The 288,358-nt window shown below is 40.5% G+C and overlaps 2 protein-coding genes across 4 annotated transcripts in view; one reads left to right on the top strand and one right to left on the bottom strand.

Moving 5' to 3' along the window:
* The window catches only part of LOC136879210 (uncharacterized), a 1,250,431-nt gene extending 1,154,640 nt beyond the window's left edge, over positions 1-95,791 (top strand). For all 3 annotated transcript variants that reach the window (XM_067153008.2, XM_067153007.2, XM_068228965.1), the window contains 5 exons: positions 40,629-40,741; positions 43,067-43,226; positions 59,972-60,093; positions 61,761-61,863; positions 95,030-95,791. In XM_067153008.2, coding sequence (XP_067009109.2) covers positions 40,629-40,741; positions 43,067-43,226; positions 59,972-60,093; positions 61,761-61,863; positions 95,030-95,158 — 627 coding nt within the window. In that variant the 3' untranslated portion in view covers positions 95,159-95,791. The remainder of the gene's footprint in view (positions 1-40,628; positions 40,742-43,066; positions 43,227-59,971; positions 60,094-61,760; positions 61,864-95,029) is intronic.
* A 40,162-nt stretch (positions 95,792-135,953) lies between these two features.
* LOC136879207 (phospholipid scramblase 2) lies at positions 135,954-284,492 on the bottom strand. The gene is made up of 8 exons (XM_067153003.2): positions 284,367-284,492; positions 228,554-228,622; positions 188,586-188,624; positions 169,717-169,824; positions 163,004-163,221; positions 153,226-153,393; positions 152,269-152,418; positions 135,954-136,605 (listed from the first exon to the last, which is right to left on the bottom strand). Exons 1-8 carry the CDS (start codon positions 284,449-284,451, stop codon positions 136,540-136,542), a joined length of 903 nt encoding a protein of 300 aa, XP_067009104.1. The 5' UTR covers positions 284,452-284,492; the 3' UTR covers positions 135,954-136,539.
* Between the last annotated feature and the right edge of the window lie 3,866 nt (positions 284,493-288,358).

Here is a 288,358-nt window from a genome sequence, read left to right as displayed (position 1 = left end):
AATTGTACGGCTGGATGCCCTACCTGACGCCTAAGAGAGCGAGCTAAACCTCACATCCGCTATCTTGGAACGGCTTAACATAATTTTTTACGCACAAGACACACAAGCCTAACCTCATGCAAGGGCCTAAACTGAGTTTTACGGCAGGATAAACTTACCGACGCCAATTGCACAAGATGGCGGCAATTTCTACATGCTTTCTTGACAGCGGCTATCTTTAATCAACAGAGCACCGTGCAGCTATATTTACGACACTAAACCTTATACTTATGCATGCGGTGGAGGGCAATTCGAAATTCCACGTGCATTTCAAAGCCACGTGCTCTTTGACAGTGGCCGTCTTTAATCAACAAAACATCGTGCTGCTATCTTTAGTTACTACCTTTGAAATGTGGTGGCGGCAATTTCCACGTGCTTTATTGACAGCTGTCAGCCGCTACCTTTAACTACATGCATATGGCTTACTACTATCTTGACGGAAGTAAAACATTATAGCGCGGGACTTAGCCACGCCGCAAGCACGCAAGCTGCCCTTCTTACAATCATAGTTATAAAGAAAGCTGCCCTTCTCAAAATACTATTTTCTTAGTTTTTAAACCAAGATGTTGCTTTCAACAATCTAAGACTTTGGTGACATACTTACGAAGCTGCTGTTGAGAGCATTGTTCAGAACACATGCAAGAGACACTTTTGCAGATAGATTCAAACAGAAAAAAAATGCTTACTGCAATAAGAATAGAATCGAACAACAGGTGTTCAGAACATGTTTATCTAAGTAATTGACAGTGCATTTAGAAGTAGGATTTTGAGTTGTAGAATTCGTACTGTCGGAAGAAGTTTAGTACGATAAGCGATGCATGCATCATCGATAGGTGTGCGCGTGCATACAACATGTCTTCAGAGCATTGATTGGTGTGTTCAGATCACTGATTGTTGTTTAGAACATGTTTACTGGTTAACAGGGGAAACCTTTGTTCTAAGAAGATGGATTCGAACAGAGAAAAATTTGTATCACCTATTGCAATGTTAACAAGACTAGAATTCTGAACAGATTGCAAAAGATAGCGTCTCTACCTAGACTGTTATAACCTCCTCCTCCTCTCCCTGCTCTGTCAAGGCATAACTTCATGTCCCCATCGAACATACATTACTATAACAAAGCCATCTTATACATAAGGCAGTGCACAATTCACGTAGCCGACTCGCTCAGTAAACGATAATTTAAAAAATATGTATACAGCAAAAGTACAACTTCAATGTTTTGCCTAGTGCGAAAATAAAAAACTACGAAAACACACTGTGCAGATATCGCGTAGCTAACTCGCTCAGTAAACGATAATTTACAAATTATGTATACAGCAAAAGTACAACTTCAATGATTTGCTAAGTCTGAAAATCAGAAACTACGGAAACCCATTGTGCACATATCGCGTAGCTATCTCGCTCAGTGAACGATAATTTACAAAATATGTATACAGCAAAAGTACAACTTCAATGATTTGCTAAGTCTGAAAATCAGAAACTACGGAAAAATACGTATTACACACACCGCATAGCTAACACACTCAGTAATTGCAAATTTAAAAAAATGTTAATACATCACAACACGGGTTATCGACCACAAGACTGATATACGCATACACGTCACTATTTTTCTCGAAAAATCGGAACACACGAACAAGAATATTGCAAGATACCACTTACACACAGATATATGAAATACCTAAGATACTTACATGTAAAAAGAAAAGGGGGAGGAAAAAGAATAAATCATAATTTTTTTGTATGCATATTTTCTCCTCCAAGTGGGAACAGTACTGAGAGTTTCTGCTACTGCTTGTGTAAAGGTGAACGGAAGTGACATGTCATCTCACCAAAAATACACACTACCTTGCTCCTGCATACGCAAGTCAGACACTTACATTTAGTTTGAAATAAAATGATGGATACTGCGATTCAAATCCCGGTAACTTAACGTCCTGCTACTTGTTCCACCTTTGGGGTCGGGAAGGGCATCCGTCCATTCTAATAATTACATCGTAGCGTTGTTGTCAGGAAGACCGGCAATCGGGCAGGAAAAGGCTAGGAGCGGGAGTTAAGCGGCCGTCGTGTTAATTAAGTCAATCTTCAGGACTGACGGCAGCGTAGTTCGAACCCGCTATCTCCCGAATACTGGCCTCACTTAAATTTAATGCGTGCAGGCATAACGCTGTTGATGGTGATTCATCCGTCGGATTGGGACGTTAACGTTCTGACACCGAGGTTAGCCGGTTCGTGTCCCGTTGGTCGAAAATCAGAATTTTAACGGGCAGGGTAGGGGAGGTGGTAGTATACAATTTCGAGTAACTAGATTGTGTGCCAAAAGCCTGCATTAAATTCCAAAGGCGTGAGGGCATATAACGCTGTTGATAGTGATTCATCTGTCGGATGAGGACGTTAAGCCTTCAGCAGTCCCCCTTGGTGGTATTCGACAGGAATAGGCTATGTGCCGGCACCGAGTTTTACCCTCTCCCTACTTTCATATATCACGCCCTTTATTTTATCCCATGAACGTACACCAGCTAAATGCTGGAGGGCTATACTGAGCGAATTACCTACACGGTTAAGAAAATGCCATTGCACTGTTAATTAAGCTACTTAGAGCTAGGATCGAACTTAGAGTTACAGGTGTCTAAACTGTGTGCCTTACACAGTGTCCTCGCTGCTTGCACAAGGATACTACAGCCGGAAGAGCAGTGTACAATTTCTGTGACGCGTACATTCTTACCGTGTGTGTGTTTGCTCTGTAACACGCAGATACCACCTCAAAGACAGTATTCTAAAGAGTTATACTTTCGGTCGGGAGATGAAACTAGAAAAAAAACTAGTGCCTCGCCTAGGTGGTTTTACCTGCTATGCGGAACATGGGCCTTCACAAGCTAACGCTGTAATATCTTCGACTATACACACGGATAGCCTTCCTGACACAAACCCTACAATGTAATTACTATCGAACAGAAACAAATCTAAGTTCCTGAGCCAGAATCATTATTTTTACGTCCTACTAACTACTTACGCGGTTTTCGGAGATGCTAAGGTGTCCGAATTTTTTACCACGGAAGTTCTTTTATGTGCTAGTAAATGTATATACAAATCGCTGACATATTTAACAAAACACCGAGTTCCCGAGCCAGAATTAAAACACGATGTTCCTAAGCCAGAATCATTAGCGATTAGAATTACATTACAGTTACATCGCGTAGCAAATTCGCTCAGTATAGCTTACCAGCATTTCTTTCTTTCTTAATCTCCTTACCCTCCAAGGTTAGTTTCTCCTCGGACTTAGCAAGGGATCCCACCTCTATCGCATCAATGGCAGTGTCGGAGAGCGTATGACATTAGGTCGGGGGATAAAACTAGGGAGAATAACCAGGACTTCGCCCAGGCGGCTCAACTGCCATGTTAAACAGGGGCCTTGGTAAGGGATAGGAAGATTCGAAGGGATAGAGAAGGAAGAGGCCGTAGCTTTAGGTTAGGTACCATCCCAGCATATGCCTGAAGGAGAAGTAGGAAACTACGAAAACTACCTCGAGGATAGGTGAGGAGAGAATCGAACCTACTTCTACTCAGTTGACTTCCCGAGGCTGAGTGGACCCCGTTCCAGCCCTCGAACTACATTTGAAATTTCGTAGCAGAGCCCGGAATCGAACCCGGGCCTCCGGGTAGCAGCTTATCACACTAACTACTACACTACAGTGGCGGATTTCCCATCATTTAGCTGATAAAAAAGCAAACCTACGGAAACGCATCTATACAACTGGACCTTTACTCTACCCCTACGCCGCGTAGCCAATTCGCTCAGTAACTTTAACTAATGTCTTTAAAAAAATTTTTGTTCATGCCTTGTCCCGTTTCCCTACGGTGTCGGGTATAAAGGAAGATAAATCTGTCGTAGCGGGTTTTATAACCAAATGCCCTTCCTGACGTCAACCTCATCAGAGGAGTGCATGAGATGAAATAAATAACATGATATATGACAGCAGGGAGAGGGTAAAACCCGGTGCCGGCACATAGCCTAATCCTGTCGAATAGCGTCGAGGGGCCTGCTCAAGGCTTATCGTCCTCATCCGACGGATGAATCACCATCAACAGCGTTATGGCTGCATGCATTATATTTAAGTGCGGCCAGTATTCGGGAGATAGCGGGTTCGAACTACGCTGTCGTCAGTCCTGAAGATGGGGCGGCTGTACCTTAATTAACACGACGGCCCCTTCCTTCCCGCTCCTAGCACTTTCCTGCCCGATTGTCGTCTTCCTGACAACAACGCTACGATGTAATTACTAGAAACATAAGGATCTGTTTTACGGATGGATGCCCTTCCCCCCCAAAGGTGGAACAAGTAGCAGGACGTTAAGTTACCGGGATTTGAATCGCAGTATCCATCATTTTATTTCAAACTAAATGTAAGTGTCTGAATTGCGTATGCAGGAGCAAGGTAGTGTGTATTTTTGGTGAGATGACATGTCACTTCCGTTCACCTTTACACAAGCAGTAGCAGAAACTCAGTGTACTGTTCCCATTTGCTCTTATAACTTGGAGGAGAAAACATGCATACAAAAAAATACGATTTATTTTCCTGCCCCTTTTTCTACATGTACAGTAAGTATCTTAGTTAATTCATATATCTGTGTGTAAGTGGATCTCGCAATATTCCTGTCCGTGTGTTCCGTTTTCTTGAGAAAAAGAGTGACGTGTATGCGTATATCAGTCTTGTGGTCGATAATCCGTGTTGAGATGCATTTATATTTTGTAAATTTGCAATCACTGAGTGTGTTAGCTGTGCGGTATGTGTAATATGTGCTTTTCGTAGTTTCTGATTTCCGCACTAGCCAAATCATTGAAGTTATACTTTTGCTATAAACATATTTTTTAAATTATCGTTTACTGAGCGAATTAGCTATGCGATATTTGCACAGTGTGTTTCCGTAGTTTTTATTTTCACACTAGGCAAATCATTGAAGTTGTACTTTTACTGGATACATATTTTAAATGATCTTTTACTGAGCGAGATAGCTATGCGATATGTGCACAACGTGTCTCCGTAGTTATTGATTTTTATAATAGGCAAATCATTGAAGTTGTACTTTTGCTGTATACATATTTTGTAAATTATCGTTTACTGAGCGATTTAGCTACGCGATATTTGCATAATGTGTTTCCGTAGTTTTTGATTTTCGCACTAGACAAATAATTGAAATTGTACTTTTGCTGTATAACACTATCACTATCAGCCATATTCAATCGTTTTTACGATGTGGCCTCTTTAACTCCGAAGCAAGGTAGGTTTTCATGAGGTCTCTCCATCTGAGACGGTCTTGAGCGATGTTCTGCCAATTGACCCCAGTAATCTTACGGATGTCTTTATGCCATCTGCCCGGTGGCCTTCCCTTAGGTCTCAGATGATCATTCGGACTCCACTCAAGCACAAGCTTTGTCCACCTACCATCAGTTCTCCGAGCAACATAGCCTGCCCACTGCCATTTTAGAGTAAGCACCCTTTCTAAAATGTCACTGACCTCTGTGACTGACCTGATGTATATATATTTGGTAAATTATCGTTTACAGAGCAAGTTGGCGACGCGATATATGCACAGTGTGTTTCCGTAGTTTTTATTTTACACTAGGCAAATCATTGAAGTTGTACTTTTGCTGTATACATATTTTGTAAATTATCGTTTACTGAGCATGTTGGCCACGCGATATGTGCACAGTGTGTTTCCGTAGTTTTTGATTTTCAAACTAGGCAAATCATTGAAGTTGTACGTTTGGTGTATACATATTTTGTAAATGATCGTTTACTGACCGAGTCGGCTACGCGATATGTTCACTGCCTTATGCAGAAGATCGCGTTGTTATAGTAATGTATGTTCGATAGAGACATAAAGTTATGCCTTGACAGAGCAGGAAGAGGAGGAGGAGGTTATAACAGTCTAGGTATAGCCGCTTTCTTTTGCAATCTATTCTAAACACAGCAATCAGTGATCTGAACACATGTTGTAAGTAACGACTTTGTGTATCGTGTTCGCTTCTTGTCTTGATATATTTTAAACACTTATTTAGTGATCTGAACACACCAATCAATGTTCTGAAAACATGTTGTATGCGCGCGCACACCTATCGTTGATGCATGCATCGCTTATCGTACTAAACTTCTTCCGACAGTACGAATTCTACAACTCAAAATCCTACTTCTAAATGCACTGTCAATTACTTCGATAAACATGTTCTGAACATTGTTCTGAACACCTGTTGTTCGATTCTAGTCTTGTTGCAGTAAGCAATTTTTTTCTGTTTGAATCTATCTGCAAAAATGTCTCTTGCGCATGTTCTGAACAATGTTCTCAACAGCAGCTTCGTAAGTATGTCACCAAAGTCTTAGATTGTTGAAAGCAGCATCTTGGTTTAAAATCTAAGATAATAGTATGTTGAGAAGGGCAGCTTGCTTTATAACTATGGACGTAAGAAGGGCAGCTTGCTTGCTGGCTTGCGGCGTGGCTATGTCCTGCGCTATAATGTTTTACTTCCGTCAAGATAGTAGTAAGCCATATGCATGTAGTTAAAGGTAGTGGCTGACAGCTGTCAAGAAAAGCTCGTGGAAATTGCCGCCACCACATTTCAAAGGTAGTAGCTAAAGATAGCAGCACGATACTCTGTTGATTAAAGATGGCCGCTGTCAAAAAGCACGTGGCTTGGAAAAGCACGTGAAATTTCGAAATGCCCTCCACCGCATGCATAAGGATAAGGATTAGTGTCGTAAATATAGCAGCACGGTGCTCTGTTGATTAGCTCTGTTGATTAAAGATGGCCGCTGTCAAAAAGCACGTGGCTTTGAAGAGCACGTAGAATTTCAAATTGCCTGCTACCACGTGCCTAAGGATAAGGTTGAATGTCGTAAAGATAGCAGCACGGTGCTCTGTTGATTAAAGATGGCCGCTCTCAAAAAAGCATGTGGAAATTGCCGCCACCGCATTTGCAAGGTAGCGCTGTAAAGATGGCAGCGCGATGCTTTGTTCTTTAAAGATGGCCGCTGTCAAAATAAGCACATGGAAATTGCCGCCACCACACTTCAAAGGTAGTGTCGTAAAGATGACAGCACGATGCTCTGTTCATTAAATATGGTTGCTCTCGAAAAAGCATGTAGCTTTGTTTACAAGCAAGAGCACGTGGTTTGGTTTAAAGATGGCCGTTAGCAGCCACCACATTTCAATGGTAGTGCCGTATAGATGGCAACACGATGCTCTGTTGATCAAAGATGGCCGCTGACAGCTGTCAAAAAGCATGTGGCTTTGTTTACAAATAAGAGCACGTGGAATTTCAAATTGGCCTCCATCGCCTGCATAAGGATCTTCATAACCGCAGCCGCCATCTTTTGCAGTAGCCTCTAAGCTAGCTTTCGTCAAGAGCCCATTTATAGCCGCCATTTTGCGAAAGCGTTCCTCGGGCGTCTCATAAGAGGCTATGTATACCAGCCATCTTGTGAGAGCACCCCTAGGCCGTCTCATAAGAAGCTATGTATACTCGCCATCTTATAGAATTAGATAGCCGCCATCTTGCGCAAGGGTCCCTAGGGAGTCTCATAAGAGTCTATGTATAGCAGCCATCTTGCATCCACCATCTTGCGCAAGCGCCCTTAAGGCGTCTCATAAGGAACCGTGTATAGCCGTCATCTTGTGCAATTGGCGTCGGGAAGATCATCCTGCCGTAAAACTGAGGTTAGGTTTGCTCTCTTGTGCGTAAAAAGTTAAGTGAAGCCCCGCCAAGATGGCGGATGTGAGGTTAAGCGTGCAGTCTTAACCAGCGCAGTCAGTGTGTAGGAGGCCTGTGGAGATGAAGGCCGTAACTTATAGTACTAACCCACTATCTTGTAGAACGCTTATTGAGTATCTGTGTACCGCTGCAAATCTCTGTCTTTACTGAGAATCAAACCGCTGCAGAGACGGTAAAGTGCCGGAATTTTGTCCTGCAAGTGTTCGAGGTGGACGTATCATCGAACTGAGCTAGGATCGAACTTGTCAAGTCTCAAACCGCTGCAGAGACGGCGTAGTGCCGGAATTTTGTCCTGCAAGTGTTGCGGGTGACGTATTATTGAACTGAGCTAGGATCGAACATGCCAAGTTAAATCAGCAATGCCTCAACTGATTGAGCTACTGCGAATGTATTCTACAGGCTGTCGGAATAAAAAGTGTGTGTATATTCTTGTTACTTTGTACCCTCCCGAGGTAGGCGAAATGTGCTGAGCATTACATTCCATAAGCGGAGATAAGCCGCTGTGCTCTGGCGAGAGCTCACAAGTCCAGCAGCTTATAATTACACATCTTGGCTAGAAACTGTAAAAAAAAAGGAAGAAGAAAAAAGAAAAATTGTTTATGCCTCTACAATCTGTTTATGCTAGCTTCTTTTCTTAACACACCAAGTTCGTCTCCCAGCGAATTTTGTGTAGAATACCGGTACGCCCTCCCTGTAGCGCATCTGCCTCTTAGCCGGAGGTCACCGAGTTCGATTCCGAGCTATTTAAGCTAGCTTCTTTTTCGGGGTTTACGAAGCAACTGCTAAAGTGCCGCTGAGCAAGCCAGGCCGCTTTCAAAAGGCTGTTGTGCTGTAGAGGATTATATTTTTGTTATTGTTAATGTCAGCCCCCCGGTGTTATACTACCTGCAAAGGGAGTTTGTGTCGAACAACGTGCTGTTGGTGGTATCCGCTGCCTGACGTAAGAGGCGACTAAAAGGGGCCCCAAGAGCGTAAGTTAGCGATTACAAAGCCTGGCATTGCTTTCACAACTTACTTGTGCTAGGCTCCTCTCTTTCATCTAACCTATCTGACCTCTCTTGGTCGCATGATTCTTGGCCGGAAGTCCGAGTTTGATTTCAAGCCAAGTCAGTACTACCAGTAATTACATGTTAGAGTTGAAGGGGATAAGGCTAGTTTAGAAATCGAACCCGGAGTTTAACAAGCAACTGCTAGTATTCCCGATTTACCTGGCAGGGGATACAGTAGCTATTAGCTTGTTACTCTAAGTTCGATTTCCTAGCGAAGTCAGAGATTTTTTTAGCCCGAAAATCTCCGGGAGTTGTGTAAATCAAAGCCTCGACCTTACAAACAATATTCACGACGTGTTCAAGCCTTGTTGTGTGTCGCAGCTTCTCGCCCGGACACCTCGAGTTCGATTCCTAGTCAGGCCGAGGATAGGTAAAATAGGGGCTCCCGGTCTAGAATAACAGTTGCGCTGACACCCAAACCTTCGGGCTGAGCAGCAGCCACTTCGTAGACCAAGGCTGTAATGCCGTACAAGTTTAGTTTTTCTGCCAGCCCACAAGTTCGATTTTCCAGCGAAGTCAGTAGAATAACGCCTACGGTATCCCCTGCCTGATCTAAGTGGCGACTAAAAGGGACTCCAAGGGCTTTGAACTAGAGAGCGTAAGTTAGCGACTACAGTGCCCTTAGCTGAGTCCTGCCATTGTTTTTACAACTTACTTGTGCTAGGCTCCTCTCTTTCATCTAAACTATCTGACCTCCCTTGGTCGCTTGCCTTTTAGCCGGAAGTCCCGGGTTTGATTCCCTGCCACGTCAGTACTACCAGAATATGCAGTAGTAGTAATTACATCTTAAACTTGAAGGGGATAAGGCTAGTTCGAGGTCTACTTGGAAACCAAACCCGGGGTTTAGCAAGCAACTTACCTAGCAGGAGATACTGTACTCCAAGTGTAGCTCGAAAGAGTTGAATCCTCAACAGCTTTACTATCAGCTGTTACAGATAGCCCAGGCATCACTGAAGAGGCGTACTCACTGAGGTAACACAATGGTCTCTTGTTTAAAGATGGGAGCTGACAACTGTCGAAAAAGCATGTCGAATTTTTTATATTGCCCGCTACTACATGCATATGGTAGCAGCCATGAAGATTTAGCCCCGCACTGAAGTTAGCGATAGTTTGTTGTTAAAGATGTCATCTTAACGGCTGTCAAAAAAAGCACGTACAATTTCAAATTTCGTCCGCAAGAGTGGACAACGATCGCATGTGCGCGCGCGCACCTATCGATTATGCATGCATCGACTATGGTACTAAACTTCTTCCGACAGAGTGTACAACGATCGCATGTGTGCGCGCGCACCTCCCGCTATCTACTATTCATCGATCTGCGCGCTCTAAGGATCTGCGCACCTCCTTACCAATGCAATAGAGAGGCAGTGCACTGTAGCTATTCTTTGCCACTCTCCCGGAAGAGAGAGGTGGCCGTGCCTAGTAGAAGTGTGACAAACGGTTACTTTTGTGTAACTGCTACATCTGTCACTGCTACAATAAAGTAACTGTGATAAGTAACAGTGAGAAATAACGTCCACCGTTACTCACCTTTTACCGGTCACACATTGCTGTTCTGTGCGGTCACAGCCTGGTCACGGCTTCAAGCTTGCTCCCTTACAGCTGTGTTGCAAATTGCCATTCATTCACTGCGCGCACGCATCACTACACACACCGTTGAACAGCAAATCACGCATTCCTATTTTCTATAAAGTTATCAAGAGGCAGACAGCGGATGAAATGAGAAGTCAACATAGCATCTTTTTCTGAAATCTAGAGGAGTGAGTTTGACAATGCCCCAGTTAAGGATGGAAGACAAGAAAACATGATGATCTGTCTGCCAAATCTGACACAAACCGGTAATGTTGTGTTATTTTGTTATAATGAATTGTGTGAAACGAATTAATAAAAACTTCAGTGGGTAAAGAGACGTTATCACGTTCGTTTCATTCATGACAATCTGAAATTTTTATTATACTTGTTATGAATATTCAAACAGTAGCGCTTATCGTGTTCAGTTCCGCGGTGTAGGGGGCAACGCGCTCGCCTGTCACCCCGCGGTCCCGGGCTCGTTTCCCGGCGGATAGAGATTTTTTAATTACAATGATTAATATACCTGGTCTGGGGACTGGGTGTTTGTGTCGTCCTTAATGTTCATTTCCTTACATACAACACATTACACTACCGCCATTACAATTACACAGGCGGCAGTAGGGGCAAAAGATCTTAATAGGTTGACGCCCCGAATAAAAAGCATCTAAAACATGTTCATTGTAATGGGGGGGACCTGTAATTGTCACAACAATGTTTAAATAAACAATGGATACTCTATATCTATCTAATTAATTACTGGATGAAAGAAAATACAAATTACCTACAATAACCTAATATTAAGAAAAAGTGAGTGTCATATTTTTGATGCATGGTTCATAAGACAAAAAGCACTCTAATGGACTATAGCTAAATTAATGATTTTAAGTGAAACTTATATACACTGTAGGCAACACTCGAACTTCACAGGCTTGAATTTGCGTTCAAAAAGACCAATTGCTCGACTTTCTGAGGACTGAGTCGGGTGCGTCTGCCATTAATTATCAGTCCCGTTTTAGTAAAAGTTCGTTCACAAGAAACCCACGTGCCAACAACACTGAACCTTTCTTTGACGATTTTGGAGAGGGTCGGATAAACGTGCTGGTGTTTCCTCGGCAATAGGCGCTGTACTTCTACTATTGCCCCCCGATAACGATGTGCCCCGAGGTTGGAGAGTTGCAACCATCGAATCGAACTCCTCCCAAACCGAAATCGTATTGGAGGCGGAACTTTCACTCACAGTAGTATTTACATTTTCTTGAACGTTCACTGACACTTGTTGACTGTTCAGTTCTTTCATAACGAGCTCAATGGCATGCTTTTTATGGAGTCTGGAGCACTGGAACTCGAAAATGGAATGAGCTTGAAGCGCGGATCCAAAAGAGTGCACAGCGCCAAAGTTTTGCTCCATTCGAAATTCGGAAACCGTATTCTAATTCCATTGTCTAAGGAATCAATCAGATTCCGCACTGTGGGGAGAAAGTCTTCTTTCACAAGTTTGTTACATACTGCACACAGTCCTCGAATGAGCACTATAACCTGACTTGCGGTGATGTAGTTTTCGGCATTCATTTTCGAAGGAACTTCTTCAAACGGTTTCAAAACTGTTAGAAATTCACCGCAGATTCGCCATTCCTCTGTTGAAATTGGAGGAAGCGAAACATTACTCAAAGCCACCGTGCTTTTTATGGCGTCTTCAAGCAGTGATAGCCGCAGAGTTCCACCTAGTCGGCATATCCTGAAGCACTTTTTTTAGGATTTGGAACTCCTGAATCTTTTTGGAATTTTAACAGTTTCTGGGTTGCTGGATTAGACCTCTTGAAGAATGTCACCACTGCTTTGAATTTATCGTGCATTTCGTTAAGGCCCTTAAGCGCATCTTACACAACTAAATTAAATGTATGGGTGGCACAGCATAAATGTTTCCACTTGAGTTCTGTTGTCACAGCATTTTTGACGTTTGGTGCATTATCTGTGACAACAACTAGCACTTTATCTTTCAAATTAAATTCATCTCTAATTTTTTTTTCTCGTGTGCAAGGTTGGCACTGGTGTGAGACACGTCAATTAGCGAGCACCCCAAGAGTACGGATTTCAAGTCGAAATCGTCTGTTATGTAGTGTGCTGTAACTGCCATGTAACCCTCAAGAGCCTCAGAACTCCAGCAATCTGTTGTTAGAGAAACACTGGACACAGTATTCAATATTTCATGAACTCTATTGATGCACTGTTCATATGCTGCCGGTAGCATTGCATTATAAATCACCTTCCTGTTTGGTAGCTCATAGGATGGATTCAGCGCTTTCACGAACTGCACAAAACCGTTATCTTCAACGATAGAAAAAGGCTGGAAGTCCAACGTAAACAATCCCAGTAGATGCCTGTCTGTAGATTTCTTCATGGAGCTGCTAACTGTCTTTGGGATATATGTTGCTATATTGGTTTGTTTTCTTACCGGTGTGTCAGATGTTCAAGAAGATGACGCAACAGGTTCAGGAGCCGTCGCAGATGATGTTGACGCTACAGGAGCAGATTCAGATGGTAAAATGGATCTGCAATATCTTGATGTCGAACTGGTTCCAGGCCGTCAGGCTCATTTTCTTGCACAGTGGGCCTACTTGGTCTGTCGTGTTGCAAATTGACAGTTGGGTGTATGCGTTCAACGTGTTTTCTTAAATTGGTAGTTGTGGACTTGTACGAACAATTTTTACCACATATATCACACTTTGCAAAGTTGCTATCAAATGAAGTGAAATAATTCCACAAAGAACTGGTCTTCACGCGTTTACTCATTTCCAACAAGTAACACGTAACAATAACACTGCTCAGGAAGAGAGAGCAGTACTTATTTACATTAGTGTAGCAACACTGTCATTCTTTTTATCGTAACAGAAATTATATCTAATGATAAATTTGAAAGGAATTGAGGACAGTGGGAAAGTTCTGTCAACGTGAAATAGTATTACAAAATGCATTTTATCTACGTTCATTCCATAATATCAGTATGGAAAGTTAGCATAACAATTTTTATGGTACAAGATAAATTATACGGGTGAAACTTATTATAATAGTGTAATGTAGGTAGCCTTGCGCGATGCCTGAGTCAGTGATTCCCCAAACAGTTGAATGCGTCATAACAGTTTACACTTTAATTACCACTACCAGATGAGAGCAGGAACTTAAAGCAATCTCCTACGAAAGCGCTCTCACTTGGAAGACATGCGTACTATCTGAAGGTCACATTCTGTGTCTGTAAGTGACAGGTCCCCACTTCCCAGTTACTCTTTTCACTAGTACGTTTTTCTGCTGTCGTTACTCGATAACCTATTATTTCTCGTCCTCGTTACATTTGTAACAGTGACAGGCATATAACTGGAACAAAGTAACTGCTACGTTATTTTTCAGCCATCTCTAGTGCCTAGCTTCTTAGCTGGGTAATACTTTCTAGTAGAGGACTGCCAAGGCAGTAGACCTCTGGGGAGAGAGCACATCTCGCCATACCCCATTTTTTGGACAGGGGAGATAGGGGAAAGGAGACTACATCTTCAAGCCCCTACACTCCCCCGAAGTCAATAAAGTATAACCATTTAGTTAGGTTACCCTCTTATACCTAAGATAACGGCCGTGGAATTTCAAATTGCCCGCTACTATGTGCCTCTCTTGTTAAAAAATGGCAGCTGTCAACTGAAAAATGCACGTGAAATTTTTCAGATTCCTAAGTTCCTAATGCCTAAGCCATGAGGATTTATCCCCATGAAGTTTGCGATGCGCTCTTGTTTAAAGATGGCAGCTCTCAGCTCTGAAAAAACACGTGCCATTGTTTACAAGATCAAACTTCGCGCGCACCGAATTCAAATTTCCCGCACGCTTCACGTGACCCGCTTCGCGGCCTCTGATTAGCTAGGGGTTTGAACCGGCTTTGCTCCTCTACTTATCAGTTAGTGTGTTCTCTGAAAAGCAAACAATTAGATACAACCCTCCAAGCACAACAGCGTCAGGTCAACACAGAGTCAATAGCAACTTTCAGGCTTGGCAGTTCTGTCCATAGAAAAGGAAGTTCTGCACCAACTGAAAATCACAGATACATTTCATGATAATGTCATCACAACATTCACAAAAGAGGAGAGCCGACTAGATTTCACCTTCAAGTAGACTCAGTGCAACAAAAAATCTTGTGGAGGGACTTAATGCAAAGTTTTGTTATTAGTGGTGCGTAGAGTGGACAATAAAAGAACTTCTGAGAGAAACGTAGCAAATCGTTTAATCATTTTAGAAAAAGGCTAGGAAAACAATAGATAGGGAATCCGCCACCTGGGCGACTGTCCTAAATGCAGATCAGTGAAAAGGGCACTAGGAAAGTTTTGCAATACGCAAAAACGGTTGGCAGGACACCCCTATTATGGCGAGGGATGAAAAGAGGGGTAAAAATCGGTCTAGAAGACAGCAAAGCACGACCTTCACACCAGTTGTTACCAAGCAGTGGGATTGAAAGCATGTTGAGATGTCAGTGTGGCTAAAGGTGAATATCACTCAATTATCCGCTACAATTTTGCTTGTGGGTTAACTGTTGAGCAGTACCTGGAGGAAATGACTCCTGTACCGGGGAAAGACCGTCCACATAGGACAACAATTTTCCGCTGGTACAAAGAGTTCCAGAGGGGAAATTTTGGGGTTGAAGACGATCCTCGTTCTGGGCGACGATCTGAATCAGTGACCGAGGAAAACGTTGAAGCTGTGAGCAAAATGTTGCAGCAAGAGAGGCGGTTGACATATCGGCAGGTAGAAAAGACCTTACACATCCTTGCACCAGCTATTGACCGACTCGTTGGCCGAACAGTCAGCGTACTGGCCTTCGGTTCAGAGGGTCCCGGGTTCGATTCCCGGCCGGTTCGGGGATTTTAACGTTAATTGGTTAATTTCAGTGGCCCGGGGGCTGGGTGTTTGTGCTGTTCCCAACATCCCTGCAACTCACACACCACACACAACACTATCCTCCACCACAATAACACGCAGTTACCTACAAATGGCAGATGCCGCCCACCCTCATTGGAGGGTCTGCCTTACAAGGGCTGCACTCGGCTAGAAATAGCCACACGAAATTAAAAAAAACAGCTATTCATTCAATTCTACACGACCATCTCCAGGTTAGAAAGGTTTGTTCCCTTTGGGTGCCCCGTTCACTTTCAGAGGAACAAAGGGCACATCGAGTGAAATGGTGCCGAGAAATGCTAAAACCATTTGAAAATGAGACTTCGCGTAACGTCAATAGCATCGTTACAGGTGACGAAAATTGGGTTTATTATTACGATGTCCCAACAAAATCCAAGAACAGGGTGTGGCTGTTTGAAGATGAGGGCACTCCTGTGACTGTGGGAAAGTCAAGGTCAGTGAAGACAAGGATGATTGCAGTATTCCTCACTAAACGGGGCATCCTGACTCGGGTTGTGCTAGAAACACAAAGGACAGTTACTGCGAAGTGGTACAGTAAGACTTGTCTGCCTCAGGTCATCCAGACTCTCAAGCAGCTCCGTCCAATGTCACGGCTCAACACTTGGCTTTTGCATCACGGCAATGCTCCAGCACATCGTACTAATGTAACAATGGATTTTCTTGCCATATCAGGGTTGACTGTGCTTGATCACCCTCCATACAGTCCTGATCTTGCCCCATGTGACTTCGCACTCTTCCCAGAAGTGAAGATGAAGCTGAAAGGGCGGCGTTTTGCAGCCGACGAGGAGCTTCTGGCAGCATGGGATCAAGAGTGTGAAAATATAAGCGAAGGAAAGTGGCAGAGTTGGTTCAGTGACTGATTTTGACGTATGGAGAAGTGTATTGACTGTGGTGGAAATTATTTTTAAGAAGACTAAAGCGTTCACTCACATTGCAAAACCTTCCTAGTGCTCTTTGTATTGATTGATTGGTTGATAAGTTGCTATCTGTTTTGAGATAGGCCTATGTGTCAGAGCTTCCAGGCTGAAGGGTGAAGAGTTTTCAGCAGGTAATTCATGAAATAGATGTGAAGTAGTAAAGTGAATAAAATAACAATTTTTGGACAAGAACGCAACAATGACACGCTTGTCTTTCTTTTTTCGGGTTATGCATTGTCATTTGAGATAATAAAACTATTCCTATATATCTCAATAAGTTAATTGCAGTTTTAAAAATTGAAGACCTCGGGGGAATTTTAAAATTTTCAGTTTTTCGTAGTAAACAGTTCTAGCCAACATGAAGTTTCATTTTTATCAAGAATCTAGTTGATTTAATGAGAGATGGCAGCACAATTAAGCTTCTTTTTTATAACAAGCCACATGTCTCTGCAGTAAACAGTGACAACCCACATTTCCAAGATGGCGGATCATGTTTCTAATGATGTGCTTTCTGCCAAACAAAATGTCATTTATGGTACAAAAAACAATGACGTTGAGGAGTTTATGTACGGAGATGAATGTTTGAACCCAGGAATATCATGGAAGTTCATCTGGAAGTAGTGAACAAGTAAGCTTTGTTTACCATGTGGTTTTGAGTGTGGGTTATAACTATTTGCATGCTGTGATGTAAAATACCTTTGGAAAAGTATTAGCATTAGTATTCATTATTAATATCAAATCATGCTAACACGTACAATTAGCTAGTGTCATTGTACTGAAATTTTATAAACATAACCGCTCTTTACACGTCCTCTATGTGACTATGTGGGTTATAACTTTGTTCACTTCTTCATGTAACGGTGCTATGTAGATTATAATTAGTTTACCTGTTATTTTCTTTAAAATAATTGGGTAACTGCATTATATTACATTTTAAAAAAACGGAAATCTCTTTAACATGGCGGGGTAGGTAGCTTTGGCGGTAGAGTGCTACCTTTCTGACCTTAAATTACTGGGTTCGATCTAGGCTCATTGCGGTGGTATTTGAAGGCACTCAGATACGTCACCTTCGTGTCGGCAGATTTACCGGCACAGTAAAAACTCCTGCGGGACAAAAATTCAGCATCTCGGCGTATCCGAAAACAGTAAAGGTACTTAGTGATGCAATAACATTATATTACCGGTAAATTATTGTTCTTCAACTTAATTCATTTTGTTGAACATAAGTCTACATTCAGGGCTAAGGAATATGCTTTAATGAGTACCACCAGTATACTCTGAATTTGATGGTAGTTTGAAGTGCAGTGGTACAAACAGTACAGAAATGTTCATTGATGAGGAGGATGATGAGTGTTAGATAAGTCCAGTTGAGAGTGAGAAGGACTAATTAACTGACATTAATCAAAGTACTGTATTTTATTATTGTAATTGTGTTACTAACTTGTTTCCTTGTGTACGTACTTTCGTACATTTCACAGAGATGTTTTCTTGTATTGTAAATTGTTCACTACTTTATCCACATCGCATGTAAATAATTATAACCCTCAAATTGATAGGCACGTTCAGTGTTTAATATACTCTAATTCCCTAAATACTGGTCTTTAATGCATTTTTTCTCCAGGATGTTATAAAGAAAGACTACATGTACCACTGACGAGAGTAATTTGTTTCAAAGATCAAAAATATTAGCAGTAAATATTTTTTGAAAATTAATTTCATTATATCTCAGAACTTACAAAATGAGGGTTATCACTACTTTCCCCCGAGGTCTTCAATTATATCGATTTTTTAAATCTACAGATGTGATGTCACGAATTATATAGTGTTTCCTGGATAGCCAAGGATTCGACATGATACCGTATGCTCTGATTAGAAGCCCTTCAATTTTCATGAGATTACACTTAAGTCGATATGGTTACAGCTTGACACATTATTATATAGTGATGTACGTTAAATTGTACTTCCTACATCTGGTAATTAATATACGTCCTATTCTGTACAGCAAACCCACTTTTCAAAACCACCGCACAACACTGAAACAAAGTGTATTCTCATCACACATCGAATGGGGACATTTCAGTCGCCTTGACAAAGTGTATTCTCACCACACACCGAGTGGGGGTATTTCAATCGCCTTGACAAAGTGTATTCTCACCACACACCGAGTGGAGTATTTCAGTCGTCTTGAGAAAGTGTATTCTCACCACACACCGAGTGGGGGTATTTCAGTTGTCTTGACAAAGTGTATTCTCACCACACACTGAGTGGGAGTATTTCAGTCGCCTTGAGAAAGTGTATTCTCATCACACATCGAGTGGGGGTATTTCAGTAGCCTTGACAAAGTGTAATCTCATCACACATAGAGTAGGGGTATTTCAGCCGCCTTGACAAAGTGTGTTCTCATCACACATCGAGTGGGGGTATTTCAGTAGCCTTGACAAAGAGTAATCTCATCACACATAGAGTGGGGGTATTTCAGCCGCCTTGACAAAGTGTGTTCTCATCACACATCGAGTGCCTTGTTTTGCAAACTGTACGGAACGTACAGAAAGCAACAACACGGTTCAAAAATAATCAAATAAATACGTAAAAGTGATACTCAAAAGGAAACAACATAACTCTAAAAAAGCAAGAGAAACCCAGGAAGAAAAATAAATAAAAGGTAGGAAATCATTACCATAAATAAATAAAACATGATTAATCAGACCAAGAGTAGTTCAGTCACATCCCATATTGCTCCATCCCATTTATTTGAATAATAAAATCAATTAAATTGCATTACCTATTGTAGCAGTAATGCGCGGTACATGCCGTACCTTTTAAGATAAATAACATTTAATCATCACCCAAGACATTTACTGTGAGCTTGGTCTGTTAATGCTCGATGGAGCGAGCCGCTAGAGGCAACTACAGCTGTACGAATGACGTGAACACAGGAGCAAGATTGGCTACTCGCCTGATCTTCCACGTGCTACCCGGCAAGGACTGGCGTGTTCTAGAAAAAACGTCAAACCTTCCCGAATGTTCGACTGGGAAATTTTCAAAACTCCTATAATAATGATCGTATCAACTCGAGGGATACCTCATTTTGTAGAGAATCATACAAACGTCTCTAATATTAAGTTTCAAGTAAATCCATCGAGGATTTCTCGAGTTATTCCACTTCACAGAAATCATTATATCTGATGACGTAGACCCACAGATCGTACATAAGACGAGCTTAACCCAGGCAAGTCAGTCAGTCACGGCTTGGAGTCCAGTGTGACTCACCAGGCTACACCTTTACTCTGCTCGTCGAGACACAGTGCTGTCCAAATTTATCTTCGAATTCCAAAAGTCTTCATAGTGGACTTTCTGTCAGTTAATTGGAACTTAGAATCCGTGCGCGAGTAGAAACTTCTACATGTGACAAGCCTTATAATTGTGGAACTTAGTTTCTTACACCTTTATAATTGTGGAACTTAGTTTGTTACAAACAAGTGTTGTGAATTTCAAAGTGACACGCTACTACAATATATTATTAACTGTGGAATTTCTTAAAACTCAGTCAGCTTATTTTTTCATTTATTAAGTAGAAGTGATCATGAAAGTGTTTAAACTTTTTGACTACCCTGAATGCAAGCGATTACCTATTACACAATTTATGCTCGTGTGCTTGTCATTAACTCTGAGTAGAATTGAATTTACAACTGTCTATGATAATTGCTAACTTTATTATTTCTTCAAATTTTGGGTTGAAGTGAACGATACTTAATTCAAACTGAGTTGAATTTTGAACTGTGCAGAATAATTGCCAATGTTATTCTTTCCCCAAAGTGTTTAATAATTTATTAGTGCTTTACTGACGGCGGTGTCCGTTGGGTAAACTCTTGTGCAGTATTATATAGTGTCAGGTGCGACCTTATCTCAGCGGAAAGCAACCACGAACTGTGCATAATATGTGAACAGTCTTCAGTTCGTTATTTCTAAAGCTTATGCTCATGAACTGTGATTTATTTCTTTTTAAAATTCGATGCTATCCGCATCTTCATCTTTAAATTCTATCTACTAGGGATTAGTGAAAATCGACTTCATATTACGTCAATATTAAATCAAGCGTTGGTATCAAATAAGTGTCGAGGTACTGTGCAATTGTGCACACTCGTGTGACTAATAAGACGAGTGATTACCCTGCAAGATCGTCGGAGAACGTCGGAGACCGTCTAGAACTTCAGAGGTACGAGTTCGATCCCATGTCGGACCAACCTGGGTGTTCCATGGTGACGAATGAGGCCTGCAGAACGAGTTCCAGTCCAATTCAGCATGGTGACCTGGAGTGCGGGTTACCTGATAGGCGACGAAAATCTACACCAAGGTGATATCCAATTCAACATGTATTTATCTGAATAAACTTCATTCTTTAAAGAACTTTCAAGTTTTCTTGTAGATAGGACCCTTCCTTCTGTACCAAGCCTTGGCTATTATTTACCTGAAACTGCCCTGCGACATAACTCGTGCGATTATAAATTAAATAGTAAATCCGGGCAATGTTTTACTGGTACACTAGGTTGCATTAAATGAAATAGTGAACTAAGGTAAATAAGACACATTAATGGGCAGCTTGTAGGGAACGTGGGAAAATTTCATGGTTAATGTTCTAAGAACACAACCAACTCAACTAAGATCGCATACTAGAGAGCAAATCTCGATAGATTGAATTTTTTAAAAATAAGAAAAGTATAATCTTTTTCAAAGTCACCACACTCAAACCTCAGTGCTATGGAGCACACCCAGCAGAGAGAGGTGGTTCAGGTTTGGGCACTAAGAAAACTTTAAGAGACTGTTGTTTGCATTCGTAGTCAGTGTACTAGTGCAGAAGGGATCTTGCATATTTTATACAGAATGAAAATTACCTTCTTGTATTTACATGGGTCGTTTACGTTAACTACTGCCTTGGAGGAGAAGACCTGGAAACAATAGTTCAAAGATTCATTTAACACCAATGAGACAAACAGTTCATGATAAAGTGATGTGCGCCCACTCTCCCTTCGCTCTGATATGGTGTTCATTTCTTCAAACTTAATTACTCCAACTTTCATTCAAACTGCGCCAAAGTGACCCAAGTAATTACTGTATGAGTTGCAAGGTGTTTCAAGGTAATACAACAATTATAGAAATCCTCACCCGATTATTTCAACATGGTTGTCAGTGGCAAGAAAATGTCATATATCCGTTAGAATGCAGAGGATATGTATATGCTATTGGACCAGACAATTTCAAACTCTATAGCAAAGAAAAAAAGAATATATACACAGAAAGAAGGCAGAGATCTCCAGCTTCAAAGATGTACCATTTCTATGTTTATAACTTTAAAACTTTACAGGGTAGAACAAAATGAAGTTAGGCCAACAGGGGTGTGTACCACACATGGATGTCGGCACCAAGTTAAAACAAATTAGAGAACCTAGAAAAGAATATAACTGTAGTTTCCATTCCATTTGCATGATACACTGACATAGCCTTGTTAAACGCTCCACTGGAAGTTTGCTCACAAGATTGATTGATTGATTGATTGATTGATTGATTGATTGATTGATTGATTGATTGATTGATTGATTGATTGATTGATTGATTGATTGATTGATTGATTGATTGATTGATTGATTGATTGATTGATTGATTGATTGATTGATTGATTGATTGATTGATTGATTGATTGATTGATTGATTGATTTGTCAGTTTATTTATTAGGAAAACCAAACTAACAAGATGCTGAATTACATGAGGTGCTCCAGCGCTACATTCTGCAATTAAATAACTTCGCTCATGAGATATAATATAGTGAGAGACACCAGACACCAAGTTCCTATTTCGTGTCAGCTTCATCAGCGTATTACTAACACAAAGAGACCTCCTGAACGGGGAGACTGTTGTCTAGAAATGGTTTCGGCCAATGTAGCGAGTCATTAGTCAGCATTTAGTGCCATAGAGGTTTGTGCGCCTGGCGTTATTTTAATTTGAAAACCCTGTAGTTAGCAGAAGAATGAGAATGTTGAAATATGTGCCCTGCCCACGTTGTTAGAATTATGGAGTCTTGGTTGTAGGCAGCTCCACATACAGTTTTAGTACACTACATGATTATAGCAAAAAGACGTGATGCTCATGCTCATAGGTACTCGACGCCGCAGAATGACGCTAGTTCAAGCATCTATACACTCTGATACAATATTGCATCGTGCACAAGTGTGTGTTCTGTATGTGGGGCGATGCCACCACAGGAGAAGAAAATTTCACAAATCGAATTGACGGGCAAAGCGAACTCTTCGTCCTCATCGTGTTGTGTACTTTCTGGGTGGTGATGACGCTTCAGATAAGTCAGATAAGTCAGGGATAAACAGATGTGTCAGGTGTGTTGGTGTGGGTAGGAACAGTAAGGTTCGTTTCTTTGTATGCAGGTTTCACACGCCCTGTACTCACTCCTACTTCCATGTTTCTAATCATGAGTATCAAAGTCTTCTCATTACGGCTAACTACAGGGTAAGGACCAGAGTATGCGGGATGCAAAGGAGATGAATACTTCCTCTTGACTATGGCGGGAGGCAGGAACAGGTCTGAGTTCAGCCATTACCTTCCTTAGATGATTTGCAAAATCAGAAGGGTCGACTGGAGTAGAAGAACTGGGCGGAAGAAATAACCATTTCTCCAGGGAGGCGTAAAGGCTCCCCAAAAACTAGTTCGGCGAGGGAAGCTTTCAGATCTTCCTTTACAACCGCACGTATGCCAAGTAACACCAGGGTTAAGGCTTTGATCCACGTTGCACTGTGACACATCAGCGAAGCTTTTAACTGTCTATGAAGACGCTCCACCATACCGTTAGCGGATGGGTGGTAACTGGTTGTACGGATTTCTTTTTACCAAATTGTGTCATAAGTCTGCAAAACAGCGTAGACGCGATTTGTCTTCCTTGCTCAGTAATTATACAAGTAGGGAGACCAAATCGGGAGTCCAACCACGTATCAGGGTATCGGCTATTTCCTCGGCAGTGATGCTGCGCATGGGCCATGCCTCTGACCAGCAAGTCTGTCAACAGCAGTGAGGAGGTAATGATAGCCTTCGCAGACAGGCAGTGGGCCAACAATATCCAAGTGAATGTAGCTGAAACGGCCTGCGGGTTCTCCAAAATTCCTCAAAGGAGATATATTATGCCTCGTCACTTTATTGCGTTGACACGGCAAACACGCACGAGTCTAGGCTCAGGTGTCTTTCCGAATAGATGGCCAAACAAATCTATCTGAGATTAGACGAGAAGTGGCTCGAATGCCTGGGTGGCCTAAGTTATGGAGCTTGTCAAAGAACTTGCGTGGAAAAGGAAGTGTCAGGAACGGACGGGGTTTTCCATTTGATGTATCGCATATAATGGTAGTCGTGGTGCCTGGTAGGGTTACTTTTTCTAATGTCAGCGACGTACCACCACGCAGTAAGGCTTTAAGTTCGTCATCGTCCGCTTGGGATCGAGCCAGCGCAGCGCAGTCATCTTCTAGTGAGATGGCGTCAACACGAGACATTGTATCGGCTCCCTTTATATGCTGAATATCAGCTGTGAACTGAGATATGAAGGACATCTGATTCAGTTGGGCTGGGGGTAGTTTTTCTCTGCGTTGAGAAAATGCATAAAGCAGAGGCTTGTGGTCCGTATATATGGTGCAGTGTTGTGAGCGGAAATGCTGGACAGCTAACAGTTCCCTGTAATAGGCTGGCCACGCGCTGGAATGGGGTCCAACTTTCTGTTGCAAACATGCATCGGTAAAGAGACCTAGACGCGTATCTGGCAATGGATGAGCAAGTTGAGTGGTTTGCGCTAGGCTTTCTTTGCACTTGTGGAAAGCACGTTGCAATTCTGCGGTCCAGGGGACAAGTTTGGAACCCTTAAGCTTAGAATTAGCTAGGACGTTCACCAACGGCGCCTGCAATTCAGTCGCATGTGGTAGGAAACGTCTATAGAAGTTGACCATGCCCAAGAACCGGCGGAGGCCCTGGGCAGTCTTCGGTAGAGGATATTCCAGGAGAGACTGGATTCTCTCTGGTGGAGGTTTTGTACCGTCCTTTGAGAGCCGATAGCCCAAGAAGGTGACCTCTCTTGCACCTAATACTCACTTGGATGGATTTATGACTACACGGTAATCAGCTAATCTCTGGAAAAGTACGCGGAGATGGTGCATATGCTCTTCAGCGTGCCGTGAAAACACCAGGATATCGTCAATATACGGAAAATAGAAGTTTAAATCCCTAGTGGCCTCATCCATAAAACGCTGGAAAGTCTGTCCAGTATTTCGTAACCCAAATGACAGATAGGGAAATTCAAACAGCCCGAAAGGAGTCGTTATTGCTGTTTTACAAATGTCACTAGGGTGAATCGGAATCTGTTGGTAGGCCTTGATAAGGTCGAACGTACTGAAAATGGTTGACCCAGCAATGTTATGAAAAAAATCTCCTAGGTGTTGTACCGAGTAGCGGTCAGGTATTGTCCTTGCGTTCAAAGCCCGGTAATCGCCACATGGACGCCATAAGTTGTCCCGCTTACGTGCAAGGTGCAAGGGTAAGGACCAGGGACTATTAGAAGGTCTTGCTGTACCGCACATTACCATGTCCCCGAATTCTTTCTTCGCTATCTGCAATTTTTTAGGTCCTTGACGACGAGGTCGACAAGGGATCGGCGGGACGTCGGTTGTCCTAATGTGATGTATAGTATTGTGTTTAATATCACGGTGGGTCCCAGATGGGCGCGTAAATGAGTGAAAGTCAGCGAGCAACATGCTAAAAGGTGAGTCGGTGGATACTGCACAGTCTTTACTCTGGCCTATTCGATAGACATTACAGATGCCTTAACGTGTAGGCCGGTGGTGTCGTCGAGGAGGCATCTGTTACGGCAGTCAGGGAGTAAGTTATAGCCAGAAAATCTGAACCAATGATGGCTGTGCTAACATCAGCAATGAAAAATTGCCAGCGAAAGTTACGATGTAAACCAAGGTTGAGGTTCATGGGAAGGCTACCATACATCCTGACTGTACTACTGTTTGCAGCGCTTAGCTCATACCCAGAAGGTTTGCACGTTTTTCCCACAAGCTTACGCGGGAAACAGCAAAGGTCAGATCCGGAGTCAATCAGAAATTTTGCTTTGGTATTATGATCAAAAATAAACAGGCGACGGCCCCATGTAGAACAGAAAGTTGTCATCTTCACTGACTGTTCGTTCCGACTTCCGCCTGCCAGGAACAAGGACTAGTACATTTCACACCTTTATCTTGGAACGTTTTGTGGTACCAACAAAGCCGCCCGGTGGTGTAAGGGAACGGTCGCAGCTTTTAGATCTCTTCTTACTGTGACTCCTGCCTCGGGGCTGGTTACGGGCCAGGGCATCGACTTTACGTGTCAATTCCTCCATCTGGGCAGCTAAAGTGTTCGGCGCAGCTGTAGCATGTACGGCCAATTGGTGTGACAGTAGGTGAAAGTTCCAAGATCTTGTCTGTGAGCTCTGCTATATCGGCTAGAGGCATTAACTGGGCCGCTAATATAGCCTGCAAGTGCTGTGGTAGTCGACGCATGAAAAGTTGTTTTAATATATGAAGTGAGCTACCGGCTAGTGACTAAGTGACGTAAAAACTGTGATGGTTCCTATCACCGAGTTCTTCATCACCAAGAAGTTGGTGAACTCGTTGCTCTTCGGATACGGAAAGGCGACGGACTAGTTCAGATTTTAGTTTTTCGTAACGTCCTGTGGCAGGGGGTTAATTGTACAGGGTCAATGTTCCCTCATAGTGTTTACTCTGTGGTTGTGTACTCTTTGTATAATGCATTTATTCCATGAGAGAATGTAAACTCCATGGATCAGCTATGTGGCTACATAACATGTGTGTAGTTGGAGGTAGGAGTGAGCTGCGAACGGAGTCGCGAAGAGTCGAGACTGCTATCTCTGGAATCGACACTCTCGACTCCAGTGTCGACCCCACTGATGCAGTAACGCCATCTATCAACTATTGTTGGAACTGCTTGTAATTATAGTTCCACGTTCCTCCCTTCTTCTTTTCCATGTGCCATGTCCTCGCAGAACGTTGGCGATCAGTAGCATGATCAGTTGTTTGTTCATAGCTCTTCTGAACAGAGTAAGCTTTGTCACCCCAAACCACTGGCTCAAGTTGCCGAGCCATGATGTCCTACTTCTTCCCGGACCACGTTTTCCATTAATTTTCCCTTGGAGTATTACTTGCAGAAGGTGGTATTTAGAGTTCCGCATCATATGACCAAAGTATTCTAGTTTCCTTCTCTTCATGGTAGTGAGAATTTCTGGTTCTTTGTTCATACGGTGCATTTTAGCTGTCAAAGGTATCTTCAGCATCCTTCGGTACGTCCACATTTCAAATGCTTGCAATCTCTTGCACATGGTCTCAGTTAGTGTCCATGCCTCAACGCCGTACAACAGAATGCTGAAACCGTAGCACGGGAGTAGTCGTGCCCGTAGTGAAATGGAAAGGTGACGGCTTGTCAAAAGTTTCCTAAGTCTCTGAAAAGAAGTTCTGGCCTGCTCAATTCTGCATCGGGTTCCTCCCTTGGTAACTCGTAATACGATGAATACAAGATGATTATTAGCCAGCAAACATTAAATATTGTTTCGGGATTTTATCATCGTTAGTGTTAATGTTGTAGGTCTATTTTGGCGACGATGATGATAATGATGTCGATAATGGTAGTGGTAATAATAATCTGACAGTATAGGTTTACATAATCGCCAATATTGACTTCAACGAGTTCAGCTCCGCGGTGTAGGGGGCAACGCGTGCGCCTGTCGCCCGGCGGTCCCGGGTTCGATTCTGGGCCGGGTTAGGTTTTTAATTGTAAATGATTAATACCCCGCCCTGGGGCATAAAACAGAAAAAGAAGCGAGTGCTTAGAGCATGATTTTACAACAAATATTCTACCAAACATTGTGCGTCATAACAGCCGCCTCCGCAGTCTAGGGAGGCCCCGGGATCGATTCCGGCCAGGTCAGGGATTTTTACGTGTATCTCAGGTTTCGTAATCACGTTGAGGTAGAGACCGGGTCCAAAAAGCCAAGAATAACGGTTGAGAGGAATCTACTGGCCTTCGAGCTGGGCAGAGTTCACTTGGTAGGCCAAGGCCTACCAGGGCTGTCGCGAAAAGGGGCTTTTGTGTATAATAATAATACAGCAAGACTTAACGTGGTCCTTGAATTATAATAATAACCTACAACCTGTTTTCCAGTCAGTGACCGGGTCAGGGATAGAATGAATGAAGCCCCATCCTGCGGCGAGGATAGAAATTGTTCCGGTTCCCGAGGCCTGTCGCACTCCTCTGGGGCAATGATGAAAAATGAAAAAATGATAAAATGAAATTATGTTGGAGAGTTTTGCTAGAATGGAAGATGACAGGGAAAATCGGAGTATCCGGAGAAAAACAAATCTCACGCGGAGTGACCAGAATTTGAACCACGGAATCCAGCGGTGGGAGGCCAACGCGCTGCCGCCTGAGCCACGGAGGGTTTTAATGAAGTTATCTATGTTCGAATTATGTTAGAGGATTTACCCATATTAGATTTGTTTTCATCGTTCATGTGCAATTCATAATGATTTACCATCGATATCTGTTTATCAATTGCCTGATCACGACAAATAAAGACGTGAAATTAATAATGTCCGTGGTCTGTTATGCCGATACTTTCTGACATGACACGTTTAATTTTATTTCAACTACACCATTACGCTCGTCATCTTCGTTAACGATATCGTACTTCACTCTACAATACTCGCAAATGTGCTGCAACATGATATTTCATGTTATTTTCCGCGCCGCGACTCGCAATGCGCATCAAGGTAACTTGGAGTCGAGAGGCTTCATGCGAACCGAGACCGGTGTTCGGAGTCGATGGAGTCGACGCTCTCGATTCCAGGCTTCAGTGGCGGAGGAGCTCACTGAGCCGTACAGAGATGTTGGATGTTCAATAACTAACATGTGGTATAGCCCGATCAACAGAAATTCAGAGATACAGATCGACTGTCTGTTCAGTATGTTCCAGAAGGTTCCAGAAGATCGACAGAGCTATCGAACTACAAGGTTCCAGAAAGTTCCAGTGAGTTGATTTTTCTGTGTGCTTGCATAAATAGTGAAGGCTATCCAGTGACAATGGAGATAAATGAAATGTATCACATTCAGCAGTTTTTGGGTACAGATTTTGGGAACTGGTCGTTTAGAATGAAGAGTGTATTACGTCAAACTCAAGTGCTGATTTTGCAACGAAATCCAAAAATGCCGGTAAGGTAGTGAGATCTTAGGCGTTATCATTGCTGGTGTAAGTGATAGTCAACTGAAACAGCATAATTCAGCGTACGCTATGTTCAGAAGTTTAGAAGATAATTTTGAAGGTAAACAGGCTCAAAGTCGTTTATATTTGAGGAAACTTTTGAATGAAGCTAAATATGATGGTTGGAGTTCATTAGCAGAACATATTATGACGCTGATAGTGAGTTATCTGAGGATGACAAAATTAATTACTTGTTGGTGTTAATGCCTACGAGTTATGATTCAGTGGTGACAGCTCTTGAAACTCAACCAAATTTAACATTGGACTTTGTGAAAAATCATCTGTTTGGTGAAGAAGAAAAACAGAAGAAATTTCAAAATTCTGTTACCAGAAGTGATCAAATTTTTCTCCGCTTTCGATGTGGTAAACCAGATCAGTGTAAAGAACATTCCAATTCTTCATCTAGAAGCTTCTACAGAGAAAGAGGATCTTCAAGGTCGAGCACAGTCCCGTACTCCAGCTTCCACGGCTCGTGGAAATAGTTCATGGAAACGGACGGCAGGAGAAATCATTTCAACACTGAAGAGGATGGCAAAATGTTATTTTATGCAGAAGATGAAAATGAAGTTCACAGTGAAAGTGAATCAGGGCAAAGTTTAACTTCATATAACTCTGATAATATTGTGTGTAATTTAGAAGAAATAAGCAAGATAATACTGAAAGTGATCTTGTTTGCTATGTGGATTCAGGTTATTCTGATCGTTTTGTGTCTGAATTAAATATTTTTGATATATATGAGAAATTAAGACTTCCAAAGAAGATAGGTGTTGCAAGAAATGGTATTGACATTGAAGAAATTGATATAGGTATATCATGTGCCTGAACTTAGGAAAAACAGGCAGGGAAGAGAGAAGGAAGCGGCCGTAGCCTTAAATTAGGTACTATCCTGGCATTTGCCCGGAGGAGAAGTGGGAAACCACGGAAAACCACTTCGAGGATGGCTGAGGTGGAAATCGAACCCACCTCTACTCAGTTGACCTCGCGGCCTTGTGTATCTCGTAGGCACCGCCGTCTCAATCTTCATATACTGCCTGCTCTGTGACAAGAGAATTGCGTTTGCAGCGACATTGCAGATGGCAGCACTTACCGCACCCAGAGCATATGTTCTTTAAATGAGAGTTGGTCCGTAACACCAATATAAAATAAAAAATAATCCTTAACATATTACTAATTGAGAAGATACATACAGAAACTAACATTTCACATTTGAACTTGGCTTAAGATATAGAAACGTAAAATATATAAAATCTTACCAATTACAGTAGATATATTAGGATCATCTCGTGCTGCATGGTATATACAAATTTCAGAATTTTCTCGACACGAGTAACGGAGCATCTTTTCAGTCCTTTTCTTACTGTTATTTACCAACAGTAGACGGAAAAAATTTCTATCACTATTTCACTGAACCTTTGTTCATAACCAGTTTTCAGGATGCGTTTTATAGCACATAATGCAGTGCGTGCGTTCGTCATGTCATTAAATCCAAAACCCAATCTCACTGAACTAAATAGAGCTTCTATTCCGTCTCCAGAAAATCATCTGGTGAGAACATAAATAACCGATTTTGTAACAGATAAGACACACATTCCACTATAGATTTCACAGTTAGCGACACAGCATCTGCCGTCTCATTAGTCAGACACTTCAGTTTTTCACATTTTGATTCCAACCGAATTATTTTAACGTACTCGATGAAATCATCATTCAACCATTGTAAGTATTTTATCTGCTGGTGAATAGAAATGTGCACAATCTGGATTGTTTTGCCGAAAGGCATTACAGTAATCATTTCTGAACTAAAAGGGATAGATCGAAGACTTCTAAGCCTTTAACGAGGAAGTAGGATTACAATTCGGATCACAAGAAAACATGACAGTTTTTTCGCGAGAGCAGGAGATTTTACAATATCTGTGCCACATACACCTTCAACATTGACTACACAAAAGAACTTGCCACAGGTTCTGTCGTAGAGGAGCCATACCTAATTAGCTGTTTAATCGGCGATCACTGTTGGTCCTCTCTGTTGGTCTGAGGGTTTTACATTAGGCTCTAAGTCTTTCCTTCTCTAATTGGTGAAACCGAGGTTTCGTTTTTGTCTCCTTTCCACCAACGTTTTGGGATTGCCTATTACGGTGTAGAAAACTGTGTTGTAATTTTCTTCTGCTTTAAACGGTGTTCTCTCAATTTCTCATGTTTAACTCTACGAGCGCATGTGAGCTCTGATTGTTACTGATATCTACGGCTATAATGGGAACTATTTATCCCCTTTCTCCTTGAAGCTGCTCCGGCCAATCAGCGCTTGGTGTCAGCCATCTTGATGAAGACTCTCTCTCTGGCGCGAGAGAGAGGGAAGCGAAGCGAGGAGTTGCTGCTTTGCAATCATGGCTAAAAGTCGTTGGTGTTCTGAGCTCAAAGCATCATGGACGGTGGATAGTAAATAATAAGGATGTGGGGATGTGCTCCACACCCTCATCATATTTTCTTTATATTCTCAATTTGTAACCTCGTAGTGAGTGATTGTTTTTAATATGCTGCGAAGGAAGATCTCCAACTGGTAAGGTGCGCATGGCCGAGCCATGTATAAATCATACTACTGATTGAGCAAGCAACCAACCTGTAAGTCAACCTTTGTTATTTTGGTATTTTCATCGGCGGTGAACTGTTCGTGTGATTTCTTCGGAGGAAACTTTTTAATTATCAAAGTTGTGCGTTCGATTATAATGATGTGGACCTTTTCATTGTTGGGTAAAATTATTGTGCCCTTTTCAGAACAAAGTATCGGGTTGAAAAGACTTTGTTAATTCAGAGTACCTAGTGTATAACCTTTCTCGTAATGGAATTTAAGTGTTATTTGGGGTAATTTCCAAAGAAAAGCAGTGGTGTAAAATTTTTGTTATTATTATTATTATTATCATCACACCGTAATGATGTTACTGCTGCTCTGAAATTATTTTGGTTTTTAAAAGTAGGGTAATACATGGGAGATCCAGTAGGGATTACTTGTGCTACGCTGGTTTATTTTAATTTCATATCGTTTATTTTTTGGGGGGGCTTTAAACGTGTTTTGAGTATGATTTTTGCCCTTCTGGCCTCCATTGTTTTGGTGCCATTGTTGGTCCTTCCATCGGGATTGGTTCTCCCATGGTTTAACAATTGCTTTTGTTGCCTGGGTGATGGTTGTTAATTTTGACATGGAGTGATGTTGGTGATGATTTTTATGTTGGGAGACTACCCTCTGATGTTGGTTCAGTATTTTTGACACCCCGTTGCGTATTTACTGTTTCTTGGGCACCCCAGTTGCTCTCTTTCCCTTTTCCTTCTATGTTTGTTGTGGTGGGTTTCTTTCCCTTGGTAACTTATTATGAAAAGCACTTAGCATCCCATGACTGGAACTCCCACTGTATTAATGGTTCCCCGTTTGCTGATGTGAAACGGATAGAGAGTAGGAACCTCTCAAGGAATAACGGTGAACCAATAAGGTTGTATTTTCTAATTTTTAACAAAGTATCCTTTCCAAATGGAATCCTCTGATAAATGATTTGGTGGTTGTTGCTAAGCAAACAGGTTGAGGTGATTGTAATCCTTCCTGCATTCTATATCTTTCTTACCGACTGGCGTTTTGTGTTTTAATTTCTTAATTTTGGTCTGTTTCAAACTCAAGGTACCATTTAATTTACTTTCATTATTTTCTTACCAACCGGCGGTTTTAAATGATTTTTCATTAATTTATCTTTGGGTGTTTCTTGAATTTAATTGTGGATTTCCTGTGGCTTTAGTGAGGTCTGCTTTCCTTATTTTATCTAATTTAAATTAATATCTTTGAATTTTAAAGGCCTCCTTATTTTTATCCTATGTCATCTGATTTTATTTAGTTTCTGGTACCTAATTTTTTTTCCTAATAATACTAACTACGAGGATGTCATTTTATTTAATTTGTTAATCTGAGTTTGATGAAATATATATATTCTTTTTTAAAAAAAGAAAGTTTGTCTTTATTTCCACGCAACATTTGTTTGACACACTGTCGGTTGGTAGTTTTGATCCACCTGTTTTTTTTTCCTACCACCTGGAGGTAAGTTTACCTTTTACCATGTTCCTTTTGGTGTTTTCTGGGTGTGTAGTGTTTATCACGCTTCCGTTTTGTTCCTTTCAACAGGATCTTTGTCCTGTGTTGTGTCTTTGACTGCCAATCAGTTTAGTTGGCACCGGGTAACCTAACTGGTGGGGCATTGGGAAATCCCGACAAACACTATCAACATTTTCCATTTAGGCTACCAGTCCAGAGTACGTTGTGACCAGGAGTCCTACCATAACGTAACTGTTTGGGATAATATTTCCGTCGCCACATAGTACCGCGTGATTTGTTGACAGCCCGGATTTTGTCTTGCGAAAATTATGGATATGATTTCTAAACGGTCGTTTTTCCTTTATATTTGGTTGCTTCCTCTACTTATTCAGACGATCAATTTCTGAGTTGTCTTCGAATTGTCAGATTTTCTGATCACTGCTGTCATTCTTACTCGTTGGAATACTGACTTTTATTGATACATCGTTGTTCAAATGAATTTCGTACTCGTCATCCAATGTATTTCCTGTGGTTGAAGAGCTTGTTTCATCACAGATTTCTTCCGAAGAAATATATTGTCGCTGTCTGCTCTTTCATAGAGCTATTTTTCTGATTTGAAGGTAAAGAGGATAATTCGAAGACCGACTAGGCAAGCTGTCTGGTTTCAATATATTTTTATTTTAGTTTTATCTTTTGAGAGCCTGCGTGGCTCAGGCGGCAGCGCATCTGCCTTTCACCGCAGGATACCGTGGTTCAAATCCCGGTCACTCCATGTGAGATTTCTGCTGGACAAAGCGGAGGCGGGACAGGTTTTTCTCCGGGTACTCTGGTTTTCCCAGCAACACTCTCCACTACGATTTCATTTCAACTCTCAGACATTAATCATTGCCCCAGAGGAGCTCGATAGGCCTCGGCAGCCGGCACAATTCCTATCCTCGCCGCAAGTTGGGGGCTTCATTCATCCCATCCCTGACCCGGTCTTTGACTGGAAAACAGGTTATAGGTTTTCATTTTATCTATCTCCATCTCTAAAATTCAGGCTACAAACACAAGAATAATTGGATGGAATCCATTGATTACCCTTGGTTGATCCTTGCCTTGATATAGCGTTAAACCAATTTTCCCAAAGTTCTTTATTTGGGGTGATAACAGGAATCTGAAGAATTTGGATTTCTTGCTTTGATATACAGATATGAACACAACGATCATTTTACAACCACAGACTCGCACATAAATGCTCGATGCAAACGCACCGTAACACAATAACGTGGGTACGGAGATAAGTTGGGTGCGTAGTTGGCGCACCTAGCGGAGGTTCGCGACACTAAGAGTTCACGCCGAGAAGCATGTTAACCGCACAGCATAGAGCAGGCAGTATATAGGATTGAGACGGCAGTGCTCGTAGGCAAGGACACAACACAGGGGCAAAGAGAAAAAGAATTCTGAAAATACTGGACAAGATTACAAAGAAGTAGTCAGTGGTACGACGTGTAGTTGTGTTTGTAAGTGAACGAAGATGTGTGAGGATGAGCAACACAAGCCCAAATCTACAAATAGCTTGAGACAATCTTACAGGTTAGCTGGAAACTAAATGTTAATCAGGTAGGCCTAGCATATGATAAGATATTCACAAACATATAAACTATAAGTCGACAAAATCATCTTGCAAAGATTATAAATTGATTTTGGTTATATATGAACTAGCTGATGTACCCGTGCTTCGCTACGGAATTCTAGGTTAGGTAGTCTACACGCTGTGAGCAAGATTGTATGAAATTGCATAGCTCTTAACGTTACCCTAGAAACGTGACGGGGAAGTCACCAAACATCTTTTCTCATATGAAGACTGAGTTAGGGAATTTTCACTGTAATGGTAGATCCGCTTACATACTATCAGTCACAATCAGGTTGGGGAGCTTTGATTATAACGGTAGACATTCACTCTCCATCTGCTTTTTTACATCCTCAAAAAGATTGTCTTAGTGGTTTACCCAACTGAAATGAACATACATAACAATGACGTCAGTAGGAATGGTACGATTTAAAAAAATCCTTTAATATGAAGTACTCGATCAAATGAAAAACTACACATTTTCTCACTTTTAACGAACACGACTAAGCTGCCGATCTAACAGTCCAAACTTGCAGAGTTGGAATGACCAAGCCGCAGACTGCCTTGAGCCGTGAACACCCCTCGTCCCTTTTCGGCGGGGAGGGGGTCGAATAGTGGCGACTCCCAGGGCAAAAACTATGCCCTTTTACTAATCTGTTTCCTAGGAGTATCCGATGAGTCGGAAAGTATCAGTTCACTACACTGGCGGCGGAAAAAACTATCTGACTTAGAGGCAAATCTTTCCTCCAAGCCAGGGGAGAAACCCCATCTTCATTGCTAATTTGGAATAAAATGAATGTAGAATTTACCAAAAATGAAGAGGAAGAAGCTTTTGATAAGAAACGTCTCTTTTCAGGGTTGAATTTTGAATTATTTAATGAATTGTGGTGCTATCATTTGGAATAGCCCTAATTGTTATTCTAGACCAGGCCATACTAAGTTACTACTACTACTACTACTACTACTACTACTACTACTACTACTCTACTAAGTGAACCTCTGTTTTAAGTATGCCCACTGATTCAAAACAGCGCGTCAGAGTAGGGATCGAATAGGTGGAATACTATGATGAACCAGTGTGTTACGTACCAGCTGAATCAGAAAATGTATGAACCAGAGGAATAGCATGCTAAAGAAGAAAGTTTTCTAACTCCCTGGCTATTTCCCGCCAGTATTCAGTCAGGCTATTACACTCGATACGCAGCAGTAATCCCATCTATCGGAGTTAAGAGGCAGCATAAGAGACAAAGAACATCATAACAAACAATGGTCAATGTAATGTTATTGTTGATCAATGCTGTGCGCCTTCGATATTGTAGGCGTTAACATTTAATTGCCTTCCTACTCTGAAACCACTCTTATCATAGTCGGTACATTAAAAGTGAACAAAACATAAATGACTGGAAATTGCATTCTCTTAATTTTTGTTATGTAGTACTTTTCGATAGGACCAATAACATAGGTATTTAAAAAATACATTTTAGGCGCCTTCCCCTAAACTACAATTTCCTCCAGGGTGAATAAAGTTGTTTATAGCTTAGATTGTAGTTTCTTATTCCCCGACTCTATATACCGATTTACATTAAATTCTCTTAATCCATTTTCTTGTGGCTCGGCGTTGATATGGACTTGGCAACAAAAATACAAATTCATGAATATCTGTTTTCATAGCCGGTACGGTAAAAATGTATAAGACATAAATGGTTGGAAATTTAATTCTATATAACTTTGGTTATGTAATATTTATCGATACGACCACTAATGATATAAATATTTGAGAATTTAACTTTTAGGTCTTCCACTAAACTACCATTTCACTCAGCGTCAATTAAATGAGTTACATCCTAGATTGTAGTGGCTTATTCTTCGACTTTGCATACCAATTTTCAATGAGACAGGACCACTAATAATGTAAATATTTAAGAATTAAGTTTTAGGCCTTCCCCTAAACTACCATTTCACTCAGCGTGAATAAAATTATTTATAACCTATATTGTAGCTAATTATTTTCTGACTTTGCATACCAGTTTTTGTTAAGATAGGACCACTAATAACATAAATATTTGAAAATTAAATTTTACGCCTTGCCCTAAACTACCATTTCAATCAGCGTGAGTAAAAATTCTTATGGCCTAGATTGTAGCGACTTACTCTCCGACTTTTCATACCGATTTTCAATGAATTCTCTTCATCCGTTTTCTAGTGATGCGTGTACATACATACATACATACATACATACATACATACATACAGACAGACAGACAGACAGACAGACAGACAGACAGACAGACAGACAGACAGAAATTACGGAAAAGTAAGAAATGCATTTCCTTCTTACTGTGGACATGACCGATGCAGAAATACCATTATTTTCGAATTCTGAGCAATGTATAGATAAAACTCTTATTTTATATATATAGATATATAAAACATAAACCATTGGTTCCAATGTCGATTTTAAGTCTTGCGGAATGTCCATATAACTGAATGCAATTGTATGTTATACCTGTATCATAACAACTTAAAACCACTAAAATGTACAATTACGACTTATATATATATATATATATATATATAACTAGCTGATGTACCCGTGCTTCGCTACGGGATTCTCAGAAAGACTGACTTAGTGGTTTTTTTTACCTGAAATCAACATAGGTCATTACAAAAACGTAAGTATGAATGTAGCGATTAAAAGCAATGCTATCATATAAAATACTCGATCAAATGGAAAGCCGCACGTTTTATCACTTTAAATGAACAGTGCTGCGGTTAGATTGCGGTGCCGATCTAATAGTCAAAAGTTCCAGAGCTGGGATGACCAGGCCGCAGAGTGCCATGAACACTCATCTGCCATTATTCCGCTAAATATGCACACTGTTCATTCCAATCAGTGCCTCAGAGTACGGATTAATTAATAGTCCGAATTCTATGATGATCCAGTGTGTTACGTACCAGTAGTATCAGAGAATTTATAAACCAGGGGAATGGCATGCTAAAGAAGAAAGTTATCTAACTCCCCAGCTACTTCCCATCAATATTCAGACAGGCTGTTACACTCTGTATGACTGGGCGAGTTGACCGTGTGGTTAGCGGTGCGCAGCTGAGAGCTTGCATCCGAGAGATAGTGGATTCGAACCCCATTGTCGGTAGCGCTGATGATGGTATTCCGTGGTTTCCCACTTTCACACCAGTCAAATGCTGGGACTGTACCTTAATTAAGGCCTAAGGCACTCCTAGCCCTTTCCTATCCCATCGTCGCCATAAAACCTATCTATGTCGGTGCGACGTAAATCAAATAAAAAATACTCTGTACTCAACAGTAATCCTATCTACCGGAGATGAAGGGCAACAGACGACACAAAGCACATCAAGACAAATAATGGTCAATGTAATGTTATTGTTGATCAATGTTATGAGCTTTCTATATTGTAGGCCTACACATTTAGTTTTCTTTCGACTCTGTGATTTGTAAAATATTTTATACCATAAACTGTAGTTTCTTATTCTCCGACTTTAAATACCGATTTTCATTAAATAATGTTTACCCATTTCTGGTTACTCGGCGCAGATATGGACTTAGTAACAAAAATCCAAGATCATGAATATCTTTGTGATCATAGCCAGTACGACAACAATGTATAAAACATGAATAATAGGAAATTTAATACTATATAACCCTAGTTATGTAGCATTCATCGATTACACCTCTAATAAGAAATATTTGAGAATTACATTTTAGGCCTTCCCCTAAACTACCATTTCACTCAGCGTGAATAAAATAATTTACAGGCTAGACTATAGCGACTTATTTTCTGACTTTGCATGCCGATTTTCATCAAGATAGCACTACTAATAACAACAATATTTGAGAATTATATTTTATTCCTTCCTCTAAACTACCATTTTTCTCAGCGTGAATACAATTATTGATAGCCTAGATTGTAGCAACTTATTCCCCAACTTTGCATACCCATTTTTTTTAAATACGACCACTAATAACATAAATAATTGAGAATTCAATTTTAGGCCTTCCCCTAAACTACCATTTCACTCAGCGTGAGTAAAATGATTTATAGCCTAGATTGTAGAGGCTCATCCCCCGACTTCACATACCGATTTTCATTAGACCACTATTAATATAAATAGTTGAGAATTTAATTTTAGGCCTTCCCCTAAACTACCATTTCACTCAGCGTAAGTAAAATGATTTATAGCCTAGATTGTAGAGGCTCATCCCCTGACTTCACATACCGATTTTCATTAAATTCTCTTCAACCGTTTTCTCGTGATGCGTGTACAGACAGACAGACAGACAGACAGACAGACAGACAGACAGAAATTACGGAAAAGTAAAAAGTGCATTTTCTTGTTACTATGGACATGACCGATACAGAAATACCATTATTTTCAAATTCTGAGCAATGTACAGACAAAACTCTTATTTTATATATATATAGAAGTACGGTACAACAATTCAATCGGTTGTAATGAATAAGGAGTAGGCCTAGCTATTCTGAAGTATTTGTACTTGTTTGAACAGCAAATAGGGTAGGTCTATATTGTGAAGTACCGGTAGTCTGTACCTTAGGCCTTAATTAGCAAAAAGAGAAAGAAAAAGAAATTGCACAAAAGAATGCTGGATTATATACCGGTACGTCATTTTAACACCAAGATTGTAATTGTGATTAGAAAACTAGGTACCGTCAAACGGGGTGATTTCGGACGGTTTTGAGGTTATTTTCGTCTCAACTCACGAAGGGAATCTTAAATTGTATTGTTTATCATCCTAATCATGAGGAATATATCCAATTAATGCAATACCCTACAAAAGAAAAATATACGCCAACGCATGTTTTCCTGAGAAAACAAAAATGAGTGTCCGAATTCACCCCGTACTTCGGGGTGATTTTGGACGCACATGCATTTTAAACCGCTGTCCGAAGTTTCAAAGCGTATTAGGTGATTTCGGACATAAACAGTCCTTTATTCCAATTCTTCGTTCTTTTTGCTTTAATTTTGTGATATTAAAGTGTTCTGAGGGTGATCAAAATATGAGTAGCTGGTTAAAATCATTGTAATGATAAATGTAATGTTCCTGATCGATCTTTTTTTCTGACAAGGTAAATGTAAATTTTTCCGGTATAAATTGAAACATTAATAGTTATAAACTGCACAGAGGTCCTACTGAAAAATCTTAATAATTTTTCTTACAAAGGATACAAATCTCAGACAAGAGCATGTAGCTGCCACGGCCTATAAATCTAAAATAAGTTTTCTTTGAAAATACACGTTCCTCTCTTCTCAGCGTGGACTGGAAGTATTTTCGAAACTTGCTCTTTAGCTATTGTATCCTCAACAGGGAACACAAACACTTTTCTGCTGTTTTTATATGGGCGCAAATATTTGACATCCACATTCCTTGAACGAATATTTCGGGCCAGGTCAAAATACTGCCTGTATGCTCTTTGTATTTATAATCTGCAACAAGGAAAGCCTCTTTTTGCAACACCTGAACGTCATTACATTCTTTGCGTGCTTCATTGCATTCATTTTCACTGCTGCTGCCAGCGCCATCAATTGTTTCTTCACTGCTTTCATGGCCAAAAATGGCCAAAAATCGACTTCCCAGAAAGAGCATTTTATTTGCGGCGGCGGCGGCGGCGGGAAGTAGCAGGTTGTGTTGGGTTGGAGCATGGCCCGTGAGTGACGAGCTTCCTTGAGCATTTCTTTCTTCCTCATTTAGCATTGGTTGTCTTCCCATTTTTTGGATGTACTTTACGCACTTTGTTTTGTAGGGTGGACCAAGGCATACAATAGAAATCAAATGCTTTCCAATAAGACAACTTGCCACTTTTAATATCACGTACGGCTTCTCCTAATAATTTTGGTTCGTAAATACACCTAGAAGCAGCTTCTTTCTGCCTCTGATAATTTCTAGGCATTGTCCGAAATCACCCAGACTGCTTTCAATTTTCAATAAAATGTGCGTAAATCACACCAAAATTCCACAGCAATCGTTTATAAACACTTCCGTCAGTTAGTAATGCATTGATTCCGGCCGCGACAATGGAAAGTATCCACTTGCTGAACTTTCAACAATGCCAGTGCACACGGGAAATTTTCCAAAGGATGAAGTCGATTCGTAATAAGCCACAGCATCATATCTTTCTCTTTCTGGGCGCTTGTAAACATATTATTTGACCAGTATGATTTCCTCCTATACGGTATGTATGCATCATAAACTGGTATAATTCCATTGATCACTTCGTCTCTAGAATATTGCAACCTTTTGTTTACAGCCTATCTGGAAAATAGATGATGAAAATGACGGCAGCATGTCAAGTTTACAATCGATGGAATCCGGAGACTCCAGGTTCTTCAGTCTTCACAAGAGGGAAACGAGTATGGACAGGTGAGTATAACCGAGAGAACACAGTGACCCCCTCTGAAGCACATCACAGTCCACTACTGGTTATCAACCCATAAGACAATTCGTTTACTTCTGCCCTCTTGTATCCGCTCTGAAATACTACACTCCCGGAGCTACAATTCGCACTACTGCTACATGCGTCAGAATGGACAACTTGAGGACAACTAACGTACCTGCAAATTTACACACTTCTCACTGAGTGTGAACACTTTTATATTAGCTTTGAATAAGTTGAATACAGCGTAAATATCATTTCTTTTTGTCCGTAATGTTCAGAACGTCTGAGACCTTAACAAAAACAATGTTGGTAACAAATGGTCATAGACTTTTCTAATAAATTTAACGACCTACTTGTGAAATAGGCATCTTGAAATATAGCGATGAGCAGTCTGGCTTCACTCAGACTACTCTGTTGTTCAACTGGAGAATTGTGTGCCTTGTTCGAGAAAGAGCAGTGACATGGTAATGGGGTTACCTCGTCAGCAGAGAGAGGTGCTGTAAGATAATGTTCAGATGACAAGAGTTCCACATATTCCAAGAAAAAGTGGAGCAGACAGTTCCGCTGGAAAAATTAATCATGCACCTCGTCTTTGCACTAAGTAACAGTACCCCTTATCAGGTCAGAGTGCCATTAGTGATATAGAATTATGGGGACAAGAGAAGAGAACCCACAAAAGTGTTGCCACTAACAATCATCAATCACTACTGACCTGCATTTAGGGCAGTCGCCCAGGTGGCAGATTCCCTATCTGTTGTTTTCCTAGCCTTTTCTTAAATGATCGCAAAGAAATTGGAAATTGATTGAACATCTCCCTTGGTAAGTTATTGCAATCGCTAACTCCCCTTCCTATAAACGAATATTTGCCCCAATTTGTCCTCTTGAATTCCAACTTTACCTTCATATTGTGATCTTTCCTACTTTTAAAGACACCACTCAAACTTATTCGTCTACTGACATCCTCCCACGCCATTTCTCTGCTGACAGCTCGGAACATACCACTTAATCCAGCAGCTCGTCTCCTTTCTCCCAAGTCTTCCCAGCCCAAACTTTGCAACATTTTTGTAACGCTACTCTTTTGTCGGAAATCACCCAGAACAAATCGAGCTGCCTTTCTTTGGATTCTTACCAGTTCTTGAATCAGGTAATCCTGGTGAGGGTCCCATACACTGGAACTATACTCTAGTTGGGGTCTTACCAGAGATTTTTATGCCCTCTCCTTTACATCCTTGCTACAACCCCTAAATACCCTCATAACCATGTGCAGAGATCTGTACCCTTTATTAACAATCATATTTATATGATTACCCCAATGAAGGTCTTTTCTTATATTAACACCTAGGTACTTATAATGATCCCCAAAAGGAACTTTCACCCCATCAACGCAGTAATTAAAACTGAAAGGACTTTTCCTATTTGTGAAACTCACAACCTGACTTTTAACCCCGTTTATCATCATACCATTGCCCACCGACCACTCACAACACTATCAAGGTCACCCTGCAGCCGCTAACAATCTTGTAACTTATTTATTACTCTGTACAGTATAACATCATCTGCAAACAGCCTTATCTCTGATTCCACTTCTTTACACATAAATTGATATACCTATATAAGAAAACAAAATGGTCCAATAATACTGCCTTGAGAAATTCCCCTCTTAATTATTACAGGGACAGATAGAGCTTTGCCTACTCTAATTCTCTGAGTTCTATTTTTTATAAATATAGCCACCCATTCAGTCACTCTTTATTCTAGTCCAATAGTACTCATTTTTGCCAGTAGTCTTCCATGATCTACCCTATCAAATGCCTTAGATTGGTCAATTGCAATACAGTTCATTTGGCCTCCTGAATCCATGATATCTGCTATATCTTGCTGAAATGTAAGGAGGACGGCCACCTCCTGTTGAGTAGCATCACAGTAACGTATTAAATAAGTGTGCTGAAACACTTTAAGATACTCTAGGTTGTGTTCACTAAGGATGATGGCCACCTCCTATCGAGTAGCCTCACACTATCGAATTAAGCGTGGTGTGCTTAAACACTTTAAATTACTCTACTTTGAGCTAGTAAACAGGGGAAGGGTGAAATTTATTTTGGAAGAAAAGGATTCAAAAAGTGAGATATCATTAACATATAGTCTAATATTGTAGAGATTCCTCACATTTTGGTCTTCCTCACAAAGTGGTTCATATTTTGTATTTTCTTAAGTCCCACGTTAACATATTAAAGTTTTTACAGCATATATAGCTTTATTAATTGCTATTCAGTTCTAAAATCACATGTTAATAACATTGTTCATTACAGTCGCCTATCTGGTGGATCGACTCAGAGTGAAGTTATTCAATCCAGTGGGGAAAAGAAGAAGAAGAAGGGCATACTAGGAAAACTGAAGAAGTTAACAAAGTCACGCAGCATTGACGAGACCACTTCAGGAGTGGATTATTCAGCAACATCCAGTGCTCAGGTATCTGGCATTGTCTTCTGTCCATTCTTCAAAATTCCTTGCTGAAATTTTCATTTGTATGATGTGAATTTCATTATAATTCATATGACAAACATTCACAATTATATGAATTGAAGGAATACTAATATTTGATGTAGTTTATATTTACATTGTATACATCACAGGACCAGTCATTACAACTTGCACTTGCTAACAAGACTTGTCAAATGTGATGCATGACTGATTGGCTGAAGGGACTTTTTACAACAGACAATCTTAGCTCCAAAAATATTTCTATGATGGACTATTTATTTGTCGATATTGAACATATTGGGCATGCTACGTCCTTTCAGAGTGTGTTTCCAATTTGTGTCTTCATGCCCAAGGTACAAACAACACTCTTAGTCTGTCAAGATCACAAATTGTCTCCGGATGCGAACACAATAACTTATAGACTCAATTTTTAACAGTTTTAAGTATATATGTGTATGTGTGTTTCTCACATAGGAGTGATTAATCTTAGATTATTTGTTCATTGCAGAAATAGTTAAATTATACTTGACTTTAGAATCCATAAATTCTAGTCATTAAGACTGACTAAATCATGTTTATTCTGTAAATTTATAATACAGTTCATAATATATGAACATCCCTAAAGTGTAAATTGTCAATTTTAGTTGTAAATGGTCAAAGCTTGTCCCATGATGTACTTAATGTAGATATAAACTACTTCAAACATTAATTTCTATTGAATAGATGCATCTTCCATCAATTATTATAATTGTGTAAATTTTCATTTCAATTTATATTTCACAGTATGTTTATTGTTTAGTGTTTGACAGTCTGAATGCTCCTCTCCAAGGATCTTGACATCGGTGTGGGGGCTCAAGTGCTCATTGATCTCGAGAGCTGTACCAGCTCAGACTATCCCCCGAGTTGCGTGAGAGGTGTCTGGGCTGTGTTCTTTTTTCTTCCTTTCTATCTCTTTCTATCTCTCTCTTTCTTTTCTATTCTAAGCACCTTTATTTTAAATTTGTCTATAGCCGGCCTCTCTGTGTGCGGAAGTTTTGTCCTCCCCCAGTCACAAGCGGCCCACCTCCAGATACAGGAGACCTCTGCAGCCTTACCACAACAAGCACGGCTCTATCGAAGGTTGACCACCCTAGCTGCTGAGGCTTAAAACTGCATCCCCTAAAGTAATGAAGCACCAGAGATACACTCCAGTACCTCTGGATTATGAAAGTGACCAGTGTCTACCTCGATTACAGGTTTGAGGAAAGAGTTTTCCAGGTAAAAATCCTTTCTTAATCATCAATTCAGCTGAAGAAATTCTTTGTGATGAAGTCCACGAGATGTGTGAGCTTTGTGATGGATCTGTACTAGTCAAGACATTGATGGCTGAGCAGTCTAGACAGCTACTAAAAGCCAAATTGTTTGAGAAGATCGAGATTAAAATCGAGAAGCACAAATCCTTGAACTCTTCCACAGAGCTTGGTTATAAGCTGCTCCATTTAGGTGCTTTCATCCTGACCTTCAAGGTCCAGACTGTGCCCAAATGTATCAAGGTTTCAATGTACCATCTGACTGTACCTTCTAGCTCCAAAGAGGTGTTACAACACCTCATGGTGATGTCAAGATCCAATGACCTGCAAGATGTGTGGGAAAAGTGAGTGTGCTGGTGTTGACTGCACATGACCACTTGTATGTTCCAGTATCCAAGGAGTGTCCCACATTCAGATGCCTGGAGAAAGTTCATATCCATGGGTGTTCCACCTCCTTCACTGAAAATGTCTCACAGTACACCATTGCACAGCAGGCTACAAAGTGCCTGGGATACCAACAAGTGCATCATTGCCAATGTTGCCTGCAATGGGCCTTTCCTAGGCATGTTTGGCTGGAAAACACTTCCCCAATCAGGGCTAGAAAGTTTACGTGGTCTTATATTCTAATGTCAATATTTAAAAACTTCATCTATATGGGTCTATGTTCGTAAGATGGCACACAACACTCAAATATATAGATCGGATATATGTGGTTAAAATTGCTGAATGAGCTGTGTTATTGTGATGTAATATTTTCAAAACAGATGCTCATTGTTATAAAACTGAGTCTGATGTCTTGTTGGTAGTCTGTTCTGACATGATGGCATTACAGCACACAATTACTATTTAATTACACAACCAAACAATGAATAACGAATTAAGTCAATTACAAGTCCTCAGCTCATCTGGCATTGACACTAGAATTGACACTTGGCACTACAAAGCCTGGAGAAAGGAGGAAGGTTGGCTCAATGCCATAAAATGACAGCCAGAAAACATCTTGAGCCAACCTCTAAGGCTCAATGCCTTAGTTGTAACATTGAGGTTGATCACAATCAATCTCCCCAATACCTTCAACCTTTCAACCTATTGGCATGACGTCCTTTTTTGCTGATGCACCTACCCCAGACACTGGTAGACACACTAGTTTTTCTCAGTCATCGGATTCTAGGGAACCTAGAACATCATGTGGGAATATATCAGAGCTTCCCAAATCTCTTCGCCCAAAATGTAAGACTTTCATTGGTAGTCTAAACATCAACATATGTTGGGAAACTGGAAAGTTAAAGCAATTAACAGACATGTTAGATAATTTAAACATCCAAATTTTAGCACTTCAGGAAACCAGATACAAAGATGAAAATCATTTAGACTCAGGAAATTATAGAATTTACAAAGGCAAGCCAGCAATCTCCCTTTATTAGAAGCCATTACAATTTGGCACTGGATTCACTGTAAGAAGAAACATTATTAACTCAATACTTAATTTTTCTTCACCTTCTGAAAAAATGTCAACATTATCCATTAAATCAAGAAACAAAGCTTGAACATGCACATGCTCCCACCAATAACTACAATCGAGAAGATCCACAAGTGATGGAAGACTTCTGGAAATTGCTAGAAGAAACTACAGCAACAATTCCAAAACATCACATAATAATTCTATTGGGAAATTTTAACACCCAAATTGGTAGAGATAAGAAATCCAGGACCATTGTAGGACTATACCCCACGCACAATAGATCTAGTAAAAATGGAGAAAGATTAATTGACTTTTGCAAAATTTTAGATCTCAAATTAATGTCAACACATTGCCAGGTGCTTCCACACAAGAAAACAAACTGGAGATCCCCAAATTTTCACTTGGGAGAATTTTCAAATAGATCATGTGGCTATTACCAAGAACAATCGAAAAGTAATTATGAATGTTAAAAAAAGGGAATCACTGACTCTAACAACTATCTAACCTTAATCAAGGTAAAATTTCAACCAAACAGGTCCAAACCAAGAATAACAAAAGGCCTGCACGTCAATTCAGAATTTCTTAAACAGAACACCAGTACTTTCATTGATAGAATCCCTATTTGCAATCCTTGAAACTGGATAGAACTCAAAGACATACTTTTGAAGGCTTCTCAAAATGTTGGCACACCACCCAGGAAATACAAGCATAGGTGGTAGAATGAAACCTGTGACAAGGCCATAAACTTTAGAATTATACCCTGGCAGAAATGGAATTCTCATAAAACTGAACGAACCTAGCAGGAATTCACCAAAATACAGAAACAAACATCAAAAATCATCAGGTCTGAAAAACGCAAATATGATCACTACAGATTGGGAGAAATTGAACAAGATTTTACAAAAAGCAATACACGTAACTTCTACAAAACTTTCAGAGAAGACTTATCAAATTATCAGACACCTGGACTTTGCTTCAAATGCCTGGATGGAACATTAAGAATGATAATGAAGAAAATTGCAAACTTCTAGCAGTGTATTTCAAGGATCTTTTAACCTTTTCCATCCCATGCCCGAGTTGACTCGGATGTCAACATTTCTCCTGCTGTCCCAAACACAAGTTAATTCAGATTTAAAACAATGCACTCTTGTTCATTTCCGAGTTCAGTCCAACGCTGTTGACATGCTTTGTTCAGACGATGGACGATTCATAAATTGCCTTACCATTTTTTGACAATAATTATGTGCCATGTGTTTTTCTTTCACAACTGTCTTATGAGATGGGTGCACAGGAGCGTAAAGAAAGCATAACGAAGGATTATATTTTAGAAATTTTAGGCAGTGATGATGAGTCTGACTTTTTATGAATATAGTGGAGATAAGTTTCAGTGAAACAAGCTGTCGACATTTATCACGCCAAGTTCTTTCAAGTTTTTGGAAAAGTGTTAGGAGGGAACTATTGCTAATATTGTCGTTCCATTACTTTTCAGTAGCTGTGTAAATACAAAGTATTTATGGCCTATTACAACCACTGTCAAAACATCCAGAAAAATCTAGTATGAGGCATGCATAAGGCTGAAAGAAACTTGGGAGTGAAAAGGTTAAACTGTGAATCCCCTAAAGAACAACTCACCTTTGAAATACCCTCATCTAATCAAGATTCAGAACCCCAAGCATTGGAAGAAGTCAAATAAATAATCCATGGCCTCAAAAATAACAAAGCCTCAGGGGAAGATGGCATAATTGCTGAAATGGTGAAGATAGGAAGTGAGAGCGTAGCCCAAAAAACCACTCAATCTTGAAAACATTTGGGTCACTGAAGATATGGCTGAAGATTGGAAATATCAACTAATCCATCCACTATACAAGAGGCTTGCTCTTCCCAATGAAGCAGATAGCTGAGCTGCAGGTGCAACCATATTGGATTGGTATCTGTCGAGAGCCAGAGATGAACGAATGGTTCATCGAAAGAGGGGTAGCAGCCTTTCAGAAGTTACAAGGGTGGCAGTCTAGATGATTGACTGTTATGGCCTTGAAATAATACTCAACATGGCGTAGTTCTGTTGATACTGCTGCACAGCTGAAAATAACGGGAAACTACAGCTGTAATTAACTCACAAGGACAAGCAGCTTTCTCTGTATGAATGATGTACTGATGAAGGCTTCCTCCCGGGTAAAATATTCCTGAGGTAAAATAGTCCCCCATTCAGATCTCCAGGTGGGGACTACACGAGAAGGGGGGATCATCAGGAAGATGGATACCGTACTAACAGTTTTCAAGTCAGAGCGTGGAAAGTTAGAAGTTTGAATTGTTGTGGTAGGTTAGAGAATCTGAAAAGGGAGATGGACAGACTAAAGTTGGATATAGTTGGTACAAGTGAAAGTGTGTTAGCAGGAAGAACAGGATTTTGGTCAGGCGACTACAGACTTATCAACACAAAATCAAACAGGGGAAATGCAGGAGTTGGTTTAATAATGAATAAGAAAACAGGGCAGCAGGTAAGGATTATTGTTGTCAAGATAGACTCCAAACTAATGCCCACTACAATAGTGCAGGTCTATATGCCTACTAGTTCAGTGGATGATGGGGAAATCAAAAGAATATATGAAGAGATAGAAGATTTAATACAGTATGTAATAGGTGGTGAGAATCTAACTGTGATGGGAGACTGGAATACAGTGGTAGGCCAAGGAAGAGGAGGTAATGCAGTAGGAGAATTTGAATTGGGACAAAGGAAAGAAAGAAGAAGTCGGCTGGTTGAATTCTGCACCAACCACAACTTAGTCTTTTCTAATACTTGGTTCAAACACCACAAACAATGGCTGTGCACATGGATGAGACGTGGAGAGATTGGAAGGTATCAAATAGACTTCATTAATATTAAGCAGAGATTCAGAAATCAGGTCTTGGATTGCAAATCTTTTGTAGGAGCAGACGTGGACTCTGATCACAACTTGTTGGTCATGAAATGCCATCTGAAGTTGAAGAAATTGAAGAAGGGAAGGAATCCAGTGAGAAGGAATCTAGACAAGTTGAAAGAAAAGAGTGTGAAGGATTGTTTCAAGGAAAATATTGCTCAAGAACTAAATGGAAGGGCTGAAGGAAACACAGTAAGAAAAGAATGGATAGTCATGAAGAATGAGGATAGTAGAGCTGCTGAAGAGGAAGAAAGGAAAGATCAACAAAGAATAACTCTTAAGAGATATTAGACCTGATCGATGAATGCCGAAAATACAAGAATGCAAAAAATGAAAAGGGCAGAAAAGAATACAGGCAATTAAAGAATGAAGTGGACAGGAAGTGCAGGACGGCTAAGGAAGAATGGCTGAAGGAGAAGTGCAAGGATGTTGAAAGTTGTATGGTACTAGGAAAGGTAGATGCTGCATACAGGAAAATTAAGGAAACATTTGGAAAGGAAAACTAGGTGTATGAACATTAGGAGGTCAGATGGAAAACCACTTCTAGGGAAAGAAGACAAAGCAGAAAGATGGCAGGAACATATCCAACAGTTGTATCAAGTTAAGGATGTAGATGATATGGTCCTGGAACAAGAAGAGGCTGTTGATGCTGATGAAATGGGTGACCCAATTTTGAGGTCAGAATTTGACAGATCTTTGAGATACATAAATAGGAGCAAAGCATCTGGAATTGATGACATTCCCTCTGAATTACTGACTGCCTTAGGAGAAACGAGCATGGCGAGGTTATTCCATTTAGTGTGTAAGATATATGAGACAGGAGAAAAGCCATCCGATTTTCGGCAGAATGTCGTTATACCTATTCCCATGAAAGCCGATGTTGACAAGTGTGAAAACTACTGCACCATTAGTTTAGTATCTCACACCTGCAAAATGTTAACACATATCATTTACAGAAGAATGAAAAGACAAGTTGAAAATGAGTTGGGGGAAGATGTATTTGGCTTCAGAAGAAATGTAGGAACATGTGAAGCAATCCTGACTTTACGTCTGATCTTAGAGGATCGAATTAAGAAGGACATTCATAGATCTAGAAAAGGGATAATGTTGATTTGACCAAGCTATTTAAGATTCTGAATGTGATTGTGATCAGATACTGAGAATGAAGAATTATCTACAATCTGTATAAAATTCAGTCTGCAATGATAAGAATCGAGGGCTTTGAAAAGAAGCAGTAATCCAGAAGGGAGAGAGGCAAGGCTGTAGTATGTCCCCCCACCTTTTCAATGTTTACATAGAACAGGCAGTAAAACATATCAAAGAAGAATGTGGAAAGGGAATCACAATCCAAGGAGAGGAAATCAAAACCTTGAGATTTGCCAATGATATTGTTATTTTATCTGAGACTGCAAAGGATCTGGAGAAGTTGCTGAATGGTATGGACAGAGTCCTGGTTGAGGAGTACAAGATGAAAATAAATAAGTCGAAAACAAAAGTAATGGATCACAGTCGAACAAAGTCAGGTGATGCAGGAAACAGATTAGAAAATGTAGTCTTAAAAGAAGTGGATGAATATTGTTACTTGGGTTGTATAATAACCAACAATGACAGGAGTAAGGAGGCCATAAAATGCAGACTAGCACAAGCTTCTTAAGAAAAGAAATTTACTTACTTCGAATATTGATATAATAATTAGAAAAATGTTTTTGAAGACTTTCGTTTAGAGCATGGCCTTGTATGGAAGTGAAACACGGATGATAACTCGCTCAGAAAAAAAATAGAATAGAAGCTTTTGAAATGTGGTGTTAGGGAAGAATGCTGAAGGTGAGATGGATAGATCAAATCATGAAACACATCTTAAGACACCCAGAATTTGTGCAGTTGGTGTTTGAGGGAAGTGTAGGTGGTAAGAATTGTAGGGGTAAACCAAGGTATGAATATTACAAGCAGATTAGAGCAGATGTAGGATGCAGCATTTATGTAGAAATGAAAAGTTTAGCACAGGATAGGGTGGCATGGAGGGCTGCATCAAACCAATCTATGTACTCATGACTCAAACAACAACAACAACAACAACACAAGAACGGGGATAAAACCAACATCAATAATTATACAGGAATTAGCTTGATACGAGTTGCTGACTAGACTTGAGAAACAAACAGAACTAGGCAGGTTTCTTGTACAGAACAAATCCTTCATCTTAAAAATTTCCTATAAATATGCAAAACCAGACAAACTGTCATTACTTTTGTAGCTTTCAAAAAGCATATGACTCTATAGACTGTCAAACACTTTTTAATACTCAAGAAGAATGTCAAGGGGATAAAAAAACAAGGACATTGATCAAAGAAACATTAACTGGCACTACTTCAAAAGTTAAATTCATAGGCATAATATCTGAGCCTTTTACTGTTAACATCGGGGTCCATCAAAGAGACGGATTATCTCCTTTACTGTTCAATCTCATAGTTGAGAAAGTAATCAGGACCAGGGAAAAGGAAATTAAAGGAATAACCCTCTGCAGACTACTTTCACTTGCACCGTCTGGCCTTCCCAACAACAGGCAAGAAGCAATTCATTCCATTGAAATTACCATCAAAACAGGACTTTGAATCTCGTATGAGAAAACTCAATACATGGAAGGAGCTTCATGATAGATGGACAATCTATGATAAGTAAATTCAGCAAAATCTTTCAGGTGAACCAATTCAGATATTTTAGAGAAATTACTCAGCCCTCTGATTTAAACTGTGAAGCAAATACAGAAAGAATTTCCAAATTGCAGAAAGCTTACAGGATCACTTGGAACAGGTAAATAAAAAATAAATATCTTGGAAAGCAAAACGTAGACACTATAATACTGTTTGACCGAGATGAAAATGTTGTATTATTTCCGATCAAAACTTTACCTCTGGAGGTCGCGTATGATAACCACACATAAAACAATGAATTACACTTTCGGAGGACCACTTAAATGTTATTAAGGCAATAGAGTATATAAAACATTTAGAGCACACAAGTCACTTATATATTCAGATGTACGTGAACTACAAAACGCACTAGTACTGTACGTACTTCTTATACATATACAATTATATTTACACATGCGGTACGTACTGACACAAATTAACACTAGAAATATGCTTTACACTTGTGTTCCTAATTGTATTGTGCCAATGGTTTGGCTGCACCTGAAACGTTAGCACTGTTGTGCTAGTATTTTGTGAGACTGTTGTCTCCACATGTTACTAGCGGCCTGTCTGACGCGCTTCTTGCTTTTCTCGCCAGTCACTGGCGCCAGAAAACAGTCCCGGAAGCCAAGTGCTGCCCTCTATTCACAATTTCAAGAAATATAAATAAATACTACAATAATGTAAGTTAAACACAAATATGTTATAAAATTAATTAAATATATTGTTAATGCGATATATGCAGTAACATACCGGCTCACTTAAAATGTGCTCACATTTTACAAATTAAATGCAATAACAATGAAATTAAATACCCTGAAAATAAAACAAGTAATGCATCGAGTTCTGTCTCAAAAAAGAAAAAACTGTCAAGGCGAAGATAAATACATATGCACAAATACACAAGAAAATATGGACGACGCACTACACTGATGTCACTAGTCAATTGGGAGTGGGCATAATTTGCACACAGGTCTCCTATAAACTCCTGTGGGTGTACGGACATCAACGACTCTCACCAACCCGTCCTTGCCTGGAAATGTTTGCTCAATGATGCCTAGTCTCCAGTCCAATGGTGGAGTGTTGTCCTCCTTAATTAGGACAACAGTTCCTGTAGATACACTGGGCTGTGCTGACCTCCATCTCATGCGTTGCTGCAAGCTGCCCAGATAGTCGGATGGCCACCTGTTCCAAAAATGTCCCTTCATTTTTTGAAGATGATTCCACCTGGAAAGCCTTGAAGTATTTGATAAGGTTACGTCTGGTTCAGGTATGGCCATCATGGGTTCTCCTATCAGGAAATGTCCGGGTGAAAGATAAGAGGTGTCATTTGGGTCATTGTTCAGGAGAGTGATTGGACGTGAATTTAAAATGGATTCAATCTGACAGAGAAGAGTAGTCATTTCTTCGAATGTCAAGTGAGCGTGCTTGGTGATTCTAGTAAGGTGAAATTTCATAGATTTCACTCCAGATTCCCAAAGACCTCCGAAATTTGGTGCTCGTGGAGGAATGAATTTCCAGGTAAATCCTTCTTGGATTCCAACATTATCAATTTCACGTTGGTGTTGCTCTGATTGGAATAATTTGTTAAGTTCTCGAAGTTGATTTCTGGCTCCGATGAATGATGAACCATTGTCACTGTGAAGTTGAAGTACCTTTCCTCTCCGGGCTATCATTCTCCTTAAGGCAGCAATGAAGGCTTCGGTGGTTAAATTGCTTACAAGTTCCAAGTGAATGGCCTTGGTGGCTAAGCAGACAAAAAGTGCAACGTAGCATTTTACTCTCGTGTTACTACGTGGAGAACCTTGTTTAATGAAGAAGGGTCCCGCAAAGTCTACACCGCTATATAGGAAAGGACGAGTGGGTTTAACTCTTTCAGCAGGCAGCTGGCCCATCAATTGCGATGAGCTCTCGGCCTTGAACCTGTAACATGTCACACATTTGCGAATGACACCTTTGACAGTTGTCCTGGCGTGAGGAATCCAATACTTCATTCTAAGTGATGCAACTAGTAGCTGTGTGCTAGCATGTAGTAATCTTAAGTGTTCGTCACGAATAATTAATTTCGTGACATGGTGATGCGCTGGTAATATAATCTGATGTTTCTGGTCATATGCTGCGTCTGCATTACGTAATCGCCCGCCCACTCTGAGACACTCATCTTTATCAAGAAATGGAGCAAGAGATTTTAACTGACTTCTCTTGTCAACTTCTTTTTTCAGTTGAAGATATTGAATTTCCTTCTGAAATTCCTGGTGTTGAATATATCGTACACAGCAAAGTAGTGCATTGTTGCATTCTTCCGTGCTTAGATTTCCTGTAATCTTCGCATGTGAGTGCTGTAAATTGTAGATGAATCTTTTACAGTACGCAAAGACACGTTTCATTCTTGATAACGAGGAAAACCGTGTAGTGATGTCTTCATTATCGCAGCTGTTGATTGCACATGTAGTGGGTTTGGCTTCAAGTGCTTCTGAGGTACATTCTGCAGTACTGATTGGCCATAATTCTTCAGGCTGGCACAACCAGGACGGTCCATGCCACCAGAGGTCATGTGATTTTAATGCTTGAGGCTCGCTTCCTCGTGACAATATGTCAGCTGGATTCTCTTGTGTAGATACATGATGCCATATGCAGTTTTCTGCCGTGTCCTGGATTTCAGAGACCCGGTTGGCGACGAATGTTTTCCACCTCGTCGACGGTGACGCAATCCATTGTAGGACAATTGTAGAGTCTGTCCACGCATGAATAGTACTTACATCCAGGTTGAGACTCGTGAACGTTCGCTTAAGTAATCTTGCTAACAGGAGAGCGCCGCACAATTCTAAGCGTGGAATTGACAATTGTTTAAGTGGGGCGACTCTTGATTTAGAACACATCAAATTGCATGAAATAAGCCCTTCTTCATCTGTGGTACGAATGTACACGCAAGCCCCGTAAGCACGTTCAGAGGCGTCGCAGAAACCATGTAATTCACAATTTACAACTTTAGTCTTACTTAAAATGTACCTGTCAATTTTGATGTCGTTAAGTTCTGGTAATTGCGAGTAAATAGCATTCCAAGTGTTAAGAAGCTGACTCGGCAGGTCTTGATCCCATTTTAATTGAAAGGTCCAGAGTTGTTGCATGAAGACCTTGCATGAGAGAATAACTGGACCCAATAAGCCCAGAGGGTCAAAAATTGCAGCAATAGTTGAGAGTACACTTCTCTTGGTTGCATGGGAAACCCTTTTAACAGTTATGTCGAATTGAAACTGGTCCGTAGAAGGGTGCCAGAGTATTCCCAATGTTCTTACCGTGTCTGCATTGTCGAGTTGAAGTGGTGATTTGGTTTCTCTATTTTCTTCTGGTATTTTTGACATGACCTTACTGCTGTTAGAACACCATTTCTTAAGTTCAAATCTCCCTCTTAACAGTAATGTATCTAATTCTTGCTGTAAGCGAATGGCTTCTGATTCAGTACTGGCTCCGGTTAGGAGGTCATCAACATAAAAATCCTTTCTAAGGACAGCTGCTGCTTGTGGAAATTCCTTTGACTCGTCATCGGCTAACTGTTTCAAACACCTCACAGCGAGAAAGGGAGCACTTGCCGTACCGTAAGTAACTGTCGTGAGTTCATAACACTGGAGAGGTTCGGTGCTAGTGTTTCTCCATAGTATTCGTTGTAGTTTCATGTCCTTGTTGTCAACTTGTATTTGTCGATACATTTTTGTAATATCTGCGACAAGAGCAATCTTGTGTGATCTGAAACGTAGTACAATAGAATGCAGGTCGTCTTGTATGGTAGGACCTACGAGTAACTTGTCATTCAAAGATACGCCACTGTCAGTCTTAGCAGACGCATCAAAGACAACACGAGTTTTAGTGCTGGTACTTGTTGGTTTGAATACGGCATGATGTGGCATGAAGTATCCTCCATCTTCAGTGCACGTGGGTACCGGTTTCATGTGGCCAAGTTTCAGATATTCATTCATGAATGCTGAATATTCTTCTCTTAATTTGAGATCACGATTAAGTTTCTTCTCAATACTGTAGAATCTCACTACTGCCTGAGGGTATGAATTCCCTAACTGCGATGAAGTCTGTTTAAGTGGCAGTCAAACTCGGAACCTTCCTGTAGCATCTCGCGTTGTGTTCTTAGTGAAATGTTCTTCGCAATCTCTTTCTTCTTTGGTGATTGGTGGCATATTCAGTTCTTCTATTTCCCAGAATCTTTTAAGGTGTGTGTCTAATTGGTCTACCTGGATGAATAGTGATGTTGCATGTTCCCCTTGGTGTTGTATGGGTGCCTGGCCAGCTACTACCCAACCCAGTTTCGTATTCTGCAATGTTGGATACCCATCACGAGTTTTCTTGCCCTCCAATATAACCTTAAAGAATATGTCTGCACAGAGTAGCAAATCGATCTTGCTTGGAATGTGGAAATTTCTGTCGGCATATTTTATATTGGTGGGTAGATTCCATCTTGAAATGTTGATTTTTCTACTTGGCAAATTGTTTGTAATCTTTGGTAGCACTAAGCATGTGGCATCTATATTGAAAGGGCTGACCGCAGATTGCAAATGAACTGTAATGCAGTGTGAGGTTTGAACTCCTGCACCGTTAATTCCAGTTACTGGTGTAACATGTTTTTGTTTTCTTAGACGTAATAATTGAGCTAGTTCTTCGCTCACGAAATTTGTCTGAGAACCTGAATCCAAAAGACATCTAGCCTCATGCATATTACCGTGAATGTCCTTAACCTTGACTATCGCTGTTGATATCAAGACTGTAGACAGATCGGATTCCTTGACAGCGCAGTGAGTAACATCTGTTGAACGGGTTGTGTGATTAGCTACTGCTTGGCGTGAGCTGTGTTCTCTCTCTGTTTCCCGTGAGCTAAGCATTGGCCTGCTGCGGTCACGTCTGGTGTCATCATGCAATAGTGAATTGTGATACTTTCCGCACATCTTGCACGAGCCTGATTGGCACTGATTGACATTATGATTACTGCCCAAGCAGTTAAAGCATAATTTGTAATCTCTCACAACATCATGTCTCTCATGGACATTGAGCCTTTTGAAGGACTCGCACTTAAATAGGTAATGTGAGCCCTTGCAGAGTACACATTGGTAATTAACACTAGCATGCACATTGCTTACTTGATGTTTGGGTGTAGATCTAATCGACTGTTTAATCTGTTGAACTTGAGTACCTGGCTTGATTGCCTCAAGTGCTAAACATCTCTTTTCTAAAAATGTCCACAACACCTCCAGAGATTCTAACTCAGAACCTGAAGTGTGTATTTCCCATGCCTTCCTAGTCGCTGGGTCTAGTTTGTTGATTAACAATTGTGACAATAATAAATCTTCAAATGAAACATCTAAGTCAAGGGCTTGTAATGCTTTTACATTGGCCTGACTTGTGTTTATAGCCTCTCTGAGAGAATTGGCATTCTCTTTCTGGATTGAGTCTTGCTCTAATATCCGTTTAATGTGGATTGACGAAATTAATTTGTTGTTTTGAAACCTGTCTATTAACCTTTGCCAAACTATGCTGTAGTTTTCAGCAGATAGAGGGAGACTTTGTGCAATTGAAAGAGGTTCGTTTCTTAGACTGCTAATTAGGTAGTGAAATTTCTGTATATCATGCAAATCTTGATTGTTATGGATCATAGATACAAAGGAATCGTGAAATCCTCTCCAGTCTTCGTACTCGCCTCCAAATGGTTTCAGTGTAATAGTAGGTAATTTGATGTGCGCCCCATTGTAATTATTGCTTACTGAGATATTCCCTTGACTGGAGTGTCTGGAAAGACCTGTTATTTCATGCTGGGTGATTATTCTGTCTATGTCGACCTTTATCTGATGATATGTGTCTTCAAATATTTCTCTATCTGCTTCGTATGTTTCTCCCTCCTCACTGATTTCTAGCTGGGATTGAATGTCCTCATACCTTTGCTTCAATTCCTCTAAACTTTCCCTACGAGAGATAATAGCCACAATTCCCTGCTCACTGTTAAACCCATCTACGAAGTTTTTAATACGTGTTACGCTGCCCTTTATTACACCTCGTTTGCGTATTAGAATTTTAATACTCTCCTCTGCCATAATGAAAGGATAGGAATAAAGATATGAATTGGATCTGACCTTGTAAGGTGTGGGAAGTAGTTGTTGTCATCAAGGAGCCATCTTGATATGGCTCAGGGTTGCTACTGCCAACAGTCCACAGGTTGTATTCCACAGCGCGGAAGATTTGACCGGCGCGGTTGGTAGCTCTGATTTAGCGGCGTGAGTTCGCGCGTAAATCAGCCATGTGGCGAATTGCGTCATAAATTGCACCACGATACATCACAATATATTATCGGCATAATCCAGTCACTGTAAATGCACTATGTTTGTTGTCACATAAAATGAAAGCTCGAAGGATCCGGCCCGGAGGACCAAAATGTTTGACCGAGATGAAAATGTTGTATTATTTCCGATCAAAACTTTACCTCTGGAGGTCGCGTATGATAACCACACATAAAACAATGAATTACACTTTCGGAGGACCACTTAAATGTTATTAAGGCAATAGAGTATATAAAACATTTAGAGCACACAAGTCACTTATATATTCAGATGTACGTGAACTACAAAACGCACTAGTACTGTACGTACTTCTTATACATATACAATTATATTTACACATGCGGTACGTACTGACACAAATTAACACTAGAAATATGCTTTACACTTGTGTTCCTAATTGTATTGTGCCAATGGTTTGGCTGCACCTGAAACGTTAGCACTGTTGTGCTAGTATTTTGTGAGACTGTTGTCTCCACATGTTACTAGCGGCCTGTCTGACGCGCTTCTTGCTTTTCTCGCCAGTCACTGGCGCCAGAAAACAGTCCCGGAAGCCAAGTGCTGCCCTCTATTCACAATTTCAAGAAATATAAATAAATACTACAATAATGTAAGTTAAACACAAACATGTTATAAAATTAATTAAATATATTGTTAATACGATATATGCAGTAACAAATACAGTAATCAAACCTGAAGCATTATATGCTTCAGAAACCTTAATTATTGTCGGCGGGTCTTTAACCAAAGACATAGAGAAACAGGAAAGGAAAATCTTAAGAAAAATGTTTGGCCTGTTTTCAATAGAGGGAATATGGAGGAAGAAATCTTCCCAGGAAATGTATTTTCATTCTGAAGAAATATATTACATTTTTTGGAAAAGGTGATTGAAATTTTATGGACACATTATAAGAATGAACAGTAACAGACTGACTAACAGAATTCTCAACCTGGCCCTTCCATCTAAAACTAAGAACAGCTGGCTTAGTGAAATTGAAACAGATCTCCAGGAAATCAACGTCTCGGAAGACATTACACAGGACAGATGTAAATTCAGAAGCAAAATTGACAATCACCAGTTTGAAGACAAACCCACCAGCAGAGCCACTATAACTTGGACAGAAGAACAAAGGAAGGTGCTTTTTTTTTTTTTTTTTTTTTTTTTTTGCAAGTTGCTTTACGTCGCACCAACACAGATAGGTCTTATGGCGACGATGGACAGGAAAGGGCTAGGAGTGGGAAGGAAGCGGCCGTGGCCTGAATTAAGGTACAGCCCCAACATTTGTCTGGTGTGAAAATGGGAAACCACGGAAAACCATCTTCAGGGCTGCCGACAGTGGGATTCGAACCCACTATCTCCCGAACACTGGATACTGGCCTCAATTAAGGGACTGCAGCTATCGAGCTTGGTGAAGGAAGATGCTAAGCGAGAAGATGAAGAGAATATGGGAGGTAATAATAATATTTTTTGCCAAATAATTATAATGGCACAAAGTAATTAAGTTAACATTAAAATAGCTTTCCCTATAGAACAGCAATAATATTGTACTATCTATGTTTTGGCAAATGTTGTGTCCCGAAAATTTGTGTCCTAGGGCCGTTCATAAATCCAGCACCAGCTTTCTAAACAGTTCTGTTCATGTACCAGGAAGCAGCTAACCCGGTGGCAAGGAGAGTTCTAACAAACCAAGAGAAAAAATAGTGGAAAATTCTACTTGCTTCTTGTGGTAAAACATTAAATCCACTTGGGAGAAGAACAAAAATAAACTCAGAAAATGCAGTGCAAGTCATAACTGTCTTCTTTCACAGCAACAGAACACAGCGATGGGTTTTGAAGGTATCGCACTATATCGGGATGCCATTAGACAACCATAACATCCGTGAGAACTTCCCTCAGTTTCACACAGTCACCCTTGATTATTTTGCCTGAGGTTTATAACCAGATGCTGTTCCTGTCATCATGTGATTTTTGGGTGAAAATTTCTACTTGGAATCCACAAGGATATGAATCTTAGCTTTCTAGGTCACTCTGTATCTTGTTCCAGGGCTCCAATCTGGGCGGTTCGGGCTCAGACATCAGTATGGGTGGTGAAGAGAAGGGCAGCAAGAAAGACCTCAGGGAGAAGTTCAGTGGTATGTTCAAGAAGGCTGGCTCCAGGAGTGGCAGGTTTGTACACTACTTTCTCTTAAGAATTGCTTTCCTCACGATGTTTCTAAGGTTTTTTCTCAGGATGAGACGTTAAATGAAGAAATGCACTCACGTCAAGTGTCACTTTATTTCACATACTCAATTGCCTTTTAGACCTCTCGTGACTTTTCAGTAGAAGGAAAATAAATATAATTAAAACTTGAATATAACACCCAACTCCAGAACAAGGATTCTACTTCATAACACTAAAATAACAGCACAAAATCGTATTTCAAATGTCAGTGAATCAACTACAGCAACTTCCTTTTGCTAGTGACCTGTATATTATGCGATAACACAAAAAACAAAAAGTGTACTTCTACCACAACTTTCAAATTAAAAGCTGTGTCTTTTGCAGAAAATCAAGGTGTAGAGCCAGCCAACCCAACGTGATACGATATGCCTCGATATTGTTCAATTCAGGTTGTATCCTAGCACATTACAAATGATTTGGCACCACTGCAAACATTCTATCACTTCACATTCTTAAATTACGTTGCTTCAGCTGCTCTGCTTCCAACCCAAGATCACGTTGGATACATTGTTTCTTTGTTTATTTAATTGTAATATGTTCTGTGGTTTAAAAACAAATTATAGGCATGAAAATGTGTTGGCTGACTATCTGGAATAGCACGCTAGTACTACAGCAGACGTATTCTGGGTTCTGTGGAGTGTTACCTACTTCAACATATTTGAAACTGAGCCCAATATAATTCCGTTCAGAAAAATACTTTCCTGTTGATACCAAAGTCTTGATTTTGCTAGTTTTTTAACCAAATTCTTTGAAAATCTTATTCTGTGCATTTACTTCTACTGACACAAATATCTCTGATGTTCAGGCATGGAACTTGAAACTTGCTTGTTCTCACACATTATTAAGTCGGGTGAACGGAATAGTTCAGAGCTCGTATTCTGCTACCAGCTCATGGTTACTGTACAAGGATTTATGTTGCCCTTCAAAAATATTCTTGCTTATGGAAAATTTACCATTATAAAAGTACACTTTTGAGCTTTCGCCATATCAGAAAATGTTTAGCAGAGACCTTTGTTCTACATCTCTAAAAAAAAATTCTTCTCCCGCATTCGCCCTGATAACTTTGTTGTTTACTTTGCACGCACATACGATATAGCTTGGAAGGCTAGCGCACAGTGAGCCATCTGATGACGAATTAAAGTATATGTTAATATAGCCTTCCAGCGGGGCTGAGTGGCTCGGGCGGTTGGGGCGCTGGCCTTCTGTCCCCAAATTGGCGGTTAGATCCCAGCTCAGTCCGGTGTTATTTGAAGGTGCTCAAATATGTCAGCCTTGTGTCAGTAAATTTACTGGCACATAACAGAACTCCTGTGAGACTAAATTCCAGCAGCTCGGCGTCTCCAGAACCGTAAATGTAGTTAGTGGGACACAAAGCAAATATTATTATTATTATTATCACTTATTAAAGCCTTCTTAAATTCTAAACTTCATTATTGCAGAAGTCTTGGTCGTGAACAGACGAGACGTGGAGGAAAGATCTCTGCAAAAGGTAAAGAATTTTGCCCTGTTTCCTGACATGGAAACAGTTATGGGCATTAAGGAATCATATTATGAAAGTAAGCTGGTTGGCCTGATCTTTCTTTCTAATGATACATGATTTATTTTATTTCAGCCTTGAAAGAGGAGTCAAACCACCAACGGAGCAAAGCCCAGCATTACCAGAGCGAGGGGAGTCTGCCAAGAAGACTTCCACGCTTCCTCGGCCATCACCCGCTGTAAGTTGGGAACACAGCCCAGAGCTTTGATCCTCAAAAAGTCATAAATTAGCGAAATTGACAAAAATGTACTAAGAAAAAGAACTTCAACTATAGGAAGTGCAATGCGAAGAACTTGGTAAAAATTAGCAGAAATCACACACATGTTTCTCCACACAGCCCTGTATAATAACAACTATTGAAAAAAAACCGCTCAAAAAAATGAACCTTCAAAAATCATAAAATCTGACCAGTAAGGTGACAGGAAAAGACGGAGCCAATCAGAAAACACATGTCGGTATTACCTACAACTCCCTCTCGAGTGAGCTAGTGTCAACGATATGATGAGAGAGCATACGATCAGTACTGCAACACTGGAAGTGAATCATGCTTTCGGATGGGCAGAACCTCATTGGTGCGACCTCTAACCTAACCACTCTCTGCAGGGAACTGTTGAACAATACCGGTAAACACTAACAGTATTTTCTGGTTAACCAGAACCAAACTACTCATTAACAGTGACCATTGAGGAGGGGACTATAGCCCCCATAGGGGCATCACAACAAACAGTCATTCTGGTTCAAGCTTATAGAATACCACGAGTCCACCCCTTCAATATATTATCATATTCGTAATTTATACAATTTTTTGACTCATTCATGCTTTGGGATACACCACTCCTTTCATCAGCAAATTCTACATCAAAAAACAAAACTACCTATATTCAACAATCTAAGCTGCATTGAATTATTATACTCTTAAGATCCGTGATGAATAATTGCCCTTGAACTATAACTGATTAAACGGATTCGTGCTGTGCTGGTGTTTGAAGGAGCAGATCAAACCTCCCATCATGTTCTTAAAGGGTGTGCCTGGTAGCCCTTCTTCAGCAATATGAAGAAACGTTTTAATGTGTGTACGAGTGTTAAAAGATTTTTCAGTTTTAACGATGTATTTCTCTTGTTAGATCGTAGAATATAGGAAGTATTATTTTTTCCATGTAGAATTCGCTGACGAAGGGAGTGGTGTCTCTTGAAACATATTTGAGTTAAAATAATTGTATAAACTTACGAGTATGATAATATATTGACAGGTCGGACCCATGGTATTCTATAATGTTTTTATGATCACAACTACCCTACGAAGTTGCACAACATGTATTGTGCCTTCTATCCTGAGTCCATTTCTCTCCAACGTTTGTTCTGAGACTGACTTGGCCTCCATGTGTAACAACTAATTTACACCAACTTCAACGTCAGTGAGAGTGAGACCTTGTTTGTGAGCTTCACGTTATAGGGTTGTGATGCTCGTTGACAATACTGTATAATTAGATACGATGGTATTACTTTAGTAGTTTTAAACATGTATGATCATGGTATTCTAAGCTGTAGTACCTTAAATTGAGGTGAGTCCAGTCAAAAATTGGGAATTAAAAAAATATATTTTACTCACTGCAGTTAAATCACAACATACTATTTGATTTTGATAATGTTAGATCCACAAATGACTTTATATTTTGTTCATATTTTCACCTCACAAGGTGCGATGAATCTGATCACTACCGTATATTGCATACAAGAGCAGACACCAGTGCGTGATGCTAACACTATATTGAGTTTCAAACATATTGTATTTATAACAATGTATCAAATTTTATTACAGTCTTAAGTTATAGATTAAGACAATACATTTAATTCTAACAGTAGTGTTATACAAAGAGCCTCCATGGCTCAGGTGGCAGCACGCCGGCCTCTCACCACTGGGCTCCGTGGTTTAAATCCCGGTCACTCAGTGTGGATTTATGCTGGACAAAACGGAGGGAGGACTCTAATTAGCCTGTCATCTTACATTCCAGCAACATTCTCCAATATCATTTCATTTCATCCGTCAGTCATTAATCAATGGCCGAGAGGACTGCAACAGGCTTTGACAGCCGGCACAGTTCCTATCCTCGCCGCAAGACAGGGGCTTCATTCATTCCATCCCTGACCAGGTCACTGCCTGGAAAACAGGTTGTAGGTTTATATTTCAGTAGTGTTATACAAAATATTTGAATTATGAATGATTTTCAAACAAATCTAAATCATTTGAGTTCCAAGCAGTTGAACCATCGTCACTAATGTGGGGTCGCACGTGTGATACACGGTCGAATTACCTGCCAGAAGTGCGTGTGGCTGTCGAATTGCAGCTCAAGCCACATGCCGCTGTACAGGCAGTGGAACTCCGTGCTCTATTGAAGTCCAATACGACGGTGTCCGAAGGCTGAACAGCTCACTGTCAAGACAGGTTTCTGTGAAAGGAGCTCTGGAGTAGGCGCATGGTAATGCAGGTGCATCAATGAAAAACAGTATGGTGACTGGATCACTGGTGATCCCCAACATGTAGCCTCCTCTGACAAGTCATACTTTCAGCTGCATAGAACGGATCCACATCAGCGTGTCTGGTGAGAAATGTCAGAGAACCAAAATGAGGCAGTGGCGCACTATTATTTCCCCATGGTATTCTCTAGGTCCCACCTTCCATATAAAAGACACCCTTGATCCTGAGCAATCACATGATGATTGACTTTCATTGGGAGGACGGAAACTTGCAACATGATAATGTGCCTTGCCACATGTTTCTCTGGCCCACAAACAGCCCCACTTTCAGTTTTATTGAACATCTCTGGGACAATCTGTCTCCTCTGCCTCATACTGAGTCACTAGCAGTAATGTGCTTCTCTGTCCCCCAAACAGCATGTGCCAGTTTTTCCTTGTAAATATTTGGTATGAATATACATCTGATTTGCTGCAAGTTCATAAGATTCCCTTCCCACACATAATTAAAAAACAAATGATGAACTCACAGAAGGTAAATCATGATTTGAACCATTATTGTTTTCCCATATTTCCAGCTCATTAGAAACTTTATTCCAATATTATTACTGATGTATCCACAAAGACACACACAAAATGCTGTCAGTTGGTACATTCACCTTAACTTCACATAAACATACAGATCAAGTGTTGTCACAAACAAAATGCACACATCAACAACCTGCCATCTTTAACAAATGCCTATTGCTTGCTTGCTGATGCTTATGGGCTGTGTCTACGACATTTCACCCAGTCAATACTCCCTTACTCATGTAATAGCACTAGTATAAATGAAAACTTCAGTTCAATAATGTTTGATCTTGCAAGTAGATTACACAAACACTATTCTTCACTATATCACATAATAACCCTAGTTTGCTAGAGCACACTGTTCTCATACGAGAAACTTCCGTTCTTGCAATCACACTTCTTATAAAGTGTCACACACTCTGATAATCCGAAATAGCACTCTCAAGTAATACACTAATACTATGAAGAATCACTCAAATGGAACCATCAAAAACATGAGTACAGCTCACCATATATTGTGGACAGAATTATAACACGATATTGGCTTCATCCAGAAACAAATTTAGAACTCTAATAATCTCGACTGTAGGATTACAGAGCAAACAAGAAACACTGGTTGGAAATACCTGCTTAAGTCGCTTGAGATTAGTCATAAGTTTTTTACGGGGGTTGTCATATAAAGAACATTCAAATAAGATGTGGTTGGAGTCGCCATTAATAATATTTGTACCACATGAACAGTTTGTATCCTGCGTTAAATGGAAACGAGATCTATATTGTGGCGTAAGGGCATGATTAAACCGTAACCGAATGATGTTAATAATATGTCGTCTAGAATATGATCCTCGTATAAACCATGGTTTAACCAGAATTGTTGGTTGTAAATGATAATAAAAGTTACCTTTGGCTTGTGCAGTCTGTCGCCAGAAATTCTGCCATTCTTGACGACCAGCTTGTCGGATAACAACTACATAGTCAGAAGCAGGAACAATATTGTTTGTATTCGGAACAGGGAGACGAGAAGCTTGTTTTGCAAGACAATCTACTTGTTCATTTCCTAAGATACCCACATGGCCTGGTACCCATACTAAAGTTATGTAAATATCGAAGTTGTCAAGCATATAAAGGAGACTCTTGACATTGTATACATACCAATTATAGGATAACTCGTACGAGACCAAAGACTGTAATGCACTCAGCGAATCCGTATAGATCGTGACTCGCGTATAGCCCTGACGCTGAACAAAAAGTAGAGCCTGCTGTATAGCGAATAGGTCCGCAGTAAAAATCGAACAGTCACTAGGTAAACCATATTGTTTTTTAACATTTAGAGAAGGTATATAATAAGCGGACCCAACTCCAGTAATGTTCTTGGCCACATCTGTAAAAATACCGGACAATAATTTTTCATATCAAACTTTACTTCAGATCTTAACAGATTATATTAATCTTCACCGCCCCATCATCGCTACACCTCCTTTATCTTCTAGGAAACCTGCGAATGTTAAATGGTGGGACGAGGAATGTCATTTACTGATTCAAACCCGCAAAGTAGGTACTTTTTCGACAATATAGGCAGCACGCCACACCTGAAAATTATTTCCGGATCAAACGACACATAGCACAGACTCGCAGACTTTTCCATAAAAAACGTCGTGTGGCTTGGAGGGAGTTTATATCTCCTCAAAGAACGAATCATGTTATTGTGAACTGTATGCTGCGGTGGAGAAATAGGTCTGCCTACACCATAAGAAATAGCAATGGGGAAATGATCACTGGAATAAGTATCACTCAACGTATGCCATGTAGTGATAGACACCATACTTCGCTTACACAATGTTAAATTTACTGCGCTAGGAGGGGCAGAAGGCGCAGTCAATCGCGTAGGAGAGCCATCATTCAAAATAACAAGAGCATGGTTATTTACTGCATTAAGGAACTGCGTACCTTGAAGTGTATCCAAATTTCCTCCCCACATTGTGTGGTGAAGATTAAAATCCCCAAATATAAAAACATATGGTTCCGTAGTAAATTGTTGAAAAAATTGGTCCCATTGTCTCTCATTAATGGAAACGTCAGGAGGACAATAGATGTTCACAAGTAAAATATGCATATAATATAATCCTATAACATATGTATGGGGTATGGCCTGAATATTCGAATGAATTCTATATGTCACTGAAGAGTGCACCAAAAAGGCAACCCCACCATAACCGGGGCCATCATTACGCAAAACTTTGTAATTAGGATACGCGATGCGAGTCTCAAGATCAAACCAAGTTTCTTGTATAGCTAAAAAGTGAGGTACGGTTTCATGAATCAATTTAACGTTTGTTCATGAGACTTCTAGAGTTCCATTGAGTGATTCTGATCATAGAATTGAATGAAACTGCATACCTTGTCCCTTAACTGGAATACATTATGAGCTAACGCTGGGTGATCACCCAACAATTGCACCAATTGCCGAATAGATTGATAAAGACCACTTTGAAGATGTTCTCTTTGCCGATAAAATGATGAAAGCGGTTGTGCCATTGACGCGCTACTAGTGGCAGCAGGCTCGTCCAAAGATGCCTCCATCCTCCGGCTTGCGCCATTGGAAAAAGGTGTAACTCGTGAAGCAACCACCTCCGTACGGGGAATCTCTCGAACCAAATTATGATAACCATCTCTATCATATCCTGGGGCTGGTACTGGTCTAGGTGATTTTAAAATTACTTGTGTAAATTTTCTCTTACGGGGATTCGCCTGTGTAGGAGTCGGTTCCTCCCCAGTTAAAGGGGGAAAAATTTTGGGAATTGTCCACAACATTATATTCAATAGGTTGAACTTTTTGTATAGCGTCCTTGAAAGATAAGTTCTGATTACTCATGATCTTTTTAATACGGACTTGCTGCTGGTGAGCTGGACAGTCAACGGCTCCAGCTGAATGGGTGCCGCGACAATGCACGCATTGCAGGAAAGTTTCCGTACAGTTCGCCGTAGTATGGTGCAATGCACATTTCCCACACCTTGGACTTGTTGCTCTGCAATGTTTATCAACGTGACCGTACCGTTGGCATTTTTTACAGAGGATGGGAGCAAAAACATATGGCTCCACCTCTAAATGCACCTGATATAATGACACATACTGTGGAAGTTTCTGCGCACGAAAAACCACTTTTGTAGATCCAGTGGGGACATACTGAGTTCCTTCCTCGTTAACAATTCTACGGTTCAAACGCCGTACAGATTTTATAGCAGCAGTAGACTTTAAGTGCTTTAATATAGCATCCTCTTTCAAAATCTTCTCTACTCCCCTGATAACTCCCACACGCAATACATTAGAGCTCAGTATGTATGCTCGGAGCTTAAGCTCAACTAATAAAGGGTGTTTCAAAAATGAATTTGCCTGCATGGCATATACAAATTCTATTTGTACCCTATTTCGACCCTTTCGGGCCACGGATATAATTCCTGGAATGTTTTTCTCATAGAAAATTCTACCCAAGGTCATGGGATGCATGTTACCGACATTGCCTGTTGCTGTGGACTCCACAAAAATAATGAAGGGTCCATAATGAGTACTAGGGTAAAGTTCCTGCGCCTCAGTCTTCGAAACCGTAGCACCAGTCTCATTAGTCACAGACGCATCTGTTGTATTAGAATTACTCAATGTACCACTATTCTCACTTGAACTATCATCCGTATCTTGTTCCATTTGAACTGTTTCTTCCCGAGCAACTGTGAGGGTTGAAGGATCCGGAGACTCCTCGCCACCACTTTGCTCCCCCATAACGTACGAATTACACTCGTAGAATCACTATTCAATACCGTCCACGCTACCTCGTCACAGCGACTGTCCACTCAACTGCACACTATCACTGCTAAGAGGGAACTGAACAAATGCCTATCACTAAACCACAAGGAGATTGCAACCTTAAAACAATTGACTGCTTACAAGCATGTCATAACACGTGGTCAGAAGTATAACTCCTGTTAAACCTTAACTCCAACTAAACAGTAACTTGTCTCTACCATCAAGACCACCTCTTTATATATGTACCTGGCCAGGCTTCTAGAAAGATACATTTTCTCGTTAATTCTAGAGTGCTTAAGGCCCAAATATAATGTACAGAATATTCTACAGAGTTTTTGTCTACCCAGTACCATTCTGGATGTTACAGTGTGTTTCACAATTCTGTAGGGGATTACAAATCATATATACAGGTAATAATAAATTATATACAGATTCATACATTAAGTAAACTCATATAAATATCTATACATGACAAATGTTTCATGACATAACCTCACAAATAATGCGACCGTGAGTTAAAAATGATATAAATAAGTGTATGTACATTACCAGTAATAATAGTAATAATAATAATAATAATAATAATAATAATAATAATAATAATAATAATAATAATTTGAGCTCGAAACTTGCATTATTTAGCCTATCCATGGGTGAAAGAACACTTTTTTAAAGTTATATCATTTTATTACACTGGCATCAATATCACCCCAATAACTTAAAACTATTTCCATGCTCTGTCACATTCATTGGTCTAGATTGTAGGCTGCCCATGATGTCCCTGGATGTGCTCTCCTCTTGACCAGCTTTGTGCTGTGCCCCCGCCACCCTTCGCCGCAACAGGCATCTCCCCCTATCTGCTCCACGGAAATCACAGTACAACTAAAACAAAATAATAATCATAATAATAAAGATAATTCCGACCACTTCGAAGGGACCAACCCACTTAGGTGTGAGACCTGCGTGAAGTCCTCCAATCTTCGTCTCTGCGACATCTTGAACCTTGGCCTGGCCAAAGCTTGCATCTCCTTGATGTCCTGCTGTTGCTGCTGCATCATGTTGACCAGAAGTGGGTGGTGGACGAATCTCCCCTGTATAGCTGTTGACACGGTAAAGAGTGACTGTGGTATCTGACGGTCCCACCACCGATGTTCTGAAACAGTAGCAGCCTTTTCAGCTCCTGGTTCCATCGTTCCCTTGAGATGTAGATAGGAGTGGTCCAGTGCTGCCACTTTCTTGGCATGAACTGACTCCCATTGTCTGACAGAATGTGTAACCGCTATGGATTTCACAGCACCAAAAATAATAGTAGTAGTAATAATGAACATAGTAAAGAAAATTTTTTGCTAGTTGCTTTACGTTGCACCGACTCAGACAGGTCTTATGGCGACGATAGGACAGGGAAGGGCTAGGAGTGGGAAGGAAGCGGCCGCGGCCTTAATTAAGGTGTGAAAATGGGAAACCACGGAAAACCATTTTCAGGGCTGCCGACAGTGGGGTTCCAACCTACTATCTCCTGAATACTGGATATTGGATAAAGAAAATTTAAACTTCATGAGACTTGATAAAGTTAAATGAAACACCCAGACACAATAAAGACTTCAGAAACAACGTCGAGATATAAATACCACGTTAACCAACATGACAACTAAAGAAAGGTGATGGGAAGGGTACTGGGAACCCTACGAGGTCTTTGAAAGATAGTTCGTTGCGAGGAAGACGAGGTTAACGGTGAACCCTTTCTGAACACGCAAATTTAGTGATTATTAATTCAGGTTAAGGTACGGTACCGGTACTAATAAATTAATTAAGAAACAGCCAAAATAACATATTACAATGTACAGTATGTTCTAGCACACATCCGTTACGAAAAACATTTCTACCTGTCTTCCTCTTCAAACAATATTTACAATAAATCGTGACAGTCAATCATTGAATTATAGACGATGGCAGGGTATTTACATTTTAAAAAAATTGAAATCAACGTGAAAATTATAACATGAAATTAAAGAAGGGGCCTGTTGAAACATTTACTAACGACAGATAGCAGCAAAATAATAAAATTTAAGGTAGAGGCCATTTCGGTTGCAGCCTTTCCTAAAACACATCAGTAAAAGTCACATAGCTTCAAACTGGCGTACGTTAAATCGACACAGAGCTACTGGAAGCATTCCCAAGGGAAATAACACATTACATACTACTTAAAAGATGGGAAAACAAAGTGACATTTACATTAGATTAGAATATTCAAATCAAGAAAAGGGGATCACCTCTGAAAACAAGGAGGTACGACCACCCGCGAGGGCTAAGTCATTTGAAGTTAAAAACTGGTGAATGGAAGATACCTAGGACAAACTCCGGCACACAAAAAATTTAAATTAAGAATTTACATTGAAAAGTTAAAATCCAAAACATGAACCAAGCAGTGCTCACCTCGGAGGGCCGGTGGTCCCATCACAGGACAGATGGAAGAGACCTCTGCTTCCTTCGACGGTCACAAATCTAAGACGAATAAACTAGCGATGCTCTCACTGAGCTGCTGGTCGCCGGAAATGGGCCAATCAGGAGCTAACCATTTAGGGCACTGGAATTATACTCGCGATTCTTGCATTCACCAATAAGAAACATCGTTATTCTGGCCTATCACAAAGCGCTTCTAGAAAAATATTTCTGCTGAACCAGTATATTACCGGATATGAAGAAACGACCTCTTACACGTGTCAGTACACCCTGCCTCACAAGTTATTACCTTCAATTCTACAAATGCTAGTTACACTGTTATTTACATTCTAAAATTTTACACAATAACTATATTGATTTAGTAGAGTTGCTTCAGTAACGTTCTCAATGTCTTTTCTTGAAACTTTCCGAAATAAAATAAAGTGATACACAGCATCTTTCAAAATACGATTAAACACAGCTGTTTTAACACCGTAACAGAATGCACCGTGGATAACGGTAGCGGCTGAATACCTCATCTTGTAGAAGGCTGGTGATGCGTCCCATCGTGGATTCTCGTATCGGAAAGGCCTCAGTCCAACTTGTGAAGAGGTCACCCGCGGTGTTCTAGAGTAAGGACCCATCAACCTCCCACGGGCGTTGTGGCCGTCTGCCTGTTGCTCGCCTTGGTGCAGCCACAGATGTAACACCCCTTCACGTAGACCAGGATGTCTTTCCGCGTGTTGACCCAGAATACTGATATGTCTCTTAGCCTACTGGAAGTCCGGCTTCAGTCCTGTCGTGGAACTTCTCGGGGATGTCCATTGTTATCACCACTACTGCAGGCGTGTCGAAGAGGTGAAATCTGTACATCATGAGTCCTCCGTCAACACAGAATTTCTTGTAGCACATCTTGAATTCCATATAAATCTAAGCCTGTTTCCAGTCAAAGTAAAGGTCAGGAATGAAACATTGCCCCATGTAGCTCAAGGTTACTGAACTGGGCTGACTGTAGAGGCCTGTAGTACCTGTTCTTTTATGACTGAGAATAAGTAAGTGAATGAATGGATGCATCAGTTAAATAACTGATTATGGGGCTGAAATGGATTGAAATTGAAACCGAACATCCAAGAGAAATAGAGCCTGACCTTCACTTTTTCCAGAAAATTGACCGATCGAGACTTGAACCCAGCAAAGACAGTGAAAGTCCAACATCTTATCATCCAGGTCAAAAAGGGGCTCGATGAACCAAGTAATAACATTCTAAAATGACAGACTAGGGCAGTATACAAATTATTTAGAAAAAATCATGTTTATGTTCCACACTAAGACCGATGACCAATGCGTCTTACATCGTGAATGGGTTGATTACTGGAATACCACCTTCAGCATCATTATCTCCTCCAACATCCGACTCAAAGGCTTGGTTTTCGGAGATTGATGTCAAGAGATCTTCTATTTTATCTTTAGACAGACACTTCATGATCTACCAAAACAAAAGTACTATGACATAACTTGACTGAATTCATTGTATTATCTTTTGGCTATCAATTGCAAAAGGCAATTATGCGTAGATCTCTTGGTAAAGGCATGATTTCACTATTATACTATAAATTATGTTACTAACTCTCCCAATTTTATTGTGAGAATACGTAATATCATGGAGTTAAAATTTGAGGTTAAGTACTTCTGCGTATTTATATTGCAATATTTAGGTATTCGTAAATAATATAATACTATTTTATATGCATGTGTATGGTTATCTATCTTATCAAAAAGATACATACCTTGGAACTGCAGGAAATCTTTTACTTTTTTCGAAATTCAGTTGTGAAGCGAATACGAACACAAGCACACGCTCACAGGTAGACCTCTAAATGGGTGTGGTACAAATGTGTACCATTTCGCAATCATATGTCACTGGAGAAAGAGCAGTGGGTTCCTAGATCTCAAATTAGCTGGCAGCACAATCCACAAGTGCTGGTACCTCATCCCAGGCATTCGGTACACACTTGTACCACGACACATAAATTATAAAACCAAACCAAACCCCATGGCGCTACAGCCCTTCAAGGGCCTTGGCCTACCAAGCAACTGCTGCTCAGCCCGAAGGCCTGCAGATTACGAGGTGTCGTGTGGTCAGCACAACGAATCCTCTCGGCCGTTATTCTTGGCTTTCGAGACTGGGGCCGCTATCTCACGTTCAGACAGCTCCTCAACTCTAATCACGTAGGCTGAGTGGACCTCGAACCAGCCCTCAGGTCCAGGTAAAAATCCCTGACCTGGCCGGGCATTGAACCCGGGGCCTCAGGGTAAGAGACACGCATGCTACCCCTACACCACGGGGCCGGCACACATAAATTATATAGTTAATATAAAATGGTAGTACGTTATTGTACCAGGCCCTATAAAGGGTTAAAATGTTGTCGAGATACACTTGGCCAAAATCTCCAACATATCCTGATAATACCTTGTCCATCAGTCGCATGAAGGAGCATTCTTCAATCCGAAAGGCATTACTGCAAACTGGTACAATCCTCTCGGTGTCATGAAAGCGGTCAGTGGTCTAGAACTTTCCTCGACCTCCACTTGCCAGTATCCGAAGTTGAGATCCAGCGTGCTGAAAATCCTAGACCCACTTACTTGTTTCAGCGAGTCTTTCAGGACAGGCAACGCTCTTCTCGTTCAACCTGCAGAGGTCCACACACAGTCCAGACTCCTCATTCTTTTTCTTCAGTAGGACGATAGGTGAAGCCCAACAGATCTTGCCCTTCCATCTCTTGATTCTTCTGGATGACGAAGTTGCGCTTATCCAGGTTGACTGGATATGGACGTTGCTTGATAGGTGAGGAAGCGCTGCATGCAGTGGTGTGCGTTACTACGGTAGTCTGTCCTATTTTATTCGTGATGACTTCTGAAAGATCTTTTAAGGTGTGTCTCAACTCCTCTTCTTCACTCGGTCAAAGATGCGTTAACTGGATATCTCCCAGGTCTACGTCGACTGCCGTATCCTTGCGAGTCCGGAGGTTTCCATCGTGCCAGGCGACTCTCAGACGTCCGTCTTTCCCCAAAAGACTTGATGAGCTGCATAGTCTAGGATCACCTTGTATTCCACCAGAAAGTCATGACCTAATATGATATCAGGTATCAGGTTCTGGATCACTGCAACGTCAATTACAATAGCCATGCTCATACATTTAGCGGTTAGGTTGGTCTGTCCTTGGATGGAATAGGTTACCCTGTCCGCTGCTGTCACTACCCTTCCGAGGTAGTGAGACTTCATAGGCGGTAGTAGTCTGGCAACAGTCCCGTTGACAAATGAATGGCATGCTTGGCTGTCAAGTATGGCTGAGAAATTCTCGTTGCCAATCCTTAAGATGATAGCCGGGCGGGTTTGGCCTATTCTACTCACTATCTGACCAATCCCTCTCCTACTTGCCCAGGGTTGCTTATCTGTTAGGTCTTGAGGCGCATTCCTGATGCCGGTCCCAACCCCCCCACCCCTCAATCCAGAATGGGCCGGACCTAGATTTCCGACGTCAAGGCTCCGCACTTGTTTTTCAGGTGTCCCGCTCATCCACAGTGGTAGCACTTCCTAACTGCGCTGGTCACTTCCGTAGCTTTGCTGTTATGTTCCTCCTCCAGCTGGGCGATGATTCCGCGTAGATCATCAAAGCATCTGGGTTATGATACTTTTACTAGGGGTCGAATCTTATCGTGGAGTAGCTCTGTGATATCTCGTAAGATCTCGTTTTCGCTTCCTTCCGGGTGCAGACGTTTGAAGAGTTGGTACTTCTGTAGGACGAAGGGGATAGCTCTCACGCCAGTGGGTTGTGCCTCAGTCAGTAGCTTCCTTTTCACGGAGCTCTTTGCCCCTTCGTAATTGAACCTAGCAAGGAATTCCCTCTTGAAGTCCATCCAGTTTAGATTTAATCCTTTCAAATTGTTCCATCAAGTAGCGGCTTGCTCCTTTTATCGCAGTGTGATGAGTTGCACGAAGATGCCCTCTGGTAGATTAGTCCTTCCTAAAAGACTGATCGATCCTTCGAAGAAGCTAGTCGGGTTCTTTTCCAGTCGCCCGTGGAATTCCGGAAGGCTCTCTATAATCACCTTCAGATCCAGGCGTCCTGTATTGCCAGTTAGGTTTGAGGGGGTTAGAGGTCTGGCGGTACGTCCTGTTTGAGTTAATCTATCTTCTACTGCGTGGAGGATGCTTTCACTTATATTCTGCACGTCTCCTATGATGGTCGAAATTCGGTTTTCTAACCTTCCTTCAACAGCAGAAATACGGCTCCCCAAATTTCCCTGAACGGCAGAGATACAGCTTTCCACCTGGATTTCACCTCCTCCTTGAGGTTCGAGGTATCCCATTCCAGCTGGCTTACCCTACTATCGATCTGTTCAAACTGTCCCCGTTTTGACCTGATGTCTGATATCTGGTCCGTTAATCGATTGGTGACGTCGCTAATTTGCGATGAAATTTTGTCGTCTACGGTTGAAATTTTCGATTCTAGTTCCTGTTCAGCTTTGTAAACCTGCGTGTACACTTGTAATTTTTGTACGGTTAAAACTGAGTTAGCTTGAGATTTGTCATTTACATTCGAAATTTGGGCATAGCCCTAGTGTAGACTCTCCACTCAGTCCGCTTTCTCGGCGGCCGGTGATGCTCTTTTACTATGTTTAGTTCACGGGATCACCGATAGGAGCATCCTTTACGATCTGCGAACTGTTGCCAAATGTTGAGGAAATGTCCAACAGACTGTTGTTGCGAAATTTGTTGTAGGTTAAAACCACTAAATTACTTTTTTCTTGCCATTCAGGCAGTAAGCGGTGAGGCGATAGTTAAGAGCCCACGAAGGGCGTGTGGATCCCAAAGGGGGCCACTGTTCTCATGACAGAGCTTGGCCTGAATTTGCAATGAGAGATTACAGGTACTAAATTAATATTTTTCTTGGCGTGTTTCTTGCTGTGTTTTTATTCTGCACGGGTTGGTAACGGAACCAGCGAGTTAGGAATTATGGGAATGACGTCATATCGGCCAGTGGCCGGCTCAAGTTTGTCAGTGCCAGCGGTGCAGTGAACATCGTTAATCAGCTGACGTGTGAATCACTGTGATATAGGTAGTGGCGAATGGAGACCGAGCTTGGAGGTGGTGGAACCAACCGGCACCCGAATCTCGACATGGATCTGGGAGGTTGACCACGAAGAAGTTCCCGCAAATAACGAACAGGAGGTAGGGAACTTTAATGAATACAGGCCTCCAGCTGACCAACAACAGGATCGCTCTAATCGTGACAATAGCTTACCGACTACAAAATTGTATCCATGTTGCCATAGGGGCCCTTATTTAATTAATGTTGAACCTTTAGGTAATAACAATAGAGGCAATTTGCATCCTATGGCCTTAGGTCGGATTTTTATGACAATCAAATCAGTGGCATAAAAACCGTTAGTCACCAAGTTAATCGACGGATTCAAATTGCATTCAGGTCCGGTCAGCAAGCCAGTAGGTTTTTGCAACATCTAATCTTGTTAGAAAATAATCTCAAAGCCCACATCCTATCCTCCAACATTTATCGTATCAGCATTATTCGTGGTGTGGAAAAAAGTTATCCAATGAAGACATAATACAATTCATTGAATGTCCGGCATCCATTCAGAAGGTACAGAGAATAAACAGAAGGATTAATGTCGGTGATAAATTAGATTATGTGCCTACTGGTTCCGTGAAAATAACCTTCAGATCTCAAAACTTATCGGATCAAGTATCTATCCTTAATGTGCTATTAGAGGTTGAAGTCTTTATTTATAATCCAATTATACGTCAAAACTATCAGCGATATGGATACATTGCTAAAAATTGTAGGGCCAGCAATCCTCGTTGTGGGAGATGTTCTCTATCAATCAATCAATCAATCAATACTGATCTGCATTTAGGGCAGTCGCCCAGGTGGCAGATTCCCTATCTGTTGCTTTCCTAGCCTTTTCCTAAATGATTTCAAAGAAATTGGAAATTTATTGAACATCTCCTTTGTTAAGTTATTCCAATCCCTAACTCCCCTTCCTATAAATGAATATTTGCCCCAGTTTGTCCTCTTGAATTCCAACTTTATCTTCATATTGTGATCTTTCCTACTTTTATAAACGCCGTTCAAACTTATTCGTCTACTAATGTCATTCCACGCCATCTCTCCGCTGACAGCTCGGAACATACCACTTAGTCGAGCAGCTCTTCTTCTTTCTCTCAGTTCTTCCCAACCCAAACATTGCAACATTTTTGTAAAGCTACTCTTTTGTCGGAAATCACCCAGAACAAATCGAGCTGCTTTTCTTTGGAATTTTTCCAGTTCTTGAATTCAACATGTGAATGTCAGCAAACAATGTTTAAATGTCTACACTGCAATCTCAATCGTTCAGTGGGATCATAACTTTGTAAAGTGCATAAGAAACACGTTGCTATCAAAAAAGTATGTGCATCCAAAATGTCTCTTTTGAAGAGGCACAAAATCATGTACAACCGAAGGCGTATAACCCACTTCCAGTGACACAGCAATTTCCCCACTGCACTCTTCTGAACCAAACCAAACTGTAGAGCTTCCTAAGAAAAGGAAGTTTGCGGAGGTTATCTATCGTGAGCCTCGAGTCACCCCTACCCCAGCCTATGATAGGGAGGGTTACCTTCAAATACACTGACTGACAGAGCAAATGCAACACCAAGAAGGAGTGGTCAGAACTTTATGCCAATTGCAGGGTAGACTGACGTCACTGAGGTATGCTCATGATGTGAAATGCGCCGCTGTGCTGCGCACGTAGCGAACGATAAATGGGACACGGCGTTGGCGAATGGCTCAATTCGTACCGTGATTTCTCAGCCGACAGTCATTGTAGAACGTGTTGTCGTGTGCCACAGGACACGTGTATAGCTAAGAATGCCAAGCCGCCGTCAACGGAGGCATTTCCAGCAGACAGACGACTTTACGAGGGGTATGGTGATCGGGCTGAGAAGGGCAGGTTGGTCGCTTCGTCAAATTGCAGCCGATACCCATAGGGATGTGTCCACGGTGCAGCGCCTGTGGCGAAGATGGTTGGCGCAGGGACATGTGGCACATGCGAGGGGTCCAGGCGCAGCCCGAGTGACGTCAGCACGCGAGGATCGGCGCATCCGCCGCCAAGCGGTGGCAGCCCCGCACGCCACGTCAACCGCCATTCTTCAGCATGTGCAAGACACCCTGGCTGTTCCAATATCGACCAGAACAATTTCCCGTCGATTGGTTGAAGGAGGCCTGCACTCCCGGCGCCTGCTCAGAAGACTACCATTGACTCCACAAAATAGACGTGCACGCCTGCCATGGTGCCGGGCTAGAACGCCTTGGATGAGGGAATGGCGGAACGTCGTGTTCTCCGATGAGTCACGCTTCTGTTCTGTCAGTGATAGTCACCGCAGACGAGTGTGGCGTCGGCGTGGAGAAAGGTCAAATCCGGCAGTAACTGTGGAGCGCCCTACCGCTAGACAACGCGGCATCATGGTTTGGGGCGCTATTGCGTATGATTCCACGTCACCTCTAGTGCGTATTCAAGGCAGGTTAAATGCCCACCGCTACGTGCAGCATGTGCTGCGGCCGGTGGCACTCCCGTACCTTCAGGGGCTGCCCAATGCTCTGTTTCAGCAGGATAATGCCCGCCCACACACTGCTCGCATCTCCCAACAGGCTCTACGAGGTGTACAGATGCTTCCGTGGCCAGCGTACTCTCCGGATCTCTCACCAATCGAACACGTGTGGGATCTCATTGGACGCCGTTTGCAAACCATGCCCCAGCCTCGTACGGACGACCATCTGTGGCAAATGGTTGACAGAGAATGGAGAACCATCCCTCAGGACACCATCCGCACTCTTATTGACTCTGTACCTCGACGTGTTTCTGCGTGCATCGCCGCTCGCGGTGGTCCTACATCCTACTGAGTCGATGCCGTGCGCATTGTGTAACCTGCATATCGGTTTGAAATAAACATCAATTATTCGTCCGTGCCGTCTCTGTTTTTTCCCCAACCTTCATCCCTTTCGAACCACTCCTTCTTGGTGTTGCATTTGCTCTGTCAGTCAGTGTAATTGGAACCCCAGAACATCATTCATCTCCCTTAACTAATACGACCAATGTACCGAGAAGTAATTCAGGGATTCGGTCTGCAGTGACGTCCCCAACCAATGAACCTGGATGTAGTTTCCAGAAAGAACATCAACTACCCTTTAACCCGAGTAAACTGCAATATGCACTACGTGTTACGTTTATAATACTCGTTTGAATTATTAGGGGGAAACCAACAATGGAGTCACTTGGTTAAGAGCATAAATGATAAAGTAAATAGTCTCATCGCATATGGCAATTTCGATCCTCCAGTGCAATTTTAAGAGGCATGAGTTAACTAAATGTATTAATAAATATCATATCCACATAATATTGATTCAAGAATCCTGGTTGAAACCAATGTATACTTTTCGACTTGCGGGTTATAAAGTGGAGAGAATGGATGGTGGTGGATATGGCAGCGTGCTTACGCTCATGGTCAATAGATTAGCACATCAAAGGTTACATGTTACACATCGCATTAAGGACACCTTTTTTGTAGCAGTGAAAATTAGACCTGTCCATCGTGAATCTCTATTGCCCCCCTCGTATACTCATTGGTAACATTCTTCTCTCAGTTTACTCGTTATTCCAATTTTATCATTGTCGGTGATATTAATACACATCACACTGCATGGGGATCTCCGAACATTTCCGCTAAGGGTAGGAAAATTCCTAATGTAACGCAGACACAACGTCTACTAATATTAAATGACGGATCTCCTACACGACTCACTGCACCAGGGTAAGCTATAACGCAATAATCCTCATTTCTTAATGTAATTACCGAATATCTCAATATTTATCACCCTATTCACCCAAAAATGCAATAACAATCCGGAAAAAATTGTAAAACCATGGTGGGATAAAAATGTGATGCAATAAACGCCGCAAAATCCTATTTAGACAGCTTCGCACTAACTTCACATATCATAACTACATTCTCTATCAGAAGTATACAGCACTGATGAAACGCACCTTTAATCATAAACGAAAGGAATCCCGGAAAAAGTTCATCTCTACTATTCATATAAATACTAATCCGCAGATCATGTGATCTGCTATTCGATCCATGGGTCACACTCAACGACGACACAATACTGTTACGATTCATCCCGATAGTCTACAGACATTTTATAACGCACTCACTCCAGATTTTGTGATACCCCATTCTCCATTGTCTTCGTCCGCACATAATGGTCGGTTTGACATACTTATACTGCTGTCGACGGAAATACCTCTAGTTCCCCGGGACCCGATTCTATTTCCTACAAAATGATACAACATCTTCCACTCTCTCTCTTTTAGTCCAACCTTTCGTAAGGGTGTAGTGGCATCACGCGACAATCCTTTTGGTGATCTTCCTCCAGGAGTCTCTGCTTTGGGCATGGTGACTTGCTTGCTGTAAGCTCATCCTGGTCAAGTTCGTAACGGTGCGCGTCCTCTAGGTTTTCGGCCTTCGACTTTTCTCTCTATGATAAGTATTTCCATTGCCTCCTGTCTTCTGGCAATATGACCAAAATATCTGAGTTGGTTTTGGTTGATAAGGGTCGACAGTCTTATTCTGATGCCGAGCTATTGCAGGATCGATTCACTAGTACGATGTGCTGTCCATGGTATTTGCAGTGATCTCCTATAGCACCACATTTCTAGAGCATCAATCCTGCGGCGATCCGCCGTCTTCATCGTCCAAGTTTCTGCTGCATAGGTCGCGATAGGGAAGATCAGAGTTCGCATGAGGGTGAGCTTTGTCTTGGAAGTGATGGAGGTGTCCTTCCAGATGCGAGTAAGTTTTGCTGTTGAATTTCTCGCAATTGCAATGCGCTTACGGATCTCAGGTTCACAGTCTCCAGTATTTGTGACAATAGATCCTAGATACTCGAAGCGACTGACAACCTCATAATCCGAAATTCTTGTTATGGCAGGTCTGTTGTTATTAAAACGGTCTACAATCATCACTTTGGTCTTTTCATTATTGATTTCAAGACCATATTCTCTGCTTCGCTCGCCTAACCTCCGCATGATGGCTTCTAGTTCAGGATCATACGTTGCAAATATCACAGTGTCATCCGCATATCGGAGATGCCACCAATTGTGACGCCGTCACTCCAGTCCTCGAGAATCTCCCTCATGAGGGGTGAAAGAATGCAACCTTGTCGCACTCCAGCTCTAGTAGAAAAGATGTCTGAGAAGTCGCCATTAATGCTCACTGTTGCAGTGTTCGAAGAGTACAATTGTTGAATCAGGTACACTAAGTGTCGCGGCGTCCCCATCTCAATTAGTATAGCCTAAAGCTTTGACCATTTTTCCTTGTCGAAGGCTTTCTTGTAGTCCACGAAGCACAGGAACATCTTGATATTGTACTCCCTTGTCTTCTCTATGAGCTGCCGGATGTTTAGGATCTGCTCACGAGTTCTTTTCCGTGGAACCAACCCGGTTTGTTCCTCTGAAATTTGTAAGAAGGTCTTCAGCCTCTCGTTCAGCACGTGAGCATGATTTTACTGGCATGGGAGATGAGTGCTATCGTTCGATGGTTTGCACAGTCAAGTGGAGAACCTTTCTTGAACAGTGGTACGAAGACGTATCTTCTGACATAACTTGTGGAGGATGTCGATATCTAGGTCACCCATGTTGTTATTTAGGATTTCAGCAGTGATTCCATCTTGGCCTGGTACTTTCCAGTTCCGGAGCTTTTTATTGCATGTTCCATTTCTTCTCTAAGGATCATTGGTTCAAAGCCTGTTGGGTTCTGGTGACCTGGCATTGGTTGTGATTCATCAGTGAACAGCTTGTTGCAGTATTCTCTCCATACTTTGGCGATGCCCGATGCATTTGTGATGATATTTGTTTGGTCATGTTTAATGATCGGAATCTTAGGCATGAACTCTCGTGCTAAGTATTTCACCTTGTCGTACAGTTCTGTGCTGTGATTTTTGGTCGCATGTGCCTCTATTTCTGTACACAGTATCTTAATGTGGTCATTCTTGTCTATTCTACAAGCGTGTTTGATATCACTGTTCATAATTTTCATTAGTCGTCCTTGTTTTTCTGGATCTGTAACTGTGAGCCGGACGTTAAATCTCATTTCAACCAGTGCCAAAGTTTCGTCAGTCATCCATTGTTGTCGCTTCACTACGGTGTTCATCTTTGGGACCTTGCTCGCTGCATATCTGATCCATTCTTCAATTCTTTTCCAAGCCATGTCACAATTTTCCTCTAAGTCAGATGGCCCAGTTGTTCGTAGGGTTTCTTGGAAAGCAATTAGCTCAGGGGGTGCTAAATTTTTCGAGTTTATTTTGACGACTGGTTTGTTCAGTTTGATTCTAAGGTAGGCCCAGAGTAAACGATGATCCGATCCGCATTCGGCACTAGGTTTTGTTTTCACATTACGGGAGGAGGTTCTCCATCTTTTATCGACAAGGATGTAATCAATTTGGTTCCTAAAATGCCTATTCGGGAAGGACCACGTAAAGAGACGACGTTTGTGGTGTTTAAACATAGTATTCGTAATGGAAAGACTATTGTCGGTTGCAAACTGTATCAACCGATTCCCTCATTCATTACGTGCACCCAGTCCATACTGTCCTACAGTTTCTCGCAAGTGGTTGCCCCTCGAGGTGGTTTCTACTTTTGCATTGAAGTCTCCCAAAATGATGCTAATACCTCTTGGTTTAAGTGATGCTATTGTATTCTCCATGTCTGCATAGAAGTCTTCGATCTCTTGGTCTTCTGCAGCGATGGTTGGTAGATATACCTGGATCAGGTGCAGTTTATATTGTAACAGTAAGTACAGTATTTTGACGAGCATGAAACTAGACGCAAGGCGTGTACCGTTTCTGATTGAAGTTCTTACAGAGGAAGAGAGGGTTTCGTGAAATGATTCTTTTGTTAAAATTCTGAATTTACACTGACTGACAGAGCAAATGCAACACCAAGAAGGAGTGGTTCGAAAGGGATGAAAGTTGGGGAAAAAACAGAGACGGCACGGACGAATAATTGATGTTTATTTCAAACCGATATGCAGGTTACACAATGCGCACGGCATCGACTCAGTAGGATGTAGGACCACCGCGAGCGGCGATGCATGCAGAAACACGTCGAGGTACAGAGTCAATAAGAGTGCGGATGGTGTCCTGAGGGATGGTTCTCCATTCTCTGTCAACCATTTGCCACAGTTGGTCGTCCGTACGAGGCTGGGGCAGAGTTTGCAAACGGCGTCCAATGAGATCCCACACGTGTTCGATTGGTGAGAGATCCGGAGAGTACGCTGGCCACGGAAGCATCTGTACACCTCGTAGAGCCTGTTGGGAGATGCGAGCAGTGTGTGGGCGGGCATTATCCTGCTGAAACAGAGCATTGGGCAGCCCCTGAATGTACGGGAGTGCCACCGGCCGCAGCACATGCTGCACGTAGCGGTGGGCATTTAACCTGCCTTGAATACGCACTAGAGGTGACGTGGAATCATACGCAATAGCGCCCCAAACCATGATGCCGCGTTGTCTAGCGGTAGGGCGCCCCACAGTTACTGCCGGATTTGACATTTCTCCACGCCGACGCCACACTCGTCTGCGGTGACTATCACTGACAGAACAGAAGCGTGACTCATCGGAGAACACGACGTTCCGCCATTCCCTCATCCAAGTCGCTCTAGCCCGGCACCATGGCAGGCGTGCACGTCTATGCTGTGGAGTCAATGGTAGTCTTCTGAGTGGACGCCGGGAGTGCAGGCCTCCTTCAACCAATCGACGGGAAATTGTTCTGGTCGATATTGGAACAGCCAGGGTGTCTTGCACATGCTGAAGAATGGCGGTTGACGTGGCGTGCGGGGCTGCCACCGCTTGGCGGCGGATGCGCCGATCCTCGCGTGCTGACGTCACTCGGGCTGCGCCTGGACCCCTCGCACGTGCCACATGTCCCTGCGCCAACCATCTTCGCCACAGGCGCTGCGCCGTGGACACATCCCTATGGGTATCGGCTGCGATTTGACGAAGCGACCAACCTGTCCTTCTCAGCCCGATCACCATACCCCTCGTAAAGTCGTCTGTCTGCTGGAAATGCCTCCGTTGACGGCGGCTTGGCATTCTTAGCTATACACGTGTCCTGTGGCACACGACAACACGTTCTACAATGACTGTCGGCTGAGAAATCACGGTACGAATTGGGCCATTCGCCAACGCCGTGTCCCGTTTATCGTTCGCTACGTGCGCAGCACTTCTAGAAGTCAGTCTACCCTGCAATTGGCATAAAGTTCTGACCACTCCTTCTTGGTGTTGCATTTGCTCTGTCAGTCAGTGTATAAAGAAAGTTGAAAGTTATATCACCTTCATACAGCATATATGCAGGTAAAGGTTCTTTCCTCATCCGGGCTGGTGATGTACTCGAAATCCGGCTGCTCCCCTCGGACTGCCATCAGTCTCCTCTCTGCACCATGGAACCATGATTCCTCCCACGATGGAAATTCTAGAAGTTCTTGAATATCCATACGACATCTAGAAGATCGAGATAACGTAGGAATGTGAGCGTTGAGATTTCGTTGCACGGAGAATGACTTATGACCATACACATTTGTAACTGGGACACGAGAAGAGTTTCTTGATTATACATTAACAGATCAGAATGTTGAATTAAAGAATCACTCGTAATGTAGTGTCGTCAAATGTCAATAAAATTGACAAAAGAAATGTGACACTTGAAATAGTTTGAAATTATCACACGAAATATTTGTTAAGTTTCTGTGCAATATCAACTTAAACACTTGAAAAGAAAAGTCTTTCATTCGTAAACCGGTTTGGTTCATTAACTTCAAATTAAATGGATCCTACTCCTTCATAGTTCGTAGTTTATTATACGAAAATACACTGTCTATTATAAACACACAGTTCAAATGCACAGTTCACTACTTGTCATGAATACACAGTCTAATTCCACGGTTCATTATTGATTGTAAATGCGCATCCAATATCTACCACGAATGCACAGTTCAGATACGTAATTCACAGTCTGTCATTTAACACACAGTTCAATGTCTATGAAGAACGCACAGTCCTAATACGTAGTTCATAAATTGAAATTAATTTAGAACTGTAGATTAAATGCGTAGTGCGCAGACTGAAATTAATCACAGTTCAATGTATACTATGAATGTCTACAAGATATTCCAAAATCACACGACTTCTATAAGTCCGATGACACAGCCATAATTTGAAATTAATCCATTAATCAGTTACTTGTCACAGTCTGAGAAATTCTAAGTTTGAAAGCACAAAATTATTTCTATTATTTGACAAGGTGAATATCGTTCACAATCCATCACTGTTCGAACTGTTTCATCAACCTTGAATTACAAGCACTTGAAAGAAATGTAAGTTTGAAACATTTGTTCAACTAATAAACCACTTGAAAATCTATGACAAACACGGTTTAAACCACTCTTAATTGAGACTAGATTCTATCACTCGTGAATCACAGAAAATTTTACAAGTCCAAGTTTAAGTCTGAGACTCGGCGAAATAAGACTATCACTGTGAATCGCTGAAATATTTCTGAGTTCGAACTCGGGACTGTGGAGTTGAACTCGGCGAAATGAGACTATCACTCGCGTAGTGTTGCGGTCCCCACGAGCCGACCGACGGGTTCGACTGTGGTATAGCAGATCCGCGTTCACACACACACACTGATCTGCCTAGCGAAGCGGCTTTCCATTTATAATCAAATCGAGCAATAATCTGGCTTTACATTTCGCTTAATAACTCCGTTGTCTCTCGTAGGATTTCTACCAAACTTTGTAGAAACGAAGGTAGAATATGTGGCTACACGATGATTTTATTGATTTTATCCAACTATTAGTGGAAGAAAAGTTATTAATCGAAGAACATTTCGATTGTTCCATGCTGACGTAGGCTCTCTGTGTCACGGGGAGGCAGGCTGTGACGTCAACCCGCTCAACGTCACACGCACCAGCTGCTCGCTGTCTCTGGCTGTCGTCTGCTGTTGAGCCGGCGTGCAGAGCGAAGTTTTAGCAAATAGCTTAATATGATAATAGTGGAAACTCCTGCGAGAAACTGGCGACACCGCTTCTGCGTGCCATCTAGCAGTTCGAGAGGCTAACTACTCTTGCTACTGCTGTCAGCTGTGTATGCCAGAAGTGTCTTATTTGTACTTCAGATAGTTTTGTGCTTGTTATGTATAACGATTTTGGAAATGGCTGGAAGAGGAGTTACTTGTGCTATGTATGGGTGTTTTCATTACAGAAGACAAAGTGACCGCAAGCCATTTTACAGATTTGCTAACAAGAAAGTGCTGTGAGTATAGGCCTACCTGTTAATGTTTACATGCCGGTATTTTTTCTATGTATGAGAACATACTTTCTTTAAAATATTGTTATGATTAAACCTATGCATTTAATCGATTTTTAGGTGTACTCAGTGGGTGAAGAGCAGAAGGCCAGATTTAGATGAAAGGTACGAGGGTATGTTTAGCCACTAGGGTCCTCAGCCATTCTGTAGCTTCTGGAATGCTAGTTCATGTGTCATTCAATTCTTTGCAATCAAGTGCTGCAAACACTGCAGAGTTTATAGAAATGTGTGATACTTTGATATTTTTAATTCTTCAAGTCTCAGTAGCCCCAAAGAGTACAGGAGACCCTTAAGCAATGACTCAGGGCATATGAAAAAGCTGGATGAAATTTATGATTTCTAAAACAACTCAAAGTTTTGAATAACCGCAAAGGCAACTCTCCCTGTATTCAGGGTTGGATAGACAATATTTCTGCACTGAAACTATTGTGGTCTGAATTATATAGTGATTATGGTTTTCATTATTTGCCAGCAAGGAGACTCACACGGGATTGCATTGAAAACATTTTTTTCCATCATCACAGCAAGAAGAGGTAACAATGTAACCCCATATGCAACAAAATTTCGCAGTACCATAAGGAGTGTTATGATAAATCAATTGCTCTGTGCTTCTGATGACAGCAATTGTGAATCTGATGTTGCAGACTTTCTATTGACTTATAATGATGTGATGAAGTGCAATTTTGATGCTAATGTCTCTCGACAGTGTGAGTTAAGTGATCAAGTAATTGATTATGACCATGATATAATACAGAAAAATGCAGACAATTATGTCATGGGCTGGGAATGTAGCAAATTTCCCCATGCTGAGTGTAGGGATGTATTGTCATCTTATGATAATGATTATAGCATGGGAAACTTGTACATAGAAATGAAAAAGTATGACAATTCTAATATTATGTTTCCGAATATTTGTGGGGGAAAGTTAGATGCAAAAATATCAAGAACATTTGAAGATAGTTTTTTTAAGTTTTTGTGAGAAAGCAAAGATGGGATTAGAAGAAAATTAAATGACAGGTTTTTGTCATTGAATGACTGTAGTGTAGGCTTATGTAACAGCTGTGTAAAATTACTGACTGACAAGTATTTCAAAGTCATTATAAAGGCCTATGTGAATAGAACCAGTGACTCAACAGTGAAAAATATTGCCTGTAAAGGTACCAAGTTTAAAAAGATATTGCATGTGTGATTTTCTCTTGAAGACTGTAGGCCCTTGTCATAACATGACGATCTAATGTTTTAATTTGATAATAAATTTGTTTTATTCTTATCACTGGTTCATTCAGATCAACATCCACCTTTTTCCTTCCCTATATTATGTTACAAGAACGACGCAATCGTCTTAAAATCTGTATTTCGTTGGGTTGGAAGTCGAAATGTGTAGTGTTTGAATAGCGCGTTATGTTAGTGTTCACTGCGAGCCGCTAGATGGCAACACTACGTGCTGTCGCCCCTGCTCTACGTGATAAGTGAGGAGAGTTTCCACTATAATCATATTAAGCTATTTGGCTTTAGTTATAATTGCGGGTACTTAGATCTGTACCGCTGTTCCCGGTACATCATGGTTTGGTGTTGAGAGTGAGAGTCAGTATTCTTTCATTGATAGGTCTGTATTCCTCAACATATTGGGATATCCGCCAATCAACAAGAAACGCGACACCATTCTGACCTGTATCATTTGCTACGGCGATATATATTACATGGTCATCTGTTTCAAAATGCCCACATCCTTTCCAGTGAGTTTCTGACAGTCCACAAATGTCGATTTGATGTTTCTTTAGATCTCTTTCTACAATGCGAAGTTTTCCCGTCTGAAGTAATCCTCTCACATTCCATGCAGCTATTGCTTTACCTTTGCGAATTTGGTCTGCATTTGGTCGATCAGTAGATTTACCGTGCGAGGCCTGCACGTCCGGTCGCACATTTCACATCGTTCAGCCCGGACCCAAATTGACGCCGATCACTACTTAGGTCGCGCAGCATACTAATATTCATTTCTTGACTCTGCATGATGCCCAAAAACTTTTAATTAATTACTTCAAATTGGTTTTAACGTCAGCTAAAACTCGATAGGACTGGAATAAATTTCTATTGGTGCCATTAGAAAAACCCCAAACTGAAGGACATGTTTATCCACGGTACCGAGGCATAACCTTAGGATCCTGTATTCGGAAGGTTTTCCTGCGTATAATTCTCAGCCGCCTACTATGGTGTCTGGAATATTATTTATTGACTAAATATCAATTTGCTTTTATTAATGGAAGAAGTGCCTTTGAATCTATAAACATTTTCTTGACGGATCTCACTTTAGCTCGATTTCGAAACATGGTACTATTGCCGTTTTTCAGACATTAAGTAGGCATATGATAATGTTAATATTCATGTATTACTCCAAAAATTGACGGACATGCAATTTCCTATCGCTTTTATAACTATACTAGGGCAGCTTTTATACTATCGATGCCTACACATTAAATCATCGTGGCAGCCTCCTAACATTCGATATAGTTCCAAGGGATTACCTCAAGGTGATGTACTAAGTGGTATATTGTTTGCATTATACCTAAAAGGTCTAGAAACACTTGTCACTCGAGATGCCCGGAAACTTACGTATGCTGATGATATTCTAATATACGTTTCTAAAAGTACACTATTGGAGGCTAGACAAAACATCTCTCTAGCACTAGACAATGCCAATAATTGGTTCAATGACCATGGATTCGAAGTTTCGCAGGGTAAGAGTGCTGCCATGGTATTCACCAACATACGAAGTTATGATCACTCTCCACTACAAAGTAGTAATTTAGTTATTCCGATCCGAACAACCTATAAATATCTAGGTATATATTCAGATAACAAGTTAACTCGGAAATATCATTTTGAATCCCCACAATGTCAAACAACTAACTTTTTAAACATTATCAAAGCCATTGTAAGGAGGAACTGGGGGGGTGGACCCAGTCACGGCTTTGACAATCTATAAGAATACCATACGATCTAGGTTAGTTAGATTATGGATGTTTCTTCTTTAACACGGCATCTGCCACCCTTGTACATAAATTAGCGTTGCGGCTTTGCATTGGTGCATTGAAATCAACCCACACCAACGCGTTGCTGGTTGAAACTGGTGAAATGGCGTTGTTCCTACGGAGAAAGTTCCTAGGAAACAACTTTTTAATAAGAAAAATCTCGCTTACCTCCTATTTGTTATTTTCTAAACTACAACTCCTCTCGGAATATTTTGAAAAATACCCTAATACCATATTAAACCACCTGAACTCTTAACAGCCTTTGAACACATTAGAGCTTATAACAATCAAGTAATTAAATGTCCATCCCTACCTAATTATTCTTTCCCATACTCTTTGTCATTTTATAAACCACAACTTATCATATCGCAATTTGGATTTAATTCCAAACAAAGCACAGAATCTTCTCATATTATTTCTTTTCCCTTCCCAGTATGCGTATTTCTTCACCAGGAAGCATTAAGCATTTACACAGATGGTTCTCGAAATGCTCAAGGCGTGGAGCAGCTCTCCTGTAAGTTCACAAGCTTCTATCTTCACTGCTGAAGCATTCGCCATTAGACAGGCCCTATTATATGCCAAACATCACGCTATATCCAAAGCCATCTTATTTTCTGATTCACAAAGTGTTATAAAATGCATACAATCCACTCAAAGTACAAGTTAGTGGTATGTCCTCAATATTAAAAAACTATTATTTAACCTCGAACAAAACCGTCAGGATGTAACTTTGGTCTGGATTCCAGGCTTTTCTAATATTGCTGGCAATTTTAAAGCTGATTTGCTCGCCAAAGATGCTGCCTTAGGAAATGGATTAAACTTTCACATCGCTATTCCCGCTACCAATATTCAACCTCTCATAAAACATGCACTTTGTCAGGAATGGCAGGATGACCGGAAAGGATCTGTCGGCATGAAAGCTAGTTTTTATTTCAATATCCAGCCTTCTATATGTTTACGGCCATGGTTTGCTAATGGGAAATACACGCGTAGGCATGTCACCACTATCATTAGCCTTCGTTTTAACCATGTACTCACACCCGCCTATAAATTTAAATTTCATTTCAATAACTCACCGCTATGTAGTTATGGGAACGCTATAGGAGATGTTAATCACATTATCCTCCAATGTGAGACATTGAAATCACAACGAAACCTTCTATTCCAACAATTACTAGAACAACAGGTTGCCTTTCCCACATGTGTCTCTTGCCTAGTATCCAGTCCCATACCGCAAATTGTTCTGACTATAACGAACTACTTAAATCAATGTAACATCTGTCTCTGACTGCTCCTCCACAATTGGAATTACTAAATATGATGTATCCAATTCTCCTAATTTCAACATACATTTTGGCGATAATAATCAACCCTCGTTCTCTATGCATGGAATTAACATTTTCACAATAAGAAAATAGTGACTAAAGTTATCAAGCGAGTGTACATTTGGTGACTGGGTAAATTGCCGTGTGCAGCGCCCAATAATGCATGAGAAGAAGAAGGAGAAGAAGAAGAATAAGAAGAAGAAGAAGAAGAAGAAGCTGGCCGGATAATGGTCGATGGCGCGTGACAACTTTCGTTGGCTTATAAAAGTAAACATACCTTTTTGGGCAGGCTAGGTAGGCGCGTGGCATTGATAATGAACACATCCCCCAGTCTCGAGTAGAGAGGTTGAGGAATATCGTGAAGTTTCTGATCCTGCATCTAATTTAAATGTAGGACAGGAAGAAATTGTGAATACGGATCTACCTTCGTCAAAAAGCCTTCTGAATACCTCTGTGTTTAACAATACCACCCCTCCTAACTCTAATAATTCACCTTCTAATAACACTAACACCAAGTGTGACTCATATACCTACCCAGGTCCGTATATCGTATTGTCCAAATAACGTTGCTAACTTGCACCGAATGGCACTAGGTAGACTTATGTATGAAAGCAAATTACCAGTACACTCTATCTAGCCCAAAGGTAGAAACAGAATACAGCTTACTTTTCAATCTGCTATGCATGCCAATACATTTTTGCAAAGCACTTTTCTTGCATCACATAAGCTACAATCATTCATAACGCATTCAAACATTTTTCGTATTGGAATCATTAGAGGTGTTGATAAAGATCTTGCAGAAGCTGACATATTAGCTCTAATCAAAAGTGAAATAAAGGTACACTTGGTACAGAGACTAAATCGCAAGACCCTACAAGATGGCAGAGTAGTATACGTGCCTACGGGATCAGTGAAAATTGTTTTTTGTGGTAAACACCTCCCAAAATATGTCTCTATAATCCAAGTGATAGTAGAGGCTAATCCCTTCATTTTTATCCGATTATTTGTGCTAAATGCCAAAGATATGGCCACACTATACATAACTGCCAGTCTTCCTCATTTCGATGTCGTAACTGTGCCTTGAACCACGCCACAGTTGACTGTACGTCTAATGTGCTACAATGTTTACATTGCAACCTCAATCATGTCACGGGTTCTACCGAGTGCGCGGTACATAAGCGACAAGTAGACATTAAGAATTTAATGTGTTTAGAGAATATCTCATTTTCTGAGACTGCTTCCCGTTTGCATCCCCCGCAGATTGCTCCAAATGATACTCTTCAGAATTTCCCTCCCCTCCCTGTACATACATCTACAATTTACGTTGAAGCTCCGAGGAAGCGGAAGTTTACTCAAGTTATTGTTAAGGATTTGCCTCCCAAATCAACCCCAGGATATGATAGAATCGGACATTTAAACCTTCTTCAGTCATATCATCTACCCAGGCAAGTACAGGGTCAGAATCAGCAAGGTCCCATTTATCCTGCTCAGCCTCTCCCATCTACGTCTAGACAACTCATACCCCTGCAACCGGCACAACAAACCGTTGTGCCAGTTTCCCCCAATGCACAAAAGGGACAGATTCCGTTCAGTCGATCTTGTTACAACTTACACACTTAAGTAAGGATATGCCCAGTATTGCACCTATAACTGGCCAATTGAATCAATACATACAGCTACTGTTCGCTCTAGACTATGAGAATTCTAATATGGAATGCTAGGGTCTGTAAAATAAATATCATGAATTGCAAATCTAACTCCAAGAATCAGCAATATACATAATAATACTGCAAGCCACTTGGCTTGCACCCGACTAGCCTATAGGCTCTGTTTTCAATGTAGCTCCTGCTGCTACTGCGCCTCTAATTGCATTACGACTGTCTTTTGTCAGACCTACTCTCAGTGTTTTATGTGCGTACTTCTTTTGTTCACATGTCAAAACATCATACGATACGGGTTTCGGTTATGAAGGCGACATTAATAACACACTCTTCAGGTATTTTCACATATTCCTTGATACATCCTTCAATGTAATACCTCCTATTGTTGTTCTCCCATCCCCAAAATGACCTCATTTAATTTTGTTCTTCCCAAATGTTGATCCGGTACTGTTCGCCTGGTAGTAAGTCGCCAAGATAAATCACTTCGGCGTGAAGATTAGACCCTTGTGTCCCTGTATTTTTTCCTATGTTTATTTACCCGTCTGACTATGTGTTATTTATTAGTATGATTAGAGGTTATCGGGTCGTAGTCAATTATGCATAGCAGCATCAATATTACATGGTACTAATAAGGTATCCGTTAGACTTCTTTTCGCAAGACGTTCACATATATTGGCAAATACGAACATTTTTTTGTACTGTGCTTCTATATACCATCGTCTATTATGGTTACTCATGTTGAGAATTGAATAACTTTTAAAGGTATTGGGACTGGGTGAAAACAAAAGAGCCCATTCAAATTTCAAGAAGAAGAAGAAGAACGCATCTCTCTCTTCTAGAAGGATTTTAAGGTACAATTCATATACATTTCTTCGCGAAGTTGTGTGTTATATATTGGAGTGCCTACACTAGGGTGCTACCGAAATTTGATCTGCAATCTGTTCTGTTAGGCCAGAATTTACACCTGAAATTTTGTCTGAAAGTTTGTCATTGAGTGCCTGCATAATGATCATTAGGTTAGAACACATTTTGGTTATATTTAACTCGACTTCTGTCTCCGAATTTTTGTCGATTTCGATGAAAATCTTTTCGGAATCGTCTCCTTTTTCAGCGAGATCTTCCTGTAACCACGTCTGGAGCAATATCTTCTTCCCGTTCGTCGGGAGATTTTTCTTGGTGAGTTCGTCCTTGAGTTGTTTCACCGACATATTTACTTGCATTTCGCGCTACACTAGTGTTCTCTCGTACATTCTTACGCCCTGCTTAAACCTTAACTCCAACTAAACAGTAACTCGTCTTTACCATCTTTATATATGTGCCCGGCCAGGCTTCTAAAAAGATACATTTTCTCATAAATTGTAGAGTGCTTAAGGTTCATATATATTATACAGAATAATCTACAGAGTTCTCGTCTACCCAGTACCATTCTGGATGTTACAGTGTGTTTCACAATTCTGTAGGGGATTACAAATCATATGTACAGGTAATAATCATTATATACAGGTTCTTGCATTAACTAAGCTCATATAAATATCTATACATAACAAATGTTTCATGACATAACCTCACAAATAATGTGATCTTGAACTAATAATGATACAAATAAGTGTACGTACATCACAAGTAATAATAATAATAATAATAATAATAATAATAATAATAATAATAATAATAATAATAATAATAATAATTCGAGTTCGATACTTGAAAAATTTTCCCATGGGTGAAAGAAAATTTTTTTCAAGTTATATCAGTTCATCACACTTGCATCACTAGTAACATTTCTCTGTAGCCCTGTACCCTCGGTCTCTACACAATAATTGTTCACGTTTTTCATGAATCTCGGAATCATTATCACTGCTATGTTCATCAGAATAATTTTCTGGATCTCTACTGGAAAATTTACTATCACCACTACTTTCTAGCGTACTACAATTTCACATTTGTTTCAAGCTTGTGGTACTTCTTTACGACAAGTACACGACATGATGATAACACAAACATAAATAATCTCTAACCGCAATGCGATGTTTATAAACTAGGTCTGTTTGCGAAATACATACAGGAAAGAGTGTCAACAAGATGCTGAGAGCTTGCTGAATCATGGGAATGCCCCGTGGTTTCACGAGAACCTTCGATATTTGATATTTCCTTCAACGCACTTCTAATTACCACGTATGCCACGAGCGCTTTGGAAATTTCAGCACGACAGGCGAGTCTCAAATGTTAGGAATATCATAGGGTTAACTATAAACATACAAATGAAGGGTGGTATTTAAGATGTTTGTATGAGAATGGAAGTATCATAAATTCACAATTCTGCACATGCGGTACTTGTTTACAACAAGTGTGCCACACGGTGCACTACAAGTTACCATTGTTGCAGACCAGTTTATCTAGAATGTAAATCAGCTATGGAATGTGTCAACATTTCCTATAGCTAAAAAATATATAAATGTTCGCTTTCACAACACCTGATTGGAATCACCTCATTTTACAGTACTAAATGTTTGTGCAATCAACTTAAAATATAAATACAATTTGTTAATGCAAGTGAAAAATTATTTCAGAGGAGTGATTCAAGTCATACGTCAAGTATATCGAGGCCGTTGACAGCATCCAGCGTAACCAGACCATTGACGCCTCTCAAAGCTCCGGTGTCGACACCGACGAAGTCTGGACAGTGGAAAGCAAAATGATTGCCTATGGTGAGGAAGGACGAGGTAGACGCACAACTCGACTGAACCAATTTGTTTCCCCTTTCAAGAAGGCATGTCCCGGTAAATAATTTGAGATATGATGGTAGTTTTCATCAGTATTCCTAAATTTGTCTTTCATAATTATGGTTATTCATGTGCACAGCACATTTTAAAATGTTTGAAGTTATTTCAGATTTTCTAATATTGATAAAAATGCTACTTCATACACCAGAACTAGATCCTGCGTGTCTGGATGGACTCCAGACACTTCAAGTACCATGTGAGCTGCTGTTGTGTTTGGCAGTGGTTCTGTCTGATCGTGAATTCACTTCATTCCAATGTTCTACTGTACTTGTTTTAGAACCAAAGTGGAGGTGAGCTCTAAATACCTGGTAGTGGCGGTACATTATTACAAATTAGAAGGCAATAAATATACAGTTTTACAAAATCAGTTAAGCTGGTCATTGAAGGAAAACATTTCATTACCTCAGTAGAAATCAACATTTATTATGTAATAACAATGAATGATGACATTTTTACTTCGTTGGAGTGTGTTTGTTTAGCAACTGACTCCTGAAGATTTGTGTCTGCAATTCCTATGGAGCTTGTTAACCGTGGATCAACAGCGGAATGTCAAGGCAGAAAGAAATTCATTCGACACTCCATGTCAGGGATTGTTAGCCTGTTGAAGGCTCTGTTACGGTGCTGGTCAGTCTTGCTCTCTCTCATCTTCACCCTTCAGACCACTTTGCATCCTTTCTTCCCCTCAGTCCTTCCAGAAGATTCTTAATTCCGTGACCCCGCCTCCGATCCTACTTCACTACAGTTTGATTCACCAAGAAGAACGGAGAGTTCACTTTCTTGTCAGGAAAGTGATTTCCCTTTCTGGAGAGGCTTTTACGTTTACTCGGTCTGCTCGAGTGTCGAGGTTACTTCCATGGGTGTTCATGGCTTTCACTGAGGGTGGTGGCAGTGCAGTTGGTTTAAAACAACTTGAGATATTTCCTTTCTCATATCTTGTCACACTTTTTGAGAGTGGTCCAAGTTTTTAATACTATATTCACCTAGTTTTGAAGGAATGTAGAGTTATGCTAATATAGCAGAACATATTTTGCCTTTATTTTAAGGACCTCTTCACATACGGATTCACATTAGAATACAGATTCCAACATTTTAAAAAGATATACATACGTGGAATAGAAATAACCCTTAAAGACTTTAGATATTAAGAATAATTAACTGAAATTCTTGTACTTAATGGCTTAAAATCCATAATGTTTATTTTATAAAAGTAATCTGAATGTCTGTGTAAACCTGAAGTTATAAAATATTGTTGTTATGTGGTAGAGGTTAGAATCCATGTGTATTTGTTAGGCATACACCGAGTTTAAAATGATCAGACGACGCAGTTCTCTCAAAATATCTTGAAGAAAAAGAAACGTGTTGAAAATTCCATATGGAACTTGAAGGATACCACAGAAATGCTTGAGAGAGCACTTGGCCTGGTACTGTTTGGCTGCCGAGTGACAGGATCTGTGGGAACTTTGTGTGACTGTAATCTGGATGTGGGTCATATTTACTTCACTCAATGCAGAATGTACGAAAATCCCCAGCCATGTTTAACGAACTCTTCTGGATGTACAGACGGGACTCATCAGTGCTCCTTGGTTTGTTCCACTCCTTTATCCCTGGGGAGCCTCTCAGTTACCACAATTCAGAACATGTCTGCTTCAGTTCTCAGTCAATTGAGTCTTGCTCGTCGTGAAAGGTCCTCAAGACTTTGATCTGACATGCTGTTTTGGGAGGAAACTCTTTTTAAATTCAACGTTGATCCAAGAGGGGCTTCGTCTTCTTCTTTTCAATTTCTGCTGTCTTTTATGTCTCGAGGCACTATGCCCAGGAGAGTGGCATAGCTTATAAGTTCCACGTCTGCTTCCAGAATGGAACAGGCTGTGTTTTCTGTCTAGAGCTTAATCAAGGCCCCACACCGCTGGCTGCGCAGTAGCGTGTGACTGGGGAAGACATGCCCATGCGCGTACCGCCATGTTGCGGGCGCTCCTCAGCTTGACACGGAGATCGTATGGAATACGTGCTTTAACTTAAATTTCGCACACATGAAAACATCCACCCTACAAAATTAATGACAGCCTACACCGACTACCGTGTACACACGAAATAAATATACATAGTATGAATCCATAATAAAAATTAAAGCCTCCCCCCTCCGCTGGGTGGGGGAGTTTGTGGACTATGGTAATATTATAATATATTTCTCTATAAAAACGGAACAATCTACACAAATCCTTTGGATAGCCCATAGGTGGCTCAACTAAAAAATTAAAAAAATAAGACAATAAGACTGAAAAATACACTAGCAGTACCTCGAAAATTATCACGTCGCTCACTTTAATACTGTATAAGGGTCATGCTTGTAACTAATTTGTTCGAACATTGTACGTATCGCAAGAAGGCCAGACTCAAAGGACGAGGATCTCGTGACAATATTCTGTCTCTTGAGAAACCTAGGATCCACAATTTAGCTTTATTGAAAATAAGAAGACATGTTCCAAAAGCAGTCTACAACTTAAGTATGATTACATATCGTGAGACAAAAATTGTCTGTCTCTCAGCAGACTGCAGAACACATAAATATTTATAAACTCCTGTACCGATAATGATAATCTTCAATATCAACAAAAAAGGAAACCTGCAAAATAAAATCTTTATATGAAAGGTAAACATAGCTTACGATTCCTCTCTGATAAGTCATTAGGCCTACAGCAAATGATACTCAATTCTCTGAATACATTGTTTAAAAAGTACATGACTGCAGAAATAGCTGCCTCTGTGGATCAGTGGTAGGGTGTCGGCCTCCGGATCCCAAGATAGCGGGTTCAAACCCGACAGAGGTAGTCGGATTTTTGAAGGGCGGAAAAAAGTCCATTCGACACTCCATGTCGTACGATATCGGCATGTAAAAGATCTCTGGTGACACATTTGGTGTTTACCCGACAAAATTAATTAAATCTCAGCCATAGACGCCCAAGAGACTTTCGGTTTACTTGGTCTGCCATCTAGTGGGCCTAGAGTAAAACGGAACGTCGAAATTGACGAGCAGACAGCCAGATGGCGTCAAATTGAAATGTCTGCACACGGTAGCTGAGGCCATACGATTATTATTATTATTACCTATTATTATTATTATTACTGCAGAAATCATTCTAAATCAATCAGATACATGTTGAATCATTTTCTGAATATGAAATGCCGGCTCTGCGGTGTAGGGGTAGCGTGTCTTCTTCTTACCCGGAGGCTCCGGGTTCAATCCCCGGCCAGGTCAGAGATTTGTACCTGGATCTGAGTGCTGGTCCAAGGTCCGCTCAGCCTACGTGATTACAATTACGGAGATATCTGACGGTGAGATAACGGCCGAAAGGATTCGCCGTGCTGATCACATGACACCTCGTAATCTGCAGGCCTTCAGGCTGAGCAGCGGTCCCTTGGTAGGCCATGGCCTTTCGGGCCTTTTGTGCCATGGGATTTGGTTTGGATATGAGATAACGTAACTGGATGAGCAGAAGCTAAGTTACTGTATCATTATTGTGTGATTTGGATTTAGGTAAATGCTGCCTGACATTTTTTACACTAGTGCTAGTCTTCTGTTGCGTATTTCTTAAAATGAAATGAATGTCTGGGGTTAGTTTGAGTTTCTCTGCGTGGTTTAGGGTTAAGTTTTATTTTTACCAATTTGCTTTACGTCGCACCGACACAGGTAGGTCTTATGACGACGATGGGATAGGAAAGGCTTAGGAATGAGGAGGAAGAGCCCGTGGCCTTAATTAAAGTCAGCCCCAGCATTTGCCTGGTGTGAAAATGGGAAACCACGGAAAACCATCTTCAGGGCTGCCGACAGTGGGGTTCGAACCCACTATATCCCAGATGCAAGCTCACAGCTGCGCGGTCCTAACCGCACGGCCAACTTGCCCGATTAGGCTTAAGTAAGAATGGTATCATTTAAGATGTAAAACCTTCCTCATAATATTATCTTCTTGTATATTACTGCTTTTACAAACTCATTCTGAATTAACATTATCTGAGCACATAAAAATTGAAAGTGCGTTCTAATTTTTCTCTAATATGAGCACCATGATTTACACCAGAATGAAAATAGGTGATACTGAAAGTAAAGCACTTGCAAACAAAAAGATTAATACCGTATCATAGCGAACAGTTATTTTGATTAGCGTTTTCTACTGCAGATTAGGACTGACAAGACTGTAATGAGCTTTATTTAGACTTTATATTGTCAGATCTTTCTGGAATAGCGTATTAACAATTGTATTCCTTTATTATAAATCAAATGGGAAAAATTGGAGAAATGAAGACATACGATACCAATAAATCATTTTTCAGATAACTGATAATCTGAAGCAATACCGGTACCTTACCCTAATATTAACAGGTTTTATCAAGTTGTATCAATCATATCTTACGGATTCTAGGCCCAGGTTTATCAAATTTGTAATACCGCAACACATTTTATGTGAAAAAATGTTGCCTTTTTCAGAACAGCTGTTTAGTTCTAAACAATTATCTCCGATGAATTGGAAAAAGGCAAACAAAAAAGAAGAAGGAGCCTAAATATTCTAACTGTCATGTCCATGCGTTCTTTGAATCGATCACCCTATAACCTGTTTAGTTCTCGATTATGGTAAATTAAAGTTATTTTATAACAGTTCTATTTCTACTCACATGTGAAAAGAAATACCAGATCCCTTCCGATAGCAACCTGTACAAATGAAGGCTGCACACGAATTCACCCTCGTGAATATCTTTCCATTCTACAGGTAAGGCCTAACTTTAGGCCTAACATTGCCGAAACTACTGTAATATATCAGCTCCCACGTTCCTTGAAAATATTTGAAAATATATTAACACTCCGTCACATATAATACTAAAACAGATCCACTAACAGGCATGATTCAAATGAAATCGAAAACATGCAAGGGTCTGTAAACATTACAACGTGCTATTCATGCATTCGAAGCTGAAGCGCCCGCAACATGTCGATGCGCGAAAGTGTTCAATATTCCGCCTAGCATCAGCGCGCTCTGTGAGTCTAGATAAGTAATATTAAAGTCTTTGAGCTTAATGGCCTGACCTCTCCACGTCCTGCTTCCTTCCTGTTTCCGTAGATGGAACGTTATCACTGACATTCTATTAGCATATATACAGTAATTATATGATGAATCTTAACTTTATGAGAAGGTATTTGAAAGAAAAATGTAGTAATGAATGTAACTGAAACATATTCAAGTTCTCCAATGCTCTGATAAGTGCAAGGAAGTGATCTGTAAAGTGCAGTACTATAATCGTGTTTTGACATACTGAGGAGAGTAAAATTCAAACCAGTTTAGAGTGAGGTGGTTTGGACATGCAAAAAGAATAGAGGATGGATTGATACCAAAACAGATGAAGGTGATAAAGACCTGTATACGAAGAAGGAATTTGGAATAGAAAAGAATTACAGAAGAAGAATAGAGGGAGGATAGAAGAAGGTGGCTGGAGCTAGATACAAGTTCTCATCTAACGAAGATGATATAAATCTAAGAAGAACATTTTAATTCTAATATAAAATTAGTGTGTGTGTGAGCTTTTCTCAGTTTCATTATGTAACGCTGAGAGCCAGCAGTCATAGCATTATTTGTTTATAGCAACACAGGGTGGTCAAATATTGTTCTTATCTGTCCATGAAATAAAGTACGTGTTCGAATGCACTGTGTACCAGTATTTGCAGGGCTCAATATGCACCGTTATGCATATTATCGTAATGTCACGTCAGAATTAATAATAATGATACTTTATTAACTGTAATACCAAAATAAGCATAACATCAGAATCGATTGTTTCATTATTGGCTGTTAGAGGCATTGTAAAGTGAAACCATGGAGAAGGGGTGATCAACTCGGTTGCTTATACGTTAGGCATACTTAAATAGTATGTATCTGCTTCCTCTACCAGGAGATTATGGATTGCAGACGACATTGTACTTCGCCACATCATATATCACACAACTACAGTATGCATATATTTCTTGCATTATTCAGAGGACAAATGAAACAGTTAAAAACAACTTTTGAGCCGAAGCCTTAGCGGAACTTTTAAGTCATATGTCACTTCCATTCTTCAATGCCTTTATTCTAATAAGTTCATGGATGAATCCAATAATAAGCTTCTCAATTATACAGTTTTTGGTCTTCTGAATGCTGTGCCAGTATTCTTAAACTTTCCTTTGTCTTTCCATCAAAGATTCATACAGTCTGTATGTTACACGTACAGTAAAACTTCATTAATTCAAAGTCATTATGACACAAAAATGGGCCTTCGACTTAACCGCCACCAACTCGTAAATTGGAAATGCCAACCCTTAGCATGTCACGAAATATTCTAACACCCATTATTGCATTTGATAACCTTAATTCTGCGTTCAAACTTTTCAAATGCCATGGAAAAATATATCCAACAAGGTGCATTTATTCAAATAATGCACTTGGATAACTCAGTGGCAAACATAATCTCACACCAGCAGAGAATAGACGAGGAGGAATATATGCACAACTTAATACAAGTACAGTAATCCTATAAATAAAGCACATGAGATCCAGCAACACTGTCCAATTGGAAACGCATGGCATAAAAAAAAGCAAGAAAAGATACTTTAAAAACTCAGACATAAGTAAATACATACACGTAAATATTTAATGGTCCACATTAGGCTTACTGCCTTTAAAAGAAGCACTTTCTGTAAACTGTTCCACAGCCTTCATTGCCCTTATCACAGGGCTAGAACGGCTGTCCGTCATCTCCACCTGAGCTCATCAACATGGCAGTATCGATGTGTTTGGTCAAAGTTTTACCGACATCGGAACTCCTCTCATTCATCTTTATCATCTCCTACTCCTTCTTCTTCTTCATTTAAGGAAACAAATCCACAATTGATGAAGGTCCCACGTTCGCTATCAATGCACCAGTCGCTTTCTGTGCCCTCAGCGTCTGTGAGGACACACACCTCCAGCCGCAAGCCATAAACATTACCATCTGCGACCTGGCTGAGAATCAAACCCGGGGCCCTCTGTACCATTTAGCCATGGATCTAGACATGTTTCAGAGATGAAATGATACTGTAAATTAGGGATTGGCTTGCAGGGCTCGAGGCACACCAGCCACTCCTTGCTCTGATGCTAAACATCGTGGCTTATCGAGCTTTCTTATGAGGACGGAAAGAAGTCTCTCCTTTCCGTCCATATTGCAACACTATGGTAGGTCTTTTAACACCGGGCGAGTTGGTCATGCGGTGACCTTGCATCTGGGAGATAGTGGCTTCGAACCCCACTCTTGGGAGCCCTGAAGATGGTTTTCTGTGGTTTGCCATTTTCACACGAGGCTGTACATTAATTAAGGCCACGGCCGCTTCCTTCCCACTCCTAACCCTTTCCTATCCCATCGTCACCATAAGACCTATCTGTGTCCATGCGACATAAAGCAACGTAAGTTCTTCTGGATTCGGCAGTAATCATTGCAGCTTCACCGGCATTGACAATATTGCTCGATGCGCACAAACTGATGATGTGAGCACGCTTTCTCACCTACACTGTTATTCGTGTATCAACTCATTAAACACTAGTTTAAAATAGTATTCTAGTTAAATCTGTCTTGTCAATACACTTCTGACTATCTTCATCGATGACCACACAAAGTCTAAAAGCAGAGATTTTATAAAATTACAACATAATTACAACTCAAAATGACTGCTTTTAGACTTTGTGTTGTCGCTGATGAAGACAATGTTTATTGTTCTCGAAAGACGTACGATGAATAACTAAGCTCATTAACAGAAAGTGTACTGACATGGCAGATATAACTAGAAGTAGCTCTTGCCTACAGTCGACATTGCCATTGTTCACGGATTCTACTTCTCCGCACACTGCTTGCAACGTGATTTTGTGGTGTTCCTTAAGACGCTGTTTCAACAAAAACAGCATTCCCCTTTTTAGCGCGATTCATTTGCATTTCCCTTAATAACCTCGCCAACGATGGGGGATTTTGTTCACTCGGATGTGCCAAAACCACTCAATTGATTCCACTTGCAATTCGGGGTGTTTATCTCCATGAATGACACTTTGCAGTATTTGCAGCCTGCATTTCTTGAGCTTCTATGCTCTCAGGATTTAAAAAAAATGTTGAAAGCGTGGGCACAGGAATTACAAGTTCTTTAGGTATTTCGGTTTTATATTTTATATTTTGTCGATCTCCCTTATAATGTTTATCTTATTGTTCAGTGTCTTGGAAAATATCGTTGCTTAGCCATCTCCCAACACAACGACGTCATAACTAACAATAAACTAAAATTCAGTGTTAATAAAACATGCACAGCAACTCTCAAGCACACTGTAGACACACCAAAGTGAGGAAAGCTACCCCTGCGAACGCACATTCTATTGTGACAGAGACATTTTCAATTTGAAATACTGTTTAATATACTAACTTTCTTTATTAAAGACAATTTTGAATTAAGTATGAATTTTGGCAATGGAACCAACACTGTTCTTTAAATCATGAATTATCCATATTTCTAATTAAACAATTTAAATAACATGCAAAACTGCACCTCGTGAGGTGCTTTGTGTAGAAACTGCAACCTCTCACTCCTCACGTCCTTCCACATGACGACTGGAATAGTGACAAGTTGTCAAGTTCAAGGAATTTTGATTTATTCGTGACCTTGAACTCAGTGCATAAACCATTACAAAAGACAACTGCAGTGTTTGTAGCATGTAGCCTCTTCTTGTTTCGATACTAATTCTCATAGTGTGAGACAGACCTTTTGTTGTTAATAAATATTGTGCAGGTATGTAGCCGAGAAATGTTTAGGTATAAAGTCACGCAACCTTCCAACATCATATTTCTGCAGTGAGAATGTTTCTTTGGTAACAACAAGCCACACTGCCAGGTACTTTGGGTCCCTCTGGCTGCAGAACCACTGCTCAACTACATGTAGTTGTACGTTATCAAATGATGAAATAAAACATTATAGATCAAAGGTGGATATTCATATTTATATAGCTGCAGTCGCCAGTGTCCAGTAATCGAGCCCCACTGTCGGCAGCCCTCAAGACGGTTTTCCGTGGTTTCCCATGTTCACACCAAGCAAATGCTGGGGCTCTACCTTAATTAAGGCCACGACCGCTTCCTTCCAATTCCTAGGACTTTTCTCTCCCATCGTCGCAGTTTCGGTGCGACGTAAAGCAAATAGCAAAAATATATATATATATTTCTAACAACTAACTTGTACTAACTGGAAACCTAATCTGTCATTTCCCACTAGAATTTACATCTTACAGAAGGAAAACCAAACTTTCATGTGAAACTGATGCATCTGCCAGTACTTCCCACATCAAGACTGATGAAGCCGGAGTTCGTCGGATTGATCCGTTTGAAGATGTCTCGTCTTCTCATACTGACCTGTTGTGTGTGTTCTTCTCTAGATTTTTATTTATTTATTCGTGTCAGAAGCATACTTAATCATACAGTTAAAAATAAAGTAATAAACTATTTAAAAATTAACAGACAAAGGAAACTGACTAAATTTACTGCACATCTAGATGGTGTTTTTCCAAAAGTGAGCCACACCTAGGGCGTTGTCATCAGCAAGCATTAAATCTTGCTCTGAGCATGAAAAAGTGCAGAGAGGACATTGATACATGTGGCTCACTGTTTTTTCTTCACCACAGTCGCACTTGCTGTCCTCTGATGTAATGCCCCATAACTTAAGTGAGGACTTAGCCCTGCCGACACCAGTTCTTAATCGGTTAGGGGACCTCCAAACACTTCAGTCTTCATTGTAGCCAGCCGGAAGTTGTTCTCCAGATGAAACAAATTGAAATGAGCAGGTAAGTGATTGAACTAATCGAAAATATTTCCACAGTACTTACTGTTTCTTTAGAGGCACGTAGACCAACTTGTTCAAGCCTCAACTAGACCATGGAAAAAATATATTCAAAATATTTGGTCTGATCATAAGAGGATAGGTGTCATTCTGGCATACAATGTCTGTGGTAAGTATCATTAGGCCACATCATTGTAACAACTTACTGCAGAAATACTCTATCGTGAAATTATGTCAGAAAATCCCTTGAACAGTAAGAACACTTGAAACTGTGGGCCTTGAATTCGAAGAAGAAATGGTAATGCTGTACGAACAATTATACAGAATAAAAATGTGCAAAAAATTACAAGAAGAACGGAAAAAATTCTACGACATGGTGTACAGTGTGATTTACGGATTAACTCTTCCTCCAGTTTACAACACCTACTAAAGTCAGCATTTTTAGTTGACCAAAAGAAACCTGTCATTGCCTCATTCTTATATCATAAAACCCACAGTTAGCAAAGATGGATCTTTTTGAACTAAAATGATTCTTTTTGCAGCAGAAGACATAACAAATTTTAGTTCATGAATTTTGAAACACATATCTAGTTATGAATACCACTAAATCAGGAAAAAAAGGTAAGGAATGAACTGGAAATTTGATTTAAAGGAAAACATAACAGTAACTCATTACAGTGATTGAAGTGTAAAAACTTTTCTAGGTTGCTCCTTTTGACAATTTTTCCTTCTTTTACCATTTATTAACTGAAATTTTGACCACTTGTGAAGACATTTGAGATTTTCCATAGCAACATTTTATTACTGTATTTAGGATATGTTAATTGATCATCCACCCAACCTTTCTATAGTAGCCCCAGGGTACAAAGGAAAAGATCATAAAAATGCAATGAACAATTACAGGTCCATCAGCTTGACATGTCTTGCGTGTAAATTTTGGGAAATAATTTTTTCTGATCATATTACACACGTTAGCAAAATTACTAATTGCTTTGAGATAAAGCAGTTAGACGCAAGTGTGATAACACGTATAACTTGAAAACAATGTTCTCTTACCCATGGCTAACTAATGCAGATATTGAGCTCGAATTATTATGATTATTATTATTTTAGATCGTGATTATTATTGTTGCCATTGATGCTTTCACTGCCCGTGATTATTATTATTATTATTATTATTATTATTATTATTATTATTATTATTATTATTATTATTATTACCGTGTCTTTGTGGATCGCAGAGAGGTGAAAGAAGGTGCGGGCTGAATGGGTCTATCTACTATATCAAAGATTAACTTAAAACTTTAAATAAAGGTTATATTTATTTTCAAATCACAAACTAGACAACTGTTCACTGGGTGAAATGACAAGGTTACAAGTGCTGAGCTTCCAGCTCCAAATTTACAAGTTTACAACCTCTCAAATATCGCGTTTAGGTGGACGAGGAGAGAATCTCCCAATTCAAGAGCACTTTGCTCCAAAGGTTACAAATACGGCCTTCCAAAGGCACCCTTCAATATTACAGTAAAATTAGCAATCTCAGAAAAGAGTCTACATGCTCTCCAACTTTAACCAAGGAGACTGCGCTCCCAATTTCTTACAGCCCGCTCAAGGCAACATTACACCAAGAAATCTTACAAATTTCTGGCCTCTCTAGGCTCAACCTATAATTTACAATTTTTAGCCAAACTACTGGGCCTTCGTGGAAAGAAGAACAGGTTAAATTACTGGCCCGAAGTACACTTGCGCTCCTAGAAAATTAAGTATGAAACCCTAATTGGGCTCGCCGCCCGATGATGCAGGGGCTAATCCTAAGCTACTGAGGTGACTAGAGTGAAGGTCAGTTTAATGCTTTACAGAAAAGAGAAACAGCTACAAAATCGTATAGTCACCTCAAGGGGAACTCGGGAGGGTAATGCACTCTCTATCCCCGATTTACGATTTACCTCTTTATGAAATTTTACATTAGCCGAAAGAAGGTTTACATTTTACAAAACAGGTGGTTACATGGTTAGAAATAGAACCTTCCCCTCGTGTTAAGTCTACGGATGTAGCTACATAAAAATAAGATGGTGGCGATTATCTTGCCTGTTGAACTGCCTGGCGAAGAATGAGGCGCCCCGCCTCCTATCTTAACATACACACTCTGTAAGACGACGATCAATAAGACAAGGTATCCTGAAAAAGCTGCAGCTCATATACCCCAGAGGACGGTTCGAGGGGATTCTGGACTAAATCCGGACACACCCTCTCATTTTATTGGCCGAATAAAAAGGCACAAGAAGCCTATTATTGGCTGAAAAATAATTACAGAGAATTTTTGATTGGCCATGTTCAAAAGCAGGCGGAATGAGAAGGAAGTATTGCAAACCTTGAAATAACATAATAAATGAAAGTTAATTTAGTTGAGAAAACATAATAACACAAAACTTCTTTAAGTCACTAGTTCTTCCAGCGTGCACCAGAGCGCCTGACCACAGTTTCTGTAAGGACATCTATGGGGAAAAGTTCAAACGTCTTGAAGCAAACAAACACAAAACAAATAAATCCAGTCGGTTTAGGCAACACCAAACTGACACATTACTCAATAATTCAATGGTGGCATCTTCTGGTCAATGTCCCAACTTAATGAATTAGTTGTTTCACGTTTAGTATGAGAGTTAGCGTTCCTTGAGGCGCTTCTTTTAATTGTGCGGAGTTGAGGTGTACCACGCGGTACATTTTTATTATTATTATTATTATTATTATTATTATTATTATTATTATTATTATTATTATTATTATTATTATTATTATTATTATTATTATTATTGTTGTTACGGATTTATCCGTGGAAGGCAGAGGTGAAAGAAGGTGAGGGCTGGAATGGGTGTAACTACAAGTCTTAAAGTTGAATTTAAAATTTAAATAAAAGTTATATTTTCACTAGGTGAAATAACAAAGAAACTCAGGTACAATGCAACTTTGCAAAAGAAAGCACAAGTTAAGGGCCGAATTATACCATCTTTCAACATCTGATCTATGATTTCCTTCAAAGCCTTCATTTTAGGTGGAGATAGCCTATAAGGTGGAAAACGGACTGGAATCGAATCCGTAACCTCAATCTTTTATTCAATGAGGTCAATAACACCAAGAGTATCAGAAAAAACTTCTGGAAACGACTGACACAACTTGCGAATACTATCAGCCTGCTCCTCAGGTAGATGTCTAAGGTCTAACAACATCTCATCCTGGGTAGGCGAAACACATGAACATGATACAGAACTACATGTTAACAAGGGGATTTTGAAACTACTAGCAAACTTGAAAGTGCACGACTTGCTCTGAATGTCGAGCACTGAACCGGTGTGAGACATGAAATCAGCTCCCAATATAACGGGACAAGACAAGTGCATAGCCACAAACAGTTTAACTTTCCAAGTAACTTTAGAAATACGAATTTTGGCATATGGAAACCTAAAATTTCTAATGGAGAGGAGTTTGCCGAAACGCACTGAACTAAAGACGAACAATAATCAGGAAATTTACACACAGATTTTAATTTGGAGTACCACTCGTCCGACATAATTGAACACACACTGCCACAATCTAAAATAGCAGTTACATGCTCATTATTTAATTCAATTTTGAGAAATGGGACCGGTGCGGGAGTATCCGCCGCAATCCTAAGACATTCCTTGGGACCTTCAAATGGTAAATTAGAGGACTGAGTTTCCTCTGAGATTCGGTCGGATTTAACCGGGGCTGAGCCTGACGAAGGTGGGTGCGTCGACTCAGCCGATGCCACTAGTCACTTTTTATTATTGGTGATGTTGGAATGTGCACCAGAAGTTGAGCAGGAGGGGGTGCTATTAGAATTCGGGAAATTATTGGCAAGAAGAAACACCTTATTGGTGGAAAATTAATTGCAGAAATTCCTGATTGGCTATATTCAAATATTCAAAACAGGCGGAAAGAAAGGATTAATATTGCCAACCCACAAATGACAGAACAAAATTTAGTAAAGACAAAACTTATGAATAACAAATTTCTTCAAGAAAGTTCATTCCTTCACACTAGAGTGAATAATCATAGTTTTTTTGGTAGAGACCTCTGTTAGAGAATGTCCACACTTCTTGATAAATGAAAAACAAAAGCAAATCAAAAACACACTATGACATCTTATGATAAACAGTAGAGTTAGTTCAGTTGTTAAAGTTCCGGGTTTCTCCAGAAGGGAGGTATTTTAAGGAGGAAAATTCAAATGTGCGGCGTAGATGTGTTCCAACCGGTACAATTATTATTATTATTTGTATGTATAGCTATGAAGTGTTACGTCCATTTAATATTAGTATTCTGCCGCCTTACCGACTATCCGCAGCAGAAGTTAAACATAGGCAAGAAAATTAAGGGTAACACCAAAAATAATTCATTAACGTCAAGCACTTACCCCTACATTAGTTAAATCCAACAGTTACCCAGAGACCATGAACCCAAAATAATCCCTGGTATGGCAATAAGTTGTTTTAACACTACCAATGAAAACAAGATGTTCATTGAGAACAAGGTACATAATATTTATTCAATAAATAACAGTAAAAGGAAAACATAATTAGAATAAAATTAAGGAAATGAACGCCCACGAGATGAAACTATAATCTACTTAAAATCAAAATAGTGTTGTATAAATGTAAAATGTTCGGCCGAACGGAAAGGAAAAAGGAAATAATATATTTTCTATATTTTTAAAAACCTCCAAGAAATTGAGCACTTAGTAACCTGTTTTACAATCCACCAGAAACCATTTCTTTGCTGAAGTTATTCTCTTCCATAGTTTCAAGCAATATAATTTTCTTTCGTTATTACTATTATACTAGAACAGAACCGACATCCATCACAGAGATTCCACCAGAATTCAGTTCGTATCTTACTGCCAGAAAACGTAGTTAAACATACAACCCAACCGGAGGGTAGAATAAAATCAACCCCAGAAAAATAAAGAAGGGAAATTAAGAAGGAAAATGAGTTAATACACCACCAAGATGTAAAGACCACCCAACACATACAATTAGAATACAACGTAAAGACCGAAAGCAACCCCATAAAAATAATAATAGTAGTAGAGATCAACCCAACCGGTTGCTATGGTAACGTAAATACGTCATGCGTCCATAGCAACCACCCATATCAAAACAAGTATAACAATGGTACAAATACAGGAGAAAAAGAAACCCCAAAGACATAATGAAAAATGAACACTACAAGATAAAATTAATTAACCGGAATAGAATGTGGCAGAAAAACATTTCACTGAAATTCAGGCAAAACCTCTTGTGCTCTATAATTTATAAACAGAGTAGTTATCTTTCCAATTACACATACCGAAAACGTTAGGTACCGGTAAGTATAAACCAATTTGCCTTTTCAAAACAAGAAGAAATGCGAAATTATAATACTTATTTGGAAGTAATCTTCTTAAAATTCACTACCCACACTTTTCAGAAACAGTTAGGTGATATTATCAAGATACAATAAAGGAACTCGATTTAATGAATACACTAACTAAAATAAAAAGAATGCGAAGATATACGCTTTTAGAAGTTCACACACCCGAAATCTTGAGACACGAAGTTTTGTACACCATCTTCCGTAGAATCCAGAAGCCAAAAGGAATAGAATGTGAAGAGACTTACATGTTGGTTCAAGCTGCAGAAACACGTTACTTACGTAGAGGCACTAGTATTTTACCACATCCAGAAGAATAGTAAATAGATCAGAGGACGTTCAGTTTGAAAAAACTGTTAAGAAGATTTCTGAGGGCAAGCCCTCACACAAATTCCACCTATCCAGGCTTCATATCGCATTTGGAAACCAAACACGTCCTTCCTCCATCTTACACAAGGCACGACTCCTCGAGGCACACACAATAATCAGCATGGCCCCACCGAGCGGAAAGAGAAAGTAATAGACTCGCCTTCAAGGAGACACTACAGCTCAGGGCACGTAATATTACCAGACCAAGTTTGATTCCAAGAGAAAACATTAAAGCAATATCATCTCATGATTAAAATGACGAAGATGGTATCAAATAAATAAAGTGGGCAAGGCCACGTAGAAAGTACTAGTAGAATACAAGACGGAAATAATTTCCGAATAACACCAATTTCTATATCACGAATGCAGTTTCGAAATATGATTGGGGAGAGCTAAAACTCGTCACCAGCTTGAGAGTATGATTATTATCATTATTTTACGATTATTATAATAGTTATTATTATTATTATTATTACTTGTATGTATGGCTGTGAAGTGTTTGCATCCATTTAGTATTAGTATTATTATGATTTACACAGTTGAATGATTGTATTGTGTGTGAGGTTATGTCTTGAAACATGTGTTGTACATAGATATCTACATCAGTTCCGTTAATGTAAATACCTGTATGTGAATATTATAATTTATTCTTACCTGTATATGTAATTTGTAATCCTTAATTGTGAAACACACTGTAACTTCCAGAATGGTAATAGGCATTAGAACGATTGAGAATATTCTGAACGTTATATTCTATGTATTGGGCACTCTAGGGTGTTTACGAAGATTTTTTTGTAACGTGTCTTTGTGGAAGCCTGGCCAGGATACCTATATAAGACGATCTGGACGGTGAGATTGGTTACTGCCGAGTTACTGTTAAGTGAGTTGTTGATAGTTATTGATTAGCGAGTTATGGTGTAGCAAGGGTTTACTTATGATCTCGTGACATGCGGTAAACGCAGTCGCCATATTCAAGAAATCAGCAGTTGTTTGTTTTAAATGGCTGTTTGTGATGTGAGTGTTTTGTCTGTGCCAACAGCGATTAAGGTTATGTGTCTGTTAATTTGTAAATATATGTGAATAAAATAATTGTACCAACTGACAGCATCTCGTGTGCGTCTTTGTGGATACGTTAACTGGCAACCGTGACAGGACTATTGAATCTATTGGACTCGAAAATGAAGAACGACCAGAGGACCGTGGTGGTGCTTAAACAGTTAACTTCCTTCGTTCAGGCCCAGGCTAAGAACATCGAGGCCCAATTTGGAAAACTCGAAGAAAACATTGAGGCCCAGTTTGGAAAACTCGAAGAAAACATTGAGGCCCAGTTTGAAAAACTCGAGAAAAACATCGAGGCCCAGTTTGGAAAAGTTGAGGAGAACATTGGGGCCCAGTTCGGAAAACTCGAGGAGAAAATCGGGGCCAGATCAAGACCGGATTGGCGTCAGAAGAGGGAGGCAGGGGATGGAAGTACGACACAGCCCGCAGTCATGTTCGAACTGCGAGGAAGCTGTGGGAGAGTTCGGCGTGCGCGGCGGTGTCCAACAGCCGGGATCCGACTGCCGTGTCCGGCTGCGGGGGGAGTCGCCGATGGAGCGCCGCGGGTTTTCGACGCTAAGACCGAACAACCAGAGGACGCGATGGTGAATGGGCCGTACCGGCATGACACCAAGAGCGAGGCGCACGACAGCCGCAGTAAGCCCCACGGCACCGTGAACTGTCCAGGGAGGATGTTCAGCTTGGAGCAGAACTGTGGGGAGGCCCAGACGATGTTCCAGGAGATGGAGGCAGCGATGGCAATGACACAGCCAGTGGGAACCCTCTAGGAGACGGAGAACCAATGGGTTCCGAACCGGCAACCAACAAACAAGAGTGTCACCTGACAGAAGAACGAACGAGGGGAAAGCCAAGGACCTGTGGATCACCATCACCAGGAACGAAGACACCGGACCCTCCAGGGGACAGTGCCAACAGGAGGGCTGTGTGAGTGAGCTAGTCTGTGTGTGGACCAAGAGAGTGTGACAAAGTGTGGAAATTATTTCAAGTTGTGGGGGGGGGGATATTGACGCAAGCGCGATAACAGGTATAACTTGAGAACAATGTTCTCTTACCCATGAGTAAATAACGCAAATATCGAGCTCAAATTATTATGGTTATTATTTTACTATTGTGATTATTATTATTATTATTATTATTATTATTAATATTATTATTATTATTATTATTATTTTACGTACAAGGTTATTACTATTATTACTTGTATGTGTAGGTATGAAGTGTTTCATTAATTTAGTATTAGTATGATTATTATCATTACTTGTGTGTATGGCTGTGAAGTGTTTACATACATTTAGTAATAGTATTATTATGATTTACATAGTCGAATGGCCGTATTGTGTATGAAGTTATGTCATCAAAGTATTAGTAATATTATTATTTACGTAGTCGAATGATCTATTGTGTGTGAGGTTATGTCATGAAACATGTGTTATACATAGATATCTACATCAGTTCCGTTAATGTAAATACCTGTATGTGAATATTATAATTTATTCTTACCTGTATATGTAATTTGTAATCCTTAATTGTGAAACACACTGTAACTTCCAGAATGGTAATAGGCACTAGAACGATTGAGAATATTCTGCACGTTATATTCTATGTATTGCACACTCTAGAATTTTCACGAAGAATTTTTTGTAACGTATCTTTGTGGAAGCCTGGCCAGGATACCTATGTAAAGAGACGATCTGGACGTGTAATTAGTTACTGCTGGGTTACTGTTAAGTGAGTTGTTGGAAGTTATTTGTTAGCGAGTTATGGTGTAGCAAGATTTTACTTGTGATCTCGTGACATGTGGTAAACGCAGTCGCCATATTGAAGAAATCAGCAGTTGTTTGTTTTAAATGGCTGTTTGTGAGTGAGTGTTTTGTCTGTGCCAACAGCGATTAAGGTTATGTGTGAGTTAATTCGTAAATAGATGTAAATAAAATAATTGTACCAACTGACAGCAGCTCGTGTTTGTCTTTGTTTATACGTTAAGTTCAGGTTTAAGAAAGGTCATTGCAGTGAAATTCAACTCTTGCACTATTGCAGCAAAATATATGCCCTACCAGAGGTCAAATGGATTATATCGCTATTAACCTGTTGAAGGGTAGATCATGGAAAACTACTAACAAAAAACAAGGATCATTGGACTAGACAAAACACTTATGGAATGGGTGTCTAACTTTCTAGAAAATAGAACTCGTGGAATGATCATGTAATGATTAAGAAGGAAAATTTTATTAGTAAAGCACTGGTATTGCAGATAAGACTATTACAGTGTTGTGAGATGGCCGTAAGTTTCACCAAGAGGGAAAGTAGCTCATGGGGATTGCTGGGGTAGTCACATTAACCAGGTTAGAGTGTATGGAACCCACACAAGGATTTGAGAATTTTGGGAAAGCAGAACAATTATTCTGGTTGATTTCTGAGAAAAGAGTAATGTTTTGTCCATGTTTTAAAAGACTTGGGAGTAAAGAGAGGAAGCTGTATTTTCCAAGCTGTGAGGAATGACATTAGCAGATTAATATAACCTTGAATGGGGTTTTTTTAATTAGGGAACATCATGAAGTTGGCAAATATTTGTTCATAGGAAGAGGAATTAGCGATTAGAATAGTTTGTCAAGGGAAATATTTGATAAACAAAGAGTTATCATCTGGACACAGCAGTGGTGACTGAAGCCTAGCTAATATCCAATTGCAACTTTAGATGTTTTCCCTTGCAAGATTTTCATACAATTTTGTATCCTTGCAATTGAAAGTCCTAGCTTTTTTGAGTCCACTCTCTCAAAGAATTGTTCAAGCCCTTTGTGGGTATAGTTTATTCCTTTTCCCATTTTTATTATTGGAGCTTATATTCTTCATCTCGGGCAGTTTCCAACCACAGGCTGAGTCTGCTTGCTCTTCCGTCATTGTCGTCCACTTCTGTCCCTCGGTCTACCTCTAGGTCTCCCGCCCTTCAACTCCATTTCTAACATCTTTCTTGGTATCCTCTCTTCTCCCATTCTGCAGCCTTGACTTTTCTATCTTTTCCTGTAGGGGTACCTCATTTACCATTTCCAGAACTCTCTCATTTTCTTACTCTGTCCATTATTGCTAAAACTACTCGAATCCTTAGAAACTTCATTTCCACTGCTTGTATTCTACCTTTATCCCTCTCCTTCATCACCCACATTTCTGATCCATTGGCACAAAATAGGTGTTGTAAATAATTCCTTTACATCCCTGTTCCATATCAGTCCTCGCACACTCTTAAAGAATCCTTTTTCACACCTTCCTTTTTCATTGATTTCCATCCCGTTCCCTCCATTTCCAACAATTACATTTCCCAGGTATTTAAAGCTTTCAGCTCTTCCCAACTGCTCCACTTCTAATGTCATGACATTATACGCTCGGTTCTTGTTTCGTATCGTTACCAGCACTTCATCCTTTTGTGCTGAGAACTTCATTCCATAACATGACACAACTTCCTCCCATACTTTTAGCTATTCCTGTGCTTCACTCTCACAGTTATAGTCAATGAATTTAAAAACAAAAGTTAATTTCTAATTTTTTGGAGCAATAAACCTGACACGTTGTGATGCAAAAAATGAATGGCTGGAAATTTCTAGGTGTGAATACAGACAGAATGGAAAGCAAGGAGAAGGACATACTTCTATACTTTTAGAACACTATCTTCAAACTATCCCAAATGTTGCTCGTCACTTTCGTATCACAATAGAAGCGCACAAATGTAAGGCGATAAATGTTCATTTTATTATTATTGATTATATACAGTCGTATCAGCACACACATAACCGGTTTTGGGACGCTAAGGTCCATCATCAGTGTTAAAATTTAAATTTAATTTCACATAAGTGTGTCGTCAAAATGAGTTAAAATGAGTTTGAATTGTAGCCCTGTTGACATCAACTGTAAAATAAGAAAAAAGAAGACAAGTGTAAAATTATGAAATTAATACATATAAACTTACAACGTTGTTGTAAAAGGTATGGACATACCATAGGTAAGGCTGGCTTTTCCTCGTGCTCAGGCTGTTGGTTGAGTACTGACAAACGTTCAGCTTTAACTACGGAACTGCACTTCAAGCACCTGATGTTACGTCACCTCAAGATTGTAAACAAGATGTTGCTTGAGACTGTTTCATTTAATATTTTATCTGGTTCTCTTGTCTGCGCCAAAAATATCTCAATGTTTTCACGTGTACTTAATTCAAATCCATAATTACACTTAAAAATTAACTTCATGTCCTCTTCGATCCCTAAAAACTGTGGTTATTGTTGTAAATGTGTTCCGCAAAAGCTGAATATTTGTTGTACTTTATTGCCTTGAAATGTTCTTGATATCTTTGATTTAAGGTTCACAAAGTTCTTCCTATATAAAACATTTTACAGTCATCACAAGTGAGCCTGTATATTCACGAATTAGTATATATATCTTTTTTATTGACACTATGAGCATTATATATATGTGTTGTGATATTTTATTTCTGGTTCGAAAAGCTGTTTGTAGTTGAAATTTCTTAAATATATTCGCGATTTAAAAAAAGTTGACTTCCAAAATATGTAAATGATACAAATGTATTACGTTCATGGATTTTCTTTCTTTCTCATGGTTTTTCTTTTTTTTCTCCGTTTTCTTTCTTACGTATAATATCGTCTATCATTTCTGGGTTGTAGCCATTTGCTTTAGAAATTTGTTTTGTTATTCTAATTTCTTTCAGTTTGTTTTCATTACTCAAGAGTAGTTTTAGTAATCTATTAATGTAGCTGTTGTAAGCTGCTTGTTTGTGAGTTCCTGGGTGGTTGGAATTTTTATTGATGGTGGTGATGGCCTGTGTGGGTGGATATATGTTCAGTGCCAGTTAATCTATGTAATGCTATTTTCATGGTTCTTGGTTGTAATTGGTATGTTGGATGCGCTAGCGAGTGGTTGGCTTTTCCAAGAACTATGTGTTATCTCAGTGATAAAGTAGTTAATAATTGTAGAAATTTACCAAATTGACCACTAATCATTGTGTTTAGTGTTTGTTTGTAGTAATCTGCGATTAGTGGTAGGCCTATTTACTTACAGCTTTCACACTGAGTAGTTCCGTAGGCGTTCGCTAGATTACAACCTGTAATTTAGGACTGCGTGAAAGAAGAAATATCTCTTTTTAACAGTGTTATTAAAATATCAGTAGGTTTGTTGGTAAAATACTTACAAAGACTGGATACCGGTATTAAAAAGAGTCGTAACTTCGGCGGCGGTTGTAGTCTATTAGTGCAGGCATCTGACAGGGTATTTCAAATAGTAGTTCAACGGTCCCACCTATCACAAAGGTAATAACTTCTTTAAATAACGCGATACTATTGTAAATTGTGTTTAAAGAAAGGATTTCAACAGAATAGACAGTATTTCACTCACGAAATAGTTAATTAAAAGTCGCAATTGTTATTGATTATTGTAGCTCTCCATATTCAAATATTGGCATTGTTGGCTACAGTTGTGAAAAAAGTGTGTTGTGTATATAAATATAAATAAAAATCAGCTGATTCTTGTATTCCGATCATTTTTAGTTCTGAGTAAGCAGTTAAAGTATCCGCAATTTATATTTCACACCCTCGATATTTCAATATTTATGAGCGGTTAGCTAATAATCAAGTTCCTACATTCCAATAATTTCAATTCAAGTCCCTGGCGTAGTTTAGACAGAAATACTTTTGAGAAATTATTGTAAACAACCTCATATTTTTCAGCATTTAAGGACACTTTTAGTCTCCGTCTCGCGGAGTAGGGAAAATAATAGTAATCCACCATCTGTAATAATCACATAACCACATTTCAGTTGAGAATTATAGTGTAGATACGGTATATTAGATAGTATCTTGCCTGTTATATTCGTGTGTATTTTTGTGCAAACGGCAGGTATAATTTCTATTACAGCATAGTAGGATAAAGTAGTACTAATATAAATCTGTCTACGCGTTTGACTTTGTTGGTAACCTTTGAATACCTACCGGTAGGTCTTGCGAATATCTAATTAAGGCCAAATTGGAATTTTCATTTCTATTTGTGCTTATTATAACCTAGGATACGTCTGAACGTAGTTTAAATATTATTGTATTGTAGTATAGCAACTTATTAGAAATTAGAGTGTCTATTCTATAATTTTGAGTAGTTTTGCGAATTTCGAACTTTAATGGTACCTTTTATTTTCTGTTTGTGCTTGGTAATAAGAATTAGAATACGTCTGAACGTAGTTAGAAATTATTGTAGTATATTGTAGTATCTGTACTTAGTCTGAACGTACTTTAAAATTATTGTAGTGTAATATAGTATCTTATTAGAAAATAGTATGTTTATTCTATTACTGTAAAATATTTGTGTAGTGTAGTACCGTTTCTGTGGTATCTGTAGTAACTCTCTTACTATAATTCTATTGTTGTAATTAGGGTAGACTTAATTGTAGTTAAGAATTGCTTCATTCTTGTGTATTATTCTCTATTTCCAGTAATTAACAGCAATTTTCATCCTGTTAGCGTGTTGTAGGAATAAAACATCGTACAATTAAGTATTGTAGAGTATTAGTGGCCTATATTAATTTTATTGTCGTGCGATCTTTGTGAACTAACCTAAACAAATTTTGCACAGAATAAGTTATCTTACTTTTGCTTTTCTTTTCACTATTCAGTAAAGAATGGCTAAGGAGTATGAGTGTAGAAACTGTGGGTGTGATCAGGCATTAAGGAGTATGAGGGAGGAGTTGGAGAGCTTGAGGGAGATAATTAGGATTCTCTCAGAGGACAGGAAGGAAAGTAGGCTACCCTCAAACAATGTACAGGATACAGTAGGTGTAATAGAGGGATGGGAAGGAAAGGGGTGGTCTAATGTTTTAAGGGGAGGAGATTGCAGGATAAGGGCTCCATTCAGGATCAGAATTTAGGACAAGTGTCGGTGAGAGATCGTACGAGTCACTGCAGGTAGAACAACCGAGGGAAGATGAGGAACATGAGGAAGATTTGAACTGTTGCCGAGAAGTGTGGAAGAAGGAGAAAGGGAAGAGGTCGGAAAGGGAAATGTGGAGTAGTGGATAGGAAAAGACAGGTGTAACAAGGTGGGATAGAAAAAAGGGAGGAGGAAGTAGCTTCTGCAGCTGTCAGGAAAGACCGGACTGACTAGGAGGGGACGGGATCAAATGAGGTGGGTAGGGTTGAGGCTCTGGTAATGGGGGATTCCATCGTTAGACATGTCGGGAAAGTGTGCAGGAAAGGGTACCAGGGTAGAGTGTTATCCAGGAATTACGTTAAGGCAGATGTTGAGGAAAGTAGAAAAGAAGGAGGAGGGAAAGGAGAAGGTGGTAGTGTTTCACGTTGGTACCAACAACGTAAGACAAGCAGGTATAAGTACCAACATAGTTGGGGATGTGTGGGACCTGTAAATGCAACACGGGTGAAGTTTAAGAAAGCGGAGATTTTTATCAGTGGAATAGTGTGTAAGAGGGATAGTGACGGGAAAGTGATCAGGGATTTAAATGAGACTATTGAGTGGGTATGTGAGAAACTGGGAGTGAGATTTCTAGATCCTAATGGGTGGGTAGGAGATAGGGATCTGTGCTCAGATGACCTTCACTTAAACTGCAGTGGTACATATAAGTTAGAAACTTTGTTTAGAAGGGTTATAGGGAGATATATTCAGGGGAACGGCGTTGCCCAGGGAGCGGTGATAAGAGAATAGGGAACTGGAAATCAAGTAGGGATGACATAAAAATGTTAGTGCTGAACTGTAGAAATATTGTAAAGAAAGGAATATAATTAAGTAACTTAATCGATATATACTTACCACTTGTAGTAATAGGAGCTGAATCATGGCTGAGAAATGATATAATGGATGCAGAAATTTTCTCAAATCACTGCAGTATGTATTGTAGAGATAGGATAGGAATGGTGGGAGGGAGAGTATTCATTCTGGTGAAGGAAGAATTTGTAAGCTACGAAAAAGTTAAAGATGACAAACACGAAGTTCTAGGGGTAAGGCTCATCTCTAAATATAATAGGCAACTTGATGTCTTTGGACTGTACAGACCAGGAAAGGATAGCGCAGATGGTGATTCAGAATTATTTGATAAGATAATCAGCTATGTGGGAAATGACAGGGAATGGAACGTGATTGTAGCGGGTGGTCTCAATTTACCAAATGTCAATTGGGAAGGTAATGCGAATAATGCGAACGACAGGAAGCATGACCAACAAATGGCTAATAAGTTAATATGGGAAGGGCAGCTGATTCAGAAAGTGATGGAACCAACTAGAGGGAAGAATATTCTGGATGTGGTGCTGCTGAAACCGGATGAGCTCTATAGAGAAACCGAAGTAATATATGGTATTAGTGATCACGAAGCTGTTTATGTGATAATTAACAATTAATGTTAAAGGAAGGAAGATATTAAAATTAGGACTATTAGGCAGTAGCATATGGCTGATAAAACAAGCATGAGGGAGTTTTTAATAAGTAACTATGATCGGTGGGAAACGGTAAATAAAAATGTAAACTGACTCTGGGATGGGTTTAAAGCAATTGTTGAGGAATGTGAAAATAGGTTTGTACTTTTAAAGGTGGTAAGGAATGTTAAAGATCCACTATATTATAACGGAGAAGTAAAGAGACTAAGAAGGAGGTGCAGGTTGGAAAAAAATACAGTTAGAAGTGGCTGTGGATGTAAGGAGAAATTGAAGGAACTTACCAGGAAATTCAATCTAGCAAAGAAGTCAGCTAAGGATAACATGATGGTAAGCATAATTGGCAGCCATACAAATATTAGTGAAAAAATGGAAGAGTATGTATAGGTACTTTAAGGCAGAAACACATTCCAAGAAGGACATTCCAGGAATCATTAATGAGCAAGGGGAGAGTATATGCGACGATTTTCAAAAGGCAGAAGTATTCGGTCAGCAGTATGTAAAGATTGTTGGTTACAAAGATAAAGTCCAGATTGAGAAGATGACTAATACTAAAGAAGTATTAACATTTACTTATGACAGCAACATTTACAGTAAGATACAAAAGTTGAAAATTAGAAAAGCAGCTGGAATTTATAAGGTTTTGGGGGATATACTAAAGACAATGGGTTGGGATATAGTACCATATCTGAAATACTTGTTTGATTATTGTTTGCATGAAGGAACTTTATCAAATGAATGGAGAGTTGCTGTAGTAGCTCCTGTATATAATGGAAAGTGTGATAGACATAAAGCTGATAATTGCAGGTTAGTCAGTTTGACATGCTTTGCATATAAGCTTTGGGAAAGCATTCTTTCTGATTATATAAGACATGTTTGCGAAATTAATAACTGGTTTCACAGAAGGCAGTTTGGGTTTAGGAAAGGTTATTCCACTGAAGCCCAACTTGTAGGATTCCAGCAAGATATAGCAGTTATCCTAGATTCAGGAGGTCAATTGGACTGTATCGTGATTGACCTGTCTAAAGTATTTGATAGAGTAGATCATGGGAGACTACTGGCTAAAATGAGTGCAATTGGACTTGACAAAAGAGTGACTGAATGGGAGGCTCGGCTTCTAGAAACTAGAACTCAGAGAATTAGAGTAGGAGGAGCTTTATCTGTCCCTGTAATAATTAAGTGGGGAATTCCTCAAGGCAGTATTATTGGACCTTTATGTTTTCTTATATATATATCAATGATATGTGTAAATAAGTGGAATCAGAGATAAGGCTTTTTGCAGATGATGTTATTCTGTAATAAATAAGTTACAAATTTGTGAGCAACTGTTAAATGACCTCGATAATGTTGTGAAATGGACAGTAGGCAATGGTATGATGATACATGGGGATAAAAGTCAGGTTGTGAGTTTCACAAATAGGAAAAGTCCTCTCAGTTTTAATTACTGCATTGATGGGGTGAAAATTCCCTTTGGAGATCATTGTAAGTACTACCTAGGTATTAATATAAGGAAAGATCTTCATTGGGGTAATTACATAAATATGATTGGAAATAAATGGTACAGATCTCTGCACATGGTTATTAGGGTATTTAGGGGTTTTGTAAGGATGAAAAGGAGAGAGCATATTTGTCTCTGATGAGACCCCAGCTAGAGTATGGTTCCTGTGTATGGGACCCGCACCAGGATTACTTAATTCAGGAACTGGACAAAATCCAAAGAAAAGCAGCTCGATTTGTTCTGGGCGATTTCCGACAAAAAAGTAGCGTTACAAAAAATGTTGCAAAGTTTGGGTTGGGAAGACTTGGGAGAAAGGAGACGAGCTGGTCAACTAAGTGGTATGTTCCGAGCCGTCAGTGGAGAGATGGCGTTGGAGGACATCAGTAGACGAATAAGTTTGAGTGGTGTCTTTAAAAGTGGGAAAGGTCAGAATATGAAGATAAAGTTGGAATTCAAGAGGACAAATTGGGGAAAATATATTCGTTTATAGAAGGGGGAGTCAGGAGTTGGAATAACTTACCAAGGGATATGTTCAATAAATTTCCAATTTCTTTGCAATCATTTAAGAAAAGGCTAGGAAAACAACAGATAAGGAATTTGCCACCTGGGCAACTGCCCTAAATGCAGATCAGTAGTAACTGATTGTCCATGTTTTGGTTTTTCAGGCCAGTAAAATTTGAAATAATGTTGCAGAATCTATTATGTAATTGCAATATTTCAACGAATTGTTAAATTTTATATATAATATTTAAACATTCTTATTTTTGATAATTTCTTTAATTGATACAAGGCAGTAATTTCAAAATTTATAATGCTGTACTTTAAAGGATGGGAAGTAACACTGCCTGCATTTCTGGGAGTGGTTCTGGAACTTGCAACTGATTCAATCACAGGACAAGTGCACCAGACTCCAACCAGATTAAGACTGAGGTAGCATCCAGCTCTAGCGGCTGAAAGTGGTACAGTGGTTCTATAGTATGTTTTGAAACCCATGTTCAACAACCAGTGGAAGTACATGAAGGAAAGAAAGCTCTACCTGAACCAACCTCACCACATTATAAACAAAAATACAAATCAACGAAAGTGAAGTCGCATTCCCTTCTTCTTTGTAGGTGTTTGCAGAAGACTCAGAATAAATAGGCCTACTGTGCAATCCTTCATAGCTGTTTTCGACATTTCTTTGAGACTTTTATATGATATTGCAATCTGTCCACTCCATGACCGTATCGATGAGTTCAAACTACAAATTAATTTTAAATACCACCTAATCGATACTTTATTTCTTGCCTTTGGCAAAATTATAATGATGAACTTTTCAAGATTGGAAGTAAGGTAAAAGGACTAGTAGATGACAGTGGACCAGTAGATAGCACTTGCAGATGTTAAACCAATTCTTAAGCTTGTAAGGGAAGTTATAATCATTTTCAATCAATAGTTCCCTTCTATGATTCCAGAGTGCAGCATATGAAATAAAGTGAAATATAGTAGTACCTTCTCCATATTTCCAAAGAGGTTTAATAAAGAGCCGTATGAGCATTAGATGTAAAAATGGCGTCTGTTTAAAGTTAGTGTTAACGAGGAAGTAACAATACAGGTATGTTGCTGGGCAGGGTTTTGTTGTACCTTGGTCATTTGATTCAGTTTTACCAAATACATTCTTTGGGGAGTTATAACTTCGACTGAAGAAATATATTGTTAGTGTCATCTCTTGGTCCCTAATATAGCTAGTGGACTAGTAGTTGGCAGGGTATGCCATCTTCTCAACCCGTCCACAAGACCTCATGGGTCTAGTAGTTGACATGACAGCCTGAATGTGTATACTTCAATGTGATAGCAAATTCTGGTGAATACAGTAGTTCATATCAATCTCTAATTGGGACCAGTCAAAGATTCCCGTCTCCCCTAATCTCGAAAACCATATGTTGTGTAATACCATTACACACAGGAACATATTTAAGGAAGTCTTACGATTGGTTTGCACTGAATTTAATGTTAGAAACACTTCTTTATACAGCTCACATCACTTTAGACTGCGAACGCTCAGAGTGTTTCAAGACCATGAAGGAATAATTAGGCTGAAAACTAAGATCACCTACCGAGATGACCATGAAGACTTTCGTCAGCCTGCAGTACTTCCATCACAACACGAGGTAGTGAAGAGGTTAATCATGACGGAACACAAGATACAAGGACATGTAGGTTTGCAAATGCTGCTAAATAACCTCAGGGAACGGTCGGAAAGCTATCAGGTCGGTTTTGTCCAAGTGCGTCATATGCAAGAGACACAGTGAAAGACATCTTGAAGTTATTTCACCACCACTTCCATCCAGTCGAGTACGGGATGCTGCCGTGTTTGAGAATGTTGGACTGGATTTAACCGGGCCCTTATATCTACAAGTTGGGATTAAAATGTGGGTGTGCCTCTTTACTTGCACAGTGTTTAGAGCTGTCCATCTGGAATTGGTATCATCAGTCTCGACAAGCATTCTTGCAAGCACTCCGTCGATTTGTGGCTCGCAGAGGAAGATGTTCTGTTATCTACAGTGACAATGGGACGAACTTCACTGGGGCTTCTAATTCGCTTCGAACTCTGAACTGAGAGGATATATCTAAGTACAGCACTGCTAGGTGTATTGAATGGCGTTTTAATCCCCCCAGTGCACCTTTTTGGGGTGGGTGGTGGGAGCGCTTGATACGCCTCCTCAAAGATTTATTGAAGAGGATATTGGGTAGGTCATGTCTTACTTACGAGGAGATGATGACTACATTATGTGATTGTGAGAGTTTGATGATTTCTCGACCTTTGACTTATATCATGAACGAAGGTTCTGAGCTAGTGCCTCTCTCCCCTTCTTTATTCCTGCAAGATATAAGGGAGACTGGTGTTCCTGATCTCGATACGATAGACACACAGGGCCTCAAAAGGAGGTATAGGTACCACAAACTTTGAAAAGGGATTTGAGGAAAAGATTCAGAAGTGAATATTTGGGGCAGTTAGTGTTACTTCGTGAAAAAGAGGGCACCATTACTGTAGCTGTGAGGGACGTTGTGTTGATTGGGTGTGACAATCTCAAGCGTATAGACTGGCCATTGGGATACATAGTTGAAGTTATATCAGGTAAGGATGGTGTCAAACGAACAGCGAAGCTCAGAACTGGTCAGGGCGAGTTATTACGTCCAATACAAAGGATTTATCCCTTGGAAGTGTCTGCTGATGACCCTATTGTACTCTCTAGAAACGGTGATTCGTCAGGTGTACCAAAGAATGACAACAGTGGTGATCCAGTTGTTACTCGAAGTGGTCGAGCGGTGAGAGTTCCTGACAGACTTGATTTGTAAGCAGCAGGTTTGTATTTGTTGGTATTGTTGAGTAGCCTTCTGCTACTCAAGGTGGGAGTATGTTGCATCAGGCTTTGCTGTCATTTATTCGTGCTGGGGGGAAGCTCTCAACCACCTGCCTAGCACGTGATCCTTTTACTGTTGCCTGTATTAAATATTGAAATTTATCCTCCACAGCTATTTCGGGATCTTCATCTATTTTTGAGAACTGACTCCAGAATGGTAACCACTCCTTTAAATCCCCTCCAAAAGTGCGGATTTCTAACTTCGGCAACTTGAATTTCTTGGTTTGTTGGTTGCTAGACCTACTAGCAACACTACCTGCTTCATATTCAATTTGTTGAACCTGTATTCCCGAAATACGCAATTTAAGGTCCAGATACTTTTTCTGATACTCATCAGCCCCTTCCATTTCCTTGTCAATATCAGCCTCGTCATCGTCTAATAACAAATCGAGCACTTTCGAATCTAGTTCGTTCAAAATCGCTATCTTTCTAACAAGGTGGATAATGATTGAAGTTCCGTAATATTAACATTTTCCTCTTTAGTCAAATCACTAACCTGTTTAGCAATTTTCGTAAACGAAGTCCTTGTCGCTCTCCTATGCTTCAGTAATTTATCGAGGCTTCCGCGCTCCATGTTCCTCGTGGGTACGATGATTCTTCCTTCTTCAAGTCGTAAATGTCCTGTCACGGTCGCCACTAAATGTTGTGTAATACCCTTACACGCAGGAACATATTTAAGGAAGTCTTACAATTGGTTTGCCCTGAATTTAATGTTAGAAACATTTCTTTATACAGCTCACATCACTTTACCAAAACGTAGCGCCCATTACTCGCTTCCACTGTTTTTCTTTTCTTTTGTCCAGTATGTGGCACTGCCAGCAAATGGCTGACAGTATTGACAGCAAAGCCTGATGCACCACCATAGATTAGAGATAGGGTATTGTTTATTGTAATCGTTTCATAATTTGTGATACATGCAGTATACAAAATTAGAAAGAGTAACCTGAAATAACTATTGAAACTGTGTTAATAAATGGAACATTTATTTATTTATTTATTTATTGTCTTGTTTTATATGGCGGGACTCAGGCTATGAAGCCTGCTATTCTCTCCGACCATACATACACCTATATGAAAAGTTAAATACACACTAAATTATCTACTGTTTAATATCTTAAGGTAGCAATTAAATGATTTAATTAATGTAATACTTAGCTATGATCTAATCCTACTATGTTATAAGAAATTATTATTATCCATTAACCAGGTTTGACAGAGTTTCTTAAAGCGGAGGTGGTTTGACACGCTCCTAATTTCAGCAGGTAGGGAATTCCAAATTCGGCTGGCGGCGACTATAAATGATCTACTGTAGCCAGTTGATCGGTGAATGGGAATGCTTAGTACTGCGGTGGATGATGATCTGGTAGGAATACTAGAAGGTGATGCTAGGTAATGGAATTGTGTGGCAAGGTATTCAGGTGTGTTAAGGTTCAGTATACGATGTAACAGGGAAAGAGTGTGTAAAGTTCGTCGCTCTCTTAAGCGTAGCCATGAAAGCCTAGAAAATGCGGGAGAAATATGGCTAAACCTTGGTATATCTGAAATAAATCGAACGCATGCGTTATGTGCCTTTTGGAGCTTGTTGGAAAGTGAGGCATTCAGGTTACTGTATACTACGTCACAGTAGTCGATTATTGGCATTACCATACTTTGGATAAGCAGTTTTCTTACATTTTGGGGGAGTAAATCTCTGAGTTTTTTAAGGGAGTGTAAGGAATAAAACACTCGCTGACATATACCTGTTACATGATCGTTCCAACTAAGGTTTTTATCCATTATCATCCCTAAGTTTTTAACTGTGTCTTTGAATTGTAACTGAGTGCCTCTTAATGTTACTGAGTGGGTAGTAAGTCGTGCGTGGGTTTTTTGGGTAGCTAAAAGAATACACTGCGATTTTTGGGCATTGATTTTTAGTGCATGGTCATCGGTCCACCTACATATTCTTCCTAGGTCGTCATTCATATTATTTATTGCAGTCGGTAAGTCACGAGGATGTGCATGTGTATATATCTGTATGTCGTCTGCGTACACATGATATTGACAATGTTTAATTACTTGTGTTAGTCCTGAAATGAAGATCGAAAATAGGAGTGGCGCTAGCACTGACCCCTGTTGTATTCCAGTCTCTACAGATTGCCACGAAGAGAAATTTTCACCTGTAGATACACACTGCCGGCGATCAGAGAGATAGGAATACATCCAGGATAGTGTGCTTTGTGAGAAATTAAGAGCACGTAATTTTGCTATTAGTATGTCCGTGTCAACGCAGTCAAAGGCCTTACTAAGGTCTAGAAGAGTTAAAACAGTAACTTCTCCCTTATCCATAGCTACTCCTATGTCGTTTGTAACTTTAAGCAGTGCAGTAGTTGTGCTATGATTGCTTCTAAAACCAGACTGGTATTTGTCAAGAAGCATATTGTTATTTAAATATGCGGTTATTTGTCTGTGAACTATTTTCTCCAAAATTTTGGACAGAAATGGTAAAATGCAAATGGATCGGAAGTCTTTGGGTTCCACGGGATTGTTGGTCTTGGGGAGTGGGCGAACAATTGCGTATTTCCAAAGGGAAGGGAATATGCCGGTTATCAGTGAGGTATTTATGATGTGGGTTAGAGTTGGTAGGATTACATCTAGAGTTTTTAACAGTAACTGTGGAACAATCTCGTCACATCCTGTCGCAGTTGTCTTTATTGATCGTGCAATTTGTCTCACTTCTGTAGGAGTTACGAGGGAAAAATATAACTGTTCTCCTCCGTTGTTAGTATTGCCATTGTGTAGAATTTTGTTAATCGTCTGTTCTTTTGTTGTCTCGTCAATGTTAACGGGTCTTGTAGTAAAGTATTGGTTTAAATCATCCAGTGATATTTTAACGTCAGCAGTATGCATTTTATTTCCGCCTATGCCCATTTTTTTAACGGTTTTCCAGATTGTTGTCGTGTTTTGGGTTAGCAAAATGTTCTGTGAGTGTCTTATTTTAGCATTCCTTACGGCCTGTGTGGTTCTGTTACGAAGGGTCTTGTACAGGTCAAAATCGTTTGGTATTTGGCTAGTTTTAAATTTTCTGAAAGCTTTGTCTCTCTCTGTCATTAAGTCTCGTATTTCCTGCGTCATCCATGGAGCCGCAGGGCGTGTTACACGAGCAGTGCGTTTTGGCGCGTGTTTATTAAGAAGAGCTAGCAGTTGTGTGTTTAAGAACTCCACTTCAAGAACATTCAATGAATATTAATATAAACACAGATGATTAGAAATTGAACAGAGAAAGAATAACCTGAACTGAACGGAGGAGTTGCGTTGATAGCTGGAACTTTGAAAAAAACCGCCCCTCTGCATGTATCCAGCAACGTTATGCCCCTGTAATTATTCTGGTTAGATTTATCTCCTTTCTTCTTGTATATTGGGCAGATCACTCCCTTTTGCCAAGATTTGGGAAACTCCCCCTTCAAATATTCTGTTAAATAATTTCACCATACTTTCTAGGATATCGTTATTCTGCGCTACCTGCTTCCAAAATTCATTAGTAATGCCCGAAATCGCTCCTGATTTGCCTTTCCTGACTTTTCCTAAGACCTCTCTCACTTCTTCTATCGATATTTCCTTATCTAATGCAGGCACAGTACACCCCAGTCCTACCGATAGTCCGTTTTCATCTATTCTCGGTCTCCACCTGTCTTCAACCTCTAATAATTTCTTATAGTGCTCCATCCAGATAGCCTGACTTTCTTCAGCCTGCCGAGGAAGCTTCCGCATTCCACAAATCCACCTAATTGCACTCCATTCTTTCCTCCTATCATTCTGTTTTGCATTGCTATTCAATTCAACAACTCTCCTCTCCTGCCATTCGGACTTAGTTGTATACAATATTTCTATATACACCGACTGACAGAGCAAATGCAACACCAAGAAGGAGTGGTCAGAACTTTATGCCAATTGCAGGGTAGACTGACGTCACTGAGGTATGCTCATGATGTGAAATGCGCCGCTGTGCTGCGCACGTAGCGAACGATAAATGGGACACGGCGTTGGCGAATGGCCCAATTCGTACCGTGATTTCTCAGCCGACAGTCATTGTAGAACGTGTTGTCGTGTGCCACAGGACACGTGTATAGCTAAGAATGCCAAGCCGCCGTCAACGGAGGCATTTCCAGCAGACAGACGACTTTACGAGGGGTATGGTGATCGGGCTGAGAAGGGCAGGTTGGTCGCTTCGTCAAATCGCAGCTGATACCCATAGGGATGTGTCCACGGTGCAGCGCCTGTGGCGAAGATGGTTGGCGCAGGGACATGTGGCACGTGCGAGGGGTCCAGGCGCAGCCCGAGTGACGTCAGCACGCGAGGATCGGCGCATCCGCCGCCAAGCGGTGGCAGCCCCACACGCCACGTCAACCGCCATTCTTCAGCATGTGCAAGACACCCTGGCTGTTCCAATATCGACCAGAACAATTTCCCGTCGATTGGTTGAAGGAGGCCTGCACTCCCGGCGTTCACTCAGAAGACTACCATTGACTCCACAGCATAGACGTGCACGCCTGGCATGGTGCCGGGTTAGAGCGACTTGGATGAGGGAATGGCGGAACGTCGTGTTCTCCGATGAGTCACGCTTCTGTTCTGTCAGTGATAGTCACCGCAGACGAGTGTGGCGTAGGCGTGGAGAAAGGTCAAATCCGGCAGTAGCTGTGGAGCGCCCTACCGCTAGACAACGCGGCATCATGGTTTGGGGCGCTATTGCGTATGATTCCACGTCACCTCTAGTGCGTATTCAAGGCACGTTAAATGCCCACCGCTACGTGCAGCATGTGCTGCGACCGGTGGCACTCCTGTACCTTCAGAGGCTGCCCAATGCTCTGTTTCAGCAGGATAATGCCCGCCCACACACTGCTCGCATCTCCCAACAGGCTCTACGAGGTGTACAGATGCTTCCGTGGCCAGCGTACTCTCCGGATCTCTCACCAATCGAACACGTGTGGGATCTCATTGGACGCCGTTTGCAAACTCTGCCCCAGCCTCGTACGGACGACCAACTGTGGCAAATGGTTGACAGAGAATGGAGAACCATCCCTCAGGACACCATCCGCACTCTTATTGACTCTGTACCTCGACGTGTTTCTGCGTGCATCGCCGCTCGCGGTGGTCCTACATCCTACTGAGTCGATGCCGTGCGCATTGTGTAACCTGCATATCGGTTTGAAATAAACATCAATTATTCGTCCGTGCCGTCTCTGTTTTTTCCCCAACTTTCATCCCTTTCGAACCACTCCTTCTTGGTGTTGCATTTGCTCTGTCAGTCAGTGTATTCTCTTCTCAAGTTGCAAAATTCAATCCTATAATTTTCTCCCCCGTGCTTTCTATAATACGCCTTCAATGCTTTCCGTACTTCATACTTTTTATGCCTGCATTCGTCATTGTACCAACCCTTTCTTATTATGTTCTTCCCCTCCTTTATCCTCATATTCTCCCCTGCCATCTTTACAGTGTTTTCTATTAGTTTTACTGCTGCACTCGTTAGGTTATTCTCGATCATTGAGTCTGTTCCAGCTTTCAGTATCTGGCCTATTTCTCCCTCATAACAGTTCCTCCATTCTTCTCACCTCATGCCTCAAACTTCATATTTCTTTATTATTTTGGACCACAGTTCAGTCACCTTGCCTATCTCCTCTTTCACTCTTTCTCGTACATCACTGGCTTGCTCTCGTAGTAACTCTCTCATTTGTTCAGCTTGACCCTTAACGAATTCCCTTACCTTCTCCATCTCTTCCCATCCAACCGCAATAGCAGGATCAGGTCCGGGGTTCATCTCGACCCCTCCAATGACTACCATCACTGATGCAGCTATCAAAATTGAAATCAGACTCACCTGCTGTCCGGCCCTGCAACCCTTGTTGGGCCTGTACCGTGCCAACGACCTATCGTCGCCCGGCACAATTCTATTGAAATCACCATTTAAGCACTCACTCACTTAACAATCTTCTTACCGGGCGAGTTGGCCGTGCGCGTAGAGGCACGCGGCTGTGAGCTTGCATCCGGGAGATAGTAGGTTCGAATCCCACTATCGGCAGCCCTGAAGATGGTTTTCCGTGGTTTCCCATTTTCACACCAGGCAAATGCTGGGGCTGTACCTTAACTAAGGCCACGGCCGCTTCCTTCCCACTCCTAGCCCTTTCCTGTCCCATCGTCGCCGTAAGACCTATCTGTGTCGGTGCGACGTAAAACAACTAGCAAAAAAAATAAAATAAAAAACAATCTTCTTCTTCGCTTGCACGATTACAACTGAGAGAGGTCATACAATACCATTTGTTCATTCTTTTCTTATACATTTGTTGATATATGTCAGTTTGGTATTAAAAATAATGTTAAAGGATACCATCATCAAATAATAGGACTTACCGAAGATTCTGTTTATATGTGTATTACTCAAGGGAAGTTACGTCATCACTTGCAAATAACCTTCCGTCTTTCCCCAGTTGTTCAGGGAAACCCGCGTGTGTGTGTGGTTTTTTTCAATGAATGCGAGTTCTGGAATCTTCATGTACCAAGGAGAAGTTGAATAATATTCAAGATGTTTGTAGACATCTGTAGGTTATGTACCATAGGGACAAACTTGACAATTCCAGTACCGTTACTCACTAATATTTCAAATGTTATAAAATCTTCCAGGCAATTGTTGTAATACTGTGTTGTAAGAAAGCAGAATTATCTGGCATCCTAACAAGGACTTGTATAGCGATGTAAGTCAGTTGGTGATTGAGCGGTTTGGATATTGCTAAGTGTGTGAAATGTTATGCACCTGCATCGGCAGATCAATAGCTATAGATGTAGTGAGCTATTTGAGATGTGTCACACCACATTGATACTGCATCGGCAGATCAACTAAAATTATTGAATATATATTTCACGTGCTGAGTGTAGTGTAGTCAGTGATAGGGGTATTATTATCTAACTACATTGCTGCAGCAAGAAGTCATTTTTACAGTTCCATGTGAATTAATCGGACCACAACAAAAATATCCCTCTGTTTTCTGCACTTACACAACTATTATGTAATTTGATCTTCCTCATTTTTAAGCATTATTACACAATTTAGAACAAATTCCACAAAGTTTGAGTACATACCTTCAAGTTTGTAATCTGTATACCACACTGCAATTTGAGTCTTTATCATCAAAATTTGTGAGTTTCTGGGATTAATGGCAGGCAAGTTTCCTGGGTCTCTGGCACACAGATATTGTTATCATTTAAAATTTCTTTGTTTTCTTTGAGTATGACAGTTCAAAAAGAACTCTCCTATTTTCATCATGTCATTGACAAACAGTAAGAGTCCTGGAACACCTCCAGTCTGTTGCAAGTATGTTCATTCTTCGCTCAGTTCTCCTCTTCAGAATGACTTTCATCACATGTGCATATGAGAGACATTTCCTGCACATTTATCCTCATAGAAGGAGGTTTGCAGATCTTCCTTTGACTTACTAGAAGTCACCCAATTTGGTAGCCAACTTCACAGCAGTAAGCGAGGGTTTTAATTTCCTTCTTCTGAGAAGAAAGCGGTCATCAGTTAGCATTGTTTTCTTTGCCTTATCACAGTTCCACATTATCATGGGTGAAATGTAGATAGTTTGTTAGTGTTGCTGAATAATTTGATTTACAGTGTATACGTTAAAATTCCTGAAAAGTAGAGCACACGCAGTCGTCGCACAGAGCTATCAGTGAGTGCAAGGATAAAGCACAACAATTGGGCCGTGACAGAAACATCAAGAGTGAATGGCAATATTAAAAACCTCTGTGGGGAGGATAAAGTCTTCAAAATTCAGCAAACTAAGGAGAAAGAAGTATATTCTTCTTCCTTCTTTGTGCTTTCTACTGAAATGCAGGGAACATAACATCATTCCCAGCTGTGTGAAGCTGAAGCACACGTTAAATACACCGAAGGGCAGGAGAATATATATATCAACGCGCTAGCAAGGCTCTTGTGATCGAGAGAGTGCTTAACACTCGTAGGGAACTGGACTCAGTCTCCCGAGAGTCGTTTCGTTTACACCTGTTGTTAAGCAATACTTTCTCGCAGGCGTTGTGCTTGTGTATACAAGCTGAACGAAAATTCAACCAGGTGTCATTTAGAATCAGACGGTCTCTCGCTTGTAAAACTGTCGCCCATCCTTGGACGAGAACCAAATTGAAGTTCTAGCTAGGGGTCTTAATTTCACTGTCGCTCCCTCTAAAATTCCCACCGAGGAGTTAATTACTTCCGTTGAGGCAGCCATCCACGAACTACCTACCGATGAGGCTGAGGAGTTAAGACAGAAATGTGTGAGGGTCATAAGGTCCGCTGTTGTACCCGCGCCCAATTTAACGAGAGACGAAAGGAGAGCTCTGATGGAACTTAGAGACGATTCTGAACTGACCATTCTCTCGGCTGATAAGGGTAATGTGACAGAGGTTATGGACACTGACGAATATAAGAATAAGATCTCGGCTGTACTGTCAGAGCCTGTTTACTGACAGAGCTCACGTGAGCCCACCACTCGTGTGTCCAACGCCACAGTGAATCTCTTAAGGCAATCTTCAATTCCAAAAGAGAAGGCTAAACATCTGTCCCCGGGGGATGCAGTGCCACCTACATTATATGGGCTGTCTAAGGTCCATAAAAAAGGATGTTCCCCTCAGACCTATTGTTAGTGCGATAGGTTCTCCTACGTATGCTCTGGCTAAATACCTAAGCAAATTGCTTCAGCCACACATAGGATGTACTGAATCATACGTCGGGGACTCTGGATATTTCGTCAACAAGCTGTCAACCATAACCCTTCAACCTAATGCACTTTTGGTGAGTTTCGATATGGAGTCCGTGTTCACTAAAATGCCGAGTGACTCGGTAATGTCTCTCATTGAACACCTGTTGCCTGAGGACATTACTAAGCTATTTTATCACTACATGACTTCCCGCTATTTCTTGTGAGGTGGGAATTTTTACGAACAGATGGACGGAGTGGCTATGGGAAGTCCACTTTCGCCCGTAGTGGCTAATTTCTTTATAGAGCATTTTGAGGAGGAGGCTATTGCTTTGGCGCCCGTCAAACCCATGATATGTTGTTGATGCATTTATGGTCTGGACAGAAGATCCTGAGAAACTTCATCTATTTCTAAACCACGTAAATCAGCAACATCCTGCAAATAAATTCACTATGGAGATGGAGCACGGATGACTTCCTTTCTTGGATGTTCTAGTTAGAAAGTAACCGGACGGCTCCCTAGGACATACTGTCTATCGTAAGCCTACCCACACAAATCGCTATCTTCATGCAGATTCTCACCACCATCCAGTACAAAAACAAAGCATTCTCACGACACTTGCCAAGCGGGCGAGACGAATTTGTGAGCCACCAAATATCCAGGTGAAGATGGACACGCTCAAAGTTGCTTCAAGGGTAATGGTTACAGCGATTTGACGATTCATAGAGCCCTGCATCACAGAGAAACGACCAAGCAAAGCTTACAGAAGGAAGTAGTGAAGGGAACTGCCTACTTGCCTTACATTCACAACACTACAGATAGAATTGCCAAGGTCCTCCGCAAACACAATATAAAAAACGTGTATGGCACCGCCACTAAAATTGCTCACAGTCTGAGTAAAACCAAGGACAAATTGTCACCACTTTTACAACCTGGGGTATACGAAATTCCATGTACGTGCGGTAAAGTATACACCGGCCAAACATGCCGGTCCATTGGTACCCGTATCAAGGAACATGAACGTAATATTCGTCTCAACCAACCAGACAGATCGGCAATAGCTGAGCACGCTCTATCGCCGGGTCATGATGTCATGTTCCAAGATGACCGAGCTTTTACCCACACTAGACACTACAGGTCCAGGATTATACGGGAAGCTGTGGAAATACATAGAAATCCTAACAATTTCAACAGGGACACTGGCTATCAATTAAATAATACCTGGTTGCCAGCCATTAAAAATGAAGATAGGTAGTTCCCTTCCCTGTCCCTTCACTATTGTTATTTCGTCTCGGTGTTTTCCAAATTCGCACGTTCCTCATCGCCAGATGTTTCATTCCAGGCTTGTGTCAATGTCACACACCTGTCAATGTCATGTGTTACGTACACACGTTATGTGAACCTCTTAGACTGATTCTGGTGGTTCGATCAGCTTCCGCTTCGATGGCTAGTGCTGTGCCACGTCCGGGGAGCCATCTGGTGGCGAATGAATGGACCATTTCTACTTCTATTATAACGTCTAAATTTAAGAAGTCATTGTTTAAGAAGCCTTTCTAGCGGACAGTCGGTATTTTCTTCTGATGATGCAGAGCACAGTTCTCTGCGAAACGTAAAGAACTTCACATTATTTTCTTCACACAGCATAAGCTTATACAGTATCATGTCTATAAGTACGGGCCGTGAAAGCATCAATGGCAACATCAAGACTGAATATCGTTGATTGTTGATAAGTGTAGATGGCCTTTCACAATTGTCCTCTCGTACGGGGTTGAGAAGGAGGCAATGGTGACAACACAGATGGGAATGTGACTACCAACAGTTATCGCTATTGAAAACGAACATGTAAAAAGGCATGCACAAAATTTGTTACAGTGAGGTGAACATCAGTAGCTCTGTTGTGATAGGAAAACAGTGAGCAGGGTAGGTGTTGACTACATTGAATACCAAAAAATAAACAACAATCCTTACTTTTATTAACATATTCTGTCATGGATTTATTTATTTACAATCTGAAATAGCGCTTGAATATTGCCAACCACTCAGAATAACATTATGTGGAAGCTCCTGGAGGAATGCCTCTTCCTTTTCCTGACATGTTGTTCTGAGCTATCCAGCACAGAAACACCCTTCGCTGGCTGGAAAACTGTAATACTAAGCCGAAATAATTGGGAAAAGAAGAGAAGAAGAAGAACAAACTGCAGTGTTTTCTCAAACTCAGGTTCTGGATCAGTCTTATGTCGCATTCTTAATAAGATATCTCAGCCTTTAAGAATGTCTCGTACACTGGGCGCTTCAACAATTCACACAGTTCTCCTCCAATCCTCTATTGTAGCAGCAACTTCTCACATGCTATAGGATTATCTTAGCTTCAGATTCCCTTTGGGCTTAGTTGTACCAGGCACTTTCTTCAGCGTGATGTGACTGTTACTTTCATGTTGTTTTTTGACCCACCTTTTTAAAAAATTTCCTTTTAAGAGATTATTATTTGCATAAGAATAGGGCGGACTTGTATCCTCAATTAAAACATTTTAGATGTTTCATCTGCTTGTGGTGCAACTTCTGAAACAGCTCACTCGTTTTGAGGTCTCGAAGAACATGTATTCCTGGAAATTAAAATAATCGCTTAGTTGGTGGCGGAAGGATGTTTGTAAATAAATATGAAAACATGTTTGGATGTTTGTGGAACAGAAAGTGACATGGAAGGGGACATGGAGCAAAGGGGCCTTAAAACTGTTTCACCTAATGAAAACCAAAATAATGGGCAGGAAAGGAGGAGATTGCGCTGTGCTCACAAGATGAAATGTTATTTTCCAGTTCTTTTACATCATGTATTATACTTTTCTGATGATTGTGAATTAAGTACTCTAATGCACATTGCTTCAAATTTTGCTTTGAATAATTATGGTTTCGCGTATCAGTATGTTGTGAAGAGGCTTGAAAATTTCTTTTATTGTTGGAGACCATGTGTGGTGGCTAGTTTGAGCAGTAAGTTACCGTAGGGAAATCATCATCATTGTACCATGAGTAAGGCCTTCCGATGAATATTAAATTGTGTATTCTCCGACTGTGCATTCATCTCTAAAAAAACTGTAAACTGAATGAAATCATAGTAGCCTTTCCATTTGAGGACTAGATGTCTCTGTCATAAAAAGTTTCCTAATCTAGAGTTCAGATGTCATTACTTACCAGGGAGAATATTTCTTTTTCTTGGTTAGTTGTTGGACATCGTCGTAAGACGCTACGTCCAGTCACTGGTTTGCGGGTTAATTATTGTCTAGGAGAGGTGCCAACGTTAGAAGAAATTAGTACACTACGAAAGAGTAGGGTTAGCTATGTAATGAAGCCAATTACAGCCGATAATGATGAAACTTAGGAAAATACCAATTTTATTTAGGCTAACCTATCAGGGCATAACACAAAAACACTGGGACACACGGTTCTAATTCGTCACGACGTCTTACTACAAACAAACAAAACCGGACCAGAACTAAGGGTTGGGATGTGGAAGTCCGTACCTAGAGGAAAGGGGAAGGTTACAACTGCATGTTACAGGTAACTAAAAAATTTAGTATTAAGTCTACAACGCGAAAAGTCGGTTGGAACACTAAACATTTGGAAACATTTAACGGCAGTTGGTAACCCACGTTAAAAAGCTTAGCTATGAATTCGCGACGTTGATGTTCATATGTCTGACACTGAAAAAAAGATGTGATTTACAGTACCGACTGCTCGTCCACATGGACATAAGTTACGTTCAATAAGATTAAGGCGATAGAGATGTGCAGGCGTACAGACATGATTTAGACAGAGCCGTATGATTGTAGTAATATGACGCCGAGTGTAGTTACCAAAAGCGAACCACGGTTTATTAGGAGTGCCAGGCATAAGCGTGAATAAATGCTTCCCTTTAATCTGTGATGTTCGGCGCCATTCTGCACTCCACTGATCGCGGATGAACTGACGACAGTGTTCCCATAAGTCTGTGTGTGGAACTGCGATGTAGTAGTCTAAGCCGGTACCCAGGGCAGCCTCTTTAGCTAGGTTATCTGCTGTGATATTGCCTTGTATCCAGAATGGCCCGGAATCCACGCGAATAATACATTAACATTACGGAGGGATAAGTAATAACTTAATTTGCGTAAATTTTGAATGTACCAATTATTTGTATGTTCGGGATTGTCTAAAGCCATCAAAGTACTTAAGGAGTCAGTACAAATTAGAGCTTTTAATATTCCGGAATATTTTATGTACAATAAAGCCCGGCGTACTGCGAATATTTCGGCCGTGAAAGAAGAAGCTAGGTGTGGGAGAGTGTATTTTTTGTTCACAGCCAGTTGGAGTGAATAAAATGCAGCGCCTACACCATTTGGAGATAGATTCTTCGAACCATCAGTGTAGAAAGTGATATATTGCTCGTGGGTACTCAACGCAAATTGAAGTAGACTGTTCGTGACATGACTACTTGTTCATAGTATTGGTGGGCGATTTTCGAAGATAGTGTGAAGAATGTCGGGTTTAAATGTACTAGCTCGAAAAGGTATAGAGTATTTTGGGTGGTTTAATGTTTGTACCATGCTAGTACGAAAGTGACCGCATTGCTTAAATGCCCATAATAGAGCCGGCTGATGTTCTGCATTAACATTCCGGTTTTGATAATATTCGTGTAACAGCTGTAGTTTTGAGAGGATTGGGTGGCGATATTTATTTAATTTGTTTAGAAGATATTTGCTGGCGAGTAGTCGTCGTCGAAACTTTAATGGCGGTTCCGATGGTTCAGCTGAAAGTGCGTTCGTTGGGGAGGAAGACATAGCCTCCATGATTAAGCGGAGTATTTTAAACTGAAAGGTATCAAGTTTGCGTATCAGTCAATCAATCAATACTGATCTGCATTTAGGGCAGTCGCCCAGGTGGCAGATTCCCTATCTGTTGCTTTCCTAGCCTTTTCCGAAATGATTTCAAAGAAATTGAAAATTTATTGAACATCTCCCTTGGTAAGTTATTCCAATCCCTAACTCCCAAAGGATGCTATATCAAGAAAGTGGCAGCCATATTCGAATACTGACCGGATGATATTTTTATATACCGTAAGAAGGACATATGGATCTGATCCCCAGGTGCGTTTAGTGAGAGATTTAATGATATGGTATTTAGTTTCTAATTTGGAAAGAATATATTCGATATGTTCTTTCCAGAGTAATTTGTTATCAATTCGAATTCCTAAATATTTGATCGAAATTTTGATACTAATCGCATGGGAGCCAGATGTGATTGGCGTATGATCATATTTTCATTTCCTCGTAAAAATCATTGCTGAAGATTTTTGATATTCTATTTCTAAATTATGATGTAGAAGACATCTATGGAGGATCTTTAGTGTACGTTCAATGGTAGTACGGGATTCAATTACCAATTCTTTAATGGAATAAATAACTATATCGTCAGCATGTTGTAGGATTCTAGCCTGTTGAGAAATCACCCGCTCTAAGTCAAACGTATATAACAGATATAAGATAGGGCTCAAAATGTCACCTTGTGGGAGACCTTTGGAAGGGTACCTAGAATCGAGACTCTGGCCATTGCTCTTTATAAAAATGTGACGATTAGTGAATAATTGCCGTATGATATTAATAAACGGAATAGGAAATTGCCACTTATGTAATTTGGCAAGAAGTACTCCGATGTCCACATTATCATATGCTCCTTTTATATCGAGAAATATAGCCGTCAAAACGTCACCTCGACTTCGAGCAAGTAATAAGTCTGTAAAAAATATATTAAGAGCGTCTGCCGTACTTCGGTCTTTCAAAAACCCAAACTGATACCCTGGAAGTATATTATAATATTCTAAACACCATAGAAGACGGTGCAAGAGGATTCGTTGGATTGTTTTACGAAGGCAGGATCCCAAAGCGATCCCTCTATACCCGTTTGCGTCTTGAGAATGTTCACTTTTTTTTAATAGTGGTATAATTTGAAAATCGTTCCAATCGACAGGAATTGCATGGCTATCGAGTATGGCGTTAAATTTATTTAGCAGCGTTTGCTTAGCGTGGGACGGTAGATATTTCAACATTTTATAAGTTATAGAATCTTTGCCCGGACTAGTATCTTTTCGATGTTCGAGTGCCATATCTAGTTCATAGAGGGAGATATTCTTTAATAGACTAGAAAATTTTGCGGAGGCAGGTATAAAACTATATTCATAAGAAGGTTCCCCGTAATCTGGTGTTAGCTAGTGGTAAAATTGGGCAATTCCGTTAGGGTCCGATTGAGAAACAAAATTTGTGTGAGCATTATTTAAATGTTTGATGGCTGCCCATATAACTTTGATAGGAGTTTGTCGATTGAGAGATGTGACAAATATCTTCCACGCTGTTCGTCGTTTTTCATAAAAAATAGTCTGTATAGAAGTGACTATTTTTTATATTGAATATAGTGATCATAGGTGCCATATGTTCTATAAGCTTTTAAGGCAGCTTGTCTTCGACGAACTAAAGAAGCACATTCGGAATCCCACCAACGAATAGAATTGTTCTGCATTTTAAAATGTTGCTTGTGTTCAATAGAGTCATAGGTATCTAAATAAGAATGAATAAAGGATAATAGTAGATCATAGTCAAGAATATGTGGATCTGGAATTGTAGAGCGTATTTTATCTGTGAGAAAGGTCGTGAATAAGGTAGAATCAAACGAGCGGAGATTACGGGATGCAGTAAAGTGAGAGATATTCCTGTGAACCTGTGGGCCTATATCTATTAGTATGGCGAAATGGTATCATAAAAAACACTCCAATTTGTTTTGTGTGCCCAATCCACTGTGCAGACAGTGAGGTCTACTGCACTAAACGAGTAGGAGAGCCGTCATTGAGGATAACCAGTTCCTGTTTTAGGTGATTTTTTCAATATTCCTCCCTTTGGGGCAGCTAGATATGCTCCCCCAAAGAGGATTGTGTGCATTAAAATTACCAGCTATGAGGGTGTTTTTGTTGGAAAAGATGTCCCATTGGGCATAATTACCTTTTATCCACGGCGGGCAGTAAATGGAAACCACGTACTAATCTTGAATTTTTACTGCAAGTGCTTGAGTTCCCGGTATAATATAGTTTAATGGGGCTTCCTGAAAGTAGATGTCTTGTTTGAGTAAAATTCATGTACCTCCCGAGATGGGGGCATCATGCCGTAGGACCGTAAAACCTTTCATACGAAAATGAAAATGAGATTTCAACCAAGTTTCGCTCAATAAAATTACCTCAGGATCAAGAGAATATAACAAACTCTCTAATTCATGTTTCTTATTTAGAACTAGCTGATGTACCCGTGCTTCGCTACGGGACTCTCAAAAAGACTGACTTTGTGGGTTTCCTAACTGAAATCAACATAGGTCATTACAAAAACATAAGTATGAATGTAGCGATTAAAAGCAATGCTATCATATAAAATACTCGATCAAATGGAAAGCCGCACGTTTTATCACTTTTAACGAACAGTGCTGCGGTTAGATTGCGGTGCCAATCTAATAGTCCAAAGTTCCAGAGCTGGGATGACCAGGCCGCAGATTGCCATGAACACTCATCTGCCATTATTCCGCTAAATATGCACACTGTTAATTCCAATCAGTGCATCAGAGTAGCGATTGATTGCGCTACGTGCCAGTAGTATCAGAAAATGTATAAACCAGGGAAAGGCATGCTAAAGAAGAAAGTTATCTAACTCCCCAGCTACTTCCCATCAATATTCAGGCAGGCTGTTACATTCTGTACGACTGAGAGAGTTGACCGTGAATGTAGCGATTAAAAGCAATGCTATCATACAAAATACTCGAACAAATGGAAAGCCGCACGTTTTATCACTTTTAACGAACAGTGCTGCGGTTAGATTGCGGTGCCAATCTAATAGTCCAAAGTTCCAGAGCTGGGATGACCAGGTCGCAGATTGCCATGAACACTCATCTGCCATTATTCCGCTAAATATGCACACTGTTAATTCCAATCAGTGCATCAGAGTAGCGATTGATTGCGCTACGTGCCAGTAGTATCAGAAAATGTATAAACCAGGGAAAGGCATGCTAAAGAAGAAAGTTATCTAACACCCCAGCTACTTCCCATCAACATTCAGGCAGGCTGTTACACTCTGTACGACTGAGCGAGTTGACCGTGTGGTTAGTGGTGCACAGCTGTGAGCTTGCATCCGAGAGATAATGGATTCGAACCCCACTGTCGGCAGCGCTGAAGATGGTATTCCGCGGTTTACCACTTTCACACCAGTCAAATGCTGGGCCTGTACCTTAATTAAGGCCTAAGGCACTCCTAGCCCTTTCCTATCCCCTCGTCGCCATAAAACCTATCTATGTCGGTGCGACGTAAATCAAATAAAAATACTCTGTACGCAGCAGTAATCCTATCTACCGGAGATGAGGGGCAAGAGAAGACACAAAGCAAATCACGAAAAACAATGGTCAATGTAATGTTATTGTTGATCAATGTTATGAGCTTTATATATTGTAGGCATTCACATTTAGTTTTCTTTCAACTCTGTGATTTGTAAAATATTTTATACCGTAAACTGTAGTTTCTTATTCTCCGACTTTACATACCGATTTTCATTAAATACTTTTTACCCATTTTCTCGTTACGCGGCGCTGATATGGACTTAGTAACAAAAATCCAAATTCATGAATATCTTTGTGATCATAGCCAGTACGGTAACAATGTATAAGACATGAACAATAGGAAATTTAACACTATATTACCTTAGTTATGTAGCATTCATCGGTTACATCTCTAATAAGAAATATTTGAGAATTACATTTTAGGCCTTCCCCTAAACTACCATTTTTCTCAGCGTGAATACAATTATTGATAGCCTAGATTGTAGCAACTTATTCCCCAACTTTGCATACCCATTTTCTTTAAAATACGATCACTAATAAAAATAGTTGAGAATTCAATTTTAGGCCTTCCCCTAAACTACCATTTCACTCAGCGTGAGTAAAATGATTTATAGCCTAGATTGTAGAGGCTCGTCCCCCGACTTCACATACCGATTTTCATTAAATTATCTTCAACCGTTTTCTCGTGATGCGTGTACAGACAGACAGACAGACAGACAGACAGACAGACAGACAGACAGACAGACAGAAATTACGGGAAAAGTAAAACGTGCATTTTCTTGTTACTATGGACATGACCGATACAGAAATACCATTATTTTCAAATTCTGAGCAATGTACAGACAAAACTCTTATTTTATATATATAGATGTTCCTACAATTCCATTGCAATAACCGCATGTTTTACTTGGAAGGAGTAGAATGTCCCTATAAAAGAAGAACCTCATCAAGTAATGACTTTAACAGATGCTTCCATTGGACGTGTTGTCCCATGTGTTCCATTAAATCTTCAAATTTCCTAGAAACGTTTCGACATTTTTCATTAGAAGTAACATTTGAATTACAATGTAAAGCCGTGACAGAGGGAGATGCTGATAGTTGTGCGTGGGGATCCGAAGGTTGCCCTTGGTGGCTTGACTTCCATGAGGTAGATACAGGCTCGTTAGAAGGAGCAGGTATCAATCGCACTACTGGAGTGCCAGAATGTTCTGGAACCGTCTTCGGATTACTTATCAAATTCAGATATGCAGTCCTGTCATTACCTGGTTTAACGGGTGGGCGGGGAGGGTTACTAACCACCATAGTAAATTTACGCTTTCGAGGGAGAGTTTCTTCCGATTGGGAAGGTCTATTGGGTAAAGGAGGGAAATGTAGCATCATAAGGGGGTTGGATATGGACTCTAATGGGGCAAAATAGTTTTTTACTTCTAAATAGCATTTGTTTTCAACACTCATAATTCGTTTGATTTCTTTCTGTTGTTTGTGGATTTCACAACGTTCAGCCCCCGCAGGATGATTTTCTGCACAATTAGCGCATTTAACTAGTTGGTGAGTGCAATCTTCGGTAGAGTGATTAAGGGAACATTTTCCACATCTCGGCTCCCTTGAACGACAATTAGTAGTGGTATGTCCATAGCGCTGGCATCGTTTGCATAATAAGGGAGAGAATATAAAGGCCTGAACCTCTAAAATGACCTGAAAAATGGACACACTTTTCGGAAGCTGTTGACTTTCAAATACAACCTTCACAGTACCTGTAGGGATATATTCAGTTTTCCCTCTTTGGATGATCGTCTATTTAGACGTTGTACTTTCACTACAGGATATGGCGATTCTAAATAGGTGAGAATGTCGGATTCGGAAATAGTAGTGTCTAGTCCCCGTACGACCCCTACTCGATGAATATTCGAGGACGGAATAAAAGCTTTCGATTTCTTTTCCTTAATAATGGGATGAGAAAGAAAGGCGTTTGCAGCCTTACTAGACATGAAAGTAATTTGGATCCTATTTCTTCCCTTTCTATGGATGGCCTTGACTTCACCAATTTGCCTCTCATAGAAAATCCGACCCAGAGTCATAGGGTGAATATGTCCTATTTTATTTTGAGATTCGGTCGATTGTACATATACTATGTAGGGGCCAAGATGAGTGTTAGAATATGTAGATACAGGAACGTGCTGGCGCTGATCCATGTCACGTATTGTATCTTGAGAACTGTCTCGTTGGGTATCAGTATTACTAGTGTCCATGTGTAAGTCCTCACTCAGGGAATCATTGCTAATATCAGGAGGTCTTCCTAAAGGGCCACCTCCACTATCTACAGACATAGTACTCCGAAAGGTGATTACACTATACTATCACCGAAACAACTACAAGGGAAGAATTACTAGGATACAAACACAAAACACTCTACTTATCTCCAGACGTGAAAAAGCCGCTGCACCAGTGACCGGAGAGAGACGTGCGCACTGCACAACAGCCGAACACCGAATGGGAGAATATTTATATGTTGCTTTTCCTGTTGTTCTTCCATTTTTTATTTTAATTCTCTGAAGTTACCTAAGCTGCAATTTATTTCATCTGCCCCTGTAGAGGAGTGATATCAAGCAGAATATCGAGTATGCATTTCATTTAACCCAACCGAAAGCGTTTTCGCTAAAGATGGTTCTGCCAAAGAACCCTATATAAGAAACGAGCTTTGAGGATAATCTGTCTTATCTTGCGACAGCTTTAGTTTGTGCACTTCGAACTAAGAAGCGAGGAAATCTCCCTCGGAGATAAAGAGACGGAGTTTCAGCATCATGACGTAATAAACAAGGTAGGGTTGTGACACTATATTGAAACGGGAATGCCCTGTCAGCATTCGCCGTTCATGTTTTTTCTTGAGGAGAACGCACTAACACCCTACTGAGTGGATTTAAAACGAGCGCCGAGCGCGCAGGCATCATGGGTGACAGCATTCAAGTGATCGCTTGCTGCAGAGTACCAACCAAGGCCAAGTGGCATCACACCGAAAGTTCCATTCGGTTCAATGTCATCATATGACGAACGGAATGTCGGATCGTGATTTGAAGAACGTCATCTTGTAGGTCTGGACAACAAATACTATTGCCCAAAATTTCATGAAAATCGGCGGAAGGATGGCCGAGTTATAAATTTTTAAAGAAGCTCATATTTCCAGTCTGGTAGTCCGACCTTGAGCAATATAAGGAGGTCGCCAGCCCCGGAGTAGACAGTGTGTGATTTCGTCGTGTACTAGATGCCACGCTGTGCTGAGGTAGTACAGTCCGTTACTCTGTCCGGCTAAAGACCAGTGATAGAAAATACGCGATTCAAGTGTCGAACATATTCTCATCGGACTCTAACTTTGCGTGCAAGTGGAAAACTTATTCACTTATAATATCGACCTGTCAAGCTGATTAACATTATTTTCGTCTTGTGAATTTTGTATTGCAGAGACTATACAGTACTCGCGAGATATTTATGAAACTGTGCTTGACGATACCGACGCCGACGCCGAGGGACGACGCCTTCTCCACACCTTTGAGGACATTCAATCCATTAATCTCTAAAAGGTGATATAATTGCTGTTTTCTTGAATAAACTGCAAGTTCCACTTGTCATTGCACTACCTTCTCTCCATGCTCTCCACTAAGCTAAAGTACGGGCGTTCCTGTTTCAATGTATCGAACACTTAAGGTTACCTCTATATTACTATTTTTAGCCAGTGAAGAACGACCCCTGAAGAAATGTTAAAACCTTAACAGAACATCCACTGGTTGTTTGTTCTTGACTGGAGGTGCCGTTAAATACAACAGTTGTATTCCTCTACATATCGTACGTTCTACATTATATATCGAACATTGTGGTCTTATTTATCGAACATGATTTTTCTATATTGAACCAAAGAGAAATATTTATTATAAATCACTTTACCTTTAGACATTATATGGTTGTAATAACATGAAAAATGTTTCTTAAATATAAATCACAAAAGTAGGGGAAGCTATATCCTGAGAAACACAAAACTCAGAGCGAAACATGTCTTCTCTTCCCAGTGCGGCTCTGAATGCTTCCCTTAGTCTACACTGATCAGTTTTTCTGGTATTTGAGGAACTTTGAGAAAATCTTTGAAAGAATCCTCGCTATTACTTGAGGTGGGTGAGCAAGTAAGTTCCGGAGCAATTTCATGCTCATTCAATAATTTTGGCTTGTGAACTTTTACTCCACCCTTTAAAATGATGGCACGAGGAAGATACTTCTTAGGGAAGGTACATACACCTCTAAAAGTTTATAATTCCATGTGAAATCATCTCTGCCCTGAACTGTCTGTCTTTCTGATTAGCCGATATTGTTTCACGTGTTGCATTGTACTGAGTTGTAACACTTTTCCAATAAGCGTACAAATCCGGTTCGCCATCATTCTGCTTTTCTCCATCACGTCATTGAACTTATCGAGAATACGAGGAGGAAGGGCTGTCTTCGTCACTCTCTTGCTGTTTCCTTCCTACATCTTGTGTAGTCCACAGTGGAGCCTACACTTACGAGCACAACGCCCGTTGGCACAGAAATTTCTGAGCACCGTTATGCTTTCTTTCTCTCTAGAGGTTGCCATAATTTGAATCTGTTCCCCTCTGACTACAAGGCAATTTCCTGAAACCTTATAACAGAGAGAATTTGCCTCGTTTGCATTGAAGATCCTGACTGAATCTTCCGTAATTGATCTTACATCATCAGAGTGCAGGTAGCAAGACAGTCCTGCAAACCAACCACGCATTCTCTCTTCTGTTACACAAGCCTTGCCCTGCCTACTTCAGAGGATGTTGTCGTAAAACACTTGAACCAGGTTTTACCAGGTTTTAGATGCTTAAACTATGTGCTCCTTGCTGATGACTTCACAATTTGCTGAACAGTGTTAAGTAAATTATTTTTCTTCAACGGAATTCCTCTCTTAGCGATGTTGATTACCCATTCACTAAAGCACTCTTCTTCTCGTGGACTCAGAAACGGCTTTCGGCTAAGGGCAGTCTGAATCTTCTGCTGTCCATATAGTTTGTGTCTAACGTTGCTAAAGGGGACCGGCTATGTTTTAGATGCCAGCTTCAGTCAAGGCACGTAACCAATACTGACACCGTTTCATTTTCATTGGCTTTTGGGGCATTTCCCCTGTTGACCATTGTCGAGCTCTGAGCATTAGTTAAGGAAAATAAGCAAGACCTGCAAAAGCGACCATTTTCTACTTTCTAGTTTTAAATAGCTCATCATCATCATCATTTCCCATTATCCAGCTGTAGCCGGATAGGGGCAAATATGGTTCTCTGTGATGCCACTACACCCTTACGAAGGGTTGGACTCTTCTGTATCATACTCCTCAAGAACTTCATTTCGGCTGCCTGTATTCAACTCTCATCCTTCTTTGTCATTGTCAAAGTTTCTGCTCCGTAAGTTCTTATGGGAACGTAATACATCTTGTGCATAGTTTCCTTTGCTTCCATTGGCACATCTTTGTCCCATACCATGTTTCTTACACTATGATAGAAATAACTTCCAGCTTGAATCCTCTTACTAATCTCAGCATCCAGTCGAGCATTCTCCATTAATTCACTCCCCAGGTATTTGAACGTCTCCACTACTTCCAGGGGCTTGTCCGCAAGTCCAATCTGACCTTGCCCTTCCTTCTCCCCTCTAGTCATAACAAGAGTTTTACTTTTTTCTACACTTATTTTCAATCCACGTTCTTCAATCTTCCCATTCACCACATCCAACTGTTCTTGAACGTTCCTGTTGTCTTATCCCCAAATCACAATATCATCTGCAAATAACATGTTCATTTCTCTTCCTCCATATGCTGTTTTTACTGTTTTCATGATGTCATCCATTACTATTGTAGACAGGATTGGCGACAGTTATTTTGAACCAACTTGTCCTGCCAACTTGTGTTTGCACGCAACTACAACATTCTTTGTGCATTGCCATGATCATTTTTATTATTATTAATTCCATTCCAATTCCCTTTTGCACCAGACTGTCCCAAACTTCACTCGTGGGGACACTTGCCATATGCCTTTCCAATGTCAATGAATGTCATCAGAATATCATTCCCATACTCCCATTGCTTTTCCCTTAGTTGTCCCATAATGAAAATGGGCTCTTTTGCTGAACTTCCACTTCTGAAACCAAACCGATTTTCCTGTATCTGATTTCCAACCCTCAACCTTATCCTACGTTCCAGTATTATCTTAGCAACATAGGATATCAGAGTAATTCCCCTGTAGTTCTTCAATACCTTATTATTGTCTTCCTTAAAAATTGGAATGATTATTCCTTTTTGCCAATCCTCAGGGACCTCCTTATTCTCCCAGACAATCCTGAGAACTCGATATGTACACTGTAAGCCTACAGCTCCATCTGCCTTTATCACCTCCAGTGAAATTTTATCTATTCCAACAGTTTTTCCATTCTTCACCTTTCTTACTGCCATTTCAATTTCATTCATTGTAATTCCTTTACACATTTCTTCATCAACTAATTGCCTTTCCTGGTCGTCCATTGATTGACTGTCGTTATTTCTCATGTTCAGCAACTTCTGAAAATACTCTTTCCAATTATTTCTCATTTCTTCTGACTTTGTTTCATTATGGCACTTTCATACTTCACAAATCTGGTGTTTACTTGATCTCTCTTTTTGTTTCTTAAGATACCACACAGTAATTTCTTGCTGCCCTGCATATCGTCTCTCAATTTCTATGTGAATAAGGCCCAGCTTTTCCTCTTTTCTTCCTCCACTACTGGTCAAATTCTTTGCCTCCACATATATTCTTCTACTTTCTTCAGTCTTAGATGTTTTTCATGCTTTCCATGCCATTTCCTTTTCCTCACTTTAATATTTACCCTATCATTCCACGAGTGTGTCTCTTTGTCTTTCACATTTCCTGATGTTCTACCACATACCTTTCCTGCACATCCAACCAGTGCGTCCTTAAATCTTTTCCATTCATCTGCAACATTCCCCATCTCTGTCCTGGGTACCAAGAGTATTATCTCCCTTTGAAATTCTTGTATGCTTTTCTCCTTCAACTTCCATACTTCAATTCTTTTCTCTCTTCTTAATCGTTTTTTTCTATCTTTCCCACTTTCAGTTTACCTATCACAACTCTATGATCTCCACCAAAGGCTTCTTCAGGCATGGTTGTGATATCTAAAAGGTTCTTCCAGTGTTCTTTCACGATTCTTATATAATCATTCGTGGTCTTTGTTCGTCTGTCTCCCCAACCATACCTTGTAATCTTTTGACTGTTCTTCTTCCTAAACCTGGTTCTTCCAACAATCAATTGGTCCCTCATATAAAAATCCACCAAAAACTCACCTTCTGGATTTACGTTTCCATATCCAAAGTGCCCTACAACATCTTCCTTTCCTTATCTTTCCATTCAAACTTGTGCATTTAGATCTCCCATCAGTAGCACTTCCTTATCTTCTATCTCTCTCTCCACTTCCTGTAAAAGTCCTCTAGATGTTAATCTATGCAACCCGTTTGTGGGGCGTACAACTGAAATAGATCTTTCATGTCATTTTCAAACTGGAGTCTCATCACCATCATCCTGTCGCTGATGCATTTTGTAGATTCCACAAATTCTGGGATTTCTTTTCTAAGTATGATGGCTACTCAATTTTTTGCTTCAGGTCCTGCGCTGTATCCTTCCTTCAGCGGACCCCTCTTCTTGCTCTCACACAGTCCAAGTATGGCTAAACCAGATATGGTTTCAAATACCTAAAATGTAAAACCTTCCCCCGCACATCTCCTCTTGCTGCCGCCATTTTATTTGCCGATGCCGAGAACCTTTGGAAAGCGACATCAATGTTAAACAAAGTGATTAGCTCAATGTACGGCATCAAACAGACACAAGACATCGTAAACGAAATCTAGCTAAACCCGATGAGGGTTCAAATTCAGGGCCCTCTCAAGTTACAGATAGACGCCTCTGCAGTCACGACCACAGAAATGCGGACTTCGGTGCTAAGGAAGGCAATACTATGAATTAAAAACTTAAACAGCCCATAATGTTTGAGTGGCGTTCGATATTAAGTGTTGTTTATGTACTGAATGAACCTCATTTATCGAACAACCTTTCAATGGGAGTCAAATATCGAACAGTATTTTATTTTAGAAATAAATATGAAGATGGTGAAAACTCACAACACAAGAAATTAATAAACATGTATGTATGTAAATATAACCTATTATTTAAAGGATACCTTCTAAAGACTCTATTTTTCTGGCATAAACAGATAATCACAGGGACACAGCACCTTTAGCAATCTCGTCCAAATCCAGCCAACACCAGAATTCTGCAACTTTCCTGCGCTCACCAATACGCTAACGACTTCGACCTATCGATTGACATAAAGCTCAGTTTGGAGGGGGTGAATGTAGAAATCTCAGACGTTATATACACTTATCGATATCCTTATTTTGCAACGAGATGTGTGAAGTTTTTGATATTTAAAGGGCGTTCGATATATAGTGCCATTACCCTATGGCAGTCTACTTTATTAATTGAACTACTGTGTGTGAGTTAGGGAAGATTTCTGCGTTCCCCTTAGTATCTAACTGCTAGGTCACTGACTCCATTCTCAAATTAAATGTAGGGCTTTCTCTTTCAAGAACAAATGTAACTTTTAGTCTTTAGATTTTTATATTTTCATTTCCCCTGCAGAAATAGTGAAAATGTGAGGGAGCACGAGTGTTTTATAGGGTGACTAAGCTTCGGAGTTTTGGTTTTAAACCTTCTAACACTTATTCACCCAGTAGTATTGGATTAGCCTCTGTAACGCCCCTTAGGAATCTTGCTTCTTAAATTAATTCGGAGTGCTTAGGTTTCCGTCTCCATTTCTGCGTGTACTTTTGGCCTTATAATTTAAACCTTATTCTCTTTCTTCGGCTGAGTAGCGTGGGCCTATGTCTCTGTAAATTATTTATATTTTTAAGGGTACCATTAATGTTAGTTGTTTAGAGTTGTTTGTCCGGCAGTGTACTACTGCTTTCATCTGTGATGATGACGAACGCGGTCACGGGTGAATATTAGTAGCCCACAAAGGGGCAAATTGTATTCTGATGTAAAACGAAAACTCGGGTTTAGAAACCCTGTGCATTCTAAATCCTTGGGAAGCTAAATTTTCTCTTTCATCGACTGTGTAAATTTAAGAATGGGTTACCTCCTCCTTTGTTAATTTCTGAAGACCTGCAGGTCAAGGATTTTGACCGTACTACTGAAAATGAGTGTATTTAATTCATCATCCTGTTGTAAATATTTAGGAGCCTTGTAAATATTTGGAACGTCTCAACTTTCGGTCAATTATTAAAGGTACCTTATCAACTGCAATTATTGCAAATTTCTTAAATACAATGAAATAAAAGAAATAAACTTCAAATATGATTTTGCAGCTAAACGTAAATTGTGGTTAATCCTTGTCCAGTAATTGACCCCTCATGCTTCTTTCGCCTCTCTGCTCTGCTGTAACAATCATCACCATAAAACATGAGGCCATTTCACATCTGTTGTTTTGGTTTTGCTAACTTCATTTTTGTACTGGTGAATCCTACAAGGAGTTGAAGATGCGATGGTAGCTGACTCCTGCAGCGTGCTTTCTCTGTAGTATTGTAGGTAGCAGGATGTGTAGCCTGCAGAGAGGTCTGATGTAGGTGTCTGTGAGGAGAGAGCTCTAAACATCCAGTCCCCAGTGGCCAGTTAGCCACAGAGCCGACTGATCTGGTTGTTTGGAGTGTGGCTGCAATTCCTCGAGCCAACTTGAAAATACTGCTTTATATTTTTGGAATGAGGGAAATGCACAGTAAAATTAACTGGTAGTTAACTTACAAGTAGAAAGGCAGCTCCGAGAATGAGCGCCTTCAGCTGCTGATCTGTGCTGCCCGATGGGAAGTTGATGACAATGTTGAACATGGATGTCGCTTCGTTCCACTTGTTACTGATGTCTCCATACTGCACGGTGTTGTCTCTGCCGAGGATCTGTGGAATAGAAATCACATCCCACTTCTCACAGTAGAAACAAACTTTCTGTTGAAATGATAAACAATACAATTCAATGGAGGATGGTAAAGAGCAGCAACAAAATACGTCTCCAGGGACTCTTACCTCGCGTATCACTCAGTAAGGAGGTGGTTTTGCAAGTCACGAAGCTGTGATCAATGATGGCTACCAAGAGAAAGTCATGTCTAGAAAAGAAAGTTTTGAAAGAAGAAATACGTCCTTGATATTTCAAGGCAGTTGGCTAGTTTGTAGCTTAAATTATGTTCTGCTCTTCATTTATTTTTGCAAGTAAGTAGTTACATTTTTACCGCTCAGTTGAGGTTTCTATCAAACGAGCAAGAAATAACAATTCATAATTGCAAACAAAATTTGGTAATAACTTCTCAAAGAAGATGGTGAGTGAGAGATTCTCGGAAGATGAACAAAACAGCTGGAGAGATGCATACACTATTCACTTGGACAGAAATTCTCGAGCCAGAAGAATTCCTATCCCTCAGTCTGCATCTTATCGTAAGACCTGGTAGGTGAAGGACCTGAGAACAATTATTGAGAAGCTATCTGATGGTGAGGAACCCAGGGGCTCTCAGTCTGTAGGCCAGCCACTTAGTAGGCGAAATATACTGGGAAGATGGGACTGAAATGGCTTCTTAGAGTTTGAAAGTAGTACCTCCATCATTCTACAAGCAAGAATTGAAGCAGATATACTTACCAGATATTGTAATAGGAGTTGAATCGTGGCTGAGAAATGGTATAATTGATGCAGAAATGCCTACGAGGAGCACATACCTTAAACTGTGCCTCTGCTGGCATGAAACAAGGCGCGCAGTCTGGCCCCTCGATCCTGTACACGAGCTCTCCATGACAGTCATAAACTCGAAATGATGGAACCAGCAGAGTCCACTCTTGCTTTATTCTTCCAATCGTATGTCCAGATCTGGCAATGATCTGCATCTCCTGAGAAATACAAAAGTATACATTGCTTCTGTTCATATGTTATCACATTTCTTTGAAGAGTCGTTGAGGGAGCCCGTCGAAGTGTGAGAGAAGAGATAGGGAGACTGAGGCAGATAATTAGGCTTGTAATGATAGACAGGAATGAAGAGAAGGTAGAGAGAGGGAAAGGAAAAGGAAGTCTCAGGATTTTCCTCGGGGAGTGGGCCCGGGAATAGTACCAGTGACCAATTGGTATGAGTCACTGCAGGTAGATCAGCAGAGGGAATATGGAGATCAGGGAAGTATTAGAGAATAGGAAATAGGACAGCAGGAAACAGAAACATAGAGTAGAGGATAGGAAGAGGGAGATGGAATAGGGTAGTGAGAGGGAGAAAAGGGAGAAAAGGGAGAAGAAAGTAAGTTGTGCAGGCATCAGGGAAGTTAAGGGAGACCAGGAGTGGAGGGAGGATCAAATGAGGGTGGGCTTGACGCTCTGGTCATATGTGACTCAATTGTCAGGCATGTGGGGTAAGTATATGCAGGGAAGGGAACCAGCGTAGAGTTCTATCTAAAGGCAAATGCTGAGGAAAATAGAAGGGAGGGATGAGGGTAAGGAGAAGATGGTAATCTTCCACGTTGGTACCAATAACATAAGACAAGCAGGAATAGTTGGGGATGTTTAGGATCTGGTTCCAACAGCACAGAAGAAGTTTAAGGAAGCAGAGAATTTTATCAGGGCATACGGTGTATGGGGGATACTGAATGGAGGGTAAATGGGGATTTAAATGAGACTATCGAGTGGATCTGTGGGAAACTGGGAGTGAGACTTTTAGATCCTAATGGGTGCGTAGGAGATGGGGATCTGAACTCAGACGGGTTTCACTTAAACCGCAGTGGTACGTGTAAGTTAGAAAATTTCTTTAGGAGGGTTATAGGGAGGTACATACGGAGTGATGATAAGGGTATCTGGAAGTGAAGTAGAGATGACAGAAAATGTTAGTGTTGAACTGTAAAAGTATTATAAAGAAAGGAATAGAATTAAGTAATTTAACAGATATACTTACCAGATATTGTAATAGGAGTTGAATCGTGGCTGAGAAATGGTATAATTGATGCAGAAATTTTCACACGGAACTGGAGTGTGTATCGTAGAGATAGGATAGGAATGGTAGGAGGGAGAGTATTAATTTTAGTGAAAGAAGAATTTGTAAGCTACGAAAAAGTTAAAGAAGACAAGCATGAAATTCTAGATGTAAGGATCATCTCTAAAGATAATAGGAGTGTACAGACCTGGAGAGAGTGACGCACCTATGTGAGAAACGAGAGTCAAAGGAACGTGATCTGAACCCACCAAATGTTAACTGGGAAGAAAACGCGAATAACAGGAAGTTTGACCAACAAATGCCAAATAAGTTCATATGAGGACAGCTGAATCATAAAGTAATGGAGCCAACTAAAGGAAAAAATATCCTGGACATGGTGCTGATAAAACCTGATGACCTCTATAGAGAAACTGAAGTGACAGAAGGTATAAGTGTCATTCTTCTTCTTCTTAATGTACATTTTCTAGCGAAGGTTGGCGGTCAACATGGCGATCTTGAATTTGGGTGCAGCGACACGGAACAGAGACATCGTGTCCAACCCATAACAGTCTGCGAGTTTCTTCATCTATAGAGTTCGTCGTCTACCAGGACTCCTACGTCCTTCTATTCTTCATTATATAATAAGCTGCAGGATTCTGTACTTATAATTCCGCATTATATGACAGAAGTATTCCAGCTTCCGCCTATTAATGGTCAGCATGACTTCAGTCTTCTTTCCAAGTCCATCCAGCAACTCAGAATTCCGGATCCTGTCTGTCCACGAAATGCGAAGCATCCATCTGTACACCGATATTTCGAATGATTCCAGTCTTTTACAAAGGGCTTGAGTAAGTGTCCAGCCTTCCATTCCATAAATTAACGTGGGAAAGACGTAGGGACGGACCAGACGGAGCCTTAGGTTTAGTTGTAGGTTGCGGTTGTTGAGCAGTTTCTTCATCTGCATGAAGATGCTTCTCGCATGTTCAATGCGGACCCGTATTTCTTGGCTGCAGTCCCATTTCTGGTTGAGGTAACATCCTAGATACTGGTATTGGTGAACCCTAGCGATGGGTTCATTGTCGAGAGTGAGCTGCACGTGGACGTCTTGCCGTTTACTGACGACCATGAACTGGGTTTTCTTAATGTTTATCTCCAGTCCTCTGTTGTTGCAAGCAGTATTCACTTTGTGTAGTAATACTTGAAGTTTTTCTGCGTTGTCTGCTAGCAATACCGTGTCGTCAGCATAACGGAGATTGTTTAGACGTTTCCCGTTGATAATGATGCCTATGGTAGACGGTTCTTCCAGAGCTTCTGCAAGGATAGCCTCTGAGTAAATGCTGAGGAGTAGAGGCGATAATACGCAACCTTGTCGAACGCTACGGGAGATGTCTATTTCTTCTGACAGGTTTTTCTCAATCTTGACTGCTGATTTCTGACCACAGTACAAGTTGGCAATAATACGAATATCTCGGTCGTCAAGTCCGATGTTCTGCAGAATTTCCATCAACTTCCACTGCTGTCAAATGCCTTTCCGTAGTCTATGAAACATGCATAGACATCCTTGTTCATTTCAAGCAACGCTGGACAAGTACTTGAATACAGAAAAGTACATCTCTAGTCCCAAGACTATTCCTGAATCCGAACTGTGTTTCAGTTATCACTTCTTCACACTTAGCACGAATTATGCAATGAATGATCTTTAAGAATATCTTTAGGATATGGCTCATCAGAGTGATGGTTCTGTGCTCTTCGTATTGTCTGACATTTGCTTTTTTGGGAAGAGTGATAAAAATGGACCCAAGCCAGTCTTCTGGAATTATTCCAGTTGAGAAGATTTTGTTGAACAGCTGTCAGAATACTGATATCATTGTCGTCCAGGAGTGTGAGGAGTTCTGCATGCACTTCATCAGATCCAGGGGCCTTTCCATTCTTCGTTTGGCAGATGACATGCCTCACCTTGTCCTTCAAAATGGCAGGACCTGTGTTTGTCTCATTCACGCCATGTTCGTTAGGTCTATCATCGTTGAACAGTTCTTCTATATATGACTTCCAGACCCTGAGTTTGTCGGTGATGTCAGTCACAATGCGATTGCTCTTATCCACCAGAACATGATGCCCTCTATTACAATATAACCCAAGGCACTCCTTTATTTTTTGTGTAGATTAAGTGTCATTCTTTTGCTGCAGAATTTCTACCTCTTGACATCTTTCCGTCATCCACTGTTCTTTTTCAGCCACAGTCTTCCTCTTAATTTCTTTGTGCACTTTCTTGTATTTATTTATCTCTCTGTTTTTCCATTTCCGCTGCTCATCCATGAGTTCCAGTATCTGATCGGTCCTCCACGGTTGTTTCTTGATTTTTTATCACGTGTTAAATGTTGTTTCCCTGTGACTGTTGGAATCTGTTTCATTTCTGTCCACAAGACGTCTATACCTGTATCAACGTTCATTTTATCGAAAACTTTAGATAGCTCATGCTGAATCCTCTTACTACTCTCTCCATTCTTCATCTTGCTGAGGTCTATCCTCACAGGTCTCATGGTCTTACGAACTGTCTTGAAGTGCAGTTGGATGCATGCCACCGCAGGGTTATGGTCTGATCCGATGTCTGCTCCAGGGTAGGTTTAAACCGATTTGAAACTGTTGCGGAAGCTCTGGTTCACCAGAATGAAATCAATGTGGTTTCGGACAATGTGTTCTGCGGTATCTTGAGATGACTTCCAGGTGTAGAGTCGCCTGGCTGTTAGTTTGAACCAAGTATTAAGCACGACAAGATGTTCTTCTTGGCTGCACTGCACTAGCCGACTGACTCTCTCGTTCCTAAAGCACAGATCAAATGGTCCGACCGTGTTACTGACTCCGCCTTTTCCGATCTTCGCATTGAAGTCTCCGAGAATGATGTTCATCTCATGTTTTTGTGATGTCCAACACACTTTCGACCTGACTGTAGAATCCCTCCACCTCAACATCGTCTTTGTCAGCTGTGGATGCTGGGTGCGTACACTTGTATGATGTTGACATTGACTGGACTGGCCTGGAGTTGCAGTAGGTCTATTTCTGTCTGAAAATGGTACAAAGTTTCGCACGGCACCGTTTACAGCTTGCGACAAGATAACAGCCACCCCCTGACGGTGATTGGTGTCGTCATTTCCAGGATAGTATACAGTGTGCTTGCCTATAGTACACTGTCCTGAACTTGGCCAACGCATCTCGCTGATTACCAGGGTGTCATTTCGTGGATGGTATTACCAATCTTTCCTATTTCAAACACAGTTCTTGCATTCCATGTCGCAATCTTGATAGCTGATCCTGAGATTCTAAGCGTTCTCTGATCATCTAAGGTCTGCCGGGTGAGAGCCGTGTTTCTTGTGATTTCAGCCATGTTGATTGTACTAGGAATAATTCATAATGCGGTGGTTTTCCGTTGTCTTCCGTATCGGAGTATCAAATCCGTACCGCTGTTCCAGCTCCGCATATGACTATCTCATCTTGAGCTCTTTTGGCGTCCTCTTCGGCCTCAAGTCAGTTCTGTTGAAGCTGCAGCCCTCCAACAAGATGGGTTCCAGTGGTATTACCTCCACCGAGGGGCCATCACCCTCCCTGGGGGCAGTTCCTCCACCCGAAGCCGTTGACGCCCCCAGGGGAGCTAACCGCCGCCTGACATTCGGCATGGAGTTCCTGGCTGCATGGTCTACTCCATTACCATGGCCAGACAAAAATAAGTGTCATAATTAAAAATAAAAGGTTTTAGAAAAGAATGTCGTTAAAGATGATAAGAGAGGTACGGGGAAATTTAAAAAAAGCAATTATTATCAATGGTAAATAAAAATCTAAACAGCCTATGGTATGGGTTTAAAGCAATTGAGGAGTGTTGAAAACAGGTATGTACCTTTAAAACTTGTAAAGAATGGTAAGGACCCACTATATTATAACAGGGAAATAAAGAGATTAAGAAGGAAATGCAGATTAGAAAGAAATAGAGTTAGGAATGGTTGCAGTAGTAAGGAGAGACTGAAGGAACTTGCTAGTAACGTATCCACACGGGATGCTGTCAGTTGGTACAATTACTTTACGCACAGGTATTTACAGAGCACACACATAACCTTCATCACTGCTGTCACAACACAAACCGCCCTTTAAAGACAACTGCCAGTCGCCGCACATCGAGATGACAACGTTGAAACACAAATAAAACAGTTGACTGATTAAAAGCATGTCGTCCACATGGTCACAAGTATATTCTTGCTACACCATAACTCGTCAACCAATAAGTTCCAAACAACAAATAACAGTAACTCCAGTAACTGACTTCACCGTCAAGATCGTCCAGACTTCTAGAAAGTTACATTACAAAATATATCTTCGTGACAATTCTAGAGTGCTTAATACACAGTTTCTAATGTACGCAATATTCTCAATCGTTTTAGTGTATATCATTCTGGAAGTTATAGTGTGTTTCACAATTATGGATTACAAATTATAGAGGTAAGAATAAATTATAATATTAATTTACAGGTCTTTACATTAACGGAACTGATATAAATGTCTATGTAAAACACGTGTTCCATGACTTAACCTCACACACAATACGATCATTCAACTATGTATATAATAACAATACTAATACTAAATGGATGTGCACTTCATAGCCATACTTACAAGTAATAATGATAATTCAAGCTCGATATTTGTGTTAGTTACCCATGGGTGAGAGAATATTGTTTTCAACTTATACATGTTATCGCACTTGCGTCACTAGGAAATAGAATTTAATGAAAATTCGGCTAAGGGTTCCATGATGGCAAACATAATTGGCAACCGTATGACCATTAGAGACCAATGGAAGGGTATGTATAGGTCCTTTAAGGTAGAAACAGGCTCTAGAAAGGACATTCCTGGGATCATTAATGAACAAGGGGAATGCATGTGCGAGGACTTACAGAAGGCAGAAGTATTCAATCAGCAGTATATAAAGGCAGTTGGAGATAAGGATAATGTCAGGATAGTGGACGTGACTAACACTGGTGAACTATTGAAATTTAGCTGTGATAATAAAGACATTTAGGAAAAGATGGTAAAGTTGAAAGCTAGAAAAGTAGCTGGGATTTATGGGGAAATGTTAAAAATTAAGGTTTGTGATATCTGAAATATTTATTTGATTACTGTTTCAATAAGGTGTGATGCAAAATGAATGGAAAGTTGAGAAAAGGTTATTGATAAACAATATCATCATTTTCCAACTCCATTTTCCCGGATGTGGTGTACAAACGCTTGACATAAACATAAAGCAGATAATTACAGGCCAGTCAGCTTGACATGTGTTGTTCGTAAGCTTCGGGAAAGCATTCTTTCTGATTATAGTAGACACGCTTGTGAAATTGCTACCTGGTTTGGCAGAAGGCAGTTCAGGTGTAGAAAAGGTTATTCCAGTGATGCTCACCTTGTAGTATTCCAGCAAGTTATAGCAAATATTTTAGATTCAGCATTAGATATGGACTGGATTAGATGAAAGAATGGTCGAATGGGTGGAAAAATTTCTAGAAAATAGGTCTCAGAGAATGAAAGTAGGTGATCACGTAGTGATTAAGAGTGGGGTCCCATAGGGTCCTTTATCATTTCATAACTGGAATGACAGATAAGGCAACTTGCAGATGATAAGTTGCTATTACAAAAAGATGTAGAGAGTGTTGCGAGATGGACGGTAGTCAATGGTAGGATGGCAAAGGGGATGAAATATCAGAAGTCCTCACTTCTGTGCTGATACTTCCTAGGTATTGGGGTAGTCAGCTCTGTTCACTTGGTTGTGACAATAGTTAGGGGCTGTAGTGAGGAGGTAAAGGAAAGACCCTCACCAACACTACTTGATACGAGAACTGCATGATTTGTTCTGGGTGTTTTCGACAAGAAAGTTGTGACGTGAAACTAATAAGAGTAGTGGGCTGTCAGCGTGTAACTCGAGCGGATCATAATATGAATATAAAGTTGAAATTCAAGAGGACATATTGGGGTAGATATTCATTTATAGGACAAGGACTAAGGATTTGGAATAACTGATCAAGAAAAGGCTAGGGAAACAATTGATAGTGAAACGGGAATGCCCTGCGAGCATTTCTTGAGAAGAACTCGCTAACTCCCGGCTGTATGGGTTCAAAATGAGCGCCGAGCGCACAGGCATTGTGGGGGACAGCGCGTACCAGCCAAGGCCAAGAAAGTTCTTGTGGTTTCTATGGCATTTCATCACGAACGGAAGGTTAAATCATAATTTCGAGAACGTCACCTTGTAGGCCTGGACAACAAGTGCTACTACCCAAAATTTCAGTAAAATCGGCGGAAGGATGACCGAGATATGAATTTTTTAAGATGCTCACATTTACAGTCTCGCCGTCCGACCTTAGGAAATAAAAGGAGGTCGCCAGCCTTGACTAAATCAGTGTGTCACTGAATGTGTCAGTGTGTGTGCGAGCGAACACACCGTCGTGAACCAGTCGCCTCGCTATGTGAGACGGTTCGTTACTCTGTCCGGCTTAGGACCGGGTTCGCGTGTAAGCGAAAGCTTATTCTTGTTAATATCGATCTGAGGAGCTGTGTAACATCATTTCGTTTTGTGAACTGTGTAATTGAAGAGACTGTAGATTTTTAAACTATGCTTAAAGGACTTAGGGTATAAAGACTGTGCTTTAGTTGTTCCCTCTACAAGAGACTGCGTTAGGCTATTTCGTAAAATTGTGCCATAGTGACAGGACAATTCTTTTATGGACAGTATCACTTTATTTCGTCAAGAAAAGTGCCTACTTTTCTTCCAAAGACTGTGTCAATCACTCCGTGAGAAAAACAGTGTCGACATTTTCTTTTTAAAAACTGTGCCAACCTTCATTTTTAAAAGACTGTGTCAACCCATTTCACAGAACTGTGCTAACATTTACTTTCATAAACTGTGCCGATATTTCCTTTCAAGAACACTGCTGATTCGTGGAATACGGTACCTTTATTTCTTTTCGAGGGACTATGTCAATTCCCCTCATAAAGGCTATGTCTAAATTTGCGTGTAACATTGTGCCTCAGTGAAAATTTTTCCTCTGTGAAATTACGTGATTTTCGTTAAGACTGAGTCGTAACAGAACTTGGTTCTCTTTCACAAGACTGTGTTATAAACTGTTTCCTTCTGTTTACTTCTACAAGTGTGTGTGTTAGGACATTGCACGTACTCATTACAAACAGTGCAGAGACTGAGTGAAGTGCTAAACCATCGTAACTCAGAAAGTTCCAGATTATTTTATTGCTTATCACTTCAAGTTCGATAGCGACTATTGCATTATTCTCACAGAACAGTGACTTTGAATTCATCTCTTTTTTTTCAAATGTGCGTCCAACACCATTTATAGTGGAGCCCATTCGACCAGTAAACAGTGTCTCGCCTTAATTCGCAGTGCAGTGCGGTAGAGAAGTGTCGTATCAGATTCCATTGACATTCTGTGCGAAAGTTCTACATTTCTCTGCTCCTTTCATGGGATTTAGTGGAATACAAAACTCAACACCTATTCCACAATGCACTGTCATCAGACGACCGCCCCAGGTTCGAGTCTCCATCAACATCAAGGGCTGACAAAAGTAGTGGGTCAATACCGACAACGTGGGACGACTTAAACGACGTGGGACGACGCCGACGCTGCAGAAAGACGCCTTCTTCACATCTTCAAGGGCATTCAAACTATTCGTCTGTAAAAAAGGTGGTATAATTTATATGCATTTCTTTTGAATAAACTGCAAGTTCCACTTTAAATATGAACTTATTGCACTACCCTTCTCTCGTACTCTCTAAATCATGAACCGCACACGCCTTGGCGTTATCCTTGCTCTCCGCAAAACTGAAGTATGGGCGTTCCTGTTTCAAGGACAAGGAGTAAGGATTTGGAATAACTGATCGAGAAAAATGTAGGGAAACAATTGATAGGGAATCTGCCATTTAGGCGATAGATCATTGACTGACTGCGTACGAGGTATAATTTTTTGCAGATACAATGGATCCTCAAGAAATCATCTTGTAATTGTTGAGCGGTTGAAGTTGGTTACACAGATATAGCAATCTTGACATGGCATTGCCACTTTTGCTCTGCTAGTCACATCATTGCTCTCACGGCATTTTGGGTAAGTGCTACGATGTACGATACTTGCACATCCTTTATTGCGCTGTCTCAAGAGCGATCTCTGGTTTCTTGTACACAAGCGTGTGTACTATTTACAACAGGCCTAATCCCACAATTTTGCAAACTTTTATTGAGTTGTATATTTTGATGACTTTATAATATGAATTTCGATAATGTACGCAATACTTCATATGTTCCAGTGTAGTTATTCCCATTCCTTAATGACTGCCAATGTTCCAAGGCAGTCGGGAATCTCTCAGTGCAGCAGTCTAAAAATGCCAATATTAGTAAAACAATGTTTCAATTTTACCTCCTGGCTTGGTGGGGAAAACAATGGTAAACTCATTTCCCCTACGACAGCTAGCTCAACATTCATACCAACATTAAACAGCACAGTGAATTTACCTGGAGACAACATCCGAAGCAACAGTAGCTGCAAGCCAGTTCCCTGCGGAAGCACATGGCTTCTTGATGAGTGTGGTCGAATAGTCTGAGTAAGAACCCACGAGATGATCCACAGACAGTCCGCTCGCAGGCTGAGGAACTTTCAGTGGCGACATACAGTGTCTCGCCCCGAGGAACTTTTATAAGATACCGATTTTCTGATTCAATTGTGGCCAGCACTGGGGAGAAGAAATGTATAAGGGAAAATTAATATACTACTTGAGAAACCACTAGAATTCCTTTCTAAATGAGGACAATTGAGGATATCTCTTAAACATTATAGTGACTTCCTGTTATTGTAGAAATGTTATTCTGGTAATCAACATACTTGAATATTTAAATATATATACAATCAAGAATGAAGTGTTGTTCACGAGCAACCAAATGAGCCCGTTAGTTTCAATTTCCAAAGCAACTCAGTGTAAGAAGAATATAATGGATATGACTACGCATATTTACATTCTTTAAATGAGGATACAAGCACTAAAGTTTGATTACGGATATCTCAAAGAGTTTATAGTGGCTTAGTATCGACAGGCTATAGGGCAACACAGCCTTTGATCAAGTTGGAACTCTTAAAATGGCAGAGTCAGATTCGCTCACGGAAGCAATAAAAGTTCATCCATAGGAAACACATTTAGATAAGACATATCATTACTCTTTTTCTAATGTATCAGGTCTTCATTTGTGGAGTTTACAAAGGAAATTTAATACGCCCTCACGTTCAATACTTACATATCTCCATCTTTAGATGGAGTAATATTAGTCATACATGTTTCGACTCGGGTGGGATATCTTCAGTGACGAAAGTTTAAAATTTACATAATTGCTGCTAATGAAGTTCAAAGCCCTCTCGAACGACCTACTCTTCTCCATTTGGCGGTGTCGTTCCCACTGATAGTGTTGGCTCAATTTTCTGGCTGCCCTCTTGATTACTTGTGATTGTGACACAACGAAAACAGACTTATTTTCAATTTTAATACAGTGCATTCCTCCTCGTTTTTACTTGCAACATACTACACATTTAGACAAAGAGGTCCACAACCTCGCTATAATACTTATTGTTTTAATTCCATCACGTCTCATTTGTTTTTCATTCCTATCTTCGTCGTATTTTAACATATTATTTTAGTATCAATTATGTAAATTTTACCTTTCATCACTGAAGACGGCTCAAGTTAGCTAAAACATGTATGACTAACGTTACTCCATCTCAAGATGGACGTATGTATGTTTTTGAACAGGAACACATTTTAAATTTCCTTTGTAAATTGAAAACCGTGAATACGGAATGAATTTAATATCTTGTAATTGTGGAGTTCGACAAAACTAAAAATGACATTCAAACACTCCAGTAGCAGGTATAGAATGAAGTGCTGCGTGAGTTCACTTTCACTATCTCTTATAGGTAGGTTGATGGGAGAGAGAGATGTGTTCAGTGGGATCGTGTTTTATGCAATGTGGACAACCTGTGCTTCCAGCACGGCTCTAACAAATTTCACTACTTCTGCCGCTCATCGAATGCCAGGGGGTCTGTCATCATCATTGTGTTACCACAGCTCCTCTCTCAGGTACTGCTCTGTCATGTCAGGGCAACGTCCATGTGTTACCACAGCTTCTCTCTCAGGTAATGCTCTGTCATGTCAGGGCAACGTCCATGTGTTACCACAGCTCCTCTATCAGGTAATGCTCTGTCATGTCAGGTCATCGTCCATGTGTTACCACAGCTCCTCTGTCAGGTACTGCTCTGTCATGTCAGGTCATCGTCGTTTGGTTACCACAGTTTCTCTCTCAGGTACTGCTCTATCATGTCAGGTCATCGTCCATGTGTTACCACAGCTCCTCTGTCAGGTACTGCTCTGTCATGTCAGGTCATCTTCCTAGTGTTACTACAGCTCCTCTATCAGGTAATGCTCTGTCATGTCAGGTCATCGTCCTAGTGTTACCACAGCTCCTCTATCAGGTAATGCTCTGTCATGTCAGGTCATCGTCCATGTGTTACCACAGCTCCTCTGTCAGGTACTGCTCTGTCATGTCAGGTCATCGTCGTTTGGTTACCACAGTTTCTCTCTCAGGTACTGCTCTATCATGTCAGGTCATCGTCCATGTGTTACCACAGCTCCTCTGTCAGGTACTGCTCTGTCATGTCAGGTCATCGTCGTTTGGTTACCACAGTTTCTCTCTCAGGTGCTGCTCTATCATGTCAGGTCATCGTCTTTGTGTTACCACAGCTCCTCTGTCAGGTACTGCTCTGTCATGCCAGGTCATCGTCCATGTGTCACCACAGCTCCTCTGTCAGGTACTGCTCTGTCATGCCAGGTCATTGTCCATGTGTTACCACAGCTCCTCTTTCAGGTACTGCTTTGTCATTCCAGGTCATCGTCCATGTGTTACCACAGCTCCTCTTTCAGGTACTGCTTTGTCATTCCAGGTCATCGTCCATGTGTTACCACAGCTCCTCTTTCAGGTACTGCTCTGTCATGTCAGGTCATCGTCCATGTGTTACCACAGCTCCTCTGTCAGATACTGTTCTGTCATGTCAGGTCATCTTCCTAATGTTACCACAGCTCCTCTCCCCTGTCATGTCATGTCATCGTCCTTGTGTTACGACAGCTCTTCTCTCAGGTACTGCTTTGTCATTCCAGGTCATCGTCCATGTGTTACCACAGCTCCTCTTTCAGGTACTGCTCTGTCATGCCAGGTCATCGTCCATGTGTTACCACAGCTCCTCTTTCAGGTACTGCTTTGTCATTCCAGGTCATCGTCCATGTGTTACCACAGCTCCTCTGTCAGGTACTGTTCTGTCATGTCAGGTCATCTTCCTAATGTTACCACAGCTCCTCTCCCCTGTCATGTCATGTCATCGTCCTTGTGTTACGACAGCTCTTCTCTCAGGTACTGCTTTGTCATTCCAGGTCATCGTCCATGTGTTACCACAGCTCCTCTGTCAGGTACTGTTCTGTCATGTCAGGTCATCTTCCTAATGTTACCACAGCTCCTCTCCCCTGTCATGTCATGTCATCGTCCTTGTGTTACGACAGCTCTTCTCTCAGGTACTGCTTTGTCATTCCAGGTCATCGTCCTTGTGTTACCACAGCTCCTCTTTCAGGTACTGCTCTGTCATGCCAGGTCATCGTCCATGTGTTACCACAGCTCCTCTTTCAGGTACTGCTTTGTCATTCCAGGTCATCGTCCATGTGTTACCACAGCTCCTCTTTCAGGTACTGCTTTGTCATTCCAGGTCATCGTCCATGTGTTACCACAGCTCCTCTTTCAGGTACTGCTTTGTCATTCCAGGTCATCGTCCATATGTTACCACAGCTCCTCTTTCAGGTACTGCTTTGTCATTCCAGGTCATCGTCCATGTGTTACCACAGCTCCTCTTTCAGGTACTGCTCTATCATGTCAGGTCATCTTCCTAATGTTACCACAGCTCCTCTCTCAGGTACTGTTCTGTCATGTCAGGTCATCTTCCTAATGTTACCACAGCTCCTCTTTCAGGTACTGCTTTGTCATTCCAGGTCATCGTCCATGTGTTACCACAGCTCCTCTATCAGGTAATGCTCTGTCATGTCAGGTCATCGTCCATGTGTTACCACAGCTCCTCTCTCAGGTACTGCTCTGTCATGTCAGGTCATCTTCCTAATGTTACCACAGCTCCTCTTTCAGGTACTGCTTTGTCATTCCAGGTCATCGTCCATGTGTTACCACAGCTCCTCTCTCAGGTACTGCTTTGTCATTCCAGGTCATCGTCCATGTGTTACCACAGCTCTTCTCTCAGGTACTGCTCTATCATGTCAGGTCATCGTCCTATTGTTACCACACTCCTCTCTCAGTTACTGCTAGGTGTCTTTCGTCTACTTTGAATTTGCCAAACATCACTCAATGGCTCATAGTCATTTATTAAAATAAATAAATATTAGATCTCAAGCCACTTTATATTAATTAATTCAACGGAGAAAGCCAAGCTTTTTACCAAGGTCTGCTGATTACCGTAATCACAGAAATACATCATGGTGCATGGAAGTTACGGCCACACACAGGACTCGCGCATCAGTGGTCAGGAGGGAAGTTACTGAGTTACCGCCTTGTTCAGACAGTTTCTGAAATGTGTTGTGCTGTGCCATGCCGGTCTTACAAGATGAAAGAGTGACATTCTTAATTGACGTCATATTTTTTCACCCTGGTGCTAACGGAATAGGGTGCATTCTTTGGAAGTACAATATAATTCCAGTTTTCAGCACAGACCAAGTGCTCAAATCCATGTTTCGACCGTAAAAGAAAATCCACTTGCATGAAAAAAAGGTTCATTAGCCCGTGGGTCAGGGTCTTAAATCTCTCACAGTCTGCCATAGCAGAACACTTCTATGCTCAATTTGTGAGGGAAATCATAGAGATAGAGCTGCGCCAATGTAACTTCAACAGGCTTCAAGTTATCAAATACATGGAGATCTGCACTCAGTAAATACATGCACAACGCCACCATGGCACTGCACGATGCTATGAACAGAGGGCGGTAAGTCCTGACCACCCCGAGTTCGGTTAGTGGGGGAGTATTGTGGTCCTGATTTTCATGTTCCTTCAAACATTTCTGCGATTACTGTCATCGAAGACCGTCACGTGATTTGCCCTGATAAAAGCCGATGCAGCTTTCTCTGTTAGACTTGTTAATATAAAGTGGCTTTAATTCAGATAAATATGTATTTATTTTAATAAATCACTTAAGTAAGTTAGATGAGAGACCCTTTCTGGTTGTGTATTTGGTCTCGATCAACTCTACTGTCCTCCAGTTTGGATTCATTTTAACCAATTTCAACAACAGAACCTGACATCAGTGAAATGTTAATGTTAGTCATTTCTCTTAATAAGCAATGCACAGTTTCTGTTCAGGCAACTTCTTCATCGACTCACATTACTGCTCTGTAGCTCTTCTTAAAAATTGAAACCTGCTTTCCTCTTTTCATAAGCCAGCCCCACGATTCACATGCCCTGGTTACTTGGACCTGACGGCAGGTTCACTCGGTGCGATAGCAGCTACATGTTACAGACCTTCGGGCTGAGCATCAGTCGCTTAGTAGGCAAGGCTGCAGCCCGTCTCCTCCTCTCCTCTACCATCTGCACACTCACAATGGTTAACATTTTGATAGCTACTGTATTTGCCCACATTTTGTGGTTGGATGTATCTAGAATTTCAGACCACTCATTGTGATGATGGTTCAGCCTGTCTTCTCCGATATGCATGTTCTCAGCCGGTTTAAATACCTTTTATACAAGAATAAGAATTACTGCACTCATATACACTGCTGTTTGTAGAAAGTGAAACACTCAGAAGCAATGGTCTGAAACTCGCCAAACTCGAAGGACGTGTAGAACAGTGGAACCATAATAAGTGTTTTAAATTGCACGTAGGCCCAGCAGTGCCCTTCTGTGTGTGACCGGTCAGGGCAGTTTTACGCAACGCTCAGTTAGTGTGGAGCCGTCATATGAAGTGGAAACGTCGATATCACAAGAGAGAATATCTGCACGTGAGTGGGTTTGAACGGGGCAGAATGATAGGGCTCCGGGAGGTGGGTCTGTCGTTCCGTGACATTGCGGCTCGTACAGGGTAGACATATGTGGAACCAGTGGAGAGAAGAGCCGACAAAATGTGACCACAGCGCGAGATGGCCGCCATCTTGTCCGCTTCGCCGTAACGGACAGAACAGCTTCGTCCACGATGTTGGCTCGACGTTAGGGCACTGCAACGGGGGTGAGGATGTCTGCATCGACGGTTCGACGCCGTCTTCTGAGGGACGGACTGGTGGCAAGCATGCCATTGCGCCAGCTTCCATTGACCAGCAACCACGAACGCCTTAGACTGCAATGGGCACGTGACCACCGACACTGGCGTGCTGAGTGGCAAAATGTAGTGTTTTCGGACGAGTCCTGCATCAACTTGTCCTACAGTGATGGCCGCATACGCGTTAGACGCCACCGTGGTGAACGCCATCGGGCATACTGTACTGTTGAGCGGCATAGCGCGCAAACGCCAAGTGTGGTGGTTTGGGGCGCAATTGCCTATAACATGCGATTTCGCCTCCTACGTCTTGAAGGCAATCTGAACAGCTGCCGCTACAAAGGGGAAGTTTTACAGGTCGAGGCACTGAACCTCTTGCAGGCCGTTTCAGACGCCATATTCCAGCAGGACAATGCCCGGCCGCATGTGGCGAGGAATGTGCAAGCCTTCCTTGAAGAACAACGGATACCACTGCTTTCCTGGCCTGCACATTCGCCGGATATGTCACCCGTTGAACATGTCTGGGATATGGTCAGTCGGAACCTTGGTCGTTCAGGTCCTCCTGCAGCCACTGTTGATGATTTATGGACGCGCCTACAAACCGCATGGCAGAGTATTCCCCAGCAGCATATTCAGGCGCTCTTTGATCCCATGCCACGACGTCTAGCGGCTCTGATTGCAGCGCGTGGTGGTGCTACGCCGTACTGAATTTCCGCGGTCACCGTGCATGTACAGTTCTGTAATTGTAATCATTTGTGTCTTTCATGTCCCTAATATGTGGAATAAATTGCATTGTGATCACAGCACTCGGTCTTGGTGTTTCACTTTCTACAAACAACAGTGTATTTTAGAATGAACCAGCTTTACTTCAACATTATGCTATAAAGATGTTACTTACTGTCATCGAGTTCCACGGTCTGCAGTATCAACAACTGTTCAGCTCCAATGAGGAAGTCCAGACCAGAAAGAGGAATGAACTGACTAAAATTAGTTGTTCTCCATCCATCTTTAAGAAAAGAAGAGGCAAATACATTTGAAATCATAAAATCCCTGTATAGGCTTACTAGGTCAGTTATAGATCCTTCATTCTGTCAAAAGCAAGTTATAAATAAATAACATTGGGAAACACAGGATAGCTGACAAATAACAAGGGTGTGTCACATCATGTTCCTGTTAGCTAGAATTTTACTGGGAGAGTCCGTTTTTTTTTTCACAGATTGTTCCTGATGTCCCAGGAAAGTCCCTTGGGATGTCTAAATCTTCTGATTTTCATTTTTAAAATATCAATGCGAATTCAGTTTCAGCAGCAATATTCTAATAGAATTGCAAATTCGCTAACACCACCTCCACCATCATGGTTATCGTCCGCCTAGACTCGTCGTCTCGAACTTAGTGTCTTAAGTGTTGGCATGATGAAATGCTGGTCCCAGGATTCTTAGTGGAAGCAATAATGGCAAAGTGTAGAGCATGCGTTAGAGTGAGTTACGTGCTCTACATCTTTCACTTGAGACTTCAACAAATAACGCGGTTTAACTCCACAAGCAGACATCATCGACCACGTCAGTGAGAAGAAACAAAGATCATTGTTGAGAAAAACTATGGGTTTTTGCAAGGAAAGAAGAAAAAGTCACAGCAGAGGAAGGTACAGTGACGTATCACATCGTCAGACATAACCACACTTCCGGTCTTCTTCAGCTGTAAGAAAGGTTTTTAACTGAAGCATAAGAATTTAAAAACTGTGGCATGCTTGTAAGACATTTCATTCCTACTTTGGAAATAAAAGCCAACATTACTGAATTTAACAATCTTGTTAACAAAACTGCTGAAACTCAAATTTTGACCAAATATGGTTTATTGTACAAAGTTGTTTCAATGATGAGACATGAGGGAATTTACACAATACTCCACTTCCAAGGTGGTGACAATTAGAGTTCTAAGTGTAACAAATGTGAACGCAGAAGGATATGGTATTTGCGACGGAAAATGTCAAGGAAAGTTTTATTTACCGTGCGTGTAATGTATGTAAAGCTATGACAAGTGGTAATGGAAATTTGTAGTGGTTTTGCCGTCCCTGTAAAGAACAGACAATTCAGAAACTGGATAAGATCTTGGCAGATTTGTAAAGGTAAAACATGATGACTCCAACTGCTACTGGATTCAATAAAATGCAAAATACTGCGTTGATTGCAAAAGTAAATGATTAAGAACATTGTTCCAAAAATTATCACGTCGAAATAGAAGGTGTACCGGTGAGCAGTGATAACAAATGAAATGGCGTATGGCTTTTAGTGCCGGTAGTGTCCGAGGACAAGTTCGGCTTGCCAGATGCAGGTCTTTCGATTTGACGCCTGTAGGCGACCTGAGTCTCATGATGACGATGACATTATGATTAAGACGACACATACACCCAGTTCCCGTGCCAGCGAAATTAACCAATTTTGGTTAAAATTCCCGACCCTCTCGGAAATCGAACCCGGGACTCCTGTGACCAAAGGCCAGCACGCTAACCATTTAGTCATGGAGCAGTGATGAAACTATATTATATGTCATCGTAGAAAATATCGCTCGCATACTTGAGCGCAATGCAGAACGGAGGACATTGAGTATCGCCTTCGAATAGGTAAGCAACATCAAAGAAGTACCGGTAACGTTCCTCCAACAGCTGTGGAGAAACTCGGGACAAAATCCTAGACCAGAAGAGCAAAGATCTCAATTACGCTGCCGATTTTCCTATTTATATAAACGAACATTTATCGAAACTCAACCGGATTATTTTCTGGTTAGTTCCTAGAGTAAAGAACGCGCTTGGACAAGGAATGGAAAAATATTCATGAGGAAAGATGACTCCAGCCCTGTACTACAGACCTCCCTGAGTGGGTCTCTTGCCCATCCAGTTAGGCACCGCTGTGTACGAGTGGAGAAAGGAAACCAACTGAGGACGTTAGCAGGGGATTGTTTCATAAAGATGTAAGTAATTTTCCATACAAGTTGTTGGAAAACACGAATTCCTGTATCATAAAAACACCTGTAGGTACAATGAGTGAGTATAGCAGCTACATGTTACAGGCCTTCGGGCTGAGCATCAGTCGCTTAGTAGGCAAGGCCCATCAGGACTGAAGCCATCCTCCGCAAGTTCACTCACCGTCTGGTGACTTGTCAACAAGTCAAAATAAAAATACTTGTGCAGTACAAGAACTTGTAAAAAACATTATTTTTCTTACAAGTTGTTTGAGACATGTAACGTTGAATATATTATGCCTGTGTAATTTGCTGTTAGGTACTGAATAATCAATTAGCTTTCCAGCTGTTTGTTAATTTTTGTGTGAGACATGGAGGACATAATAGGGGATGGACAAAGGTGTAGAACAACTTTTAGAAGTAGGGCTCACATGGCTTTCACAACCTTTTATGAATACCAACGAGCTAGAATACCATAGAGAGGTAGAAGCGCTATGTTTCCAGGCAATTAGGCGTGGCTGTCGAATGACGAAAATAAGTTGAAAATACGCATTATAGAATCACTGGTGCAAAATTAAAGACAGATACCCGAAAGCTTAGAGCATTCATAATCATAGAGTACGAATGGCGCCACTTTATCCATGTTGCGGCGCGAGGCCAACATTACGATCACCTGATTCAAAATAGCTGCAGCAGCTAGTAGGCTAATGTTTGTTCTCTGTGAGGCAAAAAGTGAGAAATTGTGAGGAATTCGTTAATTGTGAGGGGATGGGGACGTAATTTTCACAAGGAATGCACACGAATGTCAAACAAGGCATATGAGGCGGTAAGAAGTGATGATTGTCACCCGCCACCTAAACTAAGCGAATGTGACGTAGTTAAGGAGGTTACGAAGAAGATACAATTATCTGTTACAGAACTGAAAACTTTATTCGTGGTTGAACTCAATGTTATTAAGGAAGCGACAGAATTTATAAATGACCAGTTTGAGAAGTTCAAAACGCTCACAAGTGAGTCGAGGAAAAGAATATCTGAATTGGAAAAATCTCTGGTGAGTGTAAGCAATGATACCAAACAGTCTTTAGATGGGTCAGAAGACCGCAGGAACAATTGGTTGATTCGTGGACTGCCAGAAATGACAAAAGAAAATGAGTGTTGAACACCCAGGATATTGGACTGAACTGCCCATCACGCAAAGTTACACTGACTTTGCGAGTCCATCAGATGTGTTCAGGTTAGGTTACATTAGCGCTTCCCGTGATTGCATGCGCATCAGCAACGAGACAAAGATGGCACACATCGAGAATAAACACGGGCAGTAAACACTGCAGGTACCATATTCACACAAATTGGTACTGATTTTAAATGGTAGAGGACATTTGTAGGAATAACGGAATAATAAGTTATCTTGAGATCCAGTGTGAAGCTATAGAAAACTATAAATTACAAACTAAGAATCGTGCTCTAAATTTCAACGTATCTGTATCAATCCACAAAGTGTTAGGAATAAGTTTGGGAATATTATGCTTATTATTGATGAGGTTAAAGAACTTGAAATTAACAGAAAACTGGCTATCAGGTGAAGAAACATCCTATTATAACATATCGATATCTAGTTTTCAAACTTACCATCTAGCTAGAGAGGGTTCTGAAGGAGCTCTCTCAGTGTATGTATCAAGAAAATGGACAACTTAAGACATTAAAATCATTAAGAGTTACCACAGTATTCTCCAAATAGAAGTATTTAACAAAAACCGGAGATATAACGTAATTTCACATTACAGCCCAAAGGAGAAGAATACTACTAACTTTATGATAGACCTTGAATTTGTTTTGAGCAGTACAAGAAAATCAAACTCACTGCTCATATGAGACGATAACGTAGATTTTTAAAATATAGCACTATTTATAACAACTGTACATATTTATTGAATTGTTACAATTTTTACACCTGCAATACAAGGCTACCAACAAGAACAACATCCACGTCCTCAACTTTAATTGATCATATACACTCAAACTTCGCCACTGCTCATTATCATTTATATAATGAAATAAGTGACCTTAGTGATCATAATATTCTAATTCTTGGAGGGACAACACAAATTAAAGACAGTACTCCATTCAGAAGTGACGCAAATGTACAAAGAAACATGAAAATAAATTAGCCTACACTAAGCTAAATGATATTTTCACAAAGAATACCTGTACAAATCTATCTACTGACTTGAACGAAGCATATGACCATTTCTGTGCTTTCATTAGTGAAGGACTTAGACTAGGTAGTTCAAATACTGGGCAAAAACCACCACGAAAAGATACACATAGGCCATGGGTAACACAGAATTTCTTAGAAGTGGTAAAAAGAAAAAATCCTATACGCAGAAACCAAAGCTATACGGTAAACCGTTCAACTGAAACAGTCGAAGAGTATATAAGATTTTGCAAGGACGTTATTAAAATGAAAAGATTGCTAAAAAGGTCATATTATATGCATGCAATTAGAAAAGGGGATACTATTAATGAAATGTGGAAGGCAGTTAACCAGATACTTGGTAGAACTAATAATAAACCAAAAGTTACAGAACTTGTTTATGAAAATGTTGAACACACTTCTAGTCAAGATATTTATAAAGCCTTTATCACATTTTTCGCTAATGTAGTTGAAAACTTGATTAAAGATTAGCCTACACTAAGCTAAATGATATTTTCACAAAGAATACCTGTACAAATCTATCTACTGACTTGAAAGAAGCATATGACCATTTCTGTCTTTCATTAGTGAGGGACTTAGACTAGGTAGTTCAAATACTGGGCAAAAACCACCACGAGAAGATACACATAGGCCATGGGTAACACAGAATTTCTTAGAAGTGGTAAAAAGAAAAAATCCTATACGCAAAAACCAAAGCTATACGGTAAACCGTTCAACTGAAACAATCGAAGAGTATATCTTTGCTATCTAATCATACTATCTGCAACTCTCTATAATTTAGGCCAACAGATGTTAAGGAAGTTACAAAAATCATACGAGCACTAGCCAACTAGCTCACTGAAAAATTAATGTGTCATTGCAAAATAGGAGAAATACCAGATAAATGTAAATTCGCAAGAGTGGTACCAGTTCTTAAGAAAGAACTCAATTTGACCTCATTAATTACAATACACTGTGTATAGTATCTTCACTAGCAAAAGTACTTGAAGCAGTAATAAAGAAACAAGTCTTGAATTTCCGAATAAAAACACATATCTTCTTCAAATTTCAATATGGCTTCCTACCCAAACATACTACACTTTCAGTTGCTTTTGACATAGTGTCCCTTGACATAGATGACATAGATGTTTATATTGGTATTATAGTGTCCCTTATACATAATGCGTTAGATAATAATAAAATAGAAGGTGGACTTTTCATACATCTTGCAAAGGCATTTAACACAGTTAACCATATCCTACTAAAGCTAGCGAATGCAGGAATTAGAAGAATAGCCTTTGAGTGGTTTAAAAATTACTTAACTGACAGGAAGCAATAAGTTAATATTAGTGAAGGTAAAGGATCCATCTACAATGTTAAAACAGGTGTCCCAAAGGGGTCAGTGCTGTGACCATTACTGTTTCTGATACTTATTAATTATATAGGTTATCTTGAGTTTACTGGTAAGCTATTCCTGTTTGCAGATGATATAGTTATATTTTATGACAGCGGCTGCGAACATCATGGCTGAACAAAAAGAGTCTGGGGCAGGGCTCTTTATCAGAAATACCATTGCACGAAACATAGTTTCTGTTACGCACGTAAATGAGCAAATGATGTGGGTAGATTGTCAGTTGGAGGAATTAGGACGAGAATTGTCTCCGTGTATTCACCATGTGAGGCTGCAGATGAGGATGAACTTGGCAAGTTTTATGAAGCATTGAGTGACATCGTGGTCAGGGCCAACAGCAAGGATAGAATAGTGGTAATGGGCGATTTTAATGTGAGAGGTGGGAATAGAACTGAAGGATACGAAAGAGTGATTGGTAAATGTGGGGAAGATATGGAAGCTAATGGGAATGGGAAGCGTTTGATGGACTTCTGTGGTAGTATGGGTTTAGCAGTTACGAATACATTCTTCAATCATAAGGCTATTCACCGCTACACATGGGAGGCTAGGGGTATCAGATCCATGATAGACTATATCTTAACCGACTTCGAATTCAGAAATTCTGTTAGGAATGTATGAGTTTTCCGGGGATTTTTCGATGATACAGACCACTATCTGATCTGTGGTGAACTAAGTATCTCTAGGCCTGTGGTAGAGAAAGTGAAATCTGTCTGCAAACGAATAAGGGTAGAAAATCTCCAGGGCGAGGAAATTAGGCAGAAATAAATGGATATGATTAGTGAGAAGTTTCGAACAGTAGACAGTAAGCAGGTTCAGGATATAGAAAGTGAATGGATGACATACAGGGATGCTGTAATAGTAACAGCAAGGGAATGCCTAAGATGTGTAAAGATGGGAAAAGGCGAACATCTTGAGGGAATGATGAAGTGAGAGCAGCTTTGAAACGTAGAAAAAAGGCTTATCAGAAATGGCTCCAAACAAGGGCCGAGGCAGACAGGGATTTGTACGTATATATAAGAAACAGAGCGAAACAAATAGTTGTTGAATCCAAAACGAAGTCGTGGGAATAGTTTGGTAATAACTTGGAAAGTCTAGGCCAAGCAGCAGGGAAACCTTTCTGGACAGTAATAAAGAATCTTAGGAAGGGAGGGAAAAAGGAAATGAACAGTGTTTTGAGTAATTTAGATGAACTCATAACAGATCCCAGGGAATCACTGGAGAGGTGGAGGGAATATTTTGAACATCTTCTCAATGTAAAAGGAAATCATCATGGTGGTGTTGCGAACAGCCAAGCTCATGGGGAGGAGGAAAATGATGTTGCTTGAGGAAGTGGAAAGGATAGTAAATAAACTCCATTGTCATAAAGCAGCAGGAATAGATTAAATTAGACCTGAAATTGTGAAGTATAGTGGGAAGGCAGAGATGAAATGGCTTCATAGAGTAGTAAGATTAGCATGGAGTGTTGGTAAGGTGCCTTCAGACTGGACAAAAGCAGTAATTGGAACTAACTATAAGTAAGGGAACAGGAAGGATTGCAACAACTATCGAGGTATCTCATTGATTAGTATACCAGGCAAAGTATTCACTGACATCTTGGAAGGGAGCTAGCGAACAGTGGTTGAGAGGGAGTTGTCGTTCATTCTTGTCCACCTTTTATTTCTCTGAGTACCCAACATCCACCAAATTATTGATCTTCTCTCTAATCTATTCATATTTTCTATTCTTACACTTACTATTTGTTTGATTATAATAAACATGTTTAGGGACGCTCTTCTCCCGCAATCAGTCTCCAGCTCCTGTAAGTGAATATCTTTAATCCTTTTCACGTGTTCTTCCAACAAACTGCATTCCTTCTTTCCCTGCCCTTCCCCCAATAAATTCCTAACCCCAACCTCTCAATGATATTCTTCACCTTGTCAACCCAATAGTCTCCAAAAGAACTCTTCATTTTGTGCCGGTAGACCGTTTGCAGGAGAAGACCGCTCTCTCCCGTTACCAAACTTCTCCAGTACCCCAACACTCTCTTCATGATATCGACCTCTAAGCACACATTACACATGACCCTGACCGCTGAGTTAGCTGTACAATTTGGGAGGTCCAATACAATTTGTCCATATCTAGGAACAATCTGTTTTAATATAATACATTCCTTTTCAACCCCCCATATTTCTTCTCCATATAACACCCTATTTAGAACCACTGTTCTAAATGCCATTTTCTGAATTTTGTAATCGACCCCTGGGAATTTGTTTTCCAATATTCTTATGACTGAAAGTGCTGCCATCCCCTCCACTTAGCTTGATTAATTTGTTCGGACCATTTGCCATTCCTACTTATACAAACCCCCAAGTACTCTCACTTATTTGTCTCCTCTATTACCAATTCTTCTTTGTCTTCCCATTCCTGCTTTTCCTACTTACCATTACCTTTGCCTTAGTACTATTTACTCTCAACGACCAATTCCTGGCGTAATCCGCAACCTTATTTAAACTTCTCTGTAATCCTCCCCCGTCAACGTCATCAATAACACATCGTCTGAAAACATCAGACCAGGGATCTATATATCACCCAATACCGGACACGCCCGCTCCATCGCATGCCCTTCTAATATATCATTGATAAAGGTAAAAAAAGAATGGGAGATAATTTGCAGCCCTGTTTGAAACCTACATTTGATTCGATTAGACCACTTACAACCCCGTCTTCTAATCTTATACTACAGTACACTTCCTCATATATGGCCTCAGTAGCCCGTTTCATCTTTTTGGAAATTCCAACCCTACCCAGTCTTTCAAGCAGCGCCTTCCTGCTAACTGTGTCGAATGCCTTTTCAAAATCATCCGCTGCCATATACACCTTGCTTCCTTCCTTCCTCACATAATTATCAATTACTGCATGTGGTCTTTATAGGATTAATCTTTTAAGTGATGTATTCTTAAGAATAATAGGGTTGTGATTGTGGTTATTTATATTGATTTTTATACGATACTATGTTATCTGTGTTTTCGTCAGTATATTTTTTGATATAATCTTTTCAAATTGAATGTGTGTACATCTTAAGTCAGGGAAGCCATATTTGTTTATTTACTTATAGTGCATAGTTACCATAGCACTTGAATGATCAGCTGGTGATCACGTAAGTAAGGTTAACCGAAGTTTATATACCTCTGCTGACACATCATGCATTGAAATGGATGATTCAAACAGAAATAATGTTTCAGCTAATGACAAAATTAATTCCTCTCAGCCTGTGTGTAACCATTGCGGGCAACTGTTTAAGTCCACTCGGGGGGGTCAATATTCATATCTCAAAAGCACATCCGAATGAACACCGAACATGGCTAGTGAATAGACAGATAGCTGGGGAATCGAACCACCAAGTAAGTAGCCTACTGAAATAAATTTAGGAACATCTTTAGAACAACTGCATGAATCTAGAAAAGAAATAAAACAACAAAACACACATAACTCGTACTACCAAGAGCAAATGGTGATATGGAGGGAAAGGCTACAATGTGACATAAATGATTCTAAATTTTTCTTATTTGTAGAAGACTTTCTAAAGTTTCAGTCCACTGCAATTGATTTTTTGCCTGGGCCTAAACACCCAGCAAGGAACTTTTACGAGGCGCGTAAAAAGAAATCGTATGTTAATACGGAAAAAGGATATAAACAAGGTTCAAATCCGCAAAGGTCCGCTAATAGGGATAGAGAAAAGACGAAGTAAATATTTATATCAGTTGACTCAATTTCAGTTCCACAATCAACGTAGGAAAGCAGTTAGAACTGTCCTTCGTGAAAACAATGAAAGATGTCTGATTAATTCGCAACATGTATATGGCTATTTCCATGAAATATTAGGACATGAAAATAATTCAGTGAGAGAAAATTATCCCCCAAAAGTGAGTGAAGCTACACAAATGGTTTACAATGACACGTTTAATGATGTTATATCTGAAGATGAAATACAGTTTGCAACAAGTAGAATTGCGGTGGACACTTCACCTGGACCAGATTACGTCATCGTTAGAGCTATTAAAAGTGACATCGCTTCCGAGATAATTGCCACAATAGCCACTCGTATGCTTCAAACAGGACAGGTACCACCGTGTTTTAGAAAGGCAAGAACCGTTCTTATACACAAGGGAGGTGACCCTGATGACATTGCAAACTGGAGACCAATTTTCTGTTGTTAGGAGAGTAATTGAGCGAGCTGTTGATAAACGCCTGAGAGAGTACGTTGCTTTCAATCCACAACAACGGGGATTCACATCTTGAGCCGGTATACATATCAATACTTCTACACTCAATTCGGTTTTAAATTCCGTGAAACTGAACAAAACTGATCTAACAGTGATTTTTCTAGACGTCAGAAAGGCGTTTGACAACATTGGGCACCTTCATTTACATGAGACCTTGAGGACATTAGGAATACCTGAGAAATTAAAGGAACTAATAGTTCATCTCCAGACAGGAAACACTACAAAAATAGAAACTGTAACTGGAAAGACAGCCACCTTAAGCCTAAAAAGGGGTGTTATGCAGGGATCACCTCTTTCTCTCTGTCTCTACAATCTAGCAACAGATCGTATTTTAAACGAACTAACTGAAGACTCTCTCACAAGCCACTATGGATTTTCTTTAGTACCGCATCTTCCACCTTTAACAATCATGGGTTTCGCTGATGACTTGGTTGTCATAGGAAATAGTCGAAGAGCAGTACTTGAGCTCTCGAATATAGTCACAAGGAGATTTCATGAAATAGGGCTTTATATCAACCCAATGAAAACTACGGCAATCTGCATTGAACGCGGAAAGTTAATCGAAGACCCAGCTGAATTTAAGAGCTATGATATATCGAGTTTGCGACGTGAGGAAACAATCCGCTATCTGAGAGTTAACTTTTCAAATGAAATAATTTTTCAACCTACACAGGAGCTTAAAAATTACGGAATAAAATGGAGATATTGGTTTCTTCTCCACTATTACAGGCTGACCAGAAATTTAAAGTAATAAACACAGTTATATGCCTATCTCTCACATACCTATTCCATACTATCAAGCCAGAGAAGATTCCGAGAAAGTTCCTTGCTGATACAGACATACTAATTCGAAGTGCTCTTAAGGAAATTCTTTAAATGCCTGCAGACATTCCTAATGGAATGCTCTACACTGAGAAAAAATATAAGGGGTTGGGACTCTTCTGCGCCACTTGGGAAGCCCATCTTCAGCACATTAACATCTGTAAAGTACTATTAAGCTCAGGTGACGAATACATCCGTGCAACAAGAAATCTGAAAGAAGAAATAACTCTCTCACTACAATCCCTCAATGTCCCTCCATCTGATAATTTGCTGCATCCACGCCTGGAAATAACAGATGCCAGGAAAGTGAGAAGAGTACTGAGAGAAAGGGCATTCAGTGAGTGGTGTAACTTGCAGCAGAAAGGAAGAGGTGTATGTTTGTAAAATGAATATACTCCTGCCAACTCCTGGATTCGAGACCATCAAGGCTTATCATGTAGTGAATGGCGTGAAGCAATTAAGATGACAGCAAACATTTCAGCAGTTAGATCGGTACCAGGAAGATCTCAGAACGATTCCCTTTGTAGGCGCTGCCTCAAGGAGATTGAAACTCTTGCGCATGTTCTGGGATCTTGTCCTCATGGTGAACTTTTAAGGAATACGCGTCATCATAACATTCGCTCGTTAATTGCGGCAACGCTAAAAGACCATGGTTTCCAGGTATTTGAAGAGGTTCATTGCTTAGCGGACAACGGAAGCCACAGAAGGATTGACATCATTGCTTTCAAGAATAAGAAGAGATGTTACATCATCGACCCCACAATTCGCTTTGAAAGCCATAAGTCGCAGCCCTCAGATGTTAACCTAGAGAAAAGGAATATTTACTTACCAACAACTCCTTACTACAGGGATAAATACCAGATAGAGGAAATCGACATAGTAGGTCTGATGATTGGAGCAAGGGGAACGATTCCCGCTTTTGCCGCTAATTTCTGGAAACAGATGTCTCTGCCAAATACAGCTTTACGGGAGATTGCCATCATAGCCTTAAAGGGCTCACTGATAATTCTAAGAAATCACTGTTACAATTAGGTTACCTTCAACATTTATCAAGTACAGTATATCTATTTATCTTCTAAAAATAAATGTAAAAGTATACTTTGTCGCAAGGCAGCCTCTGCACGAGAGGAAGTATTTCATAAAATAAAATAAAATCAAATAAATATAAAAATAATAATAATAATAAATAAAACACGTTATCCATTGTTCTACGTCCCTTCCTGAACCCACATTTGTAGATCGATAAAACAGAAAACTGTTTCGCCCATTTCTTCAGTCTATTCGCTACACCTTACTCAACGCATCTAATAGAGTTATGTTCCTATCGTTACTGGGGTTGCTCCTCACTCCTTTCCTTTTATATATAGTTCATATGATACCTTTTTGCCACTCTTTCGGAAAATTTGTACCTTCGAACACCTTATTAAATAACTTCACTATACACTGCCTCATCCTATCATTCTTTATCGCTTCTTTCCAAAATGCATTTGTTATTCTGTTCCTACCTCCAGCTGTTCTATTTTTAGCTTTGCCTATCACTTCCAATACCTCTTCCCCTGATATTTCTCTGTCCAACTCATAATTCCCTACTTCCAACCGCCATCCAATCGCCTCAACCCCTCTATCCCCCTTCCATCCATCCTTCCCTCCTAACAGTTTACTCACCCTCCACTCTCCTATCCCTTTTCCCCTTCCTTACTTTTGATCGCCTCCACTTGTTCCTCTTTCCTTTCTATTATCTTGGTCTTGTATTCCCTCCTCAGTCTCCCCCTCCATGCTTCCTGAAGTCTCTCAGCGCCCTCAGAGCTTCTCTCCTCAATCCCTTACACTCACTATCGAACCACCCCTCTGTCAACTCTACCCTTTTCCCCCTATGACGTATCACCTCTGCTACCCTCTTAACGGGGTATTCCACTAGCTCTAAGGCCCTGTCTACATTATTACATCTCAGTGCTACTTCACACCCTACGTTAATAATTTGGAATTCATTTTGTAAATACTCATCAAGTCTTGTTTTAGTCTCCTCTGTCCATTTATATTTAATGAGACTCATGCCCTTTTCTCTATCACTCGTTCCTTTATCTAACCTATCCCCATGTTCCCCCCTCCTCAGGTTTATAGATAACGGGGCATGATGCGATTCAACCCAGTTAATCACTTCCATTTTATTTATGTTCTCCAACATTTCCTCCGAACGGATTACCAAGTTAATAACACTCCCTCCTTGTTCTGTATATATGTCAACTTCCCCTCGTTATCCCCCATCCACCATCCATTCAGAATGTATAAATTGCTTGCCGAACATAACATAATCTATAAGTTTCATTTCCGTATTGATTATTTTCACAAATATGAAGTATTGAAGCTTCCACCTAATCAATACATATATTTATATATTATTGTTCTACAGGACCGGTTTCGACCTTGTGAAGGTCATCTTCAGCTGACAATCATAACATACAATTAAACCATCACAATAAGAATGTCACATGATATGGGTAAAAACATTGTCATTACAAATATTCTAGTTTAAATAATCGTCTACATTAACTGATATAATAATTAAAACTTAACATTACTATATGTACATGAATGATATATGTTAAAATGCATTTTTCTTAAATTATAAAGGTGTCAGATAGTATGGATAAGAACGTTATCAATTTGCGAATACACATAAAAGAACCGTCCTACTTCCTCAACAGCCGCTCCTCCTACCCCTCCGAACCTCCCCCCGCAGCCACAAGCAGCAATTTCAGACAAACATGGAACAGTGCTCGACGTGTTGCCGAATAGCACACATCAAGTGTCAACATCTACAGTAAGTACACGCACACCCATTCCAACTTCAAAACAAACTTGGCAGACGCAACATTTCTTACACTTTATTTCTATTTACAGATACAAAATACGCCCTACAACACAAAGTTAAGAAAGAAGCTTTCGCGCTAACCAAAAAATACAAGATATGTTGAAATCAAGTAATACATATTGACATTTGACAAAATCAAATAACTGAGGGAAGCACGTCGCTAAGACAACAACTTATCTACATTTATATACGGTACCGTATTCTATCAAAAGTTATGGTCAATTCAGTCTTAATATAAACTATAAGCTTTGTGTATATATCGACGAAGTCCCGCACTAAACACGGGACAACTACATGATTTCAACATAAGTGTTCATATTACTTCAAGAAACTCATACTATTATTCCACCAATAGACGAACACGGCTGATCATATATCGTAACAAAGTCGCATATACAACACGCCGCAAGAATTAACCTGTACTTCAAAATGTTTTATTCATCTAGTCATAAGTTTTAATGTGGAACAGTGGACACTTCACAAGTCAAGAATATTGTACATTCAACATATATCAGCTGCGCACATAATAGTATTGCCGATTAACGTAGACGAAGATAAGACGAAAAAAATTTGGAAATTGATAACGTTTTTCTCCATACTATGTGACACCTTTATAATTTAAGAAAAATATATTTTAACATACATCATTCATGTACATAGTAATGTTAAGTTTTAATTATTATATCAGTTAATGTAGACGATTATTTAAACTATAATATTTGTAATGACAATGTTTTTACCCATATCATGTGACATTCATATTGTCATGGTTTAATTGTATGTTATGATTGTCAACTGAAGATGACCTTCACAAGGTCGAAACCGGTCCTGTAGAACAATAATATATGTATTGATTGGACGCTTTAATACGTCATATTTGCCGAACATAATTCAAGCAGTTTCTGTCCATACCCATTTATTCCCATATCTTTACTCCTTCTTTTACTCCTTGCGAATCCTTTCACCTCTTTATTACATAATGGCCTTAAGTTCGCTATTCTCGCATTCCAGTCGCATTCCTCGCTTCTTCGTATTTCTCCTTTGTCCCACCAATTTCCACTGCCAGCTCCCCAAGGAAACTATCATTTGCACATATAGAACCACTGGGGTGGTTGTATAAAAAGGTCGGCTCATCCCCACCTAGGTTAACCCTTACCCAAATCACCCCTTCCTCCTGATTGTCTGAAACTTCAATCCTGTCACACATTTCTTCCTTTATTAGTAATGCCATTCCGCCTGGATATCTTTCCCTCCTCCTCCGTTTCTCCTTAGTTTTGTTCCTTACCACAAACCCTTTCCAGGTCAAACTCCTTCCTTTTCCTAGCCATGTCTCCAAAAGGGCCACAATGTCAAAGCTCTCCACTACTTTTATCACTCCCCCGTTTCCCAATGTACTTAGAATCCCCTCAATATTTACAAATCCTAATTTCCAATACAGCTATTTATTCCCCTCTCCATCTTATACCCTTCTACCCTTAAATTTATTTCGTTCTGTTGTGTTGATCATTCTACTTCTCGTTACCCTCGCTCCTTCTCTTTCAACTACCCCTTCTTCCTTTTTATTCATTTTGGCACTCTCCTTATTGGTCTTGTCATCCTGCCTTTTGTTTTTCTTACCCATAAGTCTTTTAAGCTTAGACTCCTTTCCCTACCTAAACGTTTCTTCTCCTTCCACAGCTCCACTTGCGTGAGACAGCACCAATCTCTCCTCACTCGGTGATCTACCCGATGCTTCTTCCTCCTCTTGGCACTGAATTTCGGTCTCTTCGTCACAGTTATTCACTACTGCGTCAGCACACTCTGCACTTGCTTCGACTTTCCTTTCACCTTCACCCGCCACTTGCTCGCCAACCTGCTGATGTCTGTCATCCATTTCCTGGAGCTTTTCATTCCCCATACACGTGACCACCTCTGATATGTGCTCTCGAAGCTCCTTTTCTCGCTATCCAAAGATGTTTCCTCAGAATTCTCAGCTCTTTAATTGCTTCAGTGCCAATATCACTCTTCAACCATATTACCTCCGCTTTTTTTTTGCTAGGGGCTTTACGTCGCACCGACACAGATAGGTCTTATGGCGACGATGGGATAGGAAAGGCCTAGGAGTTGGAAGGAAGCGGCCGTGGCCTTAATTAAGGTACAGCCCCAGCATTTGCCTGGTGTGAAAATGGGAAACCACGTAAAACCATCTTCAGGGCTGCCGATAGTGAGATTCGAACCTACTATCTCCCGGATGCAAGCTCACAGCCACGCGCCTCTACGCGCACGGCCAACTCGCCCGGTACCTCCGCTTTTAAACTTCCTGCATTCCTTAGCACAATATCCGCCATCAGGGTGAATAATAGCGACACTTTAATGGGCCTATTTCTCTTCCTTCTCTCCACTCTGTAAACATCATCAATGTCAACCTCGCTGAAATTTATCTTCATTTTGTTTTGAACCACGTCCACCACCTTATACATTAAGTCCACTTTATTTTCTCCGGCCCCTTCTTGTATTCCATAAATAAAAATGTTTTTCCTTCTTCTTTCCTGCTCACCCTTAAATCTTTCCATCTTCACCTTTACCAGTTCCTCCTCCAATGTTTTTTTTCCTGAGAGATGTTAGCTTCTGTTTACGATTTTCTCCATAAGACTCAATTTCATAGTTTATCCACTCTCTTGACAGTCGAATACCCACATTCTTCTGTACACCTAAACTCCCAACATTTTTGCACACTGAGCAACCTAACTTACCGTCATAAAAATACAACCAATCGTTTTTCTTTACAAAATCGTTATTTTGTTCTACAGTCCAACAACTAGGCCACAGACTTTGAAATTAACTTTGAACTTTGCAGACCGTTATGGAACTCGCCGACACATCTGTTGCTTCAAGTTCCACACTTGAGTTTGATGATACTCCAGATAGATGGACTGACTAACTACTTGGGCAATTTTTGCGTTTGGTGGTAGGCACACAAAAATATTCTGAAATTCTTTTCATTCTCGCCTCGTGGTCGACAGATTTAGGTTATGTCTAATGCCGCGTAAGAAGTAGTACAAACTACGGCTGAGAATGCAACAAACACAGGCAATTATCGACATCAACGAAAAACAGTACTCTATATTGAGGGTAATCCAGATGAAACGTAACTAGAGCTGGGAACAATATACAGCTACAAAGTGAGCAAAGAAAGAACAAGAACGAATACCGTATATCCATGCTGCCCGCAAACCGGAAGAATGTTTTCGATTTCGATTGATTTCAATTCTCTAAATAATAAGGCGATATGCGATATTTCCTTTTCAATTAATGTCATTTAGCACTGGAACAGTAAAAATAATATTTTTAAAATTCCTTAACCTGAAAAATCATATTTGAAGTCTAAATATTTTTTCGAGATTTGTATCCACGAAGAGGTTCCGGAACGCCGGTCCGGTGCGTTCCGCCAGAAAAAAGCCCTGGATTTCTCAACATAGGTTTAATTGCTCCCTCTAGCGGGATCAACTCTAATTACTTCATCAAGAAATTTGTACTTTTGATGTTTGTTAAACTGGTTCTTGGGATTGTTTTTATATACAGAAGTTGTCAACACTTCAGGTGGTTCCTCCTCGACTGTAATCAACCTATAAGATTTTTGGATATATCTTCTGTAGCCAATTAAAACCAGACGTGTGTATATAGGAATCTAGCCTATCGGTAAAGAATTCTGGAAGCTTCCCCTAAATTATGTGGCTTTAGGGCCGTATTATCTGAATTGCTCCAGTTATTTTGAGTGCGGCGTGTCCTAAGGGAGGAAGGGCGCAGCGACTCAAGGTAATAGGCATGTGATAGCTCCTGCGGATAGCTTGAGGGGAAGGTTTCAACCTCTTTTATTTAATGTAAATTTCTAAATTTGGTGGTTTAAATGTAGAATATTCGTCAAGTCTGGGGGCTCTAATGGGGAGTAGGTAACGTCCAACCTGACTAAACAACTTCTAAATTACTTAAAACCTACTTGAGCTTTTAGACAGCCCGCTGTGTTATAGTATTAGCCTCTGTACCTTTGGGCAATAAGCCCACTTAGTGTTTTAACTAAGGAGGGCAAGTGTTTCGCCTGCTAGCCTTTTGTTTATGGGCGGTCATGTGCAACCTTTTATTTTTACACTAAGGCCACTTAGTATGGGCAATTATGCCCCTGTACATTTATTTCTGTGTGTAAAGATTTTCTGGCGTCAGTTCCCTTCGAGAAGAGTGAACCCTATAACTGTTAAGCAATACATAAGCCCACATCGGGGCAACTTGATGGGGGACAACTGATGGGTTGTCATATGGTACTGTTGGAGTGCCAAGGTACCTTGTCACAGCTGAAGAGCTCATTAATATTGTTGTTATTCATTCAGATTTTCTATTTCTCAAATTTTAAATTAGATAAAAAAAGAGGAAAGAAATATAATTTCAAAATTTGTTGTGTAAAGTCAATTCCTTGTTCAGCCCTAACGCTTCTTTCCCCTCTGCGAGCCACGATATTACAATAAGAAGAAGACTAACAGAAATGCTAAGGGTAATAATAGTAATAAAACCTAAAAGTACATTCAGCGTGTCACCGACCTAACAGGAGCATGACGTAACTAGAGGCTAACTGAGTAATTATCCAGCTGGACTCATGCCAACGACAGAGTACCTATTACATCATTTTGTATTCTATGTTAGAGAGGAGGATTTCATTAAGACAGATTCCCAATTTTACGTATTTAGGGATTTAAATAGAAGTTAAACATAAATCTCTATACTTTTCTAAATATTTTAGAGTGTAGTTGATAGAATCTGATGATGTTCTTTCAAGAACGAAGCACTTAATTCTAGTTTGTATTAAGTAGGATGTTTACTTAATTAGTTTCAGCAGATCGAACTGTTATAAATTAACTGAGTCGAGAGTCATACGTAAAGGGTCATTTAACATCGTTATAGGCTGGAACTGCCATCAGATCTGAAAGTACTGCAAAGTAAGTTTTAAATGTGGTTAATCATTCATCTCTTTTACTCAGTGCATCAATCCTTGAGTTTCTTATATTTTGAAATATACGTTATTAACTAATTCGACAGTGGAAATAATGGCTTCCTTTTTAACCGAATATATTGACATTACACATTAACCTGAGTTAGTGTGTGAACTGTTATGGTTTTATTTGCGTTGACAAATTCTCTTACATGTAACACATTTAATGGTGAATTAGTTCTATTGTATTTTTAAAGTATATTTTAGAGGATTAAGTGAAATTAAATTTACCTGTAAAAACTGGCATGGGTAACCTTTGTCCTGGAATATCTGAAACAGAAAGGTAAATACAATGAACGCATCTCTGAAAATCTGAACTACAGTCTGCATGCCACAAACTCCAAAGTTTTCATTGCTACGGGAACGGTTATTGGTTGCCTCATCAGTAAAGACGAGACTTTCCATGCACTATAAAACTATGAAACGTACACAATTAGAGAAAAAAATACACTCAAATACACACTTGCATCTTTGTTCCAAATTCTTTATTTCACTTTACTTTTATTGACATAGCATTTCTAAATTCCTTTCTTTTGTGGTAGTTAGCAACATTTCTCAATGGTTTCTTCGAGATTGCTGCGTATGTCAGTCAACCCCCCCCCCCCCCCGCGAAATGAACTTGACAAATTTAAACAGCATTTTTTTGAACATTCCACCCACTAATTCAAAACTGTTATGGAATCAAGAATTTGGAAAACAAAACAATTGGATTACAACGATATTGCTCTATGAATATAGTAAGACCTAACACATCTACTGAAAAAGTAATAGAAAATTTAATTTTGATGAGATTAGTTTGTTTTTAATTGTTGAATAGATATTATACTATCTTTCGCGTATTTATACACCAGACCAAATTATTCTTGTCTAAAATATTCTGCTTAGGCCTTACATTAGCGTGGTACAAATACAAAAAACGAGAAACTTAAAGTATTAAGACTATGAGCCTAGAAACTTGTCTTCGGTTTTGACACAATTTGTTAGCAGTCCATGTAGATGCTTCTACTTTCCTGGCGTTTTTGGTAATTATCTGGGATCAGCACTAATGTAGTTTACTGTTGCCACATGCCCTTATGTGGAAGGGGTAGGTTTGCTATTGTGTGCTTATGTTGACGATCTTCTTTCAGGACATTGGATTCTTCTTAATCTCAGGATGTGGTGCTTCGTCGAATGATCGACAGGGTGTGAAGGAAATCAAAACTGCTCAAATAAAACTATAGGACTTTACGGACTCACATTTAATTCACAAATTATTGAAATTAAAAAAGAGATTAAACAAAAGGCTTTACATTAAACTAAGCAGGAAAAACAACAAGCTAAACAGATTAATCATTATCTAACATGAATAACTGACAATTTTGGTTCCCTCACACTTCTGATTTCGAGGCCTTTTTAGACTATCTCTCCAAAGCCCTACGCATGTAAGTGGGTAGCATCTGCTGTGTTTATTCTAGTGGATGATTGATCTCGAGTCATCTAGCAGAACCCTCGTTGAGCGGGGGGAACCTTACAGCTGTATTCCACCACCTACACTACTCCACCAAGGACTGAGCCGGTTAGTGGGGACTTCTTCAAACTCATGAGGTTGTTGCTCGCCCCTGCCCTAGGTCCCGCTATAGGGCCGACGACCTTAGATGTTAGGCCCCTTTAAACAACAAGCATCACTTTACCCTATTTCTGGTACCATACTTGAAAAAGATACCGCCTGTACAGTCTATGCGATGCCACTGAAATAAATTGATATCTTTTATTAGCGCAAGTAAGCGCAAAACATGAATGCTTATTTCAAAAGTGTAGAAGTACACGGATCGACGGGCTCAAATCAGCCATTTTATAACTCTACTTGAAGTTGGCGTTATCAAAAGAATAATCTTACATTTAATCCTGAAACGCAATCTTCTTCACTGGGACCAAAGTACTGTCGACAATGATATTCTCCTCATTCAAAACTACACATCTGTATTACTGGCGATGTCATGTATCCCAACATTCATTTTGTAGCTAAGAAAATAATTGATTACATATTTGGGCGCACACTGTGTGTCACCCGAGTTAGGTTCTCTCCACCATGTAGCTATGAGCTATTCTGTTTTAGCCATAAAGGAAAGTGGTGGTAGTGGTGATTACTGTTTTAAGAGGAAGTACAACTAGGCAACCATCCTCTATATAACACTAATCAGAGAGAAAAAAGGGAAGAGGTCTGACACTTCGTAAAATGAAGGTATCGGCCAAAGGAAGACAAGGGCCACGAAGGGCGTGAAAACGAAAGACTCCCTAGCCCTTGCAAACCTAAAAGAGTCAGCGTCGGAAAAGAACAAGAGTTGACCAAGGAAGGTCGGATAGTATAGGCGAACGTGAGCAGCCTGGAGCAAGTAAGTGGAAGCAATACCAGGACTCAGCTGTAGTCCCCGTGGTCGCCAACCCACGCTATAAATTTCAGAGCACCTGGGGCACTTTTAGTCGCCTGTTACGACAGGCAGGGGATACCGTGTGTGTTATACTACCTCCCCCACCCACAGGGGGGATGTAAGGGAAATTTATTGATATTTTAACCCCATATTAGAAAAAGCATTCCAGCATTGTCTTAGTAAAAATATGAGATCAAATACATTGCGAATCAAGCAGCGTTTCTGTATACAATCTTGTCACAATGCTAACACTGTGGAGTATTACAAAAAGCCAAAATATTACGCGAAGCACAGGAGGGATTCTTAATGTAAGGACACACCCACGTTATCTCTGGCTGAATTAACAGCCTCCTGTTAGCAGCTCCCCTGCCTGCTACAAAGGCCTTAGTTCGAAAGCCTACATTCACTGCAGTTCCGCATCCACCATCAAAAACTGGTTGTGTCCATGTTTTGTCACGCTGCGAACCATTATCACCTGAGCATTTGTAGAAGGGCCCCGAAACATGTCTTCATCTGGATCATGACATATCTCAATTTACCTGACTTTTCATCAAAAACTAGAATCAAATCGTTTTCAAAGTTACTGAAAATACCAGTTCGCGATTTCAAAAATGCTTATGGTCAACTCCAGACAGCGGGACTTAACAGGGTAGAATAGAATATATTTGTTTATGTCCCAATTACAGATGATGTGATAGAAAGTAAAATAAAAGTTGAATAAAAAATTAAATTATATAATTAAATTAAAAATAAATTAAATAATATACATACAAATTTACATATGTACAAATAGACATTAATCTTCACAGTTTTCTACAGATTATTTACATAATTTACAAAATTATCACGTTCCATCCTTGAGAAGAACTTTACGAATTGCAGTGGAAGTGTGGTGAAAAATGTCGAGTGACCCTTCCAGCTGGTTTATTGTCCTAAGGGCTTGCATGAGCCAACAATTTTCACGCGCAACCGTCCTACATTTGGGCAGGTGGAATGTACATTTCTGCCTTGTTCGTCTGCTTGGAACATGAAGCGGGATCGACCCCAGTATAGCCGGACAGTACACTTCACTCTTCAAACATTTAATCGCTAACATTGCGGTCGCACATTTTCGGCGCGTTGCCAGCGTATTCATTCCAAGAATGTTTACAAATTCTTCATACCTGCTTGAAGAGAGTGGCATGCCCAGGAATACGAAACTAATCCACTTCATGAACCTTATCTGTACTCTCTCGAGATGGTGTATGTGGCCTTTCTGATACGGGAGCCACACCTCACAACCATACTCGAGACAGGGTCTCACCAGGGAACAAAACAGAGTTCTGACACATGCAATATTATTGAAATCTTTACAATTCCTTTTGACAAACCCCAACAATCTGAAAGATTTCTTTACAATACCATCGATGTGCTTCTCAAAGGATAAGCCATTCCTGTTACTAAGAATTACACCTAGATCATTAAACTCCTCCGCACGATTTAAACTTGCTCCACTGATTTTATATCTGTAAAATACAGGTGTTAATTCCCGAATAAATTACATGACACCACACTTGAATCTATTCACCTTAAGGGACCACATCACACCACTCGCATATTTGCTTCAGATCCTCTTGTAGATAATTGCCATCACTCTCTTCTTCTATGACTTTGTATAGTTTCAAGTCATCAGCGTACAAGAGACATTCACTTCTCTGAACGACTGTAGCAATGTCATTTAGGAACAAAACAAATAGAAGAGGCCCTAACAGTGATCCCTGTGGGACGCCAGATGAAGGTTCATAGGGGTTAGAGATCAACCCTCGGACTTGACATAACAGATTCGTTTTGTCAAGTAGCCACTCAAAAATACTCCCGGACACTCCATAAGCTGACAACTTTCTCAACAAGGCTTCGTGATGTAAAGAGTCGAAGGCTTTGGAGAAATCAGTATATATCACACCAACCTGTTTACCTTTGTCCAATGGATCGTAAATTGAAGAAAAATAAACTGCCAGATTGGTAACAGTTGACCTGCCTCTAACAAATCCATGCTGTGATGGGTCTATGTACTGACTAAAAGAGTTATACAGGCGATTATTTATGACTTTCTCCGCCACCTTCCATAAAAGTGAGAACAGCACTACTGGTCTATAATTATCGAATCAACACCTTATCAATTTTCTTAAAGATAGGGATTACGTAACACTTTTTCCACTCCGATGGAAAACACCCACACTTAAATTATTTATTTATAATTTCACATAGTGGAATTGCCAGTGGGGAAGCACATTCACGGAGGACGATGCCAGGTATCTCGTCAGGCCCACATGATTTGTTGATATCCACCGATGACAGGAACCGTCTCATTTCCACCACAGAAGTTTGAATAGACACTGGATCTATTGAAAATGGGGGGAAAAGTTGAATTGCAGGGCTCGGAAGGAGAATGGTACTTCGCGAAAATTTGCGCAAATGTGTTTAGAATGTTATCTTTTTCGTGGATTTCAGTTCCGTTTATTAGCATACTGGGAGGCAGACGGGAAGATTTTCTTTTATTATTAATGAAATTCCAAAAGCGCTTAGGGCTTGTGATGAAGTTATCTTCTACCAACCTAACGTAGTCCTTGTACTTAGCACGCTGCAGATTTTTACATTCACTTCGTAATGTAGAAAACTGCACATAGTCGCACTCTTGGCCTGATCTTTGGTATTTCCTTCTCGCCCTTTCTTTCTCCTTCAGATTCTGGATTAGTTCTGAGTCGTACCAAGAAGGATATTTTCTGATGTTAATTTTTTAAAATGGTACGCTATCTTTTATGACCGCAATAGTAAGTCATATAATGTGCTCACAACTTCATCCACGGAGTGGGACTCTTTAATCATATCCCAGGGGCATAGGGATAAAAGGTCCCTCATTAAAGAAAAATCAGCTTTCTTCGATGCAAATATGACCTTGTTTTGCTCTTTGAAGCGAAATATCCTTGGCATAGGCAGGAAGATTCCCATGGCTTTGTGATCAGAGTGATTAACATTTTCAGTTTTGACGCACTCTCCACTCCGAAGTAATTCGTTTGAGACTAAAATTAATTACATACATACATACATACATACATACACATACATACATTATCATTATAGACTGTTATGCCTTTCAGCGGTCAGACTGCAAGCCTCTGAGAATTTACTAAACGTCGCCACAATCCTCGATTTGCAACTAGTGTTGTGGCTTCATTTAGTTCTATACCTCTTATTTTTACATCGTTAGAAACCGAGTCTAACCATCGTCGTCTTGGTCTCCCTCTACTTCTCTTACCCTCCATAACAGAGTCCATTATTCTCCTAGGTAACCTATCCTCCTCCATTCACCTCACATGACCCCACCACCAAAGCCGGTTTATGCGTACAGCTTCATCCATCGAGTTCATTCCTAAATTAGCCTTTATTTCCTCATTCCGAGTTCCCTCCTGCCATTGTTCCCACCTGTTTGTACCAGCAATCATTCTTGTTACTTTCATGTCTGTTACTTCTAACTTATGAATAAGATATCCTGAGTCCACCCAGCTTTCGCTCCCTTAAAGCAAAGTTGGTCTGAAAACAGACCGATGTAAAGATAGTTTCGTCTGGGAGCTGACTTCCTTCTTACAGAATACTGCTAATCGCGACTGCGAGCTCACTGCATTAGCTTTACTACACCTTGATTCAATCTCACGTACTATATTACCATCCTGGGAAAACACACAATCTAAATACTTGAAATTATCGACCTGTTCTAGCTTTGTATCACCAATCTGACATTCAATTCTGTTGAATTTCTTACCTACTGACATCAATTTAGTCTTCGAGAGGCTAATTTTCATACCATATTCATTGCACCTATTTTCAAGTTCCAAGATGTTAGACTGCAGGCTTTCGGCACAGTCTGTCATTAAGACCAAGTCGTCAGCATAGGCCAAACTGCTTACTACATTTCCACCTAACTGAATCACTCCCTGCCATTTTATACCTTTCAGCAGATGATCCATGTAAACTACAAACAGCAAAGGTGAAAGATTACAGCCTTGTCTAACTCCTGTAAGTACCCCGAACCAAGAACTCATTCTACCATCAATTCTCACTGAAGCCCAATCGTCAACATAAATGCCTTTGATTGATTTTAATAATCTACCTTTAATTCCATAGTCCCCCAGTATGGCGAACATCTTTTCCCTCGGTACCCTGTCATATGCTTTCACTAGATCTACGAAACATAAACACAACTGCCTATTCCTCTCGTAGCATTTTTCAATTACCTGGTGCATACTGAAAATCTGATCCTGACAGCCTCTCTGTGGTCTGAAACCACACTGGTTTTCATCCAACTTCCTCTCAACGACTGATCGCACCCTCCCTTCCAAGATGCCAGTGAATACTTTGCCTGGTATACTAATCAATGAGATACCTCGATAGTTATTGCAATCCTTCCAGTTCCCTTGCTTATAGATAGGTGCAATTACTGCTTTTGTCCAATCTGAAGGTACCTTACCAACACTCCACGCTAATTTTACTACTCTATGAAGCCATTTCATCCCTGCCTTCCCACTATACTTCACAATTTCAGGTCTAATTTCATCTATTCCTGCTGCCTTATGACAATGGAGTTTATTTACTATCCTTTCCACTTCCTCAAGCATAATTTCACCAACATTATTTTCCTCCTCCCCATGAGCTTGGCTGTTTGCAACACCAACGTGATGATTTCCTTTTACATTGAGAAGATGTTCAAAATATTCCCTCCACCTCTCCAGTGATTCCCTGGGATCTATTATGAGTTCACCTGAATTACTCAAAACACTGTTCATTTCCCTCTTCCCTCCCTTCCTAAGATTCTTTATTACAGTCCAGAAAGGTTTCCCTGCTGCTTGACCTAGCCTTTCCAGGTTATTACAAAAATCATCCCATAATTTCTTTTTGGATTCAACAACTATTTGTTTCGCTCTGTTTCTTGCATCTACGTACCAATCCCTGTCTGCCTCGGCCCTTGTTTGGAGCCATTTCTGATAAGCCTTCTTTTTACGTTTACAGGCTGCTCTCACTTCATCATTCCACCAAGATGTTCGCCTTTTCCCATCTTTACACACAGTTGTTCCTAGGCATTCCCTTGCTGTTTCTACTACAGCATCCCTGTATGCCACCCATTCACTTTCTATATCCTGAACCTGCTTACTGTCTACTGTTCGAAACTTCTCACTAATCATATCCATGTACTTCTGTCTAATTTCCTCGTCCTGGAGATTTTCTACCCTTATTCGTTTGCAGACAGATTTCACTTTCTCTACCCCAGGCCTAGAGATACTTAGTTCACTACAGATCAGATAGTGGTCTGTATCATCGAAACATCCCCGAAAAACTCGTACATTTCTAAAAGATTTCCTGAATTCAAAGTCTGTTAAGATATAGTCTATTATGGATCTGGTACCCCTAGCCTCCCATGTGTAGCGGTGAATAGCCTTATGCTTGAAGAATGTATTCGTAACAGCTAATCCCATACTAGCACAGAAGTCCAGCAAACGCTTCCCATTCCCATTAGCTTCCATATCTTCCCCACATTTACCAATCACCCTTTCGTATCCTTCAGTTCTATTCCCAACTCTCGCATTGAAATCGCCCATTAGCACTATTCTATCCTTGCTGTTGACCCTGACCACGGTGTCACTCAATGCTTCATAAAACTTGTCAACTTCACCCTCATCTGCACCCTCACATGGTGAATACACAGACACAATTCTTGTCCTAATTCCATCACTGACAAATCTACCCACACCATTTGCTCATTTACGTGCCTAACAGAAACTATGTTGCGTGCAATGGTATTCCTGATAAAAAGCCCTACCCCAGACTCTGCCCTTCCCTCTCTAACACCCGTCAAGTACACTTTATAATCTCCTATCTCTTCCTCCTTATCTCCCCTTACCCGAATATCACTTACTCCTAGCACATCCAGATGCATCCTCTTTGCTGACTCAGCCAGTTCTGCCTTCTTTCTTCCATAAGCCCCATTAATATTGATAGCTCCCCATCGAATTCCATTTCGTTCGCCAAGTTGTTTCCAAGGAGTCCCTCGCCTGTCAAATGGGAGTGGGACTCCATTACTCCCATAGGTCCGAGGCTTGTTTAAAGTGCTCTGAGCTCGGTGAATTCATGAAGCAGGATGCTGCCCTACTTGCACATAGTCCAAGCGAGGATCTCTCCTCTAACGGGTTATGGACCACCCGTGAATTGTATAGTCCTAGCCGCCTGAGCACAAGGAGAGCCACGACTCAGAATATGTCCGAGATGCCCACTCCCATCCCATAGCAACTGGTATCCCGACTCTCAGGACCACTTACTAGGCTACTCAGCCGTTGCCCATGGTTCACGAACTATGACGTGACTACAGTAACCCACAAACATGAACCAAGTCTAGAAAATTATCATTCCTTGGAGGCAGGTAGCAGCACACAATGAAGACATCACGACCGGGCTGAGTGTTGACTTTCACTACTTGAAGCTCAGGCTTCGACACTGGTCTAAGGTCAGGCTTCACAGCTAGCAAAACTCCTCCGCCATTCAGTTTTGCAGTGTTCACGGAATTTCGTCCCTTACGAAATACCATGTAACTGTCCGTTAATATTTCTGTATCAACTACAGTTTCGTTAAGCCAACTTTCGCTGATACAAATACAGCCATAGTTCCCTTCACTTAGTCCAGCATGAAAGTCAGCAAGCGAGTTACGCATACTCCTCACATTATGATAGAAAAATGTCATACCATGATTGCTTTGGTTGGAACATGGGTTCAATTGTACATCCTCGGAGAGCGCTAGCATTAGGACGGCTAGTACATAGCTGGATACCTGCGGACGACCCGCCAAACTTGGCCGCGGGCGTACCTTTCACTTCGACACCTGAATATGATAAGCTGCCATCTTGCTGCCATTGGGTTAATCACTTGGATACCTAAGTATATTGCAAATAAAGTCCAAGGCTTTCTCGGAAATGCACTTTAGAGCAACAGCATTTGATACATCATGTGACTATCAGATTAATTAACGCTTGTTGCTGACAAACAGAACAATACCTGAGAGAAACCTCCACCAGGGCACAAATCTGCTGTTCAAATGAAGATCCATAGCCTGTTCCATACATCATGCAACGATCAGTTTAATTAACGCTTGTTGCTGACAAAGAGAACAATACCTGACAGAAACCTCCACCAGGGCACAATTCTGCTCTTCAAATGCAGATCCACAGCATGTTTGATACATCATGTGATGATCACTTTAGTTAACGCTTGTTGCTGACAAAGAGAACAATACCTGACAGAAACATCCACCAGGGCACAATTATGCTGTTGAAATGAAGATCCACAGCCTGCTTGATACATCATGTGATGATTAGTTTACCTAATGCTTCAATCAATCATCAATCAATCAATACTGATCTGCATTTAGGGCAGTCGCCCAGGTGGCAGATTCCCTATCTGTTGCTTTCCTAGCCTTGTTGCTGACAAAGAGAACAATGCCTGGCAGAAGCCTTCACCAGGGCACCATTCGGCCGTTGGAATGCAGATTCACAGACTGTTTGATACGACTTGTGATGATCAGTTTAACTAATGCTTGTTGCTGACAAAGAGAACAATACCTGGCAGAAGCCTTCACCAGGGCACCATTCTGCTGTTCAAATGAAGTTCCACAGCCTCTTTGTCCATCATGTGTTGATCAGTTTAGTTAACGCTTGTTGCTGACAAACAGAACAATGCCTTACTGAAACCTCCACCAGAGCACCATTCGTCTGATGGAATGGATATCCACAGCCTGCTTGATACATCATGTGACGATCAGATTAACTAATGCTTGTTGCTTACATACAGGACAATACCTGGCAGAAACCTTCACCAGGGCACTATTCTGATCTTCGAATGGAGATCCACAGCCTCTTTGATACAACATGTGATGATCAGTTTAACTAATGCATGTTGCTGACAAAGAGAACAAAATCTGATAGAAACCTCCACCAGAGCACAATTCTGCTCTTCATATGAAGATCCAGAGCCTGTTTGATACATCATGTGACGACCAGTTTAGTTAACGCTCGTTGCTGACAAACAGTACAATACCTGAGAGAAACCAGCACCATGGCACTATGCTGCTGTTCAAATGAAAATCCAAAGCCTGTTTGATACATCTTGTGATGATCAGTTTCGTCAACGCTTGCTGCTGACAAACAGAACAATGCCTCACAGAAACCTCCACCAGGGCACTATTCTTCCGTTCAAATGACGATCCACAGACCTTTGGATATATCATATTATGATCAGTTTAATTAACGCGTGTTGCTGACAAAGAGAACTATACCTGACTGAAAGCTCAACCTAGGCACTATTCTGCTGTTCTAAAGAAGATCCATAGCCTGTTTGATACATCATGTGATGATCACCTTAGTTAACGCTTATTGTTGACAAAGAGAACAATACCCGGCAGAAACCTTCATCGGGGCTCTATTCTGCTGTTCGAATGGAGATCCACAGCCTGTTAGTTACAACATGTGATGATCAATTTAATTAACGCTCGTCGCTGACATACAGGACAATATCTGACAGAAACCTCCACCAGTGCACTATTCTTCCGTTCAAATGAAAGTCCACAGCCTGTTTGATACAACATGTGACGATCAGTTTAACTAACGCTTGTTGCTGACAGTAGATATTTTGGACAGTTCGGCGGCCACCACCACCACCACCACCGGCTCCCAGGGGCCCGCTCCTCTTCCTTCCCCACCTCCGTATGGGCCTTCCCAGTCGCCTTTTCCTCCTCCCGCGGGAGATTTCAATTTTGGCGCGAGATTTGAATTTGTAAATAAAGCCACGTGCTTTTTTGACAGCTGTCATCGACAACAACGCATCGCTAACCTCACTGCTGCCATCTTGATGGGCCTAAACCTCAGTGCTGCCAACTAAACCTTACTAGCGCAAGATTTGAATGGGTTAACAAATCCACGTGCTTTTTTGACAGCTGTCATCGACAACAACGCATCGCTAACCTCAATGCTGCTATCTTGACGGGCCTAAACCTCAGTGGTGCCAACTTAACCTCACTAGCGCGAGATTTGAATGGGTAAACAAAGGCACGTGTTTTTTACAGCTGTCATCCGCCATCTTTAATCAAGAGAGCACCGCCCTGCCCTCTTTAGCTACATAGCTTTGAAATGTGGTGGCGGCAATTTCAAAAAATTCTACATGCTTTTTGACAGCAGCCATTTTTAATCAACAGGTCACCGTGTTGCACTCTTTAGCTACTTACCTTTGAAATGTGGTGGCGGCAATTTTAAAAAATTCTATTTGACAAGCTGGCATCATTAATTAACAGAGCACCGTGCTGCTATCTTTATCGTGGTAGTAGGCAATTCCGTCAGCTGTCATCCGCCATCTTTAATCAACAGAACACCGTGCTGCTATCTTTATCGTAATAGAGGGCAATTCCGTAAGCTGTCATACGCCATCTTCAATCGACAGAGCATCGTGCTGCCCTCTTTAGCTACTACCTTTGACATGTGGTGGTGGGTAATGTGCTTTCATGACAGCAGCCATCTTTAATCAAGAAAGCACCGTGCTGCTATCTTTATCGTAGTGGCGGGCAATTCCGTAAGCTGTCATACGCCATCTTTAATCAACAGAGCATCGTGCTGCACTCTTTAGCTTCTCACCTTTAACATGTGGTGGAGGGCAATGTGCTTTATTGATAAGCTGCCATCTTTAATCGACAGAGCACCGTGCTGCCCTCTTTAAGTACATACCTTTGAAATGTGGTGGTGGATAATTTGAAAAATGCTTTTTGACAGCAGCCATCTTTTATCTACAGAGCACCTATACTTTTGCTACTTTTGCTGCAATACTTTTGAAAAGTGGTAGTGGTTGTAATAGTTATCCGCCATCTTGCATCGATAACCTTAGTGCTGCACTCTTTACGGTACTGCCTTTGGAATGTGGTAGTAGTAATTTGCACGTGCTTTTTTGACAAGCAGCCATCTTTAATTAACAGAGCATCGTGCTGCTATCTTTATGACACTAAACTTTATTCTTTGATATGTGGTGGTAGGTAATTTAAATTCTATGTGCTTTTTTGACAGTTCTTAACCGCCATCTTTAATACCTTTGACATGTGGTGGTAGGTAATTTTACAGCGACCATCAACAAATCAATAAATCTACATGTTTGCAACTTTACGCAGGCAATTTGTTAGGCGCTACTTTTTTTAGTTGACGGTCCCTATCCAACGGATCTGTTTTAGGATTCGAGTTGAAGCATGCAGAAGCAACTACAGCCTTAGGCGAATGCTGCTCAGCATGACTTGCATCTGCCATGCTCTTGTGCAAGCACAACGGAAGTGACTTAGCAAAAAGTAAATCCTGGTCCAGTTCCGTCAGGAAGGGCAACCGGTCGAATCCCGGTCCTTCGGCGTCAGGAAGGGCATCCAGCCGTGAAACAATGGTTCATGATGTAAGGCACTAGATACTGTGATTTACAATTCCAGAAGAGTATCCAGCTGTAAAACAGATTCTTACGATTTAAAATCTGTGCATCAAAGAGGGTAACCAGTCGTAAAACAGATTCTTGTGATTTAAAATCTTGCGTCAGGAAGGGCATCCGGCTCTAAAACATGACTAGGAGCGGGGGAAGCAGCGTAGTTCGGACGTTATGCCTTGCGAGTAGGTATGTACCAGCACCGGCTTTCGAATAAGCAGACTCTAGAGTTCCCGAACAAGAAAAAATATCAGGGATGTGTTTTACTAAAACTTTGTATTAGATTGAGCTTGAAAGCAAATCCACACACAAGCTACATTAAGTCGGCAAGCACGTAGACACTGTGTAACGGATCAAACACCCGATATAGATAATTAAAAACAATTGCACGCTGGACGCCAGTCTTCGAAATTAAATGTAATTTGAAACCGAATTTAGATATAAAAAGTACTAAACATAATTTTATGAGACTATCTCGGTCGTGAGGTATAGAGATACCAACCATTAAATACCATGTGGGAAAACATAGGGAACCTATTAAAAAGTCAATTATTTAACGACGTAAAAAGAAAAAAGTTTTATTTAAAAAAGATGAAATTCCGTAAAACGATAAAAACAATAATGCGGCAGCATGACCAAGCGAGTGATATCCTGTCCATACCCTTTACTCAAACTGAACTAAATTTAGCACTTAGTAATTGTTAACTGGGAGTAGACGACTTAAGCATATCAAGAACAATATTTGAAAACTTTGAATCCTTCATTTTAAATTGTAGTTAATAGCTCGAGCATGGTTTCGGGATAACAAGGCGGCATTGTTTGCATTCAAAGAACATGAAAATAAATGGCGATGCTAACCAACGAGCTAGAATAACAGCGCTGCCTGGGTGAAGCTAATAGAATGAACATCCGCCATGTTTCCTGTGGTCACACAAGCAAGGGGGCGTGGCCCTGGAATGGCGAAAAGTGTAGAAAATACGCATTTTATAATCACTGGGGGAGAATTAAATACCGTTGCCGAAAGCTTAAAGCATTAAAAATCATAGACTGCAAATACCGCCTCTTCATCATATTGCGGCACGAGGCCTTCACGATCATTTGACTGTAGGGTAGCTGGAAATCGTCGCACAGTGACATACGAATAGGCTTCAAAATCTGAACAAGAGCGTTACCCTCCTTGGCTGCTGTGATTAACCGTAAATTACAATAAAAACCGTGGAGTTAAATATTTATCACAAAAGTCTTAAAATGGTAGGGACCTACAATAGGTTACAACCTCATTCTGATCATATTTTAAAAAGTATTGCAACCTCATGAGTACTGTCTTTCTTTGTTAATCTGTTTACGCTCCAGGCTTGGTTTTTCCCACGGACTCAGAGAGGGATCGTACCTTTACCGCCTCAAGGGCAGTGTGCTGGAGCGTGAGGCTTTGGGTCGGGGGATACAACTGGGGAGGGGGACCAACACCTCGCCAAGGCGGCCTCGTCCGATATGCTGAACAGGAGACTTCTGGGAGGGATGGGAAGATTGGAAGGGATAGACAAGGAAGAGGGAAGGAAGCGGCCGTGGCCTTAAGTTAGGTACCATCCCGGCGTTTGCCTGGAGGAGAACTAGGAACCACGGAAAACAAATTCGAGGATGGATGAGGTGGGAGTCGAACCCACCTCTACTCAGTTGACCTCCCGAGGCTGAGTGGACCCCGTTCAAGCCCTCGTATCCTTTTTCAAATTTCATGGCAGGGCTGGGAATCGAACCCGTGCTTTCGGGGGTGGCAGGTACTCACGCTAACCACTACACAATAGAGACGGCCCATAAGTACTGTACCACTATACTTTTCAATGTAATTCTTTATACAATATTGGGAGCACATCATGTTTTTCCCACTACTATATCATAGTGTGAAGTTGTCCATTCTGAAGTGTGGCCTAGTTTTAAAACTTAAATAGGGTTAGAATGGCATTTGCCAGTAATCGCTGTTGGTCATTTGTTTTATACATGCACTTTACCGGGAAAAATGTCTGCCTTCGGGGCGCTGACACTAGCTTGAAGAGCATGGACTATTTCTAAGGGTGTGGCATGAAAACATTGGAGTTGGTAGAGAAAGGGGTATTAGTTCATTGAACTTAGATTTTTTGAGAATCTGATTTTATTGTTCATTGAGAACAAATTCATGTCACCTTTCATACAAGTTGGGTTGAATTGTTGCAGCAGGCTGGAGTCTCCGGACTCCGGGATGGTTGCTGGGCACGGCCTGGACAGGAACCACGCTCGTTCTGGATGTGAAGTTCTCGACGTTCTAGAATTTCTCCAAGTTCTAGAATTTCTCGAAGTTCTCGAGGATCTGGGAGTTCTTGTATCTCTAGGTGCACACGTTGCGGGGTTCAATCTCACACGACAATGTTGATGAAAGTTGAGGCGTTATTCACACACAAGTCCCCCGTATGGCATTCAACTTACTTGTAGTACTGTTAAATACATTGATCTTTAAATTATTGCGTTCACTCATTGCAAATGGAATATGTCAAATGTTAATGAATTTAACACTAGAATCTTGATTCAAACACTTCGATGAATCACAAATGTTCATAAATTGTCACTTGAAAATAAGACGATTGAACTAAATATCTGACCATGTGTTAGATGTCAACCGAATTAATATTTGGGAAAATAATATATAAGTTATAATGTCAAGTTCATGACATAAGTTTGCTAATATTGGCATGGCAGACTGGAATGTTCGATTGGGTGACTAATCATTATCATCAGAGTTCCTAATTCACTGATTTCATCAGTTTATGATTAGAACACAATATTGAACAAAAGATTCACTGTTCATGGAAGTTCAGGACACATCAGTACGTTCGTAATAAATTAAGCAAATGAAATGGTGCTCGGAAATGTCTTATTCCGTCAATAAACAAAATTACGTGTACCTGAAGACTGTTAAGCAATGTCATTAAGTGATCATTGAAGGAAAACTGCCCTTGGAAAGAGTCTAACATTGTCCATGGAAAATGATTACGAAGTATAAATTATAAGTTGAATTATGACAATGAAAAATTGTATGATCCCTCGGAACTTTACGAGAGGAAAACACAAACTCAGATATGGCATGAGTAGGCCTACTCTATGTTTCCACAGTCTGTTACGATGACACAAGTTTAAACACAAGTCCAGATGCGGCACTCAAAAAATATTTCATGTACCCACGATCTGTTTACGAAATACAAGTTCAAAATGCAAGTTCAAATGTAGCACTTGTAAAAGTTACGACACTCACGAGAGAAATTCTAAGTTCCTTCAGTTAGTCACTGAAACACAAGTCCTAACATGGCACTTGAAGAAAATAAAGTTCCAACTCCGTTGAAACCGAACACTCGAAATGCAAAGACTCGTCCGACCATAGGTTCGGTCTGCACCCGTCACCTGTGTCGCAGTAACACACACTGCATCTGTAGTCCGGATCGCCCTCCTTATACCAGATTGTGACGAAGCATCTAGACAGAGGGTATTATCCACCTCTATAACTCCCTAAGTACACGGTGAATTTTCCTAAGAATTTGACAGGTTCATCTATTACGATGGCTTCCACGTTGGCGATATCAACGCTACGTAGAGTTTTGCACATGGGCCGGGACATCACCATATATGGTCACGCTTGGCCGTGTGGAGCTTACTCGAAGCGGGTACGTCACGGCTGAGTACGTCAGCGAGTTCGGCGGGCTGCCTATCTTCCCCCTCGCGCCAAGTTCAACACACATACTTCGAACTTCTTTCACGTAGCGGTGTTTCCGGTACAGTACTTATCTTCGAAAGGTACAGAGCATAAGCGACTGTATTGAGTGGGATACCATTGATCTCTTTTCGTCCTCACAACGCATTGTTACGTTAATTCGTTGTTCTTCTAAGGAAATCTCAAACATAATCCGACAAATAATTACCGTGGCTATCCGTATTTTCTCTGCGTAAAGAATAAAATTGGTTTAATTACAAAAAGGAATGATTTAATAATACTTATTTAAAATACGATTTATCCTTGGTTTTATTACTCCGATTAGTACAACCGTACGCTGAGCATTCGGGTGGCATTCTTGAAAGCGAGAATCTCTTTTCACTTCTTAAAACTTACAAAAAATTAGGAAATTAAATTGGCATGCACTATCTCCCTGACACGTCAACATATTATGTTCTCGCGCCAATTCGCTTTATTTTGACAAACGTTAACGTGGCTTCCGCGGGGAGCGCTAATCTCAGGCATTCAGCCCCTCTATGTTGTTGTTAAGCAACGAGCTAGAATAAGATAGATGGGCTGAAGCTAATTGAATGAACGTCTGCCATGTTTTAGTGGTCACATTAGCAAGGGGTCGTGGCTATCAAATGACGCAAAATATTGAAAGTATACATTATAGAAACATTAAAGACCTTTAGCCGAAAGCTTAGAACATTAATAATGATAGAGTGCGAATAACGCGGCGCGATCAGCTTGGCTCTTGTACTTAGGCGTACATTACAATAACAATCGTGGGCATAAATGAGTATTTATGAAGGAAGTCCTTAAAACGATAGGTTACAACCTCATTCAGATCACATTCTTAAACTAGTGTACCACTATAATTGTTTAATATGTTTACTTATTGTAGATAGTACGAACACATCGGTGGCGGAAGTTACAGCCCCAGCATTTGCCTGATGTGAAAATGGGAAGCAACAGAAAACCATCTTCGGGGCTGCCACGGTGGGATTCGAACCCAAGTGCAAGCTCACAGTTGCGCGACCCTAGCCGTACGGCTAACTTGCCCGGAAAAAATATTATTATAATGCAGGGGACATACACGGTCATGCTCTTTTACGTCGCAGATAGGTCTTATGTCGACGGTGGGATTAATTAATTAATTACGTTACAGCCTCAGCATTTGCCTGGTGTGAAAATGATAAATCGCGGAAAATCATATTCAGGACTGTCAGCGGTGGGGTTCGAATCCAGTATCTCGCAAATGCAATCTCATGGCTGCGCACCCGTAACCGCACGGCCAACTCGTTCGGTGCACAATAAACACTTCATAAATTTCACGAACATCAATAAAATACTGTATTCAGCATGCTTGGTGTGCATTTTACTGAAACAGACCTACAAACCAAGTCTTCAGGACCATTATGAAGAGACACCCTGAATACTAGACTTCCATGAACATACACTTACCCCAGATGGCAACAACACTAATGTTCAAGAGCAAGGATAAACACATACCAAGAAATCATCACTTATGATAAGTCTGAAAAAGGGAACATTATCAATAACGTACGGCTGGATGGCGAGAATCTAACTCACAACGTTCAATCGCCATGCCACTTCGCGCCAACTCGAGAACTCGAAACATGGCTGCACTTGATGAACTTCCCTCCGCAAGGATGGCTGATGTCAACTCCTCAATGCTATTCTAACATAACAATTGGTACATAATTCAAAAAATTTAAATATATCATTAACAGTAAACATCTGTCCTGAAAGAGTAAGTTCCTTCCAGGCCATTTTAGCTTAGCTTTTATAACCGTCTGCAAAATCACTTTTGCAATGATACAGCCATCATAAGAGGAGCAGCGAAAAATGGTCACCAGTGTTTGGGCCATCCTGTCTTATTCACTTCACTCCCCGAGTTGAAAGTGATGGCAGAGTTAACTGCACTATTCACACGAATACCTGTCGACAGTTCTCCAACACTTCCGATTTTCCAACAGCCTGTGATTCAGTGTATACCGCCTTATCCAGAACGCTGATACATGTTTTATTTTTTCCCGTGAGGTATCCGTACGAAAATCCATCCATCAGGGATGTCCTTTTTCTAGAGTACTCTTTGTTTTGGCCTTTGAACTCTTAATTCGATATCTTGGTAAAAATATGAGAGGCCTTAGCATCTATCCGTGCAATAGCAAATGACTAGCTGATGTACCCGTGCTTCGTTACGGGATTCTCAGGAAGACTGACTTTGTGGTTTTCCTAACTCAAGTCCAACATAGATCATTACGAAAACGTCAGTAGGAATGCAACAGTGGAAAGCAATGTCATCATCTAAAATACTCGGTCAAATAAAAAGCCGCACATTTTCTCACTTTTAACGAACAGTACTACAGTGCCAATCTAACAGTCCAAAGTTCCAGAGCTGGAATGACCAGGCCGCAGACATCCGTGAACACTCATCTGACATTATTCCGTTAAATGTGCACACTGCTCATTTCAATCAGTGTCTCAAGTGGGGATTGAATAGCTCGAATGCTGTGATGAACCAGTGTGTTACGTACCAGTAATATCAGAAAATTAATGAACGAGAGGAATGGCACGCTTAAGAAGAAAGTTATCTAACTCCCCAGCTACGCCCCCCCCCCCCACCCCGCCAACAATCAGGCAGGCTGTTACACTCGGTACGATTGGGCGAGTTGGCCATCTGGTTAGGGGCGAGCAGCTGTAAGCTAGCATCCGGGAACTAGTGGAATCGAATCTCACTGTCGGCAGCCCTGAAGATGGCATTCCATGGTTTCCCATTTTCACAGCTGAAGGCTGAACCTTAATTAAGGCCAAGGCCGTTTCCTCCACACTCCAGCCCTTTCCTCTTCCATCGTTGCGACATAAAGGAAATTTTAAAAAAATACTCGGTACGCAGCAGTAATCTTATCTATCGGCGACAGAAGACACAAAGCACATCACAACCAACAATGGTCAATGTAATGTTACTGTTGATCAATTTTACGAGTTTTCTGTATTGTAGAGCTTCACATTTAGTTTTCTTTCGAGTCTGCGATATTAGCGCGTCTTACAAAATAATTTATAGCGTAGACTGTAGTTCCTTAATCTCAGACATTACATACCGACTTTTAGTAAATTCTCTTCACCCATTTTCTCGTGACTCGGCGCTGATATGGACTTAGTACCAAAAACCCAAATTCATGAATATCTCTGTGATCATAGCCGATACGGTAACAATGCATAAAACATAAATGATCGGAAATATAATACTGTATAACTTTAATTATGTAGTATTTATCGATAGGACCACTAATACCATAAATATTTGAAAATTAAATTTTAGACCTTCCCCTAAACCACCATTTCCCAGCGTGAATAAAATTATTTATGGCCGAGATTATAGCGACCTATTCCACGACTTTGGATACCGATTTTCATTAATTCTCTTCAGCCGTTTTCTCGTGATTCGTGTGCATGCATACATACAGACAGACAGACAGACAGACAGACAGACAGACAGACAGACAGACAGACAGACAGACAGACAGACAGACAGACAGACAGACAGACAGACAGACAGACATTAAAGAAAATTAAAAAGTGCATTTCCTTGTTACTTTGGTATAGAAATACCATCTTTTAAATTCTGAGCAATGTACGGACAAAACTCTTATAGATGTAACACCGGCACAAGGCTTCAATCAACTTCCCCAATGCCATTCTCCGAAGCCGGATACACAGGGCCTAGGAATACCAATTTCTGGCAACTGCAAAATTCCTGGCGTGAAGGAACAAGGGTATGGAAGGCGGTTAGATTTAAAGTGAAGAGAAACTTACTTCATACAACAGCCAAGCCCTCGCCCTCCCTAGTTTCCTTATGGTCCGGACACCGTTATAGAATTCGAAGATATCAACTAAAGAATGACTGCAGCTAGCACTGCCTACGGTACGTGAACTTCGTGCACCAGACTCTCAACGGCAGGAAAGAAAACAACTGCCTACACAGCCTGTGCATTCATGATTTTCTCGTTTGCGCCGTATACACAGGTGAAACATCCAACGATCCAAGATCGCTTACAACTGAATGGCGCACGAACATGTATAAGTGCATATAATGAGATTCTGCCTACAGCTATAAACGTAATATCTATTTATAAATGATATATTGGATGAGTATGGAGAGGCTAGGTGGGCTGTACCGGCAGTGGGTAATATAGAGATCACATGACTGATCTTCGCTGATGATGTTCTGTTAACGACGCTGATCAGGGGTGGACTGAAGAAAAGTCTGGATAAATTAGTAGATTATGTAAATAAGTGGTCGCTGAAAATTAACTATAATAAAACGAAGGTGATGATTGTAAGTAGAAGAAGGAGGGTAAAAGAGTAAGGGAATGGTGGATACAGGGAGCAAGAATAGAGGAAGTAGATAGATTAGAATATTTAGGAATGATACTGAATAGAAAAGGAGGTTGGGACGACCACATAAAGAGATGCGAGCTGAGGGGGGTTGCAGCCCTTGCAGCAATAAAAATTCTAGTCGCCAAATACGAAGGAGCAAGCTATAAAATACTTAGGCTATTACTAAAATCTCTGGTCATAAGCAGAGCTCTATATGGGGTTGAATTGTGGGTATTAGAAAAGAAAAGGGATAGCTTGAATCAAATAAAATTTAAATTCAGCAAGGCGCTTATGAGACTACCGCAATGTACAGCTAATGTGGGGGCGCTAATCTTATGCGGAGAGTTTATAGAGTTGGACTGTGCCAAAAGGGTATTAAATTATTGGACTAGACTAAGACGAGGAAGCGGCGGCAGGAATTATGTAGATATGAACTGGAAGGAATGTATGTTGAGGAACTGGGTATGGGATATATTTGGCGAGAGGGATGGAAGGGGAGCAATAGCAGAACGCAATGGGCCCTAACAATGAAAATTAAGGACATACAGATCCAGAAATGTCTGGAACAATGTAGGGAAAGGCCTTCGCTTAGCCTATTCTACAAGGTATACCATTTCTCCAAATTAAGTATAAGATTTGGGGTCGAAAGATTAAAGTGTGGGTTATTATGGTGGCTGATGGGGAAGCATAGAAATAAAGGGTAGAATAGGAGCTGGAAGAGCTCTCAGTGTATACTATGTGAGGCTGAACATGATGACTTACATTTTCTTTGTGATTGTATAGGAACAGAGAAATTAAGGGCAAAATTCCTAACTGCTAAGCAGCAAAAAATGTGTAGACAAAGAGATGAACGAAAAATTACTGTATGGATAGCAAATCAGTGGAGGAATGACAGTGGCCTGAATAAGTTTTTATGCGCAGTGAGAAAACAATGTCTCAGAGAAATACGAGGTAGTATATGATGTAATGGCATGGAATGTAAATAGTGAAGTAGCCAGCATAAATAGGTCAGTAAGAGATTGGCACTCAGTACTTTAGAGGCTAAGACAACGTCAGTATGTAGTGATAATTATATTATACATGATTACAGGGTAGGAGGTAGAAGTAGGTTTACATAGTTGCGACATCTTGCTCTTTATTATCATCTGCCTTAAGTTTACGTTAACTATTTTATTCTATCATGTCATTTTAATTTACCAATTGTCATTGTTAGCTCATATGCTGTTTGCCGAAATGCCATGGCCACTGGACATTCGAGGAGTTGTCCAAGGCCCATATAGATATAGAATTTAATTTATTTTACTTATTTTATTCTATTTAATTTTAATTTATAACCTGACGTGAATAAGAACATGTATTGGACGGATGCCTGTTATGTTCAGCAATAAATACTAATACTGTAAACGTAATATTTTGAAGGAAATCAAATTTTCGTAATATTACAGACTTAGAAATATATTTTTTACAAGTACGTTCCCGTTACTCTGTTTAATTATGCTCAATGAAACAAAATGATCGTTTCAAATTTGTAAAGGCTGCTGTATAAGGTTGATAGAATAATAAAGTTGTTGTTCACTTTTACCTTCCCCCATCATTCTAATTCTAATTTCGCTAATAAGATCCGAAGTTCCGACTGCGCGCCGAACGCCACGAACTGCGGGCTGTGGCTTGTCACGATGTTCATAGGTCCTCAGGCTCTACTGTTTTGCTGCATTCCTCAATATTTCAAATACCTAAATGGTAATCAAACTCTCTACAGTATATATTTTTTTAGATCCACTCAGCCTCGGGACGTCAACCGAGTAGAGGAGTTCGATTCCCACTTCAGCCTTCCTCGAAGTGGTTTTCAGTGGTTTCCCACTTCTCCAAGCAATTGCCGGGACGGTATCCAACTTAATGCCACTGCTGCTTCCCTCCCTCTTCCTTTTCTATCCCTTCCAATCTTCCTATCCCCCTCAAGGCCCCTGTTCTTCATACCAGGTGAGGCCACCTGGGCGAGTTATTGGTATTCCACCACAATTATCTGTTACAAAATCATGGAGGATTTCAACTTTTTATTTGATTTGCCTTTACTCAAAGAAGTTGCAACGCAATTGGACTCATTATCAAAGAACCTGCAGTCCAGCAGTGTGACCTACGAAGTTGTAAAATCAGTTAAGAAGAGGATACTGTCACGGAATTCGGACGCGTATTGTGGTGTGCCTGGAGACTTGTCAAGTTGCCTTTTGATCAAGGCTAAATTTAATAATTATTTCGACTCATGGAAATTGATCTAGGAGTGTCTTATGTCTTGAGAAAATAGTTACGCTGTCCGCCACTGTAGCGCCGGCTTTCGGTAGGCATGCTGTGGAGTCTGTGCTGCCACCTAGGAGCAACCACGGAACTAGACTCACTTTTACTCCTTGCACGCACGATAATGGGCGACTGGTATTGTTTTGAAAAGTGAAGACACGACGGAGCTGCTTCTGTATGACTGTTGGATTTTGACCGGTTTTAAGTGAAGAAAGAAGAAAGGATGTGGGTTGTAATTGACCCTGGGTGATCACATTGCCAAGGGGCGATGTCATTGTCGCCGTTCTATTTCCTTTTATTATTATTTTTTCTCTACGACCTTAGTACAATCTGTAAGTAAGCATCCACTTTTGTTACCAGGAAATCTGACGATGTGAGAAGGGAACCAGATAAACCCAAGTTAAATTTCGTTTGGTTTAATGAAGTACTTAAAAGAATAATATTTTACTGTCTAAAACATATTTGTGCACAAGAAAAGTATTCTGCCGTTACAAATGAAAGACTGTGATCTAGATCTTTTTAATTGTAAATTAATTATCAATTATTTGGGGCTTTGTGTAACTGGTTGTAATGTTGTTCAACGTGTTAATTCCTTATAATCTGAAAATCCCCATCAGGGAAGTCATTAAGAGTTGGAAATTGTTTCTTGTCACCATTCGGCTGTGTGTTTTTTTTTTCCTTTCTGGGTGGGTAGCCATTTTGTGGTCCTTCGTCACGTGACCCCGTCGCCATGACAGCAGTGTTTACATGTGTGTGGGCGTTGCCCCTGTTATTTTGACATTTGCCGTCTCTGTCCTTTGTTATGTGCAGACAGCTGACAGGCGTTTTTCGAGTGAGGTTGTTGAATTCGGCTCTTGGGATGAGACGTGATTCTGTAATGCGTCTCTATTTCTCCGTATGCTTGGCTGTTGTGATTTACTAAAATTTTAATGCGGATAATTTTGGTCCTTGACGACTTGTTCTATCTGTGGATCACTTAAATATTTTATCTGTTTTCTTCTTCCTAATGTTTTTGGGGGAATTTATTTATTGTGGATTTCACATGTTACTGCTCCGGTTCTGCAGTTGAAGTGGTTATTAAGGAACATTTTTCACTCTGAAATATTTTGTTGTGTGAAAACCTGGTTTGGAAAAAGTGATCAATTAAGTACCCCATTCTTGGGTTCATTTCTTTGGGTTGTTTCCTATTCCTAGTTTACCCTCTCTGAAGATTTCTTGAAAGTACTGGTTTGTGAGCTCAGATTATTTTCATTTTATTTGGTTTCCATGTTTTTAATTTTAAAGAACCTGAAGGTTGTATAATTAATTTAATTCCTTTCAATTTTACTCCAGGGAATTTGAAATTTATCTTTATTTACGATTTTTTTAATTTAATTTCTTTTTATTTTCCTCTCTTGATTTGAGGTTAAGCTTTAATTACCATCTTTTAATTTTATCCCTTTTATTTGCCTGACTGAAATTGGAATTTAGTTACTATTATTTAACCTTCTCTCAATAAAGTTTGGTGTAATCCGAAAATGAATTATGATTTTAGTCAGTAAGCATTATTTCTATTTCTATCCACTTGACCTCTGTTTAGCCTAGCTGTTTCCACGCTTGTTACGATCTTCCTTTGGGAAAATTAGTACTGATTTATTTAATTTGTTTCCCTGATCGTGCAACTACTGTTGTGAAATACCTAGCTTGTAAGTTCGCGACAGTATTTTGGTAGCAGAGCGTGGTTCTTTTGTTTTGTTTGAATTTTAATTTTCTCTGTGATTCTATTTCCCTTTTAGTAAACTGTTGGTGGTTTTTTTTACCTATCCTGAGAATTATTGAATACTGACTAAAATAATAACAAGGTACATTTTGAAAGTGCTTAGTTGTAAAGAGGAATGCAAGATTCGACTTGTGTTAATGCAAATATATTTCTGTTCCATGTGCATTTTGTCATCTTGGGGGAGCCCATCGCTACTGTGTGAGGTATCTGAGGGTTATGTATTCCTAATTCTTTGGCTTGGGAGCTTGGTATGCTAGCTTGCTGCTGGAAATTTGCTTTGATCTAATCATAAGGCTGACAACCGGTGAGTTATTTTATTTGATTTTCTCTTAGTAATTTCTCGGTCCTGAGAATTTTATTTGCATGAAGAAAGGTGAAAACATCTCACACTGTAATTTGTCTTGGCGTGCATCTGTGTCTTCCTGTCGTGTGTTTGATGATTCAATGGGTTTGCCATACCCTAAATTAACCGGGAAGTAAAGGTTACTGGATCTCTTATTGTTTTCTCGGTGCCTGCAGGCTCTTATGCGTCACTCATAACCTTTCCTTGGGGGTGTTGATCGGCCTGTTCTTTAGTGGAAATAAGCTTAGCGAAGGAAGTGTGTATTGGGCGTAATCTTTGTTTCGGTGTTCCTTACCCAAAAACTATGTCTCGTACTGTGATTTTTCCCTATCAGCTTCGAAAGGCTGAGTTGATATATGAACTATCGATCCGGAATTTAGAGGTACCTGGTACCATAGAAGAGTGTGCTGCCTTACTGACAGCAAATGTTCATGTTCCCATTGACCTGTCTATTATTGATCGAACTAAGTGTGGGGAATTTTTAAGTGTGATATGTGACTCGTTGCAAGTAATTAACGTTATTAGGGAAGAATTTTCCGAATTACCTCCTTCGAGAGCTCAAGTGAACAGGTTAAAGGCCAGAGCTCATCACTATCTTGGGCGCATCCAGGACATTCTTGCTGTTAAGCCTGAGGACGATATTATGACAGAATGTATCAAGTTAATAACTATTGTTTCGGGCATTTCAGCCGAACTTGACCTTTTGTTGATCAACAAAGATGTTAGTAATATGGGAATTTCTGAGAAAGTTAACTCCATCACGCCTTCGTCTGAACCTTCTCCAAATACTATTGTATCCTCTCCTCATAACCCATGTAACTGTGGTATCACAACTTCTGTTCTGGAAAACTTGCTAACTCGAGTTAATTCTGCGTCATCTCCTAATTGTTTGAAGGAGATTTTTAAAGGAGTAAATAATTTTTCTGTTAACTCTATTGAGGAAAGCATCAGGTTTTTAAGATTTCTTGTGGAGCTGACGGAGTCAGCTAATGTTTATTCTGTGGACGATTTGGGTATTTTTCGTTCTCTATTCCCTCACTGTGAAGGGATTTTGAAAAGAGAGATTTCGGAAGCTATATCACGGAACCTATCCATCAATGCTTTCCATGAGCTGGTACTAGGGAAGTTCATTCCATCTCTTGCTCTCCAGAGCTTAATTCCCAAACACTGTTTCAGAACTCAGTTTTTACATGAAAATTTGTTGTCTTATGTGTTGGACTTGAGATTTTACTGCAAGGTATTTATGATCTCTGTTCAGGAAAGTGAGATGGTGGCTAGGATTTTAAAAGGCATTTCACCCTCGTATCGGTCCTACCTCTCTTTAACCCGATGTCCCACCAATTTCCGAGAACTGGAAGAGGCATGCTCATTCGCTGAGGACGTCAAACATGGTGACTCTACCAGACCTGTCAACCTTCCTCCTCCTGTTAGACCTGAGAATCCTACTGTCTCTTCAGTTGCTAAGGATGGAAATGTTCGGAAATGTTTTAACTGTGGATCTAGGTGTCATTTGAGGAACACTTATCCAGTTGTTAAACGTCATTCTGGTGGTTGCTATTCCTGTGGATCCAATCAACATGTCAAGAAAAACTGCCCTTTGTCAGTTCAGAGTAATAATCAATGACTAGAAGACAACAAGTTAGAATGTAACAGGCCTAGCGTTGAAAATCCTTGGACGTCTGAAAAATTTATTTGCCCGCATCAGTGTAACAAGATTTCTGTTCATGTTCCCTCCCAAGGTACTTGTACTCCCGTAGAAATCAATAATGAACCGGTAAACGCTTTACTTGATACCGGTAGTGTGGTGTGCCTAATTAATTCGACATGGTACTATAAAATGAAATCTCCATGTAAATTGCCTGAATTGGAATCTACGAAAATCAAATGCGTCACTGCTAACTCTCAGTTTTTGAAAATTTTAGGTTCAGTCAAGGTTAAGTTGAGGATTGGCAGATTTACCTGGAAGGTCAGATGTTTAGTAACGCCTAATTTGACTTGTAACGTAATTCTTGGTTCGAATTTTCTGTCTAGCGTAGGTCTAGTGTTAGACTTACAGAGTAGGAATTTCCTTTTCAAATTTTCTCCAGATGTTAAGTTTGCTTTGGTTGATGCTCCGTTGAAGATACCCATTTCTTCGTGTGTGGGTTACCCATCTGCTGTCGAGGATAGTGATCTGAATTACCTTGATCTGGGGCATCTAGGGGAAATTGAAGCTGAACAAGTGCGAAACCTCTGTAAAGAATTTCCGGAAGTCTTAACAAGTAAATTAGGGTTGACTGATGTCCTAGAATATGACATTGAGTTGTTAGATCATCAACCGGTCAGATCTCCTCCGTATCGTCTGTCTCCACCACGCATGCTAGAATTGAAGAAGATTGTGGAACAGATGGAAAAGGATGGTGTCATCAGACCTTCTACCTCTCCATATGCCTCTCCGGTGTTCTTAGTGCCCAAGTCTTCTGGCGGTTTCCTTGCTGTAATAGACTATCGAGCCCTAAATAGTAAGATAGTACTCCAATCGATTCCTTTGCCTGATCTCCACACTTGTTTCGGATGGTTTTCTGGGGCGAAGTTTTTCACCGTTCTGGACTTGAACCAAGCGTACTACCAGGTCCCCCTTTCTAAGAGATCCATTCCCCTAACTGCCTTTATAACCGACTGGAACCTGTATGAGTTCCTGAGACTGCCGTTCGGTCTGAGCTGTGGAGCAGCTGTGTTGTCGAGGCTGCTAAATTCCATTCTGTCGGACATAAAGTTCAAGTTTGTGTATAATTATTTGGACGATGTCGTAATTTTTTTAAACACCTTCGAAGAACATCTAGAACATATTAGGGAAGTTTTGGTACGCCTGAAGAAGGCTGGACTTACTGTCAAGCTATCTAAGGTTGCCTTCGCACAGCCTAGCATGTCCTTCCTGGGGCATGTAGTTTCCTCAGATGGTGTCTCCATAGATCAGTCTAGAACTCAAGGTATCAGGGACTTCAAACCTCCTAGGGACGTTAAAGGTGTTGCCCGCTTCGTTGGTATGGTCAATTTTTTCGGAAATTCATTCCAAATTTTGCAGAAATTGCTGCTCCCTTGAATTGTCTTAGACGCAAAGGTGTGAAGTTCACCTGGGGTAACGCCCAACAAGTAGCCTTCGATTCTCTGAAAGCTGCCTTGACCAATGCTCCGGTGTTGGCAATTCCTGACTTTAACAAGCGATTTGTTGTGCAAACCGATGCTTCCAATAAGGCTATTGCCGGGGTACTCTTGCAGGAGTATGATGGTGAGCGTAGACCTATTGCCTATGTATCTAGAACTCTTAATAGTTTGGAAAGTAAGTACTCTGTCTATGAACTAGAATGTCTTGCAGTCTTGTTCGGTCTTGAAAAGTTTAGACCATTCATTGAGCATGTGAACTTCGAGTTGGAAACAGACAATCAGGCTCTTTCTTGGGTGCTAAATAGGCCCAAAAGAACCGGAAGGATAACTAGGTGGGCGCTCCGTATTTCTTCTTTCAAGTTCAACGTTCATCATATTAGGGGTTCTGAGAATGTCATTGCAGATTGCTTAAGTAGAATGTTCGAAGAGAATGACGAGTCTGAACTGAATCCTAATGTGGGAGAACTTGAAGTCAATGCTGTTGGTGTCGGCGCAATCCTTTCAGGCTTTCCTCTATTGTATCATGAGTTCGAAGATCATCAGAAGTCGGATCCTGAACTGAAGAAGATCATAGACGCAATTAATGATGGTACGGAAGTAAAACCCTATTCTTTGTCTAAAGGTGTCCTTTGTTGTAAGGGTCGAAAGGACCGTAACCTATAAATCGTTGTTCCAAAGGTTCTTGTACCCATCATTTTAAGTACTATCACTCTTCAGCCATTGGTGGCCATCTAGGTGCTTACAAAACCAGGCAAAAGATCCGGCAGTTTTTCATTTGGAAGAAAATGGATCATGACATTAGAACGATGATCAAATCTTGCCAATCTTGTGGCATTAGTAAGCCTAACTTGAACAACAGAATTGGATTGCTGTCATCTTCCCAAGCCTCTCGCCCCATGGAACGGTTGTTTATAGACTACGTAGGACTTTTCCCCGCTCTTCCCTAGGAAACACCCATATCTTTGTATGTATTGATGCTTTCTCTAGATTTTGCTGGATATTCCCTACCCGGTCCACCAACTCCCGTACTTCTATTAACTGCCTAAATTCCATCTTCTCATCCTTCGGTCCTCCCAAGTTTCTGGTTTCGGACAATGCTAGTTCCTTCACGAGTAATTCTTTCAGGAAATATCTATTTGAATTGTCCATCTCCCACGTTACTACCACCCCCTATTATCCGAACCCTTCATATGCTGAAAGGTTAAATAGAAATTTAAGATCTGCTCTGATTGCATATCATCACGACAACCAATGCAAATGGGATTCTTGTTTGCATTGGCTGGCCCACGCCTTCAACTGTGCTACTCATGAATCTCACCGGAAGACACCTATGGATCTTATGTTCTGTTATACTCCATATTCTCCTATGTCTAATCTGTTGTCTATTGAAGATCTATTGCCTGAATTCTCTAAACCTAAAGATGTCCAAAAAATTTGGGATGAGGCGAAGAAAAATTTGGCTGTGTCCTACGAAAAGGTTAAAAATAGGTATGATAAAGACAGAAAGTCATCAGAATTGAAAGTTGGTGATCAGGTCTATGTAAAGTGTTACCCCATCAGCAAGGCTGTCCATAAGTTTTCTGCTAAACTTGCCCCCAGGTATCAAGGGCCCTGTACCTTGTTGCAGTTTCTAACTCCGGTATCCGTCTTAGTCAGTGATCCAATTGCTAAACGTATTAGGTGTGTTCACCTTTCTCAAATTAAACCTGGTTAACTGGTAATTTTTCTTGTTGAAACCTTTTGTTAAGTGTAACGTGGGTGGAGAATTAACACCCTCTGTTGAAGTTGTTTTGCATACTACTGATTGGTGAGTGAATTTATTATTTGCCTTGTGTTAAGTATTTTCGGATGGTTCATTTGGTAACTTACTGATGATTTTCTGATTGGGAACTTGTAACTCGTGAATTTTTGGTAATCTTCTCTCTTTTAGTGTTCTTGTGTTATTTCCCAAATTATCATCTTTATTTATTTGAAAACTGATGCTTGTGTGGTGTACTTCCGAATTACCATTTTAGTAATTTATGGTGTTTACCTTGCTAATTGTACTTCTCAGATAGTTTCTATCCATTAAGTGGGTAATTTAACCTAAGGAATCATGTCCTGGTTGTTTCCGCATTGAATGTTGAACACCAGATTAATTTATCGCGATGTGACTTGATCATTGCTATCCTGAAGAGTAGTTGTGGTGATATGAATCGTGTGTGTTTACTGTGTGAAAGATTTCCATCTGTCATCTTTTCATTGTGTGGGTGTGAGTGTGTGGGATTGGTAGTGATTCGAGTGACGTCGTATGTTGTTTATTTTGGAGTGGTTATTAGCTTTGATGTTGTATGGTTGGTTAGTGGTGGAGATAATGGTTCGTTTGCCTAGTGCATGGACTCTATGTCTTACTCGAGCATCATTTCCTACATACTGATACCTTGTACTTATCTATAGCTCAAGACCTTGTGTTCTCTCCTTGGTTAGCCTTGTGAACCACTTCTGGGTTTGTTCTAAGCGTGAAACATTCCCTGATCTTTTTGTTTGGTAAATGTATTTACATTGCTTACTTAGGTGGAAACTATATTGGAATTCTAATATCTACTTCTGGTGTAATGGAATTGGGTTGTGCACTACTTGAGTATGGGTTGAATTTCCTTAACTTTCAACCTTAGTGGTATCTAGGGTTTGTTTTCATTCTTGAGTTGCAGATCACTGCTGGTGTTATGTAATTTACCTATCTACTGGTTGTTAGTGTTATTTTGGTTTTGCTAATGGGATCTTTTCCGAAGCATGTATCTTCTTGGACCTAATCGGTATGCCTAAGGGCATTGATTTATGATGTTTTGGTGGAGTAATTCTAATTTAATGTTTGTTGAGATGGAATTATGGCTGAAGATCACGGTGTGGAAGATGTTTACCTTTTAAACTCTAATGAGTTAACCCATGTGTCTTGTCTGTGGTCGTTCCTATGGGTATCGTGTCAAGTATTTAGTAGCTATGGCACTTTGGTATGGGAGTGTGTTACCTTTAATTGTACCTCTGTGTCTCAGTAGATTTTGGGGGGAATTAGGAGGTGTATCTGCAACTCATAGTAAATTAACTCGTCTTGCTATTTATTTCTTCTTGGTATCGTGTACTTGGTTGCTTCATCTCACGTTTCTCTGCGTTACCTGCTAATCTGACGTAATTTTGAGTTTGCTTTGTTTTACTACATGGTTCTATTTATGTTATGTGCCACTCTCTGGCGTTTTCTTTTCCCCAGTGGTTCTGTAAGGGACATCCGGTAGTGTGCGTTGTGTAGGGCATCGCTCCTTATCTTCCTTCTTGGTTATCTAATCTGAGGTCTCGCCTTTGCCTTTTGATTTGATTGGATGTGCCATTGTGGGATGAATTATTTAGTGATGCCATATAATAGGTTGGTTATTAGATTCCGGATTGTATTCCCTCCTGAGTTTTTTTTTTGCTCCGTTTCTGTCCTGTTAATTCCATGTTCTTTATTATGCTCAGAGGAGTGTTTGCTGTTGATCTGTAAACTATTCTTGCTTGGTATTTCTTGGGTGATCTGTTGTCGAGGACCGACTATGCGCAGCCCTACCATCTTGATTTGAAAAAGATCTCCAACCGATCGGCTCAAAGCTACTCTTGTTTGAAAATGGTTTATCTGATAGTCATGGAATTGGCATTGATCTGCATTCTGTGCTTTCTGTGTTTTTCTTCTATTGATTGAGTTGTATCCTTTTCTCCTTTCCCCTCCTGTTTGTGATGCCTTGAATCCGTGAGATGTTGATCCAAGTTTTGAAATGATTCTGTAGTGTTGGTTGTACAACGAAGATTTTGAAATATTGACCATTTAACTCACTGATTGGTAGTGCTTGTGCTATTATGCTCAAAGTATATTTTAACTTTCTTTGTTTTCTATTTAATTGAATTTATTTGAGACCTGTCCTTGGTCTATGTATTATTTTCTGGGGTAATTTTTTCTTGGTTTCCTATGTAACTCCTTTCTTGGGTCCTTCTTTGGGGTTTATTTTGAATCTCCTTGTTTCTTCTGTTGGTAACTTACGTGGAGTGGTTGGATGCCTGATGATGTAGCGATGGCCATGATGCTTCTTGTTTCCCTTTGGTTAAATGAATTTTATGCACTAATTTCTTGGGTTACTTGTTTACTATTTCTTCCTGGATGTATGTAAAAATTTTTTTAATGTGAATCGTGCCTTTCTCTATAGTAAAAGCCCCAAATTTTCATTTAGAAAAATTAATCTCTGAGTATTGTTCAAAGATTGTTGAAACCTGGTTCTTGCCGTCGGGAATTTAGTATGAAACCTCGTGCAAATATCAGAAGTGACTATAACGGTTGGTGTATTACTTTTTCAAAATAGACTGTTTTTGTGTTAACAGATCATTATCGTATGGAGTGATGTGAAGTTGTTCTACAAATCTAATTATGGACTTCGGCGCACGTTGATCTGCTTCAACTGCCTGTTGAGGTATCAGCTTATCATGTAAGCTCAAGGATCTTGTTCTAACCGGTAACCTCGCTTCTCCTAGAAACGTCAAGTAAGAAATTTTATTGCATGTATATTTGAAGTGCTCCTTTATCTCCGATCATCTTCGTTTCGTCCTACCCCATGTTAATCTTTCGGGGGAGGAGGAACTGTCACGGAATTCGGACGCGTATTGTGGTGTGCCTGGAGACTTGTCAAGTTGCCTTTTGATCAAGGCTAAATTTAATAATTATTTCGACTCATGGAAATTGATCTAGGAGTGTCTTATATCTTGAGAAAATAGTTACGCTGTCCGCCACTGTAGCGCCGGCTTTCGGTAGGCATGCTGTGGAGTCTGTGCTGCCACCTAGGAGCAACCACGGAACTAGACTCACTTTTACTCCTTGCACGCACGATAATGGGCGACTGGTATTGTTTTGAAAAGTGAAGACACGACGGAGCTGCTTCTGTGATGACTGTTGGATTTTGACCGGTTTTAAGTGAAGAAAGAAGAAAGGATGTGGGTTGTAATTGACCCTGGGTGATCACATTGCCAAGGGGCGATGTCCTTGTCGCCGTTCTATTTCCTTTTATTATTATTTTTTCTCTACGACCTTAGTACAATCTGTAAGTAAGCATCCACTTTTGTTACCAGGAAATCTGACGATGTGAGAAGGGAACCAGATAAACCCAGGTTAAATTCGTTTGGTTTAATGAAGTACTTAAAAGAATAATATTTTACTGTCTAAAACATATTTGTGCACAAGAAAAGTATTCTGCCGTTACCAATGAAAGACTGTGATCTAGATCTTTTTAATTGTAAATTAATTATCAATTATTTGGGGCTTTGTGTAACTGGTTGTAATGTTGTTCAACGTGTTAATTCCTTATAATCTGAAAATCCCCATCAGGGAAGTCATTAAGAGTTGGAAATTGTTTCTTGTCACCATTCGGCTGTGTGTTTTTTTTTTCCTTTCTGGGTGGGTAGCCATTTTGTGGTCCTTCGTCACGTGACCCCGTCGCCATGACAGCAGTGTTTACATGTGTGTGGGCGTTGCCCCTGTTATTTTGACATTTGCCGTCTCTGTCCTTTGTTATGTGCAGACAGCTGACAGGCGTTTTTCGAGTGAGGTTGTTGAATTCGGCTCTTGGGATGAGACGTGATTCTGTAATGCGTCTCTATTTCTCCGTATGCTTGGCTGTTGTGATTTACTAAAATTTTAATGCGGATAATTTTGGTCCTTGACGACTTGTTCTATCTGTGGATCACTTAAATATTTTATCTGTTTTCTTCTTCCTAATGTTTTTGGGGGAATTTATTTATTGTGGATTTCACATGTTACTGCTCCGGTTCTGCAGTTGAAGTGGTTATTAAGGAACATTTTTCACTCTGAAATATTTTGTTGTGTGAAAACCTGGTTTGGAAAAAGTGATCAATTAAGTACCCCATTCTTGGGTTCATTTCTTTGGGTTGTTTCCTATTCCTAGTTTACCCTCTCTGAAGATTTCTTGAAAGTACTGGTTTGTGAGCTCAGATTATTTTCATTTTATTTGGTTTCCATGTTTTTAATTTTAAAGAACCTGAAGGTTGTATAATTAATTTAATTCCTTTCAATTTTACTCCAGGGAATTTGAAATTTATCTTTATTTACGATTTTTTTAATTTAATTTCTTTTTATTTTCCTCTCTTGATTTGAGGTTAAGCTTTAATTACCATCTTTTAATTTTATCCCTTTTATTTGCCTGACTGAAATTGGAATTTAGTTACTATTATTTAACCTTCTCTCAATAAAGTTTGGTGTAATCCGAAAATGAATTATGATTTTAGTCAGTAAGCATTATTTCTATTTCTATCCACTTGACCTCTGTTTAGCCTAGCTGTTTCCACGCTTGCTACGATCTTCCTTTGGGAAAATTAGTACTGATTTATTTAATTTGTTTCCCTGATCGTGCAACTACTGTTGTGAAATACCTAGCTTGTAAGTTCGCGACAATACTTGAGTCGTATAGTTCCAAATGGGGCCTGAAAATTTTTGACTTAGTGATACTAGCGCCATCCTCTTCAAATCTTGCACGAAACTAAGTAAAATGCAAAATCCAAAATGCACCCATTCCAAGGTAATTGCATAATAAAAATCGGATTTTGTTCCAAAAAGTACCTTATTCTGTTTCTTCCAGAATGGTTGATGCGGTAGCTGTTAGCGAAGTGTGTTCCCCTTTCTAATTATAGTTTATTGCACATTACTAAGTGTTGTTTGGTAGTAATAGCTTCGGTAGTGTTGTCGTTGGTAAAAGTAGACAATGTACTAATGACAGTTTATTTAGCATTTTAATAAAGTACCTAAATAATTGTCGACATGGATATAAACAGTGACGCACTAGTCCAGCGACCAGGAGTGGCAATAAAAAGAACCAGAGATAGACGTAATTGCGAAAATCATAGGGAAACATTGTACAGGTAAGAGCTCTGGTACAAACTCGCAAGCTTGGCATTCTAGCTTCCAATCATCGAAAGGAATATGTGTTCTTGTACCCTAGTGAAAGGAGAAACATTCTACAGGACTGATTGTGGTATATTCAAAGGACGTTTTAAGAAACGAAAAGTCGCCACAAGTATTACTTCAGAAACTCTTCAACTGGTCAACGATGGGTATTGCAGACCTGAGGAAACATTATGGAGACAATTTGATGAGTGAAGACTCTGATTTGATGAAATGTCAAGTGATACCGAGGAATGGAGGTATCTCCTGCTGACGATGTTTTATCTGAAAATGTTAAAGAAGATCACACTGATTTGGGAGTATAAGATATTCTCATAATTTTGTTCTTCGAATTTTCAATATTTTGTACAGACATGTTTCTGTTGATCCAAATTACTATTTCAAATAGTTTTACAAAGTAGTAAATATTTCTGTTTTAGTTACATTTCCTTGTAATGACTTTCCTTGTAATTTAAAAGTACTTCAGTATCATTACCCATATGTTATTATTCTGTGACCTTATCCACACTTGATTGTTCCAAAACTTCGCTACGACACAGGAGTGTCCAAAGAAAGACCTCATCCATTTCTTAAAATCAATATTTTATGAGAAGTGCTGGAAATCAATTACTTCAATTATATTATCACATTTTGACAGGGACAAACTTTCAGATATATTCAGTTTTCTAAGTTAAAATTATATTCAAGAATAGAAACGGTTTTTTTCAAATATCAAAAATGTTCTTAGTATGAAGAATATCCTTTTTGGAACTATACGCCTCACTTGAAGTTTTACGATCTTTTAAGACTGAAGAATGTTTTATTCAGTATTGTTCAATCACTGCGCGGTGGTAGCAGAGTTGCCAACAAAAAGGACAACAATCAGGCGAAAATTGGCGGTGGGAGTAAATGTCCATTTGGGAAAGAGCAGTAGCACTACAAAATTACAATTCTGTTCCCTACTATTGACATTCTTGAGCAAAACATTCAATCCATGCTTCAAGAAAATAATTTGGATGTTCTCAACCATTTAAGTCAAGTTCTAAGTAGACGTGGCGAGTGTAAAATCTGGCGATATGTTTGAGAGTCTGTGAACGCGTCGGGACAGTCACAGTAAGGGTACTCAGTTACCTTCCAGTAGTGACTTCTGTCATGTTGGGTTCTTAATGGCGCCCAGATTTTCCTGTTCAGGTTGAAACCAGGAGGATGGTTAAGCCTCCTATGTCTGGGTTTGAAGTGAAGTGGGGGGACTGTCGTTGTTTCACCTTAAAGTAGGTACCGGTACCCCATACGTGATCCCTGAGTGGTGCAACAGCATTAGATGATACGAGAATGAATCAAATAGGGAATAGCTCTTTCCAGAGCTCTACAGGTGTAATGCCCGAACTTAACATCGAAGCAGCTAGCAGATTAAAAAGTGATTGTCTGACCAATATACTGACAAACTATGATGTGGATGTAGAGACCCACTCGAGGATAAGCACCAGCTTAATATAAGATGCAAGATCCCAGGATTTACTCCACTTAATGCCACATTTCTTTAAAGATATGGCACTGAAACATATGTAAAGAACAACATTGAACAGGTTAAAATAATAAGCACAAATACCCACAATAACATGTTCACCTCCAAAGTGAAGATTGCTAATCTAGAAAGCATAAACACTACTAACCACTACAAACTACACTGTCAACCATTAATCTCGATTGAGACTATCCAAAACATCCAACATGCAGCAGTTTACTCGGGTATTTCAACATCCAGAACACCAAGTGGGGTTACAATCTACTAACAGAGATGTCAACATGCATCAGAATGGGCAGATGTTGAAGATATTTTTCCTCCTGTGCGATGTAAAGAAAGAGGTTCTGTACCTTCCATTCTGGTAGGTGAGATAAGAACTATTATAATACTGACCTGTGTTTTGTTTCAGAAGATGAATATAGAAAGCCCCTTCACTGCATCAGGAAAGTTCTAAGTAATTTTCTTCAAAATCAGCACAGACCAGTAATTGTCAAAGTCGGCCTAGAGTTTCCTGTCATAAGATCAGTCACACTGTGCCAAAGCCAACTGGCATAAATACACTAGTGACATGGGACACAACCACCCAAACTAGAAAACTATGAGTGCTTTGTAAGACTAATATGTGCCATATCCCAACAGAATGCAAGTGAGAAAAGATCCCTGGATGGAACCCAAACTTTTATGAACTCAATAATGACCAGGAGATTGCTGATGAATTATTACAATCCCTACATACAGCCAGGAAAGGAATATGGAAAATATGAACTTTCAACATTCGAGCAGAAAAACGAGGTCACTTTTAAGAAAACTAGGTAGCATCATGGGCTCTAAGATAAACGAGACTAAGTGGCAATCAGGTTAGTTGGCGTGACAAGACAATCTACTGATAATGATAACAAAGAAGATAAGAAAATACAGTTGGAACTGAAGTCCAGGTTGTCTCACGCTTCTCAGTTCTCATTATAATTCACAGCCGATGAGATATCAACTACTTTGAAAGAAATGAAACCAAGGAAAGCAGCTGTGCTAGACGGACTATATCCAGGATTTTGGTCCACGTACAATTGGATGACTTGCCAAATTTTACAGCAACATATTGGGGGATGAAAGACTCCCGTATGTATTCAAAAGGTGAAAAGTACAAGAGAAAGTACAACTAGGCAACCATCATCTTTATAACAATCAGAGAGAAAAATGGAAGGGATCCGTCACTTCCGAAAATGAAGTCATCGGCCAAAGAAAGAAAAGGGCCACGAAGGTTGCGACACTCCCTAGGATTCGCAAACCTAATACCGCCGGGTTTGGAAAAGAAAAGGAGTTGACTAAGGGAGGTCTGATACGAAAGATGAAAGTGAGTTGCCAGGACTCAGCTTAGGTTTCCGCGACCGCCAACGAGAGAAAGGGTATACCTCCACCCTCAGGGGGATGTAGCGGTTGATTTGAACTCAAAAGAATCAAAATAGGAGCAATACTCAAGGCACAGTGCAGAAGATTACAGACCAATACTGCTGGAGAGAATCCTGTACAATAAAATCTTACAGCACATACCAATAGAACAAGCCGGATTTAGACCAAACCACAGTTGCTCCGACCAGGCGATGGCTCTTACAACTCAAATTGAGAAAAAGATTTCAAGACCACAAAAAGACTGTTGCTGTGTTTATGGACCTAACATCAGCATATGGCAGTGTCTGGCGTAACACTATGATCCTGAAGTTCTTGAAGACCCCCACCTCACTACTGAACAACATGCTATCCAAGAGAACGTAATATACGTAGGTCTCATAGACTAAAAATCGGGTTCAGCTGGGCTCAGTCCTGTCTCCGTTGCTCTTCTACTTATACACGGCAGACCTACATTCCACAATATTGCTAGAAAGTTCATAAAAGTTCATATACGCCGACGACCTTATTATAACTGTATAGCATCATGATGTTTCTTTTGCTAGTTGCATTACGTCGCACCGACTAACGGACACTAATCGAGACTGCCAGACTGACGAATGCGTGCGGCAAGCGGATGAACTATAACTCAGTGTCCACGACCTTGGCAAGAAATATATGTATCCCTACTACCCTTCCTCACAGCACATGCAAAATCTCCACTACTTGCCGTAGTGCTATACAAATCGGTTAGCCGCGACGAACAATATTTTGTGCGTATTTCCGCCAATAATGGTGTTAATAATTAAAGAAAATAAAGGAAAGAATTAGCAGATAACACAACAATACTTATACAAGTAGCTTTTTAATAATTCCTAGTTCTAGGTGTCTAAAGTGGAATATAGATGTAAGGTTTACTCCACAAGTCGCGGGGATGGGGGACTGTCCCTCTTTGCCCCACCACCTAACCGCCGCTATTGTTTGTAAACACGCCAAAGATGCAGAAAAGGAAATTGAATAACTTATTAACTTATGCACCTGTAGACATTCCACTCGATAAAAGAGTTGCTTGTATGAAACAAAAACTCATACTGTTCGACGAAATACGTGTGTAGAGGGCATACGTCTGTTTGGAGCTTCGGCTGTATTCCGACCAGGTTGTCCAGATTAACATAATGTCTGTGTATTCTTCGCTGCTAAACACACTAGCCATTGCCGATATATAGTGCGGCTGTACCATACACCAGCCTAGAACTACTGTATGTGGTGGAATACGAGGTTTACTAATACAAGGGGTGCATTAGACCGGTAGCGCAGCGAGCGACAGTGCGGTTCTTATCTCTTCATAATCTGACGTAATCTGCCCGCTGGCAGTAGTGCCCCTGTGAAAATCAGTTGGTAGACATCCCATTCATCATTTGTGCATGCGGAACATTTATAAGTAGGAAGTACGGCGTTCGGGAGCCACCTGGTATAACTAGTAATTATTACAAATTGTTAGTTGCAGGCGAATGAATTAAACACTAAGATCAAATTGTTATACATAAATGATTTAATCTATAAGGCCACATTTTTGTCTTTTTGAGTCATACACATTTGAATGCTTTTTCATATTTTAAACATTTTAGGTCATTAAAACCCAACCCCTACTTACTGAATAAGGGCTAATGGCACTAACTATTGAACACATATCTCTTTGTTTTGGACGTAATGTAACAACGAAGTCCGTGACCCCACTTACCTGTAGTGTGTGGTTGAATGGTGATGGTGGTCCTTTCAGCATATACTGGCATGTCCAATTCTCCTAATTCTGCAAAATAAAAGAAAAACTTTTCATACTTGGATGTAATACAGTATGGTTAAAAGACAACGTTCTGATCGATAAGTCAACGCCCAGGCAAAACCACTGGGCATAAAGAAATGACATTTTGGGGATACATTTCTGTTACGGTGTAAGTATTCACTAAGAAAGGCTTTAAAACATTCAGTCCAAATGGGGATGAACTGGAGGTAAAACCCTGAAAACCAAAATACTTTCCTCCGAAACTGTTCATCGGACGAAGTTGAAATTACGCACAATGGTTGCTACTTTGTGTACTGTATGTTAAATAGGAGTTAATATCCGAAAACAAAAATGTTAATTTCTCTCAAACCGTTGGACGTACGAGGTTGGCTGCTACGCTCCAACTGTCATACCCGGTCCCCAGCCTCTTTGGCTACCTCGCTCGCCTTTTGTGATGTGAGCCTCTCCTTAACACAAAATCTGAGCAGCAATGCCTCTACTCTGTTGCTGAAGGAAGCTTTGACAGTCCATGAAGCAGTGTTGACCAGACCTAACATCTCCTTTTGCCTGAGTTTGAGGCCTGATGACAAAAATATTTATTTCTCTGGAATTGTTTGACATACGAGTTTGAAATTTCACATGATTTCAATTTCAATTTCCTCTATGTCTTACATTTTAAATAAGAAGTTGTTGTAAGAAAATACACTAAAAGGAGTTTAACTGTGTGAGGTTGAGGGACGCCTGAAGACAAAAATAATAATTTCTCGGAAACAGTATGACTAACGACTAGAGATGGGCGGTATGTAACGTAAGTTATAGTTAAGTTAACAGTGTCCCAGCCTGCTAACATATTAATAGAATAACATGTTACTCAGTTTACTCTGTTATATTTGTAACAGGTAGCAATTCTTCCTCAACCCTTCATTAATTCATTAGTCATTTCGTCATTCTACATTAGCATACCGGTAGTTGCGTTTCGTCGTATTATTCTATGAAACAAAGTTCCATCGCAATGAATGTTCTGCCGACATAACAGCTTCAGCTGTGTGGAGCACTGTTCCACCACAACCGAGTATCATGGCCACGTAGCAGCGACAGCTTTGTCATTCCTGTTATTCTGTGAAGCCGTAACGCTTCGAAAGATCTCAGCTCAGATTTATAATGAATAAAAGATCGAACACAGGTTAGCCTATATAAAGATATATTTGTCAGTGAAGTTACAGTCTAAATATGAGAGCCCTTTCAAAGTCAGCCTCTGGCACTCACAACATAACGAATAGTAGTGGCGATTGGGAACAAACTAGAACAGAGTTAGTTCCTAGTTTCTGCTCCCACCTTCCCTAGTGGTCGCCACTGTCTAAAAGAAGATGAATCTACACAATTAGGGCCTACTCTGCCGTCAATTTGAAATGAAAATGCTGGAACAGACATTGGCGTTATACCAACACACCCACCCAGTCACTACAACCTAGCACAGGGAAACAGATATCCGTTTTTGTAACATTCATACTGAAAAATGTTTTCCTGCAATATATGGTCTTGTTCCAGTGTGTGATATTTTGTGTTGCCTTCACTTTCTTGATTTACTGATCACCGAACGGTTGTCTAGTGAAATAGAAGTTGGTTACGCATATCGTGCGGTGAATTCGTTCATTGTTTCAACTTATTTGTTTTGTGTATTATTTCGAGACCTGATTTTCACAATAAAAGGCATTTATAGCAATTTGTTAACTATGCCATTGCAGTTTATGTTCACTGATTTTACATTCGATTCACTTTTACATTGGCTTTACGTCGCACCAACACAGATAGGAAAGAGCTAGGAATGGGAAGGAAGCTGCAATGGCCTTTTAAGATACTGTTCCGGCGTTATGCTGGTGTAGAAATGGGAAACCACGGAAGACATTCCAGGCTCACGACAGCGGAGTTCGAACCCACGATCTCTTGAATGCAAACACACAGCTACGTTCAAAGACTATCATTGTGTACGTCTACATTTTATCCTTTTTAACCTACTGCATTTATTATTATTTATTTACTACAATTCAGTACAGAAATATGGAAGGTCTAATGAAACGAGTGAACCCCGGGTACATATAAAATGTTTTCTAGATTCAGTTTTGTCCTATTTCTGTATGATACACTTTTATCGGTAGAAATGAATCGAAACCGTCAAGTCGCGGCTATAAGTGGAGGCATTTCTGGTCTTTTCTACAGCCATTTTATTCAGCTGTGGCTGTGGTGTCACAGGTTCATGGCGATAGACTGCACATGAATGATTCTGAAGAAATCCCACCCCTTCGTCAAACTGCGCAAATTCAGTCACCCGTTAAAATATCTGGCGCCTTCGAGCGAAAACTTCGTTCAGTAACATGCTTTGTTAGTTCTGCAACATGTTATAAAAATAACATCTTACTGGAACATGTTATCTCAGTGGAACTGGAATGTTGGAACATGTTATTGGAAAATAACAGTTTAGCCCACTTGTACTAACGAAGTTAAAATGTCGTCTGATGGTCGCATAGAGGCACTAGAGGCAGCACTGTGTCCTTTGAAGCTCATGGCCGCACAGAGAGGTTCATAAATGGCAATGGCGTATCATTTCTCAGGTATGTTTATTTTAAATAATTCACTTTCGTGCATATAAAACAATATTTCCTGTGACACTTGTCGTCACCGCATTGGCCTACTTGCGCTGACTTCGCGATTTTCTTCCCTGTTGGCGTGAATGAGATTCTTTGGGACGTACCTTGAAGACTGAAATAATGATTTGGGAAATCAAGTGATGACAGAAGGTACATTCTGCGGATTCTGGCGCACCTACAACTTTAAACCATTCACACATAATTTTGCGTACTTTTTTCTCAGAATTTTATATCTTTTCCCCCAAAATCTCCCATTTTAGGGAAACATATCAAAAGTTAATATTCGTATAAAATTATAACGTTGTGCCGTGAACATGGTTGGTACTGAGCAGTTGGGAGGTGGCAGCTGAAGCAGAGGAAGGCCAAGAATGGACTGGTAATAAGAGAAGAGGAGGTAAAAGTGGGCGAAGCGGTGCTGGTAGCAGCAGTGTTAGCTGTGCTTCTGGTTATTGGTGGTGGGGGGGTGGAATTAAACCCAGGCCCAAGTACCAGTGGCAAATTCAGCGTGGAAGATTTGCCAGAATATAAGGTGTTAGTGAGGGAAGTGATACAAGAAAATTGTCAATGGGATGAGGTGCAAGAAATAAAAGACATGATGGAAAAACAGAGAAAGGAGATAGGAAACATGAAGAAATGGTTAGAAACGAAGAGTGAAGAATCGAACAATAGAGTGTGCACCAATGAGAAAGAAATAGGGTTTCTAAGAGGGAAGGTGAAACATCTAGAAGAGGAGGTGATGAGAATGAAGAAGGAAGCAGAGGGGTACAGGCAGGAGAGAATAAGGAGAGCCACATTTATATATGGTGTGGAAGAAGGTGAGAAGGAAGGAAAGATTGATATAATCTATAAGGTGGTAGAGGTCATACGGGATAGGATGAAGATAAATTTCAGTCAAGTTGACATAGACGATCTGGAGGGAGTGGGCAAAGCTAAGGGACGGATACCAGTTAGGGTACAGTTTTTCTCTACCCTAATGGTAGAAATTGTGTTAAGAAACGGCAACATTTTACATTGTCAGAAAGTAGGGGTGAAAAGAGAATGGGGAAAGAAGGTGGTAAAAATATGAAGATTTTGAACAGGCATTTTCGGAGAGCGAGGCAGCCCGTACAAGAGGCCAGAGAGCACTCAGTGGCGGAGCTGAAAGAGATGGACCAGCACGGCACTTCCGAGGGGGGATCAACCCAGGTGGAAGTGAACAATGCAGTGTGGATAATATTGATAGAGCTTTCCAATTGCTGCTACATGCCATAAAGATGATAAAGCAGACGGAAAAAGGTGGGGTAAGAAAAACGAAAGAGGGAGAAGAATGGTTTAATAAAAAGTGTGAAGGAATGCGAAAGAGGGTGTTGGAAGCGTTAGGGGAGTATAGGAAAAAGGTGGAAGCGCAGAAAGGGAGGTCTTCTGTAAGTTAAGGAATGATTACAGAAAGAAAATTTGTGAGTTAAAAAGGCGTGGCTAGAGGAACAAACTGAAGCCATCAATAAAGAATGTAAGTTGAACAGCACTGTAAAACTTTGGGTAAGGATAAAAAGAATAATTAAGGGTGGACGGAGCCTAGAGAAAACGAGTGTTGAGGATGTACAGTGGGTGAGCTACTTTAGGGAATTACTCGGTTGGAAGGGGGAGGTATGGTTGAGTGAGACGGGGGCAGAAGCAATTTGGAGGAACAGAAGAGTGGCAATTTATGAAGTAGTCAAGGAAATTATAAGAGAAGAAACTTTGGGAGTGATAAGAAGAATCATGGGTAGGTCGGTGGGGGGTTGCAATGGTATCAATAATAAGTTTTGGAAAGAAATTAGCAAAAATGGGGCAATGATAAAGGGCATAGTCAAACTATTCAATAAGATTTTTGATGAGGGGAAGTACCCTAAGGACTGGGAAACGGGAATTGTATGTTCAATGTATAAGGGAAAGGGTTGCAAAAACAGCATGAGCAATTATAGGGGAATATCTCTGTTAGATTCCTTAAGTAAAATTATACAGGAGTGTTAGCGAACAAGCTAAGAGAATGGGCCGAAAAAATGAAGTATTGTCTGATTACCAAGGGGGATTTAGAAAAAAAGAAAAGAACAGTGGATAATGTAATGATAGTGAAGACGGTGTTGGAGAAGTATATGAGCTTGTCAAGAGGTAAGGTGTATGTAGCGGCAATTCACCTTGAAAAGGCGTTCGATAAGGTGAATAAAGGGGCTCTATTAGAGAAATTGGGTAGATTTGGGGTTTCGGAAAAGATTATAAGGGCAGTGGAGGCGATATATAAGGTGGTCAGGTGCTGTGCAAAATTGGGAGACGATAGGTTGAGCAGATCCTTAGAGTCTAACGTGGGTTTAAAGCAAGGGTGTAAATTATCGCCAATATTGTTTATTTTATTTATTAACGATATCTTGGATGGGCACGGGGGAAACAACTGGGCCGTGCCGGTGATTAATGGGTTGGAGATACCGGGATTGATTTTTGCTAATGATATGATATTGATGACTCTAACTTCAGGGGGGGGTGCAGAGGAGCTTAAATGCATTGTCGGATTTCGCAAAGAAATGGGCCTTGAAAATTAACGGGAACAAATATAAAGTGCTAGTCGCCCAGGTACATAAAAGAAGGAAGGAGGATGTGAAATGGGTAGTGCAGGGAGAAAGGTTGGAACAAGTAAGTAAGTAAGTTGGAATATTTAGGTCATTATTAACAGAAAAGGGACCTTTGACGATCAAATTAGAAGGGCGAGAAGCAAAGGTATGGCCGCCATTGCCTCAGTCAAAAAAATTGCTCTCTAAATTTCCGGGTATCAGTTATAAAACCTTGGGGTTAGTTTTAAGGTAGGTGGATGAAGTATGGGGGTTGGATGAGAAAAGAGTGGAATTAAGACGAATCATATTTGGAGATGATAAGCTTAGGGTACATGTGGGGGAGGCGTGGACGAAGACAGGAGCCAGAGGGCTGAAGCTTTGCGAGGAAGATTATAGATATGCATAGGCAGAAATTATTGGAAGAATGTAGACTAAGAAATTCTCTTAGTGTTTTTAATAATGTAGAGGAAGTAACGGGGATAAATATAAATAAATATTAGATACAAGGGTGGGTTGGTATGGTGGCTGATGGGGATACATAAGAATAAGGGTTGGTTAAAAGGTAGAGATAAGACAGTATGTATATTATGTGGGGCAGTGAACGACGATTTTTACTTAATAGGTAATTGTGAAAAACAAGTAAGATAAGAAATAGTTTATTGAGTGACAAACACCGGAAACTATTAGGAAAAGGGGATGAGCAGATTATTATAAGGTGGATTATCAAATAATGGGGAAAAATAAGGAGAGATGAACAGGTATCTATGTGCGATAAGAAAATCCTGTGCGAGAAAGATGAAAGAGGGAGAGTCATAGGGGGAATATGTGTATGTGTAAAGGATGTAAGTGAGAAGAGTGTGTATAGAAAGGCGGAATTGGAGTGGATTTGGGGCCTTTTTGGTAAGAATGAAGGTGGTTATGAGTTCGGAGATGCATTGTGGTTTGTGTTTGTATGATGAAATGATTGATGACAAGTGTAATGGAGGTATGTGCAGTGAATTCAAAGATGATGAAGTATAGATTAGAGGGCATACGGGGGTATGTGTTTGGAATGGTGATGTGTGTTTATAAGAGGCTTGTTCAATAATGTGATGATATTTAATGGATGGAGTTTGTATGCTGAATTTAATGGTAAGTGGAGTACCGAAGATGTGTATATAGTTGAGAAGGTAGAACTTTAGACTGGAGGTTAAGTATGACCAAGTTAGAACGAAGAGTAGTGAGTGGAGTAGGTGAATTATGTGGTATTTTGCAACTGTAGTGGCCTTATTGATTGTGATATGGCAGGATCGTATGTAATTGTTGACCAACAGTATACTGAAATTCAGTGGGAGTAGGTCAGTGAACAAGGAATGCGGAGTAAGCAGGGGAGTAAACAAGGACACGTGCTGAGTGTGTTGAAACGCGAAGTCGGCGGTTCTTGCAGAACGATCTGTTGTAACTGGCATATGTAGAATGCCGGGACTGAGAAGGGCTAGATTAGTCTTATTTAAGATATCCAATGAGTATATAGATTTTTAGTTTATTATATTATTATTATTATTATTTTTAGGATTATTTTATATTTTATATTGGAGCATGTGCAGTTTTTCACTATGTATGGACAGTAAGAGATAGTAAGGAGTGATGGGGAAGGAAGAGCAGGACATAACCGTAAGAGGATGGGGTAGGACGGGCTTAACCCATTTATGTAAAAGAAAGATATATGCGGAATGAGGAGTGAGAGAGGCGGGGTACAGGTTGAGAGTGGTTTCAGCCTCACATGGCCGGCCGCAAAAGGAAGGGTGAGAGAGCTATAATGTCATCTGGTAGGGTTTGTTGGGGTCTTCCTCTAGGCTTCACGTATAGAGCCGGTCGTGTCATCAGGGAGGGCGGCCATTTTCTCACCAGGGGTGATCACACGGCCGGACGGCAGTAGTAGTAGGTTGTAATTTTCTTTTTTTCCTTTTGTTGCAAGTTGTTTGCTTTGTGAACATGCATTTGGGCTGAATGCCTCTTATGTTCAATAATAATAAATACTAATTACTACAAAATTAAAAAATTAAAAACATCATCAAATATTTTGGAAAAGTAATTAAAAATAACCTATTTTAGTAAAAATTTACGAAAGTTAATATTTCTATAAAATTAAAAAAGTTAGTTTTCTCAAGGTATTTGTATCCTTGGTATTTGATAGCATAGTGCAGTGCTTTTCGCACCTATATGAGGTAGCCGAAACATGGTAACCGAAAGCAAAACTAGGTGCTTTTTACCTATATGACTCATTTATATACATAAACATTTTATTTTATTTTTATTTTATAATGGACCCAAGGTAATGTATCAATTCCTTTTTCACATATCAACATCAGGACTATTTTATTACATTCAACAGAATATAACTCGTAGATCTAATTAAATTCCTTGTTCTATATTGGTTCATTTTTCGTTTAAACGTTTGTTATAATCAGTGCCGGATTAAGGTGTTTGGGGGCCCTGGGCTATTTAAAAATGTGGGGCTCCTTCTTCGTAACATCACATAAGACTAGCATACTGAAGTCGTTATAGAACTACTTCCACTTAAATTAATGAATAGGAAAGTGTTGAAATAGACTACAATTTTTCTCTATTTTTCATGTTAATATTTCATAATGCCAAGACATATTTTACATTTGTCTCATCACTATCAAATCGACATACAAAACAGAATTTACGATTTTTGGCACCACTAGGATATTTTCTATCCATTTTACAAGAACATTACAGTTGTAACTTACGAATGGTTCAATAATCAGAGGTGAACTGGAAGTTCTCTTACTGATGCAAAGATATAGTATAGCATGCGCATTCCACCATGCTTCCCCTGTCCCCTGCCGCTCACTTCCTAGACCTCTTCCTCATTTCCCCTCTGCCCGTACTCGCAAGCTGCCAGATTTAAATTTTCGTCAACAATTACCTTTACAATAATTACAGTGCATGAGTAGCGAGGATTCGCGTCTCCGGACGGTAACTGATTCTAGCAGTGATGAAATATTAACGCCGACAGCTGATAAGAAGGAAGGAAGGAAGGAAGGAAGGAAGGAAGGAAGGAAGGAAGGAAGGAAGGAGCGTAAATATTCATATACATCCACGGAGGTGGAGCAGCAGGCCTCTTTATACAATTTTAGGTTCGGCCAAGGGCCGGAGCCCCTTGGCACGCGGGGCCCGGGGCTGCAGCCCCTTTAGCCCCCCGTTAATCCGGCCCTGGAATCATCAAAGGTAATTTCATTTTTAACTACTGATTTTCTAACTCCTTTTGATTTTTATATTCTTTGTCTTCTACTCTATAAGCATACATATTTTTATTTCAAACTAACGTGTTCTGTCATTATTTCCTACAATTTTCATCTTTAAATTTTCCTAATCCTTTTTGTTTACTTGTGGTATTCCAAATTTACTATCTTTTCCATATTCGCTTGTATCAAATCCATTTAACATTGTTTTCATATCGCTATAAAAACCATCAGTTCTTATATCATATATAAATCGGTATCCATATAACACAAATCAATATTTTTCCATTTTTTGGTTTCATAACATTATAGTGAAAAATCATACATTTTTATCTTTTAAATATGTAAAATACTCATTCCAATATAAATTGGTTTATCAATTTTTTCATATGAACAGCAACTGAATTTTCAGAAAATATTGCTGTGTGATTATAATTTGGTTTAGAAACATATTTTGTACATGTTTATGTATCAGTTATTATTTTAATATTTTGTCTACTTCAAATATTTCCCATTATGAATTATTCATTAATTCATAGAAATCAAAATTATTAGTTTCCTCCGTTTTCATTTCTGCATTCAAGTCTATATATTTTTGTAACCAATTTGATTGTTTTAATGGTAAAACTTTACGAATTTTTGTACATTTTAATCCGAAATTTAGATACTGTTTTAAATTCCTATAGTGTAAAACATACTTTTCTTTATCATTTAAAGTTGTTAGTAGCTTGTTTCCTCCTTCTGGTCCTAAAGGTAAATCTTTATGTAAATCATGTAATTTTTCTAGATATTCTAAATCAACTTCAAATATAAAACCATAATCTATAATTATCAGATATTTCACGTTTTACAATTAAAATAAAACGATTCTATCCATTCAAAACCACCATAGGTTAAATATTGTGACATAGCCCAACTATATAAATTAGCATCTAGATAGGCTAAATAAATTCATTCTTCTATAGGATTATAATTTTTAAAACATTTATTATTAGCTTTTGCATATAGTTTTATATTTTGCGATATACCAGCTATAATTCCTTTTTCAACCATTAATACCGTATCATAATCATTTAATAAATCTAGTTATACTTCAGTCATTTTTAACATAGCATCCCAAACTAAACCAGAAGCAGTAAATTACCAAGCAGGATGTAATTTACGTGGTATTTTTAAAATATTCAAGTATATTTTAAATTTCTTCCAAACTAGTTTTGCATGAAGATATTCTTCAGTAGTTATGTGAGATTTATAAAGTGTGGAATAAAAATATTGTTTGTTAGGTAATTATCTCTTTTTACAATTTTTCTTCACAATGCGTATGATCGTAAGGATACTCAACATTGTAATCATTAAATGTAATTGTTCACCTTTAAAATATTTATATCTTCCTCTAAATTGTTCCTTTGTTAGTTTAGATGATAATTTATCTAGCCAGAAGCCACAAATTTAAATGTATCTAAGAATCGTAATGTTAATCCATTTTCTACTTTTCTACTAAATGATTAATATTTTTCTACATTATTTGGTATTGCATCAATATCATTTTTATCAATTCCTAATTCTTTTATGAATAAATGAACATCATAATTGGCTAAATTGTGTAAATAAACAGGTAGAAAAGATGGACTTTAAATATTAATTTTACAATTTTCACGGGCCGTTCCTCTAAATTTTCCTGTTCAATCATCATGATCTCTTACTTTCTTTTCTCTAACTTCAAATTTTTCCTCACAGATAAAAAGAGTTTTCGAATTTTAAAAATTCATTTCATCGTCTTTCGTCATTATTGTTGGTTTATTTTCTTTATATAATTTATAAATGTCTTGTGATTCTTTTATAAGCATTTCTACAAATTTTTGGAGCATATTTACCAACATATTCAATTCGAGGTTTCTAATCACCGTTAGTATAGTTTATATAATAATTAAAAGAAATTGGCTTATGTTTTTGATATTTATTAGTATACGATTTTTCAGGATTTGGTTCACATGTACTAATATGTCTTATTAAACACTCAAAATCAGCATTAATTACAAATGGTACTCTAAGCGAATGACTAAAATTTTTTAATCTTATTTTTCACCTTTCTTAGGCATATCTATTTTTATTTCTTTTTGTTCTTTGCAATCGTTTTCATGTTCAACTAGTTTTTCTTGCAAAAAATAAAATCTTAAATATCTGTCACAAGTATACATTTTAGATTTATACTTATTTGTTTGATTTGAAACTAATCTAGATAAGTCTTTTATCCAACAATAATGTGAGTATTTCCATTTTTAATCAAAAGCAAATTAACATGTTTTTCTTGTTTATTTTTAGTATGATAAAGTAAATATACAACATAGTTTTCATTTTCATCATAAGTATATATATATTGATTGATATACTTGATTCCTTCTCAAATTTGCTTACATTTGTTATTTCTACAGGAACCTAATTTTTAATTTTTCACAAATTTTATCTAATTCTGGATGTGTATTTATATATTTGGTTGCTTCACAGTCTGGTGGATCTAAAGCAGATTTTATAGCTAATAGAAAACATTTAACATTAATTATAGCTTTCTAATCCTTAATTTGTTCAGGTAAAACAATATATGAAGAACCTTAAATTGGATTATCTTTATTAAATAATTCTAAATTATGTATAGAATATAAAGCCCATCCAGATTGGCTTTCTTGAAATTCTTGCATTTCTGTTTATAATTTATCTGCAGATCTAAATCAGTCGACCATAATATAACTTCGTTTTCTGTTTTAAATTTAAAATCTAATGTTAACTTTTAATGATCTTTCCGGTGTTGACAGATTTTAAATTCCATTAATAACAATATCTTTAATTTGATTTAAAAATGATCCTGGTTCTACAATATTATAAACATTATTAACACGTTGAGTGTCAAGCGACCCCATTTGGGTGCGTGAGAGTAGTCAAGTTTTTTAACTTCACGTCTCCATATGGGGTCGTACGTTCGTTCGAAATCGAGAACTGTGCGAACCCATTTGGGTGCGCAGTCAGTGTGTGTTTCGAAGCTGTGTAAAGTCTCTTCCTGTCATCTGTTGGCCGTCTATTTAAGTACGTGCGTAGTCCACCTTCCCTTTGCCAATTCCTGTTTTGGCGCGACCTCATATGGGTACGTCAAGAGTGCTTTGTACTCGCGCACGGATTGTTTATGTAAGTGTACAGTGCTGCGAGTTCCTTTTCCTTTAAGTAAATAGAGCAATGCTGATAGTCTGGACGATACATTGAACAAGTCGGACAATGATGATGTAGACGATGTATATAGTACATCCGCTCACCCTCTGAGTCCCAGGGGTGTCCGGTTCTTAATATATGTCAAAAATGAATCAAACGTTTAGGCGCACAAATAAACACAGGGATGAACGGGGCAGGTAAATTAAGGTAGGGGAAGGCTCAGTCATAGACACAAATAAAAGGACTCCACAACAGGACTGGGAAGTCACAACTTAAATTCCATGGCCATACTAGACTGACTACAATAAAAAGATATGAAAACTGTTTCCTGTTGAATTTGCAATAAGGAGCAATGTATGAACTTCAATTCGCAAATTTTTACGTAATTACAATGATTACCCTTTATAAATTCCATCCTGAAAAAGAATACATAAATTTGGTTTCACATCACTACTCTGATAGTGTGGGTAAGATTAGGTGAATTTGACCCGCTGATCCCTGGGAATCGAATTCACGTCCGTATGAGTGGACATTTCACCACTGGATATCTTATTTCGGAGACGTGGGCATGAGAGTGAACTTGATTTATCATCTTCTCCACGTTCCTTGTGATGAGTCAGCTCCGTGTATTTACATTCAGGTAGGCCGGTTTCCCACCGTGGAAATGTTATCGCATCTACAACGGGATACAATAACAGTCTTTGAACCGGAACCTTACTTCATTTCGTACTGTTATTAACTTAGAGGAACACCATGTTCTCCCAAGACAAATCTCAAATCCCATGACACCTCACGGCTGGGAATATCCATACAGTTCCTGCGAGTGCTAAAATATTATTTGCCGGGCTGAGTGGCTCAGGCGGTTAAGGCGCTGGTCTTCTGACCCCAACTTGGCAGGTGCGATCCTAGCTCCGCCCGGTGGTATTTGAAGGTGCTCAGATACGACAGCCTCGTGTCGGTAGATTTACTGGCACGTAAAAGAACTCCTGCGGGACTAAATTCCGGCATCTCGGCGTCTCCGAAGACCGTTAAAGTAGTTAATGGGACGTAAAGCAAATAACATTATTATTAAAATAATTCTTTCCTCCGCATTAAAGTCCATTTATTTCACTGGAACTCTTTAAATATTTTATTTATTAATCCTCGGTGCGTTGACTCATCTGCCACTCATAACACCAGAAGCAGCATATAACATCGACGTAGGCCTCAGGATTCATCTATTTAATCATCAACATCAATACGACTCGATTTTATCTCATGCCGGATTTTTATCCCGCTCAACTTCCGAAATCAAAAATGGGATTAACCCACTCTGGGCCTTCAACATAACGTGACCATCGTATATTAGTGCCTCCATCATTTCTAAACAACCTATTTTGATTATTATGGAGTCCAAAATCATTAAATCAACAAATAATATTAAAATCAAAGTTTCTGCTTGAATTAAAGGCTTCCACGTGCCATATGTTTCTCCACATTTAAATTAATTTAACTTGTAAGCTCACAAAGCATTATTATTATTATTTCTTATGACCTTCCGTACGCGAACACATAATTAAACACCCTAGCACGTTCATATATCTGGATTTCTGGTAATAAATATACATAACTACAGTACAAGTAATCTCCGCAGTGATTGAGAAATCTGAATAAACTGGGTTAGCATAAAGAAAAACCTAAGACTTTAAATGAACACAATTCAATGTATTTACAAACAGCATGCATTAATTGAAAGATATAACCCATATTTACACTATATACAAGAAACAAATAATCAAATAATTAATCTAACCCATAATCACGTTAATGTAAAATAATTCATCCGTCTATCTATATATATGAAATAAGAGTTCTGTCTGTACATTGCTCAGAATTTGAAAAGAATTGTATTTCTGTATCGATCATGTCCACAGTAACAAGAAATTGCAGTTTTTACTTTTCCATAATGTCTGTCTGTCTGTCTGTCTGTCTGTCTGTCTGTCTGTCTGTCTGTCTGTCTGTCTGTCTGTCTGTCTGTCTGTCTGTCTGTCTGTCTGTCTGTCTGTCTGTCTGTCTGTCTGTACACACATCACGAGAAAACGGCTGAAGAGAATTTAATAAAAATCGGTATGTAGAGTAGGGGGTGAGCCGCTACAATATAGGCTATAAATTATTTTATTCACACTGAGTGAAATGGTAGTTTAGGGGAAGGCCTAAAATTAAATTATCAAATATTTATGTTATTAGTGGTCATATCGATAAATACTAGTTATGTAGAATTAAATTTCTGATCATTTACGTCTTGTGAATTTTTACCGTACCGGCTATGATAACAGAGATATTCATGAATTTGGATTTTTGTTGCTAAGTCCATATCAACGCCGAGCCCTGACAAAATGGGTAAACAGAATTTAAACAAAATCGGTATACAGAGTCGGGGAATAAGGAACTACAGTTTAAGCTATAAACAATGTTATTCACCCTGGGCGAAATGGTAGTTCAGGGGAAGGCACCTAAAATTTAATTTTTAAATACCAATGTTCTTGGTCCTATGGAAAAGTACTACATAACGAAAGTTATAGAGAATATAATTTCCGACCATTTATGTTTTATTCAGTTTTACCGTACCGACTATGATAAGAGCGGTATTTCAGAACCAGAAGACAATTAACCCTCCGTTAAACGCGCACTCTGATGTAACACCACTACACGCGCACGGACTAACAGTCCGCGACTGTTTGTAAGCTTCCATTCCTTTCATTTCAATTCTGTTTCCAAGAATTCCTTATTTCTCTCTTTTTTCAATCTGTCTTACACCGTAATTACTTTATTTTGATATTATTTATATTGATAAATGTATATATAATCTACATTTACAGTAACATTTCAGTCCTTTAGGATAAATTAGAAGTTATCAACCGCAAATCACGGGACTTAAGGAAACTAGTTGTAAATTAACAATAATTGGTTCTTAATTTGCTTCTTCGAATCAAATTGTAATCGTTGCATTCTATTAATTGATATATATCGCACGGAAGAAGTCACGACGTCGTGATGTTCTTGCCATGGAGTAAGTGCATTTCATTTCATCCACCTTATCAACGCCCGACTTCGTGTCATTGTGGAAGGTAATCATTGAGGGTTTTCATCCATTTGAATCTTCATCAACAGAATGGTATTCAAGGAAAGTAGATAGAACCAATACAACTTTGTCTTTTCTTGACATGTATGACACAAGGGTATATATAGCCATTTGTGCATGTTACGATTTCTTGTAGCATTTCGTCGGTAAAGAACATGCAGTGCTTAGCATTCTTTGCAACTCCTACTACTCCAGGCAAGTGTTTTATAATATTATGTTCAGGTTGCCTGGCCTTTCTATTGGCAGGCCGATGATTCCACTCGGTCCCTTCCTTTCCAACATATATTTCATGCTGCTCACTTTCAGTTATGTCATCTTCACATGTGGACTCTTCGCTCTAAGAATTATGATCACTATCGTTTACGACGTCTCGATCACTGTCACCACTCGCACCAACTTCATCGTCGTCCAACCACTGCTCGATTTGATCCATAACTCTCGGAATCAACTCCTTGGAAAGAGGACGCAAAATCGTTATTCATAGGTCATTTGTATTAACATGTTTATCCCACTGTAAATGATTACAAGTAGAAAATATATCAAAATGAGCCCACTACTACACTTGTAGGTAGTAAAAGTATATAATTTTATAATAAATAGTAAGGAAAGAATGGATGACTTACCAAAAGAGTGAGTAAGATTAACAACTCACCAATACACGCCTGCGGACTCAGACTCCGCAAGTCTGCAGTTGACAATATAAACTTCTGTAATTGACAGCTCGGCGATTACTCAGACATTCTCGGGCCGTCACGGCCTTTGTATTGTTGCAGAAGGAAGCTACAAGAAAGCAGCCCGTTCTGCCTTGTATTTTCGGCCTATGATACCAAAGAATAATAAAGTGCGGACTCTCACTCCGCGGCGCGTGTAACGGAGGGTTAATAATGTGACGGCCTACAATATCGAAAGCGCGTAACATAGATCAACAATAACATTACACTGACCGTTGTTTGTTGTAATATTCTTTGTCTCTTATGCTGATACTCAACTCCGATAGATGGGATTACTGCTGCGTACCGAGTATAACAGCCTAACTGAATATTGGCGGGAAATAGCTGAGGAGTTAGATAACTTTCTTCTTTAGCATGCCATTCCTCTGGTTCATACATTTTCTGATACTGCTGGTACGTAACACACTGGTTCATCATAGTATGCCAGCTATTCGATACCTACTCTGACGCGCTGTTTTGAATGAGCAGTGTGCGCACTTAAGTCAGAGGCTCAGTTAGTAGTAGGAGGAGTAGTAGTATGAAGTGGTCTGGAATTACAATTTAGCCCTATTCCAAATTATAGTACCAGAATTCAATAAATAACTCAAAATTCAACCTTGAAAAGAGCCGTTTCTTAGGAAAAGCTTCTTCCTCTTCACTTTCATTAAATCTACATTAATTTTGTTCCAAATTAGCAGCGAAGATGTGGTTTCTTCTCTGGCTTGGAGGAAAAATTGCCTCCACGTCAGATAGTTCTTTCCCCCGTCAGTGTAGTGAAATGAGATTTTCCGACTCATCGGGTACTCCCAGGAAGCCGATAAGTAAACGGGCATAGTTTTTGCCCCGGGACTATCCACTATTTGAACACACACACACACACCCCCCACCGAAAAAAAGACGACGATTGTTCACGGATCACGGATGTTTGCGTCTTGGTCATTCCAGCTCTGTGGCTTTGGACTGTTAGTTCGGCATAGTACTGTTCGTTAAAAGTGAAAAAATGTGTGGTTTTTCATTTGATCGAATATTTCATATGAAGGCATTGCTTTTTATCGCGCCATTCCTACTGACGTCATTGTAATGACCCATGTTCATTTCAGTTGGGAAAATCACTAACAGAGTCTTTCTGAGAGTCTATAAAGGCAGGCGGAGAGTAAGTGTCTGCCATTATAATGAAAACTTCCCAACCTGATTGTGACTGACGGTAGGCAAGCTGGCCTACCATTACAATGAAAATTCCCTAACCCAGTCTTGATATGAGAAAAGACGTTGGTGACTTGCCCGTCGTGCTTCTAGGGCAACGTTAAGAGCTATGCAACTTAATACAATCTTGCTCACAAGGTTTACACTACCTAACCTAGAATTCTGTATAACATTTAGAATTCCGTAGCGAAGCACGGGTTCATCAGCTAGTCTTAAATAAAATCATGGATTCGTGAAGCGATCCATGCGCTACGTTACGTAACCATGATTAATTTACACATATCCCCGCCTTATCGCGATAACATCGCCACAATAAATCTAACCTGTGTACTCATTCCTCTCTAGAATTCCAGTGTCCCGTGGCGATTGAGAGGCCCCATGTCCCCATATTCGTCCACTCGTTCATCTTGTTGGACTTCATACCATTAATGAAAACCAACACCTTAATTATGAAGTTACAATAATATAAACACTGATGGGTGCCATGACCCATTGCACTATCACAGTTCTTGTCTTCGCTTATGCCCGAACCACAAGCCTTGACACTTACGACCCGGCGCGTATCGCACTTCCCGAAATATTCCTCGTCTGTCTAGTGTTCGCGTCGCTTAGTCAGTTCCTGCTCAATCGCCTTAGGAAGGCTGGGTTGACTGTTAAATTATAGAAGGTAGCTTTTGCTAAGCCTTCTGTGTCGTTCATAGGGCATATTGTGTCGCCCAATGGTGTTTCCGTATACCATTCCAGAACACAGGCTATCCGTGACTTTGAGGCTCTTAAGGATATGGAAGGAATCGCTACATTCATAGGCATGGTGAATTTATTCAGGAAATGTATTCCTCACTTCGCTAACAGAGCGGCGCCCCTGAACCTACTGCGTAGGAATGGTGTCAAATTTGAATGGGGACCGTCGCAGCAAGCCGCTTTTGAAGACCATAAATTAGCTCTGTGTAATGCCCCTGTATTGGCTATGCTTGATTTCTGCAGGAAACTCATTGTCCAAACTGACGCCTCTTCATCTGATGTTGCTGATATCCTTCTTCAGGAAACGGAACTCGGAAGGAGGCCCATCGCCTATGCGTCTAGGACCTTATCAGCTCAAGAAGCCAAGTATTCTATCCATGAACTAGAGGGTCTGGCAGTCCTGTTTGCTATGGAGAAGTTCCGCCTTTAAATAGAACATGTAAAATTTGATTTAGAAGCCGACAACCAAGACTTAAGTTGAGTGTTACCTAGGCCTCGTCGTACAGGACGCATGGCTCGGTGGGCCTTCAGAATCTCCGCATTTCAATTTGATGTACGACACATTACGGGATAAGAAAATATTGTTGCTGACGGACTAAGCCGCATGTTTTACAGTGATGTGTAGACCAGTGAACAGGAAGATAGTTCTTCTCTTTCCATGCCCATACCTCACAGTATTAATGCTATTTTGACTGATGCCCCTATGCTATTCCGTGACATTGAGAAATATCAGCATGAAGATCCCGTGCTGGCCCCGATAATGGAAACCCTTTCTTGTCCTTTATGTATTGAGGAATTAGGTTTTGTGATGCCCTTCGAGGCTAGAACTATTGTCATCGCACCAAGCCTCTCGCCCCATGGAGCGTTTATACATAGACTACGTCGGACCGTTCCCCCAATCAAAGGGGAAGGAAAATAAATTCACTCTTGTATGCGTAGATGGCTTCACTAGATTTTCATGGTTGTTTCCGACTAAGCAGGCTACCGCTCAGTCTACAATTCCTTGTCTTAATACTATCCTTGCTTCTTTTGGCCCCTGTCATTTGGCCCCTGTCAATATATAGTTTCTGATAATGCAAAGGCTTTCATATCTAACTTATTCTGAAAATTCTGCTTCGATCTGTCCATATCCCATGTAACAACTTCCGCTTATTACCCTCAACCATCTCTGGCTGAGCGAGTCGATCGTAATCTTCGATATGCGTTGTAGCTTTTCACCATGAAGATCATTTCAGCTGGGATACTTCGTTGCATAGGTTATCTTTTGCTTTAAATTCGGCTGTTCACCAGACACACAAGTTACCCCCGCCTCTCTCGTGTCCAGATTTGTTCCCAACACGCCGTTGTCTTATCTTTGGTCACTCAATGACATATTACCTGAGACAGTATGTTCTGATAATATCAGAGACCTATGGAAGAAGGCGAGAAGTAATCTTAAAGCTTCTCATGAAAAGGTTACAGAGAGATAGGATCGTGGACGGAGGCCCACGAATTTAAAGGTGGGAGATCATGTTATGGTTAAGAATTTTGTTCCTAAGGGTAAGTTTGCCCCCAGATTTAATGGGCCATGTATTATTTTGGACTTCTTATCACTGTTACTCTTTTGGTCAGCAACCCAGCCACTGAGAGAATATTTAGGGTGCATATCTCTTAAATTAAGCCCGTATAAATTTCTTGATTTGCTATATAGGCAGTTACAAAAGGTTATATTTCTTAAAACAGTCTTGAATGTAAAAATACATTAGATAAAGAATAATGTTAAGTATGGAGGCCTTCTGCTCCACTAATAGATTTAGTGTTTCACCTCTTATTGTTCTACCTATGTACAAATCTTCCCCTCTAATAAGGCTTACGTTCCATTCCCTGGCAGCCATTATCTTATCCCCCCCCTCCAACACCATGTCTGCAAGCACACATTCATCTTCTATGCAGCCCGCCTCATCTGAAACTAAAACAACTCTCACTCTCCACAAACAATCACTGCCGCCAAGTAAATTACTGTTTCAGTGCCCTCTCTGACTTTGGCAGCCGTGTCGTAACATCTGGCGAGCGATGCTGGCGTGGGGTAAGGGACCACTCTACTCTGGCCCAGTCTTCTTCATAATGGCGTGGTGAAGAACCATCTTTCCCGGCGATGGCTGAGGTGTGGTAAGTCGACGGCCTACCCATCTTGGGGCAGTATCTCTACTTCTGGTCTGCGGCGACCATCACCATGGCTACCCCTCTCATGGTAGCGGGAGAGGTGTATCTGAGGGTATTGGGGGGTCCGAAGGACGCCACCTGGGTATCCGTGGCGACGGCCTATCTTGCCGTCAAATTTGAACCTTATATCCCAGACTTCTACGATTTCAGTAAGACTTCAAGAGTGGTATTGATTTAAAATTTTCTTCTAAAGGAACTTTTTCAAGAAAATCTCCATCTAAGAATTATTTTTCTCTAACAAGTAAATTTCAAAGTTTAACTGTGAGGAGAGACCTTAAGGGGGGAGGCCTGTACCGCGAGGGTACATCCGCCCCGTTCATTTCAATCAAGCGCCTTGTGAAATGACATATTATACATAAAACTTGAAACAACTAGGGCAAGAAGTTCGTGCTTTGGTCAAGAGATGTCGCTACTAAAGTGATAAAGTAATTTTGTGTTCCTAGATTTACCACACCGAGGTGATTGTCTTTTGTTTTTTGTATGTTCAAGTTGTCAACACTTCGACCTCCTGCCGCCAACTTCAAAAGTGGCCAATAGAAAATATCCTGTATTAAATTTTCAACCAATCAGTGTTTTCATCCAGGGTACTGAGTGTGTGCTAATAGTGGAGGCGGGGGCGTTTCGCAATTCGTCGAGCAGTCCAGCGCAATAAGGTAATTGCAGCCATGTACTGTGCGATAGCCTCTGAAAGCTAACCCGAAGGGAAGGTTTCCAGTCTTTAAGAATGTAACTTTAATTTCCAATCTTCAATCGTGTAAACTTCTTCTTCCAAATGCAAATCTTAAACTAGCCCAAAAACCTAGCTGAAATTCGGGAATAGAGAGTGTGGCACGCTCTCAACTTGTATTTTAGGTGACTGTTTTTGTAACCCTTTCCTATCTGTAGCCTTGTAACTTAAATTTTGCCCATCTAATCACCTCAGTAGAATAGTATTAGCCTCTGTAACTTCGGGCCAGAAGCCCAAATAGGGTTTTAATCTTTGTGCACATTTCAAGGAGAGCAAATATCTGCCTCCGCATCATTTTGATTTTGGGGCCAGTAACTTTAACCTGTGTTTTTTCTTTCCACCAAAGCCCTATAGAATGAGTGTTCTATACTCCTGTAAAACGTTTCTGTTGTGTGTTGAAGAGAGTGAAAGCTGTTTGCACTATTAAATGTAGGTTGCGCCTCGAGAGGTCTCGAAACTGTAAATTTTCAGTGAGCAAAGGTGCTCCGATTGTAATGGTACAGTATTAGCTCAGTCTCCTACACCATCCATAGACCATAGATGCTCTTCCTGACTTGTCTCCTTAACGTTTGGGTGTATGGGGCAATAGCGCTCAAATAACACTTGTAAAATTGGAGTTTCAAGTTCAGATGGTTTTTGAACAATTTTGTTGATTTTCTGACTTCTCCTACTTTGTATTTAAACTACTGTAACTGAAATCTTGTTCCGTCGCTGAGCGACTTGTTTGTTAACATTTTTGCAGTTAGAAAAGATCAGATAATAAATATAACTTTAATTTTAAAGCTTTTAATTAATGTTTTGATTGTAGTAGGTAGACCCATTCATGCCCGCACCTTCTTTCACTCCTGTCCAACTCAACACACCGTAACATGATCAATAATGAAATAGATAGGTTTAGCGAAGCATTCAATTATAAGATGGATATTAACTTATTATGGGTAACCAATCAAATATCTAAGTTAGTAAATAAGTCAAATGAAGAGTGTGTTGAAATTCGAGGTGAAATGGAGTTGAGTCGGAACAATCTTCATACTCAGATTGAGCAAGTCAATGGAACATGTACAGAGGACAGTAACAATTAAGCAATAAGATTTCTAGTAATCGGGAAGAATTTCATGAGGTGGTCGAGAAAAGATTGGACAAGATTTACAATGCAGTTGGGCAAGAGACGAGAGAACAGGTTAGTAGAATCGAACAGAATGATAGCAAACTTGGGGAGGTCAGTGAACTACGGAACAAACAGGAAATGCTATCACTGGAGGCGACAGAGAAAGAAATAAAATTACAGGAATAAGTGAGAGTAGTGAAAGAGAATGCTGAGAGAGTAGTGGGAGAAGAAGTTTTGAATTGCCAGAGAGTGCTAAGGCAAGAATTTAGAGGTCAGACGGCAAGAGAAGTGATAGTAGCGAGTGGTTTGTTTAGTAGGGACCAAGATTTACCACTGTTTTCTGGAAAAAACAGTTCGATCCTATGGCATTTGTAAAACTAGTTGAGAAAAGATTTGCAAGTAAGGTGAGGAATAATATTATTGAATGGGAATACGTGTTGGAGATCTTGGTGAATGTTGTTATCGGTAAAAGTAAAATATAATTTCAAGTGTTCCGGAATATTATGTCTAATTTAGGATAATTTAAAGAGAAGTTCATTGACAGGTTTGTCACGGAATTCGGACGCGTATTGTAGTGTGCCTGGAGACTTGCCAAGTTGCCTTTTCATCAAGGCTAAATTTGATAATTATTTCGACTCATGGAAATTGATCTTGGAGTGTCTTATGTCTTGAGATAATAGTTACGCTGTCCGCCACTGTAGCGCCGGCTTTCGGTAGGCATGCTGTGGAGTCTGTGCTGCCACCTAGGAGCAACCACGGAACTAGACTCACTTTTACTCCTTGCACGCACGATAATAGGCGACTGGTTTTGTTTTTGAAAAGTGAAGACACGACGGAGCTGCTTCTGTGTTTACTGTTGGATTTTGACCGGTTTTAAGTGAAGAATGAAGAAAGGATGTGGGTTGTAATTGACCCTGGGTGATCACATTGCCAAGGGGCGATGTCCTTGTCGCCGTTCTATTTCCTTTAATTATTTTTTTTTCTCTACGACCTTAGTACAATCTGTAAGTAAGCATCCACTTTTGTTACCAGGAAATCTAACGATGTGAGAAGGGAACCAGATAAACCCAAGTTAAATTCGTTTGCCTTAATGAAGTACTTAAAAGGATAATATTCTACTGTCTAAAACATATTCGTGCACAAGAAAGGTATTCTGCCGTTACCAATGAAAGACTGTGATCTAGATCTTTTTAATTGTAAATTAATTATCAATTATTTGGGGCTTTGTGTAACTGGTTGTAATGTTGTTCAACGTGTTAATTCCTTATAATCTGAAAATCCCCATCAGGGAAGTCATTATGAGTTGGAAATTGTTTCTTGTCACCATTCGACTGCGTGTTTTTTTTTCCTTTCTGGGTGGGTAGCCATTTTGTGGTCCTTCGTCACGTGACCCCGTTGCCATGACAGCAGTGTTTACATGAGTGTGGGCGTTGCCCCTGTTATTTTGACATTTGCCGTCTCTGCTCTTTGTTACGTGCAGACAGCTGACGGGCGTTTTACGGAGAGATTGTTGAATTCGGCTCTTGGGATGAGACGTGATTCTGTAATGCGTCTATTATTTCTCCGTATGCTTGGCTGTCGTGATTTACTAAAATTTTAATGCGGATAATTTTGGTCCTTGACGACTTGTTTTAACTGTGGATCACTTAAATATTTTATCTGTTTACTCCTTCCTAATGTTTTTGGTGGAATTTATTTATTGTGGATTTCACATGTTACTGCTCGGGTTCTGCAGTTGAAGTGGTTATTAAGGAACATTTTTCACTCTGAAAAATTTTGTTGAGTGAAAACCTGGTTTGGAAAAAGTGATCAATTAAGTACCCCTTTCTTGGGTTCATTTCTCTGGGTTGTTTCCTATTCCCAGTTTACCCTCTCTGAAGATTTCTTGAAAGTACTGGTTTGTGAGCTCAGATTATTTTCATTTTAATTGGTTTCCATGTTTTTAATTTTAAAGAACCAGAAGGTCGTATAATTAATTTAATTCCTTTCAATTTTACTCCATGGAATTTGAAATTAATCTTTAATTACGATTTATTAATTTAATTTCCCTTTATTTTCCTCTCTTAATTTGAGGTTAAGCTTTAATTACCATCTTTTAATTTTATCCCTTTTATTTGCCTGACTGAAATTGAAATTTAATTACTATTATTTAACCTTCTCTCAATAAAGTTGTTGTAATCTGAAAATGAATTATGATTTTAGTCAGTAAGCATTATTTCTCTTTCTATCCACTTGACCTCTGTTTAGCCTAGCTGTTTCCACGCTTGCTACGATCTTCCTTTGGGAAAATTAGTACTGATTTATTTAATTTGTTTCCCTGGATCGTGCAACTACTGTTGTGAAATACCTAGCTTGTAAGTTCGCGACAGGTTTTGGTACAGGGTCGCGAGAGAGAGCGGATTATGTTTGGTAAAAGTAGAGAAGTAGAGTAACCAGGGACAATCCGAAGATGGGAGGCGAATGAACTTGAGTTATCAGAGATATAATAATGGGCCGAATATGAATGTCATTCAGGAGTCGTCATCGAGCCAGAGTCTCTCAGGGGTCGGACAGAGTAGGTCACGTGGACAGGCTGAAGGTAGAAGAAGTAATGTTAAGCGAGGAATGACGTAGTCATAGTTAATCAAGTAATTAATGATAGTAGTAAGTTAGACGTAAGAAGTGATCTATTATGATATGTAAGTTAATAAGGGAAAAATTGCACGAATTCAGTTAGGGTGACAAGGTGCTAATCAGGGTTCCATTTCCTTCATCAGCCAAGGCGAAAAATATGTGTATAAATCTTTTTTTGTATCAGGGGTATATCAGGATTGTAAATCGTTCCGGGAAGTGTGCATATTCCTTAGAAGATCAGGAGGGAATATTGTCGGTACTATAACATCAGAAATTTAAAGAAGTACGTCACGTGAGAGTTGTTGAGATATAATATGATGATTAATTTTTGTAAGAAGCTGGCATAAAAAGTGTAACTTCTGTGAATTTGCGTGTGAATCGAGTGTCGTATTAGTACACTGAACTCCGATACTTGGAAAATGTGCTATATTTAAAGTTTGTGATTTTTAGCATTTGCGATAAATGCGAAATATGCCGAAACTTTGTCAGTGTATGTGCCTTCATCTTATATGACCCGTACGGGTGGTTTTTAGCGATTTCGAATTCGCGATAAAATGCGAAATTGGTTCAAAATGCGAAATTATACAATTTATGCGAAATAGATGCGAAACTCTCAGTTTTATACGAAATAAACATATATTTTTTAAAACTATGCATTTTTCTTAAAAATAAGATATATATTTTTTTTTGCTAGGGGCTTTACGTCGCACCGACACAGATAGGTCTTATGGCGACAATGGGACAGGAAAGGCCTAGGAGTTGGAAGGAGGATTTGAACCTACTATCTCCCGGATGCAAGCTCACAGCCGCGCGCCTCTACGCGCACGGCCAATTCGCCCGGTAAAAATAAGATATAAATGTTGTTATTTATTTCAGGAGAAATAATTACTACGGCGCCCAGTGCGATCGTAAAGCGGTAACATGCTTTGACGGACACTTCCTTGGACACTTCCGTCTTGGTGCACGGAACATCTATAAGTTCATTATCGCAGTTAGCTGGTCGGAGAGATTTATTCTCTTTGTTTTGCAGCCTAACCGATTGATGTCAGACAACGAGCTAGAGTAACATAGAGAGGCGGAAGCGCTGCCTGGGTGAAGCTAATAGAACGAAAGTCCGCCATGTTTCCTGTTGTCACACAAGCAAGGGGGCATGGCCTTTAAATGACGAAAAGTGTAGAAAATAAGCATTTTAGAATCACTGGGGGAGAATTAAAGACCGTTGCCGATAGCTTGAAGCATTAAAGCGAATACCGCCACTTCATCATATTGCGGCACGAGGTCAACATCACGATCAGTTGATTGTAGGGTAGTTCGGAAATCATCGCACAGTGACATACGAATAGGCCTCGAAATCGGAACAAGAGCGTTACCCTGCTTGGCTGTTGTGGTTAAGCGCAAGTAGTATAATTGGATGGTTCTGCCCCACCTCCGCCGCCGCACGCCTCCGCCCACCTCCTCCTCCGCCGCCGCCGCCCGCGGGAAATTTGAATTTTGGCGGGAAATTTGAATTTTGGCGCGAGATTTGAATTTGTAAACAAAGCCACGTGCTTTTTGACAGCTGTCATCGACAACAACGCATCGCTAACCTCACTGCTGCCATCTTGACGGGCCTAAACCTCACTAGTGCCAACTTAACCTAACTAGCGTGAGGTAAACAAAGCCACGTGTTTTTTGACAGCCACGTGCTTTTTGACAGACAACAACGCATCGCTAACCTCAGTACTGCCATCTTGACGGGCCTAAACCTCAGTAGTGCCAACTTAACCTAACTAGCGCGAGGTAAACAAAGCCACGTGCTTTTTGACAGCCACGTGCTTTTTGACAGATTTGTAAACAAAGCCACGTGCTTTTTGACAGACAACAACGCATCGCAAACCTCAGTACTGCCATCTTGACGGGCCTAAACCTTAGTGGTACCAACTTAACCTAACTAGCGCGAGGTAAACAAAGCCACGTGCTTTTTGACAGCCACGTGTTTTTTGACAGCTGTCATCCGCCATCTTTGAGCACCGTGCTGCCCTCTTTATCGTAGTAGATGTAAATTCATCACCTGTCATCGGCAGTGCCGCCATCTTGACGGGTCTAAACCTTAGTGCTACCAACTTAACCTCACTAGCGCGAGATAAACAAATCCACGTGCAGCTGTCATCCGCCATCTTTGAGCATCGTGCAGCCCTCTTTAGCTACTTACCTTTGAAATGTGGTACGTTATCCGCCATCTTGCATCCGAAACCTCAGTGCTGCGCTCTATGTAGTGGCGGCAAATTCCATGTGCTCTTGTTTGGAAACAAAGCCACGTGCAGCTGTCATCCACCATCTTTAATCACCGTGCTGCCCTCTTTAGCTACTTACCTTTGACAGTTGTCATCCGCCATCTTGCATCGCCAACCTCAGTGCCGCACTCTATGTAGTGGCGGCAAATTCCACGTGCTCTTGTTTGAAAACAAATTCACGTGCTATTTTTCTGACAGCTGTCATCCGCCATCTTTGAGCACCGTGCTGCCCTCTTTAGCTACTTACCTTTGAAATGTGGTACGTCACAGCTGTCTTCCGCCATCTTTAATCCAGAGAGAACAGTGCTGCAATCTATGTGGTGGCGGCAAATTCGACGTGCTTTACAAATCAACATGCTTTTTTGACAGCTGTCAACCGCCATCTTTAATCACCGTGCTGCCATCTATGTGGTGGCGGTAAATTCCACATGCTTTACAAACCTATATGCTTTTCTGACAGCTGTCATCCGCCATCTTTAATCCAGAGAGAACAGTGCTGCCCTCTATGTGGTGGCGGCAAATTCTACGTGCTCTTGTTTGGAAACAAAGCCATGTGCAGCTGTCATCCGCCATCTTTGAGCACCGTGCTGCGAGCAATTTCATCAGTTGTCATCCGCCATCTTTAATCTACAGAACACCGTGCTGCCCTCTTTATGGCTACTACCTTAAGCACGTAGTAGCGGGCAATTTGAAAAGTTCTGTTTGCTATCATCCGCCATCTTTAATCACCGTGCTGCCATCTTTAGCTAGATACCTTTGAAATGTGGCGGCGGATAATTTGAAAAATGCTTTTTGACAGCAGCTATCTTTGAGCACCGTGCTACCCTCTATGTGGTGGCGGCAAATTCTACATGCTTTACAAACCCACGCGCTTTTTTTTTGACAGCCATCTTTAAGCAACAGAGTACAGTGCTGCCCTCTTTGTTGTGGCGGCAAATTCCACGTGCTCTTGTTTGGAAACAAAGCCACATGCTCTTTTGACAGCTGTCACCCGCCATCTTTAACCAACAGAGCACTATGCTGCGGGCAATTTCGTTAGCTGTCATCCGACATCTTTAATCAACAGAGCACCGTGCTGCCCTCATGCGGGGTAATTTCGTTAGCTGCCATCCGCCAGCTTTAAACACCGTGCTGCCCTCTTTATGACTACTACCTTAAGCACGTAGTAGCGGGCAATTTCGTTAGCTGTCATCCGCTATCTTTGAGCACCGTGCTGCTCTCTGTAGTAGCGGGTAATTTGAAAAGTTCTGTTAGCTGTCATCCGCCATCTTTGAGCACCGTGCTGCCATCTATGTGGTGGCGGCAAATTCCACATGCTTTACAAACTCACGCGCAGCTGTCATCCACCATCTTACATCGCAAACCTCAGTGCTACACTCTATGTGGTAGCGGATAATTTTAAAAAGAAAAATTCTACAGCAGCCATCTCTCGACGCTAATTACACAAGATGGTAGCTATACATGACTCCTTAAAGGTGCTCATGCAAGATGATCGCTATACATAGACGCCCTTGGGATGCTTGCGCAAGATGGCGGTTATACAAGGCTCCTTATGAGGGATGCTTGCGCGAGATGGTGGTTGCTCTTATGAGGCGGCTCAAGGATCCATGGCTAGAGACGCCCTAAGGATGCTTGCGCAAGATGGCGGATGCAAGATGGCGGCTATACATAGCTCCTTATGAGACAGCCAGTACAACATGTGATCAGAACATTGATTGATGTGTTCAGAACACAAAATAAGTAGAATCGAACACTGTACTCGATACAACATGTGATTAAAACATTGTGTGGTGTGTTCAGAACACTAATCGAACGCTGTATTAGGGGATACCTTTGTTTAGATTGAAACATAACAAGACTAGAATTGAACACTGCACATTGATTGATGTGTTCAGAACACAAAATAAAAAGAATCGAACACTGTACTCGATGTCGTTAACTTCAACATGTGATTAAAACATTGGCTGGTGTGTTCAGAACACTACATAAGTAGAATCGAACGCTCTATTAGGGGATACCTTTGTTTAGATTGAAACATAACAAGACTAGAATTGAACACTGCACTCGATGTCGGAAGATCAGATTGAAACATAACAAGACTAGAATTGAACACTGTACATTGATTGATGTGTTCAGAACACAAAATAAGTAGAATCGAACACTGTACTCGATGTCGTTAACTTCAACATGTGATTAAAACATTGTCTGGTGTGTTCAGAACACTACATAAGTAGAATCGAACGCTGTATTAGGGGATACCTTTGTTCTAAGAAGATCAGATTGAAACATAACAAGACTAGAATTGAACACTGCACTCGATGTCGTTACATGTGATCAGAACAATGATTGATGTGTTCAGATCACTAAACAAGTAGAACCGAACACTGTACAACATGTTAGGGGGATACCTTTGTTTAGATTGAAACATAACAAGACTAGAATTGAACACTGCACTCGATGTCGTTACATGTGATCAGAACAATGATTGATGTGTTCAGATCACGAAACAAGTAGAACCGAACACTGTACAACATGTTAGGGGATACCTTTGTTTAGATTGAAACTAACAAGACTAGAATCGAACACTGCACTCGATGTCGTTACATGTGACCCGATACAACATGTTAGGGGATACCTTTATCCTAAGAACCGAACACTGTACAACATGTTAGGGGATACCTTTGTTTAGATTGAAACTAACAAGACTAGAATCGAACACTGCACTCGATGTCGTTACATGTGATCCGATACAACATGTTAGGGGATACCTTTGTTTAGATTGAAACATAGCAAGCCTAGAATCGAACATTGTTTGATGTGTTCAGTACAACTTCAATGATTAACATACACACTGTGCACATATCGCATAGCTAAAAACACACTGTGCACATATCGCATACCTAACACTTCAAATGATTTGCTTAGTACGAAAATAAAAATAAAAAATCTATACCGCGTAGCTAACTCGTTCATCACACTGTTAAGACGCTTAGTAATTGTGAATACACTCATACGAAAATCAAGAAAGCACACTGCGTAGCCAACTCGCTCGGCACGAAAAAATCTATACCGCGTAGCTAACTCGTTCATCACACTGCTAAGACGCTTAGTAATTGTGAATATACTCATACGAAAATCAAGAAAGCACACTGCGTAGCCAACTCGCTCGGCTCACTCGCTTAGTAATTGCAACACACACGGATAAGAATGTTCCGAGATACTTACATGTTTTTTAAGGGGGGTGAAAGATCATAAATTATATGTACACACATGTTGTCTCCTCCAAGTTGTAAGATGAAATAGACGCAGTACTGCGAGTTTCCGCTCTAGCTGGCGAACTGAAGTAGCATGATATCTCAGCAAAAAATAAAAATACGCGTGAGCTTGCAAGTCAGGCACAATGATGGATACTGCGATTCAAATCCTGGTAACTTATACTGTCGGGAAGGGCATCCGGCTAGATCATGCAATGACGATCGCGCAGGTCCCTCGCCTAACATTTACGGCTTCCAGTTCGAACCCGCTATCTTCCGAAGTAGCGAGAATGATTGAAGAGTGTTTTAGTGTGATTCATTTGTTGGATGGAGGTGTTAAGCTGGCTTCTTCGGTAGGAGTAGGCTATGTCGGGATATCGATTTAAAATCCTAGTCAGGAAGGGCAACCGGCCGTATAAAGCTATGGTGTGAGGCGGGGTGTGCAAAAAAGCTAGCTATAAGTAAGGGCTGTTGATGGGGACGTTAAACCTTGTGCAGACTCCTTCGAAAATGATTTTTTGAGTACAAGACTTGACGGTGATTCATTTGTCGGATGGAGGCAATAAGCCTTGTGCAGGCTTCTTCAGCGGGAGTAGGCTATGTGTCGGTACCGGGATATCTAGTTATAAAACCCGCTACAACAAATTTATCACGTATACTGCGATTTAAAATCCTAGTCAGGAAGGGCAGCCGGTCGTAAAACTGTGGTGTGAGGCGGGGTGTGCAAGAAAGTCAGCATTAAGTAAGGGCTGTTGATGGGGGCGTTAAACCATGTGCAAGCTCCTTCACCAGGAGAAGCCTACATGCCGGTACCGTGCAGGTTCTTTCAATAGGAGTAGGCACTGTGTGTGTTTTAACCTCTCCGTACAATCATGATAGTTTACGTTAGGAACTTACATAGGCTAAATGCTACACATTCCGTGGCAGAGCCGGGAATCGAACTCGGTCGAAAATTATTTTTTGAGTACAAGAGTGTTGATGCTGATTCATTTGTCGGATGGAGGCAATAAGCCTTGTGCAGGCTTCTTCAGTGGAGTAGGCTATGTATCGGTACCGGGATATCTAGTTATAAAACCCGCTACAACAAATTTATCGCGTATACTGCGATTTAAAATCCTAGTCAGGAAGGGCAGCCGGTCGTATAAAACTATGGTGTGAGGCGGGGTGTGCAAAAAAGCCAGCATTAAGTAAGGGCTGTTGATAGGAGGCGTTAAACCATGTGCAAGCTCCTTCACCAGGAGAAGCCTACATGCCGGTACCGTGCAGGTTCTTTCGATAGGAGTAGGCACTGTGTGTGTTTTAACCTCTCCGTACAATCATGATAGTTTACGTTAGGAACTTACATAGGCTAAATGCTACACATTCCGTGGCAGAGCCGGGAATCGAACTCGGACCTCCGAGGGTAGCAGCTAATCCCACTAACTACTACACCACAGAGGAGGACTATTTCAGAATATTTTACAACCTTAATTAGTACTGTGTTTTAAGAGCTTGAATGGTACTCAGCTAAGAAGACCTTCGCGAGTTACAAGCCGCTTATCAGCATGTAGTGTCCTCGTTCAAGGCCGAGCCGGAAGATACGTGTACAATTTCAGCTAACACACGCATTCCGCTGCTCGCTCTGCGCTGATACGACTTCATGGACAGTAGAACAAACCTATAGCCTACAGTATGCATGCCTCTCACCCGGTAGTCTCGGGTTCGATTCTCTTGGGGATAAAAATGTGTTTAAATCACATGAATGTGTTGAGTTGTCCTTCCTGATGCAAAACTAGCAGTATCTAACCTCATACACCATAGTTTTACGACCGGTTGCCCTTCCTGACAACTCGGATTAAGAATCTGTTTTGTTTTAAGACTAGTTGTCCTTCCTGATGCAAAATTGGCAGTATCTAAGCTCTTACATCATACGCTATGGTTTTCGGCCGGTTGCCCTTCCTGACAACTCGGATTTAGAATCTGTCGAGAATCGGGGGTTTTACAGCTAGATGTTAAATCGCAGTATCACGAACTATTGTTTTACTGCTGGATGCCCTTCCTGACTAAGATTTTAAATCGCAAGAATTTGTTTTAAGACTCAAGTCTTGTTATGTTTCTTTCGTAATCTGCAAGTCTAAACAAGCATATCGCTGCACACTCTTGCCTTAGTGATGCGTGTTCGATAATTGTTTTCGACCGGTTGCCCTTCCTGACGCCAAAGAACTCGGATTAAGAATCTGTCGAGAATCAGGGGATTTTCAGCTAGATGCACTTCTTAGATTTTAAATCACGAACTATTGTTTTACTGCTGGATGCCTTTCCTGACTAAGATTTTAAATCGCAAGAATTTGTTTTAAGACTCAAGTCTTGTTATGTTTCTTTCGTAATCTGCAAGTCTAAACAAGCATATCGCTGCACACTCTTGCCTTCACGATGCGTGCTCGATAATTGTTTTCAACCAGCTGCCCTTCCTGACGTCAAAGAACTCGGATTAAGAATCTGTCGAGAATCGGGGGATATACAGCTAGATTTTAAATCGCGGTATCACGAACTATTGTTTTAGTACTAGATGCCCTTCCTGACTAAGATTTTAAATCGCAAGAATTTGTTTTAAGACTCAAGTCTTGTTATGTTTCTTTCGTAATCTGCAAGTCTAAACAAGCATATCGCTGCACACTCTTGCCTTCACGATGCGTGTTCGATAATTGTTTTCAACTAGTTGCCCTTCCTGAAGTCAAAGAACTCGGATTAAGAATCTGTCGAGAATCGGGGTGATATACAGCTAGATTTTAAATCGCGGTATCACGAACTATTGTTTTACTACCAGATGCCCTTCCTGACTAAGATTTTAAATCGCAAGAATTTGTTTTATGACTCAAGTCTTGTTATGTTTCTTTCATAATCTGCAAGTCTAAACAAGCATATCGCTGCACACTCTTGCCTTCGCGATGCGTGTTCGATAATTGTTTTCAAACGGTTGCCCTTCCTGACGTCAAAGAACTCGGATTAAGAATCTGTCGAGAATCGGGGGATTTACAGCTAGATGCACTTCTTAGATTTTAAATCACGAACTATTGTTTTACTGCTGGATGCCCTTCCTGACTAAGATTTTAAATCGCAAGAATTTGTTGAGTTGCCCTTCCTGACATAAAACTGGCAGTATCTAGCCTCTTACACTATTGTTTTCAACCGGTTGCCCTTCCTGACGTCAAAGAACTCGGATTAAGAATCTGTCGAGAATCGGGGGATTTACAGCTAGATTTTAAATCGCAGTATCACTACAGCCGGATGCCCTTCCTGACTAAGATTTTAAATCGCAAGAATTTGTTGAGTTGCCCTTCCTGACGCAAAACTGGCAGTATCTAGCCTCTTACACTATAGTTTTCGTCCGGTTGCCCTTCCTGACGTCAAAGAACACGGATTAAGAATCTGTTTTGTTTTAAGACTAGTTGTCCTTCCTGACACAAAACTGGTAGTATCTAACCTCTTACTTCATACACTATTGTATTCGACCGGTTGCCCTTCCTGACGTCAAAGAACTGGGATTAAGAATCTGTCGAGAATCGGGGATTTACAGCTAGATGCTCACCGGATACCCTTCCCGACGGCATAAGTTGCCAGGATTTGAATCGCGGTATCCATCATTGTGTCTGACTTGCAAGCTCACGCGTATTTTTATTTTTTGCTGAGATATCATGCTACTTCCGTTCGCCAGCTAGAGCGGAAACTCGCAGTACTGCGTCTATTTCATCTTACAACTTGGAGGAGACAACATGTGTGTACATATAATTTATGATCTTTCACCCCCTTAAAAACATGTAAGTATCTCGGAACATTCTTATCCGTGTGTGTTGCAATTACTAAGCGAGTGAGCCGAGCGAGTTGGCTACGCAGTGTGCTTTCTTGATTTTCGTATGAGTGTATTCACAATTACTAAGCGTCTTAGCAGTGTGATGAACGAGTTAGCTACGCGGTATAGATTTTTTTCGTGCCGAGCGAGTTGGCTACGCAGTGTGCTTTCTTGATTTTCGTATGAGTGTATTCACAATTACTAAGCGTCTTAGCAGTGTGATGAACGAGTTAGCTACGCGGTATAGATTTTTTATTTTTATTTTCGTACTAAGCAAATCATTTGAAGTGTTAGGTATGCGATATGTGCACAGTGTGTTTTTAGCTATGCGATATGTGCACAGTGTGTATGTTAATCATTGAAGTTGTACTGAACACATCAAACAATGTTCGATTCTAGGCTTGCTATGTTTCAATCTAAACAAAGGTATCCCCTAACATGTTGTATCGGGTCACATGTAACGACATCGAGTGCAGTGTTCGATTCTAGTCTTGTTAGTTTCAATCTAAACAAAGGTATCCCCTAACATGTTGTACAGTGTTCGGTTCTACTTGTTTCGTGATCTGAACACATCAATCATTGTTCTGATCACATGTAACGACATCGAGTGCAGTGTTCAATTCTAGTCTTGTTATGTTTCAATCTAAACAAAGGTATCCCCCTAACATGTTGTACAGTGTTCGGTTCTACTTGTTTAGTGATCTGAACACATCAATCATTGTTCTGATCACATGTAACGACATCGAGTGCAGTGTTCAATTCTAGTCTTGTTATGTTTCAATCTGATCTTCTTAGAACAAAGGTATCCCCTAATACAGCGTTCGATTCTACTTATGTAGTGTTCTGAACACACCAGACAATGTTTTAATCACATGTTGAAGTTAACGACATCGAGTACAGTGTTCGATTCTACTTATTTTGTGTTCTGAACACATCAATCAATGTACAGTGTTCAATTCTAGTCTTGTTATGTTTCAATCTGATCTTCCGACATCGAGTGCAGTGTTCAATTCTAGTCTTGTTATGTTTCAATCTAAACAAAGGTATCCCCTAATAGAGCGTTCGATTCTACTTATGTAGTGTTCTGAACACACCAGCCAATGTTTTAATCACATGTTGAAGTTAACGACATCGAGTACAGTGTTCGATTCTTTTTATTTTGTGTTCTGAACACATCAATCAATGTGCAGTGTTCAATTCTAGTCTTGTTATGTTTCAATCTAAACAAAGGTATCCCCTAATACAGCGTTCGATTAGTGTTCTGAACACACCACACAATGTTTTAATCACATGTTGTATCGAGTACAGTGTTCGATTCTACTTATTTTGTGTTCTGAACACATCAATCAATGTTCTGATCACATGTTGTACTGGCTGTCTCATAAGGAGCTATGTATAGCCGCCATCTTGCATCCGCCATCTTGCGCAAGCATCCTTAGGGCGTCTCTAGCCATGGATCCTTGAGCCGCCTCATAAGAGCAACCACCATCTCGCGCAAGCATCCCTCATAAGGAGCCTTGTATAACCGCCATCTTGCGCAAGCATCCCAAGGGCGTCTATGTATAGCGATCATCTTGCATGAGCACCTTTAAGGAGTCATGTATAGCTACCATCTTGTGCAATTAGCGTCGAGAGATGGCTGCTGTAGAATTTTTCTTTTTAAAATTATCCGCTACCACATAGAGTGTAGCACTGAGGTTTGCGATGTAAGATGGTGGATGACAGCTGCGCGTGAGTTTGTAAAGCATGTGGAATTTGCCGCCACCACATAGATGGCAGCACGGTGCTCAAAGATGGCGGATGACAGCTAACAGAACTTTTCAAATTACCCGCTACTACAGAGAGCAGCACGGTGCTCAAAGATAGCGGATGACAGCTAACGAAATTGCCCGCTACTACGTGCTTAAGGTAGTAGTCATAAAGAGGGCAGCACGGTGTTTAAAGCTGGCGGATGGCAGCTAACGAAATTACCCCGCATGAGGGCAGCACGGTGCTCTGTTGATTAAAGATGTCGGATGACAGCTAACGAAATTGCCCGCAGCATAGTGCTCTGTTGGTTAAAGATGGCGGGTGACAGCTGTCAAAAGAGCATGTGGCTTTGTTTCCAAACAAGAGCACGTGGAATTTGCCGCCACAACAAAGAGGGCAGCACTGTACTCTGTTGCTTAAAGATGGCTGTCAAAAAAAAAGCGCGTGGGTTTGTAAAGCATGTAGAATTTGCCGCCACCACATAGAGGGTAGCACGGTGCTCAAAGATAGCTGCTGTCAAAAAGCATTTTTCAAATTATCCGCCGCCACATTTCAAAGGTATCTAGCTAAAGATGGCAGCACGGTGATTAAAGATGGCGGATGATAGCTAACAGAACTTTTCAAATTGCCCGCTACTACGTGCTTAAGGTAGTAGCCATAAAGAGGGCAGCACGGTGTTCTGTAGATTAAAGATGGCGGATGACAACTGATGAAATTGCTCGCAGCACGGTGCTCAAAGATGGCGGATGACAGCTGCACATGGCTTTGTTTCCAAACAAGAGCACGTAGAATTTGCCGCCACCACATAGAGGGCAGCACTGTTCTCTCTGGATTAAAGATGGCGGATGACAGCTGTCAGAAAAGCATATAGGTTTGTAAAGCATGTGGAATTTACCGCCACCACATAGATGGCAGCACGGTGATTAAAGATGGCGGTTGACAGCTGTCAAAAAAGCATGTTGATTTGTAAAGCACGTCGAATTTGCCGCCACCACATAGATTGCAGCACTGTTCTCTCTGGATTAAAGATGGCGGAAGACAGCTGTGACGTACCACATTTCAAAGGTAAGTAGCTAAAGAGGGCAGCACGGTGCTCAAAGATGGCGGATGACAGCTGTCAGAAAAATAGCACGTGAATTTGTTTCCAAACAAGAGCACGTGGAATTTGCCGCCACTACATAGAGTGCGGCACTGAGGTTGGCGATGCAAGATGGCGGATGACAACTGTCAAAGGTAAGTAGCTAAAGAGGGCAGCACGGTGATTAAAGATGGTGGATGACAGCTGCACGTGGCTTTGTTTCCAAACAAGAGCACATGGAATTTGCCGCCACTACATAGAGCGCAGCACTGAGGTTTCGGATGCAAGATGGCGGATAACGTACCACATTTCAAAGGTAAGTAGCTAAAGAGGGCAGCACGATGCTCAAAGATGGCGGATGACAGCTGCACGTGGATTTGTTTATCTCGCGCTAGTGAGGTTAAGTTGGTAGCACTAAGGTTTAGACCCGTCAAGATGGCGGCACTGCCGATGACAGGTGATGAATTTACATCTACTACGATAAAGAGGGCAGCACGGTGCTCAAAGATGGCGGATGACAGCTGTCAAAAAACACGTGGCTGTCAAAAAGCACGTGGCTTTGTTTACCTCGCGCTAGTTAGGTTAAGTTGGTACCACTAAGGTTTAGGCCCGTCAAGATGGCAGTACTGAGGTTTGCGATGCGTTGTTGTCTGTCAAAAAGCACGTGGCTTTGTTTACAAATCTGTCTAAAAGCACGTGGCTGTCAAAAAGCACGTGGCTTTGTTTACCTCGCGCTAGTTAGGTTAAGTTGGCACTACTGAGGTTTAGGCCCGTCAAGATGGCAGTACTGAGGTTAGCGATGCGTTGTTGTCTGTCAAAAAGCACGTGGCTGTCAAAAAACACGTGGCTTTGTTTACCTCACGCTAGTTAGGTTAAGTTGGCACTAGTGAGGTTTAGGCCCGTCAAGATGGCAGCAGTGAGGTTAGCGATGCGTTGTTGTCGATGACAGCTGTCAAAAAGCACGTGGCTTTGTTTACAAATTCAAATCTCGCGCCAAAATTCAAATTTCCCGCCAAAATTCAAATTTCCCGCGGGCGGCGGCGGAGGCGGAGGAGGAGGCGGGCGGAGGCGTGCGGCGGCGGAGGTGCGGCAGAACCATCCAATTATACTACTAGCGCAAATTAGAATTAAAACGATGGACATAAATATTTATGACAGGAAGCCTTAAAATTATAGGGACCTACAATAAGTTACAACCTCATTCTGTTCATATTTTTAAAATTATTGCATCCTCATGAGTACTGTGTTCCTTTCTTAATCTGTTTACCCTCCCGGGTTGGTTTTTCCCACGGACTCAGCGACGGATCCCACCTCTACCACCTCAAGGACAGTGTTCTGGAGCGTGAGACATTGGGTCGGGGGATACAAATGTGAGGGAGAGCTTACCCTGCTATACTGAACAGGGGCCTTGTGGGGAGGGGGAAGAAGGAAGCGGCCGTGGCCTTAAGTTAGGTACCATCTCGGTATTTGCCTGGATGAGAAGTGGGAAACCACGGAAAATCACTTCGAGGATGGCTGAGGTGGGAGTCGAACCCACTTCTACTCAGTTGACCTCCCCAGGCTGATAGAATCCCGTTCCAGCCCTCGTGTCTCTTTTCAAATTTCGTGGCGGAGCTGGGAATCGAACCCGGGCTTCCAGGGGTGGCAGCTGCTCACGCTAACCAGTACACCACAGAGGCGGCCCATGAATACTTTACCACAATAATCGTTTAGTGTAATTATCTATTATAATATAGGGGGGATATCATGTTTCTCCCATTACCATGTCATACTGGGATTACTAGCTTGAAAGTTGTCCATTATGAAGTGTGGCATAGTTTTAAAACCCAAGGCAACAGACATCTACAATAAAGGCTGTATACATTTCAAAAATAGCAGTAAAATACTGTATTTACCATACTTAGTGTACGTTTGAACGAAAGAAGTGTTTTTTTTTTTTTTTTTTTTTGTGGTTACGTTTTCTTAGTTGTGGGCGCTCCATTTCCTTTATTTGTAAATGTGAAAGAAAATTAAATAGGGCTGAAATGTACAGAGCATAATCAACTTAATTGAGTGGGATACCATTTATCTCTTTTCGCCCTCACAACGCATTGTTCCGTTAATTCCTTGTTCTTTAAACGAAATCGGAAACAAAATTCGACAAATAATTACCGTGGCTATCCGTTCTTTCGCTAAGTAAACAATAAAATGGATTTAATTACAAACAGAAATTACAAAAAGGAATCTCGGCTATAATTCAGTAATACTTACTTAAAGTACGATATATCCTTGGTTTTATTACTCCGATTAGAACAACCATACGCTGAGCTTACGGCTGGCATTCTTGAAAGCGAGAATCTATGTTTTCACTTCTTAAAAGTTAGGGAATTAAATTGGCATGCACGATCTCCCTGTCACCTCAACATATGCTCTCGCGCCAATTCGCTTTATTTTGACAACCGTTAACATGGCTGCCCCCTATCAACTTGCTTCAAGCAGGGAGCGCTGATGACAGGCTTACAGCCCCTCTATGTTATTCTAGCTCGTTGATGTCAGATGATACCTGAAGCTAATTTATCTGTGTAAATAGTAACTCTGAGCTGAAATACGGAAAATAAAAAGCACCTCATTTTGCCGCTCGTTGTAAACAATCATGGCGGCATCCAAGTGCAGCATGGATGAGTTTATTCGTAACTGATTGAACATAGTGATGTTGCAAGTGGAAAAGATTCTCTGGAGAGTGAAAATACTTCTTCTCCAAATGACAGTGATGAAAGTGATTCCGATTTCAGTTCCGAAATGATAGTGCCAATTGAAACTACGTGACGAAACCAGAATGCAACAAGAGCGAGTGAGAAGTCTAGTTTTCCTTTTTTTTTTTTTTTTTTTTTTTTTTTGCTAGTTGCTTTACGTCGCACCGACACCGATAGGTCTTACGGCGCCGATGGGACAGGAAAGGCCTAGGAATGGGAAGGAAGCGGCCGTGGCCTTAATTACGGTACAGTCCCAGCATTTGCCTGGTGTGAAAATGGGAAACCACGGAAAATCATCTTCAGGGCTGTCGACAGTGGGGTTCGAACCTACTATCTCCTGGATGCGAGCTCACAGTTGCGCGCTCCTAACCGCACGGCCAACTCGCCCGTTGAGAAGTCTAGTAAAATGATACTTGGAATTATGATCTTGTTGACAATAAGCCTTCAAACATTGATATAGGAATTAGAAAGATGTTTTTGAAGACTTTCATGTGGAGCGTGGCATTGTATGGAACGGAAACATGGACGATAACAAGCTCAGAAAGAAAGAGAATAGAAGTTTTTGAAATGTGGTGTTACAGAAGGATGCTGAAGATGAGATGGATAGATCGAATCACGAATGAAGCGATGCTGAATCGAATTGGTGAGAGGAGATCGATTTGGCTAAATTTGACGAGAAGAAGAGATAGAATGATATCACACATCTTAAGATACCGAGGACTTGTTCAGTTGGTTTTTGAAGGAAGTGTAGGTGGTAAGAACGGTAGGGGTAGCAGATTAGAGCAGATGTCGGATGCAATAGTTTCGTAGAAATGAAAAGGTTAGCACAGGATAGGATGCATGCAGAGCTGCATCAAACCCGTCTATGGACTGATAACTCAAACAACAACATTGTTGGGAATTGTATGATTAGGAGAGAATGGGACACTTAACAGTCATCTATGATGACAATGTGCTAGAAAAAGGTCTCAATAAGTGATAATTTATCAACTGTATTGGCATGTTAAAAAAATAATAATAATTGTTGTATACTCATTTAAGTGTTTGTATGTGTCAATTTCAATGTTATATATTAGGCCTATGTTGATCATAAATCAATCGATTCTTTGTTCTTCGATTTATTTATGAGGGAGGCGAATTGAACGCTTCAAAGCCCGTTACAAATATTTCTCTGTATTATTATTATTATTATTATTATTATTATTATTATTATTATTATTATTATTATTATTATTATTATTATTATTATTATTATTATTATTATTATAACTATTATTATTGTTTGATTCAATTCTATAATCTGATTTCGCTATGTATTAATTAATTATCGCTCATTGTATTTTATTATATACACTGACTGACAGAGCAAATGCAACACCAAAAAGGAGTGGTCAGAACTTTATGCCAATTGCAGGGTAGACTGACGTCACTGAGGTATGCTCATGATGTGAAATGCGCCGCTGTGCTGCGCACGTAGCGAACGATAAATGGGACACGGCGTTGGCGAATGGCCCACTTCGTACCGTGATTTCTCAGCCGACAGTCATTGTAGAACGTGTTGTCGAGTGCCACAGGACACGTGTATAGCTAAGAATGCCAGGCCGCCGTCAACGGAGGCATTTCCAGCAGACAGACGACTATAGTGAGGAGGGGGTTGGGTAATAATCCGAAAGAAATGGACTTAGGGAATGAATTTCTAACCTCACAGTTCTGGGATCACGTTACTAAGGAAACCAGTACCTATGCCTCTACATTTCTTGCTAATTTATCTGCTTCCCTGGAAACCAGTAATACTTACGAACAAAAACATTGGTTACCTGTTACTTTAGACGAGCTAAAAACTCACTTTGCTTTGTGTATTCTTATGTAGCCTATGTGATTAATCAAATTTACGTTAAAGTGACGAAAAAATAAATAGTAAGTAAGGGATTATTTCCTTTCACAAGTAATGGCAGGCCAAAGGGTTAAATCATTCAATGTGTGGAATTTCTTTCACTGGCTAAAGAGCACTGCAAAGACCAGTCAATCAAAAAGCAAATACACTTTCTCTTTGTGTGTTGACCCTTGATCTTAGTCAGTTATTCTTGACATTGGTGTTGAGTAGTAGTTCTGTTTAAAAGTACGGTAGCGATTTATTTTATTGTCTGGTAGCCATGGGTAGAAGCGAAGTGACGATCAAACAGCACGCCGAGTCACAAATCGGGACATTTTTATGTAAGGATACAGATGGCCTGCAATCAAAAACTTCAAGAAGAAAATGTTATGCAGTCCTTCCTTTGCCTTGGCAGCACTTCTGTGTAGAATTTTATTTAGCAAGTACAACATAATTGTAACTGATGGGCGGTCTCAAATGAAGGAGAACACCTTTTAAACAATTGGCATGTTGTACTTAAATCATCATTGAAATTCCTCTTCCTTGTAGGTGTGTTGTATTGTGATAAATAAATACGTTCAGAATAGTATTTTTCACTTTGAAATTGTGTTTGTAAATTTGAAAATAAGCATATTCCTGTGTGTTCGTTAATACTTCTTGCAGTCTTATGTTGATGTTTGTCTTATTTTCCATAGTGAATTCAAAACTGCATGACGAGCAATGTGTGATTAAGCAGTATGATTTTACTCCCTATTTTTAACCAATTTGCTACAAAATGCTAAATTTGAGAAGTTTAGATGCTACAAAACGCTACATTTGAAAATCAAAACGCTAAATCACTGATTTTTAAATGCTATAAACCATGAACTCTAGCTATATTGTTGTGAATCCTCCCCTGCGAACCATGTGACCTTGCCGCGGTGGGGAGGCTTGCGCGTCTCAATGAAGCAGATAGCCGAGCCGCAGGTGCAACCATATCGGATGGGTATCTGTTGAGAGACCAGACTAACGAATGGTTCATCGAAAGGGGGGTAGCAGCCTTTCGGTAGTAGCAAGGGCGGCAGTCTAGATGATTGACTGATACGGCCTTGTAATAATACTCAACATAGCTTAGCTGTGTTGATACTGCTACACGGCTGAAAGCAACGGGAAACTACAGCCGTAACTACCTCCCGAGGACATGAAGCTCTCTCTGTATGAATGATGTACTAATCATGGCTTCCTTCCGGGTAAAATATTCCGGAGGTAAACTAGCCCCCCATTCGGATCTCCGGGTGGGGACTACACGAGAGGGGGTGATCATCAGGAAGATGTATACTGACATTCTGCAAGTCGGAGCATAGAATGTTAGAAGTTTGAATCGTTGTGGTAGGTTAGAAAATCTGAAAAGGGAGATGGATAGGCTAAAGTTAGATGTAGTTGGTATAAGTTAGAAAGGAAGAAAAGATCAACTAAGAACAAGTGGATAACTGATTGACGAACGACTAAAATACAAGAATGCTAGAAATGAAGAGGGCAGAAAAGAATACAGGCGATTAAAGAATCAAGTGGATAGAAAGTGCAAGGTAGCTAAGGAAGAATGGTTGAAGGAGAAGTGCAAGGATGTCGAAGGTTGTATGGTCCTGGGAAAGGTAGATGCTGCATACAGGAAAATCAAGGAAACCTTTGGAGAAAGGAAATCTAGGTGTATGGATATTAAGAGTTCAGATGGAAAGCCACTTCTAGGGAAAGAAGACAAAGCAGAAAGATGGCAGGAGCATATCCAGCAGTTGTATCAAAGTAAAGATGTAGATAATTTGGTTCTGGAACATGAAGAGGAATTATTTTATACCTATTCCAAGAAAGCCGGTGTTGACAGATGTGAAAACTACCACACCATTAGTTTAGTATATCATGCCTGCAAAATGTTAACACGTATTATTTACAGAAGAATGGAAAAACAAGATGAAGCTGAGTTGGGAGAAGATCAATTTTGCTACAGAAGAAATTTAGGAACACGTGAAGCAATCCTGACTTTACGTCTGATCTTAGAGGATCGTATCAAGAAGTACAAGCTCACGTACATGGCATTCGTAGATCTAGAAAAGGCACTCTATAATGTTGATTGGACCAAGCTGAAGATGATTGGGATCAGATACCGAGAACGAAAAATTATCTACAATCTGTATAAAAATCAGTCTGCAGTGATAAGAATCGAGGGCTTTGTAAAAGAAGCAGCAATCTAGAAAGGAGTGAGGCAAGGCTGCAGTTTGTCGCCCCTCCTTTTCAAAGTTTACATAGAACAAGCTATAAAGGAAATCAATAGGAATTTGGAAAGGAAATCACAGTCCAAGGAGAGGAAATCAAAACCTTGAGATTTGCCGATGATATTGTTATTTTATCTGAGACTGCAGAAGATCTCGAGAAGCTGCTGAATGGTATTGACGAAGTCTTGGGTAAGGAGTACAAGATGAAAATAAATAAGTCCAAAACAAAGTAATGGAGTGCAGTCGAACGAAGGCAGGTGATGCAGGAAATATTAGATTAGGAAATGAAGTCTTAACTAAGTAGATGAATATTGTTACTTGGGTAGTAAAATAACTAACGATGGCAGAAGTAAGGAGGACATAAAATGCAGACTAGCACAAGCAAGGAAGAGCTTTCTTAAGAAAAGAAATTTGCTCACTTCAAACATTGATATAGGAATTAGAAAGATGTTTTTGAAGACTTTCATGTGGAGCGTGGCATTGTATGGAACGGAAACATGGACGATAACAAGCTCAGAAAGAAAGAGAATAGAAGCTTTTGAAATGTGGTGTTACAGAAGGATGCTGAAGATGAGATGGATAGATCGAATCACGAATGAAGAGATGCTGAATCGAATTGGTGAGAGGAGATCGATTTGGCTAAATTTGACGAGAAGAAGAGATAGAATGATATCACACATCTTAAGATACCGAGGACTTGTTCAGTTGGTTTTTGAAGGAAGTGTAGGTGGTAAGAACGGTAGGGGTAGCAGATTAGAGCAGATGTCGGATGCAATAGTTTCGTAGAAATGAAAAGGTTAGCACAGGATAGGATGGCATGCAGAGCTGCATCAAACCCGTCTATGGACTGATAACTCAAACAACAACATTGTTGGGAATTGTATGATTAGGAGAGAATGGGACACTTAACAGTCATCTATGATGACAATGTGCTAGAAAAAGGTCTCAATAAGTAATAATTTATCAACTGTATTGGCATGTTAAAAAAATAATAATAATTGTTGTATACTCATTTAAGTGTTTGTATGTGTCAATTTCAATGTTATATATTAGGCCTATGTTGATCATAAATCAATCGATTCTTTGTTCTTCGATTTATTTATGAGGGAGGCGAATTGAACGCTTCAAAGCCCGTTACAAATATTTCTCTGTATTATTATTATTATTATTATTATTATTATTATTATTATTATTATTATTATTGTTTGATTCAATTCTATAATCTGATTTCGCTATGTATTAATTAATTATCGCTCATTGTATTTTATTATATACACTGACTGACAGAGCAAATGCAACACCAAAAAGGAGTGGTCAGAACTTTATGCCAATTGCAGGGTAGACTGACGTCACTGAGGTATGCTCATGATGTGAAATGCGCCGCTGTGCTGCGCACGTAGCGAACGATAAATGGGACACGGCGTTGGCGAATGGCCCACTTCGTACCGTGATTTCTCAGCCGACAGTCATTTTAGAACGTGTTGTCGTGTGCCACAGGACACGTGTATAGCTAAGAATGCCAGGCCGCCGTCAACGGAGGCATTTCCAGCAGACAGACGACTTTACGAGGGGTATGGTGATCGGGCTGAGAAGGGCAGGTTGGTCGCTTCGTCAAATCGCAGCCGATACCCATAGGGATGTGTCCACGGTGCAGCGCCTGTGGCGAAGATGGTTGGCGCAGGGACATGTGGCACGTGCGAGGGGTCCAGGCGCAGCCCGAGTGACGTCAGCACGCGAGGATCGGCGCATCCGCCGCCAAGCGGTGGCAGCCCCGCACGCCACGTCAACCGCCATTCTTCAGCATGTGCAAGACACCCTGGCTGTTCCAATATCGACCAGAACAATTTCCCGTCGATTGGTTGAAGGAGGCCTGCACTCCCGGCGTCCGCTCAGAAGACTACCATTGACTCCACAGCATAGACGTGCACGCCTGGCATGGTGCCGGGCTAGAGCGACTTGGATGAGGGAATGGCGGAACGTCGTGTTCTCCGATGAGTCACGCTTCTGTTCTGTCAGTGATAGTCACCGCAGACGAGTGTGGCGTAGGCGTGGAGAAAGGTCAAATCCGGCAGTAACTGTGGAGCGCCCTACCGCTAGACAACGCGGCATCATGGTTTGGGGCGCTATTGCGTATGATTCCACGTCACCTCTAGTGCGTATTCAAGGCACGTTAAATGCCCACCGCTACGTGCAGCATGTGCTGCGGCCGGTGGCACTCCCGTACCTTCAGGGGCTGCCCAATGCTCTGTTTCAGCAGGATAATGCCCGCCCACACACTGCTCGCATCTCCCAACAGGCTCTACGAGGTGTACAGATGCTTCCGTGGCCAGCGTACTCTCCGGATCTCTCACCAATCGAACACGTGTGGGATCTCATTGGACGCCGTTTGCAAACTCTGCCCCAGCCTCGTACGGACGACCAACTGTGGCAAATGGTTGACAGAGAATGGAGAACCATCCCTCAGGACACCATCCGCACTCTTATTGACTCTGTACCTCGACGTGTTTCTGCATGCATCGCCGCTCGCGGTGGTCCTACATCCTACTGAGTCGATGCCGTGCGCATTGTGTAACCTGCATATCGGTTTGAAATAAACATCAATTATTCGTCCGTGCCGTCTCTGTTTTTTTCCCCAACTTTCATCCCTTTCGAACCTCTCCTTCTTGGTGTTGCATTTGCTCTGTCAGTCAGTGTATATATATATATATGAATGTTAGCACCAAAATCATGTAGATTGAGACTTACTGCCTAATATCAGATGTAATACTACTTTTAAAGCATTGCAACAGATGGTACAATACTGTTACAGTAACTGGCGAGTCATTGTATGCATTTAGCAGCATGAGATAATTTGGGAAGTTTCTACTTTGCCTGAGGCTATTTCATCACTATATGTAACACTTGATAGATGGTTGGAGTGATATCATGTCTGTTTTTAACACTGACGTGGGTATAATAATATGCGAGAACTAATTTCTACATAAAGGGCTAGTCAATTGGAGTCAATTGAAAGGAGACGGATGGTGAACAGTGAGATATTCAGTAGGTTGGGGTGTGAGGCCACAGTTGGTCAGTCCGTCAGATGAAGATGGAGCAGTGATATGGATACGTAATCGTCATTGACCAAATGGAGTGTGTTTCGTGTATCTGTTCGGTCGAGTTCTTATGTCAGTTCGGTTTGGCGGACTGAAAGTCAGACTAGCTGCTGTCAGACCACCAGAAAGTTATCGAGCAACATCACTGTCTCAACAGACAGACAAGGATTACAAATTGCTCGACAAGCGAACGTGGGAGGTCGTGTAATGGCTTCAAGGAAAGCAAGATGTGTCACTCGAAAATATGGCCGTCTCCATTACCTAGTCAAACTGGTCAACGGTTTCACTTTCAAAATAAACACTGATCAGCTACGCCAGACAAATGTGAAAGAGGCATTCGTATCTTTTGCTTCAGACACTTCAGGAGTCCCAGAAACGAAGAACCAGACGTCCTCACGACAGTTTGAGTTTCACTGTGCCACCTCAAGAAGCGGCTTGCGCTGCTCCACCACGTCACCTTATGGACAATGTTTCGGGGTGAAACATAAGCGTAGGAGAATTATTGTGGATTGCGTTCAACAACATCAGCTGACCTAGTACACTAGACCATTGTTGAATTTAGTCTTTGGTTATATCATGCATGATTAAACATTATCACCTGCATTTATTAAACCATTCAATCTTCCTTTAAAGGTCGCAATATTCATGTTAGGAAATAATTATAAGTTTGCCCATTAAAGTAATTAAATTATACCTTAAAAAGAAAATATATTAATTATACGTGAGAACAAGAACTGAATTGTGCTGCTGAAGGTGTAACAGAACATTATAGAGGTGCCTACCTGTCGACGAACTTCTTGGTTCTTATTTCGGAATACGTACACATCACAGCATTACATCTAACGATATCTGAGTGCCCTGTTTCTTCAGTTCGTAATCTCGTCTTAGGAGTATATGACGTTTATCATTGTGTCATGAATAAAGGAATTTTTTTTTCGGGCCGAGGGTGTGTGTGTGTGTGTGTGTGTGTGTGTGTGTGTGTGTGTGTGTGTGTGTGTGTGTGTGTGTGTGTGTGTGTACACATACATGTATATATAACTTGTTCTGCCCTTAGGCAGATCTTCACAGAGCCGCTCACCATGCAGTCCTGTCTGCAGGCATCCTCTTAGTTTCTTCGTAATTTCCTGCTATTTTGACACTGCCCACCATCGGGTACCTTCAGTCCTCTCCTTCTTCTTCCATTTACCGATCCTTCTACAGCTTCCATCAGCAAACACTCTCTTCGTAGCCAGTTCCACTTCCTTGTATAGATGGTCTGTAATCACTTCCTCTTTTCTCCCCTCTCCAATACCTGGTCGTTCCACACCATTTCCACCCAGGATATCCTTTCCATAACCACATTTCAAATGCTTCTAGTCTTTTTTCATCTACTTTCCTTAGCGTCCAGGCCTCTGCTCCGTATAGCACCACACTCATAAAAAGAAATATTTTGAAAGCCTCTTCCCCAGGCGTTCACATAGAACTCTCTTCGTTCTGTTGAAGGTTTCGTTAGCGATGGCAATGCGAGTTCTTACCCTCCATTATTATGCCCCCTAGATATTTGAAGGCTGGCACTTGTTCTTGTTAATCTTCATTTGATATTGCTCACAGGTTGCATTCAGGTCTTCTATCATTTCATTTAGAACCCTTTCATTCTCTGCCAACAGCACCATGCCATCCGCAAATCGAATACACCGATATAAAAGAACGTTAAATAACGTCTATGTATGTGAAAGAAAACAACTCTGTGACTGGGATTTTCTCTTTTTCTACTTACTTTTGTGACTACACCGCCGGAGCTGTTGCAAAACTTCCCAAAATGTGAATAAAATATGACACTTTTACAAAACAATGCTACAAATATGACCTATGTCGAAATAAGACAGGAATATGCATTTGATGTAGGCTATATGACAAGTAGAAACCACTTATTTATGACGAGATTCGCCGGATTTACATTAAAAGCCAGTTAGGCAGGGAACAGAATTATAATACTGGATGAACTATGAACTACGAAATTTCGATTGTATATTTAGAAAGTTTTTAATATCTTCCTTATTTTTTTCCTCTTGTAACTGAGGTGGATACGGTAACGTTCCTTTAAATTGGTCTACTAAGTCGTCATGCCAGGGGCTTGGATCCTGGTGAGGGCGAGGCAGTTTGCCGTTGCTTTCCTCACTGGGATTGAAATAGCTATTGCAGCAAGGCTAGCCGTACGAAGAACATCTCTCATAACCAGGGCCCAGATTCATATGCACTAAAAATAAAACGCAATGCACTTACCAAACTCATTCCTCGCATGTCAGTAGTTTATGTACAGTGTTTTCAGGGATCAGTGACTTTCTGTTGTCGGGCTGAATTAATTTATACGCAGAAAATGATTGTTGTACGTGTACACTGGCACTGATTCCACTTATGTAGTTCATTATGGATCGAATCTTCTGCAGTCCTGGGTTTGAGTCCAACACCGCACTGAGTTGCTTTTTAACTTTTTCTCCAGTTTCACCACTGGACAGCACTTAAAGAACTAACGGGTGTCTTGAATTAACTGAAGGGATTCGTGTAGTGGTGCACCGCGAGTTTGTAGGCCTTTAATCGCCTTCGAAAGTGACAAATAGTGCACATGGACGAAACTGATACCTTTATATACAGTTTCAGATACAAATGCGCACTTTACTTTACGAACACACGCAGTATGACTATCATCTATTACACCTTTCACTTGATTAAAGTTCTCCTGGTAGACCGATATTGCGGATAACCAAGTTCCCCATCTTGTGAGAAGGGGTTCCGGCGGAAGAGAAACCTGAGGCAGATGAGTGTTGTAAAACTCTACACGAACCGGTGCTATTAGGAACAGATTATTTCCCACTTGAAATTACTTTATTGACAGATTGAAAGAGGGTTTGTATCTTTTCTGCAGTACGATGCCATCCATGGGCCAAACATGTGACATTGATGCGATTTGGAAAAAATACTCGAGAAGAGACTGACCACCTTTCACCATATTCGAAGCTGCATCTGTGACTAAAAGGCGCACTTTGTAACAATCACTCTATGATTCACTAGGCCACAGAAATCGCAGGGGATCGTTAACAAATCTTGCAACTGTAGCGTGGTTGGATTCTTCTAGCTCTTTGCACGGAGGTAAATGAGGTTTGCCGGATTCTTCTGGACGTAATTTACCCACTATGAAGTTCGTAATGTATCGACCACACGAATCGGTTGTTTCATCTACTGATATCCAGACAAAGTTCTCTCCTATGTCACATGGTATCGAATCCAGGACAGAAGCGTGCATTGAAAGTAAATACTTCTTCCTAAGGGTAGATTCATCCGGTATCCTTTGATTAGCACAATGAACGAGTGTAGATGTAAATTATTCAACCTTCATACAAAAGTTTTACAAACATCAGTGGAAAATGTACTAATTTCACGCCGTGTTTTCATGTCAGTTAAAAGAAGTTTTGCGTATTCTTACTCTGTTCTTTTGATCTGAGCTGTTCACTCTTGTCGCACTACATCACCGTCACTATTGCCTGATATCCACAGTTTAATTCAAAAAGACCCAGGCATTTTTACATTTTAATTTGTAAAAAACACTGCAATAGACGAACGCACTCAGGAGGCCGTACTCGTGTTGCCGAGCGATGTACAACATATGGAGTTCATTTCATTCAGAAATCTTACATAATCTATCACACATAAGAAGAAAAGATATCTGTATATGCACTAACGTTCAAAATATGCATTTTTAAATAATCCTGGCCGTACGCATAACGTAGACTCTTCAGTTGACGTAGAACGCTCTGAGTGATGAATGCTATTGCTTATCGTCTATTGTGAGACAAACTACAGTGATGAATGGGAACTCTGTAAAGAAAACTAATTATTTAATTCGTGTATGGAGACGTTCAAAGTATGTGTTAGTTTCCTGGCTACTTTGTTGTTTTGTGCCATTTACACTGGTGTAATCACATAATTATCATTGTAAATAAAGGATACAGATCTCTGCACATGGTTATGAGGGTGTTTAGGGGTTGTAGTAAGGATGTAAAGGAGAGGGCATATAAGTCTCTGGTAAGACCCCAACTAGAGTATGGTTCCAGTGTATGGGACCCTCAAAAGGATTACTTCATTCAAGAACTGGAAAAAATCCAAAAAAAGCTGCTCTATTTGTTCTGGGTGATTTCCGACAAAAGAGTAACGTTAACAAAATGTTGCAAAGTTTGGGCTGGGAAGATTTGGGAGAAAGGAGACGAGCTGCTCGACTAAGCTGTCAGTGGAGAGATGGCGTGGAATGACATTAGTAGATGAATAAGTTTGAGTGGTGTCTTTGAAGGTAGGAAAGATCGCAATATGAAGATAACTTTGGAATTCAAGAGGACAAATTGGGGCAAATATTCGTTTATAGGAAGGGGAGTTAGGGATTGGAATAACTTACCAAGGGAGATGTTCAATAAATTTCCAATTTCTTTGCAATAATTTAAGAAAAGTCTAGGATAACAACAGAATCTGCCACCTGGGCGGCTGCCCTAAATGCAGATCATTGATTGATTGATTGATTGATTGATTGATTGATTGATTGATTGATTGATTGATTGATTGATTGATTGATTGATTGATTGATTGATTGATTGATTGATTGATTGATTGATTGATTGATTGATTGATTGAAACCAACAGAAACCCGCTATCCAGGTTCGCAACCTCTGGACTGTGCCGTAGCAGAGCCATGAACTAGTGACCAGGCACACACATATATATTTAATTTAACATATTTTGTATTTGGCGCGCGCTGTTGTGAGAGAAGCCTGATGGCAGAATGAGCGCGTGGGATCAAGAGAAAATAGAAAACTTCAGAGCTCGAGCGAGAACCACGTGATCGGAACATCGGGGTGAAAGTCCCGCACAGAAATTTTGCAGCCCAGCTTTGACGAAAAATGTAAGTTAAATTAAATTAGCACGTCGATCTACATTGTACACAATATGTAGCTGCCATCTTGTTCAAGATTCTACGCTATGCTGCAAAACATTTCGTTGATCAGTATCGACCCAGCTGGAGAAGACTCATCGGAGGGGCAAACCAGTCATTAGACTTAATTATTCAAACAAGATGATGGATAGCAATGAGACTTCAGACCACAGAGGGGCTGTCAGACTAGATTTTCAGTATGCGACAAGTAATTGAAAAATCCTACGAGAGAAACAGACAGTTATGTATGTTTCGTAAATCTGAAGAAAGGAGTACCGGTACCAAGTTAAAACATATTAGTCTAGTCGTACTGAGGAGTAGTGATGGGAGTATTCGAGACCAAAATGTCGAAGAATTCAACTCTTAAAAGTTCTGGAGATATCTCGAGTCCTGATGAATTCCCCTCCAGATATTCACGAGTATGCAGTATCCGAGAAGAGCGATACTCGAACAGAATCTTACTGATTGAGCCAATATCAAGTTGTAAGGATGTCACAATCAATTGTTTGCTCTTCCTATAAGGAGAAATAAAATGTTTTCTTATTTTATTTCTTCAGAATTTGCTTTACGTCGCATCGACACGCACTAGTCTTATGGCGACGATGGGATAGGAAACGGCTAGGAGCGGGAAGGAAGTGGAAAACCATCTACAGGCCTCCATCTCCCGACCCGCACGGCCGCTCTCTCGCTGTTGGTACATACACAGTAGAGTAATAAGAGAATGAAGAGAGAATCAAAACACACAGTTTGACAACAACCAATGGCGTATAGCTGATGTACCCGCGCTTCGCTACAAGATTCTCAGAAAGACTGACTTTGTGGTTTTCGTAACTGAAGTCAACATAAGTCATTACAAAACCGTCAATAAGGATGTAGAGATTAAAAGCAATATTATCATATAAAATACTTCATCAAATGAAAAACCGCACATTTTCTCACTTTTAACGAACAGTACTACGGTGCCAATCTAACAGTCCAAAGTTCCAGACCTGGAGTGACCAGGCCGCAGTCATCCGTGAACACTCATCTGCCATTATTCCGTTAAATGTGCACACTGCTCATTCCAGTCAGTGTCTCAAGTGGGGATTGAATAGCTCGAATGCGACGATGAGCCAATGTGTTACGTACCAGTAGTATCATAAAATTTATGAACGAGAGGAATGCCATGCTAAAGAAGAAAGTTTTCTAACTCCCCAACTACTGCCCCCCCCCCCAACAATCAGGCAGGCTGTTACACTCGGTACGACCGGGCGAGTTGGCCATGTGGTTAGGGGCGCGCAGCTGTGAGCTTGCATGCGGGAGATAGTGGATTCGAACCCCACTGTCGACAGCCCTGAAGATTGTATTCCCTGGTTTCCCATTTTCTCACCAGGCAAATGCTGGGGCTGTACCTTAATTAAAGCCAAGGCCGTTTCCTTCACGTTCCTAGCCCTTTCATATCCCATCGTCGCCGTAAGACCTACCTGTATCGGTGCGACATAAAGCAAATTTTAAAAAATACTCGGTACGCAGCAGTAATCCTATCTATCGGCAACAGAAGACACAAAGCACATCACAAACAACAATGGTGAATGTAAAGTTACTGTTGATCTATTGTATGAGCTTTATATATTGTAGACCTTCACATTCAGTTTTCTTTTGGACTCGGTGATATTAGGGCATCTTATAACATTATTTATAGCGTAGACTGTAGTTCCCTATTCTCAGTGGCGTATGCTGGTATCAAGACGTGGGCTACCCCTTTTCGATAGTTGGTTTAGGGAACATCAAGCCTTAAGCATTTTGAGCTGCATCCAACAGCCAACGGAGCTGCCCGCTGTGTTGTCAAGGCTGCTTCACAAGCTACTGCCCTGGCCTCTGCCACCGCCAATACTCAACACCTGATCAATCGAATTGGTAGCCTAAGGTTTAGCAAATTGAAGTCCAGCTTTGAGGCTAAATGGATAGAACGCGTGCCTTTGGTTCGCCGGCCCCGGTTCAATTTTCAGAATCAACCCCCTCATACTGTTAATTTCCCTGGCTTGGGAACTGGGTGTTTATGACGTCTTCGCCATTCATTTTATCCTTATTAGGTCACCACCGAGCCTATGCAGATGTCATGCACCATTATTACTGTATTATTATTATTATTATTATTATTAACAACATCATAATAATCGTTAAATAACAATGTTGAATTTTACAGCGGTCGTACCCATCGTTCAATGGTTAAGTATCTTCCTCGGAAGATCAGTGGTGGTGTGCGACCCGTGATCACGGGTTCGATTCCAACCAACAAAAGAGAACACTAAACCTGAAAGATTTCGTTTCATTTTAGCAGATCTACCAATAAAAAGAAAACTATATTACTCCTATAACAGCAGCCCTGCAGTGTCTTCCTACAAGGATGTAGAAGTAAACGGGAGTGAAATACCAGCACTCCGTTATCTATATATTTAAGACAGAAGGATGAGGATGGTGATAGTCAGCAGTGACCTAGCACAGCTATCCACACCTGTAGGCAGACAGCAGCAAGCCGCGTGAGGCGAGTCGAGTGTCTGGGCTGCAATATCAGTCTCCGAAGCCTTGTTCTCAGCAATACGTGCGACGTGTTTTCTCATTGCTTTCAAGGTTTGCAAATGGAACAACGTGTCAGATGCTTACAATATAATGTGCTTTAGATTTCCATCGCTCACATTTGAGGTGTGGGCTTCACTGATAGCCTTGGTAGCCCTCAGTATACGCCACTGCCTATTCTCCTACTTTTCATAAAATTCTGTTTACCCATTTTCTCGTGACTCGGCGGTGGTATGGACTTAGTACCAATAACATAAATATTTGAGAATTAAATTTTAGGCCTTCCCCTAAACTACGATTTTCTCAGCGTTACTACAATTATTTATAGTCTAGATTGTAGCGACTTTGCATACGGTACCGAGTTTCATTACATTCTCCTCTCGTGATGCGTGTACATACATACGAGTATATACATACATACATACATACATACATACATACATACATACATACATACATACATACATACATACATACATATCTGTCTGTCTGTCTGTCTGTCTGTCTGTCTGTCTGTCTGTCTGTCTGTCTGTCTGTCTGTCTGTCTGTCTGTCTGTCTGTCTGTCTGTCTGTCTGTTAGGTCATCAGCCCAGAGGCTGGTTGGATCCTCAAATAGCACCACCAAAGGTTATGCGGTTATCAGGAAACCGCAAAAACCAATGGCAGCACCAAAATGAGGCGTACTAGGCAAGACGAGGAGTGAGGTAGTTTGCCATTGCTTTCCTCACTGGGTCAGAAAGTGCTATTGCAGCACGACTGACCCTATGAGCAACACCTTTCATAACACTCAGATGCACTAGTCGTGCTCTGAATGTCATTACTCAGCATGACCCATACCCCAGCAGCTTCCATATTGTCACAGCCATGGATGAGACTGGGACTTCAGTGAAAGCTACACTTTACTCTGGCCTGTGCCAAGAGATGGGTACAAAAGTACTGTATCCATCAAGAAATGGCAGCAGGCAAACATACATACGTACAGATAGAAATTACGGAAAATTACTGTGAACACAACTGATACAGAAATACCATCCTTTTTGAATGCTGAGCACTATACAGACAAAAGTTTTAGTTTATATATATATAGATAGCTGAAATTTAACATTTCATATACATACATACATACATACATACATACATACATACATACATACATACATACATACATACATACATACATACATACATACATATGTTCCTCAAATAAGGCTAGCATTTATTAAAGTACTTCCTGGACAACAATTGTCCTTGATGTCCAGAGTACGCTTACATTTCATTTACTCGAGTAACGCAAGATTCGAGAACTTGGTTTCGAATGCTAGTTTGTATTCTTAAATGTTATCGCATTTATAGTAATCGATTCTGGAATGTATTCGATTCTGTCCATCACTACTGAGGAGTTATGGGATTAAGGGTAAATTATTACAAGCAATCAAAAGTAATTATGTTGACGATCTGGATGCAGTGATGGTAGAATGAGTTCTTGGTTCAGAATAGTTAAAGCTTTGTTATTCATAATATACATGGATAATTTGTTTAAAGGTACAAGATTACCGGAAGGGATTTAGTTGGTTCTAAATATAGTGCCCATATAGCAGTGGCTGAATGTGATGGTGCTTATTGTTTTAAAAGGAACTATCCTCTACTGACACTAATCAGAAGGGAAAAGAAGGTATCGGGTAAAGAATCACAAACTTAATAACGTCGGGGTCCGAAGAGAACAAGGAGCTGAGATATATGGTGCCCCTTTTAGTCGCCCCCCGGAGACCGTAGTCAGACATCTGCCACTGACCCATACTGTGTCATAATAATAATAATAATAATAATAATAATAATAATAATAATAATAATAATAATAATAATAATGTGTGCCCAACCCTCATGCCGTTTCTCTACAGAAGTGGGTATGAAGTGCAATGAATCTTCACAGCGATGCCCTTCCTGACGTGAACCTCATCAGAGGAGTTAGCGGGTTGGAACTGACACCAGGCTTCTGGACTCGAAACACGGTGTGGGATGCGGGCTAATAAGAGTAATAATAATACGAACCGAAACTGTGAGGCTGGCTGCCGGATATGGTGGTGACACCATCATTATCTTCGCTGACATCTTCATTGCGTATAAAAGTCGCCATTTCTCTGGATCTGTTGAAGCACAACTGTTTGTTCCCGCGACACCTTCTGTCTCACAATAGTTATCTCTGTTATCTTATCTTAGTCCTTTATGATAATCTTTTCGTTCAGTTTTTGTATGCCTGACCTATCAACATGCGTTCGTGAGCTTGGACTCGATATCTCCTAGTCGCGACAGGCCATGAAGACCCTTGGAGGATGGAAAGGTGCCGTCGACAAGTGGAAATCTCGTTTCTTCACTTCCTGGGGATAAGCGTGGTGGTGGTGGTAGTGATTATTGTTTTAAGAGGAAGTACAACTAGGCAACCAACCTCTAACACTAATCAGAGGGGAAAAAAGGGAAGGGATCCGACAATTCGAAAAGTTGAAGATATCGGTCAAAGAAAGACAAGGGCCACGAAGGGCGTGAAAATGAAAGACTCCCTAGCCCTCGCAAACCTAATAGCGTCGGGGTCGGAAAAGAACAAGAGTTGGCCAAGGGAGGTCGGATAGGATAGATGAAAGTGAGGAGCCGGGCACAAGTAAGTGGAAGCAATGCCAGGACTTAGCTAAGGGCCCCGTGGTCGCCAACCCACGCTCCAAAGTTCAGAGCCTCTTACGACAGGCAGGGGATACCGTGGCTGTTATTCTACCGCCCCCACCCGACCTCCGATAGGCATCTCCTAGACGCTCTACAAGAGCAATGAGCAGAAATACAGCAGAGTTGGCAGGAGGTAGGATAACATGCTCCGCGAACTGAGTGTGCCGATAATGGTGGTTTAGCATTGAAAATTATGTGCAATCCCTCTGTTGGTGGCGATCTGAAGGTAAAGTCGAGACGGTTATAACAGAAAACATAGTGGATGTCTTGGATATGAATTAGCTCTGACCAACACTCTCTTCAAGAAGTGTGCGTCGCATCTAATCGCTTACAGCAGCGGAGTAAGAAATACACTGATTGATTATTGCTTGTAAGAAGACATAATACGGTCAGTCATTGACATCCCGTCAGACATCATTACATCGCAGGTAAATAATGAAGCTTAGAAGAAACGTAAACAATTCCACATGGCTCTCTGGGTCTTTAAAAAGCATTTAACAAACCGCTACATGATCTTGTCTGGTACGCACTCAAATGACACAATGGATGATTCCAGCTCCTACATCGGAATGTCACCAGCTGCAGGAATCCTTGCATCATTTAATGTCCATATCGAAATTCTACTTGGAAAATGCGGACTGCGACTTGACACCAGGAAAACTGAACACTTGGAGTGTAGAGAGCAACGAGATGGCATTGATCTTCCTAAATATTCCAGATCAGTTATTGTTTCAGACTGGCGCCAAGTTGCGGGATTGCTTTTCGAATGGAATATCCCGTTATAGAACTCTCGTTTGTCCTGTAGCATTAAACGGGGCGGAATGCTGGCCAGGCCTCCATGTCATGGAAATGTGGATGGCCTCTGGGACCACGTAAGGTACCACGAGTGGCTATTGACGAAATGTGGGAGACTCGTCTTCTCGTCTGTTGCGAGCTGTGATAGTGGCGATTCTTGTCTCAAGAAGAAGCTAATCACAGAGAAAAAATGGAAGGGATCCAACACTTCCAAAAATGAAGATATCGGCCAAAGGAAGACAAGGGCCACAAAGGGCGTGAAAATGAAAGACTCCCTAGCCCTCGATGCCTAATACCTTCGGGGTCAGAAAAGAACAAGAGTTGACCAAGGGAGATCGGATAGAATAGATGAAAATTAGGAGATAGGCCTCGTGGTCGTCAATCCACGCTCCCAACTTGGGAGCCACTGGGGCCCTTTTAGTCACCTCTTACGACAGGCAGAGGATGCCGTGGGGATATTCTACCCTCCTCCCCGGGGACGGTCAAGGAAGAGACGGGAAGACATGTTCTTGGTGGGCACCACCCCAGTACACGCCAAGCATCGGAAGTAATGAAAAGCAAACTCTCCAATTCCGCGGGGTAAACGCTATGGAAAAGAAGAAGAAGATTGCCAATACACACACTGGCGGAAAATGAAATCCCAACACCAAAAAGAGATGAGTTTAGAGGAATGAAACTTAGGCTAAGCAATTGTCTAGTTTCGATGTCTCGGGTTCAAGAAGACACCTGGTACATCAATCGCCATGCATTGTGTCATACAGGCGCCGTATGTGGGATGGAGTTCCACTTGGTCAGGCAAATGGTATTGGATTGGGCTGGGGTTGTGGTCCCGTAATGTTCCAGTAATGCTCAATGGGCGGAGCTGGTCGACCCTCTGTAGGCGTGACAGCACCGATATGAGCACGAGCATTACTTGTTGGAGAATATCGCCTTGAATACTGAGAATGAATGGCAGCACAACCAATCTAACGCTCAATTACGCATTCAAAGTTCTTGAGAATTTCATCTGACAACACACCAGATCTTCACTACGCCCTCCATTGAGCTATAGCTTGACATCACTGAAGTCCCAGATGCCAGTGGCATGAACACTACAGGACGTCTGGCTCATGCAATAGATTTGTGTTGCGTCACTCTGGTGCCAACTGGCTGCTGCAGACGCAGTACGATCCACCACAGCCATGCGGCGAATACGGCGGTCTTCCCTCTCCGTAGTGGCCCGCGTGCTGCCAGACCCTGGCATTTCGAGACAATGCCTCCGCATGACCATTGTTGCCAACAGCGATGCACTGTGGATACGCCCTGCCAAGGCTGTCTGCAATATCGCGGAAAGGACATCCACATTCTAGCAGCCCCGTAACACTACCTACTTGAAACACTGAAAGCTGCTGATAGTGACTTCTTAAAGCTACCTGCTAGTAGCCCTGTCACATGACCTATTTGAAACTCAGTAAGCTGCTGATAGTGACTTCTTAAAGCCACCTTCTAGTAGCCCCGTCACATGACCTATCTCAAACTCAGTAAGCTGCTGATAGTGACTTCTTAAAGCTATCCTCTAGTAGCCCTGTCACATGACCTATTTGAAACTCAGTAAGCTGCTGATAGTGACTTCTTAAAGCTATCCTCTAGTAGCCCCGTCACATGACCTATTTGAAACTCAGTAAGCTGCTGATAGTGACTTCTTAAAGCCACCTTCTAGTAGGGCTGTCACATGACCTATTTGAAACTCAGTAAGCTGCTGAAGCCACCTACCTTGGCACATCAACACTCATCGTCGACTAGCGAGCAAATTTGAATAGGTGGCATTTTTCAAATGAGCAAATGCGTCTCAGGAGTTTCGTTTGTTTAGCGCAACTCTTTCTTAGTGTTGGTATTTCATCTTCCGCCGGCGTATGAAGAGTATTGAGAGGCAATTGAAGGGCAGTTATGGAGCTGTGCTGTCGCCGATCGCTAGCTGTTTAGTAGAGTGATAATGACACCGCGACTACGGGTCGTTCGCAAATTACTATGTATGTGATGAGTTCAGTCAGCGAGGTAATTCGTCTTGCGCGGATCGATTGTGTAACACAGTCATACAGGGACAATAATTTAAGAGTTCAGACTTCTGCTCGCATGCCGTGAGAATTCCCGAGCGTACGCCATATGGCTTGTGTCAACACTGGCGAGATAAGGAGTGTTTACTGCCAGCGCGCATTGTTTAGCACGCTGTCCCTCAGTTCGCTAGAAACTATTGGACTTTTACGGTGTGTTGTGAGGTTATTATCACGATGGTTAAATACACTATAGAGCAAAGAATATTGTTACGTGTTGGCGGGGTAAATAAATGAGTACAGAACCTGGTTGCATCCTATTTCTAAGATTTATTAACTAAGTACTACAATTACACATTCACACACACACACACACACACACACACACACACACACGCGATTGCCGAGCTTACAACTTACACAAGCACACAGTTACACACTTACACGGTTCGCGCTCTCTCTCTTAGATTCTCATGTTCCATCTACAATGTCACACACAGTACA

The sequence above is a fragment of the Anabrus simplex genome, chromosome 8, assembly GCF_040414725.1.
Source record: "Anabrus simplex isolate iqAnaSimp1 chromosome 8, ASM4041472v1, whole genome shotgun sequence".
NCBI classification, from domain to species: Eukaryota; Metazoa; Arthropoda; class Insecta; order Orthoptera; family Tettigoniidae; genus Anabrus; species Anabrus simplex.
The sequence above is the reverse complement of the archived record's forward strand: the minus strand, read 5'-3'. Positions and strand labels throughout refer to the sequence as shown.

Bases quoted from the DNA above. Each gene is read 5' to 3' on its own strand.
- LOC136879207 (XM_067153003.2), bottom strand. From the start codon at position 284,451: ATGGCGACTTTTATACGCAATGAAGATGTCAGCGAAGATAATGATGGT. The intron at 228,623-284,366 runs GTTCGTATTATT...TTTATTTTGCAG, and splicing joins CAGCCAGCCTCACAGTTTCG to AATTAGGAGAATTGGACATG. The intron at 163,222-169,716 runs GTAAGTAACATC...TCTTCTCCCCAG, and splicing joins GACCGTGGAACTCGATGACA to TGCTGGCCACAATTGAATCA.